General features: G+C 36.3%; 20 protein-coding genes and 1 long non-coding RNA gene across 35 annotated transcripts; 13 read left to right on the top strand and 8 right to left on the bottom strand.

Moving 5' to 3' along the window:
* Positions 1 to 5,356: 5,356 nt before the first annotated feature.
* Positions 5,357 to 14,085, top strand: LOC143451514 (calcium-activated chloride channel regulator 3A-1-like). The gene is made up of 18 exons (XM_076952132.1): positions 5,357 to 5,640; positions 6,941 to 7,078; positions 7,292 to 7,442; positions 7,746 to 7,860; positions 8,002 to 8,182; positions 8,451 to 8,699; positions 8,888 to 9,109; positions 9,301 to 9,414; positions 10,472 to 10,651; positions 10,769 to 11,032; positions 11,486 to 11,653; positions 11,815 to 11,917; positions 12,008 to 12,087; positions 12,189 to 12,279; positions 12,453 to 12,567; positions 12,905 to 13,047; positions 13,175 to 13,358; positions 13,607 to 14,085. Exons 1-18 carry the CDS (start codon positions 5,476 to 5,478, stop codon positions 13,782 to 13,784), a joined length of 2,841 nt encoding a protein of 946 aa, XP_076808247.1. The 5' UTR covers positions 5,357 to 5,475; the 3' UTR covers positions 13,785 to 14,085.
* A 5,235-nt stretch (positions 14,086 to 19,320) lies between these two features.
* LOC143453060 (calcium-activated chloride channel regulator 3A-1-like) lies at positions 19,321 to 28,168 on the top strand. Its single transcript, XM_076954212.1, has 18 exons — positions 19,321 to 19,779; positions 21,116 to 21,253; positions 21,467 to 21,617; positions 21,922 to 22,036; positions 22,173 to 22,350; positions 22,619 to 22,867; positions 23,056 to 23,301; positions 23,469 to 23,582; positions 24,298 to 24,477; positions 24,595 to 24,858; positions 25,311 to 25,478; positions 25,640 to 25,742; positions 25,833 to 25,912; positions 25,999 to 26,089; positions 26,264 to 26,378; positions 26,735 to 26,877; positions 26,991 to 27,174; positions 27,425 to 28,168. Exons 1-18 carry the CDS (start codon positions 19,615 to 19,617, stop codon positions 27,837 to 27,839), a joined length of 3,099 nt encoding a protein of 1,032 aa, XP_076810327.1. The 5' UTR covers positions 19,321 to 19,614; the 3' UTR covers positions 27,840 to 28,168.
* Positions 28,169 to 28,889: 721 nt separating this feature from the next.
* Positions 28,890 to 38,602, top strand: LOC143453061 (calcium-activated chloride channel regulator 1-like). The gene is made up of 20 exons (XM_076954213.1): positions 28,890 to 29,161; positions 31,365 to 31,536; positions 32,151 to 32,288; positions 32,432 to 32,582; positions 33,004 to 33,128; positions 33,216 to 33,229; positions 33,344 to 33,521; positions 33,849 to 34,097; positions 34,307 to 34,531; positions 34,681 to 34,794; positions 35,163 to 35,336; positions 35,488 to 35,751; positions 35,837 to 36,004; positions 36,213 to 36,315; positions 36,507 to 36,586; positions 36,732 to 36,822; positions 36,958 to 37,072; positions 37,161 to 37,303; positions 37,391 to 37,577; positions 37,749 to 38,602. The coding sequence occupies exons 2-20, from the start codon at positions 31,369 to 31,371 to the stop codon at positions 37,939 to 37,941; spliced, it is 2,880 nt and encodes a 959-aa protein (XP_076810328.1). The 5' UTR covers positions 28,890 to 29,161; positions 31,365 to 31,368; the 3' UTR covers positions 37,942 to 38,602.
* Positions 38,603 to 44,663: 6,061 nt separating this feature from the next.
* On the top strand, positions 44,664 to 54,491 carry LOC143451851 (P-selectin-like). Its single transcript, XM_076952602.1, has 19 exons — positions 44,664 to 44,818; positions 45,030 to 45,115; positions 46,554 to 46,649; positions 46,897 to 47,011; positions 47,373 to 47,498; positions 47,586 to 47,672; positions 47,865 to 47,999; positions 48,153 to 48,276; positions 48,429 to 48,544; positions 48,669 to 48,854; positions 49,085 to 49,222; positions 49,386 to 49,509; positions 49,733 to 49,839; positions 50,010 to 50,195; positions 50,290 to 50,478; positions 50,738 to 50,849; positions 51,544 to 51,695; positions 52,024 to 52,187; positions 53,580 to 54,491. The coding sequence occupies exons 1-19, from the start codon at positions 44,764 to 44,766 to the stop codon at positions 53,754 to 53,756; spliced, it is 2,475 nt and encodes an 824-aa protein (XP_076808717.1). The 5' UTR covers positions 44,664 to 44,763; the 3' UTR covers positions 53,757 to 54,491.
* Positions 54,492 to 59,758: 5,267 nt separating this feature from the next.
* LOC143453243 (uncharacterized) lies at positions 59,759 to 66,179 on the top strand. The gene is made up of 5 exons (XM_076954465.1): positions 59,759 to 59,860; positions 60,623 to 61,093; positions 61,345 to 61,512; positions 62,921 to 63,070; positions 63,586 to 66,179. The coding sequence occupies exons 1-5, from the start codon at positions 59,788 to 59,790 to the stop codon at positions 66,063 to 66,065; spliced, it is 3,342 nt and encodes a 1,113-aa protein (XP_076810580.1). The 5' UTR covers positions 59,759 to 59,787; the 3' UTR covers positions 66,066 to 66,179.
* A 5,119-nt stretch (positions 66,180 to 71,298) lies between these two features.
* LOC143452720 (matrilin-1-like) lies at positions 71,299 to 76,242 on the top strand. The gene is made up of 6 exons (XM_076953775.1): positions 71,299 to 71,543; positions 71,649 to 71,837; positions 72,136 to 72,247; positions 72,467 to 72,618; positions 74,063 to 74,226; positions 75,350 to 76,242. The coding sequence occupies exons 1-6, from the start codon at positions 71,489 to 71,491 to the stop codon at positions 75,530 to 75,532; spliced, it is 855 nt and encodes a 284-aa protein (XP_076809890.1). The 5' UTR covers positions 71,299 to 71,488; the 3' UTR covers positions 75,533 to 76,242.
* Positions 76,243 to 77,220: 978 nt separating this feature from the next.
* Positions 77,221 to 81,392, bottom strand: LOC143453248 (ribosomal L1 domain-containing protein 1-like). The gene is made up of 8 exons (XM_076954496.1): positions 81,252 to 81,392; positions 80,866 to 81,002; positions 80,159 to 80,294; positions 79,667 to 79,815; positions 79,456 to 79,541; positions 79,151 to 79,260; positions 77,828 to 77,980; positions 77,221 to 77,359 (listed from the first exon to the last, which is right to left on the bottom strand). Exons 1-8 carry the CDS (start codon positions 81,303 to 81,305, stop codon positions 77,285 to 77,287), a joined length of 900 nt encoding a protein of 299 aa, XP_076810611.1. The 5' UTR covers positions 81,306 to 81,392; the 3' UTR covers positions 77,221 to 77,284.
* A 3,087-nt stretch (positions 81,393 to 84,479) lies between these two features.
* Positions 84,480 to 90,766, bottom strand: LOC143452394 (UBX domain-containing protein 6-like). 2 transcript variants are annotated; one of them, XM_076953351.1, is made up of 12 exons: positions 89,751 to 90,766; positions 88,569 to 88,701; positions 88,196 to 88,352; positions 87,813 to 87,858; positions 87,594 to 87,703; positions 87,236 to 87,333; positions 86,519 to 86,670; positions 86,126 to 86,238; positions 85,470 to 85,567; positions 85,260 to 85,384; positions 85,047 to 85,192; positions 84,480 to 84,851 (listed from the first exon to the last, which is right to left on the bottom strand). In XM_076953351.1, the coding sequence occupies exons 2-12, from the start codon at positions 88,649 to 88,651 to the stop codon at positions 84,735 to 84,737; spliced, it is 1,245 nt and encodes a 414-aa protein (XP_076809466.1). In that variant the 5' UTR covers positions 88,652 to 88,701; positions 89,751 to 90,766; the 3' UTR covers positions 84,480 to 84,734. The 2 variants fall into 2 exon arrangements, with proteins under 2 accessions (XP_076809466.1, XP_076809467.1); XM_076953352.1 differs by having other exon boundaries at positions 88,569 to 88,697; positions 89,826 to 89,913.
* A 144-nt stretch (positions 90,767 to 90,910) lies between these two features.
* On the bottom strand, positions 90,911 to 94,081 carry LOC143452395 (alpha-1,3-mannosyl-glycoprotein 4-beta-N-acetylglucosaminyltransferase B-like). The gene is made up of 4 exons (XM_076953353.1): positions 93,434 to 94,081; positions 92,899 to 93,114; positions 92,241 to 92,509; positions 90,911 to 92,124 (listed from the first exon to the last, which is right to left on the bottom strand). Exons 1-4 carry the CDS (start codon positions 94,037 to 94,039, stop codon positions 92,088 to 92,090), a joined length of 1,128 nt encoding a protein of 375 aa, XP_076809468.1. The 5' UTR covers positions 94,040 to 94,081; the 3' UTR covers positions 90,911 to 92,087.
* A 706-nt stretch (positions 94,082 to 94,787) lies between these two features.
* Positions 94,788 to 98,337, bottom strand: LOC143453165 (alpha-1,3-mannosyl-glycoprotein 4-beta-N-acetylglucosaminyltransferase B-like). 2 transcript variants are annotated; one of them, XM_076954337.1, is made up of 5 exons: positions 98,198 to 98,337; positions 97,314 to 97,828; positions 96,779 to 96,994; positions 96,121 to 96,389; positions 94,788 to 96,004 (listed from the first exon to the last, which is right to left on the bottom strand). In XM_076954337.1, the coding sequence occupies exons 2-5, from the start codon at positions 97,698 to 97,700 to the stop codon at positions 95,968 to 95,970; spliced, it is 909 nt and encodes a 302-aa protein (XP_076810452.1). In that variant the 5' UTR covers positions 97,701 to 97,828; positions 98,198 to 98,337; the 3' UTR covers positions 94,788 to 95,967. The 2 variants fall into 2 exon arrangements, with proteins under 2 accessions (XP_076810452.1, XP_076810450.1); XM_076954335.1 differs by lacking the exon at positions 98,198 to 98,337 and having other exon boundaries at positions 97,314 to 97,990.
* A 3,341-nt stretch (positions 98,338 to 101,678) lies between these two features.
* LOC143453238 (receptor-interacting serine/threonine-protein kinase 1-like) lies at positions 101,679 to 103,112 on the top strand. The gene is made up of 3 exons (XM_076954431.1): positions 101,679 to 101,851; positions 101,956 to 102,128; positions 102,218 to 103,112. Exons 1-3 carry the CDS (start codon positions 101,837 to 101,839, stop codon positions 102,810 to 102,812), a joined length of 783 nt encoding a protein of 260 aa, XP_076810546.1. The 5' UTR covers positions 101,679 to 101,836; the 3' UTR covers positions 102,813 to 103,112.
* Positions 102,858 to 108,338, top strand: LOC143453062 (uncharacterized). The gene is made up of 12 exons (XM_076954214.1): positions 102,858 to 103,071; positions 103,374 to 103,451; positions 104,231 to 104,314; positions 104,455 to 104,594; positions 104,775 to 104,884; positions 105,028 to 105,184; positions 105,275 to 105,511; positions 105,604 to 105,720; positions 105,917 to 106,091; positions 106,307 to 106,436; positions 106,561 to 106,653; positions 107,770 to 108,338. Exons 1-11 carry the CDS (start codon positions 102,858 to 102,860, stop codon positions 106,649 to 106,651), a joined length of 1,533 nt encoding a protein of 510 aa, XP_076810329.1. The 3' UTR covers positions 106,652 to 106,653; positions 107,770 to 108,338.
* An 873-nt stretch (positions 108,339 to 109,211) lies between these two features.
* On the top strand, positions 109,212 to 115,171 carry LOC143452815 (spondin-1-like). Of its 6 annotated transcripts, XM_076953932.1 has the most exons (9): positions 109,283 to 111,032; positions 111,887 to 112,051; positions 112,152 to 112,316; positions 112,489 to 112,653; positions 112,715 to 112,879; positions 113,052 to 113,216; positions 113,278 to 113,442; positions 113,615 to 113,779; positions 114,041 to 115,171. In XM_076953932.1, exons 1-9 carry the CDS (start codon positions 110,871 to 110,873, stop codon positions 114,419 to 114,421), a joined length of 1,698 nt encoding a protein of 565 aa, XP_076810047.1. In that variant the 5' UTR covers positions 109,283 to 110,870; the 3' UTR covers positions 114,422 to 115,171. The 6 variants fall into 6 exon arrangements, with proteins under 6 accessions (XP_076810053.1, XP_076810051.1, XP_076810047.1 ...); XM_076953938.1 differs by lacking the exon at positions 114,041 to 115,171 and having other exon boundaries at positions 109,212 to 111,032; positions 113,267 to 113,442; positions 113,615 to 113,751; XM_076953936.1 differs by lacking the exon at positions 113,615 to 113,779 and having other exon boundaries at positions 109,227 to 111,032; positions 113,267 to 113,442; positions 114,041 to 114,370.
* A 3,148-nt stretch (positions 115,172 to 118,319) lies between these two features.
* Positions 118,320 to 119,833, top strand: LOC143451917 (uncharacterized). Its single transcript, XM_076952696.1, has 3 exons — positions 118,320 to 118,686; positions 118,887 to 119,077; positions 119,368 to 119,833. The coding sequence occupies exons 1-3, from the start codon at positions 118,416 to 118,418 to the stop codon at positions 119,497 to 119,499; spliced, it is 594 nt and encodes a 197-aa protein (XP_076808811.1). The 5' UTR covers positions 118,320 to 118,415; the 3' UTR covers positions 119,500 to 119,833.
* A 1,074-nt stretch (positions 119,834 to 120,907) lies between these two features.
* Positions 120,908 to 127,775, top strand: LOC143453063 (spondin-1-like; the record flags this gene model as incomplete). The annotated part of the gene is made up of 11 exons (XM_076954215.1): positions 120,908 to 121,106; positions 121,576 to 121,652; positions 123,031 to 123,195; positions 123,384 to 123,548; positions 123,620 to 123,793; positions 123,913 to 124,080; positions 125,157 to 125,321; positions 125,389 to 125,562; positions 125,682 to 125,849; positions 126,053 to 126,226; positions 126,503 to 127,775. Coding segments are annotated over 11 exons (1,896 nt in total), but the record flags the coding sequence as incomplete, so codon positions are not given.
* Positions 127,776 to 128,084: 309 nt separating this feature from the next.
* Positions 128,085 to 130,234, top strand: LOC143452466 (uncharacterized). Its single transcript, XM_076953458.1, has 3 exons — positions 128,085 to 128,547; positions 128,831 to 129,024; positions 129,449 to 130,234. Exons 1-3 carry the CDS (start codon positions 128,280 to 128,282, stop codon positions 129,578 to 129,580), a joined length of 594 nt encoding a protein of 197 aa, XP_076809573.1. The 5' UTR covers positions 128,085 to 128,279; the 3' UTR covers positions 129,581 to 130,234.
* A 3,649-nt stretch (positions 130,235 to 133,883) lies between these two features.
* Positions 133,884 to 137,478, bottom strand: LOC143452336 (3-galactosyl-N-acetylglucosaminide 4-alpha-L-fucosyltransferase FUT3-like). The gene is made up of 4 exons (XM_076953265.1): positions 137,197 to 137,478; positions 136,037 to 136,225; positions 135,622 to 135,875; positions 133,884 to 135,200 (listed from the first exon to the last, which is right to left on the bottom strand). Exons 3-4 carry the CDS (start codon positions 135,709 to 135,711, stop codon positions 134,613 to 134,615), a joined length of 678 nt encoding a protein of 225 aa, XP_076809380.1. The 5' UTR covers positions 135,712 to 135,875; positions 136,037 to 136,225; positions 137,197 to 137,478; the 3' UTR covers positions 133,884 to 134,612.
* An 8,478-nt stretch (positions 137,479 to 145,956) lies between these two features.
* Positions 145,957 to 191,853, top strand: LOC143452557 (uncharacterized). 8 transcript variants are annotated; one of them, XM_076953581.1, is made up of 53 exons: positions 145,988 to 146,144; positions 146,835 to 146,892; positions 148,133 to 148,430; positions 148,957 to 149,088; positions 149,672 to 149,856; positions 150,376 to 150,551; positions 150,739 to 150,862; positions 151,098 to 151,222; positions 151,391 to 151,537; positions 151,768 to 152,117; positions 152,299 to 152,439; positions 152,945 to 153,064; positions 153,185 to 153,304; positions 153,550 to 153,600; positions 153,705 to 153,779; positions 154,670 to 154,807; positions 155,084 to 155,172; positions 155,408 to 155,457; positions 155,928 to 156,009; positions 156,968 to 157,099; positions 157,332 to 157,501; positions 157,804 to 157,957; positions 158,268 to 158,372; positions 158,566 to 158,673; positions 158,895 to 159,116; positions 159,571 to 159,714; positions 159,944 to 160,051; positions 160,260 to 160,370; positions 160,542 to 160,646; positions 161,079 to 161,216; positions 161,940 to 162,113; positions 162,311 to 162,472; positions 162,820 to 162,972; positions 163,225 to 163,392; positions 163,914 to 164,081; positions 164,575 to 164,742; positions 165,152 to 165,319; positions 165,548 to 165,715; positions 166,228 to 166,395; positions 166,661 to 166,828; positions 167,091 to 167,258; positions 167,682 to 167,708; positions 168,680 to 168,847; positions 169,094 to 169,252; positions 170,478 to 170,627; positions 186,122 to 186,292; positions 186,491 to 186,658; positions 186,886 to 187,041; positions 187,329 to 187,418; positions 189,452 to 189,582; positions 189,843 to 189,951; positions 190,415 to 190,566; positions 191,031 to 191,853. In XM_076953581.1, the coding sequence occupies exons 3-53, from the start codon at positions 148,280 to 148,282 to the stop codon at positions 191,071 to 191,073; spliced, it is 7,110 nt and encodes a 2,369-aa protein (XP_076809696.1). In that variant the 5' UTR covers positions 145,988 to 146,144; positions 146,835 to 146,892; positions 148,133 to 148,279; the 3' UTR covers positions 191,074 to 191,853. The 8 variants fall into 8 exon arrangements, with proteins under 8 accessions (XP_076809691.1, XP_076809692.1, XP_076809693.1 ...); XM_076953576.1 differs by lacking the exon at positions 146,835 to 146,892 and having other exon boundaries at positions 145,957 to 146,144; XM_076953577.1 differs by lacking the exons at positions 146,835 to 146,892; positions 167,682 to 167,708 and having other exon boundaries at positions 145,957 to 146,144.
* LOC143453122 (uncharacterized) lies at positions 174,632 to 177,347 on the bottom strand. The gene is made up of 2 exons (XM_076954279.1): positions 176,966 to 177,347; positions 174,632 to 176,236 (listed from the first exon to the last, which is right to left on the bottom strand). The coding sequence occupies exons 1-2, from the start codon at positions 177,163 to 177,165 to the stop codon at positions 175,042 to 175,044; spliced, it is 1,395 nt and encodes a 464-aa protein (XP_076810394.1). The 5' UTR covers positions 177,166 to 177,347; the 3' UTR covers positions 174,632 to 175,041.
* A 3,085-nt stretch (positions 191,854 to 194,938) lies between the features above and the next one.
* LOC143452558 (uncharacterized) lies at positions 194,939 to 204,300 on the bottom strand. Its single transcript, XM_076953585.1, has 14 exons — positions 204,093 to 204,300; positions 203,621 to 203,682; positions 203,265 to 203,406; positions 202,639 to 203,025; positions 202,275 to 202,411; positions 201,399 to 201,491; positions 199,079 to 199,189; positions 198,721 to 198,768; positions 198,131 to 198,232; positions 197,903 to 197,914; positions 197,233 to 197,319; positions 197,028 to 197,033; positions 196,813 to 196,882; positions 194,939 to 196,617 (listed from the first exon to the last, which is right to left on the bottom strand). The coding sequence occupies exons 1-14, from the start codon at positions 204,211 to 204,213 to the stop codon at positions 196,106 to 196,108; spliced, it is 1,890 nt and encodes a 629-aa protein (XP_076809700.1). The 5' UTR covers positions 204,214 to 204,300; the 3' UTR covers positions 194,939 to 196,105.
* Positions 204,301 to 205,018: 718 nt separating this feature from the next.
* On the bottom strand, positions 205,019 to 206,378 carry LOC143452559 (uncharacterized). Its single transcript, XR_013115058.1, has 3 exons — positions 206,296 to 206,378; positions 206,001 to 206,122; positions 205,019 to 205,061 (listed from the first exon to the last, which is right to left on the bottom strand). It is a non-coding gene; the product is annotated as an uncharacterized LOC143452559 (long non-coding RNA).
* Between the last annotated feature and the right edge of the window lie 3,771 nt (positions 206,379 to 210,149).

Consider the following 210,149-nt stretch of genomic DNA (forward strand, 5'->3'; position numbering starts at 1 on the left):
TTAAAACAGAAAGGCAGTTTTGGGCGGTAAGCTAAGGATAGCGACCATGTTTTTAGAACTGACCAGAAGAGATAGGTAGAAGTTTCGTATAGGCTTTCAACACAATGGTTGTAACTAAATATGAGTACAAACTTACAATGATTTTTTGCTAATATTTTGATGCTTCTTTCGCAAATTACGATTGCATTCATTTGCCTCACATTTTGCAAGTAGATCAGGCAATGTGGACATATATTGAAAAATTGACTTCGCAGAAAAATGAAAGTGCTAAGTCTATGGTTTAGCTTTTGCTTGCTGACGTCTTTTGATGTCGTCATTGTTTCGTCATTAACGGTTACTATTTCCAACAATGGTTACCATGGACTACTGATTGCCATCAACTTTGAAGTTTCTGAAAGTTTCCAGCTAATTGATGCTATCAAGGTAGTGGGTAACAAAGATGAAATCATAATAAAGTTCATCTCAGCGATTTTTTGCTTTTTTTGTAGTAATTTTCGTTTTTAACAAATAATAAGTAAAATTGCAACTGTTCGTTCGTTCAACTAGCCGTTCCTTAACTGGATATGTAACTAAGATTTTCTTTAACCAGGAAACTTCCCAATCTTATGGCTAGTCGATTAGCCCAACTATGCTCTTCTCGCTTTGTATTAACATCTAATTTCTTAACTCGAGTATATATAAAACAAGAATAAAAGTATTCACATCACCGTCATTAAAAACAACCGTCTGTAGTGGCCTGGGAGCCACTTTCAATACCAATATATCATTCGTGGGAAAGTATTCGCCAGTTATTTATTGAAGTATTGTTTAGTGATGAAACTGCAATTGTCGCTTAATATTTGGAAACTTTCTCTAAATAACTTTATGTGAAAGCGCCGTTTAGTACGTTACCAGGTGATTTCATAACATCCGAGTTTTAACTGTAAATAATCCCCATTGTCCAATGCTTATTTTATCGTTTGCGATTTCTGACATATTTGTGTACATTGTGTTGAATACTTCCGTTCACATCGCTCCGCTTTATAAACTCGAGCTGATGCGCGAGTAACCGCGCAGACAGAGATACAGAATCGTATGAACGTATTACGTTAGTCGTGTTAATTGTAATTCGTTAGACTTGTTTTAAATGGTGAATGCTAAGTTTGTGATTGTGTCATATTCGGAACCTGTACAGTTCCTACAATAAAGGACCGTTTCTGATAAACTGTATCTGTAAAACGTAAGAGCTTTCGGCTAGTAAAACGTTAGGTTAGAGAATTCTAACCGCACGCAACCACGGAGTCAGATCATTAATTCGGCAGGTAAATTAAGTCCGAATATCATAAGTTAAGACTGACAAGCAGTGCAACAACCTCTGCACGTCCTTCTTCATAAAACCAAATCGTAGAAGGACCAGTCCACCCTTGGTCCACCAAACCAAACCGTAATCAATCATAATTAAGATGTGGGATGAAAACTTGTGGGGCAGCGTAGCATACCTCGGGGGGTGTTGTGGGTAAAGGCGTAAACTGTGTGTGTGTGTGTAAGGACAAAACTAATTGTTTGCCAACATATGCCAACAACATGTCGAATACAGCACACCTCGTAATTGCAAAGTAAAAAAACCTACGTCTTGCAATTTTTTAAATACAGTGGTGTAAATATTTCCCTTTCCGGGTAGCAAACATTTTTTTCGTTTAAACTTTTATGATCGCAATTTTTCTGGATAGAGTATGCTAACATAATTTAAAATATTTGTTTTACAGGAAGTTTGGACAAATGCATCCAAACCTTTATACACGGCAACCAAACAAAGAGCTTACTTTGACCAAATCACAATCTTGGTGCCTAAATTTTGGATCGAGAAAATTTACCAAACAGCAGGAAGAGAAACCTACGATGCCGTGAGAATGCATTTTACTTTTTAATTTCAATCAGGTTGAATTATTTTGTCACAATGACGAAAGCGATCTTACAACATCCACAACAAGGAGGCGCCAAACGAGCAGAACAGGATGTGCAACCTCCGGAGCACTTGAAACGTTATCCTTGATTCCAACGACTTTGCGAACGCGAATTCTCCGAATGTTACTTTCCTTGACACGACACCGATGTTTGGCGTCGTCAAGCCTACGTCATCTAAACGATACGTTCTTGTTTCGGACACATCGGAAAGCATTGGCTGGGTAATGACGTCATACATGTACAGAGTTGAATTTTAACACGTCAAGTCTTAAACAACATCACAAAATTTTTTTAAATGTAAAGTATGCTTGAAATGTTTTGTTTTTACAGGCAAGGCTAGACCAGATGCGACAAGCTGTGAGTATTTTCATTGCTCAGTTTTTACCCATCGGAGATCGAGTTGCTCTGATTGAATTCGATTCCTGCGCTCAAAAGCTAACAAATCTTTGCACCATAAAAGATGAAACTAGCAGAGAAGATCTTCTCAACAAATTACCAACAGCTGCAGGTGGGGGTACCTGCATTGGCTGTGGTTTGAAAACATCTTTAAAGGTAAAACAAAATAGTATCCATCAAATTATGTAGTGTAAATCATTCTGTCCTAGCCATTCTTACGTGATAAACGCTTTACAAAATCATAGTCATAGAACACAAACTTTGAGATAAAACTTACTATGCTGGGAGTGCTATCATATTTACAGATCTTAGAGGAAGGCGGCGAAGATCCGACAGGAGGTAACATTGTGGTTTTCACAGATGGAGAAGAAGGTGAACACCGTTTTGTCAATGCAGTTGCTGACCAAGTGTTGCAGGCGGTAAAACATGTCATTTTAACAATAGAATAAAAAGAAAAAGAGTTGGGAAATAAGACTTTAAGCTAAAAACTTTTAAAACAAGATTAATTTTGCATTAATCGTTGAAGTTCGTTAATATTGGTTTGCATTAATGTGTTTTAATAGAAATTGCGTCATTTAAAAGCACACTTTGTTGTTTACATATTTTGTCTATACAACTTGCATGTTAAACACTATTATCAACTCTTGATAAGATAACAAGGTTACGTACAGTTTGGACTGGAGTCGTTATCAATTATCCTTATCGTCAACAAAACAATCATAACCAATTTTAAGCTGACTTGCCAAAGTTTTTTTAAACTAGAATTTAAATGAACAGTTGTTTGAAGTTTGAACGTTGCCCCCATTGTTTACTTTTACTCCTCTCCAGGTGGAGCCGCTCCCCTAGCCGTTGCTGCAGTGACGTCGGTGTCGTTTATAGCTGCACTGATACTTTATTACGTAACAGTTTAATGATGCGGCAGTATAAGATTGCAAACTTCAATGGCTTTGTATTTGCAGGAGTGTAAAAACTTATAATAAAGATGAATTGTTTTATGTTGTTGCAAATTATCCGCAGCAATCAGAAGCAATTGTGTATTGCCATTTTTTGTAAACATTTGCAAGATGCGGCAGAAACGAAGACACACTATTGTTCAGGATTAGTTGTGTTCAAATAATGCAGTATATAAGTGTGACAGTATAACTCTTTTCGCACATTTATGTTGTAAGGTTGCTGTATTTGTTGTTAATCGCCGTGTCTTTTTAGGAGTAATATCCAAAAAAAGCTGCTTAATTGAAATCAAAGAAAACTTTTAGTAGCATAAAACTTGTCAATTTATGATAAAAAATCCAATACAGTTTCATTTTCAAAAGCATGTTGTGGTTTAAAATGTTCTTAACTTCACCTGCATAATATGCACCCGTTCAAAGTTAATGTTTAATTTCTCGGTTAAAAAATAACCTGGAAATTAATATTACACCATTAAGTTAAGAGTGGACTTATCAGATGAGGTAGTATAAAGCAAACGTTGTTTAAACTTTTTTGAACTAGAATGATTTTGAGCACAATTTTTATTTTGTCGTGGAAGTCTTACGAATGAAAATTTATAAAGTCCAACCTTCGAAGAGAAAGGCTCGCTTCAAAATTTATTGAAAAATTTCTCTAAACATTGCAAAGCGGTTGAGCCCTCAACGTCGGTTGCGAGATGTCCGAACCTCAACAACCAAGTTCATAATTTCGAGCGCAGTTTTTATAGTTGGAGACGAGACAAAGACGGTTGCTATAGTTGCGCGTTTTGACTCAACCAAATCGATGGACAACGTTTGACATAAAGACTGATGAGCTTTCGGTTATAGCAGAAGTCTGATACTAGCCGTATCCAGGGGAAAATTTTTACCGGGCCAAATATGTCAAGTACGTCTCGGGTTGAATTTGTTGTTAAATGTAGTTGAGCGCTAAAAATATTTTGTGCCAAAATTCCAGAAAATTTACGGAGGCAAGCGCCTCGTTTGTATTAACGTAGCTGCGGCTTATTTGTAATTTCGCATGCACAATGGCGTGGACAGGAATTAATGGAAATAATATCGACTCACACAGGGCATCTTTATCTCATGTTTAACTTTATCTCATACAGAGCAACCGTATCTTACAGGCACTAATGTAAAATGACATCGATGTGTTGAGAAAGAGAGTAAAACATAAGATTAAAAAAAAAAGTTCTCAATACCACTTAAAACCATGCAGGTGTAGACTATAAAACTAACATGGATTCCTTTGGCCGTTAGGTGGTGGTGTTAAAGTAGTGAAGCGGGTGCATACGAATATCAGCAGGTTAGTTTTAAGTCATAACGGTTACCAGGACAGCTACAACAAACAATTTAAACAACTTTATCACAGAAGCAGCAGCAAAGCGTTTTGCTCTCGATTTTGTTTGTCAAATGAAAAACAGCATTCAAATTATTACATTGAGCCCATACGTCTCAGATCAACGTATGTGGTATGGTAGCAAGCAATGTGTGAGTAGGTTGAATCTAAATCTAAAGAGTCTAAAGATTTGATTGGTGAATGAGTAAAGATATATTTGCGGCAGTAGTTAGGCAGGGCAACGCATTGATTGTCAGTATAAAGTCAAAAGAAATATTCATCTCATGACGAATAAGTGGTCACGATCAAAGGCAAAAAAGAAGCAAGCGAAAGCTATCATTACCAATATATATGTGTATGACCTTGAGATTGCATAGGAATAAGAAGAAATTTGCCTGCATTTTTAACATTTGGTTGTAGCTTGTTTGTATTGTTTGGAGCACATGTTTTATGTTTCAGTATTTAGGTATTTCATAAAGATTCTAACTTGTTTTAAATTATTAAATTTTAAATAATTAAATTTTTATGGACAGATCTGGTAGATTCGTATCTCGGACAAGGTCAGGGCATTTGGGTAAAAATTTGAGAAATCTTTCAATTGAAGCTTGTAAAACAAAATGGAGTAGATATTCTGGTTTGAATAATACAGAAGAACGGAGAGGACCAAAAATTGAAAAACCGTTTTTTGAAATATTATTTTTGACAAATACAGCAACAAAAAGCAATTGGTAGAATTTTAATTTACTACTTGTTAATAAAGTTTTAAGTTTTAGGACAAAGTTTTGTTGTAAGTTGCAACATTAGCTTTTTTGTTAAGTGAAAGTCGAATAAATGATTTTAGTAAATCTTTCGTTTAGTTTGTGCGTTTTGGCTTGCTTTAAAGGCGCCATAGTGTCGTCATCAATAGTGACTATTTCCAACAATGGTTACAGTGGACTGTTGATTGCCATCAATCCTGAAGTTCCTGAAAGTTCTGAGCTAATTGATGCCATCAAGGTACAAATTTGATTTGGGATCTCTTATAAACGCCAAATAAAGGTAAAAGGTTGACATATAGGTGAACTAAGGCCCAAAGTTCTGGGTAAGAGGTAGTCATGGCAACATAACAAAATAAACTTTAACTCTGTTGGCATCGTTTACTCACATGACATGTTTGATTACTCAAAGCTGATTAATTTATCCGCTTTAGTTGAGGGAGATATCACTGTCTGTTTAAGTAGTTTCAGGATAAATTCCTTATGTGGTTTGTATGATCTTGTGTTTGCCTACCCAATCCTAAAAATATTTTTGCAGTATTGTATTATGCAATTTGTCAAATTAAAATGCCAAAACGAAATTAATTAGGCTGAGCAGAAATTGCTGATTTCTGACAAATTGTGTCAGATGCGTCGCAAGCAAATTTTTTATGCGGAAGACAAGGACCACAAATGGGCCAATAAAGCGGCTATCAAATAAACTAGAATGATTTAATTAACAAAGAAACCAACATAGGGTAAGCACTTGTTTTAACATTATCAGATAACAATTTTATGTCTCAGAATTTCTAAGATCGACCGTTTTAACCCTTCTACAATTGTAGTTAAGGGGCAATTAATGCGTGTAGTTGGTCGCAAAACTGCTTGCCTTGCGAAGTTTGTCCACCCATATCAGTTTGGATTAAATTTAGTTCTACTTTTATCACTTAGTGATTGGTATATTTGCAATTACCTTATCACAATATTACTGTTTACATAGTGCATTTCTATAAAAAAGTTCACAATCTTATGTAGAGAGCGGTTGCCTTGTCAATAAATCAATACGCTTTTGGTACAGCATAATGGTATTGTTTTTTTTTATCAGTAAACTGTGTTTTTGATCTCAAGTTGTCCGTCAAATTAAGTGTGTTGTATCAGTTTCTATAGCAAACAAGGATGAAGTAATTTTAATCAGAAAAATAAAAGGCAACATTTCTGTGTGCTTTCCTTGTTTGTCTGTGAAACGCTAAAGTTGAAGTTATTGATATAGCAACAAAGGGTGTTGCAGACAATATTGCAACTGGCCTTTTGTTAAATACTTTTCAATTAAGCTTGATACTCCAATTTGTGGTATTGTTGTTAACTATACCAATTATAACCTATTGTTATGACGTTATTCCAGATATTGAAAAAGTATTTTTCTATTAAAAATACCAAGATTAACAAAGCAAAATTATCGATCGTCGTCAACATTATTTTATTTTTTTGTCATTTTGACATCTATTTTGCTTGAATAATTTAGTTAGATATATCTATTTCCAAATAACCTATTTGTTTTGCAGGAAGTATGGACTGATGCATCCAAAGCATTATACACTGCAACCAAACAAAGAGCTTACTTTGACCAAATCACAATCTTGGTGCCTAAATTTTGGAATGAAGGAACTTACCAACCAGCAGGAAAAGAAACTTACGACGCGGTGCGTGTTTGTAAATTTTATAACATGTTTTACAGCAAAAAAGGAATTTATGCATTGCAAAAAATATTGCTTAAATTGCTGGTCTGTTATTTTTTTTAAATATAACAAATATAGAAATATTTTCTATTTTTATTAACAGTATTTTCTATTTTGTTGCATCAGCTCTTTAAGGGAAAGAATGGCTCTATTTTAAATGTTTTAATTTTCACTCAGGCGGATGTTTTAGTGGCCTATCCCAACCCAGTGTATCAAGACCAGCCATACACTCTACAGTACGGAGGTTGCGGCGAGCCTGGTACCTACATCCACCTCACACCTTCCTATCTTGTCAATGATTCTTTCGTGGACATCTTTGGACCTAAAGGTAATCATGTTTTAAAGAACTGTACAGTATAAGCCACAAAGCAAACGAGTACTGCACGAATTTTTATGCATATACAGTCCCAAACTTCTTTGGGTTTGAATGTTATTGAAAAATCAAAGTTTGTGAGCCCTTTAGTCACGAGAAAATCAAATAAAAACTTAATTCACCCACCTATGTAATGATTCCCAAACAGGTTAGTATAATGTACATCCGATTGAGGTCATAGTTCTACCATAACAACACTACTTCGTAGCCCTATAACATTTTTCTGACATAAACTTGAAAAATGAATTTTGCTTGTAGGCAAAGCAATGGTACACGAATGGGGTCACTACAGGTGGGGTGTGTTTGACGAATCCCCTACATACGGATACGACCCTTTTTACTACAACAGCATGGGACAGATTGAAGCAACGAGGTAGGTAAAACGTAGCCATATAGCCACTGTAATTATTGCATAACAATAACTTTATACTTGAAAATCCTTCTCTTCTTTGCATTTAAAAGCTTGACCATCCTTTGTGACCGTTGTTTATTTAAAGACATCTAATCTTGACAGATGTCCAGTCAACCTTAAGGGCGAGTTTAAAGTGATTGATTATTCAACCACCGGAACGGCACGTGACTGCCAGCGAAATGTGCAAGATGGTCTACCTGAGGACAATTGCGTGTTCTTTCCTTACGAAGAGCAATCGTCATATCTAACTTCATCTTTTATGTCCAACCAATACATAAAACAGGTTCAAGAATAATTTGTGACTATCAAGTGACGAATACGAGACGTTCATGATGCTGGTGCCAGTTGGAGAAGAAAAGTCCCTTTTGAAAAATGACGGATGTTGTCATATCTCCTTCTCCTGGCTTAAAATTCATTGTTTTTGCTTAAAACACTTTTGCAAAATGTCTCTTTCTTTCAATTCGACAAGACCTTAAAAAACTTTTTGGTTTGTGTTTAAGTCACTCTGGTGTGGATTAAATTTTCGTTTGAAACTCATCATAAATTTTCAGGTTGAATTATTTTGTCACAATGATGAAAGCGATCCTTACAACATCCACAACAAGGAGGCGCCAAACGAGCAGAACAGGTTGTGCAACCTCCGGAGCACTTGGGAAGTTATCCTTGATTCTAGCGATTTCGCGAACGTGAATTCTCCGAATCTTGTATTCCTTGACACATCACCGACGTTTAACATCATCAAGCCTACGTCATCTAAACGATACGTTCTCGTTTTAGATACGTCTGGAAGCATGGACGGGGTAATGAAATCATACATTTATGCAGTCACTTTAACATTTTCCAAAGGAAATATCTTTGTTCATTTTTAATAAACCTGCTACCAGCTTTAGCTGAAGAGACAGTTTTGATTCATATCGATTTTATTTTGCTTCATAACAAAGTATCGAAAAAAATAATTTGGTAAACTGTTTAAAGCATTTTGTTTTAGACAAAGCTGGAACAGATGCGACAAGTTGTGAGCATTTTTATCGGTCAATTTGTGCCAACGGGAGACCAAGTTGCTTTGGTGGAATTTGCTTCGAGTGCTTCAAAGCTGTCAAGCCTTCGCACGTTAACAGACCAAAGCGATAGGGACTTTCTTCTTACCAAATTACCAATAGATGCATCTGGCGGCACCTGCATAGGCTGTGGCCTTCAAAGTGCCTTAGAGGTAAAGCCTAACACGCTAATATTTTTTTGAATTAAGACTTAAAAGTGGGATTCATAACCAAAGCTTGAAGCGGAAAACTGAAGCTTAACTTAACATGAAGTTAATCCTCTGATTTGAGCCATTACCACTCCGACAATATGTTCAACAACAGCATATCTAAAAAAATTTTAACGTCATAATTGTTTATTTAGATTTTAGAAGAAAATGGAAAAAACCCAGTAGGAGGCAACATCGTGGTTTTCACAGATGGAGAAGAGAATGAAAAACCGTATGTTAAAGACGTCTCCGATCAAGTTTTGCAAGCAGTAAGGGTTGTAGCTTATACTGTAGTTGTAGGAACCACGAAATTTAGTTCACATAGGCCTACTTACTAACTTGTAGTGACTTTATCAATGTACAACAAAAAACACCACTTTGAAAACAATAGCAAAAACCATTTGGTGGTATAAACGTTATATTTATTGGATGTATGAGTGTCAAACTTATTGAAATTTTCGATTCATGTTTTTTAACAAAATCTGTGTTCGCCATAATTTCAAATAACGTAATATTACGATAAAAACCTATAGCCTTTGTATTAATCAAAATATAATGTTATAGCGTTATATTGATCAATATGTATTGTCATACACGATGTTTTTAACGTACACCTGAACCTCGGTAGCAGTCGAAGCCACTTGAGTTTTGTGTTTAAATTGCTTGTAGAACCGTACAAACATTCTTGCTTTTAGCTTCTGTAAATATGCTGCTGATACGAGCTTTGTTTGGCCAACAATGTTGGTATTTGTTTGACCAACAATCTTGCGTTCAAACTGACGCTCGACATTTCTCTTAAAGATAAAAGTAAAAGCAAAGTTTGTTTTCTGTGCGCGGAATATAAAAATATTTTGAAAGCAATAAAATATTATCATTCGTGAATATTGCCTATCTCACGCGTTATGGTTTTAATTTCAAGCAAACTTTTAATTGTTGTTAAAGCATTAAATTTTTAACTTTATCAGTTCTTTTAGGTAAAAAAAACTTTTCTTTAGAAGTAAATAAAATCAAAAAACTTAAAGTCAAAAACGATTGAAAAAATACAATTCCGTTGAAATGTATTTCTAATACTTAAAAATAGTTCGTAAATATTTTTGCCGAAATCGCGTTTGACAGTAGGTTGGTTGTAAGTCTAAGAGTAGTACAGTTTGCATCATTCGCAATTTGATTTTCGTGAGTAGATCAAACAAACACTCTTAAATTAAACAGCTTTTAATTATTAGTTAAACCAGTTTCTGTTTGACCACCAACCGTCAATGCGTTTATAGGAGGCATTTGAATTAGGAAGTTTTTGATTTAGGATTTCACGAAAAAAGTTATTTGCAGGGAGGGGTCGTTCACGCCATTTTCTTCAGCACAAGCGCAAAAAATGACCTGGCGACTTTAGTTGTCGATTCCGGCGGGATCTGGTTCTTTGGAAGTGAAGTCAACATCAACAGCATTTTGGGAGCGTTCCAAAGTCTTGCGTCACCTAACGACGGTGATGTTTACAGCGAAATATTTCAAGTAAATTTTAGATTACGAGTCTTTTCAAAACTAAAATTATTATCACAAAATACGTCACAGGAATGACAAAGCTACGAATATAACCCTTTAAAATTGCTGCGATCAATTGCAACACAGGTACACAGCTCGACTTTCGATGTAGACAAACACAGCACCTACAATGGATACGTTGATATTGACTCAACAGTCGGCAACAACACTGTGTTCACTTTCACTTGGGATCAATACGATATTCAGATTGAAGTGGTGCTTGAACACCCATCTGGGTGTATTTATTCAACCAACCACCTTGCAAATGCTAACGATTGTACGGGTCAACCTTTGGACAAAGTTGATCTTACGTTTAAAGTCGTTTCCTTTCCCCTGCCTGGCACTGCTGACGTAAGTTGAATTTATTATCATACAACAAAGTATTGAAATTACATCTCACCTTCAGTATAACATTGAAGACTGACGCAGACACTGACGCTATAACATTGACAAACTTAAACAACATCATATATTTTAGTTTACTTTGTACAATTAGTCCTTTACGTAAAGAAAAGTTAACATATTGGAAACTGCCTTTACCGGATATACAGTCTATGTGAAAATATCTAGTTCAAGAGTTGATAAACCTTAGAAATATTTCCCGTTTTAAAGTTGATATTTCTTTCGCATTGCAAAGAATTTCAATGCAAAAAAGCATCAAAGTTTTCAGGCTTGTCCAAAGTTTTGTAGTTAGTTAATTTACTGTCATTCTCTTCACTGATAACGCCTGAGTCTGCATTAAACACCGTGAAGTTATTTTTTAACTTTGCTTTAACTTCAAATTAAACTTGTTTCACACCCTAGCCCGGTAGGTGGCGGTATTACGTGTCTACCGCAGCCGATCGTTCGCAAAAAGTGATCACCAGTGTGACGTCACAAGCATCAGATAGATCGAAGCAACCGATTGTCGTCAGTTCTGGATTGGATAAAACTGATGTTGGCACTGGAGATGCTATCGTTGTGTATGCCCAGGTAAAAAAATATCACGAAAACTAAAAGTTAGTTCAAAATTTATCAAGATAGCTCTATTTGGTACGATATTTTTCAAAATACCACATTGCAGAAAAATAAATATTGAAAGTTGCAGCAATAATCGAATCTCAATGTTTAAATAGAAGATTTTTTTATTGCAGGTTTCGCAAGGTTTCGCTCCTGTCCTTGATGCAAATGTGCTTGCATTGGTACAACAACCAGATGGAACTGTAAAAGAACTAGAACTATATGACGCAGGGGCGGGTAAGAAAGTTCTGTTAACCAAGTTCCTCTGTTAACCATTTTTTGTAATTTTTTTCTTAACCTATTACTTATTTTAATGGTATCACACAGCACCTGATGTTAGGGCAGACGACGGTGTGTACTCGCGTTTTTTCACAAGCTACAGCAAACCTGGAAGCTATGGAGTTCAGGTAAGCAAGTACACAGTAATATTCACGCGTGAACGTTTGCGATGCGCTCTTTAAAGCGATGAACTTGCCTAAATCGCATACAAACGTTTTTGTACGTTCAGGTTACGGTAAGCCAAACAGTCAACAGCTACAAAGCAACACGAGTAGCAGGATCTAGAGCACCTGTCAACTTCGGAACAATAAAAGCGGATGGTAAATCAGCCATGTTTTTCTTTTTGATATATATTACTGAACACATCTTACAGTGGGTATCATGTTAAGTATTTTGGAAACAGACAAGAAAACATCTCAATCAAATTATGAAAACAATTGGAAGGTTTCTTGAAAATCAAACAGTTTTTTAGCTATAGTTGTTATTTAACCAGGCTCAGTCAACATCAATCCAGATGGAATGTATTACGTCGGCACTAACGACGTCACTCCAGTTGAAACAGGAAATTTTTCTCGAGTGGTCACAAATGAAGGTTTTCAATACACAGGGTATATAATAAATGTACAATGAAATACAAAATACAACAGGTATACAGAGTACAATAAATTATTATCTGACAACAAACGTTTACAAAAATGATGGTGCAGCCCTTTATCAACAAAATCAGCATCACTGTAGATAAATCTTAAATACAGAAATAAAATCATCACCAGTTATAATAAGACCAACATCGCGTAAAATTAACAAAGTGAAAATATTTCAAACATTTCTTTTCTCGGAATTGTTTACAGTAATCCAGTTTAGTCTTTCCTCTGTTATGTTATCAGTTTGTTAGTGATATGCAAACCCACCCTTTAAAGCTACATTAAAGTGTTTAAATTACAGAATAGCTGTAAGTGGAACAGTTGATTTTTTCCCTCCCAACCAAATATCAGATTTAAAAGCGGAACAAATGGACGTAAATGATCCTAACAGCGGAGTCACTCTGTCCTTCACAGCCCCTGGAAATGACTATGACCAAGGCACAGGTACCCACAGCACAGCATAGCTTAGCATAGCATACCCAACAATGAACAAAACGACGACATTTATAAGTTTTCTTGTGCTGTATATTTCAGAATATTTAAGCCTTTACCGTTGTTTTTTCTTATGCAGCGTTTCGTTACGAGTTACGTTACGTAATTAACAACGTCACACAACTTGTTGATTCGTTTGAAAGTTGCACATTGGTGAAAAAGAGTGACGTCATTAAAGGGAACCTCACCCAACCGAAAGTAGCTGGATCAAAAGAAACTTTCTTGATTTCCACTGACGTCGCAGTTACGTCAGATCAGATTACGTACGTAAATATCGTTTTTTTACAGCAATATATTTGGGTAGGTTTTTCGAAGTAGTTCAAAGACATAAAAGCAACATATAGACAACCAGCAATAAAAAGCTGGCATTTCTACGATCAAACTTCATCAGCTACATTGCAAAGGGGAAAAGAATAGAAAAATCATCGTTGGAATTTGCAAACCTATATGCTACCTCTTTCTTGAACTATAACCATCATTGTTTAGTAATAATGGTTTCATATACGCGTAGGTTGGGCTTTGCATTATTGGCAATCGATGAAAGTGGACAAAAAGCTGATCCGTCCAACGTTGCCCCCATTGTTTACTTTTACTCCTCCCCAACGGGCGGCGACGCCTCCCGTGTTGTCGCTGCAATGACGTCAGTATTTTTTGCGGTCGCATTGATGCTCTTCCGTTTGATGATATAATTGACCCAAAAAATTTGATAATGCATGTTTAGACACTTAAAATTTCATTATCATTAATTATATCATAATCTAATTTACTTTGGTTTTATTTAACTGTAGATCAATAGAAAGTGTCTGTATATCACAATTTTTCAAAAATATTAAAACGAAGTAGTTTAAAAACGTAATCGTTGTATTCAATCAATTTACTACATAATAACATTGCTTTGAAAAGTAGACTTGTAACTTTTGTAACTTAATTTAAGATTGTAACCATTAGCGGAAATATTCACACTATACTTTGCTTAATAAAATTCACAGAAAATTTTTCAGTTTCAGTGCATTTGGCATCTTAATAGAGAAACGTAACACAGTAAAATTTGCTTTACAAGCACATTTTACTTGTGCAAAATATTTTGATAAGATATAATCACGATCAATTTGAAACATGCTTATGGAAAAACAAAACAAAACAATTTACCAAAAAAAATTTCAGTCGTGAAAGTGCTTCTATAAAGTACAATGTACAGTGTATTTCACTCTAACTATACTTAATGAGTGCCCTTAAAAATCGTTTTTTAAAACGTCCTTAAAATAATAAGTTGTTTTATTTATCTACTTCTGACGGCAAAACAGACAAAAAAGAAGTTGGGCACGATTTTTACAAAATTGGTAAAAGAAGGTATCGGTACCCATGTATACAGTACAGTATACGTCTCACTTTAGTTCTTATGACTGCTCTTTAAAGATCTTAAGGACAATAAAGATCGCAATGATGTTCATCACAGCACTGTAATCAGCGGAAAATATATAATATCTTAGAAAACCGATTAAAATAATGTTGATCGTTATAAGTTAGCCAAATTAAATACGTCATTGCGGCCGTGTTGCGATTGTAAAAAAAACTCCCACGAAATAAATAATATCTGTTATAGCTTTGCTATGTCTTTATATATGAGTGCAAAGTACGCCCAAAGACATTTTAACAACGTATTATGGAATTAATTATAAATAATGACTTAATTGTTAAGGCAACTTAGTCAAATATGCCACTAAAAAGTGCCAACCAATAAAATAACACTGTAAGTTTAAAATGTATTGTTGAAATGCCACCTTTAAAATAAAGCTTATATTTTTCCCAAACAACATTATTATAATTTTGATAAGAGTGATGTATAGAAAACGTTTGAAACGACATAACAATAACATGGTGGGGCTCTAAGTTACAAAAATTGTTTACAAAATACTCTAAAGAAATAACATTGCAACCAAAATGAAATCAAGACTACTACTCTGTTGCGCTATTCAACGGATGTTCTTTTAGTAATTCGAGTTCGACTGAATGCAACGGCAAAAGATGCTGATTACACATTTATTGTTTACTCGCCGTAAATGTTTATAAAAAGAAAAACTGAATATCCTTGATACATGACGTTATAATATTCGTAGCGTAACCATTTTCACATCTTAAAAGAGAAAGGCAGTTTTGGGCGGTAAACTAAGGATAGCGACCATGTTTTTAGAACTGACCAGAAGAGATAGGTAGAAGTTTCGTGTAGGCTTTCAACACAATGGTTGTAACTAAATATGAGTACAAACTTACAATGATTTTTTGCTAATATTTTGATGCTTCTTTCTCAAATTACGATTGCATTCATTTGCCTCACATTTTGCAAGTAGATCAGGCAATGTGGACATATATTGAAAAATTGACTTCGCAGAAAAATGAAAGTGCTAAGTCTATGGTTTAGCTTTTGCTTGCTGACGTCTTTTGATGACGTCATTGTTTCGTCATTAACGGTTACTATTTCCAAAAATGGTTACCATGGACTACTGATTGCCATCAACTTTGAAGTTCCTGAAAGTTCCCAGCTAATTGATGCTATCAAGGTAGTGGGTAACAAAGATGAAATCATAATAAAGTTCATCTCAGCGATTTTTTGCTTTTTTTGTAGTAATTTTCGTTTTTAACAAATAATAAGTAAAATTGCAACTGTTCGTTCGTTCAACTGGCCGTTCCTTAACTGGATATGTAACTAAGATTTCCTTTAACCAGGAAACTTCCCAATCTTACGGCTAGTCGATTAGCCCAACTATGCTCTTCTCGCTTTGTATTAACATCTAATTTCTTAACTCGAGTATATATAAAACAAGAATAAAATTATTTACATCACCGTCATTAAAAACAACCGTCCTTCTTCATAAAACCAAATCGTAGAAGGACCAGTCCACCCTTGGTCCACCAAACCAAACCGTAATCAATCATAATTAAGATGTGGGATGAAAACTTGTGGGGCAGCGTAGCATACCTCGGGGGGTGTTGTGGGTAAAGGCGAAAACTGTGTGTGTGTGTGTGTGTGTAAGGACAAAACTAATTGTTTGCCAACATAAAACAACATGTCGAATACAGCACACCTCGTAATTGCAAAGTAAAAAAACCTACGTCTTGCAATTTTTTAAATACAGTGATGTAAATATTTCCCTTTCCGGGTAGCAAACATTTTTTTCGTTTAAACTTTTATGATCGCAATTATTCTGGATAGAGTATGCTAACATAATTTAAAAGATGTGTTTTACAGGAAGTTTGGACAAATGCATCAAAACCTTTATACACTGTAACTAAACAAAGAGCTTACTTTGACCAAATCACAATCTTGGTGCCTAAATTTTGGATCGAGAAAATTTACCAAACAGCAGGAAGAGAAACCTACGATGCCGTGAGAATGCATTTTACTTTTTAATTTCAATCAGGTTGAAATATTTTGTCACAATGACAAAAGCGATCTTACAACATCCACAACAAGGAGGCGCCAAACGAGCAGAACAGGATGTGCAACCTCCGGAGCACTTGAAACGTTATCCTTGATTCCAACGACTTTGCGAACGCGAATTCTCCGAATGTTACTTTCCTTGACACGACACCGATGTTTGGCCATTCTTACGTGATAAACGCTTTATAAAATTATAGTCATAGAACACAAACTTTGAGATAAAACTTACTATGCTGGAAGTGCTGTCATACTTACAGATCTTAGAGGAAGGCGGCGAAGATCCGACCGGAGGTAACATTGTGGTTTTCACAGATGGAGAAGAAGGTGAACACCCTTTTGTCAATGCAGTTGCTGACCAAGTGTTGCAGGCGGTAAAACATGTCATTTTAACAATAGAATAAAAAGAAAAAAAGTTGGGAAATAAGACTTTAAGCTAAAAACTTTTAAAATAAGATTAATTTTGCATTAATCGTTGAAGTTCGTTAATATTGGTTTGCGTCAATGTGTTTTAATAGAAATTGCGTCATTTAAAAGCACACTTTGTTGTTTACATATTTTGTCTATACAACTTGTATGTTAAACACTATTATCAACTCTTGATAAGATAACAAGGTTACATACAGTTTGGACTGGAGTCGTTATCAATTATCGTTATCGTCAACAAAACAATCATAACCAATTTTAAGCTGACTTGCCAAAGTTTTTTTAAACTAGAATTTAAATGAACAGTTGTTTGAAGTTTGAACGTTGTCCCCATTGTTTACTTTTACTCCTCTCCAGGTGGAGCCGCTCCCATAGCCGTTGCTGCAGTGACGTCGGTGTCGTTTATAGCTGCACTGATCCTTTATTACGTAACAGTTTAATGATGCGGCAGTATAAGATTGCAAACTTCAATGGCTTTGTATTTGCAGGAGTGTAAAAATTTATAATCAAGATGAATTGTTTTATGTTGTTGCAAATTATCCGCAGCAATCAGAAGCAATTGTGTATTGCTATTTTTTGTAAACATTTGCAAGATGCGGCAGAAACGAAGACACACTATTGTTCAGGATTAGTTGTGTTCAAATAATGCAGTATATAAGTGTGACAGTATAACTCTTTTTGCACGTTTATGTTGTAAGGTTGCTGCATTTGTTGTTAATCGCCGTGTCTTTTTAGGAATAATATCTAAAAAAAGCTGCTTAATTGAAATCAAAGAAAACTTTTAGTAGCATAAAACTTGTCAATTTATGATAAAAAATCCAATACAGTTTCATTTTCAAAAGCATGTTGTGGTTTAAAATGTTCTTAACTTCACCTGCATAATATGCACCCGTTCAAAGTTAATGTTTAATTTCTCGGTTAAAAAATAACCTGGAAATTAATATTACACCATTAAGTTAAGAGTGGACTTATCAGATTAGGTAGTATAAAGCAAACGTTGTTTAAACTTTTTTGAACTAGAATGATTTTGAGCACAATTTTTATTTTGTCGTGGAAGTCTTACGAATGAAAATTTATAAAATCCAGCCTTCAAAGAGAAAGGCTCGCTTCAAAATTTATTGAAAAATTTCTCTAAACATTGCAAAACGCTTGAGCCCTCCACGTCGGTTGCGAGATGTCCGAACCTCAACAACCAAGTTCATAATTTCGAGCGCAGTTTATATACCGAGACATAGACGGTTGCTATAGTTGCGCGTTTTGACTCAACCAAATCGATGGACAACGTTTGACATAAAACTGATGAGCGTTCAGCTATAGCAGAAGTCTGATACTAGCCGTATCCAGAGGAAAATTTTACCGAGCCAAATGTGTCAAGTACGTCTCGGGTTAAATATGTTGTAAATGTAGTTAAGCATTAAAAATATTTTGTGCCAAAATTCAAGAAAAATTACGGAGGCAAGCGCCTCGTTTGTATTAACGTAGCTGCGGCTTATTTGTAATTTTGCATGCACATTGGCGTGGACAGGGATCAAAGGAAATAATATCGACTCACACAGAGAATCTTTATTTCATCTTTACTTTTATCTCACACAGAGCAACCTTATCTTACAAGCACTAATGTAAAATGACATTGATGTGTTGACAAAAATAGTAAAGCATAAGATTAAAAAGAAAAGTTCTCAATACCACTTAAAACCATGCAGGTGTAGACTATAAAACTAACATGGATTCCTTTGGCCGTTAGGTGGCAGTGGTAAAGTAGTGAAGCGTGTGCGTACGAATATGAGCAGGTTAGTTTTAAGTCATAACTGTCACCAGGACAACTACAACAAACAAGTTAAACAACTTTATCATAAAAGCAGCAGCAAAGCGTTTTGCTCTCGATTTTGCTTGTCAAATGAAAAACAGCATTCAAATTATTACATTTACCCCATACGTCTCAGATCAGCGTATGTGGTATGGTAGCAAGCAATGCAGCATGTGAGTGGGTTGAATCTAAATCTAAAGAATCTAAATATTTGATTGGTGAATAAGTAAAGATAGATATGCGGCAGTAGTTAGGCAGGGCAATGCATTGATTGTCAGCATAAAGTTAAAAGAAATATTCATCTCATGACCAATAAGTGGTCACGATCAAAGAAAAAAAAGAAGCAAGCGAAAGCTATCATTGCGAATATATGTGTATGACCTTGAGATTGCATAGGAAAAAGAAGAAATTTGCCTGCATTTTTTACATTTGGTTTTAGCTTGTTTGTATTGTTTGAGGCACATGTTTTATGTTTCAGTATTTAGGTATTTCATAAAGAGACTAACTTGTTTTAAATTATTAAATTTTAAATAATTAAATTTTTATGGACAGATCTGGTAGATTCGTATCTCGGACAAGGTCAGGGCATTTGGGTAAAAATTTGAGAAATCTTTCAGTTGAAGCCTATAAAACAAAATGGAGTAGATGTTCTGGTTTGAATAATACAGAAGAACGGAGAGGACCAAAAATTGAAAAACCGTTTTTAGAAATATTATTTTTGACAAATACAATAACAAAAAGCAATTGGTAGAATTCTAATTTACTACTTGTCAATAAAGTTTTAAGTTTTAGGCCAAAGTTTTGTTGTAAGTTGCAACATTCGCTTTTTTGTTAAGTGAAACTCGAATAAATGATTTTAGTAAATCTTTCGTTTATTTTGTGCGTCTTGGCTTGCTTTAAAGACGTCATTGTGTCGTCATCAATAGTGACTATTTCCAACAATGGTTACAGTGGACTGTTGATAGCAATCAATCCTGAAGTTCCTGAAAGTTCCCAGCTAATTGATGCCATCAAGGTACAAATTTGATTTTGGTTCACTTATAAACGCCAAATATAGTTAAAAGGTTGATGTTTGGGTGAACCAAGGTCCAAAGTTCTGGGTAAGAGGCAGTAATGGCAACATAACAAAATAAACTTTATCTCTGTTGGCATCGTTTACTCACATGACATGTTTGATTACTCAAAGCTGATTAATTTATCCGCTTTAGTTGAGGGGGATATCACTGTCTGTTTAAGTAGTTTTAGGATAAAATCCTTATGTAGTTTGCGTAATCTTGTGTTTACCTACCCAATTCTATAAATATTTTTGCAATATTGTACTATCCGTTTTTTTTTGTTTGAATAAATGAATTTGTCAAATTGAAATGGCAAAACGAAATTACTTACGCTGGGCAGAAATTTCTGATTTCTGACAAATTGGGTCAGATATGTCACAAACAAACTTTTTATGCGGAAGACAAGGGCCACAAATGGGCCAATAAAGCGGCTATCAAATAAACTAGGATGATTTAATTAACAAAGAAACCAAAATAGGGTAAGCACTTGTTTTAACATTATCCGATGACAACTTTATGTCTCAGAAATTCTAAGATCGACCATTTTAACCCTTCTACACTGTAGTTATGGGGCAATTAACGCGTGTAGTTGGTTGCAAAACTGCTTGCCTTGCGAAATTTTGTGTACCCATATCGGTCACCCATATCAGATTGGATTAAATTTAGTTCCAGTTTTATCACTTAGTGATTGGTATATTTGCAATTACCTTATCACAATATTACTGTTTACATAATACTTTGCTATAACCAAGTTCACAATCTCATGTAGAGAGTGCTTGCCTTGTCAATGCAGCGTTGCGATTTTGGAACAGCATAGTGGTATTGTTTTTTTTAATCAGTAAACTGTGTTTTTGATCTCAAGTTGTCCATCAAATTAAGTGTGTTGTATCAGTTTCTATAGCAAACAATGGTGAAGTAATTTTATTCTGGGAAATGAAAGGCAACATTTCTGTGTGCTTTCCTTGTTTGTCTGTGAAACGCTAAAGTTGAAATTATTGATATAGCAGCAAAGGGTGTTGCACACAATATTGCATCTGGCTTTTTGTGAAATACTTTTTCAATTTGGCTTGATACTTCAATTTGTGGTATTGTTGTTAACTATACCAATTATATCCTAGTGTTATGACGTTATTCCAGATATTGATAAAGTATTTTTCTATTAAAAATACCAGAATTAACAATGCAAAATTATCGATTGTCGTCAACATTGTTTTATTTTTTGTCAATTTGACATCTATTTTGCTTGAATAATTTAGTTAAATATATCTATTTCAAAATAACCTATTTGGTTTCCAGGAAGTATGGACTGATGCATCCAAAGCATTATACACTGCAACCAAACAAAGAGCTTACTTTGACCAAATCACAATCTTGGTGCCTAAATTTTGGAACGAGGGAACTTACCAACCAGCAGGAAAAGAAACCTACGACGCGGTACATGCTTGTAAATTTTATAACATGTTTTACAGCAAAAAAGAAATTTATGCATAGCACAAAATATTGCTTAAATTGCTGGTCAGTTATTTTTATAAAATATAACAAATATAGAGATATTTTCTATTTTTATTAACAGTCTTTTCTATTTTGTTGCATCAGCTCTTTAAAGGAAAGAATGGCTCTATGTTAAATGCTTTCATTTCTACTCAGGCGGATGTTTTAGTGGCCTACCCCAACCCAGTGTATCAAGACCAGCCATACACTCTACAGTACGGAGGTTGCGGCGAGCCTGGTACCTACATCCATCTCACACCTTCCTATCTTGTCAATGATTCGTTCGTGGACATCTTTGGACCTAAAGGTAATCATGTTGTAACGAACTGTACAGTATAAGCCACAAAGCAAACGAGTACTGCACGCATTCTTATGCATATACAGTCACAAACTTTTTTTGGATTGATTGTTATTGGGAAAACAAAGTTTGTGAGTCCCTTTAGTCACGGGGAAATCAAATGAAAACTTAATTCATCCGCCTATGTAATGATTTCCTAACAGATTAGTATAATGTTCATCCGATTGAGGTCATAGTTCTACCAGAACAACACTACTTCGTAGCCCTATAACATTTTCCTGACATAAACTTGAAAAATGAATTTTGCTTGTAGGAAAAGCAATGGCACACGAATGGGGTCACTACAGGTGGGGTGTGTTTGACGAAACCCCTACATACGGATACGACCCTTTTTACTACAACAGCATGGGACAGATTGAAGCAACGAGGTAGGAAAACGTAGCCGTATAACCACTATAATTATTGCATAACAATAACTTTATACTTGAAAATCCTTCTCTTCTTTGCATTTAAAAGCTTGATCTTCCATTGTGACCGTTGTTTTAAGACATCTAATCTTGGCAGATGTCCGGTCAACCTTAAGGGCGAGTTTAAAGTGATTGATTACTCAACCGGAACGACACATGACTGCCAGCGAAATGTGCAAGATGGTCTGCCTGAGGACAATTGCGTGTTCTTTCCTTACGAAGAGCAATCGTCGTATCTAACTTCATCTTTTATGTCCAACCAATACATAAAACAGGTTCAAGATTAATTTGTAAATATCAAGTGACGAATACGAGACGTTCATGATGCTGGTGCCAGTTGGAGAAGAAAAGTCCCTTTTGAAAAATGACGGATGTTGTCATATCTCCTTCTCATGGCTTAAAATTCATTCTTTTTGCTTAAAAGACTTTCACAAAATATTTCTTTCTTTCAATTCGACAAAACCTTAAAAAACTTTTTGGTTTGTGTTTAAGTTACTCTGGTGTGGATTAAATTTTCGTTTGAAACTCATCATAAATTTTCAGGTTGAATTATTTTGTCACAATGACAAAAACGATCCTTACAACATCCACAACAACGAAGCGCCAAACGAGCAGAACAGGATGTGCAACCTCCGGAGCACCTGGGAAGTCATCCTTGATTCCAGCGATTTCTCGAACGTGAATTCTCCAAATGTTGAAATCCTTGACACATCACCGACGTTTCGAGTTGTCAAGCCCTCGTCATCTAAACGATACGTTCTTGTTTTAGATACGTCTGGAAGCATGGACGGGGTAATGACATCATACATTTATGCAGTCACTTTAACATTTTGCAAAGGAAATATCTTTGTTCATTTTTAATAAACCTGCTGCCAGCATTAGCAGAACAGGCAGTTTTCATTCATATCGATTTGATTTTGCTTCACGACAAAGCATCGAATAAACTAATTCGGTCAACTGATTAAAACATTTTGTTTTAGAAAAAGCTAGAACAGATGCGACAAGTCGTGAGCATTTTTATTGGTCAATTTGTGCCAACGGGAGACCAAGTTGCTTTGGTGGAATTTGCTTCGAGTGCTTCAAAGCTGACAAGCCTTCGCACGTTAACAGACCAAAGCGATAGGGACTTTCTTCTGACCAAATTACCAAAAGATGCATCTGGCAACACCTGTATAGGTTGTGGCCTTCAAAGTGCCTTAGCGGTGAAGCCTAACACGCTTATTTTTGTTTGAATTAAGACTTAAAAGTGGGATTCATAACCAAAGCTTGAAGCTGAAAACTGGAGCTTAACTTACCATGAAGTTAATTCTCTGATTTGAGCCATTACCACTCCGACAATACGTTCAACTACAGCATATCTAAAATATTTTTAACGTCATAATTGTTTGTTTAGATTTTAGAAGAAAATGGGGAAGATCCGGCAGGAGGCAACATTGTGGTTTTCACAGATGGAGAAGAGAATGAAAATCCGTATGTTAAAGACGTCTCCCATGAAGTTTTACGAGCAGTAAGGGTTGTAGCTTATACTGTAGTTGTAGGACTCACAAATTTTAGTTCACATAGGCCTACTTACTAACTTGTAGTGACTTAATCAATGTACAACAAAAAACACCACTTTAAAAACAATAACTAAAAACACTTGGAGGTATAAACTTTATATTTATTGGATGTCTGTGTGAAACGTATTGAAAATTTCGACTGATTTTTCTTAACAAAATTTGTGTTTGACATAATTTAAAATGAAGTAATATTACGATAAAACCTTTAGCCTTTGTATTAATCAAAATATAATGTTATAGCGTTATATTGATCATATGTATTGTCATGCACGATGTTTTTAACGTCCATCTGAACCTCGGTTGCAGTCGTAGCCACTTGAGTTTTGCGTTTAAGTTGCTTGCAGAACCGTACAAATATTGTTGCTTTTAGCTTCTGTAAATATGCTGCTGATACGAGCTTTGTTTGACTTAAAAACAGTTCGTAAATATTTTTGCCGAAATCGCGTTTGACAGTAGGTTGGTAGTAGGTCTAACAATAGTATAGTTTGCATCATTCGCAATTTGATTTTCGTGAGTAGATCAAACAAACACTCTTAAATTAAACAGCTTTTAATTATTAGTTAAACCCGTTTCTGTTTGACCACCAACCACCCATGCGTTTATAGGAGGCATTTGAATTAGGAAGTTTTTGGTTTAAGATTTCAAGAAAAAAGCTATTTGCAGGGAGGGGTCGTTCACGCCATTTTCTTCAGCACAAGCGCAAGCAACGACCTGGCGACGTTAGTTGTCGATTCCGGTGGGATTTGGTTCTACGGAAGTGACGTCAGTATCAACAGCATTTTGGGAGCGTTCCAAACTCTTGCGTCACCTAACGACGGTGATGTTTACAGCGAAACATTTCAAGTAAATTTGAGATTACGAGTCTTTTCAAAACTAAAATTATTATCACAAAATACGTCACAGGAATGACAAAGCTACGAATATAACCCTCTAAAATGGCTGCGATCAATTGCAACACAGGTACACAGCTCGACTTTCGATGTAGACAAATACAGCACCTACAATGGATACGTTGACGTTGACTCAACAGTCGGCAACAACACTGTGTTCACTTTCATTTGGGATCAATACAATATTCAGATTGAAGTGGTGCTTGAACATCCATCTGGGTGTGTTTATTCAACCAACCACCTTGCAAATGCTAACTATTGTACGGGTCAACCGTTGGACAAAGTTGATCTTACGTTTAAAGTTGTCTCCTTTCCCCTGCCTGGCACTGCTGAAGTAAGTTGAATTTATTATCATACAACAAAATATTGAAATTACATCTCACCTTCAATATAACATTGAAGACTGACGCTGACACTGACGCTATAACATTGACAAACCTAAACAACATCATATATTTTAGTGTACTTTGTACAATCAATCCTTTACGTATATAAAAATTAACATATTGGAAACTGCCTTTACGGATATATAGTCTACGTGAAAATATCTAGTTCAAAAGTTGATAAAACTTAGAAACATTTCTTGTTTTAAAGTTGATATTTCTTTCGCATTGCAAAGAATTTCAATGCAAAAAAGCATCAAAGTTTTCGGGCTTGTCCAAAATTTTGTAGTTAGTTTATTTACTGTCACTCTCTTCACTGATAATGCCCTAGTCTGCATTGAACTCCGTAAAATTATTTTTTAACTTTGCTTTAATTTCAAATTAAACTTGTTCCACACCCTAGCCCGGTAGGTGGCGGTATTACGTGTCTAGCGCAGCCGATCGTTTGCAAAAAGTGATCGCCAGTGTGACGTCACAAGCAGCAGATAGATCAAAGCAACCGATTGTTGTCAGTTCTGGATTGGATAAAACTGATGTTGGCACTGGAGATGCTATCGTTGTGTATGCCCAGGTGAAAAAATATCACGAAAATTAAAAGTTAATTCAAATTTTATCAAGGTAACTTTATTTGGTATGATATTTTTCCAAATACGATGTTGCAGAAAAATAAATACTGAAAATTGTAGCAATAATCGAATCTCAATGTTTGAATAGAAGATTTCTTTGGTGCAGGTTTCGCAAGGTTTCGCTCCTGTCCTTGATGCAAATGTGCTTGCATTGGTGCAACAACCAGATGGAATCGTAAAAGAACTAGAACTATATGACGCGGGGGCGGGTAAGAAAGTTCTGTTAACCAAGTTCATCTGTTAACCAATTCTTGTAATTTCTTTCTTAACTTATTACTTATTTTAATGGTATCACACAGCACCTGATGTTAGGGCAGACGACGGTGTGTACTCGCGTTTTTTCACAAGCTACAGCACACCTGGAAGCTATGGAGTTCAGGTAAGCAAGTACATAGCAATATTGACTCGTGAAAGTGTGCGATGCGCTCTTTAAAGCGATGAACTTTGCCTAAATCGTACGTTCAGGTTACGGTAAGTCAAACAGCCAAAAGCTACAAAGCAACACGAGTAGCAGGGTCTAGAGCACCGGTCAACTTCGGAACAATAAAAGCGGATGGTGAAACAGCCATGTTTTTCTTTTTGATATATATTACTGAACACATCTTACAGTGGGTATCATGTTAAGTATTTTGAAAACAAACAAGAAAACATCTCAATCAAATCATAAAAACAATTAAAAGGCTTCTTGAAAATCAAACTGTTTTTATAGTTATAGTTGTTATTTAACCAGGCTCAGTAAGCATCAATCCAGATGGAATGCAATACGTCGGCACTAACGACGTCACTCCAGTTGAAACAGGAAATTTTTCTCGAGTGGTCACAAATGAAGGTTTTCAATACACAGGGTATATAATAAATGTACAATGAAATACAAAATGCAACAGGTGCATAGAATACAATAAGTTACAGTATCTGACAACAAACGTTGATACAAAAATGATGGAGTAGTCCCTTTATCAACAAAATCAGCATCACTGTAGATAAATCTTAGATACAGAAATAAAATTATCACCAGTTATAACAAGACCAACAGCGCGTAAAATTAACAGATTGAGATTAATTGAAATCTTTCTTTTTTCGGAATAGTTCAGCCCATTTTGGTCTTGCCTCTGTTATGTTATTAGTTTCTTACTGACATGCAAACCCACCTCCTAAAGCTACATTGAAGTGTTTTCGTTTAATAACCGTTTCCGTTTAACAGAATAGCCGTAAGTGAAGCAGATGATTTTTTCCCTCCCAGTGCAATATCAGATTTGAAAGCGGAACAAATGGACGTAAATGATCCTAATAGCGGAGTCGCTCTGTCTTTTACAGCCCCTGGAAATGACTATGATCAAGGCACAGGTACCCAGAGCATAGCATAAACAACCATGAACAAATCATGACATTTCTGTAGGTTTTCTTGTACGGTATATTTCCGAATCATTAAACTTTTATCGTTGTTTTATCTCATGCAGCGTTTCGTTTCGAGTTACGCTACGTAATCGACAACGTCACACAGCTAGTGGATGAGTTTGAAAATTGCACGATAGTGGAAGATACTGACGTCATTGAAGGTAACCTTACTCAACCAAAAGTAGCTGGATCAAAAGAAGTGTTCTTGATTTCAACTAACGGTTCATTTACCACCAACCAGATTACGTAAGTATTCAATCCATTCAAGCTATGATTTAAAATAAGTTTTAGAACACAAAACAACTGTTAAGTAAAAAAATTTTAAAACAGTTTTCACTTCCTGCGTATCCGTTGTGTCGTGTTTCGTGTTTGTGTTTAAACGCTTTTGCATAGAGTTCCAGAAACTCTGAAATGTATGCCCTAGTTTGCATATGTGCTTTTTACTTTAACTTATGCCTCTAAGAAGAAATAGTAATTAGTCGTGTTCTGTTCATAGGTTGGGTTTCGCACTTTTGGCAATCGATGAGAGCGGAAACAGGGCTGACCCATCCAATGTTGCCCCTATTACTTATTTCTACTCATCCCCAGTCGTTATCCAAACTACTACAGTCGATGATCTTACTACAGTCGGTGATCTTACTACAGTCGGTGATCTTACTACAGTCGGTGATCTTACTACAGACGCTAACACACCCAGCATCGCGAATGATTTCACCACAGACAGCAACTTCACCACAGACAACTATTCCACCCCAAAGGACGATATCACCACCGAAGGCTACTTCATCACAGAGGACTATACGACAACAGACAGCTACTCCACCGAAGGCGGCAACGCTTCCCGTGTAACCGCTACGATAAACTCAATACTGTTTATGGCCACATTGATACTTTACTTCTTAATGACTTAATTATGTCGCTATAGTTTCACAAAATTGTCTTAGTAGTGTTCATAAAACCAAATTGGAAAATTTTAAATTGATTTTATAAAAATGTTCTAAAGTCTAAACTATAGGTTATAATTAGAGCCCTGCTGAGGGCCTAAACCGCAGAGGCAGCATGAGCGGTTGCTGTAGCCTAAACTGACAATATTTGTTGTAGTGCCGTTGCCTTGCCGTATGCTGTATTCATCGTGTTAAGAGTGATGATACTTCAATGCAATTCTTATTTGTAATGAGTAATCACCCTCAAATGGGTTCGGCAATAAACGATTTAATTTTTGAAAACTTGATTGTGTTTTCTATTCTGCCCTCATCATTGACGGTTTTGATGCCAAAGTTCAAGACCAAACTGCTTTCCAATCAAACATAAATGCATTTTTATATCATATAATTAAGTACATTGAAACAAAGCATACAAGCATTTTGCAGAAAACTACAAGAACACCGAAGAGGACTCGAAATCAAGTATTGTAGTTAAGTATACAATGAAAGTTCATTAACTCAAAGTTATGAGAAAAGATCAGATGACTATGATTTATCTAAAATTTTGAGTTATCTAAAGCTGGAAAAAATTAACTTATTAGTGTCCTGGATTGGCAAAGGTGCTTTGTGTTGCCAAAATATTTGCACAAAGCGAACTCAAGTTAAGAAACTTTTACAGTACATTGTATTGCTTATCTAGGCTGGTTGTATTCGTAAATGCCAAGTAAGTGTATTAAGCATGTCATAAGTAAGTGCTAACTATTGTAAGTACTGCTTATGTTATTGTTATTAGTATAAAAAATACGAGATTAGAAAATACATACCAAGTGTTACGTAATGATACAACCTAAAAGACATCGGTGTAGTTTTTGCATGCTTAACGCAACCAACGAAACTAAATATCATTGTTAAAAATTTGTATTTAGTAAATTTGCCAGACATCAAGTTTCGGTGGCAGAGTACCATTTGACCCACTTGACGACTACGGACACCAAGTGGTCAGCGCTATTATAAGTGTATTGTGCAATACAGTTTTAATTTCATTGAAGTGTCAGCATTGCTAGATTTTCTGCGCTATGGGCTTGGTTTGTTGCAGTGTGGATATGATTGCCTATCAAAGCTATAGAAAAACAATTTGAAGCCTACATGAATTTAGATAAAATGTTTAAATATTAACGTAATAAACTGTTGGGTGAAACGTAGGAAGATTTTTGTTATTCCAGCTATTTCGTAATCAAACTTTGCTCTTATTTTGATGTTCTAATTGGGGTCAATTTCTTGAAGTTGTGTCGTGTAGTTAACAATATAAGGTGATTTGTTCAATATACTATAAGTTAATAGAATGTGCTTTACTACGTTTTTACGGTATTGTTTGCATGTGTCATAAGCTAAGAACATAATGTGCCTACAGATCGTATACCGTAGAAGTCTATATCGATAGCAGTCTAAACTGCTCATGGGCGATTTCAGCTCTCAAGTCAGCTGTAATTTGTCATTTGTTGAATGCTATGTTAGAACTGTGTATTTCCTGCATAATCCTAACCAGCTTGTGGTAGCGGCTCAAAACGGAAATAGTATATAGTTGATTAGCTTAATTTTACTAGATAAATTTTGTTTTGACGACAACTTATCATGATGTAACAAGTACAGCTCAAACGAAAAATAAACAAGGCAATTCAACGGAAAACCGAATAGTTTATCGGATAACTCCTGTAACAGAAACATTTACAGCCACACAAATATACGTTTACATAGATAACACTAATACCTACCATTTTAACAGGACGAAATGACTTGAACAAGTTTGCTTTATTGCAATTCCGTGTTGCAGTGTATTGTGCACTCGCAAGTAGAAAAATTTATAATTCTCTTGGAATGTTTATCAATGTTTATTAAGGGAGGAATTAAAGTCTTTAACTAAATTTCCATCACATAATAACTAAGATCGTTTCGATTGATTATTTACAATATAAACACGAATTTCCCTTACAAAGAAAGGCAACAGTGACATTCTTAGGAGCGAGTTTAATGATTGATATAATTTAACAAAATGGATGTGAAAGAGTCAAACTGAAAAACATCGCAAAGGAAAATAATAATCTCAGGAATCGTTACAAGTTTTGTCAGAGAAGGTAGCAGTCGCATTGGCTTGCATACCTGTCGAAAACTTTTATAGATAAGCAACAGAGCTGGTAAATCGAAGGCAATATTATTCATCTTTGACTCGAAGGTATTCATAGAAAACGTGAAACATAGATCACACAAAAACCAAAATGGTGATTTTGTTAATTCCGTTCCAAATAAACATGGAAATAGTTTTTAAAAGAATAATCATTTGCATTAGTCATATAAAAAGAATTATGCACGGAATTCAAACTCGTTCTACAAAAAAATATATAAATCATAAAGCCATCATGATTCTCGTCATGGCTATTCATAATATGATAAAGGAAATCGGTTAGACTTTGGTAGAAGCAAACGCTACGGCGGCTGTACTAACTATGGCAATGCAGGAAACCATAAAGGCAATTCAAACTTTAAAACTTCAAAAAAGCAAAACAAAAATGTAACAAAAATAAACCCAAAATTTGAATGGCGTATGTTCCAATAACAATTTATAAAACGTAAAATCGGATACTATAACTATAAATCGTATATGTATAAATGGCTTTATTCTCCGTCGTGTAAGAAATAGCAGCATGCAATTTGGAAAAGTAACAGAATTTAAAATCTAAGAAGTTTATCTAAGCTCTGCTTGCTTTTTGGACCGGCAGCAGACGTTTAAAAAATTCCATAACCTATATAACTTACAACTGATCAACAATACACAACACACTTTTCTTTCTCGAAATGTAGGTTACATTAAAATAAGATATGCACACATTGCGATAAGATACGTTATAGGATTGATCAAATAGAATTCGATCGATCACTGTGGAGTCACTTTATTGCGCCAAACATTTCTCATCATTTTCCGTTACTTATCAAATCCAAATATATGCACTGGCAAAACATATTTGCTACGCATGTAATGTATGAGCAGGGACCTATTTTCTTGGGGACGGAGGGGACGTGTTTCCTTTAATTTTATTACTCTTAATAACTAGTCGATTTACTGTTATTACATATACCATAATTGCAATTATGTTCTGTCACTGCGAAATGTTATGCATATCACTTCAAAACTATTACTTACAAATTCTTTTTTTTAGCAAATTATAGGTTCCAACTTTTTACCTGTAGTAAATGTTAGCAAAAAAGCAAACACGTCACGGAACATCTGATTTAAAAATTGTAAAAATTTTCACAGGAAAATAAAATTACACATTTGGACAGTATAAGATAAAAAAAACTTGGTCTATTACTTTGTAACTGTGAAGAAAGATAAGTGTTGGTTTAAGACCAATAGTAATTTTTATACTTACGTTACTAAGTAAATGCATTTAATTGCCAAATATTTTGTGTAAAATCTTGCAAAATTTTCATACATTTGTCTAAACATTGACTTTGCAGGAAGATGAACCTACCTGCAGGCCTATGGTTTATTTTATGTTTGTTGACGTCATTTTACGGCCTAGGACTGTCGTCATCAGCCGTTACTATTTCCAACAATGGTTACAGTGGACTGTTGATTGCCATCAATCCTGAAGTTCCAGAAAGCTCTGGGCTCATTGATGCCATCAAGGTATTGGCTGACAGAATGTTTATGACAATAAAATCAAAGTTGCGTTTTACCTCAGACATCTTTGCCTGTGCAAATTGCGACAATTGAAACTCCAGCTTATTTTACACCGTTGTTTCTGGGTATAACTCAATCAGGCTATATAAAAAAACAAAACAGAAAAGGCATTTTAAAAATGGTAAAATATTGACTTGGTTAAAAATGTATTATATAACCAACAAACCCACAACAGCACGCTACACTGCATAGCACAGTGCACGTTTCGATGTTCCGGTGTATATGGTACACTGCGTCTATGAACTTCTAGCTTATTTCATAGCTGCATAATATAGTTGGTCTCGCACTAGAGTTAAACTTTGCTGTGATTTGAAGGATGACGGGATGGTAAACTATATTTTGTGCTAAAAACATAAACCACGTCCTTTATAGCAGCATACTAAACCTTGAATTTGCAAAAACACGAAAGATTTTACGATTGCCTCGTGAATAAAATTTAATTAAAGTTTTTTCAACTTCATTTTAGTTTTTTTTTTAGAAAAAACATTTCTTTCTTTTGAATATAATTGCGATTTTCTGGTGAAAATATAAAAATCTATTTCAAAATATTTGTTTTGCAGGAAGTTTGGACAAATGCATCCAAAGCTTTATACACTGCAACCAAACAAAGAGCTTACTTCGCCAGTATCACAATCTTAGTGCCAAAATCTTGGAGCATGGGAACTTATCAAAGCGCTGGAAAAGAAACTTATAACGCGGTCGGTGGCCTTTGCAATTTTATGTACAGTTTATATTTTTTGCTATCTATGTGAATTATATGACGCACTTTTGTATGAAAGTATACATAATGTTTGCGTAAAACACACAAAATGTTTTCCAATGTCCTTTTTACGTTGTTTAGGCCGATGTACTTGTGGCCTACCGCAACCCAGTTTATCAAGATCAGCCATATACTCTACAGTACGGAGGTTGCGGCGAGCCCGGTACCTACATCCACCTCACACCTTCCTATCTTGTCAATGATTCGTTTGTGAACATCTTTGGACCTAAAGGTATGCACACGTTGTTGTAACTTTATGAAATGCTATAAAAATAAAATTTATTACACAAGAGTGTGCACCACGTGTCTTTATACCTAGGTTCCGCGTATACTTAAACATACTGTACATTTGCTTTCATGTATTTCTATCTTCGACATTTTTCCTCAGTTATATTACATTTTGTTTTACAATAAATTTGGTTCTACTTAATCGCACGTCAAAACCTTACTAAAACGTTACCACTGGCTAAACGTCATCCAAACTTTTATAAAAGAATTGATGTTTTATTCGTCATTCGTATTCCGTAACACTCGGGATTTTTTGAACAAAAGTATAGCTCTTGGTTGCAAAATAAGATACTTGTGTTTACCAAATTTATGTTTTCATGGAAAATTTACCTTTCTTAAATCTAAAGAAAGTACTTGATTTGAAGGCAAAGCAATGGTACACGAATGGGGTCACTACAGGTGGGGTGTGTTTGACGAAACCCCGACATACGGATATAACTCGTTTTACCAAAACAGCCTGGGACAGATTGAAGCAACGAGGTGGGAAAACGTAGCCATATAACCACAGTAATTATTATGTACCACCACACCACAGTACAGTACAACCACAGTAATATAACCACAGTAATAGGGACAGGTTGAAGCAACGAGGTAGATAAAACACCTAACTTTATGGTTGGATTTGTGGACTAGGATGTTGGATGTGTAAGTTTGTAAATTATTGGTTGTGCCAATAAATGTGCATTTAGTCGTTTATTTCCACAGATGTCCAGTAAACCTTAAGGGCGAGTTTAAGGTGATTGATTACTCAACCGGAACGGCACGTGACTGTCAGCGAAATGTACAAAACAGACTTCCGGAAGACGGCTGTGTTTTTTTGCCGTATGAGAAGCAGTTGTCGAATCTTACCTCGTCAATAATGTCCAACCAATATGTAGAAAAAGTAAAAAGTCTGTTGGTGACAATTGTTTAACTTTAAATACTTACTATCTCTATAAGTTGACATGTGTTCAAACATAAAGGTTCTCTTAAGATGAAAAATCTTCATTAATAATTTATGTAGACTTTTTGAATGCCAGCTAAGGCAGATTAATACAAGTTAATAATTGTAATGCATAATAAAGCTTTGAATTATATTTCAATGTTTGTTAATTTGTTTCTAAAATGTTTGAGTTAAAGCCTTTAACTTCAAATCCGGAATTAATTTCAGAAAGAAATATTTTTCTGCTTTGATGTAGCCAAGTTTCGTCATCGATTCATTTTCATCTAGGTTGAATTATTTTGTCACAATGAAAAAATCGATCCTTACAACATCCACAACAAAGAAGCTCCAAACGAGCAGAACAGGATGTGCAACCTCCGGAGCACCTGGGAAGTTATCCTTGATTCCAGCGACTTTGCGAACGCGAATTCTCCAAATGTTGCAATCCTTGACACATCACCGACGTTTCACGTCGTCAAGCTTACGTCATCTAAACGACACGTTCTTGTTTTGGACACATCGGGAAGCATGGGTTGGGTAATGACGTCATAAATGCACATAGTCTTATTTTGACAAGTCAGGACTTGTCTTAAAGAAGAAATTTTCTTTGTGACGTAAATTGGTTTACTGAAAGAAAGTAATATTTTCCTAAATATTTATTTTCATTGTGTTTAATGGAAGGAAGCTTTTGATGCAGCAGGGTGAAATTTATTATGGTTGTTTCCGTTGTTTATTTGTTGTTTCAGAAAGAAGGGCTTGAACAAATGCTTCAAGCTGTGAGTATTTTCATCGCTCAATTTGTACCCATCGGAGATCGAGTTGCTCTGGTTGAATTCGATTCCGTCGCTCAAAAGCTAACAAACCTTTGCACCATAAAAGATGAAACTAGCAGAGAAGATCTTCTTAACAATCTACCAACAACTGCTGGAGGAAATACCTGCATTGGCTGTGGTTTGGAAAAATCTTTAAAGGTAAAAAAAATTAGTATCCATCAAATTATGTAGTGCAAATCATTCTGTCGTAACCATTCTTACGTGATAGAGGCTTTATAAAATCATAGTCATAAAACACAAACTTTGAGATAAAACTTACTATACTGGGAGTGCTATCATATTTACAGATCTTAGAAGAAGGCGGCGAAGATCCGACAGGAGGCAACATTGTGGTTTTCACAGATGGAGAAGAAAGTGAATACCCTTTTGTCAATGCAGTTGCTGACCAAGTTTTGCAGGCGGTAAAACATGTCATTATAACAATAGAATAAAAAGGAAAAGAGTTAGGAAATAAGACTTTAAGTTAAAAACTTCTAAAATAAGACTAATTTTGCATTAATCGTTGAAGTTCGTTAATATTGGTTTGTGTTAATGTGTTTTAATAGAAATTGCGTCATTTAAAAGCACACTTTGTTGTTTACATACTTTGTCTATACAACTTGCATGTTAGACACTATTATCAACTCTTGATAAAATAACAAGGTTACATACAGTTTGGGCTGGAGTCGTTATCGATTATCGTTATCGTCAACAAAACAATCATAACCAATTTTAAGCTGACTTGCAAAAGTTTTTTTAAACTAGAATTTAAATGTACAGTTGTTTGAAGGGTTCGGTCGTTCACGCCATTTTCTTCAACACAAACTCAAACGACGACCTAAAAAAATTGGTGGTCGATTCGTCAGGAATTTGGTTCTACGGAACTGACGTGAACAGCATCTTGGGAGCATTCGAAACTCTATCGTCATCCAACGATGGTGATGTTTACAGCAAAACATTTCAAGTAGCGTTTTGTAACTAGTTTATTTCTAGAAAGTAAAAGAGGCAATGTCATGCTATAATGCCCTAATACAAAACAAATTTTTTCGATTTACTTAAGATTAAAAGCATTAGGCAATGAGGCACTGATGCAAATTGACACAACATTTATCAAGGTACACAGCTCAACATTTGACGTGGATAAAAACAGCATTTTTAGCGGAATTGTTGATATTGACTCAACGGTTGGTAACAGCACTGTGTTCACTTTCACTTGGGGTCAATACGATGCTCAAGTTCACGTTGTGCTTCAGCATCCATCTGGGTGTAGTTATTCGACCAATCTCGTTGGTATCGTGGACAAATGTCCGGGGCAACCATTACATAAAATTGATTCCACTTTCAAAGTCGTTAATTTTCCTCTGCCCGGTACTGCTGACGTAAGTTTAAATTTTTAGTGGAAACCCTGTTTATGTTATTCAACAAACTAAAATCAATGACATTCAATTTTGTTCTACTAACCAGCCCGGTAGGTGGCGATATTACGTGTCTAGCACTGCGACCAGCTCACAAACAGTGGTAGCGAGTGTGACGTCACAAGCATCAGATCAAACGAAACAACCAATCGTTGTTAGTTCCGGATTGGACAAAACAAGCGCGGGGACCGGTGAAGCCATTGTCGTGTATGCTCAAGTAAGAGATCCTGTACAGCCCAAAGATTGCTATGTACATTATATTAACAGTAGCCTTCCATTTAAGTTTTAAATTTATCTTCAAGTCTATTATGCGATTGAGCACCAATAACCAGCTATGACCGAAATGCTTAATATACCATTTAGCGCAACTCTGTAACACGTTTCAATATTCGAATGTCAATGAATATAAGATATTTATGTTTCAGGTTTCGCAAGGTTTCGCTCCAGTCCTTGATGCAAATGTGCTGGCATTGATACAACAACCAGATGGAACTGTAAAAGAATTAGAACTTTTCGACGCAGGTGGAGGTAAGGAAAAGAAAGCTAACTTAAAGCTATTGTGTTCACTGCTCAAATACACATCTAATAAAGTATTAGGAAAATTATTAATTGTTTGTTAAAGTTATTTCGGCGCAGAAGCGGGTTAAACATTTGAACCTTGCAAACCACTTCTAGCACTTAATTTATCCAAACTTATCTAATCAAGAATTACCTTGCAGCGCCTGACGTTAGGGCCAACGATGGAGTTTACTCACGTTTTTTCACGAGTTACAGTGATTCTGGAAGTTATGGAGTTCGGGTAATATATTCGGCAATATAATTTTATTGAGGTTGCAATAATTTAGCTTGAAAATTGAACAGTGCTGAAAAACTATATCTGTGACTTCCAACGTCATTGTATAACTCAAAATGTATTTTCTAAAACATACGACTTTAAAAACCAGGTTAGAGTAAGTAAAACTGCCAATTCCATCAAAGCAACACATGTTGCTGGGTCAAGATCGCCGGTCAACCTTGGAACAATAAAATCAGATGGTGAGGTGTTTTTATGTTCCTAAACTTGTTTCATCACCCATTCACACAAATGAAACGAACAACTACGTCTACATATACAAACGAAACAAAGTACATGTATTAGACGTAAGTTTCAAATATGTTTTATCTAAACAGGTTCGGTAAGCATTGATCCAGAGGGAATCAATTACGTCAGAAACGATGTTGGTCTTTCAATTGAAACTGGAAACTTTTCTCGAGAGGTCACAAACGAAGGCTTTCAATACATCGGGTATAGAAAATAAAATTGTTAAAACTCTGAAATATTTGTACAAAGAAAGAGGTATCAGAATAACTACCGCGTTACTTAACTTTGACAGGCAAGCAGTAACGAAAACGGACGACTTTTTTCCACCTAACGCAGTAAAAGATTTAAAAGCGGAGCAAAAGAGCTTGACCAATTCTGAAAGTGGAGTGGCCTTGATTTTCACGGCGCCAGGAGACGATTATGACCAAGGCACAGGTAACGACGACTTAATATAAATTTACTGATAGGTTTGAACAACCTTGATTGATTGAGCAAAATTATTTGTTTGCTACTTACTTTAAGCTTTTCGTTACGAGTTACGTTACGTAATCAACAACGTCACACAACTGGCGGATGCGTTTGAAAATTGCACGTTGGTGGAAGATACTGACGTCATTGAAGGTAACCTCACCCAACCAAAAGCAGCTGAAACAAAAGAAACTTTCTTGATTTCAAACAACTTTCCATTTCCCATGAAAGGCCAAGTTACGTAAGTCATCAAGTTGCACACAAACAATGTTTAAGTTTAAAAACTTTTTTCTTTTTCCTCTGCGCATGTTTTCAGTCGTATTCAGCTTTTAAATGATATTGCATAGAGTTTTAGTAACTATGATACCTCACGCTTTAGCTTGTATACCTGAGTTGTTATATGCTCCTATAGGTTAGGTTTTGCACTTTTGGCAATCGATGAGAGCGGAAACAGAGCAGATCCATCCAATGTTGCCCCAGTTGCTTATTTATACTCACCCCCTGTCGTTATCCAGCCCTCCACCAAAGGCGACGCTTCTCGTGTAGTCGCTACAATGACGTCACTGGCGTTCCTGACCGTAGTACTACTTCACTATATATACTAATTTAATTGCTTTGCGACGACTTTACATAGCCGTGTTGACAGAAACAAATTGGAGTATTTTTAGTTGGGTTTGTAGCAAATTACTAAATTTTAGGTTCCTTATACATTGGGCCCAGCATGGGGGCCAGAAATGCCAAAGCCGCAAGGACAATTGCTTGCATGAACAAATACATCGTAAACTGCACTAGATTTAGTTAATAGTATGACTGTATGTAATAGAAGTGTATCGGATGCTGTATCGAAAGTTAAAGTAATCGATCAAATTACTTCTAGTTATCCAAAGTTCTGAGTAACCGGAAGCTGGTTTTGGTTTAAAATATTTAGTAAGTCGCATAGATTGCATGGTGAAAAGATTTCTTGTTGTTTCCAAAATGTCGTATTGATCTAAGTCAAGTTAACGCGCTTTTACATTATATAGTGCTAAACCTACTACGTCATTGCAAAATATTTATAAGTGTTAAGTGGTCGTATAAATATTAAGTTACTGTATATGTACACTTCGTTCATTTACAGTATTCTATAAGCACACTTAAATATATTAATAGAGTTTGATATGCGCACGTGAACTTTCCTGTACAAAGCAACTTTGATAAAAGTTTGTATTCAATCAATTTATATGATGATAGATAAACAGCGAATAATAAAATAAATAAAAAAATCTTTAAAAGCTTTACTATGTGTTGTTTGTTTTATTCCAAACATTTGAGAAGTTTTAGACAAGTGATGTTTTAATGACAACCTTAAACAAATGGAAGAAACCACTTTGTGTAGCTGAGTTTGTATTTTTGCTCTATTTTAAGAAACAAATTAGTAGGTCAGTAGGTGTGTATGCTGCCAAAATATCAACTTATTAGTTATTGCCGGACCATTCCTTCCAAAACTGACAAAAAGAGTTAATAAAAAGGAACTGATATACCATAAAACGAAATAATCTAACGACTATAAAGAAAGACCATTTTGTTGTACCATATAGACCTACACTATCGTATTAACGGTTTTGCAATACAGTACAGTAGGCCTAGCACAAGTAAAATATTACTATCGCCTGAAATTTAGAACGCTTTTGCAAAAGGAAGGAATTGATTTGATAGGAATCGAAGAGAAAAACTAAATTTTGTGGCAGTTCATCACAGAAACACCAGAATTTTTGCTTTCAACAGTAAAATCTTCCAAACATTAATGAAACAGACGGTATGCGGGGATAAAGGTTTTATTTATTTCTGTCAATTTTTTTGCGAGTTCAATTTCACCATCGCATTAGTTCATTTATTTCGGCAAAGACACGTAAATATATATCTGAAGAAATCTTTAATTCCGTGAGCTCGGTTGTACAAATGCACGTAAATCGCAAATGCTACTTGTTTCTTGAATACGCTACGTCGCAAGGCACTGACGAGTGTTGCTTGCGTTCGCAGGTATCGGCAAACAAATTCAATCTTAACAAGGTCAAAATGTGCCATAACTCTCAGCAGACAATGCTAGTTGATAAATGCAGTTAGCAGCGAACGAGCTTTGATGGCGTGATAGGTAGCCGTTATTTTGACTATGATTACTTTACGGAAAAATTTTTGTTGGTGAAGTAATTTTTTGCTGGTTGACTGTAATATTATTACGACAATTGTCAAAACTTGAGTTCATTCATAATTTGCTTTGGCCTGTGGGTAAGCAATTTGTTCCACCCCAACGGTTTAAAATTGATTTTATTTCTCATATCTACACTTACACAGTTGTAAATGTTTTGTAATCAACTAAAGCTGGTCCGCAGGTTGCATCAGCAAAAGATCCGGTGCTCTGGTCAAAAGACATGCAAAAGGTCACAAAAGTCAAACCGATTTCATGAATCTAGCGAGTGTCAGGAGCGTGAGCTCTTTCTAGCTAATTTATTGTAATTTGCGGTTGCAACAACAATAAAATTATGATTGTTAGCATGATGATGCATATGATATGAGCATATGATATGAGCATATGATTATAATATGATATTATGATTGTGAGCATGACATGATTATGAGCGCAAAAACAACATAGGTTGATTAAGCATTTCAGTCTTCAAGTCTTGCAGAATCTCAGACTAAGTTAAATCAGATAGATGAAGTTATCAAGTCTTCTTTTATTGTCACAGCGGCTCGTTACGAATTACGTTACGTAATCAACAACGTTGCTCAGCTGGCACATGCGTTTGAAAATTACACTTTGGTGTATAAGTGAAGTAATTGAAGGCAATCTTACCCAGTCGAAAGCAGCTGGATGAAAAGAAACTTTCCTGATTTCAACTGACGTAGCAGTTACGTTGGACCAGATTACGTATATAAATGTGTTGTTATTACATCATACATCTTATTATAAACAGGAAGTTTTATATTTGAATAAACTTTAAAAAATTTAGGCCAATGTGTTGTTTATGAAAATGAAAAAAAATATTTCTTTTGATTTTATTTATTGTCGTGTCTTATCACTGGATGTTTGACTTGATACTTGATGCTCGACCAATATCGCAAGACGTTTAGGAAGCAGGATTATTTTTGTTGCTTTGCAATCTTGTGTAACCGTCTTACGTACGATCATTGCAACATTAAATTTGATTAAGGTAAACAAAATAAGCAATCGTTGATAAGGAGAGTAAAATGAGTTGAAATTTTTATTAGCTTTGACTATGCTTACGGTTTTATGAGCCACTGCATAGAGTTTCAGATAGCAAAAATATTTTGGCATGTTTTGCACATTAATGAACTCTGTCTGGAACTCATAGCCATCATGGTTTAGCAATAATGGTTTCTTATATGCGCAGGTTTGGTTTTGCAATATGGACACTCGATAAGTGTGGACAATAAGCTGATCCTTCCATTATAACATCCATTGTGTACTTTTTCGTTTCCTCAGGTGGGGGGGTGCCACCATTGTTGTTACTATGACGACGTCAGTGTTATTCAAGGCATCACTAAGCCTTTATTTCATCAAGTTCTACTTTCAACCCTACGGCGTCAAGTTTTTTCGGAAGTGGTTTTAAAAGCGGTTATAGTGGTTATAAATATATTGAAGTTAATTTGCAATGGTGTGCATCAACAGAAGAACAGAAATTCCGTTATAAACGACTTCATGTGAAATAAAACAACATCTGTGACAAACTTTGTTAACCCTTATAGCGAAATCTTTTAAGCACAACACAAAACAGTGCATTGTGAGCAATTAATATGTGAATTTATAATCACCCGCAAAGTGCGGAAAGATAACCGAGACAACATCTCTTTGTTTTAAAAAAAATTTAAATGTCACAGATTGTAAAGACTCACAACAAGTCTAACAGGTTTGGAGAAAATAATTTAGCCTACAAATTGATTATTACGTTTAACAACTGCACTAAAGCTATAAGGTCAAACAAAGCTTGATTTATTAATTAGCATATCTTACACAATGATTTGGTTGAAAGTTATTTAGCATTCCCCTTAAATGTACGGTTTAAAAAATATGTCTGATTGTTGATGCTAATAACAATCGTACTTGCGAGGTTACAACCGAAGTAATGTTTTGGGTTTCAAGGTATCTCAGATGTTTTCAAACCTACATGAGTTTGATCACTCAAGAAAATCAACCCATACTAAATTATCATGCCAGTTGGCGGCGTAGTGCTCAGTATATGTTATTGAATTGTTTTGGGACAAACAACGCCCTAGGCCAGGTACTAATATCTGGAACTTCATTTTAAACTATGTAAATCAGATTTTAGAAAACCATGTGTTCAAAATTTTTTATTGTATTTTTGCGCTCACATAACTTAGTATATTATCGGGTTTGGTGACAATATTTGTGTTTAAGATATAATACTCTTTTGCTTATCACGTGACTTACTTTTAAACATGGCGTCATAAAGTAAACTGCTGTCATTGGTTTTTAAAATATAATTATCGCATTGTTCACTTGTTATGACGACAAAAACATGGAAAAGTTTACAGAAATTACTACAAACTGCAAAAAAAATTATGTGTAGGACTACTTTGTGTGAAAGATTATAATCGAATAAACAAGTCAGCGAAACAGCGACTCCAAAACTTAAATGTCAATTCATCTTCCCCGCACCAGAAACGATTGAGATAAAGAGCCGCAAAACAAACAACGAGGCCTGTACCATAAAAGTAAACTAAAGGAACCACGCGTGAGTTTATGTGGATGGTTGTTGTAATGCCGCCACAAAGAATAGACCCGGGCTATATCTGTGAATGGAACAAAAACACCATTCAAAGTCTTGCACGCGCTCTAAGCTATTGGCTTATCCTTGAAGGCATGTGGTGTAGTCAGATATATTTATAGCATCTTATGCGTCAATGAGGTTTTGACAAATGAAAAGTGTAACAATTAATTCATGAAATGAAACGTAATTCTTGACAAATATATAGCGTAACCTTTATTTAATTTCAGCGTTTCGGCCGCATATACGCATTTCGTCAAAGGTTAAGTTAAACAAGTTTTAAAATCTTCCGGGCTCACTTTCTACAACTTCTACAAATCATGAGAGGAAGCATTTCAAAAAATGATTAATTAACATTACGTGACACAGTCAAGCTAAATTAATTTGTATGACATTTTCACTGCGTTTAGAGTTGTCTCAAAGTTCATGTTGATGGTAACTGTACCAAGCGGTTCGGCAGGTGTTCAAACCGCCAATGTAGCAACTTACAATTACAAGTGCCTTTCCTCCTAAATGTGCTATTAGGATTACAAATATGTCCACAAAAAAGATTAGAAGTGAGAGGAAACACGATTATCTTGAATTGGTACATACTTGCAAAATTTTGTCCCGATCAGCACGCTTGGAGTTATGACAATTGCCGGAGAATACAATGCTAATTACTGTCATCGAGATGCAACGTTGCACTTAGTTGGACCCATAGCAATGTTATTGACGTATGTATGGTTAATTTAGTAGCATTTCGTGATTCGTGCAAATGCCAAACGCTATGAAGGCGTTATATTTATAAACGAAAATAATAACCGGCAAGTGATAAACGTTAAGTGTTTGATAAAACTTTTACGTCAGTGTGAGATAATCCATAACTTAAATTTAGAACAAAAGGGTGCTAAACCCGCCTAACCCATAACCAAAAGGTTACAAACATGCTGTCAAAGAATTTTTTTTATCAAAATCCCGCCAAGATAGTTTCTTGCCTAACATTAAGTAGATTAATTACATTGCATTGCAAAAACTTTGCAAGTAAATTTAATTTGAGTTGCGAGTGTGCTACCAGCCTATTCGTCAAGTAAACGCAATCATGAAAGCTTTATCTTACATAACGCATGCCCAGGGTCTTATGTTCTTCGAAAAGAATTTTAAATCCTTAACATTTCACGAAAGCTGTGGGAAGAAGCCTTCGTGCTTCTTTGAAATTTATAAAACAAGCGATGCAGTCATTCACTGAACGTGTTATCCTTCGAACGTTGGCCTAAATTTAGCAAACTGTTGAACAAGTAACGTATTAACACGATGCCTACGCAAATGTCTTATGCTAAGGTGCCTTTTTCACGATATTGTTAGTTTTAAGTTGTGCAAAACAACGTTCAGGATAATGTTGAATTAACAGAAAAAAACTACAGAGCTGGAAGAAGAGCAAGTGAAGAAGAATCTTTTCTACATATTTTTCTCAACCCCAAAGTCGGAATCCTATCACGAAAAGCTATCAGATCCTTTTCAATATCGACTCAATCTTGTGTCAGTCACTCAGTCAAATCTCTTGACTCGATCTCAATCAATTTTGTGTGATAACTGATAAGTAATATAAAATCGTTTTTTAAAGATTCCGGGGTATTCTGATGGCAATAGTCTTCAAGATTAAAAAATATCATTTTCTGAACAAAGCATTTTCCTTGTAAATACAAATCAGTTTTCACCTTTTATTTTGAAACATCATGGTTTTCATAGCCGATTTAGTTTTGAATTAGTTAAGTTATTGACAAATTCGTAAAATTTTTATTTCCAAGAGTTTTTCAAAAAATATCCTTTTTTTCTTTTCAGGTTACACCATGATACCTTTGAAGTCGTCGTCACAGCCTTATAATTATAACGTCAGAGTGCAAACGTGCTCGTTTATCAGTTGTAACATCCAAAAATATATCATATTCCATTTCATCAAAGTAAATATTAAACGTTTGAGCATATAAATCAGCTGCAGCATGGAGGGGCACCCTGTAGCCTTCTGTATACAAAATATAAAAATGACTTTCCAAGACAGTTTATCTTTGGCTTTTTGCAAAAAACACACTGTCTAATTAGAGTCACAAATCCAATAGTAAAGATTAGTTTTTCACTAAATGTTATTGTAATGTACTTCATTCCGACTACAGTACGAAAAGGTGTTTCTTGTTTTATTTTACCGGCAACGCATAAAAAGGAGTAAAGAGCATGATCCAAAATGTCAAAAAACTGCAACCATGAATACCGGTTATTGCAGCATTTATGATTTTACGTTTACAACCCAGCATGTGCTCCTTTGCTGAAGGTTGTAAACTTTTCTTAGTTTGCTCAAATGGCTTCCAATTAATTCAAACAAAACGATACTATGACGTCAATGAAAAGTTGCATTGACGCAAAAGAAATGTGCTACTGCCAGAAGCTGCAAGATTAGCTTGTAAAAAATCGAAGTGGTAAGTTGCATCTCCATCGTTTTCGGCGACTAAAAATAACCAGACTAATGAAAATTCCCCGTTGTTGGTCACGTGATACACCTGCGGTTCGGAAGTCGTTATAAATCGGATGCGCTCAAGGGAATGCTTCACATTCAACTTTGACGTCTTCATGATATTGTAACGAAGGTAGACGATCATTACAACCTCAATGAAAATCGCGTTGGCAATCGCTTTGACTACTTTGGCGTGGACTTGTGTGGAAGGTACGTAAATGTCGTGTAACAAATTCTTAATACGTCATGTTGCTTTTGTGACTTGGGAAAATTTTTTTGCTTTGTTGTTGTTGTTGTTGTTGTTGTTGTTGTTGTTGGTGCTGTTTTAATTTAATTAGTTGTTTTTATTTTATTTCAATAAGATCGATCTAAAGTAGATTACACTTTTTAGTTGTTTTGATGAGATGAATATTACGTTCAGGGCTCTACTGTTGGACATGTATTAACTCGCCGAACAACGACCATTGCCAGAAGAACGGAAAATATGTCGAATGTTTACAAAATGAGGTAAAACCAGCTTATTTTTATATTTACAACGCGCTTTAGTGGCACTACAGTACATTTAAACCAGTATCAGCGTGTATGTGAGACGCAATTACTTAAAGCTGCAAAAATTAAGATTAAAACGATCGCAGCACGATACGTCGTTTTTAAAACATGACAAGAAGTGATGGACCGGCTTAGCCGGTTAAGTTCTCGACTGCGCTTTCATTAAATATTTCGCTTTACTTCATTAAACTTGGATTGTTAAGCGCAAATTCGCAGTATTTTTCTTCAGAAGTGAACATTGCTGAGATATTGTCACCTCTGAGAATGTTATAGAAGCAACCGATCAGATGTAGATTATAACCAATGTTTATCTTAAGTAATTTAAGTAATATTCTCTCTTAAGTTATGTTTGAAACAACCATTATTATTATAACTTGTGCAGATTAGCAAATTTAATCGTTGCTGTTACGAAAAATTTTTTGCGTTTACAGCAACCTTAAAAAAAACTGTGTTAGGTTGATCAAAACCGCACGAAAAAAAGAACTGGAAAAATAATACGATGGCAACACGCTGCCTATTCTAAGCAATAATGGTGGTTTCAAAGCAACAACAGCTTTCCTTATAAACAGTTTCCTTATAAAATCACCCGGATTTTTAAGTTTGTGTTTCTGATCAATTTAACTAAACAAACACTGACCATTTATGAGGCATCAAACGTCAATTTTTCTTATGTCACAAAACCTTAACGTAGAGCGAGAATTTTTAGGCGAAATTCAGCTTTTGATGGCGTTTATTGAATTCTTCATAAACACGAGACAATAAATAAATTGAAAGATGTGCGTGTAATAGTTCATATTTCCATCAAGCATCAAGTTGTAACTGATCAAAAACGTTCTGTGATTTGGTCGTCGAGAGTTTTATTGCTGTTTGCTAAAACGTTCAAAATTTGTTCGGTAGTGTAACCCGTTTGTCATAAATAGCCGAGGGAGCCAGTTTTGCTCATATTTAAAAATTTACAAAAAATGCGCAACGTCTGCTCATATGTCTCGGCTGTTAGTGTTCATAAGCTACAGTATCTTTATCGCATGCGACTGTATGTATCGCAACGACCTTTTGCTTGGCTCATTTTATTTCACAAATTTATCTGTTAGTTACCGACCAAATGATCTGCTTTTGTGAGCTGGATCCGGACCGCAGGTTGTACCTTTGCTCTAAATCAAACATAAAAACTTTAAATTTGTATTTTGTTGTAAGTTGGCTGTTATTTATTATTGATATAAATTATACCCCAATACGATTACAACGTACTTAAGACAATAGGTTAAGAAATGCACGCAGATAAAGGTGACAGTGACACAAAGTTGTATGCTGTTAAAACGGCCTGCGGACATATATTGTTTAGAGGTTTTAGTTTTAAAAAGAAAAACTTTTATTTTACAAAACTTTTGTTGTATAGAACACTTGCCACAATTCGGTTCGACGTACCGACAAAGGAGCTTTGATTACAAAGCGCTGCAAGCAAGACTTGGCTTGTGACAACAACTGGCTACAGGTTGGTATAGTTTTGATGTGAATTTGTTGTGTCGCCTCATTAGCGGGTGTCTATGGCTTGGAATCAAGTCGTATAAACGTCATACACCGCAGAACGATCTTAAGTCGATTTAAACATAACAAGCAACGTAATGTAGTTTGACGTATTTTCTAGAACGATTTACAGTATAAACAAACAAATAACTATTGCCTTCATTGTGAAGGCGCGATTGAATAAATGGCGTTACTGCTGTGTTATTTATTTCCAGAATGATCGCGATGCCTGGATGCCTACACAGTGCAATGGGCGAGTGCCAAGTTCTGTGTGCAGATGCTGCTGTGTGACCGATGGATGTAACGCACCGCAATTGCCTTGTAGAAAAGGTACATGAATTATCATGATGCAGTATGTATAGTTTATTCAATTAGTTACTAGAGGTCTATACATCATATACGGGTTGCATGCAAATAGATAACCCTATACACCATATAATTCACTTTTGTTTAATACGCGGCATGATATTTTGTTTAAAAGGTTGCTGGCGATAAGTGGATAGCAATAAGTTAACACTGACATAGCACCAAGTAGTTATGACGGAATGTAATAAAATATTGAGAAAAAATATTTTGTCTTTTCGTATTCTGTTTCTAAGGCAAAGTAACCGGAAGATTTTCTGCAACTATTTACTTTAAACCACGTTTACACTTAGCGTACCATCAGCAGTAAACGTAATGTCTCTCTTAGACCCAGTTGTGATACCCCAAGAAGATGCGCTTTGTGACCCCTTACCGACTCCAAGATTCGCGATTCAAGAATGCACAGAGGATGGCATGAAAGTTGGGACAGTTTGCAACTTTGAGTGTGACGACGGTAAGTCTGCGTTCAAATTTTTTCCCTCAGCTTGGTTGATTTAAATGCATTGTTAAACCCTGTGTCTGAAGCAATATATCTATTCAGGTCGCTACCTTTCCGGTATTAAATCGAGCGAATGTGTGAGAGGGTTAGGTACGCCAATTTTCACCAATCCCCCGCCAAGATGCCTGCGTAAGTACAAACATACCAAGGTGTTACAGCAGAAATTTAACCTGTAAATAGCCCTAGAACACTGCTTTATATTTTACCGGAGTTCGTAACGTAATGCTACATAACTAAGCCAACGAGCGCCGCCAAAGTGTTTCAAGACTTTGAGTGGAAAGTGAAAATATTCACTTTATATGACATGTGATTTTATCACAGCAATGGAGTGCCCACTACTGAGGGCGCCACGACACGGTGCTATGAGTTGTTCGAGGGGCTCGCGAGTGGGAAGCAGATGCACATTCAGTTGCACCGGAATCCACGAAAGATTTGGGCCAAGAGTCATCGTATGCCGTAAGTTAGACGAAGCTGTTATTATACAGTGGGATAGCTATAGCTGGTTTTAGAAACCGGAAATTATTTTAATTGTCTCGCCTATGTTAGGCTACGTATCCGGTACATCGCTAGTGTATGTTATTTGTTGCTGATTTTTCATTTTGTCAACAGAAAGAAACGCTAAGTGGTCTAACGAACCCCCAACTTGCGTAAACGTGTTTTGCCCCAGAAGAAACCCTCCGGTGAATGGAAGGGTGTCATGTTCTTTGGACAACCTTGAGAATACGATATGCGAGTAAGTCGGAAAAAATTAATCTCCCCTAAACAAGATTAAATACAGAAGTTCTTGAAAAGTTCATTGTTACTAAATATACGACGCCTATAATGAACAAGCTTGCCTGTGTAACTCTACAAAGCATAAAACCAACAATCTTTGTTTCTTTTCAGCTTCGAATGCGTGAACAACAACTTTAGATTGGTCGGTTCGCCATCTGCCACATGCCTTGATGTTGATGATGACGATCTTGGCGGTAGATGGTCCCACGAAGTACCGGATTGTGAACGTAAGTTGAAATCAAAACAGTAACTTATCAGTGACAAACATGCACTTGACAACAATCAATATAAGCCCGTCATTTATTACAGTACAAAATTAGTACTACATTTTATTCCAATTTCTTTGGTCAGTCAAAGTATGTCCAGCGATCTTGAGCCCAATAAATGGATACGTCAGCTGCAGCGACGAAAGCAACATAAATTCCCAATGTGACTTTCTGTGCAATGAAAACTACAGAAGAGTTGGCAACAGCGATGCAACTTGCGTGGAACAAGATGGCGGTATGCAGTGGGACAAAGAAACACCTACGTGTGAATGTAAGTCTAAGTTGCTGATTCGCTGGATAGAACATAAGCCACTGATATTGTAACTAATGTGAAAAATACTTGGTTCTGACTGATGGAATGCCATCATGTTAAACGCGCACAATGTTAACACTACAGTAGCTCATTTTTACTCGTATCTCATCGCCCGATACATGTGTATACTGCCAAGAACATATAGTATAATTTTATGTTATGACGGAACAGTAACATTTGTTTTGCAGTGATAACATGTCCAGACTTACAAAGTACACCGCAGCATGGGCAGACAAATTGTTCAAACGGTGCATTGTTACTCAGTGTGTGCACATTTGAATGTGCAGCTAGACATGAGTTGCTCGGAGATGAATCGATAACATGCCGTAAGTCTCTAAATCCATGAATCTCGTTAAACCAGTTTTATCTGATTATTCTGACTGTGTTTACTATACACACGGCTTGTGTGCAATAACAATATACATACAGTCAACTCATAGCTCTCCAAGATTTCTCACTGTGGTTATATTTTCTGTTATTCCTTTCTAGAACTGGACGGTTCTTGGACTAACGTGCCACCTGCTTGCGTGCTTGTCACTTGTCCGGACAGAGATCCGCCAGCAAATGGTGAAGTGTCTTGTACGTATGCTAACGACGAAGACAGTTTGTGCAGGTTGGTACTTGTGTTACTGTTATTGTGTTATTGTAGCTTTTATACTTGGGGCAATAGACAAGTAAAAGTTTTTGTCCAATAGAAGACCAGAAAATTAAGCTTCTAACAAGACCTATAGGTATAACGTACCAAATATCATTTATTGCCTTTATCTGGGAGCTTCCATGTTGATAGCGACCTTAAGATCTCTGTAAAACCTGAAGAAACAAAATATGTTTAACAGCTATAACTGCGAAGCAAATTACGACTTAATCGGATCACCGACAGCTGTTTGTGAGGATCTTGAAAGCCCAAGTGGAGTCTGGTCTTCTCCAGTTCCGGTTTGTGAACGTAAGTACTTGCACTAGAAGTGACAATATCGCTTTGAAAAGTAGGCTACATGTGATAGCCTATTTAACATTGAATAACTCACTACCGTAATTCTGAGACCTATTCCCTATTTATATGCGTTACAAAGCACAAATCAAACAGCAAGTACAACATAGTATTTTGCCATGCAGCGAAACGTTGCTCCGACATTACAAACCCGGAAAATGGTTACTCAGTTTGTAGCAATGGTAACGTCCTATTTTCTCAATGTGAATTTGCGTGCGATGACAATCACCAAAGAGTGGGCAGTCTCTATGCCACTTGCGTAGACCAAGACGGAGCACGACAGTGGGATAATAAAACACCTTTGTGTGAACGTGAGTACATTTGACCACAAACGCCAAGTTTTCTTACAGCCCAACCTTGTGTTTGAACAAGGTGCGATTGTGTTTGCAATCTTTGTGTCCGCAGCGATCACTTGCCCAGATGAAGGCACTTTTTACAACGGAATTGCAAACTGTACCAACGGAAACTTCGCCGGTTCCGTTTGCGTTTATACGTGCAATGAGGAGAAGGATTTCGTTCTTGAACCTCCAGAAGTTACCACCAACCAATGTCTGAATGATTCCACTTGGAGCTTGCCAAGACCTTGCTGCTCAGGTAAGAGGTCACAACGGAGCCAAATGTATACATAGGTTATAAGTTGCTGAGTGTTTATTTCTGATTTTTGTTTTGGCAGCCAAAACCTTTTAGATGAAAAAGACTTGTGTCGAAAGTTTGTTGCTTTCATAATAGCAAGTATTGCAGTATATAATAAAGTCAAAATAGTATAAAGAAAATTAGATACACTTCGGTTGGAAGTTATGACTGTTGTATGTTTTATTCAAACTGGGACCTGACTGGGATATTTGTTTTGCAGAGACGTGTCCGCCCCAGATCAATTTTGACGGTGTTATCATCCTAGACTCTTCATCATCGACTGGGGCTGACAATTTCCGAACGATGAAGGAATTTGTTAAATTATTTCTCGAGTATGTGAAACTCTCTGTTGCTTGGGCCACTTCTGAAGCGGCAAGCGAGCAAGACTGATAAATGACGTGTCAAGAGGACATTGGTGCCTTGCGAAATTAGTTTAAGACATTAAGATTGTCGCTTGGGACAAGTCACATGTCTTGGCTTCAGCCTCGATATTGTTTCTTGAGCTGTTACCTTAATGCTTCCTTAAAATCGTACAGGCCGCACAAATAAGAAGTATATGCAAGACAACCGAAATACAAAGGAAAATTTCTCAGTCACCGAAATAACCGCATATGCTCAAAGACGCAGACAGCAAACACGTGGTGTGAAAACAATCGGCGTAACAAGTGAAGGTTATGTACCGGCTTGGTCGTTCCAGTAACGTCAAAGTTTGGGTTAATCCAACAGTTTAGACACTTTTTTGCCGCTGTTGGACCCACTTCATACTTGGGTACCCATGAACATAAATACCTAACTAAAATTCTTTAACCCATTTGCTGGGAAGTCTTTTAGCTTATAGAGCAGGGGGTCATCATTTAAGCAACTCGCATATCCATATCTGCCATATCTGGCATTGATTGTATCTTGTAGATGTCTTGAAATGTTTCAGTTGAAAATTTTGATATGATATTGTGTTCATACATATATATGCAAGCTAGATAATTGACATGCGTGAATGCAACGTCTAACAAAGGGTGTGTTTTACAGTTTATTCGACCTGAGCGCCAATGCCTCAAGGGTTGGCGTTTTCCGCTATAATCGTGAAGTTGATACCCGGACGCAAATCCATCTTCGCGATTACGCAGGCAACGTGAGAGCTTTGAAAAGAGCCATCGACCGCATTCCCTACGACGGTTCAGGTAGGTTTTCATATCTCAAATATTTGTGGTAGGCAATTTATTAGAACAGGGTTCTGATACAGATATAAGAGATAAATATAATATATGCTATTGTGGTTTTCATTGTACCAAAACGAGTTCTTTTATTGATATCGTGGACATGAATTAATCTCAATATTTTATGTAACTGATGAAAATTATTTCTTATCCAAATGCATTTTGTTTTTCTTTTTAACTCAGCTTTGAAGTAAATTAATAGTTTATGTGCATTCACTGGCTCTAAATTGAAACCAAACGCAAAAGACAATTTATTTCGCACTTAAAATGAAAATATGACGACATCATACAGGAACCTTTACCGGGCAAGCTTTGCGTCACGCAAGAAACGAGCTCCAAGAAGAAGATCTCGGGAGCCGTCCAGGAGTCCACGACATCATTCTTCTCATTACAGATGGCAGGTCTCAAGATGACGTGAGTGAGATTTCACAACAACTTCGAGAAGAAGGAACAGCGGTAAGAGCTAAATTACAAGTGCTGGGTTAACCTGAAATCTGTCGCTGTATTTTTTTCGGTTTATTTACAACATTTCAAACACAGATAGAAAAAATCGAGTATTTAGGTTACTTATATATAGGCCTACCCTATGGCCTATACGTATACTTAAACTACCTCGTATATACCAACCTTCAATATAATTGAAGTTCTATATAAACGGTATTTAAAACAGCAGTAGCTGTACCATCAGCTACCAGCAGGTATTTCTGAAGCAAAAATAGAAAAAGATGCATTATTGAAATTACCTAAAAAGAAACAACATGCTGTTTACAGCTGATAAAATTTTTAGGATAACAGCCTCATTAACTTGCTATAAATTCTACCCTATCCACCATAATTATGATGTGCAATCAATGTTTTCTTTGTCACCCACTTTGCTGGTAGGGTCTCGCATTACCTGTATAGCATAGTTTCACATTCTTCATAAAAGGTAAACCTGGAGCTAGTTTTAAAATTAAAATAACTCATAACAAAATAATCACGATAATAAAACTAACCTCAAATTGTTTAATTTCCTTAAAACTAAAAAAAGTATATGTTAGACCAGCCCTTACCAACCCAAATGTTTCAAGTTACATCAGTATCGTACAATACCGATACGAAAGTGACCACATCAGGCCAAAATCAAACCTTTTAAAGAAAAACAAAACAACATTTGATTGGAATTTCAAACGGTGTAACTTGAGAAACATAATCGGCTTAACGAGGAACAACTACAAGATTTAATTCAAGCGAAACAAAACCACAGAGCAAAGCTTATATTTAATAAGTGCCATCCGATGAACAACCCATGAAGCCTTTAAATTCAAAGGCTACAAAGAACCATTGCTTTAAAGAACAACTTGCTTTGTTTTGGGCGTTACGTTGACGATAACTTGCACATAAGCCTACCAACGAATCTCACACCTACCGAATTATTTGGTCCATGATTAATCGTAACCTTAAGGTTTATTGAATTTAATCCAAGCATGAATGGTAGTACAGCTAACGTCTCGGTCATAATACTGCGACTTATGACGTTGCTAGTTAATGTAAACTGGAGTAAGTCGTATAGTTTAGAAAAATGTTATTCTTACAAAATTTAGCTTTCTGTTACGCTGACGCTGTAAGCGCAGAATTATCAATCTATCACAAAAATTTCAACTAAACGATTTTTGCGTTTTGCGTTTAATAATATTTCTAACACTGACGACAAATCTCTCAAATCTATTAAAGTTTCCAAGTTACTTTTAAACATTTTTTGCAATGAAATCTGTCGTAGATGATGAAAGTAGTCCTGCAGACGTATATGCAGACCACTCGGTCTATTTTGTTGTTACCACGGTAACCTAAACTCAATTACAATTTCAGGTGATCGTTATTGGTGTAGTGCCACCTCGCGGACGACTAAGTCTTCCACAGCTCCGGCAAATAGCTACCAGACCAGAAGATGTCTTAGTGGCAGAAAGGGGATTCGAATCTTTGAATCTTAATTTGTTTGAAGGAATTGCGAATCGTTTCTGTGTGGAAGGATGCTTGGAAGGTTAGGGAGTTCAAATCTCAACTTGTGACGAAATCTACAATTTCTGAAACCCCCTATGACGAGATTCGTTTTGTTACTAAATTGATCAAACCATATACGTAATACTCATTGTGTATAAAAATATTGTATTTTAATAAAAATAGTTTTATCACCAACCAACCAAGTACATGCAATGCTCCTTGATATGTGTCAATTTTATTATAATATTATTAAGTTATTCATCCTCTGTTGTTGCAGTAACTGATATGTAGCCTGTCTGTTTCAGTGGTATATTCTTACTTACAGTTCTAGGTTAATGGTGTTATTTATCATATGTTGTCACCACCATTTAATGTGTAGGCCTACTTATTAGCCTACAGCATGATCTTTTGCATTAAGTTTTTATATGTCAATCCACTAAAATGAAAAACAATCCTTTATTTTTGTTTGCGCCATTCCATAAACTCTATTTGCGCCTATTGCCCATGTGTACATTTCTTAATGCTATCATACGAATTTCTATGAATATGTAGTTCTGATGCTATTGATAATAACGTATTACAGCTCGCAAAATATATAAAGTATCATACGATGTTGTCTGTCAATAACGCTTATGAGAAAATAATACGTTGTGTAAGAAATCACAGTCAGTAGAAGCGTGAATTAACAAAATATTCATTTGCGGCATGACAAACTTCAAATGTTAAAATCTTGTATTATTTCACTACCATTTTTATTTTTATTATTACTATTGCGTAATAATGACGTTTTCCCCTTTTACAGCAAGAGACCTTAGTTTAGTCGTTACTGTAGAAGTCAAATTATTACGCTTACGTCTCAATAAGATGACGTGTGTTTCATCTGAGTTACTAGCCTTGCAAACGTCTAAGTTTACCTTTACTCACCAAACTACACAGTCACGTTTTTGGTAAAAGTCTGCATACTACTGGTCTGCAGCGCCAGCTGCTGTTCACTTTTATTTCTACAATATGTGATTGTCAACGGTGTAAAAATGAATACTGAGAGCAATAATTAGCATTTTGAGTTTATCGGATCGTTGTAGATTACAAGACCAGGTTATACCACATCTTAAAATGCGACGTCAAACAATCCCTTTATTTCTTCGTCGAAAATGTTCACCAGATTGTCGTGGGATAGCGTGTACACGTTCTAGAAATTTAATACAGATATGTATTAACCACCATCCACTTCTTGCGAGACGATGACACATTCACAACTTCAAACTTGCAAAAGCGAGGTACAGTTGCTACTACACGCATATCAGGAAGCATTTGAGTCGACTCAGATTTTCTAGGAAAACGTGAACTTGGACGTTGTCTGTAAGGTGTCTTGGAAAAACGTGAAGAAGAGCCCAACAAATTAAATTGCAGTCTATGTATGTAGTTGCACCGCATTTACTATATGATTTCTATGTAGATTCTGATATTACATTTACAGCGTTCGTGACGACTGAAGTTTATGTGTTTGTGTTTTTGATGCCATATATGACACCGGTGTTTGTCAAGGTGTTTTCGTGGACGAAAACGGTCTTTTAAATATCTCTAACATTCCTCAAAATTTATATATCTGCATCTACAGCAGAAAAATTGCATTTAGTATTTAAAAGTCGGGGTTCTTTAAAATATCTTAGCGGTAACCCAAGTCAAACCTTAAAATCTGTATATTATATATGTTATTATCCATATTATATTATATATGTCTTTATCCATATTGCACCACTTCATAAGTTTTCTTTTTTGACAAAGATGGTTCTTGTTCAAGACTTGCGTTTTCGAAGATTAGACGATAATCGATTAGATGATAAACCTGTAATTTCAAACTTGAAATCAATGATCAAAGTTCAATTGCTCATCCTTTGGCGCTTAAACAGTCTATTGTTACTCTCAGCAATACAATTATCAACTATATCGCCAATTAACGATTCTTTGCAGTAATACCCCAAGTAATAACGCTACCACTGCCAATACTTTTGCATGGATGTTGTAGAAGTCTCCGTTGCTTGGTCTTGGAATTATACAGTAGAAAATTGAATTGGAAGTTGTGGTATAACTACAGTTTATGCTTCTTCATTTCTTAATCATGCTCACAGACCAAGTTCCGTTTTGGTTTCGTGCCATCTTTGCTGCCTATTGCCTTAGCTGTTGTGTCGACCATGATTTTGTTGATTCTTACCTCATTGTTTGGAGTCTGCCATCAAGGAGCTGCAAGATGCCAGCTTGTTATGATAACACACTGCTGCATTATACGGTTGGAAGTAAACGACTTCTGCTTTCATTGTTTCGGAGGTGTGAATACATTTCAAACAGAGTTTAAATTATTTATCAATTTAGATTAAATTTACCGTGAAAGACGAGGATCCTGGCTCCTTTAGCCTTCACATCCATTGTCATTCGATCTGTTCCATATCGAAGAAGAAAATCGAAAACTTTTTGGTTTGTTTATAAATGATTCATGTCACTCATCAAGAGATGTGATAGGGTTGGTTTTCCGGTGAATGTTTTTCGTGAAGGTTGTTGTACAATATATTACTTCGTCTACAAAAACAAAGAATGTACTGAAAGTAACATTTTATGCTGTTCAACCTTTCGACTTTCTTGATGATAATTTGCATAAGAATTCGTAAAGATGTTTGATGTTTGATTGGAAAAAACTCAACAGGTTGTAAACCAACTCATCAATCTATTGTCTAGAGATGCCTTCTGGACTGAAGTACTTGACTCGGATGTAATTTTGTGGTACTCGAAAGTACTCAAGTCATAATTTTCTAAAGATTCGTGCTACTGACTACAACTGACTCTACTGATTCTAATGACTATTATCTTGACTCAACTCTCAGTATTGACTCTACTACAATTAACTATTTTTTACTTGCATTTGATAACTTTTAAAATATTTGAATCGATACTTGTTTATAAATTTTTATATTTGATTTGTTACTTTAGGCAAGAAGAATAGGCAAGACGTAGCTAGAATAACTAAAGCTTCATGTTGGAGATAGATATCCAAATTAGGCATTTAATATGTTTGGTGGATAAACATTAAAGCTTATATTTTTGTTAAATGTTTATGAATGTGATAAAAAGAACAAGAGATATATATTTAACGATTGAATAGGGAAAATATTCTACGAAAATCATTTCCTAAATGTATTACGATAGGCTACATTGGCCACGTTTTTCCAATTTTCAATTTCCAATTTCAATTCCAATTCCAATTAAATCTACATTATACCTAAATCACAAAACGCCGATATTGATAACACTCGTCTGATTAGAAAATGACAAGTGCATCTTTGGCACTTAATCTAATACAAAAAATTCATTAAACATTTACAGTACTGTCTAGAAACATGTTCTTTAGTATACAGTATACTATGTTTCTATAAACGTATGCATATAGGGAGAGAAAAAGAGAAATAAAGAGAGAGAATGGTCGATGGTGTTATTCGTCATTCGAGAATATAAATGATAAACATTTGCGTTATGTGAGCTACAGGTTCCTGTTCTGTTTTCGAAATAAATCATACCAGGAATGTCGTCACAGTCAGAAAGTTTCAATGCACAATTTTCAACAGCGCAGTTCCATGTTTCCAGTTGCAGTTTGATCTTCTTAAAACAATAACAGTTATTGGTCAGCATCGTTACTTTGGAATTAATGTAAGTTTTGAGCAGCAGAAAAAGAAAAATTAAGTTGTCGTGTTGAGGAATTTAATAACGTTTGATTGTGAACGCGGTAGTTTTCGGTTCGAGTTGAACTTTTTAAGTGAGAAAGATGCCAAGACAATTTGACCATCTCTTAACAACACACGCTTTCAATTAAAACTTTCGCTACGACTGAAAACATCGACTCGGAAAATTTTACTTGCGGTAAACTTTTTTCCTTTTTTTTGTTCTCATCAAACGATTGTTATAACTTATAAATATTCCTTGTTGAGCTTCGGAATAATTGAAACTTTGCCAATTGCAATACATATTTAATCACATTGGTCCCTTTAACAAGTGCTGTGGCCGGGAAGTTCCCTGGACTTTATAGGCTTGCAAAGGAGTATAAATCATAGTGAAATGATGAAATAGAAGTGTTGTGTGCTCAGTAGACTAAAATTATTTGCTGACCGATTGTAGTAATCATCCACACACAGTCGTCAGACCCGCTTGTTTTAAAAACAGAGCGTGCGGAAATGCCAAGCGTAACGGCGTGTTTGAGCATCGCGTTTAACGTATCGGCTTTCATGCTATAAAACCTCTAATTGCTTCCTTTGGTGTGATCTTAATCTCATTGTATAGTTGCTGTAATTGATTCAGTTATTCCCATTCCCAAAATATGTCCTATATAACTGATTGCTGCTGTGGTTTCTTGTTTGCTCTTGCCATAGCTTGTGTTACGTTCTCGGTTTGCTCATTGCATTGTTTATTGTCTGCCGAAAACCTCATGACGTCGACCCGACATGGTAATAAACTATCGTTTCATGGCGGTGTGATGTGAGCATTCTTCCGTTTCACGGCTAAAGGGGTATGACCGGCTTTGAGTTCCCTGTTCACAGCTCAGTTGTTCGCCGTTTGGTATTTGGGAAAAATGTCTGTTTGTAACCAGCGTTTATTTGTCTTTTAACTCGTTTCAAACATTCTTGCGTATGAATGGGAATGATGGTTGTAAAATAAAAAATTGTATTTTACTGTTTCTGGTAAAATTGAGAAAGCTTTTGGTATAAAATTGAAACACCGTCACGAAACTTACCTGACAAATCATTTGGTTTATGTGGTGCAGAAATATGTTAGGTTTTAACAAGAATAATCGAAGAAAATGCGGCCTAATGTAATCAACTTGCGTTGTTGTAAACTTAATATACTAATTATGCAGCAAATAACTATAATATTGGTATAGTATTAGGTAGCTTGCTAAGAGCGTTACAAGAGAACCCTTCCAGGCCTTTTTGAAAAAACATTTAGGCTTTTTGATTCAAAATACATGATTCTAGTCAGTTTTAAAGTGTTCGGAAAAGGCGGGGAGGTTTAGTCACACAACGTGTTGTTTTGCATTAGTTGTCATACCACGCATTCATCATGGTTGTACTGGCTCAATCACGTATACTTTTGTCGAACTTTTACTTCCTTTGTTTAATATCGAACGTAGACCCATAAAAACGAAGACGGAAACGTTTAAAATTTTGATCTCAGATCAACGTGAGATGACTCCACAAAAGCAAATGTCTTCACTAAAAATACCAACTATATTTCCTGCTGAAAATGTGAGTGGTTCGGCGTTTATCCTGATATACAGCATAAGATGGCCACGATGGAAAACTCAAAGCATTTGTTTCAACTGTTGGATTAAAGGAATTATCAATTTGTTGAAATATTGCAGCAGTGACTGTTGTTGTTGACGAGGTCTTGTTGTTAGGTATAAAGACGAATAAAGGAAATGTAAAACAAAAGAAATACCAAAGTAATTAGGTATAAGGAATAAAATGAGGTTTATAGAAATATTAATTGCAGTTTTACGCAGGCCTTACTCCTTACATTTGTTTTCAAGCCCTTTCGCTGATTAATAGTTGCCGGAAATTACGTGACATGATCTGGTTCATTGTAAATGAATGTTGTCTACAGTTTCATAGAGTAGGCTTCGGATGGTAAAACGTTAATGGTTTTTCTGCTTTAAGGTCACTTTTCAAGTCTTTCCGTTTCTTTGCAATTATTACGTCAAAATGCAAAGAAATGTTTAGTAGATTGCGTTCAAGTTATGCAAACTCCGTCTATCACAATAAGACGATATATCTATGACGATTGTTCTTAACAAAAACAAGGTTTAAAATTGTGACTTTCACGTTCTACGCTTTGCTGATTTTGCAAGTTTTCTTGTTAGCATGAGACTTTCTGAAATGTAGACTATCGTACCGTGTAGAAAATTGTAATTTTGGTAACCTGGTGGTATCACGTTATGGGAACAGCCTTTGAGAGCTGTTTAAAAATCAATGTCAACATGATATTTATGTTCTTCCTGGGTAGATGCAAAAATATCTTCACTCAGATAAGATTAAAAATGAAATTGATCCTTCTGTTGTCGATGATGCTTCTGATTTCGGCGCAAGGAAGACAGCGCAATTCGAAATTGCGTAAGTATTTTGTTTAGTGACTCTCTTACCTTTATACAAGTCATTATTATTTCTTATTTAATTTAATGGAGTGAACGTATTCGGTTGAAACATTACAGAAAACTGATTATGGATTACGATTGGAATGTTGGGCTTGTTTAAAGACATAACTTTTAAATGTAAAAGAATAAATAATTATTAATTATTGGTTAAAAAGTTTTTGTTTTAATGTGGAGCTGCTTCTTTTTTCATGAATTTTTTTATCAACACATTTGAAATACATTTAAAAAAATTACCATCAAGTTAGCTGAGGACAACTTCACTGCTTAGAAGGCGTCTTTCACAAACCTGAAAGTTTAAAGTGAAGGGCAAGTCCAAAAACAGCCTTGAATGAAAGAGTAGTTGTCAGTAAATATAGTGGTGAAAGGATGTTTAATAAAATATAGTATCACATTTTTGGCCTACGTTATGACGGAGGCAAGAGGCGGTCAAGATGATGTCTAAATGTGAAAACAAAATGAATAAACATAAACATAAACAAACAATTTCACAATTCATTTTTACGGCTGAGCTAGAAATTTTATAAATACTACAAAAGTCTACGATTTTTATCTAATTAGCCATCTAGGGATGCTTTACCCCTTCATTTTAAGTTAGGAATGTAGGTTACTGCGTACGCTTATTCTATACTAACTTGCTATAACAAAACATAGCGTTGAGAAAAATAGCCGATGCACATAGAAAACTCTCAGATCTCTTCATAAAGATTTTATCTTTATTAAGGTGAATGCCATTATCAATCACCGCGCTGCCCATCATCAGAGTTTAACTGTAGATGCGAAGATGAACGGTCAGGGGATTCCCCGGAATGCATACCACAATCTTGGGTCTGTGACGGACAAAGAGATTGCACTGACAGTTCAGACGAAATTGATTGTATGTGTGAGCCTAACCAGTATCAATGTTACGATGGAGCCGTTGTGAAGATTTATCAATGCGTAGACGAAGGCAATGTGTGCGACCGCAGGTTTGACTGCGCCAATTTGAGAGATGAATGGGGTGGACAATGCGGGGAAGGATTCCAATGCAACAATGGTCTATATATACCATTAGCATGGAGGTGCAATAAATACAACCTATGCTGGGATTATAGTGACGAGGAAGATTGTGATGTTAGGTCAACAGGCCAATGTGATTGTTACAAGAAAGAAAACGACACTTGTAAGGACGGAGCGAGATGGTACTCTTATAATTGTAAGTTACATCAAATTATTTCAAATGGTTGACAAACAAAAATTATCATCTTTAATTGTTATGATTTTGTAGTAGAAGAGCTTACTTGACGTCACAGTTAACATGCAATGTTTTGTACAGCGTTCATTTACGACTTTAGTTCTGTGGTTAACAATTCCGTATAGTGACTATAGTCAATTTACAAAGGAGCAAGATTTCGTGTCAAAAATTGCTATCAAACTGACTTCTTTTGATAAAAATACTTTATGTAGTGAAGTGCGACGGGTACGCTCACTGCCCGGATGGAAGCGACGAATGGAATTGCCTTCATGGTTGTTCCCGTTTCATTTCTCCAATTATCCAACCAATTCGCTGCGCTTGTTACAAACCTGACGAGTACTCTTGTACAGGAAGTGGGCCTGTATGTTTTACTGCTAGTGGTAGGTGAAGCTAATTAATACTTTTTATAGTTTTAAAAGTTTATAAATGTTTGAATTAGGAATGAAAATTTTCGCGATGAAACTTTTCGAATAAACTTATTTCAATAATAATGTAGTAACTTGTACAGCAAATCTGGCTATATCTAATGACGTATGATTTCAGCAAAATGTTTGAACGTTTAAGATTGGTTTTTAATATTTAACGATTATGTGATGTTTATTATTACTTTTTATGTGTAATCGTAATAGTTTTATGACGTCATACAACAGTATTGTGGACTAAGAAAATCATTCGATATATGAATACCTTTTTATAAATTGCGCTTTTATAAAAATTATCAAACCTGGAAACGATTTATAGAAAAAAATGATCAAGTATTTAAGCGTTAAATGGAACTTTTAAGTAAAAGCAACTCACGGACGCAGACTCAGCATTATTTGTGGCTACCTCAATGCATTTGACTCCAACTTTACTTACCACTGCCCATAAAGGTAACTTAATGACTGACCACCTTATATAACTGAACAAACTTATACTAAAATTTGAATTACAAAAAAATACATGAACAAATTACTGGGGAACAAAATTTTTGTGACATTGATACTAACAACTGTCTTTATACAATGTAAGTGAACTGAATTTAAACCTGGCTTTGTTTTTATTTCTTAAAACTACAGTTTATTTTCAATTTTAAGATTTTATTTTTACCAAATTTTGTATTTAGATTTAACTCCTTTTGATTTATCCAAATTTTTTTTGGCCGTAATCTTTAAAAGCCGCTGAAAAAAGCTGTCTTTTAACAATAGGTCTACATGTTATCATAGAAGAAAAGATTAGATAAAAAATAAATATAAACAACAAAAAAACTGACAAAGTTAGTCGCACTTTCCCCAATTTTCTAATCTGAAAACTTTTGCTGAAGAAAGTCAGCAATAAAATTGCCCGTCCTGCCCGTCCTGCCCGTCCTGCCCGTCCTGCCCGTCCTGCCCGTCCTGCCCGTCCTGCCCGTCCTGCCCGTCCTGCCCGTCCTGCCCGTCCTGCCCGTCCTGCCCGTCCTGCCCGTCCTGCCCGTCCTGCCCGTCCTGCCCGTCCTGCCCGTCCTGCCCGTCCTGCCCGTCCTGCCCGTCCTGCCCGTCCTGCCCGTCCTGCCCGTCCTGCATAGGTGTAATTCAATTTGAAATGTCAATTAGAAAAATGCGCATGATTATATTTTTGGGTCTATATGGCAAAAAGTTGTGTTTGTGTGGCTTCTTTTTCTTATAAATTTCTTCTGTGTAATGTCATTCGATGCTGCAGCAATAATTGGCAATCATATGTTTCTCCAATCTTTCTTGTGAGTGATCTTTCATGATCTTTTATGATCTACGTTATCAAATTATTAGTTGAATCAATGAAATCTTCATGCAGAGAGATGCGACAGATACGCTCACTGCCCGGACGGAAATGACGAATGGAATTGTTCCAGCTGTCTCCCGGAGAAACCATTTCGCTGCGCTTGTAACAAAATTGACGATTACTCTTGTACAGGAAATGGACATTTATGTTATGCTGATCGTGGTATGTGAAGCTGATTAATACTTTCTATAGTTTTAAATGTTTGTAAATGTTTTAATAATGAGTGAATATTGTCGTGATCAAACCTTTCGAGAAAAAAACTTATTTTTATATTAACATAGTAATTTTGCAGCAATTCTGGCTATGTAACGTATGATTCCAACAAAGTGCCGGAAAGATGTGGATGGGTTAACGATAAAATATTTAGCAATAATATAATGTTTATTGTTAATTTGCATGTTTCATCATATACAGTTTTATATCGTGATACAGCGTTATTACGCTGATTGACAATAAACGATCATAGATAAAACCAACCTGCAGTTAAGTTTACCAATTTAAGGGAAACAGAAAATTCTGTTTCAATGCTGTGCTAGGCTGTTTCCCATTTAGTGTAACCATCGAATCAGTAAATATCTTAAGTGTTATAAATCAACTGTGAGCGTTAGGCTATTACTAACTATCGGTAGGCTCATAACTTGACGTCTCTTGGTTTACTTTAAAGTTTTATTTTGCAGAGAGATGTAATGCGATAAAAGATTGCCTAGACGCATCAGATGAAATAAACTGTTTTTGTCCTGAAGACAAATTCACCTGCTCCTGCTTCATTAAGGACTTCCCTACTTGCAGCATGACGACAGGATGTATTCCTATGAAATATGTCAATGATGGGAAGCTTGACTGTGATAGTGGGAGCGACGAACTCTATATCAAATCAATGGATACAGTGTTATGTAGTACATGCAACATCGATATTATTAGGGTAACAAATCAGAGTGTGTGTGTTTCACCTTGGTGCGACAATTCTACTTGTAACAATGTACCATCAACGCAATGTAGTCAATTTGAATGCAACGCAACTGATGTAATTTGCAACTCTTTCTGTTCTGATTATAACACATCTGCTGGCTGCGACAACGTATTCCAATGTTCTGATCAATCAGTTATTTTGAACCAAAACTTCTGCAATAGCAAGAAGGACTGTGAGGACGGAAGTGACGAAATAACTTCTCAGCCTGGATTTAAGTGTTCGGCCACTTTATCAACCATTCAGTGTGTCCTTCCTCAATGGAATATTTACGACTCCATACCACAATGCCATGATAAGTCTGACCTGTGTTTTGGCAGTGATGGCTTCTTTAATTGCTTCAGGTGTCTGGACAATCGCCTGATCATCTCGGCTAAGCAAGTCTGTGACGGTGTCATTGATTGTTTCGACCTCTCAGACGAATGTCTTTGCGAAAACCCATCTTTGACAGAATGTCTAAGTATCTTCTCTAAATCATCGCAATGCAATAACTCTTTATCCAGGAACTTTAAAGCAGATATTCAAGCTTCTGGTGCTTTTTGTTCAGGCCGGGACTGCGAAAATCTACTACAAGTTGACAAGAGTTTAATAACGTGCAAAAACAAATGGGGTAACACTAGTGCTACCACGTGCGATGGAAGACCGGAATGTACTGACTTTGCTGATGAATGCGAATCGTGTCTCAATCCTCCAGCATTTTGTAATGACACTTGCCACGCTTACTTCCAGATGGGAGATCGATACTGTGACGGATACATCGATGAGGCATGGCGGTACTTGCAAGACACAAATTGCTCCAAAGGATTCGATGAAAACAATTGTCCGAAGCGATTTCAATGTAAAGCAGGTCAAAGGATTAGCATCGACATCTTAGAACAATGTGACGGCAGAGTGGACTGCGATGACGGAATTGACGAGAAAAACTGTCCCAATAGACATTATTGTGCAACAAAGCTTGGAGATCTTATATCAATTCCAAAAACATCAGTTCTTAATGGTAAACAAGAATGTGTTGATGGATCAGACGAATATTCCCAGTTATTCTCTTCTGCTTTAAACTTAATTGATGACGTCGGTCTGAAAATATGGCTCTGGCTTGTAACTATACTGACAATTTTCGGAAACGGTTACGTTGCGGCGATGTCCATTAAAACATATCGACACAAGAGATCCCCAGATGTATCTGTTTGCAACCATATTCTCATTATTAACCTTGCTGTCTCTGACTGCTTAATGGGTGTATATTTGATGATAATTTTGGTAAAGGACATTCAGTATTCAGGCAGATACTCCAAAATCGATTATGAGTGGAGATCGAGCTCTGTTTGTTCATTGGCGGGAAGTCTGTGCGTGATTTCCAGTCAAACTTCTTGCTTTCTCATGGCTATTCTTACCGGCAATCGCTTGTTTGCTGTCTACTGTCCATTCAAAGCTCGTCATGCTTCTACAACGCCTTGGATGGTTGCTGCAATCTGTTGTTGGATTATTTCCTTTATCATTGCTCTTGCTTCCAACACCACACGTTACTTTAAATCGAAAATTATTTTTCTTAACGAGTTTTCTTTGTCTGACACAGTCACTCACGATTACGTAACTGACTTTGCTTGTCGTTTGGCTGTTCTTACAAATACGTCACAGAATGTCGATAAACGTTCTTGGCAAAGCGTTAAAAGCTTTTTGAATAATCAGTTTCCCCAATACGCTCCCGGAGGTGAGTTTGGCTACTACGGTACTACAAGTGTATGCATGCCACGATTATACGTCAACCGTAGTGATAGTTTCTGGATTTTTTCTATCGTTATGATCACTTTTAACTTCTTTTCTTTTGTTTTTGTACTCTCTGGATTCGCTTTAAGTGCTTGGAAAATGAGAAACCGTCCGATACAAAGTGATAATGCCCAAAAGCAAAATGTCAAAATGAATCAACGAATCACTCGCATTATTATTTCTGATTTTCTTTGTTGGGTTCCCATCTGCATAATGGCTTACATAAGCGTGAGTGGAGTGAAGCTTCCAGACGGAGTTGAGATATTCACTGCAGGAGTGCTCCTCCCCATCAACAGTGCGTTCAACCCAGTGCTGTACTCGCCTTACATTGAAGCTAAATTTAAAATCCTGTGGAAAAAAATATGTTCAAGCCACGACCAAACTCCCAGCAGGGATGCAATCGAGCTAAACGTTATTTCCTAAATATTTACCCTCGGAATACATCTATTTCTCCTTTACAGAATTTTTTTGGTTGATAATATAACTGTATAAAATGTTTTGCCTCATGTCTTGCGTTCTGAACAAAATATTTTGGTGTAATTTGATTTATTGTGTTTTAACTTTTGATGTTGTTTGAATGACTTTTTCATTTTTATGTTTCGTCGTGCGTTTAAAAAGCCTTAACCAGTTCATTAAAAATGTTGTTGTGGTCAGTTCAATTACCTGATTGGCTATTTTAAAACTTTTCAAAATTATTGACTCCAAGCCGTAAAAGTAAAGCGACCAACAATAGCTAAAATTAATACAGAAATTTTAGTATTAAATTAATATAGAAATTTAATACAGATATGTATTAACCACCACCCACTTCTTGCAAGACGATGACACATTCACAAATTCAAACTTGCAAAGACGAGGTACAGTTGTTACTACATGCATATCAGGAAGCATTTGAATTGAGTCAGATATTCTAGAAAAATGTGAACGTGGACGTTGTCTGTAAGGCGTCCAGGAAAAACGTAAAAATAGAAACAATGTGAAGAGCCCAACGAACTAAATTGCAGTCTATTTACGTAGTTTATGCATTTACTACAGGATGTCTATGTAGATATTGATGTTACATTTATAGCGTTCGGGACGACTGACGTTTTTGTGTTTGTGTTCCTGTATTAAATGAGGCCGTTATACTTAGCTTTATTAAACGTAAAATGATTCATCTGAAATAATAGAGTAAGGATAAGTAAAGCAACACAACCTCACAGCTTAAAAGTTCTTCGTTTGTCACAATGCAATCCGTGAAGTAGTCGTTGTCTACAACGAAGAGAAACACGCTTGCCCGAAGTAGGAACAAAACACAAGAAATAATTAAGATAAAACGAGGCGAGTTAACAAAAGAATTATCATTACATTTCCTTATGCCATATATGACACCGGTGTTTTTCAAGGTGTTTTCGTGGACCAAAACGGTCTTTTAAATTTCGCTAACATTTCTCAAAATTTCTACATCTGCAACTACAGCAGAAAATTTGCATTTAGTATTTAAAAGTCGTCGTTCTTTAAAATATCTTAGCGGTAGCCCAAGTTAAACCTTAAAATCTATATATTATATATGTCATTATCCACAGTATATTATATATGTTATTATCCATATTATATTATATATTCCTTATATTTATCCATATTGCACCACTTCATAAGTCTTCTTTTTTGACAAAGATGTTTCTTGTTCAAGACTTGCGTTTACGAAGATTAGACGATAAACGATTAGATGATAAACCTGTAATTTCAAACATGAAATCAATGATCAAAGTTCAATTGCACATCCTTTGGCGCTTAAACAGTCTATTGTTACTCTCAGCAATACGATTATCAACTATATCGCCAATTAACGATTCTTTGCAGTAATACCCCAAGTAATAACGCTACCACTGCCAATACTTTTGCATGAATGATGTAGAAGACTCCGTTGCTTGGTCTTGGAAGTATACAGTAGAAAATTGAATTGGAAGTTGTGGTATAACTACAGTTTATGCTTCTTCATTTCTTAATCATGCTCACAGACCAAGTTCCGTTTTGGTTTCGTGCCATCTCGGCCGCCTATTGCCTTAGCTGTTGTATCGACCTCGGTTTCGTTGATTTTCTTACCTCATTGTTTGGTGTCTGCCATCAAGGAGCTGCAAGATGCCAGCTTGTTATGATAACACACTGCTGCATTATAACGTTTGGAAGTAAACGACTTCTGCTTTCATTGTTTCGGAGGTGTGAATACATTTCAAACAGAGTCTAAATTATTTATCAATTTAGATTAAATTTACCGTGAAAGACGAGTCTCCTGGTTCCTTTAACCTTCAAAACTATTATCATTCGATCTGTTCCATATTGAAGTATAGAAAATCAAAAACGTTTTGGTTTGTTTATAACGGATTCATGTCATTCATCAAGAGGTGTGATAGGGTTGGTTTTCCGGTGGATGTTTTTTGTGAAGGTTGTTGTACAATATATTACTTAGTCTACAAAAACAAAGAATGTACTGAAAGTAACATTTTATGCTCTTCAACCTTTCGACTTTCTTGATGATAATTTGCATAAGACTTTGTAAAGATGTTTGATGTTTGATTGGAAAAAGCTCAACAGGTTGTAAACCAACTCATCAATCTATTGTCTAGAGATGCCTTCTGGAGTAAAGTAATTGACTCGGATGTAATTTTTGTGGTACTCGAAAGTACTCGAGTCCTAATTCTCTAGAGATTTGTACTACTGACCACAACTGACTCTATTGACTATTATCTTGACTCAACTCTCAGTATTGACTCTACTACAATTAACTATTGTTTACTTGCATTTGATAACTTTTAAAATATTTGAATCGATACTTGTTTATGACATTTTATATTTGATTTGTTACTTTAGACAAGACGTAGCTAGAATAATTAGAGCTTCATTAAGGAGGTAGACATCCAAATTAGGCATTTAATAAGTTTAGTGGATAAAAATTAAAGCTTATATTTTTGTTAAATGTTTATGAATTTGATAAAAATAACAAGAGATAAATATTTAAGGCATGAATAGGGAAAATATTCTACGAAAATCATTTCCTAAATGTATTACGATAGGCTACATCGGCCACGTTCTTTCAATTTCCAATTCCAATTCCAAATAAATCTAAATCATACTTAAATCACAAAACGCCGATATTGATAACACTCGTCTGATTAGAAAATGACAAGTGCATCTTTGGCACTTAATCTAATACAAAAAAATTCATTAAACATTTACAGTACTGTCTGGAAACAAGTTCTTTAGTATACCGTATGGCGTATACTATGTTTCTATAAACGTATGCATATAAGGAGAGAAAAAGAAAAATAAAGAGAGAGAATGGTTGGTGATGGTATTATTTGTCATTCGAGAATATAAATGACAAATGCTTGCGTTATGTGAGCTACAGGTTCCTGTTCGTTCTGTCTTCGAAATAAATCAGGCCAGGAATATCGTCACAGTCAGGAAATCACAATGCAGAATTTTCAACAGCGCAGTTTCATTTGTTTGATCTTCTTAAAACAATAACAGTTATTGGTCAGTATCGTTACTTTGGAATTAATGTAACTTTTGAGCAGCAAAAAAATAAAAATTGAGTTGTCGTGGTGAGGAATTTAATAACATTTGATTGTGAACGCGGCAGTTTTCGATTCGAGTTGAACTTTTTAAATGAGAAAGATGCCAAGACAATTTGAACATCTCTTAACAACACACGCTTTCAATTAAAACTTGCGCTACGAGTGAAAAACATCGACACGGAAAATTTTACTTGTGGTAAACGTTTTTTCGTTATTCGCATCAAACAATTGTTATAACTTATAAATATTCCTTGTTGAGCTTCGGCATAATTGAAACTTTGCCAATTGCAATACATATTTAATCATATTGGTTCCTTTAACAAGCGCTATGGCCGGGAAGTTCCCTGGACTTTATAGGCTTGCAAAGGAGTATAAATCATAGTGAAATGATGAAATAGAAGTGCTGTGTGCTCAGTAGACTAAAATATTTGCTACTCGATTTTAGTAATCATCCACACACAGTCGTCAGACACGCTTGTTTTAAAAACAGAGCTTGCAGTAATGCCAAGCGTAACGGCGTTTAACGTATCGGCTTTCATGCTATAAAACCTCTAATTGCTTCCTTTGGTGTGATCTTAATCTTATTGTGTTGTTGCTGTAATTGATCCGGCTTTTCCCATTCCCTATAAATATGTCCTATAACTGATTGCTGCTGTGGTTTCTTGTTTGCTCTTGCCATAGCTTGTGTTACGTTCCCGGTTTGCTCATTGCATTGTTTGTTGTCTCCCGAAAATTGTATGACCTCATCCTGCCATGGTAACAGAATATCGTTTCATTGCGCTTTGATGTGCAAATTCTTCCGTTTGACTGCTCAAGGAGTATGGCCAGCTTTGAGTTTCCTGTTCACTGCTCAGTTGTCCGCCGTTTGGCATTTGGGAAAAATGTCTGTTTTTGTGTGAACATGTTTGATGAAAATGAAACAGCCTCAGACTAAATGATTGGCCTAGGTGTTAAAATTGTTTTGAACAACTGCTCTATGACGTAGAAGATATAGGCTTCACTTATCGTGTCCAGAGTAATAAATTAAGGGCATATACAATTTACAATGTGTTATGTAATGTTGTGCACGATTTTCGTGATATACTGTGAGTATAAGCGTTCACCTGTGTCAACCCTTCCAGTTTAATATCGACTATTAACGGTCTAGTGTACAAGGTACTGTCTCGTGATGTTATTCTAGTTTTTAGAGGAATTGGTATATATCACGATTTCAGTGAAATCAACAATTAAATTATATGAACAAACGTTGTCGATTTGGATGCAAGTATGAAAATATCAGCATTCTGGCTACGGAAGATTTCACGAGACATTAAACTTACTGAATATAACCAGAACAACTCAAGGCAAAACCGTAATGCAAGTGTCAACTAAGGAAATTCAACATCAACCGAAACAACAATTTGTTACAACAATTCGTTACAGCCCTAATGGGTCAAACATACCCTGATATATAGGTCTACCTGGATATTTTAAATAACCACCATTACAAACAATGCAATGATGCAAATTTGTATGGTGTTGGCCCATTGCTGGTACGATTTAACAATTGTGTCTAACTATTGATAGCACGCATTTCAGTAAAAGTTAGCTCAAACACCTTTTCGAACCGAGGGGTATGCATTTAAACATTTTCCCAACACGCATAGGAAACATTTCAAAAAGTTATTAATTAACGCAACTTTGTCGCATCTAACTTAAATTAACTTGTATGACAATTGGATTGGGTTTAGAGTTGTTTCAAAGTTCCTGTTGATGGTAAACTTACCAAACGCTTTGGCAGGTGTTCAAACCTTCAATGTGGCAACTTATAATACATTCCTTTCTTTAATAAATGTGCTATTAAGGATTAAAACTATGTCTTAGAATGATACTATGGGTGAAAAAACACGACTATCCTAAGATGTTACTTACAGTACTTGCAAAATTTTGTTTTGCTTGCGCTTGGAGTCGTGACAGTCGTCAATGAATACAGTGCCGACTACGGTCAATGAGACGTTATTTTAGTGGCAATTCGTGAGACAATGACGTCAATGAAAACACTGCTTTGAAAATAAATTAAATTTGCTACTGTTTATCAAAAAGATTATAGCTCTGAAAACGGTCAGAATTGCAAGCTGTAGGTCGCTCGTTTCGGCCAGCGGCCAGACTGAAAAAGTTTCCTTACTACTGGTCAGGTTATATTTCCCCGGTTTTAAAGTCGTTACAAAGCGCACGCGCTCAGCAGAAAGCTTCAAATTTAAGTCAATCACCTTTGCTCTGATACGAAGGTGGACCATCAAGACAGCTTAAATGAAACTTGCTTTGACAATCGCTTTGATAATTTCGATGTCGTCGTTTGTGAGAGGTACAAATAGGTTATACATTTTACCGTTAGCGCAAAGTCATTATTCGATCCTACAGTTGATTAACAAGAACAACAGCTAAATACAACAAAATTTTTTGTCTACAGCGATCACTTGCCCGGATGAAGGATTTTTTTACAACGGAATTGCAAACTGTACCAACGGAAATTTCGCCGGTTCCGTTTGCGTTTATACATGCAATGAAGAGAAAGGCTTTGTTCTTGAACCTCCAGAGGTTACCACAAACCAATGTCTGAATGATTCCACTTGGAGCTTGCCAAGACCTTGCTGCGCAGGTAAAAGGTCACAACGAAACCAAACGTTCCTACAGGTTGTAATTTACCTATGGTTTGCCTTTAGATTTGTTTCAACAATTTTTAAGCTAATAGAAAAGATCTTAGATGATAAGAAAGTATATTTAAAACTTTGAGCTTTCAGGGTTTTAAAGTAGGCTGCTGTATTGTAGTATAAATCCTAATAAGAAATAATGTATAAAAGATTGCACACGCCTCTGTTAAAAATTAATCAGACGGTTGATAAAAAGTCGAAAGAGGCAAAATGGGATCTAACGCAAATGTGGTATATTTGTTTCAGCAACTTGCTCACCTTGGGTCAACTTCGATTGCGTCATCGTCATAGACTCTTCCGGATCACTTGGTTACAACCGTTTTGAATTGATTAAGGACTTCGTCAAACTATTTGTCGAGTAAGTAAAATGTTCAACCCATTATAAAACGTTTAGAAATTTTAACCCATTCACCGGGATGCCTCTTGGGCTATAAGCTAATTTGGCCCACACAATTATTATATGTTGCTGTTAGTTTGAAAGATTTTAATTAGAAGCGCTTAATTTATAACATTCCTATGAAAACATAGATCTTTGACATACGTCACTGGAACATCTAACAAAGATTGTGGTTTACAGTTTAATCGACCTGAGGCCCAACGCCTCAAGAGTTGGCGTTTTCTGCTATAGCGATCAAGTTGATACCAGGACGCAAATCCATCTTCGCGATTACGCTGGCAACGTGAACGGATTAAAGGAAGCCATCAACCGCATTCCCTGGATCGCTGGAGGTATGGTTTCATATGTGCAAGTTCCTGAGGTCTTAGGCCTCCACCGTGCCACCAAGCGGTGCTCGTTTGCATATTTTACTGTTAGCATTTAGAAATCTGAAACGAGTCTCTTTTTTCAAAGACATGACTTCACTCGAGTCCCTCCATAAGAAAGTACATAAAAGGCTTAACTTAACAAGAGTCAATATTTTAAATAACTCGACTTAACTCGATTCGTTTCGTTTTGATTGCGCGTTTCAACATTAAGGGTGAAACGAGTGTTTATTCTTTGGAGTTTGGACCGAAAAAATTAAAGTGTAACTTCAAATGAATTTATTCATCTACGAACCCATACAATGCAACCAAATGAAGCTAAATTTGTAATATTCTCAACCGTTTCCGGTTGATAGAGGTGGTATTCTTGCTCTTCATATGGCCTGGTTTCGAATAATAATTGACTTGACTTGACTTGCCTTGACTCAAGTCTTAATTACCAAACGACTCTATTTGATTCGAGTTTTAAAAGCTTGATGACTTGACTTGCTACTCGAGTTCAATGACTTGGTTACGACTCTGCTAATTAGTGATCGTAGCTTTTTCCGTTCGTTGCATGCGCGGAGTTTGGGTCCACATTATGTATTTGCATGAAAATGTTGCTGATAGGAGATGACGTGTTGTAGTTCTGCGAAAATGACACTACAAGTTGTTTTTGTCGGACTGAAATACAGTAACTGTAAGCTCGAGGTTAAGGCTAATGTGCACTACCACGTCTCAAATATTATATATAACAAATATCTCAAATGGTTATAGCCGTACCGAAAAAGTTTAAATTTCAGTTTGAAATGAGCACATGAGTAGAAGAGTATGTTTTTATAGCATATAAAATTTCCTTTACGCTTTTAAATAAGTTTAAGCTATATAGTATACATGTTTTGTTCAAGAAAGTATTAATCTTTAAAGATAAACACCTACAATATTTACCCGTAAGTTGAAATGTAATGTTTCTGCCTGAACCCATGTATTTCATTGGTCTACACCAGTGGTTCTTAACCAGGGTTCGACGAAGCTGTTTCAGGGGTTCGGCGCGAACGTCCTCTAAAACATTAACACACTGCCTACTGAATGGTATATCAGCGAATATTTTTGGAAAATATTGTCCAGCCGAAACTTGATTGTGGCTTACGTGATGGTAAATAAACATCTATTGGTAAATAAACACTATTGGTCTCTGAAAAAACAACAACAGAAGTCTCATTGATACACTATTATCTCATTAATGTATTACTATTAAATGTGGTAGATTTTTGTTTTTGTGAATCAGCGAAAATTTGGGGTTCAACGAAAGCTTGCAGATTAACGTAAGGGTTCGCTTCGGGTTAGTAAAGGTTAAGAACCACTGGTCTACACAAAAACCAAATAGAAAACAGCACTTCGTTTTGCACGAAAAGATGTCTATGTGATACAGAAACCTTTACCGGGACAGCTTTGCGTCACGCAAGAAAAGAGCTCCGAGAAGAAAATCTCGAGAGCCGTCCAGGAGTCCGCAACATCATTCTTCTTATCACGGATGGCACATCAAAAGATCCTGTGAGAAGGATATCACAAAAGCTGCGAAAAGATGGAACAGTGGTAAGAACAAGATAAAAGTTTGGAAGATCTGTTGTTATTCGAATCTATTTCCTGTCGGTTATTCACAACGTTAAACTAAGACCAGTGTTGTAATGGCTCGGGTCGAGGACTTGAGTCGAGTCGACTCGAGTCGACTCGAGTCACGTTTTTCAATTACTTGACTTGACTCGAGTCGATGCATGAAATGACTAGACTTGACTCGAGCCTGGGAAAGTAACTTGACCAAGTCATTAAATCTTAGTTCTAAATTTATTGACCAACTGAATTACAGTCATTTGATTTCGTTGCGAACGATCGGATAAAGGTATAGCAAATGACATGGCTTGAAATGACTTGCATTACATTTTAACTTGACTTGACTTCATCCATTTAGTAATTTGACTCGACTTGACTTAAGTCAACATCCCAAATGACTTGACTCAAATCTTAAAAAGAATGGCTTGGTTAAGCCTACAGCAATACTAAGATCATTACAGAAAATATATTTATCATTTCATATCATTTTCCTATCATTTTCGTATCATTTTCATATCATTTTCATATCATTTAACTTCCACGAATTTTTTTAACATTCGGTTTTTGTTAAATGTTAGCAGTAGGCTACAACTATAGCGCAGTGCACTTATCCTCTTGTTGCGTTGCGGATAAACTCCTGCTTAACCTGTAAAAAATTTGTCAAAAAAAAAATAACAAATCGAACTATAAAGCTGGGCTATATCATCATCCATGTCGGTGACCACTCTCGTTTTGATTTCTGTGGTATTTGTAATGTAGAGCATTTTTTATCAAGCTGATATAAACAGGGTTGAGTCAACAGTTGAGAAAAAGTTCGCTATTTTTGTAAAATATTGCATTTTGTTACGCCGTAATTGCAAAAGTAGGTATTAAAGTATTAAATCCACGAAGAATCTCTATCTGCACGATTCAGATTTTTAATTCTGTTTAGTAATATTTTCGAAGCTTACCCAAACTCCCACAAATGTATCAAATTACCAACAAAATATTAATTTTTGTAAGAAAATTTCTTGTGTAGTGGAATTAGTCCTATGTAAGTATATTTAGAATACTCGATCTACTTGGTCTGTTTTACTTCATTTTAGTTTGAATTTAAATATAATTTTAGGTGGTTGTCATTGCTATTTCTACAATCGAGCATATTTACCTCGATTACGAACAGCTCTTGGAAATAGCTACTAGGCCAGAAGACCTAATTTATATGGATGAATGGGAAGTCGAATCGTTGAACGTTAATCTGTTCGGGAAAGTCTTAGACCGTTTTTGTGTGGAAGAATGCTTGGAAGATTAAATTCATGTCTCCACAGACAATACGAGCCAACTATACAAATCTCTGTATGAAGAGTGAGTCAAATACTTGGTCACGAATCACGATCGCTATCACGAACATTGGCTATCGGGTGTCATATACGACCTTTTATGATTAGACTATTGATGGTTATGAGTTATAACAGCTATATTCATTAGGTTTGTATTTTATGTTAGGTTTGCCGGTACGTACGACATATTAATCACACTTTTGATATATTTGCAGGCTTGTAGCCTATATAAGTTTAATATGGAAGTAGGACTGCAAATGACAAGCATGTAGCGTGTTACGCTAATCTGACCTTACATGAAATCTAGAAGTTTTCAATACCGCACATGGTATAATTATTTTTCTTATTGGCTCGATGATGTGATTGTCATAATATTCGTTATTTGCAGAAATATTGTACTGTCATCAAATACTTCCATTAAGTAGGATGCAAAGCCATATGATACAGTATTTACACGTTCCTATTACAGCATTATTCATCCTCTGTTGCCACAACCACTTTATGTGTGTTTATTGCAACAAGACCTTGTGCGGTTAATCCTTTGTATTCTAAAAATATCTTTTATATTCATTGCATTGCTTTTATTTGTCCCACCTGTTCTTGTGCACGTACGTTAGCAAGCTACTAGCATGCCATGTAACTAACTAAGATGTGATTATAGTGAATCAAGAACCAGTAAATACCACAGTACCACAGTCACTAAATCAGATGTGATTATAGTGGATTAAGAATCCAATAAAGAACTTAAATTCGCAAAACATGTTACATTAGATACGTTACATGAAATAAGGTAAACATACATCATGGAAGTAGGCAATATAGTAAAATGCAGCTGGAAAGCAAATTATGAAATAGACAAAAACTTAAGTTCTTTAGCCTAAATTAAGACATTTTAGGACCTAAATTAAGACTAAATTATTTAGCTTAAATTAAGTTATTTATTTAGCGGTAAAAGCGGAAAGTGCGAGTAATGGCCTGAGATATGATTTCAGCACTTGAAAGGTCTTATCATGCCAAAAATCAGCATCAGCAAATCGCTTCACACTTCTACTGACAGAAGTTAAACCATTGCAATTTAATGTCACTAACAGCTCATGGACTTGGCGCATTTTCATGTTTTATTTCATTTTATTTGCGCTACCATCATATACAGATGCTCTAGGCATCTTGGTGTCACTTACCAGACTATGCCGGTGTGGTTTTGATGAAATTCCTCATGTTAATGCTCTGCGGCGCCATCCAGCGTTTAAATTGTACTTTCACTGGTGTTTAGAAGATATTTGGTAAAATAATAATAACAACAATTCGTTGTATGACGATTTTGATCCTAAAATTAACAACTCGCACACGACCAGAATGCTGGTGACGAGATTCCATTCATTTCTCCAACAGCACCGACATTCATAACAGGTTACGAGTTAAAAGTGAACATGACACCAGATTAGTATTTTTAATTGTTTCTTGAAAATATTAGCTTGGGGACCATTTCGTCTAGGAAATATATAAAGGAAGAAATAATGAAAGTCCCTCTAGAGATGTGGATTTTCAAGCGGGCCATCGTTTAGAACCACAATGTTAGATGGTGGGTGAGTTGCAACAAACCAAACAGCGTTTTTCTACATTGCATATACTGCACCAACAAAGAAATTGAATCAAAGGAATGATTTAGGCTTGTTTATTATGCAAATGTACAATCGACGAGCTGCATCCGAAAAACCGTAAATCTACGATTTGTTTCCGTTTTTAGCGGTCGTCCTCCTTTTCCTCAATCGCTTCTTTGGTTTGATAGAATACAGATCCTGGAATAAAGCAAATATGAAGTAATTACAATTGTAGTGATTGCATTGACAGGTAGTTATTGCTTTAGTTTTGGTTTATTTAAAACAATACCAGACAAAGCCATAACTAGGTTCAAATGTTCAGAAAGCAAAGATGTCCCCGGTTAAGCTGTTTAATGTAGTTTAGAACTGAAAATGTGCCAGAATTCCAGAAAAATTACGAAGGCAATCCATAACTGCAACGTATACCTTGATCTAACTACGGCCTAGTTAGTACATTTTAGACCGATGTATGGTTAACCATGTTAGTACTAATACGCTAAATTAATTCAATCAGTAGCGAAATACTTTCCTTTGAAATAACAAAAATACAATTTCCTAGTTATCAAAAAGCAATAACAGCGATTATTGATAATTGCAAGATATCTAATACTTATAATTAACAAACTAATTAATTAATCATTCTTAAACAACGGGGTTATTTCTCACATCTCTGTGTTTCCTTTTTAAAGTCTTCTGTATGTGTTCCACCTCCTCAGCGTCCTTGATATTGACGTCATCGGACACGTCATCATTAACATGGAGCGGGATGGCTAATGAGTCATCTGACTTGATGTATAGTGACCTGACATTGCTCCAACCCTATTAAGCATATCACAAGGCTAAAACATGCAATGTTTCATGTAATGTACAGTTTCGTTACTCTTCGGAATAGCGACGCACATTCTAGAATCAAATCCTAGGTGCGTATGGGTGGAACACTAAGATTTCTCTGATTTGGTTAGACTCTTGCATAGGGTTAACCTAATTTTTTTACCTTTTATGCTATTCTAGAACAGGATTCGAAATTCTGGATCCGGAACAAACTATTCTAGAATATTCAATTATTCTGTATTGTATATACATTATTAGGGCCATTTTTATTTTGACCTAAAAAAATTTTTTTTTGACTTTATTTTTATCAAATTTTGACTTTATTTTGACCTAACAAAATTGCTTATTTGTAGAGGCCACAGATCTTCCTCCAGTTACCCAAACATAATATTTTGTCGATTTCAGACCCAAACGTAATATTTTGTCGAAAAGTCAAGGTGTTTTATGGATTATAAAAAGTGCGTCGTGTTTTTTAGCGATAGATTTAGGTATAGCGTGTGTTATTTTGTCCTTGTGAAAAGGGCACTTTGCCTCGATTTTCTCCGCATGGTAAATTCTAATAAACAGCAAATTAAACAGGGAAGAAGTAATGTAACCCCCTTCACGCGGCATAAGGATTATTTAAATACGTAACAATGAATAAACAATGGACAATTTGCGATAAAAGTTACTGCTGATCCAAGTGGGCATTGTGACTTATTTCCTGCTTTTATGGGTTAATATGGTTTAATTGTGTCGCAGTTCCTGATTTACAATGCTTCCACGAGGATTTTTACAAAAATAACTCTCAAGAAACACAAAAACATGGTCAAAACCCATAATTTGACAAATTTTGACTTTATTGAAAATTTTGACTTTATTGTAAATTTTGACTTTATTTTGACCTATTAACTTCTTAGAAACAATCCCCTAGGTGCTGAAAACAACTTTATTCTTTGATTTGTGGTCAGACAAGGTCCTTAAAAATTTTTGACTTTATTGACTTTTGCGGGCCCTATACATTATACATCTCTACTTGGAAAACTTGATCAGCGTTTAAGAAGCATCATTAAAAAATATTAAGTTAATGTAACTTAACATCTTGAAAACAGCAAGTTGCATGACATGAATGATGCAAAGTTATCCAAGTAAATGCTACAAAATTGCTTGTCTTATTACCCTTGTGACTGACGATGCTATTGCATTAACACCGGCTTCGATATTGTCTGCTATTTCACTGGCAGAAAAGTTTGCTGATGCCACTTGGACCATACTGCAATTGCCATTTCCTGTAAGAAAGAGGAATGCAATTAAATGTCTACCACAGTAACTTTTATGCCACCACTATGGTGACAATACTAACTTGATATGTGTTTTACTACCACTACCACCATTTTGGTGTAAACGGCTAAAAAATTTGCACTACTGTTTACCACTGTGTATTACAAAAAGGCAATAACAATTTAAGTTAAAAAGCAGCTTACCGGTAACTAACCACCTTGTTGAAGACAATTTATTTAGGAATTCTTTTTTCAAATCTGACGCTTTCAAGTTAATGCTAAAAGGTTGCCTGAAAAAATAGCGAAAACATGAAAAGCATTGTACGTAGAACTTTGACCGAATTTGATACATTAACTTGCTAACCTATCAAAGCTAACGTAGCTTTCGTACCTGAAAAGCACACGTGTAACCTACTTTTTCTTTTTGTAAAAATGATTGCCAGTATGAGACGGCAGCAATCTTATAATTCTTTCGTCTCCAAGGAAGAGATCGTAGGAGTCACTCAATTGCCTCTTGGCTTCGTAAGACTTGTAATCTTTTTTTAATGAACGCAACGGAATGATCTGTGGAAACCGTAATAAAAACCTGTGAGATGAAGTTTTAGGATATACAATTTTATGAAAAGAACATTCAAAAGACTTAGGCATAGATGGCAAAACAAAGGGGCCTTTTATCTGGAAGGGCCTGGCCCCTCCATTTTCGAAAACCAAACATGTCAAAATTAGTGGACTTACAACAAAACTCGAGCACTGTGGCGACAGACTTTGCTTGCCAGCCTACTGGGCCCACATTGAAAAAGGATCTGTCATTGCTTAAGTTATTCTTTAAATCCCTTTAACTGCCATTGGATAAGCAGAAACCCTTTTGTAATCATAGTGCGAACTGTTTTTTAATTAGAAGTCTTACTTTAGGTGAATAACCAACTGCTGCATTAAACATTTCTTCAAAGTGGTCTTGCGTTTTCTCGGCGTCATCTTTATCTGTGTCTTTTGTCATGACACAAACTTCCGATGATTTTGTATACAAGGGATGTGGAAGAGATCTAAAGCAAAAATGTTTGATACCTCGGTAGCAGGAAGCTGCATATATGAATATAACTTCTAATTATTCACATTCATATTATACATCAAATAAAACAGCATTGAATATATAAGTTATAGGTTACACCATTTTTAGGATGTGAAGCCGTTTTAAAAATAGTTTGAGCCAATGACTCTTCACAACTGATTAAATGTTGGCTAGGTAGCAGAGTGGCTTGAGTGCAGGCCTTGCTACAAACGCCATGTAATAAACGCCACGCAACAAATGCCTCGCAACAAATGCCATGCAACAAATGTCCTGTGTTCTACACCCAGCGAGTTACTGTTGCAATGCCCTTCGGTAAAGTATTAATGACATTGGCTCCGACAATAAAGATTTTCATACCAATCCACACCAAATCAAAATATCAGATTTAGACTTAACCCAATATTTTTAACGACTGCAGTCGGTTAATCTGCATTGGGACCAGCACATTGTTTAAGAAGTACATCTTTACTGTGTATCATCTTACAGCATATAAATAAATGTCACCAAAATGAAACTATGCACTTAATAAGATGACTGTGGCTTACATTAGGACTTTTTTCTCTTTTTTTGAAGAAATTCTGTGAGTTGTGATCATGATATTTATGCGCGGAGTTTGTGACAAAAAATCTTCTTTCTTTTTTAGCTCCAAAACTTTTAGAAGAGCATTGACGGCTTTTTCTATCTGCAGAAAAAAAAGCTCGAAGTCTTTATCCAATACAAATTAGCCTAGTTAATAACATCAAGAACATATATCTAGTAAACTGTTTAAATATGTTTTGGCAAAGTTGCGTTCAAGAATATGTTAATTTTGTCAGCAGCGATAAAGTTAGGCCTATTAGCTTTCCATGCTTTCAACTGAAGCTTGACTGAAAATATCACAACATCATTTGCTATCGATACCAAATAGTTCACAGAGCATCAACTTTCTTACCTGAGCCCTTGTGATGGGACATTCACAACCACCTTCATCTATCTTCAATCCCATTTTAGAGTTCAGATGCCTTACACTATGTATATAGGTACAAAAGAAATGTTTCAATTAAGTACTTGCTATGTCAAACGTGAAACACCTGCAAGATATTGAATTCAAGTTTAATCTAAAGTTTTTTAAAGTCTGTAGCAAAAAAACCTTGAGTCTTACTAAGTCTGCTCTAGTTTCAAAGTGATCAATTAACATTAGGAATATTCATAATCATGCCCAGATCAACTCTGATCATTTAAGGGTATAACAGCAATATATACCAGGCTGGAAAGTAAGGCACTTTTCAGTAAGATCTCGGTGGTGCAGGACAGCAAAAATTTGGGCAACCGGGCGCAAGATGTCTAAAATCGAAGTGCACTGGTTGCAAAATTGTGTTCTAGGAGCATTTTCTAGTCTACAATAAACATTAGCCTAAACTCAATGCCTGTGGACGCTCATTTTTGGAGTTAAGAAGGCAGAAATTTGGGTGCACCAAGCACAGTCATGAGAAATCTTGAGAGTACAGTTGCCATGTTTACCACTGTGATAGATAAAAAGGCAAAAGTGACCCTGTAAACAGAAAAGATTACAAAAATATAAACGCAAGAAAATCTGGAATCTGGTAGGGCCTCCAAAACAAGAATTTGCATTGCAGCAACACAAAACATGAAAGATAAAACTGTAGCGTCAGAGTATCATCTCAGCTAACAACACCCAAAGATGAATAACCTATTAGACGACTTGGTGCTACGAATTTGGCGCACAATAAGCAAGAGTGAAACTAGAACCTGGCTGGAAACCTATAACTGTAACTGTACAGTTTTCGACGAGAAATCATGTTTGAAAAGACTGAATGATGCAACGTGATGGCACTGAAGCTTTAACTCGAGTCTCAGGACGCACCAAAAGCCTGAAATTTTTTTTAGCGGTATTTCCCAACTATAGACATATTTTCTTCGTTTCAGCTTTTAAGGCATTTAGTGAGATCGCTCAACTTTTTGGTTTTTATTTTAAATTCGACGTGAAGATAAAAACTTCGGCGTGCATAGGCCTATTGATGAACCTCGTGCATACAGACACCACACTTTCTACCATGGAATTAGACGAAATAAAATCCACAGTCTGTAGGCAGTAGCTAATAAGGCCAGGCTATATGGTGAGGACAGTGGACACCATCTACTGCTCAATATAGCCATGAAGTATTGCGATATTGCCTAGGCTATAGCCTACATATACCGTAGGTTCTGCTTTTCAGTCACACTGTTAGTACCAGTATAATATGTTTTGAAAGCTTTTCTTCTGCAAATTGTACGTTGAGTGTAACAAAAAAAGAATAAATTGGTCCAAACATAACACCGTAACTGCCAGGTCGCTCGCCTTATTGTTTATTTATTACAACTATAACTCCTGAACCCGACGAGCCTAGAAATCATAACTTACACGTGAGAGGTGAGACATGCTAAGCTAAATCATAACACGTTTCTCTTTGTTAATATACGCAAGGTGGCGATAATGACAACAGCAAATTGTTTGACTTCTTGCTTAACGGTATAAAAGTTAGCTTTGATGTTTAGTTATTTTCTATGATCTATTTTCTGGAAATAAGAATTGAAAATTGCATCGATTTACTTGCAGTGTGCGTAGCCCTATTCAATTAACAAACTATATTAACGTTACTGATGTTCAAACAAAGAAGCATAAAATATATTAATTGTAAAGTCTAGCTAGAAAGTGTTTCCTGCGAGTGAATTTTTGTAATTTTAACCACCTTTCCTTATAATGTAAGCCTAATTGAATCATCATTTAACATTTTATAGCTGTGTGGCGGTCAAGGCCACATTAAGTAGCCTAACCGGATTTAGGAAAAAAAAAATTATTCATATTTTAGAACATTTTACCGTACGTTTTCGTTTATGTTGGTAACCTTATGAGGTTCACTTCGACTATTGCTTTTGCTGAAATGAAGATGCTCGTTATACATATTTTTGCTCAATTTACAACGCACGTTTGAAATGGAACTTTTTCTGGCGTTCTGATTTGGAGTGTTTACTGGGAAGAGCAGTCAGTCATCTTGAGAAGTCAGAACTTCCAGTTAAAAAAGGTTCAGTTTACGTTATGCGCCACAGTTTATTTAAAGCCCAAATTATAAAAACAGGGTAATAGTATCCACTACACTGACTTAAGCTACATGAAATTAGCATGGTCATTATCGTGTGATGGTCGAATCGCTGGTTATGAATGTGCTGGTGACCCAACCGTCACAATCGTTGATAGGGTGGCTTGTAAATGTTCTGGCTTGTCTATTGAGTCTCAGTTCTCTGGTTGTAAATGTCAAATAAAGTATAGAATACGGATTCATTCCGATAAACGCCAGGTAAGTTCTGAGTGGTAAACCATTCAAAAGTCAGGCTGTAGCCTACTGCAAAAGCATGTCTATAATTAGCGTATAGGCTACAACTAACAAATAAACCATGTGATTATTTTGTCATATTATGGGACAAAGTTGAAATTTTGTTAAATAGGATAGCTTAGTTGCATTTATATAAAAAGCTACGTTAAAACAGGCCTCTTATAGGCTAGAAATCAACTTGAAAAGGTACGGCACCGTAGATACCGGACTACCAGTGGACGGATGTCATCAACAAGTGTCACGTGATTAACGTCTTAATTCAAACGGTTTAGTGCGCAAAAGATTTTTTGTTTTTCTAGCTTATGTTGGCATTTCTATGGTCTACATAACCTACGCGTGTAACTGAAGCTAAAAACACGTTTGCTTCGTTGATATCCGCACAGTGGCGATGATGGCAATAGCAACACGTTCGAGTCTTTGCTTAACGACATATGAGTTAAGCCATAATTTAACATTACACCGAATACTTGCCGTTTGTGTAATCCTAGTCACTCAAAAAGATATGTTAATGTAGATTAGACTAAATCCTCGACCAAAACAACATGAAATACCTACACTAATTGTAAAAGCTAACTTAAAATTCCTTCCCTTTAGCATATTTTTGTGTTCATTTTACCACTTTTGCTTAGAATATGCACCCCAAAGAGCATCTGTGTGATGTAATTATATCTTGTTTAAAGCGACATGAACCATATGATAGCATCCAAGAAACTGACTTACATGATGCTGGATCATGGTCATGGTCTAACAATAGGTTGCAAATTCATTGTGAAGTAGAACAAACAATGTCTGTAAGTGCGTTACATTTTGATGGCGAGCACCAACACCCATATAATCTTACTATGCGCTTTACTCAAGTTTGAAGGCTATACAATATAGATAGGCCTAATAAATGTCTAGAGAGTTTGTTGTATCTCATAGCAAGTGAGAGCTAGCCAGTATATTATGGCAATGGAATTTGCAAGACATATGATACGTCAATGACAAAAGACGACGGTAGACAAAACGAGATAGAATCTGCTACGTTCTGACGATAATTTGTTCTAAGACAAAACTGCTTTAGAAACTTCTGAATTTAAGGCAAGTTCGATTCCTTGTTCTCGTAATACCTGGACCCGCACTTCTTCGTTCCATATAAGGTTAAGAGTTGCGGTGGGCACCTGTTTAGGAGAATACTGCTTTAAATTTAACATTAACAAGAGTAGTTATAGTGATAAATAAACCTTGGGAATACTGCCGACAGTAGAACACGAACAACCGAGTATTCAGAAGTAAAATTAGAATTAAAGTTAAGCTATACGTGAGATTACTGTTTCATTGATCGACTTCATACAAACGAAGACATGACAAGTTACCAAATTTGCTGTTAAAAACGTCTCTTCTTCATCTTCGACGATTTTGCCAATTGCGGTTTTAAGACCAAACACGGCCCATTCGACATTTATGTGTTCTCGTATGAACGCATTCAAGTCGCCAATCGATTCCCGTGCGCGAAAAGTCCCTGAAACGGTTGTCAAAGTGTAAATACCGTCATCGCAAATGTTACATTTCTGCATAATATTACTCACCTTGTAACGATCTACCGTCGGGAAATTTGACGCGAATAAGCGCGTAATTGTATTTGTAAATGGTGCGACTTGCCTCGCGCGTCGCCTTCGTTCGAAGTTGCTTGTTCAGCTCGATTTCTTCGGACCTAAAGTGAAATGACTTCAATAAATGAACTAAGATGACAAATTTGAGGTGAAATTCTAATTAACAATTTTATTAAAAAGGTTTGCCTTGATTGATGTTCTCGTTTTACTTCCATGGATGAAAGTTTGAAAAAGTCACTGGATAAATCAGATTGAGCACCTTTCTCACTAGAGGGCAGTATAATCTACAAAGCAAAATCGAAGCATATTTTTAAATACAATAAAGTAGCATAGTTTCAGGACAAATGATATTATTATGCAAGTTAGTGTGCCTGAGCTTAGTGCGAAACATGTTAGACAGTTTGTTATATTAAAAAAGATGCCTATTTATGCACTCTTTGTGTTTATTGCAACACTTTGGTATTGAAAAACACAATAATATAAATACAACACTTTAAAACAATATAAAGTTACAAATTAAGGAATAAACCTCTTTAAGAGGTTTATCAAACCTTTTCGAATTTAATTTGTGAGATGGAAAGTTCATTGTACTACTAGTCTACACAACAAACACAAGCAGCATAAAACATAGGGTAAAATATCTCTTGGAATTCATGGATGTTTTCAATTACCACAAACAACAGCGTTCTCAATAAATACTCTATTGCAAAATAACAACTTCCTTTCTGAACCAATATCCATTTGCAAGCACGATCTTAAAATCATCTTGTGTTGGAGTGCCATAGACATCTGGCCTCAAACGTATATTTTGTTGTTAGTGAAAATAATGAAGTTTAAGTTACCTTGGGATCCCGATATATTGGGACCTCGATGACTTGGGCACTGGCAAGAGTTTCTTTGTCTTCTTTTAACTTCGCCACATTGACATCAGATAAAACGAAATATATTTCTGAATCTGAAATCAAATTTTGGACACATTTAAATCTACTTTTTATAAATTTTGGTTAAAAGAGTAAATTTCTTAATATAGTATTTTTTGCTATTTCTTGACATTAAAAAAATGTTCAGTTTATTGCAATCACATGATATCTTTTATAAGACATTTGACTTCATTCGTAGACTTGCAAAGATTTAGCAATTCAAATCTGAGTCACCTATGTCACAGACTATCCTGTACAAGTTTTCACATGCTTGCATGAACAACAAATTGTGATTACTGGCTCTAGAGAACTTGCCTGTATCATTTAGTGTTCTCTTAAACCCAATGGCTTCTAGAAATTCTTCACAACCTTCAACCGGTAAAATTCGTTCCAAAAATATACGATTATTTTGTCGAATTTTCCTATATTTTTCCTCATCAGGGTGGACAATAATATTGTCAACATATCTGAAAATTCCATCATTTAATACAATAAGCAGAAGTGGGCAGACGGTACTTTGAATGTACCGTCGGTAACGATACTGGTACTGGCAAAAATGTATCGGCGTTTCCGGTGTCCGGTACTACTTCAAAAAGTAGTTAGGTACTTTGTTGGTACTCGGTACCAGTACAATTTGTGTAAAAGATGCTGCTGCAAATGCAATGTTTGCCGCTATTATGCCCCCAGTAAAGGTTGCTCTAGATCAAAACATACGCGAAGTTAATCGCTTGCAATTTTACTTCACATTTGTAGATTAATAAAAATCAACAGATGCTAAAATTGGTATTAAGGAATAATTTACATGTACTTATGAAAACATACTTGTTAAACTTTTTGAAATAATTAAGTGAAAAGTATGGAAACCGACTGAATTTTCTTGAAAAAAGTGATTTGGTACAGAGATTCGGTCCTTTTTCGAAAGTACCGACGGTACCGAAAAAGTACTGTGGTACCACCCACCTATGAACGTAAGTATAAGAACCTAACATGTACAACAAAATTTCATGTTACAATATGTTCTACTGTATATACTTGTTTATGGTCTCAATAGCAGTTTTCATTTTGTCTTTGTCCTTGTTTAAAGATGTTATCATTAGTGAAGATGCTTGCACTGCGTTTTCATTGAGTCTCTAAAAAGATGACAAAATCAAACATGAAACAGTAATAGGAATGCGGCGGGTACAATATTCGTACAAAGCTAGTTACATGGCACTGAACAGTTCAATGACTTTTTTACAAACGTTTTTAAGTGAATGGAAAGCTCTTACAATCAGTTCAATGATGTAACAATGTAACCTCAATGATGTAACAATGTAAACTTTACTTACATTTGACAGATTCCTAATTCTACTACATAAATTTTAAAACAAATGTTTTAAATGCATTTCACCAATATTAGACATTCACGAATGTGGTCTTTCAGGGCACTTTTTGCCACAACTTCATTGGTAAAAGGAGAATGAAACATAACGTTATTTTCCAGTGATGGTGTCACCACTCCTGTAATTAAAGAAACAAATCATTACAAAAAAATGCAAATATTTTATCTAAACTGCAACATATGGCAATGTTATGGACGTCAGAATCACCAAGCTGCGGTTATACTCACTCAGTTTTAAAGGTTCATCTGCTTGCTGTGTCTCTACAGGTTCAGGCTGAAAAAGAAATTCAGGCGAAAATAAACATTGCATGTTATAGCCTATACCACACAGGTACATAGCACCTCCTTGAACTGAACTTAAAGCACCCTTAATCTAATAAAAACATGAAATCTATCTTATTAGTTTTATCCATACAGTTCTAAATGTTTGAGTTTGTTACACAATGTTTTATGAATTAAGCTTCAAGCAGTCGAATTTTAAGTGGAGTTGCTGTTTTGGTTGAACTGCGTTCACATTAAGATTTAACATGGTACTTGTAGGTTGTGACTGTTACCACAATAATCCACTTATGACTTATATGAATAGCTGCAATTAAGACTTACAGACCTACCTTTGCTCTAATGACTTTAGGAACAACAGTTTTAGGCTGCTTGTTTTTCTGTTCAAGCCTTGCAATAGCAGCGGCTCCAGCCTGTATCTGTGTAGAGGACAAGGGTTGAGTTCGGACATTTCCACTCGATTGTGAAGTGCCGGCTGTCTGATACGTCCTGAAATTTAAAATGATGAGAAATCAACATTTATTAGAATCTACCACAGCAAAAAATCTCTCGAAACAATATTTTTTTTAACAACATAGAACTTTTTTGCAATGTTTCATTATACGTAACCTGTTATAACCAATATAAAACCTGTTTTGTGACAACAGACTAGATAGAAATAATAAAGAGAACCGTTGAATGTTTAATTTTTACGCAATCACTTACCTTGTATCTTCAGTTAACTTGTGACCCTCGCCAGCTCTTGCAAACTTGATATCAGTTTTAATTTGTTTAAAAAACTTCTTCATAATAACAGAATTCCAAACAAATATTCCAATATCACCATCAGTGCTACTACCTAAGTATAAATAAACAGTCGCGCAATTTTATAACCTATGTTCTTTTTAAAGGAGTAAATCGTTTAGTTAAGTATGACTGAAAGCACTTCAAAGGACTAATTCAACTTGATTGGACATATACAAGATACATATTGACATATGTTGAGTAATATAATCATTATGTCACAATCTTTGTCGTCGCACTGATGAAATGATGTGATTTAAACTTAGCGATGATTCTACAACAGTCAAGCTTCAATTACCGAGCTTGGCTTCGTGCAAGTTCTGATTGATCAGATTGGAAAGTTTGTTAAGTGCACCAGGAAAAAAATTTAATTGTGTATATAACAGCAATTGTTTTATCTTGCTGCGTGGAGAATTTCTCAACCAAAAATAGCAACTTTCAAATGTAGCCGATCCACATGCAATTTTTTTTTGCTTTTTTATTTTTATGTTATACATATATAATATCGTTTTTGTAGTAACTTTGACATAAACCAGTTTTTTTAAACATGGAACACTACAGGTCCGTGAAAATGTTAAAGGGTTTACATGAGATAGTTACAAATATGTAGGTTTACAAACTTTCCAACTGTTTACATACCTTTCCTGACCATTTTGAATTCGCTACATTTTTCGCAACATATTTATATTTTGCGTGACATATTTTTAAGTTAAAAATAAGATGAAATGATCAACTACAATAGTGCAGTAGTCGATAAATGCAACATTTCAGGTATATTACTGAACACAATTGTATGCACTTGCTGACTTTTGTACGCATCTAATCAACTGTGGTTGTTGCTGGATACAGTTTTTATGCATTTTTACATGTTCTATAGCCTAGCAATTTATTAGCAGACAAACTGAGTGAGGGTTTCTAAAGCATGAAAACTAGCGCCCGACAGCCTCTGATTGCGCACTTGAACTGTACTTTTAAATCTTTTGCGCAAAGAAATTCTTGTTGAAAAATGTTAAAAAAGCAGTCCGGCTTATCAGTGTATATAGGTATATAGGCCTAAATAATGTCACCAAAGCAGGGTGCTATACCGGTACCGATCAGCAATACCTGATGTCACCGATTGCAGGTGCTGTCCAAAAACAGTAGGATGTAATCGATGACGTCACAAGAAAATTTTAGCACCTACTTCGTTTAATTCTCTTCTAAAGTGGGAGTTGGGATCCGCAGCATCCGCTGGCCAAATAGATTTGCATACTCCTACAACCAAAAATTTTCTATGGACCTTATGATTACAAAAGGGGTAATTCCCTTATAAAAACTAGAAATCTTCTAACTATCCGTAAAATTTATTATAATAATGTATTTCATTGTAATGTTTATTTTTCGCTATTAACTGTGCGGAGCAAAAGTTACGATACTAAGCGTTGTAGTTATAGCAAATAAAACACACGCCTACAAACAATTAACCAACAGAAAAAAGTGGTAAAATCCCAAGGGCTTAAAAGATGTAAGATAGCAATAATAGGATTGTGGTATAAAATGATAGATTAGTATGAGCAAAAAACCCACAAAATAGTTTCTAAGTTTAACGAAATAAAAACCAAAATAATGCATGCAACGAAATAACTGCACTATCAGAAGATGTAGAGGACATGTTCCTCAACATTAAAAACACGTACATTAACAGCTGAAATAAACATACAAAGTAACACGGTTAGATTTCGGTGACAATGAATACATTACGTGCACAACAAGTATATTTTGTAACATAACTATCATGTTTTGTATCAGCGGGTGTATTAAAATGCATGTATTTAATTTCTGTGTTTGCTTATGCATTCAATTTTCAATATTTACAGTGATATCGTCATCGACGTTTTTCAGTATTTGCTGGTGTATGACTTTTCTTGAACAAGACTTTGATGTTCTCTTTTGGCTTATTCCTGCTTCGTGTAAAAAATTTCTCAATTTTACAGGTAACTTTTAATAGTTATAAGATACATACGTTGCTGCTTTACCTAATAGAGTGTACACTTTCCATTACATTCGTTGCTTTAGTTTCGTATAAAGGCTTGCAGTTCGAAACTTAATATTCTAAAAATCTTATTCAATAAACGTTTACAGAAACGGCCAGCAAGTGGTAAACTGCACTATAAGTTAAAGTGAGCTAGTTGCACTGTAGTTAGGTTCATTGAAATCCTATACATGTTCGAGATTCGAGACCAATGGTGCCTAGCTGCATTGGTAAAGTATATTTCAGTTTTAGATCGTGTACATCGACTCTGGTGTATTTCACTTTTTACATTTAGCTTAGTGTTTACAGTACTAATATTGGAATGAATTACGATAAAAATTAAAACAGCATTTACATGAAAGAAAATGTAATGTTAGTCAAATAGATATTTTTATAGTTAAGTCTCGGCGAGTCGTTAGCGATGCAATAATAAATAAACTCTGACGGCAGAGGTTTCCACAACAGATGTGACACTTATTCACTTTGACCAGAACGTACAACGTAAACTCTTATTTTGTAACTACATCAACGGTAAATAATCAACTGCGTATTGCGCTTGAACAAAAAACTATGCAGTTACAGCTTCAAAAATAACAACTCTTGTTATCATCGCCTTCATCAGGCCTATATAATAACATTTACTGAAGATAATGTACATAGTAGGTCCTCGTGAGAGAAGACACTTCAAAGAAAACTTCGCCTGCATGTTTAGTACAAGATGTTTGCGTCGGAAACTGGATAGATTGCAAGATTAAATATTTCAATAATTGCCGGAGGCGACTGCGGAATAGGAAAACGTAGTAGTTAAAAACAATTATATGGATCGAACCACTTCAAATTTAAACCGCCAATGAACTTCAACTTTACTTTGCATATGACGTTCATATGGCACCATTCTATATGATTAAACTACACTCTTCTTTTGCGTTACGTCACAGTTTTTTTCCTTGACCGCTTAGATGTCGATGGACCTTTAGACAATGGCCTATTTGGCAAAATAGTACATCCAGGTCTCAGTGTGCGGAAATCAAGTAATAAAAAAACAACAATGCAATAATTGTGTCATAATATGAAATACGCAGTCAATAGAAACAAACAGTGGTAAAAAGTGGAATATTAACAGTGAAAATTGTTCTTTCTTTGAATATTACGTTTCTCTCTATAATTCTTTCTCTATTATTATTATTTCTTTGCATATGTCTCAGGAAAAAGCGGGGAAAAGTGTGGAACACAATGCAAGCATCCACAGATTTTCAGGAATTCAATCCCATGGCGCCGAACTAATTTGTAGCAGAATCAGCTGCTTCTCTTCAAGCAAACTCTTACAGCCTTATGAAAACAATTCCATGTGGGAAGAACTGAATAATTCCACGGGAATGTTTACAGCATTTACTGTAGATAGACTACAGGTTTTTCTTCTTATATATTTTTCAGTTTTTAAGTCCAACAGCAATTCTGGACGACTCTCTGAAAAAGACATTTTCATGTAGCAAACAAGTAGCTTGGAGTTTTACAGTAGTTGCGTTACATAAGGTTAAGCGATAAAAACTATCTACGGCAAAATAGTAGTTATCACGGCTTACTTTCCCCTGTGTTCGAACAAGTCCCGGCTGTATTTCCGAATCAATTTGTTGCTTTTCTCCTTGCACTGCTGTTCTGTGCCAGAGTAGCCGCACATTTTCCCACGCACCAAATCCCAAAGGAGCCAGTCAAGCGGTTTAGCGTTCCATAACATCTCAATCAGAAGAGCAAGGTGTCGCGTTGAATCTCGATGAAAGAGGTTTCCGGCTCCCCACACTTTTGATGTGAAATCGCAGTAACTCCATTCGCTAGTGGGCGCAGATTTGGCGAACTGAGAAAAAAGGCATTTTACTGCAAACAGCTGAGTGCGAATTGTTTATAACACAGGTCGCATTAGCTCCTGAGTAATCAGTCTGTTTTATGCTATCTTTATTAAGCAAGGTAATCAGCATTTGGAATTTGTGATGCGCTACGAATTACTGTATACATTTCTGTTCACATACAACCAATCGACACGGCCACTTTAATGCGAGTTGGCTCGAAATTTCAGTCGTTTGAACAAAAACGTGTTGTTGTAACAACAGTAAGTTACTTAATGGAAGGCGCACATGTCGAATTACCCAATAGGCAACTACACAGCTTCGGTACAATACCAACAGTTTGAACAAACTGCAACGACTTTCGCCATTTCAGCTATCGCATTTCATTCAACAAACTCACTTTTAGTATTTCGTCAGCGTAGTTCTTCGCTGGAGTGACGTCATCCTCCATCATGAGAAAGTATTCTGGGTCGTGATGACGTATGGCGTGATTAAGGAGAAATCTCATATCTAGGTTTTGTTTCGAACGCCATTTAACCCTGGTCATTGTGTCCCCGAAGTTTAGGAAAAGCTTCGATTCCCAGCTTGGCTTTAATTCCTTTGGTGTTGATATTAACTACAAAATGAATACGATGTTTGTCACTTGTCAATCAACCTTTGGTAGCCTGAATGTTTACCTGTTACGTCATACTTTAAACATTCATATCGTGGTTCCAGTAAAGTTTGATTTGTGACTACTTAATAATTTTAACGGTAACCGATTTAAACACACCATAGTATGGTGTAGTGACTGGTAGGCCTATATGCTTCATTATTCAAATCATGCTATATGACACGTTATACGATTTCTATTATTCCCAAGTATGGTTTAGTAAGTTTACAAACAAACAAAAGATTCTCTGAACACAACTTAATTGTACAAGACCAATACTCACCTTTAATAAACCGCTTTCAACTTCCCCTTTAAACATAAAATAAACGCTCATAGCTCTTTGGCGAGATACTTCGAGATTTTCATCGGCGATGTAAACAAGGAATACGGTTCGGTTACGGAATTCTGGTGACAATTCATGGAGGAGAAATTCCAGAGTTGTCAAGAGATAATCATGGGTTTTTCTGGTAATGCTCGGTATTCCCAGTAGTAGCTCCGGTTTCTTTCTCGTTATTCCTAAAACCTCTCTAGGCTCAGCGTAGTCTATGACAGCAGAGAGCTCAGAAGCCGTGTCACTTTCTGTGGTATAACTGTTTGAAATATTCTCTCCAAATTTCCACGAAATACTTTCAGCAGTTTTAGTAAAGTTGGCATCGTTCACCATTGCCATTATAGAGGCAAGCTTCGGGTCGATGACATCTTTGTCAACGCTTATTGCCTGCTGGTTTTGACGTTTTGAACTTTCTTCAATGGCTGCTAATGTTGATTTCCTGTAATTTCTGGTACCGGTGGTGCCTTCTGTAGAATATGACAAAAGCAAGTAATTTGCCAGCACAAATGCACCTGCTACAAGTAGAGCCTTACAAACGCATCTCCGCCTATAACTCATTTTAAATCTGCCACTACCATCAAACCTGAAGAACGAAGAAAAATCATTCTATTAAAACCATGTCATAAATGATTAACTGATGGTGATATTTGGCCGGTGCAAACACTACCTGATACGCTACTATATGTAATGTAATTTTACTGAGCGAACTACAGAATAAAAATATTTAACTGCCTAATAGGCCTACCTAAACCTTCAATAATCACGCAATGTTCCTAAATGTTATGCTCATTTTACAAATCTTATAAAGGATAAATCCCATATGAGACATAACAAACCTACCGTGCAACACAATGAGTTACTTAAAGTACCATAGAACTGCGCAATTTACGGCCCTCGCATAATCTTTAGTACAAAGTCGTACATTAAACTTTTTTGAAAATCTTTAGGTAAAAATCATTATTACAGTATCTTCGTCTCTTAGCAACAAACATTTGTATATCATTCTTTTGTGCTGATATGTTGATGATTGGCTACGTCATAACGGCTTCGGTTTTAACGTCACTATTGGTATTAATAGAGTGAGTTACGAAATGTTAAGTGACAGAAAATCTCAAACATCACAGCTGGTATCACGTACAATCGTACATCACAGCGACGAAGTTGTGGTTTTCTTTATCGTTAGGATCCCAGCCTAATCGGATGACAAATTGAGAAAAAAATGATTCCAAAAAGTTATCCTACACATGTTCGAGATTCGAGACCAATGGTGTCTAGCTGCATTGGTAAAATATATTTCAGGTTTAGATCGTGTACATCGACACTGGTGTATTTCACTTTTTACATTTACCTTAGTGTTTACAGTACTAATATTGGAATGAATTACGATAAAAATGAAATCAGCATTTACATAAAAGGAAATGTAATGTTAGTCAAATGGATATTTGTATAGTTCAGTCTCGGCGAGTCGTTAGCGATGCAATAATAAATAAACTCTGACGGCAGAGGTTTCCACAACAGATGTGACACTTATTCACTTTGACCAGGACGTACAACGTAAACTCTTATTTTGTAACTACATCAACGGTAAATAATCAACTGCGTATTGCGCTTGAACAAAAAACTATACAGTTACAGCTTCAAAAATAACAACTCTTGTTATCATCGCCTTCATCAGGCCTACATAATAACATTTACTGAAGATAATGTACATAGTAGGTGCTCGTGAGAGAAGACACTTCAAAGAAAAACTTTGCCTGCGTGGTTAGTACAAGATGATTGCGTCAGAAACTGGATAGATTGCAAGATTAAATATTTCAATAAATAATTGCTGGAGGCGACTGCGGAATAGGAAAGCGTAGCAGTTAAAAACAATTCTATGGATCGCACCACTTCAAATTTAAACCGCCAATGAACTTCAACTTTACTTTGCATATGACCTTCACATGGCACCATTCTATATGGTTAAACTACACTCTTCTTTTGCGTTACGTCACAGTTTTTTTTCCTTGACCGGTTAGATGTCGATGGACCTTTAGACAATAGCCTATTTGGCCAAATAGTACATCCAGGTCTCAGTGTGCGGAAATCAAGCAACAGAAAAACAACAATGCAATAATTGAGTCATAATATGAAACACGCAGTCAAAGGAAACAAACAGTCGTAAAAAGTAAAATATTAACAGTGAAAATTGTTCTTTCTCTGAATATTACGTTTCTCTCTATTATTCTTTCTCTATTATTATTCCTTTGCATATGTCTCAGGAAAAAGCGGGGAAAAGTGTGGAACACAACGCAAGCATCCACAGGTTTTCAGGAACTCAATCCCATGGCGCCGAACTAATTTGTAGCAGAATCACCTACCACTCTTCAACCAAACTCTTACAGCCTTATGAAAACAATTCCATGTGGGAAGAACTGAATAATTCCACGGGAATGTTTACAGCATTTACTGTAGATAGACTACAGGTTTTTCTTCTTATATATTTTTCAGTTTTTAAGTCCAACAGCACTTCTGGACGACTCTCTGAAAAAGACATTTTCATGTAGCAAACAAGTAGCTTGGAGTTTTACAGTAGTTGCGTTACATAAGGTTAAGCGATAAAAACTATCTACGGCAAAATAGTAGTTATCACAGCTTACTTTCCCCTGTGTTCGAACAAGTCCCGGCTGTATTTCCGAATCAATTTGTTGCTTTTCTCCTTGCACTGCTGTTCTGTGCCAGAGTAGCCGCACATTTTCCCACGCACCAAATCCCAAAGGAGCCAGTCAAGCGGTTTAGCGTTCCATAACATCTCAATCAGAAGAGCAAGGTGTCGCGTTGAATCCCGATGAAAGAGGTTTCCAGCTCCCCACACTTTTGATGTGAAATCGCAGTAACTCCATTCGCTAGTGGGCGCAGATTTGGCGAACTGAGAAAAAAGGCATTTTACTGCAAACAGCTGAGTGAAAATTGTTTATAAGACAGGTCGCATTAGCTCCTGAGTAATCAGTCTGTTTTATGCTATCTTTATTAAGCAAGGTAATCAGTATTTGGAATTTGTGATGCGCTACGAATTACTGTATACATTTCTGTTCACATACAACCAATCGACACGGCCACTTTAATGCGAGTTGGCTCGAAATTTCAGTCGTTTGAACAAAAACGTGTTGTTGTAACAACAGTAAGTTACTTAATGGAAGGCGCACATGTCGAATTACCCAATAGGCAACTACACAGCTCCGGTACAATACCAACAGTTTGAACAAACTGCAACGACTTTCGCCATTTCAGCTATCGCATTTCATTCAACAAACTCACTTTTAGTATTTCGTCGGCGTAGTTTTTCACTGGAGTGACGTCATCTTCCATCATGAGAAAGTATTCTGGGTCGTGATGACGTATGGCGTGATTAAGGAGAAATCTCATATCTAGGTTTTGTTTCGAACGCCATTTAACCCTGGTCATTGTGTCCCCGAAGTTTGGGAAAAGCTTCGATTCCCAGCTTGGCTTTAATTCCTTTGGTGTTGATATTAACTACAAAATGAATACGATGTTTGTCACTTGTCAATCAACCTTTGGTAGCCTGAATGTTTACCTGTTACGTCATACTTTAAACATTCATATCGTGGTTCCAGTAAAGTTTGATTTGTGACTACTTAATAATTTTAACGGTAACCGATTTAAACACACCATAGTATGGTGCAGTGACTGGTAGGCCTATATGCTTCATTATTCAAATCATGCTATATGACACGTTATACGATTTCTATTATTCCCAAGTATGGTTTAGTAAGTTTACAAACAAACAAAAGATTCTCTGAACACAACTTAATTGTACAAGACCAATACTCACCTTTAATAAACCGCTTTCAACTTCCCCTTTAAACATAAAATAAACGCTCATAGCTCTTTGGCGAGATACTTCGAGATTTTCATCGGCGATGTAAACAAGGAATACGGTTCGGTTACGGAATTCTGGTGACAAGTCATGGAGGAGAAATTCCAGAGTTGTCAAGAGATAATCATGGGTTTTTCTGGAAATGCTCGGTATTCCCAGTAGTAACTCCGGTTTCTTTCTCGTTATTCCTAAAACCGCTCTAGGCTCAGCATAGTCTATGATAGCAGATAGCTCGGAGGCCGCGTCACTTTCTGGGGGATAACTCTTTGAAATATTCTCTCCGAATTTCCACGAAATACTTTCAGCAGTTTTAGTAAAGTTGGCATCGTTCACCATTGCCATTATAGAGGCAAGCTTCGGGTCGATGGCATCTTTGTCAACGCTTATTGCCTGCTGGTTTTGACGTTTTGAACTTTCTTCAATGGCTGCTAATGTTGATTTCCTGTAATTTCTGGTACCGGTGGTGCCTTCTGTGGAATATGACAAAAGCAAGTAATTTGCCAGCACAAATGCACCGGCTACAAGTAGAGCCTTACAAACGCATCTCCGCCTATAACTCATTTTAAATCTGCCACTACCAGCAAACCTGAAGAACGAAAAAAATTAATTCTATTAAAACCATGTGATAAATGATCAACTGGTGGCGATCTTTGGCCGGTGCAAAGACTACCTGATACGCTACTATATGTAATGTAGTTTTACTAAGCGAGCTACAGAATAAAAATATTTAACTGCCTAATAAACCTTCAATAATTATAATTACACAATGTTCCTGAATGTTATGCTCATTTTACAATTCTTATAAAGGATTAATCCCATATGAGACATAACAAACCTACCGTGCAACACAATGAGTTAAGTAAAGTACGGTACAACTGCGCAATATATGGCCCTCGCAACGGTTCCATGAGTCTCGCATAATCTTTAGTACAAAGTCGTGCATTAAACTTTTTTGAAAATCTTTACGTAAAAATCATTATTACAGGATCTTCGTCTCTTAGCAACAAACATTTATATATCATACTTTTGTGCTGATATTATAATGATTGTCTACGTCATTAAGGCTTCGGTTTTTACGTCACTATCGGTATTATTAGAGCATGTTACGAAATGTTAAGTGACAGAAAATCTCAAAAATCACAGCTCAACACGAGCTAGTACTGCAATTGTGCATACACTTCTCAATATACGCTTCGTCTCCTCAGCTAAAATACCTTAGCGTGTCCACTTACCATTGAAAGTAGCCTAATTGTGACAAGTCTGAAACCTATAATGATCGCTACAAACTTTGAACAGGAAGCACGCATAAGGCGATAGCGTTATCGAAACCAGCTGTATATATATGCACATAGGATAAACTCCTTGCTTGCATATTTCGAATTGAATATAGAGGCAATCCTAAAACAGTGTTAACAACATACGCTGCTTGTGATAATGTGAAGTTTGAAGTAAAAGTCCATTAGCGTCTGGCTTAGCTTGCTAGCGGTTTTAGCGACCTTGTCGTACAATATATATGAACGACAGCAGAGAGACTTTTCGATTCAATGCTGGTACTAAACTAGAACTTTTAAAGCACACAGAGCTTAGGTTTCTTCTGTGACGGTTACGCTTCGTATCATGGGTTGTTTTGTAAACGCTGAAATTCTATATTGGGATCTTGCAATTCATTTGTTGACCAAACTTAAATTCTCCTTAATGCAGTTCAGATAAATTACCTCGCTTGAACTGGTGTGACATATAAATACTGTTGTAACGTTTGCAATCTTTCCTTTTACCCTTTTACTCTTTCACTTGTTACCAAGCACAATGTAATATTCAGTAAGCTATGCCCAAAGGTGAAAGCCTTTGTGTCTGATAATAAATAAAATGGGAACTTTATCATTTAGTAATATGCATAGACAGAATTTAAGCAACTAACAGCATAGTCACGCCGTTTGAGGAATGAGAACTCATACCATTGAAGCAGAAGCAAAACAAGTCATCAACCATCAATCGTCCTCGCTCATATTCTAACAATTACCGCCAGTGTATGCGGTCTTTATGGCGAATATGTTTGTTATGTAATACTTCACACAAGTATTACACAATAAAAACACATATATGTCATACTTCTTTCAGTAAGGCGGTACATTTGCATTTAGCGTCTTTTCGTCCGGTACGCTACTGCTATACAGATTTCATATCACTGGTATGCATTATACACTATGAATGGATATACACTGGATCCATATCGCAACACTGGTCATGCGACAAAACGCAGCCACGTTCCGCTTTCACTTGGCGCTGTCAAACATATCAAAAGTTGCTTACGCGTTTGACCAGTTTAATAATTTATGGCAGTGACAATAGGTTCCCCGTTTCTATTCATTCAACGAATTTGTTGTGTTTCGCTAATCCTGTACAATTTCTGTAGCTGGGCTGAAGGCGCTAGTGGCACTGCTTCATTTCCGCGTAGACGTAGCATGACGCATTCTTTAACAAAATTAACAGGATAACTATAGGATAACAGGGCTATAGGATAACTCTTATAACTCTTAAGTGCATTCAACTTGGAACGTTTGTCTGTTTTCAGAAGAATCAGCTTTTGATTTGCTCCTAGATCACCCTAAGGTCATTTTTGCACCTAAAATTTCCGAGTTGTCTGGCACTTCTCATTAAGTTTGTGTATCAAGTGAGATCTCTACTAATAAGCCATTCTGACGATCGTAAATATCGTAAGTCATCTGTTTGTCACCGTCAAGTTCATACTCGAGAAATGTTATGGTCGATTGCGTTTTGATGCCAAACGCTGGCTGCTGCTTTACACTTTTCAGCCGCATCAGTAATTATCTAAGATATCGCTATAAAAGCAATCCAAATCGCAACTGTTGTATTTACGGCTGCATACAGCAACATCCCGGGTTAAACGGCTAAATATTTACTTTGGAGGTAAATTTACTTTATTCTTTATTTACTTATTTAAATGAAAGAAACGTAATTCTGTGTTGTCTTATCATAATGCGTCCTGTTTTGTGTCAAGATTATTTTTCAGGGGTCGTAATCACAACAATAAAAAACTGGTTATGATATCACTAAGCCTATAACACTAGCTCGAACTAGGATTGATAACAATGATAAGTGTGACGAAGGAAATGACTGTTAATTTCAACAAGGTCAGATGGGATTACTGTGCGCCATAACGCAATAACAGATTATAGAAAAACTGTCATTTCCATCAAATTAGCGCAGCTGTTGTTGTTTCCTTTGCAGTACAGTGTACAAGCAGCCAATTGACAATGTATATGGCAATTATTTGCATAAGTTAACGAAGTTTTCGCACATACGTCTCCGGTTTGGTAAAGTCCTTACGGTGGCGCTGTGGAACAGTATGACCATTGAGCAAGACAGAATAAGAAAGAACACTTAGAAGAATGTATTCACTGAAAATTGTATTAAGTAAGAAGAAAACAAGCTTCAGTGATGAGAAATCATTTAATGGTGGCGAGACTTTCCTCAGTCCAAGGATCTATGAATGGAATATCGTTGTAACGATTCCACTATCATACACTAACAGGAAGCTGTGATATCAGTGCAATAGCAAACATGCTTACTTCATTTGGCAACATAAGTCGAACCTTATTCTGCCCAAATACTGCTTGTATCCATAGCTTACCCGATAGAAATGCCGACAGATGAAGAATACGACAACAAGGAAACAAGGAACAAAATCTACACACCGGTAGATAAATTCAAAATAGGGGCCTAAACGGCAATAATGTCTCGAAAACTCCCGAGAGAAAATGTAACAGTTGACATTCGAAAGAGCTGCAATAACAAAAGGAAAGCAAAAAGCCAATCGAAACGGAAACAATTTTCAAAAAGAAGAAACATCTTTAGAGGTTCACCAATCATCACACTTATCGCTGTATCTTATCTCAAAAATATGACGTGGGATTTTCGTAGGGCATCATCCAAAATTTTCAAAAGTCATAGTTCTGCAAACGCATTAGCGATTCTTGCTTCATTTTAGTGGTCTTGATCAGCATTTCATTCGACATTATCAATTTGACAATATCATGCAAGTATATCATCTGCCCTGGAACCAAAGAACAACAAATAATTCCGTTACGTTTGAAACAATTAGTCATAACGTTTCCTGTACGACTACTTATTTATCAGCATATCGATATATTTCTGAGTATATGCGTGTACAATCTATATGCATTTTCTCTATGTACAACAGGTATAAAGCCAGCGTGTACATACTTTGTTGAAAGTGCTAAATTCGAAGGTGCAATCTCTGCTTTTGTTTAATAGCTTGTATACATATTATAGCCTACATGTAGATGAGTTATCTTTGTCCAACCAAAGAGTTCTTAAAGAAAGTACAACTTATTCAGCTTAAGCTATCTAAGCTTATTGTGAACTGGCATGATTGCAGCAGGAAACAACAGCCTTAAAAAGTGCAACGTTTTCCAAGTTATCAAGGAGCTCAGGCCATGACCAACGCTCAGGTAAGTTATTTGAAACGATAGAGGAAATCGTGTTTTATAGAAAATAGTTTACAAGATAATTAACGGTCTAATAGTAATAGCCAAGCTTAAATACGGATTCATAGATCACGCTATTTCGAGCTGATGACGTCTTTTGTGTCATCGGTGAGCGAGGTAGCCTTGGGAGTGGATCGTACGGCAAAGTTCGTTTGGGACTTCACGAAATACTCGGACAAATTGCTGTAAAATGTTCTGAGATGAAAGGAGGTATCCACGAGAGGGACCTGCTTGAGAAAAAGTGAGCTATGATATTGTGCAAGTTGTGCAAGTTGTTGGTTGAAGGTTTATATTTTTGAGGGTATCTTGACTGAGTTTTATCACGGGTAGGATCAAAAAAGAAATTGGTTACCTCCAACAAGCCAACCACGAAAACATAGTTCGTGTTTACGGATGGACGCAATGGCCTGGTGCAATCGCGATTATCATGGAATATCTCAGCGCTGGCAATCTGAAAACCATCCTTTTGGATGAAGACATCGTCTTGGGCCCATTAATAAGAACAAGATTTGGTGCAGAGATTGCCAACGGACTTGCTTTCATCCACAATCTCTTTGATGACAAACGACTGTTGCATGGGGATATAAAACCAGAAAACATTCTCATGACCGAGGATTTACATTGCAAGATTGGAGACTTTGGCGCGGCGGAGTTGTGCAGCTTCACTGGATCAAGCACACTTAGCAAAAGAAGATCTTCTCTGCAAATGACGCTCTTTTACGCCGCTCCAGAACGTCTACGTGATATTAGCACAAAACTGACTACAAAATATGACACCTACAGCGTTGGAATAACCTACCACATGATTTTGGCCAGAGAGTTACCTCTTACTATCGGGACATCTGTGACTACTTTTATAGAGGCGATTGTGAACGGTCAACGACCGAGCCTCGAAAGCATTCTCGAGTATGAACGAAGCTTATAAGCAGGGAACAATGATGCTGGGATCATTCGCTTCTTCAAGGAGGAAATGATCGGATGCTGGCAACAAGATCCTGCTGATCGACCAACCATGACGGAAGTCAAGGAAAGGTTGTACGACAAGTTAGCCAACCGCAACGTTTATGTCATTGAAGATCAAGTTGGAAAGGCGTTGGGTGAAATGAAGTTGAGAAAGTCATCTTTCAATAAAGACGATTGTCTGCCCGCTTACTACGGTCTGTCACCAAATTTTGATTTTAATGGTAAGCAAATGTAGTCAAAGCATTGACTTACTCAAAGATAAAAAGCACGTTAATTAATTGTATCTTGATATTTCGTTTGAAGCCCGAAAAGGATCAAGATCTGATAACAAACCTATACAATGAATCACTACACATTTGTCGTAGTGGTAAAGAATGTTAGTTATACCATTGTATACATATATTATTTATATGTGTGTATATACGTTTGTGTATATATTTATGCCATTATATATATGTACTTAAAGCAGTATAGCCTACAGTCACAACAAAATCCAGTCATTCAGTTTCTCATTAAAAATCAGCTGATCTGCTGCCACAACAATTAGAACCAACCTGCTGTTCGCTTGATTATCCAGACCCAAGCTCTCCTATCAGAAACGGTAAGGGAGGCAGGGGCGAAAAGTCACACATGCTATAGTTGTAACATGGGAGTTTCTTAAATATCAGTTTTTGCATAAGAAAGTTTTTAAACTTGCAAGTATGTCGTTACTAACATGATTTTTCCTTTTCGCACAGTTTGGGGCCTGTGTGAATATATTTAAGCAATAAAGTTGTTCATAATTTTCTATTGTTCGGCTTAACATTGAATTTTTCAGCTTACTTATTTAATGTAGAATATAAACGTTTCGTTTTGTAAGAATTTGCTATTGTTTGTAAGAATGCTTTGTAATAGGTTCTTCAAAATTGAATTTATAAGTATAAGTTGCCTATAAAGTTCCTCGGAAGTTAAGTTAAGTTAAACAGTGAGTTGAATAAAGTTGAACATTAAAAGGCTGGATTAACAAGCTGCGGAAAATAATTGTAGGTTAAGATACGTTACGAAGATTTTGTCAAAAAATAGTGATTAACACTCTAAAGATATCATTGTGACTTAGTTCTCACAATACGTGACTACTAGGACAGTGACCACTTTTTCCAGCCAAGGTTTTGATACTGGATAGATTGTTTTAAATCCCTGTAAATCATATAAAGTCGGAAACATGACAAAAATGGTTCTTTGGGAAAGATTGCAGTTTACCAAATACCATTAAAACGTTTAGTAGCGTTAGAGTACTAGTTTTAATTTAAAAGTGACCATGAAAATTGTTGCTAATTAATGCTGGAATAGATTTTAAGCGTTTTGAATACTCTTAACGTTTATGCTTTGCTTCTAATGTAGAGATTGCATGTAGACGGGAGGAATTTCAAGGTAAAAAACGAGTGGAACATGAAGACAGCGAACCTTCTGAAATTTTGTCATCAGGTATCTCATATATAGAAAAAGCTTTGTCTGTCTTAATTCTAAGCTATAATAATGAAATAATCAGTTAATGCTAAACTTGGATGTCTGTCAAAATCTATAGGCTATATATAAGGTATGTATAGAATTCTGTATCGTTTCAGCTCAAGCGCAAATACAAGGCTGCCTGGAAACCTTGCACAAAAACGATTTCTTAAAGGGCATGGAAGACGACTCCCTTCTGACTCTTGCTAAATCTGATATAATGCAAATACACAGCTACGTGTCTTCAAAACATACTCAAGTAAATCGTGTGATTACTAGAACGAAATTCTGAGTATAAATAACCTCACAGCTTCCCTCAAGTATAGGAAAGTAAACTTATCTATCTTAAACGCTATGTCGCAGTATAGTAAACAGCTGTATCGCTTTAAAGTTTCAAGGCTTTCCATTAAAGGATTTGAATTAACAAACCGTTTAACAGGAGTTTCGCACAGAAGTTATAAAGGTGGTGTTACACAATGATGCAATCCCTCTTTTTCTTCAGTACTTCAAAGTTTTAGTTAACGACGGAAACAAGTACCCAAAAAACAGGTTATATAAGCTAAAAGGTTTATAACTTACGTTTTGCACACTTGGTATGAATCACTGAGATGTATACACAAAAACATACGCAACGTATTACAGTATGTCTAGAAGTATTAGCTATTGTTGAAGACATGCGCCACATTTTCTAGATTGAGTGAGGATCTCCTTTTGCGTCTGGAGTACCTCATATTAAGTATGACTGACGTCAGTTCTATCTTTTGCGTCAGCTGCGGAAAACAAGGCTTGCTGTCATTACTCGTCACGCACTTACGTAAACTAAATAGCCTATCCCTGGTTCCGGTACAGGTAAACAGCTTGTTAGTACTAAAGCATCACATGCCTAAAAATTGGAAAAGAATCCTTGAAGAGGTGCTTAGTGCTCAAATTGTCTTATAGTGGCAAGAAAAGGCTGAGATAGCCACCGTCAGCATTCTACTCAACTGCGCACGGTTTCAAAACTCTTCCAAGTATGTCAGCAAGAATGACACTTTCTCTGTCATGATGGCTTATCAAAAAGAAATGGCGGAAGAGCCTGTAAGTCTGCGTACCCTTTATCTGTCTGTCTGTTTGTTTGTCTGTCTATCTGTCTATACGTCCGTTTGTCTGTTCCTTCGCCTAGATACCTTTCTTGCGGTTTGTGACAGCAAATTTTCAAGTTAATAAACCCGACAGATGTATAGTAGGTAGAATGCTACCTTGAATAATACATTGTTACTTTTTTCCAGAAAATAAACAGAATTGAATTGTTAACTTTATCCGCCTTCCTGCTTGCTTACGTAGCCGGTGAAGATCATATTGGCGAGGTCAAAGTGCACACGACTCTAATCCATACAATCATCTGGGTAAGCAACAAACATCATGAAACATCACGAAACATCATGAAGCATGAAGATAACATAAATGGAAGTTTAATAATATCATGGAAGTTAACATTAAAGGATTAAATATATAATTTCGACCATTCTGAAAACGTTTGGTACTCAGATCTATAGCAGTTGAGGAGACCATATTGTATAACTTTATTTGCATTAACAACAGCATCTAACTGAAGGATTGAAACAATCCAATCGGCTTATCAAGTTTCACGACGGTTATTGTTTAACTTGGGAATTATGTGATGGTTTGGCCCAGTTGGCTTACAACTCTGACAACGCAGCAGCTATTTTTAAAATTCAGGATTCCGTTGATTGCATTTTGTCAACACTAAAGTCAGGTCATTGTCGTCTTATAAGTTTTACCATAGAGCTAAATTAAAAACCTTTCTACTTTCCCGGGACTTCTGCGTTGTAGAATGTGTAATCAAACAATGTCAGTTATGCCTACGTCAATGTCAGATAAATATTTACTTTATTAAAATCCCGCTATGACATAACAACTAACACTGTTCGCTTTCTTTTATAAATAAAGTCAAAATTCTCTCGTTTGCAGATACGGAAATCGACCGGCGGGCTGGCCTGCACTTAATCTATAGCTTGTCAAAAAACTCCAAGAAAAAAGTCACGAAGCACACAAAGCTGATCAACTATTTAGAAACCATGAGAGTACAAGATCCAATTGTGTAAGTCTGCAAACCTTGTTCAGCCTATTAAGACAGTCAAAACGTGTAAATAAGACAATATTATTAATGATAATATTAAGACAATCAAAACGTGTAAATAATTTTGTAAATATTCAACTCACAGGGATATGAGAAGTCTGGCTGACAAGGTTCTTCAACAAATAAACTCTACTACAAATTCTGGGATCTGGGCCATTATGAAGTTGAGGAAATGATAGCATCGGATTCAAACCAGAAAACGTGAATTAGATGGTGAAAATCGTATTTGAAGCAAAACTTTTCTGCTTTTGTTGCCCGGCCCGGGAGTTTCTGTCCGTCATATCCCTTCCTATCCAGCTTTTTCCAAAATTTTCTGTTTTTATTTCTGGTAATAGGCCTATAGCTAGTCACGGCCTTCTTTGCTTGGAAGTTAATTGTAGAAAATACCTTGAAATAATTCCGTAACAAGCTAAACTTGGATTTATATCATCTGCATTGTGGCATGTCCTCTACAAATTACAAAACTTTATGACATCCTTGCTTTTCAGAAAATAAGCACAAAAAATAACACTTAACAATAGAAAAATATACAGAAACCAACATGGAGAAAAACTTTTTTGCGTTCTACTATGCACCTTACCAGTATTTATAGAGGAATTGTTACTATACATGTACAAGTATATACAGTACATATTACTTATCACAAAATCTATCGTTTAAACAACTTCTGTTTGTAGTATCAGCCAACTTTTACAAACGTTTTAGTTCAATATTAATTCATCGTTTTATGATTTTAGACTATTGGTGACCTATTACGACAAGAACATGACGTTTAACATACAACAACTGCCTTTACGTTTCATGTACTTGAAAATAAAATCCGTTGATGATATTTTGAAGTTTTCTTTCAAACTTTAGCTTAAAAAAGGCTCAAAAACTGTTGTTTGAGCTAAACTAACAAATCTACTTCAGAAATATTGTTTAATATCTCTTGAAGGGTAATGAATGGCTTGGTAAAATATAGCATTTTCATTGAAATCTCTGTAGAGCCTATAATCGCACACTAACTCACGCAAATTCATGGTAGCTATAGCAACGTAAAACTAATTACGTTAGTCTACTTTGTAGTTTTGTCAAACAAACCTGTATTCGTTAAATTGTGGGATTATGTTTGTATTTAGTTTCTACATATTATTGCACAGTACGACGTCGGTATATTTTACTTTATTGCTTTTCTTACAAGCAAGTTAAAGCCTATGGTCTACACCGTAGATTTCTTTTTATGGCACACAGAAAACTACAATAAAGCTGTAAATATAGCAGTAGCGCTTAATAAGAGTAAGCGCTAGGTGTCGCAAAGAGAACAAAATAGCTAAAATGTTTAAACCTGGTTGCTTTTATTTTATTTACATATTATTTAAAGCAAATTAAAGATTTAATTGATTGCATAATTTATTGCGCATTTATTGCAAAATGAAAAAGAAAAATGTTAAAGCAATGAAATAAACCTACGTTTTTGATAGCGAGAATTTAACGTGATGGAATAGTTGAAGCCAGAAATTTCCTTGCTCTTACAATCAGCGTTGAAAGTGAGCCGGAACGCACCGCATCGCCACGCAGTATAAATCTGTTTGCCGAAACGTCATTCCGGTAGAAAATGCTGTAAAAGAGTAATTTCAACATAGTAGTTTTTCAACAACTACATTTTCTGTGTTCACATTTATGAAAGTATTAGTATTGTATTGATTGGACATGCCTGCCAGTCGCTAACTACATACGATACAAGCGAGTACAATATATGTAGCTATTTTGCACTTCGATGGATGCATTAAACTTATTTAATTATATACCATTGAATGATGTAGATTTTGCATTTGTGGTACGTTTTCAAGCAGCGGTTGTTACAACAAAATCGAGGTATTTGCTCCGCAATTTTAAATTCAAGAAATGTTCAGAAACCATATCTGCAGCAAACGAGTGCATTTAAACGTGGAATCACGGTGGTTTTCTTTTGTTTGCTACTTAGAGTTCAGACGAGAACGTTTAAGCACTGTCAGCCCTGCTGACAATGAAAACATTGCGTATGTAACTAAATATGAGTAATAAGTCTAAGCACAAGACATTACGGTCCATTTCCTTTACGTCAGATGACGCCAATCGAAAACTAACTTTCCAAGTCGGGGATCTCCCTCAAGAACAACCGTTTACAACATGAAGCAAGTGCGCTGGTGCCATACGAAAAAACTGCTGCCCACTTTGCTCAATATTAGGTATAGACTTAACTACTTACGCAAGGCAGACGAAAGTCTTTCGTGGTTTGTTGATAAAAATACTTGTTGGGCTATCTGCTGTAGGTGAACCATGCAGTGGAAAGCTATTATAATACAGCACTAGAATCGATTAAAACTATAGCGCAGATGTTGATGTTAAGGCATTGTACTCCTGAAGCCTTACAGTATAGTAAGGCATCACCGCTTTTGCGTTTCTGTTTTGTGTTCATGTCAATAACCGTTTCAAAATTTCACTTTGCTAATATTACTACGCTATGAGTAACGAGTATCGCGTGTAAACCAAAGATGGCGCAGACGAGCGATAAACGCCTGCAAAGTCAATTGCAAGCGGTCAGAATTGCAGGCATCACGTCTGACGTCAACGTACTTATAGCGTTAATAGATTGGAAATTACTAGAAACTACTGTATAAAGACGCTCATAGATTGCATTCAGCATGCTAGCTGTCAACCTATAACTTTGAATATTTATTTCTTAACAAATTGGCACCACATTTTGCATAAGCATAAGCATAAGCATAAGCTTAGATTTTCACAACAATTTTTTATTCTTCATACTACACTTATAATATGCAACCTCATTATATATAATCGTTTGTCAATTTGTTACCGTGTGTCGAAGTATGAATAGTTAGCTATCCGGTTGGCCACACAGTCAATGATAAAGTACAAAGTATCTGAGGGATGGTGGCCAGTAGTCTAGTAAGTGGGCGTAAAGACTTCAATGCGGAAGGAAAATTAATTGCAGTCAGATTTCACATCCGAGTAATTAAGTAAACAATGACCTAGCAGCAGCCTGATTGAACTTATAGATCAATCGTCAACCTAAAAACTTATTTGCGTTTTTAACTTGTTTTTTGCAAGCAGTTTTAACCAGTTTCAACCAGTTTTAACTGTTTCAGATGCTGTCTTCATGATACTTACAGAGTTATACTTCAGCAGCAGTTCAAATAATTTTTTACAGAAAGTAAAGTTGCGAAAACTAAGGTTACCCAAACATAGACATGTTTTCGCGAACCAATGACGTGGACCATGTCTTCAAGTCATGAAAAACAACGATCGACTTCCTCTTACTTAGGCTGGCGTCAAATGAGAATCTACTTTTCAAGTAGGGGATGTCCACAGAAAAACTGCGCTGATAACAGAGCTGAAGCGTGGAATGCCGAAGTTAGGTTGCAATAACGGTCTTTTAAAAGCTCTAAAATTCAATTAGTTGCAGCCTTTGTCGTGCGGATGTGTCAAATAAATTCAGGCGGCATTGGGTACAAAGGCATCTGACAGGCGACAGACATGAGACTGATTTTATTTGTAACGAAATTGAAGAGACGCTAAAACCTCTGGCTGTGCCAGCCATTAAAAGAGCTTGCGTTATTGCGCAACGTGTAACCGTTCTAGCCTGATATGTTGATATGAATATTTGTTGGGAAAGGAGGCGAGCGGTGTTGTTGCAATCCGAAGGCTACATCATTACTGTTGCTGGCATGACAATTTAGCATGTGGCGTTTAGCGCCGGTCAGTCAGATCACTGGTCACATGGCACTCTCTGTGCATCGTTCAAAATTAAACAACATTAGCGTGCTTTATAAGTACTTCTGCTTTAGCGTACAAAGCGAAATGTATGATACATTTTGTTAGTTCTAACACACGTTTTAGTTGAGATCTTATCTTGTGTGCGATATTGGTCTGCCATTTGTGCTGGCAGAAAAGGACACGCACCATTGAAATGAGTCAGGTCATGCGTCGGGTTAATTGACCCAGACAGTCACGATTTACGTGACGGTTTGACTAATTTCTGTACAAAATGGGAAGAAAAACGTTGATGTTGTAAAAACTATGATAAACGTTGTAAAAGCGTTTGTGTCCAAGAACCTTGAGACGAATTTGGCAATAGGCATAGATTGAGGTGTTTTTATCGCACTACCCTGTCTACTTGATCCAAGAAATCTCCTTTTAACAGAACCGCAAGATGGTTCGATTGATGTTAGAATATGTGCCAGCCTCACGCTTGTCAAAGATAAACATTTAATCCAAAATAAAGCCGAGTTGGATGCACTTATTGAGTCATGGTCTGCTTCTTCCCAAGTACTTTTGAATACAGCAGCTTAAATTTAAATAATTAATTATTCTGTTCTAAGCAGGTTAATTGTTAAACTGAAAACAGCTAAAATGGATGATTGTGAACAGTGTGTGCCATGCGGCTGCTGTCTGTTTCTCGTGGTTGTTGTTTTAATGGGGGCATTTTACACAGCCAACAAGACCCCCCCTAGCCGACTTTCAATCGATGATAATGACCACTTCCGTGAAGTACGACAACCAGTTGACTGTCAGGTAAGACATCGTCCTTTTGCCTTCTTTTGATGATAAGTTTCCTTTTGGACGTGAACCATAAAAGAAACAATGAGAAAACATTTTCAATTACTTAGTTTTTAATGCGTTTTAATGTATTTTTTGCATGTTAGCGATATTAAATCATTTATTTTTCGCCATTGTTGAGATCGACTGTGTTCAGCGAAAACATTGGTGTTAACCTTGTCACAGCACAGCAGAACAAAATGCGTGCTTATAAAAAACCTTTAAACGGGAAAAAGCAGCAAAGCCGAACTGGCTTAAACCGTGCAATATGCTAACTATGCTGTGGTGCTAGAAGGATGAACGGTTAGCACGGCCACCGAAATCAAATGTACATTTACGTTCAAAATAGAACAAAACCTTAATGAAAACGGCATAAAAGAGTAAGAGGATGTTACAAGGACATCCACGTGGATGGTTAAAATAAAATCCCAATCAAAAGAAACGCCATCCAAGTGGCCAGGTATAGGATTCCCGCTTTTGTGGCCATGTAAATTTTGGGCAATATATTCGGGCTCCCAAGTCCACAAATACATCTGAATAAATAAGATAAGTTGAAATGATAAATCGTATTCTTCTAAGTCATAGCAAACTGATTTTATGACACGGCAAAAGTGTAGCGATGACTGTACTGCTGTAGTGTATACACGTTATGTGCCTAAATGTAAACTGGTGTATCATCCACATGCAAATTAATATGTGGTATGTATGACTCGATGTGAAAAATATGTCGTGCAGCTTAAATTTTAATTTTGTAACTACCTGTACCACAGGTTTCGTGAATAACAAATGATAAATCACTACTAACACTATAACTATAAATACATTCACAGGTTGATTATTGGGGCAGCTGGACGTCATGCAGTGCGACATGTGGAATTGGTACTCACCAGCGTAACAGAGGAATCATTAGATATGCTTCCTACGGTGGAAGCTCGTGCCCAGCCACATGGGAGAGCAAAAAATGTGAATTGCGGCCTTGTCCACGTAATTGCCAGGTATCCTTTACGCATATACTTCTACCGATTTAGCTTGTGACAAAAACTTGCACTTTCACAAGAGCTGGTTATCGTCATTTTGCTTACCACTTACTTGTAGGTTAACGATTGGACGAGTTGGAGCGATTGTAGCAAGTCATGCGGAACAGGAACACGTCAGAGGTCAAGAGAGGTCATCCAACAAAATGATTACAATGGAAAAGGCTGTCTCGAGTTGGATGAGGAAATTGAATGCAATGATCGTGAATGTCCAGTGCATTGTGAGGTAACAAGTGGGTTTGTCACGTACACAGAGCACAGCTTTGTCCATATGGCAGGGATTCTCCTCTATTTATCATGAACTTTTCCAAAAAATATCAAACGTTTTAAGTTTTTAAAATCTATCAGATCTGCACAAAAAAAAGGCTTTTTACTGCATTAAATGTCGGGTGATTTAGGTAGGACAATGGTCAAATTGGAGCGATTGTAGCACGTCATGTGGACTAGGGTCACGCCATAGAACAAGGCTTGTAATCAAAGAGAATAAATACGACGGAAATGAATGTCCAAGCTTAAAAGAAACAGCAGACTGTAATACAGGCGAATGCCCTGTTAATTGTCTGGTAAATATTTGACATGTTTTGACTATCTTGCATTATTTTCACCATAATAGCGTACTTGTAGGTTGGCGATTGGACGACTTGGAATGAATGCAGCAAGTCATGCGGAACAGGAACACGTCAGAGGTCAAGAGAGGTCATCCAACAAAATGATTACAATGGAAAAGACTGTCCCGAGTTGGATGAGGAAATTGAATGCAATGAGCGTGAATGTCCAGTGCATTGTGAGGTAACAAGTGGGTTTGTCACGTACACAGAGCACAGCTTTGTCCATATGGCAGGGATTCTCCTCTATTTATCATGAACTTTTCCAAAAAATATCAAACGTTTTAAGTTTTTAAAATCTATCAGATCTGCACAAAAAAAAGGCTTTTTACTGCATTAAATGTCGGGTGATTTAGGTAGGACAATGGTCAAATTGGAGCGATTGTAGCACGTCATGTGGACTAGGGTCACGCCATAGAACAAGGCTTGTAATCAAAGAGAATAAATACGACGGAAATGAATGTCCAAGCTTAAAAGAAACAGCAGACTGTAATACAGGCGAATGCCCTGTTAATTGTCTGGTAAATATTTGACATGTTTTGAGTATCTTGCATTATTTTCACCATAATAGCGTACTTGTAGGTTGGCGATTGGACGACTTGGAATGAATGCAGCAAGTCATGCGGAACAGGAACACGTCAGAGGTCAAGAGAGGTCATCCAACAAAATGATTACAATGGAAAAGACTGTCCCGAGTTGGATGAGGAAATTGAATGCATTGAGCGTGAATGTCCAGTGCATTGTGAGGTAACAAGTGGGTTTGTCACGTACACAGAGCACAGCTTTGTCCATATGGCAGGGATTCTCCTCTATTTATCATGAACTTTTCCAAAAAATATCAAACGTTTTAAGTTTTTAAAATCTATCAGATCTGCACAAAAAAAATGCTTTTTACTGCATTAAATGTCGGGTGATTTAGGTAGGACAATGGTCAAATTGGAGCGATTGTAGCACGTCATGTGGACTAGGATCACGCCATAGAACAAGGCGTGTAATCAGAGAAAATGAATACGATGGGAATGAATGTCCAAGCTTAAAAGAAACGGCAAACTGTAATGCAGGCGAATGCCCTGTTAATTGTCTGGTAAACATTTGACATGTTTTGACTATCTTGAGGTAAAAGGCGATTGTGAGGTAAAAGTCGATTGTGAGGTAAAAGGCGATTAGATCTAGTTAACACGCGTTTACAAGGACCACGACTATTATACGGTTAGATAGGCATTACGTCGGAAATAGGTCCAACTACTTTTTTCAGTGAAATGCGGTTTATGCTGTAGTTGGCCGGAAATGGTTTTGGGGCATTTTCTGTGGTAAACTGTTGAAGAACTTATTTTATGTTGCGTAGACGGGACCTTGGAAAGCGTGGGAGGAATGCACGGTCAGTTGTGGAGGGGGGAAAAGGGCAAGATACCGTGACGTCATCAAGAAAGCTGATTACAACGGAAAAGCATGTGTTCCAGTGTATTATGAAGACTGCAACGAAGAGGATTGTCCAAAACCAACTTATAAATGGATATTTATTATTGTTGGATTAGGAATATGCGTTGGTGTTTGCAGATATGACCAATGCATATATGGTCGTTCCTTACGAGAAAAACGAATTACTTTATGGATAACATTGAAAAGGTTTTGGTCAAACCTTTCAAACTATTGCTTAAAATTGTATATTTATTTGTCGACTAAGAACAAAGGAAAAGGATATAGGCTTATCAAAAAACCTGCTTGACTTAGCCATGAAAGTTCCTACCTTTTCTTTACAAACATTGTAATAGCCTGTAGTTTTATCAAGTAGTAACATCAACTACAGTTTTGAACAACTGCAGTTTTCATCCGCAAGATTTTCACATTGTCTATTCAATCTCGTGTCAAGTAACAAGAAATAACAAATATTGACTAAATACTGTTCAAATATTTTTTTTGTAGCAGGACTTAGATATTGTTTAAAAATATTTGTACTCTTTTGCCTTTGTGTTTCTTATATCTACCTATTTCTTGCATGTTATAAATCACTTCCAAAAAGGAAAAAAAGAAAAGTAAAGCGTAAAAAAGAACAAAAAGAGTGTATCTGTTACAGAAATTTATTTACTTTTTATACGTACAGTATTTTCCCTTAGTTTAGTTTTAGCAAAGATAACAGTTCTTGACTAAAATGCAGAAAATGTAGGAGGTGTATTGAGTTTTCTAACAAACTTGAAGAAAAATGCTAAATTTTCGTTTAACTTATTTTATCAACCTTTTTATTATCGGTTTTATTTGAAGTGATTTTGATCTTGATTTCATTAGTTTATGTCGGGCCAGTTAATTGCAAAACACAAAAGAAATATGCTAAGAGGCTTCACCACTTTACTATTGTCTCTTGCATTTTTGAAAAAACTGCACTTTCTTGCAACAAATTTAACGTGAAACCATGATAGAATTGTCGTGGTAAAAAATTTGTTAAAAAACAATTGTTTGATACTGAAACACAATAAAACGTATTTCTACTTTCTGTTGTTTCTTGGCTTAGCTCGTGCGGTGTAAGTATCGTATGCGCTCGCACGTGTGTGTGCATTTGTGCCTGTATGATTTAAAGGGATTTGCGACATACAACCTCGTGCTATAAGAAAGCATTTCAAGCGTAAAACTACGTATTGCTGTCCCATGACTCGAGTCCATTTTTCTTCATTCTCTGGCGCAACAATTTCAACAAACTCTTTCTCTTGGGGAATCCCCCATATTCTTTCCCAGCGCTGCATTTCCAACGACGTACATCAATCGAGTGTTGACATGCAAACCTACGAACAGCATTTGCAGTGAAAGGTCACAGCAGCGCGGGAAAGATTTAAACTGGTGAATAAATGCAGATGTTTCTGTTGTGGCTTTGCCGCGCTTGTTGGGTTGTTAGTGGAGTGTAACCGAGATTTGTGCAGACGAACTAAGGAAGCATTTTGGCAAGGTATCTAAGGCTCAACCACGTTTTGAAGAAGAGCAACAACGTAATTATCTTGCGCATCGTTAATAAACTGCAGAAGACATCGGCAGAAAAGAAGAGAAGAGGAGAAGGAAAAGAAAGAAAGACAGCAATGGAGGCAAAATGTGCTCAAAAATAACAAGTAGAGTCAGAAAATGTCAAGAATTCTGCTCAATTGTGTACGTCATGGTAGCCATATAGGCAGTACCATACTGTTCCTGGCGACCATTCTGGCCGTCTACTTAACCTGTCACAAAAAATAAAAGATCCACAGAAGTATAGTCTACTTCAGAAAGAATGCTAAACAATATTCCTGTACAAAGAACCTGAGCATTTGTGTCAAACATATAATTCCAAAAATGCATAGCTCTATCGTCAAGTAAATTAAAGATAAACCGATGTGTTATGAGAAACGGAAAAACATGATTTTCCAAAGTCTTATTTATTGTCAGATAGGACAGAACTTTACCAAAACTGGGCGATTGGTTGCAAGGCATTATCCAAATTAATTACATCCTGTATTGCCATTGTTTTGGACTTGAGAGTTGTTTGCAAGTTGACAACAGCTATAAAATTTCGGATTGTGACAGCCATCGATGTCGTTGAAATAGTATTTTTTCTTGCATTGCTCCATGCAAAAGAGTTGGTGCTTCTAGAAAAAATGTATAAAAATGACCACAAATGAACAATTGACTAATTGTTCAGTGAAATATAATGATGTCACATGCAAGAAAGTTAAACAATGTTTAGTGTTTTCTATGTAGGCCAAGTGCAAACAAAACTTTCTACTTATTGGTGTTTCGTATGCATAGTTAAAATTGATCAAGTTTAATCAAGTTTTGCTTGCCAGTTGAGGCATTTACTTTTTATTCAAGTCAAGTCGGTCAGGGCGCCCATGGTGACAGATTACAATTTTATCGATCTAAAATTGTTTGCAAAATTGATCATATGTTTGTAACACATTTATTAATACATAAAATGTTTGTATTACAGCTTAGGAATAGGAATTTGTAGATTAATTACAAAATTTGTCTCAACATATGCGTTGGGGGTATGGCGTATGGGGTCTTAAATGTATAAGAGCAGTCCATACTATACAGCCATTCGAAATAAAACATGAACATGAAACTAATTGGCAATGGAGCTTTGAGCACGTGTAATATGTTAACATATCAGTTACTTTTTTGAATGATGTGTTTATGCAGTGTTAATCAAAGTTGAATTACTTTTTAAATGAGAGCAAAAATTATGGTTTTGATGCTTGCTGACGAGTAACCAATGTAACATCAGCGACACTCGCTTTCTCTATACGAGATGCCCTATGGAAGGTTTGTAATATATTGTCAGATATTTTAAGTGGGGATGTCTTAAGAGAAATTTTCAGAAAACGGGCTTTATTAAGGAGAAAGTCATTTACAATTTTGTCAAAAATGTCGTAGATTATTGCTTTCAAAAACTAATATTCCAAGCTGTCGCTGTTTAAAAAGTCATTTTTTGAGAAATGTTTAAACAAAAACTTTTTTTAATAAAAACGTGAGTACATCTTTTTTTCCATTTGAGTGAACCTATGCAACTTTGCAATTGAAATATACGATAATATGAAAATATATTTGAGAACCTGTGGGATAAACCTGCTATTTATACCAACTTTGTGTCCAAGACATGGAAAACGAGCATTTTTGAGACAAAATGTTATGCTAAAATGTTGCTTGTTGCGAAACAAAAGATGGCGGAGACTTTGGGAACAACATGTTGTTCAAAAACAAGTGTTTTGTGTTAACTCGAGGAAAGCAGGGTGAGCTTTCATACAAGCTATTTTTAGGACAATTTGAACTGAATTTGGACCATTGAGTTCGTGATAGCTAAATCAATGGTAGATCATTGTTTGAATAATGAGTCTTTACAGAAAGTAGTAGGGCCTGCAAAGCAGTTGCCAATAAGTCTTCAATAACACCCTAGAATAGAAGGCGGCAAAACTGCTACTTTATTTCAAAATATGTATTCGGCCACAACATGCTAAATTATCTCATTGAAAAGCTATAATTGTTGAACAGAAGTGGTGTTATGTTAAATCGTATTTAATCATGGTGATGGCAGGTTTGAACAATTTTATGTTGTTGAAAAATATCTCTTGAGCATTAATCACAAGTTCGTTAGAAAGATTTAGCCACATATTTGACTAAGTTTTATCCGAGTGTATTAATCACGCACACTGTAGAACGTAAAGGTATGTTGGGTTAATAAAGTTTAATTTTAAACTATATGTACCTGTGAAGATATAGGTTGTTGTATGAAGCTTGAACAGGTGTGCCTTAATTTTATGTTTACGTTATTCTTTCTGAATCTGCTTGTTATTGGGCCTTCGTAGATATCAACGTGGTGTGCTTTGTAGTTGTTTACAGTGATAAACTTAAATTTGCAATTGGCAATGGTGATCATTTGTTTGTAGAAATCTGTAGATTTTTAAAAATTTTGTCTTTTCCTTTGCCGAAGTTGCATACTTTTGAACTACAAGCAGTTTTTCACCCTGAATAATTGTTTTTTATTATGAGCCCTGATACTTTTTCAGTTGTATAACTGTAACTTTATACGATTTAATAAGTTCACAAATTTATGACGAATGATTTAGTTTAAACAAATACATATATTGGAATGCTTACCAGCATTAAGAGAAATCTTTGTTCGTTGACAGCATTAAACATTCACTGCGTATTCATTCTGCAGAAAGTGATTTTTATTCAGGTCTGTCTTTTTAAACACAAATAAAACGATGCAGCTCTGCAGCGCCCTCTTCTTATTGATGTTGTTGACGTGGGAAGGAAGTGAAAGTTCACGCGAGGTCACATTGAGTTGTGGAGCAGATGACGCCATCACACGGGGGCCAATCGGAGCCCCTGGTAAGCGGGGATTTCTCGGGGAGCAAGGCATCCAGGGGTTTAAAGGAGATAAGGGGAACCCCGGTGAAAACGATGGTTGGATGGAAGCTGTCAATAGATTGGAAAGAAAAATATCCACTTTGGAGACTGAACTGCGAAGTAAAGGTACAACCAATTACAAGTAACCATCCTTTTGATCATTTATCAGAACAAGTTGAACAAACTTTACAAATAGGGTAATTGCCCTTTCCATATTCGTGTTAATTTGTTTCAAAGATTTATCGACTAAAAAAGTTAATGAATGAAACATTGCATGGGCTCACATTTCAGAACAGGTCTTCAATCGTTTATTTCTTCAATAATAGATTGCGGCTATACAAGCCTCGGCTGCTGGCGAGATTGTGGCAGCAGAAGCGAAGATTGCGACATTCGCGCGATTCGATCACTCGAGGGCACTTCATCTATACTAGATGGTAACTACCACAGCCGTAGAAATTCCATCGAAAAATGTGCTAGCGTTGCCCGGGAGAGACGATACCCAGGATTCGCCGTTCAGGTACATTTGACGACGTTGTAACAGTAAACAAATTTTAGTTTAAAATCTTCCTAAATTTTCCGAGTTTGTTGCTATTACAAAAAAAATGTTCACAGTACATTAACAGTGTTGGTACATTTATTAATTTTTCTCACATTAATTTTGACAAGAATTTGAATCAGAAGAGCTGTGGTTTAAGAGTGTATAGTATTAGAAAATGTCATGGCAAAATTGAATTTAATTATTAATTGTTTGAATTACTTTGGGTAATTTTGTGCACTAATCTTTTTGTTTTGTCATAATATCCGCAGAATGGGGGTCAGTGTTTTAGTTCGACTAGTATTCTTTCAAAATATCATCGGTATGGAACGCAGAGTAACTGTGGACGCGACGGCGAAGGCGGACCCAGTTCGAATGAAGTTTACAGTTTCAACAGATGCTAATCACATAAGATAACTTTGCAAAACCCTTAAAATCGCACGGAAATTGTTTCGTAAATAAACTTTATAATAGTTTAGCTATTAAAGAACTCTTTGTAATGGAAAAGCAATCCATAATTTCCAAAATTAATTAATCAACAATTAAAGAATGCTTCTTGGATTGTCTTAATTAAGTTCCGCGGTGGTTTTTAGTTGTAATAACTCTTGTGAGGATATTTTCTAAGTAAAACGTTTCAGTCAGTAATATGTGTCTATGCTTTTTAGTTTGTGATTGAAATTGAACTTATGTACATACATTTATTGTGCATTTTGTAATTAATAAACATATTCTCATTTATTCGCGTTGTTGTTTCTCTTAAGTTATTCCCACGTGTAAGATTTGGCGATGATTCATAATAATAGACGTTAATCTGAAGAAATATAATTCATTCGGAAGTTTAAATTAACACCGTTATACCCATGCTTTTTTCCATATGATTAACCTTAACATTTACACACCATCATTTCATATAAAGCAGTCTAAAAGAAGTTCGTTGCTGTATGCGGGTTCCAGTTTGTTTGATTTGAGTTTGGTTGGAATGGAAAGTTTAGTTTTGTTTTGAGTTTATCCGTTTTGAGTTTCCGTGATTGTCATATGATCTTTTTTAACACTTAATGCAACTAACGTGTGCATTTTTAAGCAAAACCAACAATTTAAGACATCGGTAAATGTCGGAATTTACTCTTTAATAACATACTTCTGACAGTTAAAGCGACTTCTGGTGCTGCATGGTACAGAAATTACACATAGGTTCCCGACCTCTGCGTTAACGTATACACATCATCGGCGTATAAATGTAAATGTAATGTAATATAACCATTCGCTTATCAAAAGTTTAAGTCAAGTTGTCAAGCGTTATTTGCTGACTTTGCATGCAAACCTGCCCTATGTATAGTCGTATATATACATATTATGGCATAACCGCAGATGAGCGACAAACCGAAAGAAAAAAGAAACAATTGTTTACTGCAATCTAAGCCAACGAAAAAAATAATACCTTAGTTCATTTTCGCAAACAGTGTTGTCAGCTCTGGTCATGAGACGTAACGCTTCATTTCCCTGCGTAAAATGACATTACTCACTCAAGAATTTACTTTCGAAGTCGGGAGTTTCCCACAGATGACCATCATCGACCATCGCAATACTCTAAGTCTAGTCTTATAGTCTACTCTATATTATGGTATCGGTACTATAGAGTCTGTAGTCTATACCAATGCCATTATAATGACTTATTTTACTAACCACGTGAAAGGCATATACAGGTGACCTATGATTAAGACACTAAATCGCGTTTAAAGATGGCAGACACAATAGCATTAAGTAAAAGTGTTAAGTTATTTAAAAGAAAGTATGGAATTTATTGTATGAATCTTGCAGTGCTTGAAACCCCGCTTTGTTTTAGAAGGCAATAACCCAGGTAGTTACCCAATATTCAAGCAAGGGGAGGCACCGATAACAGTACAAAAGGGACGATACGTTCAGGTGCTTTTAAGCTTACCCTTGTTGCAGAGCTTTCCTTCTTTGAAGCAAGCAGAAGCCTATTCAAAGACAGCGACACGAACGAAGAAAAGTGAGCAATGTATATTTAAAGAACTGAACAAAGTTACAGTTGAGTACGCAGACTTGTGGTAGCAGTGAGCAACAACTGAATAATACGGAGCAAGAGTCTGTAATGTCTGCAATGCATTTTACATCAGCTTTGTTTTTTATATTTGCTAAGCTTATGAAAAGAGCATTGAAAGTACATGGGAAATGACGCTTGAAAGCCCTAAAGACGCTGTGGCTTTTTGACTTTTTGTTAGATAAAAAAGAGATGTAATGATATTAAAAAGCTCAAAGTATAACAAAGAGAAGAAATATAAGTGTTAGTTCATTTTAAAGAGTCGTGCTTGGAGCTGCTTTACGTATTCCTCTCTTGTGTGGTAGAAAAAGAAACATTTTTTCATTTTTGTCTGCAATGTAGATACAAGTGTTGAAATCAGCATAGATTTAAAAAAACTATCCAATAATGTCGGAGCGTTGTTTTAAATTCATCGTAGGTATCTTGATTGTCGGCGCAATTGGAGCGACGGCGTACGGGATTTGGTATTCCTATAGACAACCGATTGACTGTAAGGTGAGAAAAATAATTCTTTATTCACAGAGGTACGACTATAAATGTCTGATGCGTAAGCTTGTGCAGACGTGTATAATGTATATATATATGTGTGTGTGTGTGTAGTGCGTGTATTTTAAAGGTACCAACTGCATATATGACGCAACTCTTTTTAAGGCGTATAAGCGTCTCGAATGGTTGTGAAAGTCCCATGATCTGGAATCTAGATTCTTTGTCTTGTATTTTGTGGCGCAATACACCTCCCCAAAATTGCTCCCAAGGGGAATCACCCGTTGGTTACCTCTGAGTTAAACTGGTAGCGTACAAGACACGTCATTTATAGACACGTCATTTTTTGAGAAATTAAAAACGTATATAGTATAACTATATACGTTGCTGAAATATTGAAATACTTTTACTACAATGTTACCAAAGCGAAAAACCACATTAGTTATTTTAACTTTGTTTTACTCAACTATTAGAACACCCTTGATTGATAGGGGTATGAATCAAAATACATTTAGAACAATATTGTTTTACGCCTCTGAACAATACTAAGCAGGAAGCTAAAACGTATGATAAATTCAACGTAATAGACCCTCACCATGTGTGAAACTGTTTTGCGTATTTTCCTCTTGTATGGTAGAAAATAAAAATTTAATTTCTAATAGTAATGCTGTGCAAATGCATAAATCGTTTTAGTTGAAAACATTATCCAACATCGTCGTTTTAAATTCATAGAGTCTCTGTTGATTGTCTGTGCAATTGGAGGGCGACGTAAGAGTATTTCTACATACAGCCGCTTGATTGCAAACTAAGGACATGAACTTGCAAAGTGAAAGCATAAGCTTACCTGGCTACTTAGGCTACTTAGTTTTCCCATTTCTTCACTTGTCTGGTGTGTGCGTGCGCTTTTGTAAACGTGTGTGCATGCATAGACGCAACTCCCGGAAGTATAAGCGTCTACGTCGCTGAAGAAAATCCCATGACTAGATTTTGTCTAGCGTGCTATGGTGTAATACTCATCTCGGAAAATCTTTTTCTTGCGGGGAAGGAAGAGAGAATCACTGGTTTTCTTTGCTTCGGCTTAAACCTACCTCATACATGACACGTCATGTTTAGTTATTTTGTTTAATCTCCTTTTGCTTCGTTCTTCTGTTGTATCGGTTGATCAACTTGCCTTTACTATCGCTATAATTCTGAGAACTCTTAACTTATGAGAAGAACGAACGCTATTTATTTGTAGTCAAGATCATTGCAAGTTCGGCCTGGCACGTACGGAATATATGATAATTTTAAGTTTTCTAACCCTAAACTTGACAAACTAAGTTGCATTGCTGCAACGAGAATTCACGTTAGAACTTAATAGTCTTTGAACCTATAATGTTACATACTCCAGGTATCGGAATGGACAAACTGGGGAAATTGTGACGGAAATTGTGGTTGGGGAAAGACGGAACGTTCAAGAAAAATCATTCAAACGCCAGAACGCGGCGGTGCAGTTTGTCCTAACTTGCTTGAGTCAAACGGTTGCTTTTTGGGCGATTGCCCAATTAACTGCAGAGTAAGTAGCATCAAACCAGCTTATTGGGTTTGCCGAAATTATAGCCCAGCAAAAATTTGTAAAATTAAACACATTTGTTAACACGGAATTTTCCATAATACAGTATCAATTAATTATAAGTTTAAGCCAACTACGTTTTAAGAAGCTTTGGCAAAGTGAACAAAATGAAATCAAACCATAATCAAAAGGTTTCGTCATGGTCTGCTTGGAGTCATTGTGACAAATCATGCGGAACAGGTGGACGCCGTCAAACAAGAACGATCACCCAAACAGCAAAATTCGGAGGAAGAGCTTGCCCCCGGCTGGCCGAAGTAGAAGGATGCCATGAAAAAGTCTGTCCTGTTCATTGCAAGGTAAAGGCATGCTTTCGTTAAGAAACAAACATTTCTGTTAAGTCAATCAAACTTAAAACATTATCATTTAGGTGTCCGACTGGTCGACCTGGTCCGATTGCAACCAGAGCTGCGGCAACGGAACTCAGAAGAGACGAAGAAATATCAAACATGAAGCCAGGCATGGAGGGACATTATGTCCAGCAGAAGATGACTTGTTAGAAACTAAATTATGCAAAGTGAAAGACTGTCCAATAGACTGCAAGGTAAATAACAAAAATATGCTAATGCAAACTTATGAAACGGAGCAGTTTTGTTGTGCATTACATTTGTGTTTGTTCTGTCGTATTGACTGACAATATGATGTCTATGTTATAACTCGCAGGTGGGCAATTGGTCTCAGTGGAGCGAATGTGATCACTCATGCGGAAAAGGAACACGTCATCGTCAAAGAGAAATTATTCAACCGGCAGAGTTTGGAGGAAACCGATGCCAAGAGGAGTTGGTTGAAACTAAAGATTGTCACAAGACATCTTGTCCCATTGATTGTAAGGTGAGACTTACAGTATGTGTTATCTTTTGTTAATCTGCAATGTCAGAAAAACCTTCAATGTGACATGCTGTGGCTGAAAATATAAAAACTATGTGTTTTTGGTGTTAGACAAATCGCATGTACCGACCGGAAAAAATTTAACAGCTTTATACATACAACAGCTTTATTGCAAACTAAGGATATGAACTGGCAAAGTGAAAGCATAAGCTTACCTGGCTACTTAGGCTACTTAGTTTTCCCATTTCTTCACTTGTCTGGTGTGTGCGTGCGCTTTTGTAAACGTGTGTGCATGCATAGACGCAACTCCCGGAAGTATAAGCGTCTACGTCGCTAAAGAAAATCCCATGACTAGATTTTGTCTAGCGTGCTATGGTGTAATACTCATCTCGGAAAATCTTTTTCTTGCGGGGAAGGAAGAGAGAATCACTGGTTTTCTTTGCCTCGGCTTAAACCTACCGCGTACATGACACGTCATATTTTTAGTTATTTTGTTTAATCTCCTTTTGCTTCGTTCTTCTGTTGTATCGGTTGATCAACTTGCCTTTACTATCATTATAATTCTGAGAACCCTTAACTAATGAGAACGAGAAAAACGAACGCTATTTATTTGTAGTCAAGATCATTGCAAGTTCGGCCTGGCAAGTACGGAATATATGATAATTTTAAGTTTTCTAACCCTATACTTGACTAACTAAGTTGCATAGAGAGAATTTGCCTTAGAACTTAATAGTCTTTGAACGTATAACGTTACATACTCCAAATTGTGGTTGGGGAAAAACGGAACGTTCAAGAAAAATCATTCAAACGTCAGAACGCGGCGGTGCAGTTTGTCCTAACTTGCTTGAGACAAACCGTTGCTTTTTGGGCGATTGCCCAATTAACTGCAGAGTAAGTAGCATCAAACCAGCTTGTTGTGTTTGCCGGAATAATAGCCCAGCAAAAATTAGAAAAATTAAACACATTTGTTAACACGGAATTTTCCATAATACAGTATCAATTAATCATAAGTTTAAGCCAACTACGTTTTAAGAAGCTTTGGTAAAGTGAACAAAATGAAATCAAACCATAATCAAAAGGTTTCGACATGGTCTGCTTGGAGTCATTGTGACAAATCATGCGGAACAGGTGGACGCCGTCGAACAAGAACGATCACCCAAACCGCAAAATTCGGAGGAAGAGCTTGCCCCCGGCTGGCCAAAGTAGAAGGGTGCCTTGAAATAGCCTGTCCTGTTCATTGCAAGGTAAAGGCTTTCGTTAAGAAACAAACATTTCTGTTAAGTCAATCAAACTTAAAACATTATCATTTAGGTGTCCGACTGGTCGACCTGGTCCGATTGCAACCAGAGCTGCGGCAACGGAACTCAGAAGAGACGAAGAAATATCAAACATGAAGCCAGGCATGGAGGGACACTATGTCCAGCAGAAGATGACTTGTTAGAAACTAAATTATGCAACGTGAAAGACTGTCCGATAGACTGCAAGGTAAATAACAAAAATATGCTAATGCAAATTTATGAAACGGAGCAGTTTTGTTGTGCATTACATTTGTGTTTGTTCTGTCGTATTGACTGACAATATGATGTCTATGTTATAACTCGCAGGTTGGCAGTTGGTCTCAGTGGAGCGAATGTGATCACTCATGCGGAAAAGGAACACGTCATCGTCAGAGAGAAATTATTCAACCAGCAGAGTTTGGAGGAAACCGATGCCAAGAGAAGTTTGTTGAAACTAAAGATTGTCACAAGACATCTTGTCCTATTGATTGTAAGGTGAGATTTACAGTATGTTTTATCTTTTGTTAATCTGCAATGTCAGAAAAACCTTGCATGTGACATGCTGACATGCTGACATGCTGACATGCTGACATGCTGACATGCTCTGGCTGAAAATATAAAACTTATTTGTTTTTGGTGTTAGACAAATCACATGTACTGACCGGAAAAAATATAACCAAATTCATTATTGTTTCAAGGTGTCCGATTGGTCAGACTGGAGTCAATGCAGCCAATCATGTGGGTTAGGTGTCCAGAAAAGAGAAAGATTCATTATCGAACAAGCTAGAAATGGTGGAAAATCCTGTTCACTAGATGGCCGTCTGAAGCAAACAAAAAACTGTCAACTTACCGGTTGCCCAGTAGATTGCAAGGTGACTGAAATTTCAGTAAAATTGCAATTTCCAAGATAGCTAGCTAACGGCGAAACATGATAGGTTAATCCCCTAAAGTAAGAGATAACCTTAAATAAACTCAAGCTCTAACTTAAACATATACCACTTTATATTCCCTTGCAAATGATTTACTTATTATGCTTAATGTGATATAACATGTGATGCGTAGCGTTACAATATCAAACAAAGTGTCACACTATCCCTTACCTTGTATGGGCATGATAACGTTTATTAAAATTTTTACATCTATTAAAGTTGTCGGACTGGTCGAAGTGGGGAAAATGCAAAACAACAGCTGGTCAAAGGGAACAGGACAGGAGACGTTACGTCACAATAGAGGCAAAAAACAAAGGGAAATCTTGCAGAGAGATGAGATATGAAGTTAGAAAGTGTGAAGAATTTTGGAATCCGGTCGTGCTTGTCGTTGTAGCTGTGGGCAGCATAATTGTTGGTATTCTAGTTGTCTTTTTGGTATGTTGTTGCGACGCAGGGGAAAAGCAACGAAAGTACAATCCACTTTAAACAAAACCCTAATCAGATATCTTGTAACATAATCATTTTTGTACAAATGCTTTCATACCCACTTTCAGTGCGGTATGTGAAGTAATGTTTAATCTTTCTTGGCAATTCATTTTCAGCACACAAGCTTTCATATTTTCTACGGCCATTTCATATGTAGGCATGCTTTAATAAGTCAAAACTCTGCGCAAACTCGGTTTTGTGATCACAATATCAATGTATATGCAGTATATATTATCGTGATTTACACGTGATATTTTGTTTTGTTACTATGGAAGTTATTGTGTCAATTTTACCTTTAAGCTCTACATAATAATTCGTTTTCTTCATATGCATGCATGCAATTCTTCAAAACCTTTATTTTTTAATAACTATCGTATTGTAAAGATTATTGTAAGTGCATTTCAAAGCACCTTTTTAAAGCCAGTGTACACGTTATAAATATTGAATGTTTTGTAATCACAAAATGCAGGTCAATTGCAAAGCAATTCAATTAGCAATATTGCAAATGTTTTCCCCTTACTAGTACTTACACTATTTAAGAAACTTTTTATATAATAATGACGACAAGCGTTTATAATTCTTTGACGCAAGATGGTGCCAAAGTGAAGGGTACTTTGAACTTTGGTTTAAATAAACGTCCCTGGAAAAAAAAACATGTTATCTGTGACACTACTAGTGACAGTCTATTTTAATTTTCATTGGTTATGGTTAAGTGCGGTATCGTTTACCTATTTGTGCTTTATATGAGTTCTGGTAAGCTGAACTTTTTGTAAATAACTGATATTTATCTTGTTTCGTTGAAACACTCAAACTCCACTACAAACATTGTATTAAAAATTCCATAAGCTTATTGTTTTATCAGATGTTGATAAAGGTGTTCCTAACAGCTCATCTTTTTAATTGTATAATTTACCGTTATTGTTTTTCGTTATTTGGCATTTGTAACTTTTTGATGCCATGATTGTTGCACCTGAATTTTGCTACACGAACATATACATTTACCAATTTCAAACGATCGTTTAGTTTAATTGAACCTGAGCCAGCCAAGTGCTTTTTACCCTGAAGGCAACTCTCAAATTACCTGCCAACAACGTTGACTCATAGGAGTCATAGCTTATTGATAGCGAGCTAAGGCGCCTCTTTTCAATAACAACCACGTTTCAATTATAATAGAAGCAACTGAAAAAAAATTGAGCAGATTGGGCGAAAGATGAACTTGTTTTGCCATAAAAATTACGCTTTTTATAGTTAACGAAAAAGAAAAGTCAGTAGCAGTTGGATGCAAATCATTCTTGGTTTTAATATCTAAGCAAAATTTATGGATATAATTGTTTTAACTGTAAAGAGTAAGCTTGCAGTTGCGTATTTATGTATGATAAAAACAGTCGCGTAATTTTGTCTGTTAAACTAATCCAGATTTAATGCATTTTGGGGTCTCTTGTGAAAAGTCGTCTTCTTAGAGCTAAGTTTTACTGCTAAGCTTTGATCTGTTTGATTCGTGGCTCAAAAAATGATATTATTCAACCTTTTCTTGTTGATGTTGCTGACGTGGAATGGAGGTGAAAGTTCACGCGAGGTTACATTGAGTTGTGGTGCAGATGACGCCATAGAACGGGGACCAATTGGAGCCCCCGGTAAACGGGGATTTCCCGGGGAGCAGGGCATTCATGGGTTCAAAGGTGACAAGGGGGATCCCGGTGAAAACGACGGCTGGTTGGAAGTTGTCAGGAGACTTGAAGAAAGGATCTCAACCTTGGAGGCTCAAGTTCAAAATAAAGGTTTGTGTGTGTGTGTGTGTGTGTGTGTGTGTATGTGTGTGTGTGTGTTTTATGAAGGTAATTACGAAATACCCTAACTACAACTCTTAACTCTCTCTAACGTCAAGTTCAAAATAAAGGTGGGTGTGTGTGTTTGTGTGTGTTTATGTATGTGTGTGTGTGTTTTATGAAGGTAATTACGAATTACCCTAATTACAACTCTTTGTTGCATTTTTGACTTTCACGCCCCACATTTTCGAAAACCATTCGTTTTCGACATCGTGTTTGTATTAACCAATTACAGACTGCAGCGGCTACACGAGCCTTGGATGCTGGCGAGATTGCGGACCGAGAAGCTCAAATTGTAACAATCGCGCAATCCCAACGCTTGAAGGCACTACGCCCATATTAGATGGTAGTTACGGGAGTCGCCGCAATGCCATAGAAAAATGCGCTCGTGTCGCCCGAGAGAGAGGTTTTCCTGGATTCGCAATTCAGGTAAATTTGGAGGCATTTCAATAAATGCTAAAATAAGGGTTTTCAAACTTCTTTATCTCTCGCACCTACTGTATATGGAATACTTTTACGATGTTGTCGCACGTCTTTCTTCCATGAATTACAAACTTTATCTAACAAAAGTTTAACATTTTGAGATCTAAATAATTGTCTTCCCTAAGTTTGGCAGCTTGGTTAGAACCCTGATATTACAATGTTCTGATTCAGAAGTTTAATAGGATTCGCTGCAAACTTAACTCAATGCTTATAAGAGGCTTAAAATATTTAAAACTATTGTGTTAAAAAGGTGTGTAGCTTGATAAAACTTATTGAAAATGTATTTTTACAGCAAACACAACTGGCTTAACTTTTTACCGGTGCACCTATTTAATTGAGTTAACCATTTGCATTATAACATATAATGCAGCATGGCGGATGGTGTGCAAGCTCGGCCAATATTCTCTCGACCTATCATCGGTATGGAACGCAGAGCAACTGTGGAAGCGATGGCGAAGGAGGGGGTGGTTCCAATGAAGTGTACAGCTTCAACAGATGCTAATGTCAACTATAGCATAAGTTAAAACGATTTGAAATGCCCATGAGCGTTAAAAATAAGTAACATTGAGAACATGTTGACATAAATTTGTTTCACGTAATACGAATTTTCGCGTACAATTACATGTAATTGTATCTAATTAGATTTTACTGGTGTATTAATTAAACGTTTTCACATATTTCACCGCTACATATGTTAAAAAAGTTGGATTGCTTATGTTATCAATCATTTACTTCTTACTTATTACTTTGAGGTTCCTTGGGTATGTTCATTGCATTACTTATATAAATATCATCTGATCTCAAAGTAGTAGCAAACCAATACTTTAAGCGATTGAGGCTTATATTGCTTTCACTGATTGCTTTAGTACATCCGAGTGCTTCTATTTTGAGAAACTTCAACAGAAAAATTAATGTTTGTTTGCAAACAAGCTCAGTTATAAAGAATAACAAATTTCTTCATTCTCTAGAATCGTATTTTGTTTGAATTTATAATCGCATTTAGATTCTAGAATCCCATTCTTTTTTGGGAAATTCTTATGGGAATGTTTTACTTGCAAAGTAGTTCAGTTATGAATGCAAACTGTTTTATTTCGTCCTTTTGTGTCAGAAAAGCATATCGTAAATATAATGCTTCGAATTGGTGTATTCAATAAACATAATCCCATCTATGTCCTTAAATAATTAGGCTTTTGTATGAAAGTCAAAGCAGTACAGTAATTCATATATCGAATAATGATACGTCCAATCTATGTTACCAGGCTTTCAGTGACAGACGAACCTGTATTAAATTTGGCTGCACTATAAAATGAAAGAAAAATAAATGATTTAATTAATCGGTTAATAATTTATAAGACTTTTCTGAAAACAGAATTTGACAAAAAGCATTTAAAGAATGGAATAAAACTTAAATTGTTGAAATACTTGCGAAGCGTGATATGTCATGTGTATATACTTTCAGGATGTGGACGCATTGAATAAGCAGAATCCTACAATCTCTATTATTTTCTTATTTTTTTATTTTTTTTATTTTACCACAACAACAACAAATAACAAATAAACAGTAGTATTAAATAAATGGCATAGCGCAATTAAAAAAATGTACATCAAAAGCATGGCAGGCAAAGCCCCCATTTACTATAATGAAATCTTAATTTATTGTTTCCTTTTGCTGAATACCTCTAGGATTTTTCAGTATCCTTCAACAAGTGTCCAAAGAGCTCTATTGATGGTTTTCTGTTGTTACACTTGGCCCGGTAGATAGTAAAACGCGCTACTAACAATAGGCAGTTAACAAGTCCAAAAGATATTGTCGGTTCAGGAATACCGAACAGTAAATTGTTATACTGAAGGCTATGAGGCCACCTCAAGCGCACAACAATCCAGTTACATACATTTCCCCAGAAAATCTCTTATAAGCATTCAAGCGAAGTGCTTTTTAACTTTGCTCCCACCGGGTGGACGAAATTATTACAAAATTTGTCCACTTGGAATAAAAACACTGTCACTTGTTTGTTTGGCCGAAAGTCGTTATGATGTCTTTGTGCTATACCGTCTTTATTGAAGACGAATTGATTCCCGATGCTCTTCCCGCTGCATGGCAGCAGAGGTGTTGCCATTACTTCAAGTTTGGGCGTTCGGTGCAAAGACGTTGTTGCTTCACTGTACGCCACTGACTTTTACACTGATTATTGCATATATGTTATCATGCGCATATTGCGCGGCTTGTAGGACTTTAATGGATCTTGAAAGTTTTAGCTGTGTCATGTCACTTCTGTAAAACTCAATAGTAAAACGCAATAGAAAAGGTTTATGTTATAAGGTATTGTTTGTTTCTATATTATTTATTTATTCTTTAATTTTTAGCATTTCGCAACTGGTCGCTGGTTTCAAAAACAGCAACCGTCACTTACGTACAATAAATTCTGTTTGACAATGTGCAAATTTAATTTTTAGTGCATGTAATAACAGCTTCTTGCTGTTGAAGGAATTGTTGATGACTTCACGAGAGAAGCTGGACTCCGCGAGCAGACCTGCAAAGAGTTATTCGGGTATGAAATTTGGTGCAAAGAGTTGCTAAGCAAAGGATTCATTTCATCTGTAGAATCTTATGTGAACGTGAGATAGTTGACTGTTAAAGACAACCTTTCGCTTATGAAGATAAAATGTGATAATTAATACGTTGCATATCGGATGATGCAAATCTCCCATTTTAATACTGCACGCATCGTATTCGATATGTTGCTAGAATATTGTAAAAATTTGTAAATTAATTTGATCGGGAAAATCTATTTAATTACGTAAAAAATGTCACAAATATTTTTCCAATGGTACTGAATAAAAATTAGTTAAAATAAAATAATTTATAGGTAATTATATAATTTACAATTGCGCGTTATGAGCAATACAAATATTTTGTAGGCTGGTGAAAAGTACAGGCTAAAGAATTTAGGATACGAATGCTTTGATGACTACAAAAACAAATTTAAGTACTGAGAAATAACTTTAGAACAAAATTAACTAGTATCATATAAAAATGAGTTAAATTATTTGTTTAGGTAACTGAAGGATTATTGGATGAACGATTTCATACTGCCGAATAAGCAGGTTTAGAAAAGTTTGATGACAAAGCTGGATCAAATGCAGAAAAAAAGTCACGTTCGAAAAAAGATTTGCAAACATGTATTGAAAAACACTTTGTGAGTATTCGATTTAATAGACCTCTGTTTACATAATCATCACGAGTAATTTAAAGCATCACGATTCACGATTTGAAGTGATTTTGATAAGGAAAAGTAATAGTACTTTGCTATTACATGAATTTGCAAACTTCTTGTTATCAACTGTTAACGTGGCTTCTGTAATCAACAACAACCTGCGCTATGCGTGTTTATTTTTTAAATAACTAATGTATCGATGTTTACTTTAATAAGGTTAAATGTGGGTGTTTGTTTGTTTTAATGTTTATCTGCGTTCGATTACTGTTATATCAGTTCTGAATAAAATAAAAAGTTAATAATCATAATGAGTATAACAATGAATACAAGTGTTTTGCTATGTTACACTTATCGTGTGTGTATATGTTAATATATGTTACTATAATATGATTTTAATTATTATACAGTATATAATATTGTCAACGGTTTTGAAAGAAATTTGTTTTGACATGTGCTTCTCTTGGTTCATCAAAATCGACAAGATGACTTTAAAAATGACAATACCTTACGGTTACTTTCAGAGAGCTGAAATTTAATCATCCTATAACCTAGATCAAATTTTATTTTGTTAAAATCGAGTGTTTGATATACTAGGACAATTTTTTATAATTTGCTGTAAACTTTCAGGTAACATACATGACGTTATTACAAACTGGCTGCAATTATCTTCTGTTAATGAATAGACCCGGGATGATCGTCAGTTCGTTTTTTTTTGCATATTTGCAAACCATTACCAGAGTACCAACGTGTTGTGCACAAATGAAGGTAGTTAAATTTCCATCCGAGAAATACGCAAATAACTTACTGAAAGTATCGACTTAAACTGCGCTAACATATGATGATCCTGGGATAAACTCCTGCTAGATTGACAATTACTCTCTTCGTGGTCTCTTTTTCTGTAACATTTTAGCGACGCTTTGAGGCCAGATTGAAATAGTTTCACTACTACTAGTGGGCAGTAGCCTATCACTTGCCGCACCATGGCTGCGACGAAACAATCCTTAAAAGTTTGTATAGATTCTGTCTAAATTTTGGTCATTGTATGCTGTATATACGTTCTAACGTGAATGTATTATATCGAAGCATGTACTGATATATTAAGAGCCAGTTTTTCATATTATCACAAGCACACGAGCTATAATATACTATATCACATACACGCTATTGAGCTATTGAGCTATTGCAAGACTTACGATTTTACACGTTTCACATAGGCTTAGATACATTACTGTTACATATTGTTTATTTGTTATAAAAAAAGGAATAATCACGGAAAATTATGAAAGAAAAAACTATGATTACGTTTGTAGATGATGTCACATCGTACGTGGTGCTACAAGATAGCAGTCTATAAGTTCCCCGGCTTTTTTGTTCTTGTGGTGTCATGTTTCAGTACTATTCTTTCTTACGTCACACATCACAAGATGCGGTTGTTGTGAAACTCGCAAAAATATTGTGAAATTTCGATACAATTCTTATAGCATGCTTGGCGTTGGTGATCGATTCGAACTCAACGCATTTGTCAGAAGGACTAAGAGCTCATACATATGTTATTTTAAATATAAACCCATACTTAAAATGACATTTCAACAATTCTTTTATTGACATGCAATTCCCTTTTATACAACGATTAGTATTGAGAGAGTTGAAAAATTTCAAACTTCAATTTGGTAAAACAGTTTTCTAATGAGCAGCATAACACTTTTTAATACAATACAAAACTACCACAAGTTTTGTTTATTGTATAATAAGATCCCTTTTTACTGTTTTATAGGCTACACTACAACATTTGCCAGCACAGCTTGCAGCATACAAGCCGAATCAAATGCCACTTACGGGACACAAAAAGATAATAGCTTACAATAGTGTTAAGAATTCATTTCATAAAACCTTTAATTACACTTAAAGTTATAGAATTAGGTTGATACAACATCAAAATATATTCAATGCGCTGCAGAAACAAATTGATAAACATAGACTAATTAGCTAATGTTAATGTGCTTTATACAAAAGAAAATATCCTACAATTTACCCAAACAATAATTCAGTAGAGCAATACTACATATAGACCATACATATATAGACTTACATATACTACATATGTGATATATGTTCCCATGTAATGATATGCTCTGCATTAATAGCAAATAACAATAGCATAGATATGCAACAATTGTTATATAGTAAATTGAACTATAGGTTAAATTTATCAGTATCTACAGATAAATTTACTGCTTGAGACAAGCAAATAATTAATTTACCACAATAAGTTAACAACCTTTTATAAATTTATAAGCTTATAGTTCAGTCTTTTAGGTTTTAATCAGACGTTTGTCGTTCTTCTTCAGAGACCAAGCACTCCTCTCTCTCTGTTCCAAACACATACTCAGCTATGTCATTGATAACTTTGGTTTCAGTGTTCGCTCTCGCTTTTTGACAGAGTTCTTCAAAACCCAAATAATCTATACGGCTTTGTTGCTTCATGTAATTTGGAAGTAGTTCTGGGTCTTTCAGCCAACGAAAATATTCAAGATAGGCGGCCACGTTGTTGTCAAGGTATATCAGATATTTTACCAAGTCGGCTGGTGATGCAAAGTCTTCAACAAATATGTACGAACCTTTAGGAACAAGATCCTCCAGATCCTCTTTGGCTGGGTCCCAGATAACAGGAACTAACAGATTTTTTACGGAATTAAACCAAAACTTCTCGGTGACATAATCCCGGCAATGGTAGGAATTTTCGAAAGCCAAATAAAATTTATAAAGATTAAAGTTTATATAAGTCTGGCGTCGATGGAAACAAGCGCCATATCGATCCACTTCGAGTCCAGCTTGCATGAGGTCTTCCACCAGCTTCATGCGCTTTCTTGCACCGTCGGTTTTGTTGCAGTCGCTTACTGCCCACACCTGGATCATTTGAGCAAGTCCTTGGATTAAACTCCATAGAAATCACAACAAATCATTTTTGACTCACAATAAAGTGTTAAAGACTAAAACTTAAATCAGAAAGATTATTCCCTTTAAATATGAACTACATTATACAGACTGAAACCAATGTTTACGATAAAGGCGCTTATTAACATTCTAAATGTTGAATTTTTTAATTTTATCTATTTTTAAAGAACCCAGCAAACAGTGATGAAAAGGGCTATATATCAGAACAAATACATTCGTTAAAATTTATAAGCAACTTACTGCCAAGCCATTTCCGTAACTGGGTCTTAAAGTACTTTCCAGGTTTTTTCCATGGAAATTTCAAACAGTGTTTCAAATAATTACAGTATATAGCATAACATATATTCTGTGGTATAATTCATAAGCAACTTACCGCCAAGCTATTTCCAACACTGGGTTTTAAATGACGAAAATTATGATATTTCAAAGTATTTTTTAGATTTTGTCCTTTGAGAGATCTCATCCATTCATGCGCATGCTTTGTACCTTCAAAAATTCCGAACTGAACATCAGAATCTCTTCTGTAGGTAAACGTCCAGTTAAAAAAGCTTTTTCCAGATTTTGTCGTGTTCTTTGATGTAGGCTGGGCTATCCCAACTGTACCAGACGTAAATCTGGTCTTTGTCTCTGTCATATAACATAAAACAATTTAACGTTTGTGCAGTTCAAGAAACTATAGATAACCGAAGGTCATTTGTGAACGTACTCAGTACTTTTCTTTATTTTTCTGCTTGTATTAAATTTGATCTTATGTTGGATAACCTAAGACAATTTCTTTACTCTCTAACCTGTAATAAAGTTTCTGCGGTCCAGGAGGGTAATCAAAGGTACTATGATGAAACATAACGACTAATGCATGTTTTAATAGCTTTTTATCGTATGTAACAACACAAGAGCCAAATTTCTGTCCTTCTTCCGGAAGTCCAACATTTGGATTGTCCCACGGATGTCGCCAAAACAACATGTGGTAACGATTTCTGAAGTTAAAATAAGAGGATAATTTAACGCAAATCGGTTCAACCGGCAATTCTATTTTTTGTATTTACATTTTCTTTAAAATTTACAACTGCAACCGAAATTTTTATATATAGCAAATTCATATTGTCAATCATTATTAATATACGGTATACGAGAATATCTAAAAAGTTAAGTATACAAAAATTTGTGATTTTATATATATGTATACTGGTGTATACTGTATATGAACATAATATGATCATAGGTATAATCCCCATGATTATTGTAAGCAAGTCCAGCGACTAAAACAAGCAAGCCATTTGTACGGAAATGCAGTTGCCAGAAGAAGCCGAGAAGCTTCAGTGCGGTTCGTTATGGGTTCTTTAGGCTCGTGCGACTTGTTCGGTCATAAATGAAACACGAAATGGCAGAAATTCTCTGCCAGACTTTATAATTTCGTAACGGACGCCAACTCCCACACCTCAGGAGTATCGTGGCCCAACTTGGCTTGAGTATGGTCAATCTGGACAAATGAGAAATGGCAAACTCTGCCATCTGCGAAACCCGAATTGGGTTGCGTACAGTTAAGCCTGGACAAATGGACAGTGACAAATTAGTTTGCGGCTAGTAAGTTTGGCGCGGAGGAACAAGCCGCAAACTATATTCTCAGTTGCAAGAACACGTCACAATAAGTATTGTTGGACATTTATTTGGGATAAGCTTCATGCACACACCTCATACATTTTGACAAAAGAATTTAATCAGATTCAACAAAACCGTTTGTAAAAGACAATGAAACTCTAGCAATCGTTTTGAAAAGAAGAAGTATCGTTTAGTAATAATACAGTAAGTATTGTTTAGTAATAATACAATAAGTATTGTTTTACGAGAAAGTCTTCAGGAAAATGACTCTTTAAAGCTGACTGACTGACCGAAAATGGGTATTAGGGTTGTAATATGCCTATATAGTCAAAACTAGATCTATGCTTACTTTTTGTTGGTTATGTTTCTGTTGTCATTGGAATAGGGTTGCGCGGTATTTCTAGACTCAGTTGTTTTACCACCAGCTCTTTTCTTTTCAATCCTGTTTAAAAGTTTACTTGCAACCCATATTGCAAGCAAGATACACAAGAAACTAAGAATTAGAGTAAACTTTCTCATGGTTGTAGTAAGTCCAAGGTATGCCGGAAAACGTTGTTAAAGACAGACAAATAAAGAAGATTTAATACAAACTTTAGAAATTTAGATTAATTATATTTAACGTAAAGCTGTAAGGTAATCAAAATTAGTTAGTTGTAACCAAACATTAGAAGTATATGCCGAGTGACAACAGTAACCAATCATTGATTCTTTTCCTAATGTCAGAAGTGCACGGCAGCAACCAAATTGTTCTAAAATTATTTGGAATGTCAACAATGAATTTTGCTGAAGACTATGTATGAGAAAACACAAACTATGCAAAAGTAATGATTATAATCTATATATCTATTTTGTTGCTTTGCTAGCAAATATTTTACGATATAGACCTTACTCAATGCTAAACTGCAGCTTATTACATGAACATAGGCAACGTAAACACTCACGAGTTACAGTATTGTAGTACCCTGCAACTAGCTTTGTTACATTCAGTGGGCAGAATAAATATGCCATTTTTTTAGCCATTGATTAGAATATTTTATTGTAACTTAACACGCCGGTATCATGTTTTAAATACAAAAAAATAACAAACGGTCTTGTGACGTTGAAGAAATCCCTGAGATTGCACCACACGGGTATTTCATGGCATGTCATTCAAGATTTCGTCAAATTGTGAAAGTTATCACTTTTATAATTGCCATTGGATATCAAGTATCAACATTTAATAAGTTAGTTTACAAAACACGTAAACAAAGTATAGAGAAAGATCATTTTCCTTTCAAAGTATGCAAAGTCTACTTCTGTAAGGTATGGTATGGTATGATTCTTCCCTTTTCGACTGAAGAAAATTTTGCCTTTGTGGCAATAGCGCTGAGTTATTTAGTGTAAAGTGCGATCTCAATTTATCTTTGTCATCACCAAGTGGTAAACTTTGTTGTACAGTAATGTTAATTGCGGTTCGAAATTTTTCTGCAATGCAATTATTGCTGGATTAGTAGCGCAAAGGATTTTTATGATAATTTCTATATTTACGACAATCTTAATCTTTAACGAAACACTTCAAATCATCATGGAATGTTTTACAGTAAAACGAATTTAGAAAAAAGCTCACAAATATCAGAATTTAATCATTTGATAAAAATGGTAAATGGTTTAGCACTAGCCGCTTCCCTTCCGTGCTTTTTCCTGCTTATTGTGATGAGTTAATTCTTTGTAAATCAATTTGTCCAACTTGCAAGCTATTTCAAGCTGTGTCTTCTTGTGAACATTGTAAGATCAACTGTTGAATACGTTATATTTAATCGTTTTTATGATTGTCTGTTATTAATTAGGATACCTAAGCAAGAAATAATAATGAGCTTACGATGTTAATTTAGCAATAAATAAACGAGTTTTGCAATTAATATAGTCGTAATATTTTGATGATGCCACGGTTAGGCTTCGTTAACAAACGTAGCCTCAATCGACATAGCGATTAAACTTAGTGATATTTTCTCACGGCCCGAACCTCAATCATTGAGATCATTTGTGTGCATGTTTCGATTGTTGGTTTTCGTACTTACATGTGGTGCAAAACACTGAATTGGAGCAACCGTTGTTTGCCTTGCCCAGAAACGTAACAAAGGTATCGCCGCTGACAATCGAACACGGGTTTTTATCATTGTGAATCGCTGCTACCGCTCCGCTGCCCAGTTGACAAGAAGGAATATTGTAATGAACCAGGTTATGATGAGATTTGAAATGGTTTGCAAAAAAAAAAATAATAACCTGTTATGGCTTAAACAATCCCATCTTCTTTCCTTTCATCAAAGGGTTTAAATCGTGTTTTTAAAAATCTGTTACCAAATTGCTTACTTGCATCTTTCGCAAGGCGACAGCAGCAAGCAGTATCAAAAATTGGTAATTTGCCGATCCCTACCATGTTGCTGCTTCCAAGTCTACATATGTACATAGACAACAGATGAGCGAGGGAGACGCGGGAGTGAGATTTATCAAACTCTAGTCAATGTTTCGTACAGTTGGGGGTTAGACAAGCTATCTGTGTGCCGTAGCAATATTATACTTGTTTATTAATATCATATACTGTACTAGGCCTATAGCATAGAGACATGTTATTAATTATTATTGAGTCCTACGCACTTACGCATATAAACTGTTATTTAGTAGTGTGCTACTTAACAGTACGGCGGTAGTTATACTTTTTGAGTTTTTGGTTGGAAGTTAGTAAAGAACTGCACTGTTATACGTAATTAACCTAGTTGTGATGTCACTTTTGTTTAGTTGTTTAGTTCCATACGAGGTCCGAATTTGGTGGATGTAAGTAGCATGCTGGTTTTGCTTTCTGAGTAATGGATATTAAAGGCGTAGGTTTATACACTATGCTGCTCACCTATATTTAATGGTAAACATTAAAGCACCATTACCATCACCGTTACCACCATCAACATTAAGGGCAGGTCTATCAATGGCATTGTCAGTTTGTCACTAAGATTCACTTGAGGTAACCAAGACATTTTTTTGACTTGAGTCCTTTCGAGTCATTTTAAGTTGTCACTCGAGTCAAGTCGAGTCAATTTAAGTTATGACTTGAATAAAGTCATTGGTTCAAGTCAAGTCATCAAAAACGTGAGTAAAAAAGTCAATGACTCGAGTCAGTACAACACTGTCAATAACGTTTTAACATTGCAGTGACTGTTGAGGCGATCTAGTAACTGTCATAAATAGGTTCTATTAATATTTATGGTATGTCTGTGTTTTACAGTTTTATATATGTATGTGCATATTTACCAATGTAACTCATTCAGAACTTGTGCATGGGCATAAGTAGAAGCATTGCTGCTTGCACAGGCTGCCAGTATTCAACTTGTAAAACACCACGAGACCATCAAAGATTTGTTTGTGATTATATATATATAAAGCATATGCTTAATGCTTCAATGCTATAACAACTTGTTAACTCGTATATCAGTATTATTATAAATGTGAATATGGTTGAGTTGACGTATTTAAATCTTACATTCGGGATTTACTGTGATGTATAATATACTGTACCATGTAAGACTATATAACCTATTCAAAATGGAACTCTAGGCCAAGTAAAAACTCAATTGAAAATGTGAAAGAATTTTTTATGCTGTCAGAAACAAACAAACACAGAGAAATTATTTCAATTTGCAGTTGCCACTTGTTCAAGACTTAAATCTACTTAACACATTATATACTAATATATGTAAATATCTTAAAGTTTAGTGATATCGGTATTATCGGGTTGTATATTTTAGGTCTATCTTGTTGTAATTTAGAGTAGGATCTAAGTATAGGTCTGTTTGTTATAAGCTGTTAACTAACTGTTCCTTTTTTAAGTGATATACCGATAATATATGTATGTATCAGTAATTTCATTTCTCATTCTTCTGAAATTAAAAGGTATAAATAGGATATGTATGCCGTGTTTTGTTTGAAAGCAAATAGTCGATGGACTTTCATTTAAGCTATGTTAGTTATGACATGACGAATTGTTTGTGATGTAGATACATTTTGTCCAATGATTGAACATTTAAATATATATATAGTTAGATATTATCTTTTTTCCTCTCCCATTATTTTCACATTTTGGCAGCAACTCTTATTGTGTATACTTTTTAATAAATGTGCAAGACATTGGTTATTTGAGACATTCAGACAATTAAATGTGATAGAGGAATACTCATTCTGGAAGTTTTTATGTTTTATCTTTGTCTATCAACTGTAAAAATGACTCTTAAAACCATTCATAATCTATTATTATGGTATTGAAACAAACTATGACATCAGTTTTAATAGTCGTGTGATCTACAAATAACGTAACCGCCTTTTCCGGTCCAATGACTGCACAGAGATTCTTCGTTTCACTTCAATTGCCTATTACACATTGTCATATCCGACTTAAAGAAGCTCTTAGTGCAGTGAAGAGGATAATGTGCTCTCTTTGTATGGCAATTGGAAAATGCTCCCTGGAAAATTGACTTATCTGCTTAAGAATAGGGTTAGTGATAGAGAACATGAAGATTAAGAGATAAAATGTTGTTGTTTCGTTACTGCAAATGGAATATATGTGAGAAAGAAACAAGACAGGTGGACATCGTTCTAATAGGAATGACAAAGCAAGCAATAATTGCTTATACAATTGAAGTACTGTTATATTGGTTGTTGTTTTTTGAACTTATTTTTGGTTTGTTAAATTTCGACGTGGGTTGTAGGTCTATTTATTGATTGTGGTTTGAAATCATTGCTGTTGGTGCTTACAAAGGTCGTATTACATTGGTGATGATAAATGTACATTGGCCTCATCTCCATTTATCAGTTGTGCAACATTTACTTAGCAAACTTGATTTCAGCAAATCTTAGTGGATGAATTTGTTAGTTACCAAGCCATCCCACAGGTGGTCTTATTTATGCATTTACATCAAGCGTAGTTGAATGCCTACAAGTACAGAAAATATGTCAAAGATGTCATTCCAAACATGAAAGCCTTAGTATAACACCGCTCGGTAAACAAAGCCAAGGAAGCTTTAAAACTACGTTTTGTACGCCACGGTTAATCATTTACTACACGCTGCGTTTTACGACGTGCAAATAGCGTTGTATTTAATGTATCTTAGAGATAGGTTTGGCCTGTTTGGGTGAGGTTCTGTGCTATCAATTAATCCTAATCTGGACCGTTTTAAGGACCGTTTTAAAATAGATCGGGCTAATCGCGCTTTGTTGAATTTACTAAAAAATTAAATTCGTTTGGTGCTCTTAGGCGTTTTAAACCTGTCTCTAGCAAAACCACATCGATTGCCTCAAAATCTCATATTACATGAGATTTTAGCGCAAGATTCTTAAATTACAATGAAACTACGTCTTGCTAATTGCCTTGGGAATGGAGTCTGATCTAGGGGGAATCTCTAACGGCAAGTTTAATAGATTGCCGCTAAGAGCCATGCATTTGAAGTGATGATTTGTTCTGGCAATCAACCTGGGAATTCAAAACTTCAAAACTAATTTCATGGTTGATTGTTCTGAGATTAAGTTTTCTTAATAGTGCTTGATTAAATGGTGACATCGATGTTTTACGGTGTGTACAAATATGCAATTGTTAACATTGCTTTATAGCTAAGTATAGCGTTGTGGTAGGTTTATGGTTGTGGAATAGTTATCCTGTAGGGAGTGTAGGGCGTAGACGAAATGTATATTTCCGTGAACCAATATCACGGAATTTTCTTTTTGCTGTTTTAAAATATGATGTAATTACTATAAACTTGTGATGTTATTAAAGTCTGCCCTGTAGACAGCTAACATGACTCTGAGCCGGTGACTGCAACGAATTTAGCTTAAAGTTTCTCCATTTGCGCCGAATTCCAATGACGGTACGTGTCAACGATCATCACGTAATCCGTTTTGCTACACGAAGAACGGCACGTTGATAAACTTATTGGCCAAGGTTCTGGTTTCAAGCTACAAATCCCACGTCTTGTTTATAGCTGGTTGAAAATAGTATCGCAAGTGTATCATTAAGTCATAGCAGCACTACCTAAGAACATTGGTATGCTGAAGTGAAATTTCAAGGCAAGAATGCTGTTACAAAAACATAACCGACGGCAATAACTCACGAAGCGTTGGCAAAATCAACGGGTATTTCTCCCTGAGATATTGATTGACCCGTTCGAGTTTTGTAATCCAACCAAAGTCGTTCAGGAAAGTCTATTGACTTAATAGGACGTCGTTATTTACGCATTTGCTTGTTAAGGACAATATAAGCACTTAATAATCTCCGTACTTGGACCGGAAAGCGATTGAAAAGATCCTGAAAAGTGTCACGTTGTTAGCGTGAAGTTACACGTGTGTTTAGTAGGAACAGGGACAGGAGATGTATTTAGATGTATCGTTAGCGACTGGTTAGTTTCCTGGTCGACAAGATAAAACCAGTTTACTTAATGTCATTTTTCATGCTAAACAAGACATAGTTTTTACTGTGATACTTTGCAGCTTAGTCAAGATGAACAGTTATAGCTTTTAGTCGGTGTACCCACACGTTGGGAAACATGACCGAACTGTTGCTAGTAAAGTAGGCTATAGATTTGAAAAGGAAACATAAGAACGTTTTTCAAACGTAAACAAGTGGTTTTAGCCCAACCTTAACTTTTCTGTTATCTTTTTGATCCCATTGGAAACACCTTATTCACGCTTGAACGCTCATGGTTGGCCATGCGTGACCCAGGTTTTAATTTTTCGTGTCAGGCATGAGGCGGGTTGTCGTTACAACTAATACTGTCGATCCCCTTGACGTTTCAAGTGTGGTTTCAGACACTGCACTTGCACTTGATGCCTTTACATGCGCGGATATTGCGCGCTAATGTGCATATATTCGCCAACAATTTGCCGGAACTAGGCGTTTTATGGTAAAATGGCTATATTTCCTGTGTTGTCAGTTTAACAACAAGGAAGTCATGTTGGCTAAGCAGCAGGAGTAGACCGCGAGCCGTTTCTATTTCATGAAGATGTTGTAATCGATAAAAACCTAGGCTGAGTTGATCGTGTTTTGATGACAGATGAACTATTTACTTGTCTTGTTGAAGTTTTTCTCGTCGCTGTCACGTCATCGTCAACCCTGTGATGACGATGACGTCATTTTTGTTGGCCATTTCAGTTCCCCGTTTTGCAAAACGTTACGAGAAATGCCTTTTCGGTTTCACGCGCGCATTTGCCCGTTTAAACATTTTGATAAAATTGTTGTCTTTAGGGAGTTTCACAAGACAAAACAGCATGAGAGGTTTATTGCGGTAAGTGGTAAATGGTATGTGGAAATTGCCGGTCTGAAGCGCGCTACCAATAATTACTGCATTCTCTGTTTTCAATCTGATTTCGCCGGGTCCCGTTAACACAATCTGAATGCTCATGTCAGAAAAGATGTTTATCGTCTTGCGTGTTATAAATAACTCGTATGTTGTTAGGGCGTGGTTTGACTGGGGTTATACCAGCTCACTCAATGCTTTAAGCTTGCATTGCGGAGATTCTACTTTGTTTGATTTTGTCTGTAGGGCAACGTTGCGAGTTGAAAAGATTCCTACAGGTATCGCTACAGGTTTCTTTGTCAACTTGTTTTTTGTTTGCCACTTCGCCTCTTGTTTATGCGACCGCAATTACGTCACCGGTGTAATTGTATCAAGTGGAGATGTGTTTAAATTACGGCTTTCTTCTCTGCGGGCTGCTCGATACAGATCAACCTAGGTATGTGTGGGACTGTCTCAACAAACTAAGATTTGTGTGAATTTATACAACTGGGTAGAAATGTACTTTTTGTTATTTTTTAACCTGCCACTACTTATATAAAAGCGCCCAAAAAATATATAATTAATCAAATGATCATCAAGACTTGGAAAAGTCGGCGTAATGGAATAAAAGCGTGGATGCAAATCAATAGCGCATTTGCTTTTCAAAGCGAAACAAAATGAAATTTTATGGTTATTTGCAAGCTTTCCCTTCAATGGAAAGCGAAATGGCTTAATTAAAGGCAATGCACAAAAACTTGAAATGTTTCATGTAAAGTCTCACACAGAGTTAGTGCAAGTTTCTTGGGCTATCGTCATCAGCTATAAATCCTTTTATCGTCACAGAACGATGTAGACGCAGACAAAGTAAGATGTGATATAATGATGTTGTTTGTAAAATATAAGGTCGTTGTGTGATATTCACTCGGTTGTTAAAACGAGAAACACCTCACGGTTCTATGCAGCGCTTTACAATTCGTGAACTGAAACGAAATTTGCAGCACGCCAAAAGAAATTTAGGCTAGCGCGTGCAAAATATGACTTGTGGGTTTCTGTTATCTTTATCCATAATATAACCATCTACTCGCGAGATTGTCCGATGTTTTTTTACATTATCTTCATCTGCTAAAAAGATTCGCACAACAAATGGCAGAGTATTGTCGCAGTAACTACCGACTTAGCTTTTAAAAACGTGCTTGGATGCAAATTGCAATTGTTAAAATTAGAGTGACAAGTTAATGCAGTTTTACGATGCTTTGAGCCTTTGATGTTCAGATACTTTATTACTTCGTTGTAATCTGCTCCACTTGTCTCGCCCAAGGCGATATACGCGCGATTTTCCTCTTTGCAACATAAGATAGCTTGCCAAAAAGCGGTTCGATCTCAATTATTGGCGGTTACTAAAGGTGTTGTAGCGTTTCATACGCTCCGCTGAGCAGTTCAGTGAAATTTAATTGGAGTGAAAACAGCTACCACAGGTCATAGGTCGACCTCTTTAGAAAAACGTTACGTTTAAACAAATTCTTTTGCAAAACATCGCAGCTTTGTTACTGCACAAAAGACTGTGCTTCGATTGTTTTGAAATTAACTAGACCGCGGTAGATCCGTAAATGATCGGTTTGACTGAGCGCTGTCATTGTCGTCACGCGCTGTTGACTGCAATACTGGCGTTTTAGCAATACAACGCCAAATCAGAGCAGTGCACTTTGCAACAGTTCCGCAAGTTGGTTGTTCAAATTTAACCGGGTACTTGAATTGCAGACATAGCTCTTACGACAGTCTGAATGTGTCTCCAAGATCTTTAGGCATATCTGCTAAAAGTTTAATTTGTTTTTGCATTTATTTTGTACAGACGATTATCGCCCGCGTTATGAGTTTAGAAAAAGTGTAATTAAAACGATGAACTGCTGCTAGAGATAATATGACGGATATTTCAACAATTGAATTGACGCCCGAGTTGATTTTTGAAAGAATTAGCGACTTTGGTAGTTCCCCCAATTCTACCTTATCCGTAAGTGGTTTTCTGTTATGCCTAAGGGTAGAGATGCATAATGATAGATTTTATTTTTTTCCTGTTTTGGAGTTCATAGGTTATCCAAGCTATATTGTTAGTTTTTTGTAGCCTAACAAGCTATATGATTTAGAGATTTATGATTAGTAGTAGGGATTTGCATGTTAAGAATAGTAAAATTTTTAAAATCACATGATTTTGTCATTGGAAATAAGACCCAACATTTTCTAAACTTTATACATGTATTCTTTCCTGGCTTCACTAACCTAATTTGCATGATTGTAAGATGTCATAATATTTGGTGGAGCATAATATGTTGGTTTGAATATGCTGTATAATTGTATATTTTGTTGTATGTTTTGGAAATCCTTTAAAGGATGGCACTGATTTTTATCGTATACCATACATAGCCTATAATAATGTTTTACTGTGCAAAGTGTCCATGCACCTCAGCCATGGTTTTTCACAGTTATGCAAGTTTGTATATGGTTCTAGAGTTGAAAACTTTGCCCATACTATTGTCAGAAAAGGTTTTAAAAGTGCTTAACTAACGTAACAGATGCTACATCAGACCTTAACCTACAAGATGTTTAACCCAATCATAAGATATGGTTCATGTTAATAAACAAATTGATAATATCAACCCATAGGACATTATTAACTGCTTTCGGCTTCCATTATTTTTTGCAGGACTGCTCCTAGAAGTAACCCATATCCTATAGGCCTACTGGGAAGAAAGTTATTAAAGGCATGTAAAGAAAATGTGGCTTGTTTGAAATGCATTTTGGTGGAGTGTTAAAATTCTTTTAGTGGCAATTTTTTGCTGACTAAGCAGCTAACTAAATTTTGGCGTAAACATAAACGCAATAAAGTAGCTTTTAAAGGCTGATGCTGATTCATACTACTAACAATTTCTGCATGATAGCTGTGCCTTACATAGCTTACTAACTACAGTACATATATTTGTCTTGGAGTAGATTTCTTTGGACAAGTTATTGATAAAAACATTTTGGTGGAGTTTTGTAACATAAGTTTTAACTTACAATAAATAACATTGCTAAAATAATTTTCCTCTGGGATTTTCTGGGTCAGTTGGTCATTGTATTTGCTCAGTAAATCTTTTTTGTCTACATTCTTTTCTTGTGTATTTATGGTATATATATGTGTGCATGTGTTTTTGAGTAAGCAAAATCCTAGGTATTGACATACATAAATGTATTGTTTCACCAGAGTGATCAAACTTTGTATGTCTAGTTTGTTTTGTTATTCTAATTAAGCCTACTGATTAATTGAGTTAAAATTCTTCTTAACATGATTTTATACAGGTTTTGTGCATGATGTTTTCATATCAAAAGTTTTAATTGCTTATTAGTGGATGCTCTTTGCATGAATTAAATATGATTTATAGTTAAGACTAAAAACTTCAAGTAAAACTTTGTAAAGTAGCTGAATATATCATTTAATTAGGTCTGTAGCTGTTTAAACTTGAAAAAGTGTAAATGTAATAATGGATGCTATGTACCATGTTCCGTTGTTACTATTTGTATGATGCTGTTTTTTTATATGAATTATATATTGAAATTTGTACACAAGCTTAAATATAAAATTGCTAACTAGTTAATTTATCATACGTACGCACGTATGAAACATTGTCATATATGATCTGTATAGTTTTTTCATGCACAATACTAGCTTCATGTCATGCCTACTTGGCTTGCTTACACAACCACTCATGATAGATGTATATTTATATATATTTAACTAAATGGAAATTTATTACACCAACTTCATAAAGTTAACGTTTTACTTATAGCAAAGTAAATTATGTTTTCTCAATGCTCATGCACTCAGTCTACTCAGTTTAATTTATCCTGCCCATTGCAATTTTGCTGCATTTCATCTTCAAAACGCTAAAGTTTTTCACTTCATGGTGATAAAAGTAAGTCTTGATGCTGACTTCCACTTAAACGATCTATTTCTATCAACAGCACAATTCTAGTGGAAGAACCTCCACTGGTGGCAGGTTTTCCGGGAGTAAAGTACCAACTGGACGTATCAGTGAAACTTTACCGCGCCGACGAACATTTTCACCGACTGAGAAAAAGTCAAGCAAAGTTCCAAGCCCTACAAAGAAGATGGACCCAAGATATGACTCTGGAATTAAACTGGAACGTGGTTATTATTCGCTTGGATCTGGAGTAGCAAAGGCGTCAAAAGCAAAGAAGGCTCAATCAAACAAGAACTCATCTGAATATGGAGTTGCTATCAGTATAAAAGGAATACAAGGTAAGATTCTGGTATTGCAGTTTGATAAAGACAAAAACATTTGCTGTATTTATTCATAGATAGGTATAACTGGTATGCATATAAGTCAAATTTCTAAATTCTGCCTCTAAAATGGTAACAGATTTTATTTACACGAGCATCACATCAATGTATATAATATGTGTATATAATATAATATGATAACTTTTAAATTTGTTTTTGTATAGGATAATGTAATAATACGATGTATATATATAAAATTATTGTTCAAGTCGCACCTTATACTTTTTGGTAGATAGTTAGGACATTAATGCGATATATATATATACACACAAATAAACACAGACTTTATTAAACAGCAGGTTGGTGATTTGAAATCCACCAACCTTCACTGCTTAACACTTGATAACTTGTTTTTTTTATGTAGTTTTTATCTTGATCAGCTACTGGGTATTTTACAAGCTATTTAATTTAGCATTCTAAGAATTCCATATGCCTGTTATAAAGGCATTCTACCGGAATTATATGTACATCTATGCACTTGTAGGACACCCGTTTGTAATATTGGAAGACAAAGAAAACCATCGTCATATGGTTCCAGCGCCTGATCCATCTGAAGGAAGTGATGTGTCATCAAACACAGCCAGTAGCTTGCAGAATGGTCATCATGTGGAACCAGGTTATTTTTTGTTTTGTAGTTGATCTTATTCGTATTCGTAAATTGTAATTTTTGAACTAGTTTTGTTCAGATTTCAGTGTATCTAGTTACATTATGGTCGCGTACGTTGATCTTTTGAAAATCATCTATTTACAACCAAATGAACAAAACCATGCCCCTTTGAAGTGTCTGCTTTACTACACACCACTAATTTCATTTTTATGAATTGAATTCCCAACTGAGTAGTAGGTTCTGCATGGGGTTTCCCCTTGTGAAATAGAGAGATTGGCTTGAATGAGGAAGCTATTGACATTATCAATTTCCTTTATTTCTGCTGGCCAGCAAAATTTTTAGTATCTTGCTTGATACATAGAACTTTACTTCTTTCCTGCAATGACAATTAATAAACCAAAGTTTATTTTAGCTTGCCTGTTGATGTGATTTTTTTCATAAGATATCATCCTATTCCAATACATTGTAATATGAAAGCTTTGGTTTTACTGTTTACTGTACTTGAAATCGTTGTTATGCCTTACACCATTAATTCATTTCATTGAACCATATTCGTGATTTTAACAAGATTGTTCTGTTTGCAATTTCTTAGATGCTGCTCCAATGCATAAAGTACCCTCAAGACGCCCAGGAACAATGCATAACGATTGGAAACCAAAACAAAACCACCCCGATGTGGTTAAACCAGCAAAAGCAAAAACACAGCAGGCCTCATTCAAGCCTAGTGCAGAGAGGCCTAGCACCAGACAGATACCTCCAGAGGAAAGACTGGTGAAGGTAAGCTGTGGTATATATGCTTGACACTAAAGTTCTCTAAGCAAACATTTTCTGTCAGCTGTGAAAATATAACTTTGCTTGAATAAACATTAGCCAAGGGAGAAGTATCCTGTTTAATTGCTGATGTTTCATCTTTGTCATTATTGATTGTCGCTATAATTAGAAATGCAACTAGAATGATTGCTTGTTGTTTGGTTGTAGTGTTTATTCTTGAAATTCCTTCTCACTGTTTTGCTCTTAGCCTGTTAACTGCCACTTCTGCTTTGTTTATTGTGCAAAATTGACTTAACAAATACTAGTACACTACTATCCTTTCTTTCCAGCCTTACAGAGCAGAGATACATAATTACCTTTAAAATAACATTAGCTTAAAATTAACTACGAATTTAATTACGGATATTTTAATCTGAAGTCATTTCTGATACAAATGAAGTGATTGTCTGTTCCTCTACGTTTAGATATATCACAGTCTTCCTGATATGAAGTTGAAATTACCTATATTTTGTTTATTGTACGAAGCCGTCAGATGTGAAAGCTGCTCAGAAACCTGCTCCCTCGTCATTGCACATGAGGTCACCAAGGTCGAGGCTGGCACATGAAAGATCTCAGACTTTGCCGGGAAGACGGGAACAAATGACACGCTCAAGAAGCCTTTCTCCTAATCGTGCGCTTGCCGCAACCAAATCCAGTAACAGGTAGATTTCAACGCTGTTTATCCTTTTAAATTTACGTTTTGATTTCAAGGTGAAACGTTTTTGTAAATCTTTTCTTGCTTTCATTTTTGTGTCTTAGATATTGTTAGTTTGGTTCCTAACAATTAGTGTACCTTAATCTGTTGTTTACATGATGTCGATTGAGTAATACTGACATACTCTGTTTTAGGGCAAGGAGTGTTTCACCTCCAAGAAACAAGAATCGCTTGAGAAAGGTGGATGACAATAATACTAAGCCTGTCTCAAATTTAATTGGATTTTTTGAATCTGGTCCCAAGGATGTGCCTCCCAAGGTATCTCTTTAGCTCTCATCTTTGTTTAATGTTAGATGCATCCTTACAGTTACTGGACAATGCATGCCAACGCTTAGTAATTTTATCATTGACTCAATATTAACTATTGTTTTTGTTATTGACTATTATTATCATCAGAGACTTTATTATTGACTTATAATCGTAATGCAACATGTCCTGTTCTTCTGCCGACTTACTTTTAACACCCTGTTTATTATTAAAACCATTTGAGCAGCCTCAAGCCAGCAATGCTTCTGGTAAAGGTGGTTTCCCTGATCGTGGCAGGGGCCAGCATATCCCTGCAAGGTTACAATCACCCTCCCCTGTCTTATCCCCTGGGGGTAATTGGGCAGCAAGAGGGTACGTTGATTATTCAGAGAAAAATCCCTTGCCCTTTTAAAAAGTTATATGCGTTTATTGTATGCGTTTTTATAAAAGTTTTATAAGTAAAAGTTATAAAAAGTTGTACCAGATTCATTTGGACAGTTTTCACTTGCACAAATCGTAGTTTTATGATTTCATAAACAGCCGGAAGCCTGAGAAACTGTCTAGTTCTTTACAACGGCCTCGGAGTGGTAGCAAGGAAATTGAAGTGACTTTGGATTCACAGAGAACAAACCTCACAGTTACAACAGCAACCGCCACTTCGAAAGCAGGCTCTTCCCCAATGGGAAGGTAGAACGCTTATGATGATAATGTTTTAGGCTTTTATTGGATCTATTATACCTTAACTTTGGCCTTGATTATTATCTTTACGAATCCGTTCTTAGCTTAGTTTTACCTTTCAGAGTGTTTTCATAATTTACTAAACCCTTAATGTTACAATCTATGCGTGACATATTATGTTTGTAAAAAATTGTGAGGTCAAAAGTAATGAGTGTTGACTATTAACCCAAAAAATCCAGGTATTTTGCCTTGACATCTCCTGCTTCCACAACCCCACCATCTCGTATCCTATCGAATTTTTCTCCTCCATCGCAAAACACAGCAAAGCCGGTACCAAGAAAAGCAGCCGATCCTCCTTCCAGATTCTCCCCAGCATCCACATCTTTTGGAAAGGAACCAGCAATGCAACAAAGACGTCACGCTGAGCCAGAACAAAAGAAATTGGTTGACCTGAAACCGGTTTCCAGGCAACCGCAACAGACTTTGACTCCTGGCACTAAACAACCAAGGACTACTAGTGGTGTATCCACTGAACACCTTGTGAAGCCAAGTGCAGGAAGCAATGTGTTTGGACCACCAGCGAATAAAGGTATTTACCTCTTTCCTGGGTTAAGCACGGTTTTGTGGTGACTGATAGCGTCTCAGTATGCAAGTTGTTGTTAGTTTTCTTTTTGAATGTGCACTATTCATAAAATAGTGCAAAATATTTATGCTGTTAGTATAAAGATGGTATTAGGTTTTGTCTCATCGGTGTCATAAAATACATACAGGCCGTAGAAGTGGCCTTACTACACCTAGGAAATTTAAACGACGAACTCTCAGTCAACCTGTGGTATCAAGTAACCAACGAAAGATTCATAACCATAGTCCAACCAAGAAACCGTGCGATTATCTTAATCTTGCCGTGAAAGGTAGAATTCAATGCTTGGAGCGGGATACTCAGTGGTTATTTTGCACTTTGTTGCAAAATAATTGACCTGTTGCTTACTACTAGTAATGCATGGCTTTGCCATTGCTTTGAAGTGCCACTTACTTCCATATTTAAGGGCATGTTCGTTTGTGCAGAGCAGGAAATCATTATTGATACAGCAATCATAGTTTTGAACATAATAGTTTCATTAAAACGTTGGATTAAATATATTTTAATGATGATGTTCAAAGCAATGTTGTCTTATAAGTTCAATAAAAAAAATATTTCAGTTTAAACAAACTTTTTAACTAACTCACTGTGTTTTTGGTAGAATCTGCTACACACATCGCACCCTTTTTGGCGACCTGACAGTTTAATTTTTAAAACTTTGTTGGGTCTAGATTACACTGCATTTAAATTTGAAAATTTAGGACAGGTTATGTCACTCGATTGTGACTACTACCTTATTTTGTTGACCCAAGCGGATTATCCTGTCAAATTTGCAGATCCCTTTCTTGTCAAACATCGCTGGCAAACTGCTGCTAGCAAAGCTTTGGCACAAGAAGAAGAAATTGTTCCTAAAATGAGAAAAAGAGACCTTGATAGTGCGTTTAACCCATTTCAAGGTGACCAGCTTGTCATAATCACGGCAAAAGTTATGAAAATTCTTCAAAAATTAATACTTTCCATCTCTTGAAAGTGCAATTACTGCTTTTCTTCATAACTCGTTCATCATTGTTGTATAGGTGGCAGAAAAAGTCCTTCTGCTTTAATGAAATTAGTCGACCAGTTAGCAAGCCAACAAAGTAATAAGCCAAGCTCTAAAGATGCGTCTGAGTTGTCATCGTTTTTGGATGTTGGCGATGGTATAAGGATGCCGTAGTGTACAAATCACTGATTAAAAGTAGTACTTGATTGAGTAGACGATGTGATAAAAATTGCATAATCATGACGCAATCAAGATTTTATGGGTTTAATTTCGATGATTTTTCTGATTTAAGGTTGTTGATAATTATATGCCTGTGTTAAGATCGCAGCTGGTGACTGCATTGTTACAATTGTTCTACTTATTTGGTAGATCTTCTCTTATTTGGTTTGCAATTATTTTTAGATGTGTTCCTTTCAAAAAGAAATGATAAATCTAACTCCGTTTCCTCCACTGGTAATGTGTTTTTTATTTTTAACTTTCATTTTTGCCATATTGCTTCGCAAATAACTTGCCATCCACCAAACCGTTATAGTGTGAATTTGTCTCATGTTCCGCAGATTCCCGTAGTCCAATAGAGGAAGACCTCATTACACCAAGATCAGCTAAAAAGGATTTTGATTATGACGAAAAAGGTGACTTGCAGAGAGCAGTAGACGTGTAGTTATACCGTAGAGTTTGCTGCTAGTGTTTGTTTTCATTTCTTGAGACACTAATCCAAAAAACTTGCCCAGTTTTATGACTTACCATCATCTGTACAAATTGTGAAGTTTGATTATGTGGAGTTTACTAAGTTTTTTTTAGTCTAACATGTCCGTTATTTTATCCTCTGGCTTGAATAATACAATAAACAATTCTAACGAAATCTGCCGCAAATGGTTTGATTTGCCTAAGCTGTTGCTGTGGTATATCCTTGTTGCCAAACTTTGGCCTTTTTTTCGTGTATCGGTATGTTTAGCCTAGACCTTATTTGTTAGTGTGGCCATGACAGGCCACGTGTCTTACGAATTGTAGCCAGTAAAATCAACGTAGACCGAGGTAATTATGACAACGACTGTGATGCCAAACTTGGATCATTTGCAGTTTAGTTGTCGTTTAGGCTTGCTCATGCTATTAATGGATGGAAGTTTGTAAAGGGTTGTCGGAGGGGTTCCAGTGCTTTCATAACCTAACACATATTGCGCTTGCATAACAGATATTACAAATTTTGAACTGCTGTATCTATGACGCTTATTACTTCGTGCTTTAATATGACACTTACTACTACGGGCTTTGATTTGACGCTTACTACTGGTTGCTGTTTTGTTTTGATACTAACAAAGATCTTGAGCAGTCTTATTTATTATTCTCCTGACAAATATGACAGTAGATTAAATAAATATATTGTCATGATTGACTGTGAAAGATTTTATGCAAAGTCACCATTGTTGAATGGTTGGCTTTTAATGGCCACGCATGTGAACGTTCTATTGTTGGTGATAGTTACCACAAATAACACGCCTTTTATGAGTTTTCTCAATTTCAGACGTCGCGCCCACAGCTGAGTCGCAACCAACACAGGTAAGCAAGGCAAAAATTTATGGACCCAGCCACCAGTTGTTGCGTAAAACAAAACGGAAGAGAAATGCTCAACGGATATCTACGTCAAACCCCGGAAGCAGAGGTGATTAATTATTTCCTAGTTTATCTCAGAATAATATAAACTAATTACACAACAATTTGCACACAATATAAACTTGTTTTAATGACCATCGCTTAAATAATTTCGATTTTTGCGGTATTTCGTTTAGTTCTCTTTGTATTTAGTCATTATATGTATCGGTTTGCACTTCTTACGTGGTACACAGTTAATTGTGTTTACATTCATTCACATATAAACCGCATCTACGAAATCTACGTCATAATAGCGATTGTTACATAATAAATTAATTATTTGCAGTGGTCAGTGGCAGTGAATGGAGTGAGTCTGAATACTCTGATGCCGAATCGCTTGGGATGTCGCTCCACATTTCTGATGATGACGATGACGTATGTGTTTTTCATTCATGTCTTTCTGTTGTATGTATATTTAACGATATTTTTTGTCAATTGAAACGAACCTACCAATAAATTTTCGATAATGATTGCTTTTGAATAATAATTGAAGCACCGAAACATATAAAAAGCTGGTTTAAAAATGATATATTAATAACCGACATCTTGGCTAATGTGAGCAAAATATGCTTCCGCGTTCGGTTAAGATTTATGTTCCTGATCTTTGCAGAAAGAGCGCCATGAATCACGTTCCTTACCTGACCTTTCGTCCCCAGTGAGGTGAGAATAGCATAATACAACCTACAACACATATGCCACCGTCTATGTGTATTGCCATAACACTACGGTGACCAACATGTTTTGAAAATCAGTCTGTTCAATGCCAGACGAATTGACTTGCTACTTAAACACTTGAACGGCCCATTTCTAAACGCTTGATGCTTTTTGTTCACTTATGAGTGGTTGTTCATGCAGACTGAATGTATGGAGAGTCAATAGTGAAAGTGTTTACACAGGGATATGTTCAAAATCATGTAACGCTTCTCATAGCGATGGTCGCGTCGAATTTTCCTTAATTTGTGGACTTACACAAATATAATCTTTTTTTACCGTTGTAATACGTCTTTTGATATAGGCTACATTACACTACTACGTACAGTACCTCAATGTGTGTGTGCTTATCATTTGTCTTAATCTCATATATCACCGTAACGTTTTTTTCGACGTTACCTATCGTATCCTCTACCTAGCTTCACGGGATCCCACAAAAGATCATCCAGTATTGTTTTCGGGAAAATAAGCAGCACCGACATCACCAAGCGCAAGCCAGGGGTGAGTAACTTCCACCATAGACCATTCATTGCCAGATTTATATATACAGATAGATAGATTGATAAATGAACTTAACTTTTCAACTTAACCGCCGTTTAAGCAGTGTCGTACATTTTTGTGGCTTATCTGGTCAGTTTAGTTAATCGCTGCACTCTCAACACAATCTTTGTTTACCATTTCCAACGCTGGTTGTCTTTTCAACTTCATTTGTAACTGTCAAGTTTGCCAAGACAAATGTCTACTATCGCTGATATAATCTGAAACGTAACCCTGGTTACGTTATCTTTGAGGGAGTTAGATCCAGTAATTGACGTCGCAAAGATGTTTTGGGTGTTGGTGCTTGGCAGAGTTATTTGTAACTTCGACAAATTGTTTTCGTTTTCACTGATGCCTTTAAACATTTGCGTATATTTTTGTTTTTTCCTTCATGTTGCTTCAGTAGATAAGATCTTCTATGAACGCTTCGCTTTGAAATGTTTTATCTAAAACCATCACTTTTAATGCGAAAGTTCATTTGCAATTCTTTTTATTGCAAACCTTTTAATCAATAAAAGCTACGTAATCTAGCACTACTCTTGCGTTTTCTCATATTAAGTGAGATATCACGATTTTCTGGTGCTTTCAATTAACGTGCGTATTACGTAATATGAATTAATATTTAATTGAATTACGTGAGAAGTTCGCATCATCGATTATTCATAAATGGATTGTAAATTATTTTTCCACGAAAACGTAATCTTGACGTTCTGGTGCACGTCATTTTGAAAACATTTCCTTAAAAGTAAGTTGACGATATCGACAGCTGCAAAGAAAATCAGTTGATGGAACTGCTAGAAAGTCTACTTCAACAACTATGAATCTTTACAGTACAGACTTATTTTGTCTAACTTGATTCCAGCAGAGTTTTGACACCTGTCAAAAACTTTGATGCGGTAATTACGTCAGCAATTTTTTTCAGGATGCCGACCAGGTTGATGGGCCAGTCTTTGCTGATCAACCTTACGACTTCACAGCGCCATCCGTGGCTGAACTTCAAGACCACATCAGCGAACTTCGTGCCACAGTTAAGGAACTGCAAGCCACAGCAGATGTTAGTCTATGTTGCATGATAGCAGTTACAAATTATTGAATACTCAACATTCATTTTTCGTTCTTTATGCGGTTTAATAACGTGTTATAGTTTTGGTAAAATCTAAGTCCATAATTATCATGTTTAATGTTATACTGGTGACGTAGTTGCACTGTTTTACAATTTACACCGCGATTGTTACTGACTACCTGCTGCATTGTGTTTCGGGTCACAAACATTCCCTTGTTTTCAGGACAACCTCCATAACTTCGAACTTCTCAACGTCCTACAAACAAAACTTCGCGACGTCGAACGAGAGAAGAAGAAACTAGAACGAGAGATTGAAGAAGGAAAGAGGGTCATCGAGGATCTGGAGATGAAGTTGGACGTTGCCCGCAATCAAATCGCCGAACTAAGAATGAAGTTAGTTCAATTTGAAGCTCGCGTTTCCTCAACTTACAGTTTCACGAGCTTTCAAACCCTTAGTGGCAATCATGGTGTAATAGAGTTTGACATAAGTGTTATAATAACATGAAATTTGTAGAAGCAGAATGAAAATGCGTTATGACGTTAAAGAAAATGCTGACGGGTTAAAATCACCGCCTGGAATGAATTTCCGTATCTCCCGTATATTCTGTAACAAATCAATTCACTATTTTGCAAAAGACAAAGCACTCTATGACATAATTTACGTCGGATAGAGCATGATGTCATTCATTTTCTAGCGAACGTCACGATCGACTTCTAAAGCAGCAACAAGCGAAGGAACTCGACGACCTTAAATCTCAACTCGGTGAAATGAGCGACGAGCTAGAGCGCGCGAAATCGTCATCAGATCTGCTCGAATCGAAAAAACTGAATGAATCACAGCTTCTTGACGTAAGGATGATGTGTTTGTTGAATAAAGTGGCCGGAAAACAGTCTTAGTATAATAATTGTAACAATTACAATTACGATTATGACAATGATTATTGCAATTATGACATAAATTGATAATTGTGCTCTTACTTATCTCTACTAATTATTTTTCTTCAAAGTTAAAGATTTTATTATACTTGCAGCTAAACGTAGAGAAGTTGTTTTAAAGCTACACAAATATTCCAGAAGTTTCTGTCATATCTACTTGCTCTGCTATGTCTCTCACTAAACCTTAAAAGCTAATTTCATCATTTTGCTTTGCGTGCGACAGGAATTATATCAACTTCGAAGCGATCAGGAAGATTTGATGACGCAACAAGAGGAGCGGGAAGAAGATTTGATGAAAAGAGAAGACGAAATTGTCGCTCTTAAACAGGTCTGTAAAACTACATCGTTCGTCTGAGACTAAGTTTCAAGCAATTGATCATTAAAACGCTTTAAACATTTTGTATTATATTGTTATGTTGAATGATCTTTCTGGCAGAGAGTGTAGTTTTTCATGCCGTCATATATTTTTCTTGACGTAACAATGAACGTTTATGACAATTTCATAGCGTAATTTGTGATAGGCTCTTCATGAGGAGGCGGCCGGTCATGATGAGGAGGTGCGGATGATGAAGAAGATGCACGAAGATGTCCTCTGCAGGCTCCGAGACGAACTGGACAATCTAAGACAGGTTCATCCTTGTGTTAAAGTTTTATTAATAATCGATTCATTTGTTATTATTTCGGCTAATTTCTATATTGATTTTCAGATAATTTATTTCAACTTATGGAAGAAATTGTCTATCGCATGAATACGTTGCTATTATTACTTATTGATTAGTTATTGACTTCGTTATTACGTAGACTTAAACAATAAACGCAGAATTTCGAACATTTTTATCGACTCCTGCAGGAGAGCGTGAGTGCTGTAGAAGCACGACCACGTCTCGAAGAGCAAGTTGCATCTTTGAAGAGTGAAGTGGAAAGGTTGCAGGATCAACGACGTCAGGAGAGATCCTGGAAGAGATCGAGTTCCAGCTCCGATGAGGGATTCGACTCTTCTGCTGCATCCAGAGCACGAGAAGAAGCGTACAGGAGCAAAGAACTCCTCCTTAAATCTCAAGAAGAATTACGAGTCAGTGATTTTGAAATTCTATCAAATGATTTAAAGTTACTGCTCTGGATCGGTCAACAATGAATAGTTAGCAATTACCAATTAGTTAATAATTTGAAGTTACTAATTCGTTTGTCAGTTTCTGAAATTCATTGTTGACCAATTGACTTGGCTCTTATGAAGGCTTTCAAGTTTATGTTGTATCATACAATAGACGTTTTTTGGTTAATTAACTTATTATTGGACGTTACAAAGTTAACCTTTATTTTACAATTAACTCCTGGGTACAATTAGGTACAATTTGTTAACTAGCACTAACTTCGTTGAATTGAAACTAAATGACGAGTGTTTTGATTAAGGCTCTTGATATATACTATATTCGACATGCCTCCAGTATAGTTTAGCGTTGCGGTTGATACGATTACGTTATCAGTCTACAATCTACATACGTCATTACACGAAAATCTTTCAAAAGGAATCGCAAGCTCTCACTGACCAATTGCGGAACGAGATCAACTCGTTACAGAAGAGACTCTCCCACGCAGATACACAACGACAAGATTTCGATGATTCGGATTATGTGAACAGGTTATCCAGTGACCTTAGCCAAGTCAGACACGTAAGATATGAAGCTCTTACTTTGAATTTTTTATTCTTTTGTGACTTGTTTCGGGTTGTGCTTTCCATGGACAGCTTTTCCGTCCTTTTAAAAGCATTGTAGACGTTTTTGATTTTTATCAAACTTCAAGTTTCTCTTTAAATAGGAATAAACACAAATATATGTAGGGCTCGGTTCGTATTGCGCTTCTTTGCTTTATTAACAACCAACTTTCCCTGGTAATATACAGGAAAAGAAGAGTCTAGAATCAAATTTATCGTCTCTCGAACTGCAGCGAACCACGTTGAAGGGTCAGATTAAAGAAGCGAGAAACGACCGCGAAGAAGCCGAAAGACAGGTGTGACATCGCGTGAATGTAATTATGACGAAACATCGCTGTTGCAATTAAACTTGCTTTTCTCAATTATTCGTTTCCCGACGATCCATGCTGTGTTGTGCATGTGTAGTTACACACAGTGCTACATAAATGTTCATCTTAATGTCCGCCAGGCGAGCTTTATATCAGTTATTATCCATTCCTTAACCTACGAAGACATATTTTACAGATCCGCAGTTTAGAAAATGAATCATCGAGGTCGAAAGGTCGAGTTAAGGAACTGGAAAATGAAATCGAAAGATTAAAGAAAGAGCTCGCCAGAACGAGAAGGCATTTAGAGGTAATACTTTAATAACAATACAATCTGCTCGTCACGGCTCGATTGCTCCCCCAGTGGTTGAGTGTTCTGTAGTTAGGAAGTTTGAAATACCGTTACTGGTATCTTGATAAACGACGAATTTGTGTTCGAGCGCTTCAATGGTCGATTTATGCGATATTTTAAACTTATCAGGCTCAGGTATGTGACCTTGAACTTCAAATGAGTGATTCCGACCGGAGACTTTCTGCAGTCACCGTTGAAAAGTCTGACCTTGAGAAGAGGCTGTCTGAATTTAAGGTATGCAAACGCGCCAATTATTGCATGTACTTATGACATCACAATGCCTTGTGTTTTGCAGATCTATAAAAATATACAGTAATTGGAAACCACTATTGCGAAATAACACTTTTAATCGGTTCATTATTATTTTGTCTGGAGTTCTTTTTTATTATATTGCTACTACTCATTATTTGCATGTGCAATAACCCTAGTATAACATTCCTTAGACCCGCTGACCCGGTTTGAAAACAAGCAGTTTCCTGCTGAATATTCTTATATGGTTCAATGCTGTTGTGTACTTATTTGCAGTGGATATAAGGCATTGTGCTGCTGTGCCTCTCTTCAGTGCTGTGATACTTTGCTAAACCTGATTACTTAATTCTTGTAACAACTGCATGTCTTGTTACTTGTGTTTTACTTTCCTCTCCTTCTTCATCTGAACTCTCTCAGGACGTAAGCTCATCCGACTCATTGCTAACCGCTTTGCATGAACTTGAGAAGCAAAAAAGTGAACTTGAACTCGCACTTTCTGAAGAACAAAAAATCGGACTTTTACGGGATGAGGAAATCGAACAACTTACTGATGAGGTATTAACCTCATCCATTCTAGCTCATAAGCTCAGTAGAAGATTGAACAACTTCAAATCATAGCAGCAAATTAGAGCTAGTAGGCACTTTGACAAACATGTCGTAGTTGTTTGACAAAGTGATCTACATTGCTACGCTTTTTTGCAGAGTTCGCAAAACGCTTTCAATAATAGCCATGGCGTGATAATGTTTGACAACGGACGTTTAAAAATTATTTCTCTACTAACATTGGCTGATTGGGTAATAGAGGTAGCATTAGGAATGGTACGTCGTGTGCCACCGTATATTTCGTTGTTCGTCTTTGTGTTTGAGAATAGCGAATACTCTGCATGCTTCGGTGTTGTTTAACATAGTTTTGTGATACTTGTGGTGCATGCTTCTGCTAGTAGCTCGCCTTGGCTTTGTCTTTTTAGCAACGATAAAGCCTTCTTGCTTTCAGCAGAGAAGCGTTTCTAATTGTTGTGTAATTAACCCGGTGTTTTCGATATCATGCCGCTGGTATTGCTATCACAGAGATTGCAACATTTAGTTGGTCTTACAACTACTTCATTGGGTGCTTAATTGTCCTGTTATTTGACATGGTCGCCTTAGAATAATTTCCTAAAAATTGCACAACCCTTCTGATTTAAGCCTTAGGAACAACGTAATTGTTAAAAACATGTAGTTTATAAAGCAGCCGCTGTACGATATTAATCGAAGAATATGTTAATCGTGCTCTTGTAGCTACGCCGTTTATCGTCCACCGGAGCTGCTAACGCGGCCAGTGAGACGTTGGATCAATTGGAAGAATTTAAAAGGAGCTCGGCGCAAGAAGTGGAAACCCTCCGTGCTGATGTGGAAGCAAAGGCCAAAGCCCTGAGGGAAGCAGATAGGACCAATAACAGGCTACAGGAGGAGGTGTGATTAATTATTAATGCATAATTTCGGTTATTACTGTATAAATGTACATTATTATGTAATATTAAGTAAAAACATAATAATGCTAATATAAATGCTATCAACAAGAAGGTGTTAACAATTTCAAGAAAGCTTTGATTTGTCGTGTCTTAATCACATAATAGTTACGTCATAATGACCTCTATGGCGTTGTGTAGCTCCGAAGAATGGACCTCGAGTTAGAAGAGGAACTGAAAGAGAGAGAAAACACAATGGTAGAGCAATCTCGCGTCGAACGAACCCTGCACGAGCTCGAGATCAAGATTTCCGAACTCAACCGAGAAAAGGAAGACAAGGATAGAGAGATGGAGAGGATACAGGTTGCAGATTTTTATGTCTGAGTCTGAGTGTTGTTCAATTGCACATGTGTCCATGTGTTGCAATTTTTGCAATTTCAATGCAATTTCTTACTGTGTATTTGCATTAAGCCAATAGTGGAACGAGTTATTGTTTCAAACTATGCTCTCTCTCTGGTGTATAGTAAGTTCAGTATGACTTGAATCAGATGCAAGATCGAATGTTACTTTTAAAACGAAAGCATCAACATTATGATCAGATTAACATTGGGCTTAAAAGAGCAAACTTTTTAATAACGTATATACTATACAGTATAGACACATAACAATGCCAGTAATTGGACAATTGTAACCTTCGTCCCTCTCCACAGAGTATGTTATCGATCATTGAAGACGACAAGTTGAACCTGGAAGAAAAATTGGAACTTTCAGAGAAACAACACAGAGATACAGCAAGAGACTTGCACAATATGCGTGAAGATATGAAGGATAAGGACATGGAACTAGAGGAACTTAAATACAGGGTAAATTTCTACATTGTGCTGAGACCGTAAATTATTTCTCATTAAATAAAATTCTTTAAGTTATATCAAAGACAAACCTTTCGGTCATTATTCGCATCGTTTACTCAAACTGCTTTTTTTTCGTTATATGCATCGGTTTAATCTTTACTAAATGATGGAGGTTATGAGAGGTTAGTGACCTCGTTAGGGCTAAAACCAGGTTGAAAGTAACCAATCAGCTACGGACACAACTTGATTCATTTACATTCGCAGGTAAAAAATTCAGAAGCCACCGCGTCGGAAGAAAGGTCAAAGGTCACCGAGCTAGAGCACCAAAAATACGTGGCGCAGATGGAGGTAAGCGGGTTGAAGGACGCCCTCGAAGCGAAACACACCGAAGTTGAGGACGTTGAAGAAAAATGCCGCAAGATGGCGGCCGAGGTACGTGAATGTGGGCATCCTGTTTATGGAACTCACTGTTTAATGTCGTTGTTTAACTGGAAAAGAATAACTATGTTTGAAGCTATTTTACACAGTTTCTCGTTAACCAACCTTACATTTTGTAACATGGTAAATTTAACTTAAATGTACATTCCCATTCAAATTTTTCGTCAACTAAACCCTAAACAGCTCATACCAACTAACTGAAATGGCCCTTTCCGTTATTTTTAAACAACAGTGCTGTATTGCATTTAAGCTACGTGGATAGATTAAGCTGCGTGCCTGTTCCATTATACAATGCGCATCCCGCACCGAGAATACGTTAGTTCACGTAAAACCTACTTTAGATTTTCAATAAAAAGTTATCATTCCTAAGCTTTGCTTGCAAATTTATACCTGAAACACAGATCAATAGAACTTTTCTCTTTCACGACATCAAACAACGTCACCCGACCATCAACATCGGTCCCCTTGTGTTTGTGCAAATCACAAAGTCAGTTTTCGTGTTTTATCAATTGTAGGTGAAGGATGGTGAAGCGAAATCTGAGGAGACACTGCGAAAATTAAGAGACACAGAAAAACAACGACGATTCGCCGCCAAAGAAGCGGAAGATCTGACAATAGCCCTGAGTGAGAAGGTCGCTTCCCTTGACGAGGCTCAGAGAAAACTTCGACGCCTGGAATCCCAGGTACTGTGGCATTCTTTTGCTATTATAGTTACTTTGCTTAACTTTGCAAAGCTTTTATTTCAAACAGCAAAGCGTTGGGAACCACGAGTTGTACGAAGAATAAATATCAGCGCCAAAAAATGGCGATATTTTTTATGAGCCAACTCCTTGTCAACATAAGGTTGCCGATGGCATTGAAATTGAGTTGAGAATAGACCTGTAACGTTTGCCAATAAAAATTATCGCTAGTTTTTCGGCTTCGATATTTATTCGTCGTATAACTGTTACTCATCTTTTGTTACTTTGTTACCTTTTCGCTATCACTTTGCGTAGCCACAGTGGCAGACATGCGCTGTCTGCTCATATATATCATGAGTTACGAGTTATATTTATCCATACAATACAATACATACGACGGTAAGATATTGCATTATACAAGTGTATTCACTGTATCATATCCATATGTTCATATCACATTGTATCATGGCGTGATATATCTTCACGACGAACTTAGATGTCGGAGATGGATGAAGCATCGACACTGGCCACGTCATTCCGGCTCGAGCTGGACAAATCGAAGCGAAATCACGCCCAAGAACTCGCTCAAACTCACCAGGAGCTGGAGGAAGCTAAGCGTGCAGTTGCTTCATCTGAGAAGAACATTAAAGACCTTGAGGAAGAGGTTGGTTGAACTGCGGATTTGATTTCAGGAAAATTGTTAATTTTCTGGTTCTGGTAACTTTGGGGAAACGTTTCACGTCGTGAAAGGGTTTATTGAACTTTCATTGTGATGAAATTTAAAATGTTACAATCGGTTGACATTAAGTTCTCACTTTTAGTGCATAATCTGGCAGTCAATTTCTAAAGTAACTTGGTGGGTGACATAACGTTGATAATTTATAACTGTTGTTTTCTTGGTCATGTCTGCGTTGGAAACCGCCATAAAGTTGTTTGTAATAAATTGCGCAATTATTCAGGCTATTATTAATTTTACACACATCTTGAATTTGCGTGTGTAAATGTACCAAGTTTACAATGTTGTTATGCGAATAAAAAATGCGTCGATAACGCGATATTTGTGGTCGTCCTAGATTCGAACTTGGGAAGAAAGATACGAAACCGCTGCTGGAGAGTCTCTTGAACTTGAGAAGCAGCGACGTAATCTGTCACATCTCGCGTCCGAGGCGCAGAAAGAAGCTGGTGAGAAAGCGAAAGCTCTTTCAAAGGCCGAAGAGAAACTGCAAAGAATTGATGATCTGGTATTAGAACTTTTTTTCTCTGATTAACTTCTTATTAGCTGGCAATAGAACTTATTTTCCGTTTCGAAGTTTCATTTCTTCATAATTTTTTCGAGCGCTCCATTTTTTGTTGCAAGTTTTGTGGTTGTTTAGCGTCGTTCTCTTGTACTCGCATATTATTGCTATTTCTACCCTTTTTTGCACACTTGGTATGACTTGGTGTGTTTGATTCCACTATTTTTCTGGCAGCTTCAAGAGGCGGAGGAGCGTGCGGAAAGTTTATCCGATCAATTACGAAACACTGAGCGGAAGCGTAAAGAGGCGGAATTGGAGTGTCAGGATGCCCAGGCAAGACTTGCGGACAAAGAACGGGAGCTAAAAGACGCGGAAAAGCGGATTCAGCGGTTCCAGGATGAGGTAGATGAAAATGAGAGATTGCCTGAAGCCATATTGGGTTAAATCACAAAATTTCCGCCTTTGTTCGCAATTGAACTTTTTTTCTAGCAACCTTATTTTTAAAATGCTGGTTGGTTTTGATATTTTCATTTCATCGTTGTGTGTAGCACACAAATCATTGTTTCATGTTGGTTTTCTTAAGGTTTTACGTTGGTGACCGCTAAGACATTTTAAAAGACCGCGACTTTTAAACACTAAATGCTAGTTTACCACGGTAGTTGCAAGAATATATAGTTTGAGAGACAATTGGAGAAATTTAAGAGACTGTTTCCGCCCCCAAAAAGCCTTAGAAATATGTGTTGCATGTGTTAAGGCACAAAACGTAGGCTGCTATGGTACAGGAAATTCTGTCATTGGCTATAGAACATTGCACATTGTCGCGTTAACAACCCTGCTCTGTGTGACTATCTTGTATCTTGTGAACCGTGTGGCGTCATCATCACATCATCATCATCACATTCTATCATTTGCAGACGGAGAAGTCTAACGATGTCGATGAAGAGAAACGTCAAGCGCTCATCGATCTTGAAGATTCTAGAAGGGAAGCGGAGGAGGGAAAAGCTCGGGCCAGAAATCAATTGGAGGAGCTTCAAAGACGTTTAAATGATGAAGAAGAAAAAGTTGATCTTCTTCAGGACCGAGTAAAACTCTCGTGAAAATTTTCATAAGATTTTACGGCGTTAATGACAATTCATTAGGTTTTACGTAATAGCGATGTAATCCAGGACACCGATCATGATGACAATGCAATTGTTTTGCGATCACTAAACAGAGTTTAAATAAATGACTTGTCAAAATAATGTTACGTTTATCTTTCATTATCTATCGGTACTTTTGCCACCGTTGAGGTCCGCCAAATATTTGTATTTAATAGTTTTTCTGAATCTGGTTTTATTTCTGTTTTAGTTAAATCAAAGCGACTCCGCATTAAGGAAGGAACTCGAACGCTCCCAGGAGGTAGAGGACGAAAAAGAAAGCCTCCGGGACGCGCTAGATGACGCCAGAGGTGAATTGGAAGACAAGCGCAAGGCTTTTGATCAAGCGCAGGAAGCTATTCGAAAAATTGAACAAAAAGTAACCGAAGCTTTCTTTTTACTCAACCTCTTGTCGGAAAGATACTTTTGCGTACTTTCGCTCATTGTGCGTTAACATGGCATTTAGACGTTGTTCGCATTAGTGCTAGCATAGCTGCTAGTTGCTGTATCGTAAGAAAACCCATGCGTTTGCTATTCACACGTTACGGCGTTTTGTATCAATCAGTAATCTTTTGTTAATTTGCGTTTTTTTTTTTAATTAAAAGAATTGCATAAAACGTTAAACATTTCTATCTTTCTAGATGCGTCAATATGAAACCAGTCACGATCAAAGGACAAGCCTTCTAGAAAAGCTTACTGCTGATAAGGAAAAAGCTTTGGAGAAGGTCAATGACCTCCAGCAGGAGGTCAAGGAAAAACGAAACGAAATGGAAAACGTTGAGCAACTTATGTACGGGTCGCAACAAGACGTAAGTTGTCAACAACTGTTGCGTTTCCTTTATCTGTTTGCTACATATCCCTTCGTGTGACTTCATAACCAATTAATCTTAAATAGCTTCCGTGTTGTGGAAAGTACCAGGTAATTGAAACCTGGAATAATCAGGCATCGAACCTATATTTAAAATCTTTACCGTGGTTCCTTGCTTTCCATACCTTCGATAAGACTTTTTCCATTTGATACAATATTAACCATAAAAACGATACTGAAACTATCGAAGACACAGGCATTACACGCCACTTCGATTCTATATCAACTTAATTGTTAATTGTTTGTATCAATAGAAATTTTTGCTTGCTTTTGTGCTTGCGAAAACCTGCGCTTTATTCGCGCTTTTAAGGTCAGAGCGAATATAAGCGTTTTTATTACTCTTGTAACTGCCCATTTTTCACAGAGCGCTTCGTCGAGTTCAGATGACGAGGTAGGTGACGTCATAATCAGTCGTCCTTGCATTTCTCCGCTTAATTCGCTGACTCATGATTGTTGAACATTACTCAGCAAATTTTTCTTTGTAAATTTTGCTTTGTCATCACGCACGTTTGTTGATTGACATAAGAACCACAAAAAGCGATTGACTTTAAGCACGTTTTAATAAGTGTGTCATACATCAAAGGATTCACTGTACGACGAATGTAAACGACAAAATTGTCTTTTTCCGATTTTGCTTGAACTGTAAGCATTTTCCATGCTTTTTTCTTCTGAGACGTTTGCTCAAAAGCTTTGCAGTCTGCTTCCATTGCATTCTTAGTTTGCCCTATCCGGTGTATATTGCACCTAAGTATCATACGAGGCCTGCTTTCTTTCCTCTTAATAATACATTTGCATGGAAGGTTCTTTGGAACTATTCGTATTTAATAAGTTAAACTCATCAAACTGAAAAATTACGTTTTCCGGATTGGATTGAATTTTAATCATTTTTCTTGCATGTTGTGTGATGTGTTTGATTTGTCGTGAAGATGAATTAATTACACTTTAATATTTTGGTCATTTCTGCAGTTGCTAAGGCAACCGCCGTTATGGACAAGTTCAGTTAAAATCAAATAATTTAACTTCTCCGGTTTACCTGAAATGGTTTTTGTTTTAAGAAATTCTTAGAAAACAACACTTGAAAGGTTTTTATGATAAACAATGACTTTACAAACTAATGCATGTGAAGTGCACATTACTGTGCATGCTTCTATAAGATCTCAGTCCGCTTTTGCTTGTGACTTGCCTCTGTTTCATGCATTCACTTGACTCTATAGTGTTTGAATAAAGAACGTACCAATAGTTCGGAACAATTCAAGGAAAGATTTTCATTTTGTTTCTTGGCGTTGATTAGTCTGCGTATGTGACTCTCTCTTTGTGACCCGATGCTGGTGACTTAATTTGTGACTCAATTTGTTTATGTAGGCTGAAGTTGCGCAGAATCGATGCCAAGAACTCGAAGATGAATTGTTGCAAAACAATCGGGAGATTGACCAACTTCGAAAGATTGTGGAAGAGCTGAGAGCTGATGTTGCGGAGAATTTGCAGGAGAGAAACAAAGCGAAAGACAATTGCGACTCTTTAAAGAAACAAGTAAGATGTTCGACGATGATGATGTTGTTTGACGATGATGATGTTAGAACTGAACTTTACTTAACGAAAGTTGTGATTTGATGCAGTGCACACAAATGCGTATCGATAAAGTATAAATGTGTGCGTTTGCTACAGGTTTCGCTTTGCTAGTTTACGATTTTTTGGTCAAAATTGGCTTGTTTAGATGCAATACAAGAAATTGAAGTTGAAATTGCAAGTATTGAGAAACCCTGTTTGTTGTCTTAGGTCGAACTGCTTCAACAAGAAATGAAAGAGCGTTCCGACTGGTCCAATAAGAAGCGAAAGGAACTTCAGAGTGAAATCGACAGTGTGGAGACGGATTTGAAATCAGCTGAAGATGATCTTTCAAAAGTGCAGGAGGAAAAGAAAGATCTGGAGGAAAAAGTAAGTCAGTCTAAAGTTTACAGAAGAAACACAAGAAGATTTGGCACATCACTTTTTGTCCGTCAATTACATAAACAATTATTGGAAGCCGCATTGAAAAAACACGGCCCAGGTATATTGGTAACAAAGCTCAAAAACAGATCAAAATTACCAAGACGTTCTTATTTGAAAGTGCTATAACAGCCAAGTTCAGTATGATCAAATGGGCCTGTTGCATTTCAGGCACACTAATCAAAGTGGGCTGAAAGTTTTTAAGACGAAATCAGAGTTTAAAATCAGTTGAAAGTCTTGCAGACGTTGAATGTGAAATCGAGGGAAGATAATTTATGTTCTCTCAGTCGTGTAAATAGACAAAGAACCTAAAAAGTGTTTAAAGCATGGAAAACATTTTATGGTGACATTGCTAGAACTTAACAGGAGTTCTATTAATACTTTGGCACGTCGCATTGTTATACGCGAGTATGCAAGTATGAAGTATGCAGAAGTTTTCGACTTCAGAAATTGCTTTGGAGACAATGGAAGAAAACTAGTGAAAACTAGACTAAAACTAGTATTCGATAGATAATGATGACCGAAGCCACCTGCAATGTTCGCAGAAGTTGCACAGTGAAGAGCTCTGACAAAAGCGAGACCGCAAAGTTTTCTTCTATAGTGAAAAGTGTAATAAAGTTCACTTTCAATTCCTCAGAATATTGTGGAAAAGTTCAAGGAATTTTTATCACTCAATGAAAGTCAGAAGAAAATGCCCTTTCTAGTACTGAAAGCAATAAAAAAATTATATATATCGAGTTTGAGCACCAGATCATGAAATTTCAAGCAAGCAGTATGTTGCAAGTAAATGATTGAAAACGAAGCCTGAATAAACAAGAGATACAGCGAGGAAACTAATCCAGTTACGGTTGTCGAGACTTCCTATGCAAGTGTGGAAACATGAGGTTAGGTGAGGATATTCTTTGTTGTGAATTTGAAAATTTCCTTGAAATTGCACGCACTGGAAACCTACATGCCTACTCACGTAATAAAGTTTTCATTTTAAATACCAATCACCATTGGTTCTATACCATAATTACAACCAGACCTCGTAAAAGTCACTACACCAGAAATGATGCTCTTTTGTTCAATTAGACGTAGATTCAATTCCGTTGCTAACGGATTTGATACTTTGTTCTTTGCACAAAGTTCTTTTAATAATTGGATTTTCAAGTTACATTTGACATTCTTTCAGCTTGCAGCGCTTGAAACGCACGGGATGGAGCAACAGAAGGATACGGAACAGTCACTACGCAGAGAGGTACAGCAGTTGCGCGATACTTTGGACGAAAAAACGCAGCAAGTATATTCTGCAGAAGACACCATCTACCGGCAAAAGGAAGTCGTAAGTTGCACCACTAGCTTACACCAATACGCTAAATTATTACGCAAATAAAAGATTTGTTTTTCAACTTAGTAGGTACAGTATATGATGTTTTATGTACGTAGCATAACGTAAATATCTACTATAGTCTTTAAGGTGGTTATTGAGTCATTTGCCTTTGAGACGAGTAACCTTTGATCTTCGATGATTTTCATCTCGTCTAGTCCAAGAAAAGCGCCATATCGGCTATTATCAGTTTAAACGTTCAGATACTCCATAACAAAGGATTTTTACTCTTATACAGCAAAGCACTTCAGACAAGTTACGAATCTGTTTTGGACACGAAATCAACAAAATATTTTAAATATTTGGTCGCCAAAACGTCATTGAGTATGTTTCGTTTTTGATCCGTGGGAACGAAAGCGAACATAATCTTAAAATAATTCGTCGCTTTTTGTGATAAACCGATGCAGTTCTTTTCATTTGTTAAGTCCAGTCTTAAGTGGTGCCGAGTTGTCCATATAAGGAACTTATCCCGTGTTTTGCGAAAATCATGTATTTTTCTGCACATTTGTTTTTGTTTGGAAAATTGCAATTAGTCTTCTTATAGTTGAAGTAGGTCTTTAATCTCTTCATTGCCTGTCGTCGTCTCTTTCACTGCCTTGGGGCAGCTCATGGCATTATTTTTCAGCATATTACTGTTGAAACCGTACGTCGTTTTTTTGGGCTATGACATCATAATGCGCTAATCGATGATTTAGCGAGAACCGCGTTATGCATAGTTAAGAACGAGACAGCGTAAACAAAGCTGGCCTCCGGCCGCTTACGTTTTTCTCTCAAAATAGCTTGCCATGTTTTTAAGTTCTCTAAATAAGTTTTCTAATTTAGTACCTGTCCTATGCAGTAGGTACGTTACGCCAAGTTCGTTGCGGACATTTTTTAAATTTTTTGAATGCAAGGAATATCGCTATTGCCCGCTCTGAAATTTATGTTGTAACCCGTGAGTTAAAAGCGAGCTGAGCCTATTTTTAAGTAATTTTATTTATTTACGTTGCGAAATCTAGTTTGCGGTCTGTTCTGCTGTTTTCCTCTGCATGTATATTTGAAACACAGATAGATGCGTTTTTTTTATAAAACAGTCAATGGCTTTAAACGACCAATGTCATATAATCGGAATTTTTATTTGTAATGAACAGACTAGTTGTTTAACATTAACTTCGAGGACTTTCTGAAGTAGTTCACATCATGTAACCAGCTGTAAAGGATGTTTGTTTAATTTTGTTTGATGCTAACAATGTGAAAGGTTGCTATGGCTATTACAAAGGAACGTTTCGTTAGTCAACGTTTTCCGGTTTGGGGGTAATCCCCGGATATAAGCAGTCTGAAGTGTCAAATGAGACGACTTACCCTCAAGTGAAACTAATCATCAAATACCAGACGTCTTAGCTGTTCTTTGCAATTGACTTTGTTACTATTTTCAATGTTTTGCCATTGTTTTACAACAAAAGGTAACTAGGAATGCTTAACTTGCTGTTGTTAGCGAGACGCGATGTTTCCTGTTGATTCGCGGTTTCCCTGGACCTACCAAAAACAATTTTTAAATCTTTTTTTGGGTTTCTTTTACACTTGCGTACTTATATCTGAATTGTAGCGTTGCTGCACTTCCTATCATTTTCTCTCTGTACAATGTATGACGTAGCTATTTAAACCGATAAAAAGCGTGTCGTTTGGTGTCAGATAATCTTGTCGTTTTTAGAACTAAGCTTTTGATCGTTCTATCATCTGATCTGTTGTGTACATAAGCGTTTGTCGAATTCGTTTGAATTGTGTCGTCGGAAAATTCAACCGCAGCCAATGTAATCTTTTACGTTTGTTTGTGTAACCACGTCAAAGTACACTTCTGATCGCAGCGTGAGGTAGTGCTAATACTTTTCATTCCAAATTTCTAAACACTAACTATTCCTATGCGAATATATGGTAAATATTAAAGGGGATATTATGAGAATTCTTTAAAGATGAGGTTTAATATTTTTGTACTACTCCTACACCTTAAACACATTGAAAGTGGTACAAGGCCACAACATTCACTACTTAATTGCTTTAGTTTTCCAATAAAAATCCTATCAAAATGCCGAACATAATTCATGGTTTGCCTGAAGACTTTCGAAGATGTTTTTTCTGCCACGGTGTTTGGTTCATATCAAAGGCATTGTCATTTGAATGTTCTGTTAAAGTTTTTGTCTCCAAAATGGTTCTTGTTTGTTCATATCAAAGGTGTTTTCTTCTATAACTTCTGTGGATCTTCTTGTCCTTTCGACGTACATTGCATTGCATGTTGCTAGGTCAGTGCATGTTAAAAATAAATTACAGTAATAAAAAATAGGTTCATTTCCCATGTTTCGTTTTTTTTGTGGGCCGTGATACACAAAAGCCCATGTACCCATGCACAGGTGTTTTATGTAGATCTATGTGTGAGGGTGGTTGTGAAAGGATGATGTTCAGCTTGTGCTTTAGCAAACGTGCTGGGAGTTTGTAGATTCGTGTTAAGTATTGTTCAAACAATACCTATTATTCCTATTATCTCGTCCATGGATTCTGTGTATATGCGCCGGCGTGAACTTTCCTGCTATAGTTTAATAAGGCCCTTATTTTAAAAATTATAATATTTGTATAGGTGTTTGCATTTGATTGATGTGACACTGTTGTTCGTGACCGGGGTCCTAGCTAAAATCGATAATGTATTAAAGTGCATTGTTGGAAATAACCCCATGACTCGCATGCACCTGATTCTCTTTTATAATTGTATGGATAGTAATCTGATGATTAACTTGTGAAATTTCCCATCATATAAATTCGCATTTCTTCCGAAGAATTCCTGTAAATTTAGTTCAAAGTACCCCTCCATTTCTGGAGCTTTGCGGAAGAATGCTTTCGTTTATTTGGACAACGTAACCGTGTTCACACAGCGCAAATTTTTTCCAACTACCGATTTATTGAATTCCTCTCGCCGGATACTACTATCACGCCGCAGTTTGCTTGTTTGTGATAAGAAACGTTTACAGGCAAAGCTTCTTGATCTTTGCCCCAATTTCACGGCCTCTGACTGTAGTTGGAAGACTCGGTGTTTGCACCGAGTAACTTATTATTATTATTATCATCACACGAAGAATATCCTTCTTACTTTTTCGCATAATAAGCTAATGCTTTTGAACTTGTGGTTTCTAATTGCAGTGAGAGTATTGAAATTTATAGTTTATTGGCTAAGGACATGTAGTGAAAGTAATCACGATTCTCAGGTCACTTATCACTAGTCTTCCGGCATTCATGCCGTATGCAGGCGTCTATTATTAACTTACAACAACTGCCACCTGTGAATACAAAATCATTCTGCATCTGCAAACATCACGTAGAGATAGATTTTATTTTCCCTAAACCTATTCAGGGCCAATAGTTATCAGCGGAACGTGACGCGGTTAATGTAAAGCTGCTTCGTATCACTATTATGACTCATCTCTTGCTTATTATTGTTTATTAGCAACAATAGACCGGTTAATGATAAATAAATATTGTGTGCGCTTTTCAATACATTAATTTTAGGATTGATCAGGACTTTCATGTCTGTGTAGGCTTTCGCAAATAAGCGGCTTTCGTTGCTGATAGTAATGATGCTTCGCTGCTTGTGTATCTTGCAGACCACATGTGGGCATTGGTTACACCCTGCTCGTGTTATCTTCGATTTCAATGATAAATTAAACTTGCGCAGTCAACGTGTTTGTCATGTAGCCAAGCATTTGCCAGGCCAATATTTGAATGAGAGTATTTATCATATTTAGATGGCAGTTAACCTTTGTCCTTACCTTCCTATGTTTTTGTGTCGTTTTAGAACGGGATGATCCCACGGTTAAGAACCTAAACTATTACGTCATTAGCATGTTTATTGTTTAATGTCATCTAATAAGCATTTTACCTAACTGAGACGAATATGTTGTGCATAATTTTGGTCTTTGCTGGGAAAAAATGTCATATCTTGACAAATGCATTTAATTGTGAAACAGTAAATCAGCAAAAGCGAGTTGATATAAATTATAAGCGATAGACAGAACACAGAAAAACACAAAACTCTTTAAAGCTACACTTCAAGGAACTTCAAAGTCAAAAGTAGCAATAAAATGGCAGTAAAATGGCAATTACAGCGCGATTTTATGTAACATTTCATAAGCATCGATACATTTCAACAGCAATTTAGCTTGCCCCACATACAGATGGGCGCCGAGATGAGTTTACGACACACACAAATAACGACACAATGGTGCAAATAATGGAAATAAATATATAGCTTTGTAAGAGGCGCGAGGAACTTTGGAGCGACTTTCAAACGATTTTAAATTGAAGAACGTGTGCGTTGCATGAATAAATATATGGCATGGCTATGAATTTACTGCGAACAAGCCGACAACCTACTACGTCCGCTGGACGACCGGCTAAGTTTATTGGAAGAGTTCCTCGGAGAGCTTTGCATCTTATCGGTTCCTTCTGGAGATGACATTTCGTTGTCAATGAGGAGCAAGGAGGTCCGGAGTTGATTGCTGTTCCTGCTCGGTGATGCGGCAGCACTGGAGTGTCGGGATGCAACTGGGGAAGCGTCGGTTTTTGTTAAGCGGACAACAGATGTACCATTGCTGGAGTCTGTGTAGACTTTGGTGGTAACTTTTCCCTGCTCTCGACCGCAGCATTGTTCTACCGCGGTATAATCGTCGTCGCTTCCCGATATTTTCTTTTTTAGTTTCATTACGTAAAGAAAGCTGCACACTATAACGCATACGAGGGCAGCCGCCAGCAATACAACGGCAAGATTTAGGCCGGAATTGCTTGCGTGCTGGTTGGAAGGATCTGATCCTTGATCGGGTTCAGCTACGCCTGCTGTGATATCATCGGTCATTTCGCCACACCTTGAGCCCTCAAAGCCTGGCTGACACTGACAGATTGGCTCCATTGTTTCGTCAATGGACTGTTTGCAGATGCCACCGTTAAAGCAGTAACTTGTATCTTTGCATTCGGTGAAGTAAGTGTCCATTTGCGGTCCGATAACAGCGATTCTGGTTTCAGCTCTGGCCATTTGGCCATCGGCGTTTCTCGCTTGGCAATGATACTTTCCATTGTGAGTGTGACTGGCGGACTGGATCATGATATAACTGTTCTCTTTGTCGCTTGTATCGACGTACAAGCCCGCGCTTCTATAAATGTGACTGTCGATGTTGTTGCCGTTTTTGAGCCAGACGACCTCCGTTACTGGAGAACTGGATTCGACCTTGCATTGGATGATTTTCATCCATCCTTCGTAGAAGACTGTGCTGGGAGGAACGGTTATCCTCATCGGGCACGCTCCTCCATCTGAGGAGCAAAGACCATTCCAGACCGCATGTCGATGCTTTCTTCTCCTAGACGACACTGGCGCTTCTATTGCGCTCAGCTGGTTCCTTGCAGACCCAATAGGGACCAGCATGAGGATGTAGGTTTCTCGGAGTTTGAGCTGCTCGTAGCACGACGCGAAGCTCCCTGGATCAACACTAATCTCATCAAACCGCTTCAGACTTCCGTTATTTTTCATCCAAACCTGTTCGATCAGGAATCTGTAGAAAGACAAAAAAGCGTTAATATTTTTCGATTCAGCTCAAATCTAATTCTTTGCGAGTAGTTGAACGAGTTTTGAACGTAAAACGTTCCAAATGATGACTTATCACGTGCACTTTTTTTCTATTTATAACAAGAATAGTATAGAGGCTGTTAAGGTTATTTCGGAACCATCGCATTGTTTACCCACAACAAGTAGGTTAGGTCAATTATGCCACGCTCACATGAGGGAAATAAAATTGAAGTTTTTTTACTATCTGTCTGTGTAACCACACAAGTATATCTTTATATATCAGGCGATTAAACATTAACCGGTTGTACGGACCAGCCCATACCTTGTCACATCCCATTCACACACTTACGGTTGATGCAATACATTATAAGCCACAAGGTTTTCAAAGATTTTCCGTTTTTCTATTTTAAGTGTCCTTGAAATACGTGCTTCAGCTGATGACGTTTTTAAGCAGATGTCAACTACCCATAGCATTTGGGTCACGTCGTATTTCGTCATTCGTATTTGCTATTTCGTAATGCTTACATTGCTAATCTTACACGCAGCATTTTAAGATGAGTTTTATGCGTTCAAGGTACATTATGTCTGGCGACTAAGGAGTTCATCTAGCTTGCGTTATCAAACGCTATCATTCGGACGCTTACCTTATGCCGGTGTTTGAACTTTGCATTCATTTCTATAGAAATATTAATTAAATTTTCCGCCATTGTCTTACCTGTGGCTACCGCTCAATTCTCCCATGTATGTCGATTCCACCACCACTTCATTTGAAGCAAGTTTGTGAAGACGAGCCGCCTGATTTTTCCGGCTCGTTCTGTGAGACGAACACTTTCCTGCGTTCACATTCATTGAAATTTCGAGCAGGATTGCCAGCATCACAGCATAACGGATCACGTTGGAACTTATTCCAGTCATTTTTGCGTTATTTTTTTTTGCTCCTGGTCACACTTGTAACTACTAAGCTCTTTGTAGAAGATTTTTTTTGTTGTAAGCAATGATCTGCCGTTAGGTCGTTAGTCCCGCTGTTTCTGAACATGAACAAGTTTCCGCGCTTTTTATAGCGTGTCTTGTGTCTGCATCGCCTTTTTTCCGTCGTCATGATCGTAAATGTTTGGTCTCTAGAACACTCTGTCATTTTTTCCCAAATATTTCAATACCTTTTATCTACAACGAGAGAGAACGGGTTTTGGTTTCAAACTTCTTTCGGTCATCATATGCGAAAAATTGCACCTTACGTCATGTCCTATACGCCAAGGGTCATGTAATAAGATTTTGTGTGTGTGATGTTATCTGCTCGCCAAAACGTTTTGTCAGTAAGATGAACAAAAGATGACCAGATTTACAGACTTGCGTCTCTTATTATCCCATGACTAATTACTGTTTTGGCATGCAGGTTAAAATAGTAATAAATATTCCTGATTTTGTGTAATAATAATTAATACAAAAAAAAATTGGACTAGGTTTCTAAATAAATTGCTGTGGAGCTTGGAATTTATTATACAAAATTTTGCCATCATTTATCGCAAAAATTGCTTATTCATGTCCTTAAAACGCCAAACCGTTTATATTGTCATTGTTTTAAACGACTACCTTTAGTCCAGATGCTCTTATTATTGCGTCACCATTGACGTCAGCAACAGTAGGCATTTCCGGCGTCGATTACCAAAGGTACAATAAGTCGACACGCGAGTTTGTGTCGCGGTTTGTGTCGCGGTTTGTGTACACCTATAAATACCGCGCATTCACCGATTGTGTGTAACCTTTCAGAGGACGCGACCGAACGTAAACTGGAACGAGCGTGGCATTATTTACAGCAACATGCCGTGTAAAGGATATAAACCAATAAAGGCCCGTATACAGTTTATTCAAAAGCGGACTATTATTACGCACGTGTAGTTATGTTATTGAACAATGCGCGTTACAGAGTGGAATAGCAGACCCGTTTTAACAAGAAAAGGTTCCGAATGGAACGCGACCCTTTGTTTTGCGAACATGTATTACACGCGAGCAAGTTTGCTTGATGATGAGTTATTGTAATCGACAGGTCGCTTTGTTGTTATTTATGGATGACTCTACTATATTTATTGTTGTCATTTCGCATCTGTTCGCTCTTTGTGAAAGTCGTAAATTTGTCTCGCTTTTGTTACGCAGTAGAATCAATTATTGCGATTAGATATCCAACATAATATGGTGATGTGTTTCTGTAACGTCAACGTGTAACAAAATCAGTCTTGATTTTCTGAAGCCCTGTAAGATGTTATAGCTAATTCAGTTCCGTTCAATTGCAAACTGTGCAATGTAAAAATACATTTCTTACGGATCACCTAAACTTCTCCATAGCGCGTACAATTTATATACTTAATTGATTGGGTTATCTCATTTCAAAAATGAAACCTTTTACTGGTATTACTTTTCCTATAATTGCACTGGCCATTTCATGCCGAATAATATAATTGCAGTAGTGTCCATATATCCATAAGGTTTCATGTAGTATTGAGGGGTATGAGCTTATGCTTTGCGATCCTATAAAGGAGAAAATCCCACCCCATTGACTATTGTGAGGTCATTTGCACGTGCATTGTTGTTTATGCTTGGCTTCAGTTAGGTCATGTTTTATCCTATCGCGAAACCATTTCCAAATCGCAGATGTTTCAAATCGTTTGACTCACGCAAAACATGTTTCTTATGGATTAAAAACCAACCGATCAACTTCAATTTGCTTACTTTCATTTTCAGCCTATTTATCCGCTTTTCCTGCCACCCTTTGACTACAAATCACGATTGATAACTTTTTTATCCCTATTGACACTTCACAGTGCAAAGCTGATACATATCTGTAATGTAATCTCGGCCTTAGCTGCATTAAGTGGAGATTTGCTAATCCAGACAACGAAATTTAACACCAAATACTTACCGGTACGACTTTCGCTGATACGGTTTATGTTGTTGGTATCGTGATAAGGGGTTTAAAGTGTTTAAACCCTCTGGCCAACCATAGCCTACGCATTTCTTTAACACAATTGTTCAGATAGCAGTGTATGTCGTTTAGCACCTGGTCTATTTCTGGGTAATTTGGCGTCCATAATGTGAAGCCCCTCCAAAGGTTAATTCCCATGATAAATGAAAAATTTTGAAAAAATGTCTTTCGGAAGAACTTCGCCAATACTTTACGTTTTTTTTGTTTTCCCGCGTTGAACATGTTGTGCTTAGTAGTTATTACACTTACATCACAGTAGTCACTCCATATTTTGTAATTGTTGGATAACAATACCACTGTTATGATAAACAATAGCTGTGTTACTGCACGAAAATAGTAAGTGGTAACTCTTCTCGGTAAATCATGCAAATTGGGAAATTTTATTAAAGTATTGAATCCAAAAGAAAACAAACCTTTATCGGATTTGCAAGATTATGATTGGCTGATATGGCTTGTGACAGTAGTTCACTGGTGATTTGAAATTTATTTTAGGGGTGGAACTCACTGCCCTATTCTCGTATGTTGTTTTGGGATCGTATTTCACAATAAATAGCCAACTCCACCCCTATCGTGCTGCGATATTCTTAATCGCAACCTATGTCACGTTAAGCCCGTTGCTTTTGCAGAACGTGCGCTCTTCCAAATACTCCAGATTAAAAAAAACTTGTTGAAAGCAAGAAAGCCATTTCCCTTCTATGTAAATATCAAAACCTCACGTTTTCTAACGTTATTTCAATGCCAGAGTTTGTATCCAAAAATCCAAAAACGTTCAGTGTAAAATGCGCGTCTGACTAATAAGCCGTAAAACCGTTATATCTTGCTAACTCCTTTAAAATAGTTTAAACAGCTCCTCTTTTCCGGGCATCGAACCGTGCAATGGGCGAGGCAACGTTTTGCTGAATTTAACCTATTCACCTCACGTTCCAGAGCCCTATTTGAATCTTTTTGTTGCGTCATGTCCGCCAACAAACGTTGCGAAATAAGAATTCTTACAAAATTTTGTCCAAAACGTATTGACGTCGCCAAAAGTCCCTGCAGTAACGAAATTTTTTCAATGAGTGTGCACAGGAGGCTTTTGAATTCAGGTATGTCCGACGGAAATACCTAAGTGGGCCAAACATTAAGTCACTAGTTCAATTTCAGGCCTCACATTTACACAAAAAATAACTTACACTACCACCCACAAACTAACCACACAAACGACACGCACAAGAACGGATCGACGTTGTGACGTCGTGACGTCGTGTGTGACGCTAATGCAATTTGTAAATGAATAAAATAATAATTAATCAACGACTCGTTTTGATACGCCTACGCTTTCATATATATATTGCATAGATATACGCTATAATACAACGACACTAACACCAGAGCCTCAGAAAACTTTCAAAATGGCCGCGGGTTGATCATAGCTATTTTCATTCATTTAGGAGTATACGTCATTAGTTAAAGCAATCTGTGGCTAGTGTATACGAATGTTTTACAAATGAACTCTACCGTTAGATGCATATTTTGTTTTTGTCTTTCTACCACCCACTTTTTCGGGTTATTAGTTTTAAAATAAAGGTAACAAGGCAAAAATATTTTTGAACTAACCTCGCATAAATATTTGATGGAATTGTTTCTTTACAATTACTGGATAATTCCGGTTTTCCTTTACGTTGAGGAGAAGTGTCCTTTTTTGTAGATAAAAACGTTAACTTGGTGTGATTGTATGGGCTTGTTGCTATTTTCAACTTTTTTATCTGCTCATAAAAGTGTACCGAGTGACGTCACAGTGAACGAATTATTTTGTAATCCGTGTATTGTTTGCCTGGCATACCAGGATTTTTTTGAACCTTACTATCTGAAAAAATTCAGACCCAGTCACGTCAAGTTTTCCTTCCCGCCATAAAACACGCAGTGACACTTTTGCTTTAAAAAATCGACAAACGACAAAAAACAACTCTTTGGAAAGGTTCAGCTTTTTGAAACTTTCAGTTTTATAACTTTTTCTTTTTTATGCATGGAAACGTCGAGAGACGACGCTCGGTTGATGGTAATTCTTAGAACATTTTAATAGCTTTCGATGCTCGTTTATTAATGCTGGATCATTTTGTTTTGTAGTAAAGTTATATTTCTGACAAGTTGTATATTACACTTACGTCATTTCCGTTAATAGCACGATAAACCAGTTCCCACGCAACTAACAGCCCTTATCATCTTGCGTGACGTCGTGCGTAACGTCATTCTAGGCAACGTCGCGAAACTTGACTCGCTTAGACGCATTAACCACTAGACCGATCACACGAGCTTGTACGAGTGTGATTTTTCGATGTCTGCATTCCGGGAGAAAAACAAGTTTAGAAATTAGTTTATTAAGAGGGATGCGACCTTCGATGTTTTAATTGTTTCTAAATTTAGATTTAACTTTGATTTAAGAACAAGCATCAAAATGGTAACATGAACCGCGCCAAGCTTTTAAATTGCGGTAAAACATTGAAACCTGCATATTATTAAGATTGTAGCGATCAGTGAAGGCTCGTTAACTGAGTGCTTTTGTATCTTTCTCGACATGAAACGAACTCGTTTTGTCGTAACTCTTCTGAGCAAATGTCTGACGGCTCGCATTTGCGTGGGTTTTGATTTTATGTTCAATAGTTGCAGTGATATTAACGCTACGCCCCGTCTCTATTTTGTGATTATTTGCCGCCAATTTAACAACGTCAAATAGCTCGCCCAGCAAACCTTTTATGTGAACTAATTTGCAGTGAGAGACATAACTCGGCGTGTTTTATCAAATTGCTGAAATGGAAATACAGCATTTACATTGAACTGGCCAAGTCATTCTGCTGTGCAATGATTCATTTTTTGTTCGACTGCCGCGCATTGTTTTAGACTTTAAAGTCTTGTCGCATTTCGAGTGTCTGGCTTGCGTTCTACGTCAATTCTATGTCATTTAAAACTGTTTAGCGGAAAATCAAAATATGGTTTATTATATCAAACGATACGTGTGATCTAAGGCTACCCTGTGTAGCATTTCCCTATTTGTTTGTTAAACTAGTAAAAAACGCTGTCTATGACGTATGCTGAAGCCTAATCCACGCTTTGCGCCCGTGCAAAATTTCAATTACCCGATTTCTGTTTTCATCGCTCAATTAACGTTTCAATTAGTTATTGACTTTAGAAGTTGACGTCTTTAGTAATTCGTGGCAACAACCAGTAAATTGTAGCATCCCTGAGATATATGAGAAAGATTATTACATTGTCAATTGTTTGATTAAAATTTCCTTTTAAAGCCTTTCTTAAAAGTGTTTGTTGAGATTAAAAATGAGTCTGAAAACAAATTGAGTTTCTTAAAATGAACAAATACTAAGAACCGCTAAAATGATATTTGTAACTACAACCGTGTTTTTATGATTTAATTATGCAGTACTTTTAATAAAGCAAAACAATATGGAATTTTTTTCTGGTTTTCTATAAGATTCTATGTAGGTATGACTGTATGTATGTATTTACTATATGGTAACCATAGCAAGTTTTTAAAAATATAATCTAATATAATCAAAGGAGATAGTAACATTTTTTAATATTAGCATAACTTTATTTTCACAAACTACGTATTAATTTATTTCATATGGTCCAGGTTTCACTAAGGTCATTTTTCCGTATATGGAAGGTTTATTACTCATTTGGGGAAACTTGTATTTGATAAATTTTTATTATTCGGAAAACTGAGGAAGCATTTTTGTAACCCATGTAAAACCTACGCGTTACCAGAATTAAACAATTTCTCAATTATTACCAATAGACTGGAGAGAATGTGGCATTCCGGAATATGACGATGATATTTTATTAATGGAACGCGTCATGTGTCATAGTTAGCATTTTTCAGACTACAAAATAATGAAGAATGTACCGGTTTATTACTTGTTTTGGTTATGATGTTGTTAGGTAGCTTATTTGTTCATTTTAATCCTTTCATCATCGGTGTTTAGGAACAGTGACGTACATGGTGATGTTGCTATCACGAATATTCCTTGAGCATATTTGCACTTTGTCTCTTGCTCGTATTTCTTTTGCTCATTTATAGCTCTATCACCTGCCTTAATGTTGGAATAATTGCCCTACAGACTGCGCTTTGACATGAATTGCCTTCATTATGTCGTCATAAATGCCGGGTGGAGGACATGATTAAATGGATTGAAACGGGATGTTTTGACCATATAAGTAAACTGATGTTGTTTGCTAAATCAGTGACGTATGATGCACGATCGCTGGGCACCGGTAATGTGCCTTAGCGGATTGCAACTGTAGCAATCTTCGCAAAACCTCACTGTTTTTATTACTTCCGTAAACTAAGTTTCGCCTGCAGAATTGCAAGCCAGTGATATTAGAGTTCTCACTAACAAGTGAATACTAACAAGTGAATGTACTTCAATTTCTTTGCTATAGAGTATCTAAAATTATTTTGGAAAATTTAATAGTTTTAAGTCCTAAAGCTCACATCTCCTTTTTATGTAGCTTTTTATCGGAATTGATATTTTGCATTGCTTGTTGATATTTTTTACAATAATCATAATTTAGTTCTGGTTAGTGTAACGGCTTTTATTTCGGACTTTTCGTTTGGCAAAGTCTTCAATGTTCATTTGTTGTGCAATGTTTTGTAATTGACTGTTGACAGGTTTTCTAGAAAGGCCGACTCACCTACCTCTAGTAAAGTTTGCGTCCCACACGTCTGGAAATATTAACACACAAATAGTTTCTAAATCTTAAACAAACACGATTTGGCTTTGTTGTAGCGGGCATTATCTCACAAAGCGCGGCGTATTTGATAGAAATGCGAGAACAATGTTTAGTTCGATTTTGTTGTAAGTTTTTTCAAAGGGATAAAAATTACCTACTAATCCACCGAAGACGAAGAAATAGGAATCCAGGGGAAATACAGACACCGTTAAACTTATCGCTTGTCCGTCGTTGTTAGACAAGCGAAGTTGAATCTTGAGCATCAAAATTTTTGAAATTATTATTGAATCACTTTACCCCATTATTGTAAATCTATCTGTGTAATTAGGTTTCGACAAAGCGTTTCTGTCTTACCCGTGAAATGTCAACGTATTTATCCCAATAAAACTTGCGTTATATTGACATGCGATCCATGTTATAACTGAGTAAAATTTCTTTTATCCATATTTCGTTTCTTTATTCGACTTATTCTCATATGAAACATTAAGCGTTACTCATTCGCTAATAATAGTTTTTCTTAACTTTGATCGTAAAACCCCGTGTCTTGTCACAATACTAAGTTATTTATTCAGCTAATGACGACACAGGTTTTACTACTAACTGTATTGGAATCTAAATTATTTCCAAACCGTTTTCTGTTATTACGTCATAATACGTTTTGTTAACGGGTTATACTACTTCTTTCGTGTTTCTGTGTAAAGATTAGCTTGTGTTGTTAACGAGAATAGACGAGTGAATTTTTTTCTTCTAGTAAATCAAACATGTACTGTACTAAACTACAGCGTTTTTGACGTGCGATTTCGTTAATCTTAAACATATACTAAGGAGAACCTGGACGTCGTAAAGTTGATAACGCAGCCAATACGTCAGTAAGAAAGTTAAAAACGCGACATAAATTTTACCTTATGTAAAATGTAGATATAAACGCTAATACAAAAACAAGATGCATATTCCTATAAATGAAAGTTTACACTGTAATGCAAAAATTATTGCAGGGATCATTCAAAAAGGAATCACGCTTTTCGAAATACGATCTCCGCCATTTTGTTATTGACTGAAACCTTTATCTATTCGGTCACTGTCAACATTTCCGACCTCTTGCAAAGTTTTACGATCATTTTGTAGCGTTGCCGCAATCATAAAACGGCGCCAGCGTCTTAGAAAAGTTTGCTCTTATTTATGCGCTTTGGTACAGGTAGAGACCCATAAAATCCAGGCGCCTCATTGTTAAAGGTTGTCTCGAATGATACGTTCGTTGTTATAAATGGCGACTGCTATTCTAAGAACTGTTCTTCTGGCAGCAACTTCGTGCGGTGGCTTTGCTGCTGTAATTTACATTTTGCTCATTATTTTATATCTCGATGTGTAACGAATCAAAGTAATTAATCTCTTCGCCTGCCGCTTAAGTTACACAATTAAAAAGGTAAATACTAATCGAATTCAATTCTGGTGCTATCGGTCAATATTTTTCTATCTTGTTTGTTTATTTTGTCGTGGAATGTCGCGAAACGCGTTAGTGTTTGCGCAGACGGAGCTGGCTTCGTCTTCGTGATTTTGAGACGAGTGACTGCTTTGGAGACAACTGCAAAACAAGACACGAGCGTTTGCCGAAAGTAATTTCATGGTACTCCAAGTTAAACTTTATCGTTGCTCGGCAACCTATTTAGTTCTTCTACAAGTCGAAAGCATGATGTCATTCATCTATCTCGTTAAGTGCAGTTTCTCTCGCTTGTCTTTACATTAAATTTTCCTTATGTTCGCCGGTTTCTATAGCAATGTATGTACAATTACGCAATGTACAGTAGATAGGCCTTTGATTTCAAAAGATTGGATTGGCCATAACAATATGTTTACGATCCATACGCTTACGTATGTGTCATTTCCACGCAAAATGTCATAGGTTAGGCGTTGCCAGTCCTCAAACACATCTACGATCATTTCTTTGACATCTCTGCAAAGTTCAGGTGTTGTTATTCCCGCCATAAATAAAGTTTATTCGGCTTCACGAAGACGAGATAAAACTGCAAATAATATTAATTTAAATTGCTAAGCCACCCAACAATTGTGATTGTCTTTGCTCATATGTTTTAAGAACTAACTGTTCTATCATTTCACTACCATTGTGGTGCATTACGTCGATATAAAGCGTTTTTCCACTTTTTATGACAGATAGAGGAGCTCACTGCTATCCAGCAGACGACCGAGAAGGCCTCCCTGGAACAAATGGATGCCTACATGGCTGAGAGCGAAAAACAGTTTGAACAACTCAAGTCTCATTTGCAGGAGAAGAACGATCTTTTAAAGGCCGCACAGCACGAGAAAGAAGGATTGCAACGAGAGGTGCTGCAACTTAACTAAAAATTTGAGCTATGTTTAGAAATGATGTCACAGTTAGGATCTTAGGTTTCTGGTACTGAGCAGACAATTTTGAATCTGGTCTCAGCAGTGGTTTACATATTTTATAACTGAGCAAATCCCTCTCTCTTTTGTGTCTCAGTTCATAGCTTAACCGCTAAAATGCACATTAAATTTAACAAGGTCGACGCCCTTTCGAATGAACTTGACAACGCCTCATCCGAAACTTCCCGGACCCGCAACGCTCACCAGGAGGAGCAGAAGAGATTAGAAGACGTGGAACAATTGCTCAAGGAGCTTAGGTTGAAGTTGAAGGAAGAACAGAAGGAAAACTCCCATCTGCAAGAGCGGGTAATCTAGCAGCGGTTTCGTATACTTTTTATTCAGAAGTCATTAAGCGAATGTTACATGTCATTTTCCTGCATCGTTTAACGAAATTGGCTGAGCAAATTCCGCATTAGACCATTTTTTAAGCTTGTTTGACGTTTTTTCAGAAGAGCACTTCACCCATGATTTGCTGTACTCTTGGTATTGCACAACCACGCTAGTTAATCTTAAACCTATTGACTTTTGTGCAGCTTGACGAGCTAAATCGCAACGAGTCCAGGGGATCCAACTCCGACGACGAAGAGGAAAGATTAACATTGCATGATATGGTGGAGGAGATGTCGCTTAAAGTGCAAGAAGCTGAAGATGATAAGGAAGAATCACTCGCCAAACTCCACATACTTCAGGTATACAACACAGAAAACTGGCTTTTACCGCACCACTGCTATAAATGCTGCGTTGACTTTGTAGCTCAATGTATCTTGTGTGTGGCTGCTGTTGATTTTGTTATCAATCCCAAAACTTATATATTTAACCGAATATTCGACAAAAAAGACAAAAGAACTTTAGATTATTAAGCAATCATACTCCCAACATATGAGCTACTGTGCGTTATTTAAGGTCGGAAAAGGATTGGTAAATAATTTTTTTATCGTTAAAGACATTGTTTTATTTTTTTGTATTTATATCTTAGGATCAAGTTGGCCAGTTAAACAATGAACTGGAAATGGAGAAAAGTCAAGTTGATGTTTTACAAAAGGACACACAACGCCAGAAAGAAGAGGTATAGATTGTTATATCAAACACCGTGCGATCGTTTTGCTTGTACTTTGAAAACGTTTAGAAACGGCAATTGTAGCTTTTTAAACATAGGCTAAATATAATGTAAATAATAAGTACCGTGGCGAGTCCAAATTAGACACTTTATGCGTTTTTGGAATTTAAGGTAAGACTCGCCTTTTTCTCTTCTCTTTGGATCCGCTTTCTTCATATATCACAGTGAGGTTTTTCGGTTCAACGTCCCTCGTTTCAACATCTTAACCACACTGTATAACTTGCCCTTTCGCTTAACTTCAATTAATGTCTGGAGAAAAGGAAGATTTGTACATCCAAAAGGTCTACTTAGTGACGTCAACCGCGTGATGACGTAGTTATGATGTATCATGGCTTAACGTCAATGAACATTGAAAAATCTATGTGGTGTACCTGGTTATATCATTTTATTATTTCTCTTGCTTTTATTAAGAATACATTTAGCTACGTGCTTTTTAGTAGGTTTACACTTAAAAAATTTCTGAATGCGTTTTGCCTGTAACCAACCTAACAAACACGTTTTTCTTTACCGGATTGTCATATTACATATTTTCTCCAGATTAACAAAGCCGCATTATGACGTGTAGATGTTGTGTCTGGCCTTTTTGCTAACATAACGAAATTAGTAGGTTGACTTGACGTGTCGACAAATCTAAGCTCGCGTCAAAGTAACATCCGGTTTTACAAAGATCTGAGAACACCAAAAGTCGGCCACCCGCGCTGCCTTGACGGGCCCGCGCTTTAGATGAGGCGCGGTGGTTTGTGGCTTCCGTGCTCTGCCCTGTATAACCTAGCTCTGCCTTTGCCCATCCGTATACTGACGTTGCAAGTTTGTGTTCCACATCCATTTTGACAAGTTATACAGTTGTTAAAAGATACAACTTACGAGGTGGCAGAGATTAGTCGCAATTTAATCTGTTCGATGCTTCCATAGGCTGGGCCGGAGGGCAACGAAACATGAAAAACCTTTGCTAAACCTGGTTTAAGCTTTTCCGCTGTCAAGCCCCGTTTCTTATTTACCTAAATATTTTATTTTACTCCGGATGTTCTTACACTTTAGTATATAAGGTTAAGGTTATGGTTATGGGAAACGGGCAAACTTGAACGTTCTAGTTTATGCGACGTGTCACGCTTGCCAACTTCTTACGTCCCGAACACTGTTTTGCAAGACTAGGAAACATTTCTGAATTATTTATTTTACATTTCATTGTTATTTTTAATATATAAATACATTTTCGTAGCCTGTGTGCTACTTTTTAATAGCTTTGGTTCACTTTTTGGTCGCTGAAGCATGTTAATTTAAATTTGCAGCGCGTATCTTAAAATCCAGCAGACGCGATGTTGTCTGAGTTTATCATTGACTTTATCGCTATCTCCGTTTGTTTGTCACTTTTCAAGTTCAAACTTATTAGCAGGCGACGATCAGTGATTTATTCGTCTACGTGCCCTGTAGGTCAATTCCCTTCGCCGGAGCATTGATTCATTCTATCGTTCTTATCGAACCTCTGACACGAACGGTCGTTTAAAACGTAATCTGTACAATGAAAACCGCTTCAGATTATAGCTAACGACCACGTGTTTATATTTATAGCACTCAAAAGATAACGCTGTACTTGTGACGTCATTATGTTTCATTGTTTCGTTTTGCTCATTACGATAAACCGGCAGAAAACCGCGATCGGCGCTGTATCTACCGTAAGCAGGCGGGAGAATGTGTTTGATGCGAACCCTGTGTTGTGGATTCGCACCTTAGCGGAGTTGTGATGAAAAACAGTGCATAGTTTCATGTTAGTTTATTTCTACCACAAGCTATCATATTTCCGGCTCTATGGATGCCGCGAGGTGAATTTTAGCAATTCTTAACATATTCAATGGTAGGCATCGATGAAAATAACACGGCAACACCCGGCAAACGTTGTTTGATTTTACGCCTCGCCACATGTATAAAACTCATAAGAAAAGTTTGCATCGCGCCTGACTTTCTCATCATATTATCTTTCATAGGTCGAACGTTTGCGAATGAAGCTCGCCGACAAGGATGGAGGATTAGAACAAAACAGCGAAGAAAACGACCTCGTGACGTCATTAAATGATAAGATTGTCGACCTTGAAGAGAAGCTCCAGCAAGAAGCAAAGTAAGATAGAGAGATGTGCAGATAGAATAGTAAAAAGCTAAATAAAAAGTAAAAATGAAAAAAATTAAAATCTTTGTCTTTTCATTTACTTAGAACTTGAACTTAAATTTCGTTTTGATCAAATATGTGCAAGAAATAACCTTACGAAAATCAGAAGTTGTCGGAGTTATAGAAATCAGAATACCTAATAATCCACATTTATGACTAAATAGTTCAATTAGTAACGGTCAAATAATCGGCTTTTCAAAATAATTTCGAAGTGAATTGAAAGCGATTGACGCTCACCATCAACGAACCGAGATGAAGTTACGGGAAGTGCTAAAACAGGCCGAGATTGAAACCAACAAAGCGAACAGCGAGAAGGAAATGGTGAGTTCGAAACCCTTCAAGCCTCGTTTATTCATGTCATTTATGCTGACTGAATATATACTGTACTATATAAGCTAAATGAATAAATTACACCATACACATAACTTGATGGTTTTTCGCATGTTAAGTCCACAGAAATATCTTCGCGATTAGGTATAAATGACGAAATATTGAAAAGTAAAAAAAGAGTATCCTACTTAGTGGTTAGATCATATAAATGCAAACATTTTCTTTCAATACACATACAAAGAAAGCTGTGTGGGCACTCTAAGTACAATTCTTTAACTTAGCAAAAAGTACGTTTTAGATAGATCGCAATAACGATCAGAAATAACGCCAAGGTACATAAACTAAAAATCGAACTCAACTGCCACAAAGAAAACAACAAATATCACTTTTTCAAACACAATGAAGTCACAAAAATCATCGCTATGACGTAATAAATTAACATCCTCATCGGCAGATGAGCGTGCGGATGAAGTCATTGAAGCAACAGCTTGCGGAGGCAGAGAATCAGCTAGCAATGTCTGAAGAGGACAGAAAGCATCTTCAGGAAGAACTCAGGGAACAGACAGAGATAAATTATGACTTGAAGCAGACGTTATCAGCTCTCGGGCAAGTACCTGGTTTAATAAACATCTAATTTAGATTCTTATATTAATTATTTTAGTTAGTTAGTTGGGTTTTTGGCAGCTGTTTTTAATAGTGTTTTAAGTATATCGTTTCTACTTCTTCTTTTCAAGTCTGTAGTGTTTTATGTTTACATTTTTTGTGAAAATATCCTTTTATATATTTTGTTTAATACGTTTATTTCCTTTAATATCTCGGTAACTGATTACAGCGGTGTTTTAAGTCTTTCTACGTCTAACTCTAGAGCGATTCATATAGTTGTACTCCAGCGTATCTTTGCTAGGATTTGGAATACCCGTTTATTGGAATTAAACTCGCTGCAATTGAGTTTCTATTCGTTTTATTTTGAGGCACTTGGTTACTAATATATTTGTATAAATCTTGTGAAACTAATTTTGTGTTACCTGTTTTGAAAAAAGTCCTAATATTAGATTTATTTTTTTTTTCAGGCCTGGAGCTGCCGCAAGTGGAAGCCTTTTCACGTCAGTGTGACGTCAGAATCAGTTAATTTCACGACGGAAATGTTTCGCTTGCAATTCCAGTTTGTCTAATTTCGTGCAGTTACTATTCGTTAAATCACAGCGATAATCATTCTCTTTAGTGATTAATGTGACGTGAACTTGTAGCCTTGTGGCGATGCCCTACAGTACTTGCTCACGGGTTAAGTGTAATGTTGGAGCAATGACCTTGAAATGCAGTGAAACGCCTCAAACGGAAACACACAAGTTTTCTTCGATATTTTGTGTAATATTTTGTTCATTCGCTTTTGCAGAGGTACTTTATGTTGTGTTATGTCGACCTCTAGCGATCGTCGGTACTGCCAATTTCTTACCACTAAAGGCGCTTAATGTTGTAAGAAGCCATTTCTTATTATCCGCCCATTTTTGTTTTGCCTTTCCTCCAAAAAAATCGTTTGGTTGATGAAGCGTTTTTAAATTGTCTTATCGCTGCTTTCGTCACACCGTTCGCATTCTAAGGTACACTTTATTGTCAGTAAAATGGCTGCGATATGTTTTGCAATTTCCAAACGTGTTATGTGGGCCACGTGTATATCGCAGTATATCGGCAAGCTATGTCGTCTATATGTGTATCTATTATGTCGCAAGTTCTTTTTATACTCCCCTTGATTTTTATTAATTAGCGTTTTTGTTTTATGTAAATAACATAATTGCAAATTTTTAATTTCTATGTTAACCATTTATGACGTCATATCTACCATTGTTTTACTAACCCAATTTTGAATAGAAATAACCACACACAAACCGAAAACAATCTTTCTTTAAACTTTTCTACAATAGCCTTTGCAGGAGAGTTTAAGCCTGTAACTTATTTTGGTCAGCTGTGTAGACAAAGGTCATAGCCCTATTTTAACATAAGCAGCATGTACGAGCCGGCATTCGTGTGAGCGATTCGAATGTCGAAGTTAATGAAATCAGGTTAAAAAGGCGGGAAATATCACAAACAACGTTAACACCATGCATACAGATTTGGTTGATGACAAAGTTCGTGCAAAGAATCGGCTTGTTACGTCGTGAAGCCTTCAATAACTTAGTATTTAATTGTTGCGTCATACTACCAACACATACAGCTTTGGCAAGCAAAATATGTGGAAAATAACGGGGGCTTGCTGGATTAGGAGGCAAATCCACTAATCACAATCGTTTGCAATTTGAAATAAGTGAATCTGCTCAAACATCCATAATATGTTTCACTATGACGTACCAATGCCTTTGAAACGGCGTGCATCCCCACTGCGTAATTTGCTATTAGTGTCGCGTTACTTAGTCAGGTTACCCTGAGTTAATTCAGCCCAGTTTCGTCGCAACGCAATCCTTCAGAAGGGATCCAGTTGCAAAAATCTTTGCTTAGTATACAAGCGTACAGGCTAGACTATCTACACAGCAGAGACTAATAACTTACATGCTGCTTGCTTAGTTTGTGGCGTACAAGTTTGTATTTCGCCTTTACAACTTATATCAGTTGGAAGTTACAATTTGTCTGAGCGTAAGCTATCTTCCAGGACAATGATGGAGTAAGACATAGTCGCATGACCCAAATTACTTGCTACTAGTTGTCGTATGTGTTCTTCCTATGCGGCAGGTTTGGAGTCGTTGGGGCCGACCTCTGTAGATTTGGCGACGACGAAGACAAGTGAAGGCCTCCTATTATTGAATGCCGGACGCTCGAGAAACCCGAGTCCAAATCGCTGAAAGCAAACATCACCGATTACCAAAGTGGGCTTGTGCCACAATATTCTATTTCGGAATGAAACGTTTGATATAATTGAAGTAGGTTGACCAGGTGGACGACATGCGTTATACCGATGAAGCTGGCCAACAAACACTCTTTAACTCTAATTTGCAGTTAAAAGTAGCTGAACGCTTTCTGGCACGTCAAAAAGTTTATGTTAACAGCAATCACTTAAATCAGAAAATGCGAATTCAGAGAACATTCAATATAGTATAATAATCTTTATCCTAGGACCGAGGAAAGTCTTTGCTCGACTTAGACCGGGCGATGATTTCTCATCACTCGAGCCCCAGCGGTAGTCATTTAATTGAAAGGGCGAATTTACAGTTTGTACCTAACTTTTCTTTCCAAAAAAAAGACTGGTTTGAAGTCTTTGTGAAGTGAAGTTTGAACTTTACTGAGGTTTAAAACTTACTCGGCAGGAATGACGCTAATTGTCGGCTTTTCTTCTTTCATCTTTTTGCTTTTTTTCATTTTGTTCGTCCTTGATTTGAAAGACTGGAAACAAATAAAATCAAAATAAGTTAGCAGCAAAAACAGCCATTTCCATTTGATGTTGACTCGTCACCAAAAACATGCTGGTAGTGAGTTTAGCGTTTGGATCAGCTTGTAGGCTTAATAGCGTGACTTAAAGAACTTAAGCCAAAGTAAGTTATCAGTGGCAGGCATGGTTAGCAAAATCAAAACCATTTTGTTACAAAATCATCTCATCCATAAACCATCCAATTCACACAAAATTATCCTTGCAGGCAGTTTGTTAATGGGTGTATATCATCCGAGTGACAGTTCATTCGAGTGACATAATTAACCCTAACCCATTACTGTAGTTTGAACAGTACTTACCAATGTGTCACTCAAATGAACTGTCACTCAGTTGATCAACTACCTTGTTAATATGTTAGTGACAGAAACAAACCCCACTGCGGCCGATGTTAGACTTAGTCACTCCAGCCTTATGCAAATCCTCGTAAGACTTTGTCATCAAGCCGCCTACAGAACTAAAACCACCACTTATGGCGCTACTCAGTCGATTCTGTGACATACGTACCGGGTCATATCTTGGGCGAAGACCGGCGGCGAAATCTGTAAAAAAAAACGATTGTGATTTATATGAATGTAGCCAAAAATACCTAGGCAACTTATTGGAGTTATAAGTAAGCGTTGTGTATTTCGAAGGGGTCCAGAAGGTATATGATACCGTTGTGAGACTTTGGTAATTAGCATTCACAAATCGCAATAGTTCAATTGAATACATACAAGGAGTGAATTTTAAAGCTAGCAATGAACGTGCAATAATAGCAAGCATTTTCGATAAACTCGTACAAACCTTTCACTTGTTTTTGCAATGCCATGGCATCATTTCCAAACAAAATTCCTGCAATGAACATAAAATAAATTTACAGGAACATGCCTAATGCGAGAACTGAATCGTTTCATGCTACAAGTTATTCTTTATTGTCAGACAGTTTTAAATGCTTTTTCTTTCAATAGCAATTCCAACTGACACGTTAGACTTGCTACATTTTTAAGGGGAAAATGTTGCCAGTCGTTTTTAGTACTTTAGCTTATTAGCCTTTTAGGTCGCAGGGGACCTCGTTATTATATCGTACTTAAAATATGCAGGGGTTGTAGAATACAACATTTCAATGTTACCAATGTTAAGCAAAAAGTTAGTGGAAAGAAATTCGCAAAAATAGTCTTTATTATGAAAAGTTAAACGTTCAAATGTTAAGCACGATGGGTTGTGTACTACCAAGTACACTTAATATTACAACAGCAAGCTTGTGCACAGGAATAATTACGACGTAGTGGTTTACCAGTGACAGATTACTTCCGCTTTTTGCCACAATCTCAAACGTATCAAAATGCTTAGATGTGGACTGCTTGCAGTTAGATCTTTATTAAGATTGTTAACCATAGCATCAGTACGTAATTCCATTCGAAATTGTTACAGGTGCTAAGTCATTGCTCTTGCAATTTTTAGTGCCGATAACTTTACGTAAATCGTATCGTTACGCTTTTCTCAGATTTTTGCGTCATGCCAGTTCCGCTCAACCGTGACTTGTTGAAATCAGCCATGCATAACACCTCAATTTATCGCACCAGGTCATGCAAGAGTGAGTGTATTTAAGCGCAAACATAAAGCACACAATAGGAATATGAAACGTTGAAATGAAACAACTCCACTTGCTGGACGACGCCACATGTTGCAAAGTGGTCCTTTTCAGCTACATTGAAGATACCAACGATGAAACATGCAAAAATGATGATGTTTTGAAGATCTTTTTGCAGTGTCTTGTAAATATTTTATCGATTTACTCAAGTTTAAAAAATGCAGCTGTAATAAGTGTGGCGCCGCCATGATCAGAGCTATTAGTGATTGCAAAAAAAAACAGGAATTGAGAAGAAAATGGGCAATAACAGGTTAATCTGCGCCAGAATATTGTAACTGGAAGTTTCAATAACATTGTCTTCAGTTCTTCTCAAACTGGGCTTTACGAAAACTCATGTCACAAATAAACCATGCTTTGAATGAATCAAACGAAACCACATATAAAATCTGAAAAGAATTTTTATCATGACGATCATACCTTACGGCCTTCCATTATGAAAACCTTTGCATTAGAAGTTGAAGGCATGTGTCGCAGGCACTCAAATAACAAAATGCATACAGGATTATGATAAAATAAAAAATAACACAAACTGATTATTGTATGACAATGGATGAAATAAATAAAAACAGTACATCATCAACTTTTTACACATGCATTTTGGAATTGTTAGTGACTTTGGTGCAAAAAATTTCAATTATTACATAATAACAAAACAATTCAAAAGAATACCAACAAATTTATTTGTCTAAGAATGTAAGATTTACTATGACTCACTTCTCTAGAACTTAGTGACAATTGCAAGATATACAAATACATAACCTTATCTATAACACCTCCTAGATGTGTTAAGTCGTTTAGTGTCAGTAGTGCATAACAAAGGCACCAAGTTTAAGTGTTCGATAAGCAAGTAGGCACCCTACCAATAAACTGAGACATTATTTCTTACAAGAGAGAAGTTGCCAGCACGAAAAGCCGTGACTTTGCTGCGTAAAACACACGCTACTGTAAATTTAACCCAGGTTGTGTTGTGAGATTAGTAGTGTTCTGAAATTATTATCGACGTAACCTCGGATGCTGCATGCAAGCGTGTAGATTATCGAGGGCAACAAAAACTAAATTTGAGAAAAGTTATTGCGGCACATAAGGTGAGGTTAGCTTTGTTAGGCTTTCGGGCCTGCCGGCTTCCACATCATAGCCCCGACAGACGGGGCAGGTCTAGACATTGGAAGGGGTGGCGGGCTTGGTGTATCGATATCGTGGTCACTTTTGTGGTCGTGACTGTGTTTCGATTTTCGCATCGACGCCTTACGCCATAGTGCTATGTTTTGAAAAACCGACTCTGTCCGATTGAGTTTGGTGGATCGGGAACTCCCGTTACCGTTGGAACTTCTCTGGTCGTTGGAACTACTACTGTTAGCCCTCTGTCTTACATCGGGGCCGCTTTCCCTGTCGTGACCCGCGTGGGACTTTTTATGAGCTCCTAATTTATCTGAAAACCTTTTGAAGATATCCTCTGAAATGGCGGGATTAATGCGGTTCCCGCAGTGAAAGTGGTACCTCCAATTGGCTAGTTTAGACTCATAACCGTTCTTACTTTGCAGTGGAAGGGAAACGGTCTTCAAGTAGTGGATTGCGAGTCGGCCACTGTAATCTCGGATATTTGCATCGGCGTCTGCCTCAAGACAATCACAATTATAATGCTAATTATGACATATTTGTTTAAGATTGATTGAAAATAAATTAATTAAACAGGTAATATTTCTAATCAATTAACTTAATTCATATCATTTATGTCGTTTCTATGGATCGATACATTTTTGTCTAATAAAGCAGAATTACTTTGCTCAGAAAAAATGACAAAATCTACCATTTTCCAGAAGAAGGGTCAATACGTTTTCATGTCCGTGCATTGCAGCAAAATGCAATGGTGTGTATCCCTGAAAATATGAAAAGTTTGACAAGCAACCAAAGCTATAAAAAGTTTTCACTCTTTTTTATTTCTGCGTTTTTACATAAACATAAAAATAGATTTTCTTCAAAAATAGGAATAAAACGAAAGAAACTGTCCCTCAAAAAGCTCACCCCATTCTGTTGTCGAATTGAAGCAGCGAGACAACATGTATAAAAAAAGATAACTTTCAACTATCATTAAATATATTTCATTACATTATACATCTAAAACGTGCAATGTAAATGCTATAACTAAACACTTGTATCTATACATTGTATGTGCGAAGCAAAAGCGTTCTGACACAAAGTCAAGATTCAAATGAAAAACGCAACTCACCGAACGAGCGTTGATGTCGACTTTTTGGTCAATGAGCATATGAACCATATCAATGTTTCCCTTCTTAGCAGCCCAGTGCAAGGCAGTCTAAAGCCATAAAAAAAGTATAATAAATAAGTCATATTTATAAGCATCTCTTGTGATGTTCAGGGAACTTCTGCAACTACATGTACCGCTATGCTACACAGTGATATCGTCAATTTAAAGGTTTTTCAACCAGGAACTAATTCATAAAGCGGCTTCATATAATTTAACTTGCAATCATTATAAAGAAAATACTTCACTTACATACTAAACCGGTAGTAATTTATGTTGAAGGATTGATGTTATGAGCAAGGTCACATGTAAAATAAAAAAATACAAATTCTAATTAATAGCAAGCAAGTATCGTGATTTGTAATAATATGATAATAATGAACAGCAAAATAAAACACTAGACACTAGAGTATAAAGAAGAGCAATACTTACGCCCTGTTCCGTTGAATTGAAGTATCCAGTTGCCAAAATAAAAAGAAGGATTAGTGCATGATATTACGCAATATTATACTACAGAGCTACATAAAACATGAGCGTTTAACTCGCCTATGTTTCTTTTTATTATTATTACAAGTATGTAGAAATAACACTTATCGAATTTTCCACAAGAAATTCAAGTAAAACTTCAACTTACCAGGACGAAATCCTACAAAAAATCAAACATAAACAACTTTTCATTGTATAAACGTGAAATACTACTGTAGTAGCAAAAAAATGGAAGCAGAACACCTATATTTATATAAACATGACAATTTCATAAACACAATTGCACGCATTGATATTAATACATGCTACAGTAGAATGGTTACAACAAATTTGAGATTTTTAACTTTAATTCTATAAATTACTTAACAGCAATCACCTTTCTATCAGCAAGAGTTTGGTCGACGTTCAGTAGCTTTCGCATCTCCACAAGACTACCTTTACTTGATTGAATAATCCAGGCTTTTTCATTTATGTCCAACTGAGCATAAAATCACATCAATGCAAAAATTCATTAATAACACCAACAGGGCTTCCAATTTGTTTTCATTCTTTGCACTCCTTACACAAAGTAATATGTTAAATGCTAATAAGTAGAATCAAGGGCGGACATACTGCAGCTCTTTTGCTATTTAAATAATTGTTTACTTCTAAAAAAAAATAAACATTTTATTTTTGCACTGTTTACTGTTTTTTTTGTTAATTTGAAGCCTAACTGTGTCTCAGTTAATTAAAATGCAGCTTTCCACTAAAGAAATCTTCACCCACCCTTGAGTGGTAAAGTACTTTGAGATTTCGCACCCTTTAAATTTCTAAAGTTATCATCCCACACCATTCCGGGGTAGGAAACCCCTACGCTAAGGCAATAATTACTAAGTCATTCTAGTCATTCAAAGTGTTATTAAGTTATCCGAACTAAATTAATCAAACTACAACTTGATAGTTGATACAAACAACTAAAAGTTTTACCACAACATTAGGTAAAGGTCGTTCTTCATCATAATCTTGCTCCTCTCCCTACAATCAACAACCACAGGTCAGCAACTAATTTTAATACAATATAAAGCGGCCTGTGTCTATGGCCATAATACTGAGTATTGTTCTTCACAGCACACGCTGCTTGTAGTTGTGATATTAGACATATAATGAAATAACATGATGCAACATTTCTAAGTACCTATACTCATAGACAGTTATGTTTAGTGGGGTCATTCAGATGACTTAACCACTTAGTTTTGGAATCATTTAAAACACCAACAGGGAAAACCATGACACTAACATGACTTAAATAATATTAATTGCAAAGTTGGAAATAGGATAAAGTTACCTTGCTGTCGAGGGATTTTTCGGATAAAGCGAGGGACGCCGAATCTTCATTCAACCTCTGTTTGTTTTGGAAATTCTGGCGAACTCGTTCAACCGAACCAACATAGCTTCCCTGCAAGCAACAACATATCATACACTCCATGAATTTAGCAGGTAATAGTAGTTTACTACCTTTGGTAGTAGAACAACTAAAAGTTCAGATTATAATAAGTTTAGTTGTGGTTGATGTTCTGTTTTATAACATGCTTAGATCAGTCTTCGTCACACGCTTTGTCAAAAACATTTAAAAAAGTGTTAGGGATGTTTTCAAAAAAGTTTTGTTGTAATAATGGTCATCCATGACTCAAGTTTACTTAATAGCACAGCGCAATTGCACATATTTCCGTTACTTACTTTTCTCCAAATGCTTTTTGGACGAGACAAACGTTTTTCTGCACTGAGAACAGTACTGTGACTACTGGCACGTAAACGAACGACAAAATTGCCGTCAGTTTCTGGGGCTTGCATCGTATTCATCCCTTCGATTTTTTGGCAAATTACAGTTGTCAAAATGGCTTATTTACATGCCTCACAACTTCTGTATTAACTTACTATATTGCAGTAATCAAAATTTAACCTGTCACTGAGTTTAGTTCTTAAGAGGGTGTTTGACAGAATAGCATTTTCCTGTATAAATTCTCAATTACTTGCATAGCCTGTATGTTAAATCTTTACAAAGAAAAGTAGTGTCTTAAAAAACATTAAAATCTTTCCTAGAAAACCACTAGTTTTGCTTCATGAAATGACAACTGCCCTTGTGTTGAACACAACTTAAAATAAAACAATGTCTGTAGCATGTTGTAGCGCTATATTGTCAGAATGCTTTTATACTTTTGATAGATTCATAATCTACCACATGGGATGCAGTTGACTGACTCTCAATGACACTTAAATAAACTTGAATGGGGAATAATTCATGAGCAGGAAAAATTCTATCCAGCTTAAATTAAGGCTGGCTTCTAAATCAACACTATATGTGTGCCATACAATAAAAAAATTACAACCTGTTAAAACCAAATACATGGTTATTTTTCCCTCAAAGGTCACACTAGACTCCAACCGGTGTTCAAAATGAAATGCAATACAATGGTCTAAAAATCTAACACAAAAGAAGATTAACTAAAATACTTACAGAAATACAGAACCTTAGATCTTATAACTCCATATCAACTATGTATAACTTTCCAATTAACTTTTGAAAGCTACGAAACACCTTTAAAATACATAACGGAATTGCAAGTTTTGCTGCACTTTTTCAAGTTAAAAACATATAGTTCTTCAAAAAACTATTATGCACTTTGTTGAACATTTTAGAACTGGTTCTACAGTACGCTATCTCTCTTATTGCTGAAACTTTTCTAATTCAAGAATACTGTCGTAATTTTCTAACCTTCAAAACTAGAATGCAAAAAGTCACAGCATTTCACGAGGTAGTAGATGAAAAAAATTAATTTGGGACCAGTCTGAAGAAATAGATGTGCTTAAAGATTCTTTAAGCTATTTCCAAACAGCAAGCCGCACACAAACAAACCCAGAGCCTATGCTTCCCATTCAGGTCTTGTGGCTCGATATCATTATAATTGACACAATAAGGAAGACGTGGGAACCATGAGTTGCGTTTATATATAATTGTAATAATGATTCAGTGAACCTTTTGTTATCATGCTAATATAGTATAGTGCACAAGTTGCATGCATATAGGTAAATATAAATTCAATACTACAGTAGCATGCTGTTAGAGTCAAGTGCATGACTGTTAACTGCATGTCATACAGCCATATATATATCTCACATCTCAATCTAAGGTATGTTATACCAAAGTGCATGCTAAATATATTATAACTTGTGTTATGTATATACAGTATACATAGATATTTATATATATACGTATGTAATAAATTTTATAATGTTATGATCATTGATGTAATATTTATAATGTTATAAGTTAAATAATACAGACTCACAATATACGTAAGCTTGCTAACTTTAAGTTGGTATAGCGTAACTGATTTCACAATGTATTTAGAGACATTTTCTAGGACCAATTACATGAATACATTACCGAGTAGATAACATGAACTTTCAAATTAAACAAAGTGATGGAACTTATCAAAATGCCACCGTTATTAAAATACACAAAATAAAACTCATGCACAGTGCTGCCTTGTAAACTACACTGCAAGACACACAAGATAACATATGAAGTTTCAGGTATTTAATATGAAACTCGAGGAAATGATTAATTAAAAATGGCCATAAATAGGAGTTGTGTGTCAACTTACTTGCATTACGCTTACTGGTCGGGTGCGAGCAATCCTTTGTTCAGCGGGCGCGTTTTGCAAGGAGGCTTTAACACGCTCGAGTGAGGACATTCTCTTCACAAACAGAAACCAGGAGAAATTATATATAAGTCAAATTAAGGTTTAAGAGTGAAGGAAATAATTGATTAAGAATAACTCTAATACTGATTGAATGCAAGCTTAATTACAGTTGAACATTTGAACCAAAACACCAGCGAACTAATTAAATAATAAAACTTGTATTAGAACTGAAGCCTAATACCTCATAATGCAGAGACAATATAATATTCCCAGCACACCACACCATTGTGAAAATTATGCATAACATAATACACCAGCGGCAAATTACAAGCTAATGGTTCTACGATTGTAGTAACCAAGACAACCCATTATGATATAACTGAAGTCAGTGCAGTCCATATAATGTTGAAGGCTCATTATATGGTGCTAGTAAACAAGCAATGCTAGGGCTGGTAAAAATTAATAATTATCTATATATATATATAAACACAAAACAGTAGCTCTCAGGGCCAGCAACCTCATGGGAATAATTATGTGCAGTGTTTTTGGAGGTCCCATTTTTTTGCACCATAAACGATTAATATGATTAATTTATCATCATTATCGTCCAAGTTTTACTGGTCAGACAATGTGTTTTTCCTGTTGTTTTTTCATAACCTGACAAGCAGTTAATGCATTGGGCAAAAGCATATTTGGCCACAAGATATAACAGTTGAGAGCCACTGAGACAAAATTTACCGAATACACTTGATTTCTAGAAGTATAGAAAGCTACTCTAACAATCGACTCGAATATTAAAACCAATCAAAACAATATTTTTCTAAAGAATAGACTCACATGGTCAAGATTAGGTGAAGGAGGAACATTCTCTTTTCTCTCCTTTTTCTTCCTCATAAGCACAGAGGAAGGAGCAGTAAATGTTGAATTGTCAACATGAGGTTGTGATTTTGCTGCAGGTGCCGTCTTTTCTTCTGCTAGTAGTAAAAATGCGTTCAAAATCTCTCACGCATGAAGAGACTCAAATGATAGTTTCAAATCTCTCTAACACAGGTACAGTTAAGAAAAAATCGAAAGCTATATTTTACTAGAGCTGGCAGTCTGTAACAAGCACAATACATCAGCCATAAGTATGGGTATGCACAACGTAAAGATATATCCTTGGTTTGAATTGTAATGAGATATACAAGGCATCAGTTTTCACCTGTGCGAGTAGTTTCACTCTGACCAGCTCTTGACTGTTTTCTGGGAGATGTTTGCTTCTTAGGAGATGCAGCAGCACCCTGAGGTGCTTCCACAGGAGCAGACATGGACGCATGAGTTGTTTCTAGCTTATGTGAAGGATCTTTTCTGTGTTTTGAAGGTGAAAGCTCTTTGGGCTCTGTAGGTTGGGAAGACGTCGCTTTTTGTTTCGGCGAAAGCTGATGTTGCGAACTTTTCTTAGACTTGTGTTCTCCATTATGGGATGCTGGAGAGGAGGATCGGTCATGTTTGGAGGTCCTGGATGAAGAATGAGTCGAATGTTCTGATTCGTCTGCATAAGGCATCTCTTCTGGGCTGGTGAAGCTCATCTCATGAGAACTCTTTGGTTCTAAAATGATCATTAGATGTTTAATCGTTTGTTTAAATATAATTTCACTTGTTAACAAAAAGTTATTAGTTTAACTCTACTGTACACAATCCGATGAAAACTTACTAAGTTAACTAAATGGTTCATTGCTAGCAATAAATAGTTTAATATTAAAAATATAATAAATAATTCGGTATATACAATAACTATTAATAAATAACCTTCGCATGCTTACAAAAGGCACAAAAAATGTTCCCTACCATTTATTGATTTGCTTGGTGAGTTGGTCGAGTCGGCTGGTGGAGTTAATGGTGGGACTCCATCACCAGAAATTTCACTGGCAGAAGATGCTGCGGAGAGCGATGAACGATATTTTTTTTTGAGTTGAACATATTTTTCACCCTATTTAAGACAGAAGGTGAAAGGGAGCTAGCTACTTTTCAAATTTTTCATGCACATTTTAACAATATTCAAAAAGGTTAAAATAGTAGAGCTATGTTATGTGTAAAAATTATACAGTACACATAAACACAAGTGATAGAGTACTGATATGTTCATATTCCTTAAAACAAATTCTGCAGAAATGGTATATATCAAGACAACAACAAAAAATTACGTTTTCCGTTTTGACAACTGCAACTGTATTGACACACTCTTTAAATTTCTGCCGTGCTGAATCTGGAACACATGGATGTGCTATTTTATTAATGATAACTCATAACATAACAGACATGGCACACCAAATCCATGACCCGTACTGGTACCACATGCACATCGTCTATCTGTAATTTTTATCGCAAACTCATCCAAACAGGTACAGCAGTAATGTAATGTTAGATAATTTTTCATGTTTTAATGATTTTGTAATTCATAAACATGTAACAAAATCACAACACTAATCATAAACATAAAACTATGTTAAACAAATCAATTAGATAAATATATTGAGATGTAGATATATATACATGTATATTACTACAAAGTAATGGGAGCTTAATGGCACGCCCAGCCAGGAATTAAGACTTCAAAGAAAGAATAGTAAAGTGAGCTTTATATGTATATATGTAGGAAAAAATACAATAAAACACCTTTTGTTTCAGGATTATTCAACACCTTCTTGAAGTGGGAAACAAGAATGGTGTTCTTCACTTTTCCCCCATGGTCAGTAATAAATTGGCAAACAGCCTCCACTGTAATGTCAAGACTCATCTTCAAAATGTCTTTTCACAAGTCCAACCAACTTTTCCTACATTTATAAAGTTGATGCACAAGCACTGAAAGTGATTCAATTCACAATAAAAAGTTTCTGTGAGGGAGTTTTTATCAAGCATATTGGAAAATTGGAATAATAGGCTTAGTAAATGAGAAACTGACATGACAAGCTACTCATTGCCCCAGGACAACTTTTTCCAATGGACCCCATATTAAGGCAAGTTGCAAAGACCGGGTCTGTATTTCATGGTAGGATTCATCGAGATCTTGGGTGTGCACACTTGGCCAACTCAAATGTGGATTTTGTCTAGCCAAGCGTGTACCTATTCAATCTTTCTCCAGTGCATTTATATGCTATAAGTTGTTGTAACTATAAACTTATTTAACACCTAATGAAACAATTTCAGCTGGATAAATTTTCATCGATTCTTGTCGCAATTTGCTGATTTGACCAATCAGTATACATGGCTAAATGGATCAAGCCAGCCTTGCTCATACATCACGCTTCAGTGATTCTAAACAATTTTCAAAGTTTTACTTTTTCACCGCTATGATCATGTCTTTGATTCATGATTTGTGCAAAACATTGTAGCACCTCGCTTGTTCACACCGCTTTAAAACATAACTCTACAGTTTACGCAGCTTAGAAGTATATAACAATTTAACAAATCTATCTATGAAAGGGTAAATTTATTTTATAAACTACTAAACTGATATATATTTGGTTCTCAAAATAAGACGCCAAGTGGGCAAAAATGTACCAGAAGTTTATCCTGGAAGCGCAGTTGCCACGAAATACAGATCAGCCAGCGACCAAATCTATGTCACAAATTTTGTAGATAGATCTGCACATATATAGCCTATATATGACATATTCATTTGCTAGATTTAAAGTTGCTAAAGTTGGCTGTTTCTGGATGAGAAATCTCTCACAGTAGCCATTATACAAGCAATTAAATTCAACCCCCACCCCACTTCGCAAATTTTCCAATCTGGTTGATATGTATAGCCTAGTCCAGCGTGGTCCAACTTCTTTTCATCGCGGGCCAAAATCAGAAATTTTTTTTATCTTGCGGGCCAATGTTTTTAAATTAGAACTGAAGAAATGTGAAATTAGAACTGAAAAACAATGTGATATTGATATTAGAACTGAAATTAGAATAGTTCAAAATTTAGCTATTAAATGCTGATCAATGTGACATCTGCGGTCGAGGTTCTTCCTCGACAATAGCGACTATCAAAGCTGACTATCAGTTCGCGGGCCAAAAAATCGGTGCTCGCGGGCCAACTTTGGCCCGCGGGCCTGCAGTTGGACCACGCTGGCCTAGTCCATCATTTTTACTAAGTTGCATGCAGGGGGAAGAAATGAGTTCTAAAGAGCACCAGCAATGCACAACCAAGTGATGCATGTGTTTTTTAAACACTAACCTAGGACCTAATCTTTCATCAATACACTTGCTTGTTAAATTGAGAATTGGTACACAAATACTCGATTTTAGTTATTTAGGGTTTAATTGGAATTAGATTTAGACTGGAATGTAGTTTTACGTTGAGTTTAAGTTACTATGTTATAACATTTAAGTTAGGTTAACAAAAAAGTGCAAAAAGAGCATCGAACACACGATTGTTCTGGTGAAATAGTGGCAGCCATTCAGATATAACCGCACTGTATTTCGTGGCAGCTGCAAACCCAAGATATTCCTCACCCATACAGCCAATATTTAAACGTACGAAACATAAATATTATTCTTATATATTATTCTTATATAATATTCTTTTCTAACCTGCTACTGATGACGTCACGAACAGAGAAGTTCTGTTACTGAAACTGCAAGCAGTAGCAGGGCCCCATTGGAAAACAGCAGGCTGCTATCTAACAATAGCGTCCACACTTTTAGTTACCAACCTGCTTAAAAATTTCAAAAAGAATCGATGAAAAGTTATCGAGCCCAGAGGATTTTTTGATAAAGTGTTACCGGTATGTTAGGTTAGGTAAATATATAGCCTAATTACAATTACAAGTACAAGTAGGCCTATTAGCTTGGATTTGAACTGAACAAAGATTGAACAGGTGCACACCTGCACACTTAAGTTACCGGGTCTAAACACCTGAGACCTCAGCGGATCCTGCAATGAAATACGGACAGAGATATGGGCTAGAGTCTAGCCCTACCAAATTCTATCCAAGGTCTAGCCGCTAGACCTTCACTGACACCTTCGACCTTCACCGTCCAGTGCCTGCCGACCTTATCTCGTCTGACTGTTAGCACGGAGGTACTTAAAACACGGATTCCAAACGGAGTTTTTCCGACATACCAATGCTGTAGAAATTGAAAAACAAATTCTTTCTGCCTATCGAAAAGAGGTCATTTCAGCGCTCGTCTTTACGGATTTTTTAAACTTCATTCATCTTTTGCAAAGAAAAGAGCTGTCAAGCTAACTTTTGTTCGTTGCCAACCATAAAAAAGTTAAGGATATTTGAAAAAAACTTTTACATTTTTCTCTTAGGCACTAGTTGTGTTTACTAAATTAACTAAAATATTCTCGATAAAAGAAGAATCTTCTACAATAGAGAAACCGAGACGAAAGTTGCACAGTTTTCGAAAACAGAAGTGACGTCACCACTCGCTAAAATTATCCTCCAACTTAAACCACTTTTGGGCAGCGTTGACACAAGATGGAACTTATAGCCTATAAGTTAGTCTATAGGCCTAATCCTGTTGCATTAAAATCTTGAAAATTTCACTTGACATGAATTGAAAGTAAAAATTAAAAAATCAGCTGAACCGACTTTGTTGAATCCCCCAAACTAAAAAAAGGGAATCCCAATTAAGCTTCTTGTCGTCCTCCATGTTTGTGTATAATTCTACGGTATTGCACTTCCTGCAAAAGATATCTATTACCATGCAATATAAATTGCAACGTTAAAAGCAGTAAATTTTCATTTTCAACAACAAATGTTTAGCTAATTTAATTTGTTCATTATCTAAAAAAAGTAAGTTTTGACCGTAGTAGGGGAATTTCGTCTGGTGCTTCCAAAGTAGGGTTTGTGAAACGGTTTAAGGGTTCCGCTACAGAAAAGTTCTCAAGTTTTTCCCCAATCGATGGCATAGAAAACGTACTCTTTAAGACTGATGCTTTAAATTTATTGATTTGGTATTTAAACTAGACACAATTTTGCTTGATTATGACATAATAATTTCATTTCTACCACAGTTAACAATACTTTAGCTTACAGCTTTGTTAATTTTACAGCTTGCTATTTTTACAGGGCATCAAATTCTTAAAAAGTTGCCTAAATAAAAAAAAACTTCATGCAAAATTTTTTAAAAACTTTTGGGACCACTCTGATCAAGATCAACAGAAAAACATGTTTTTCGTTAACTTTGAGTCCGGTAGAGTCCATTCGAAACATGATTTAAAACATTACTTTGTAGCATCTTGCACGGGAAAAGCAGAAAAAACCTTAAAAGATAAGGTTGCAAAAGTTTTCAAAATTGAAATATCTCTACAGTCCATTATTTTTCCTTTTTCTTTTGTTTCCTAGCCATACTTATTTTTGAGTCCAGACAGATGGCAACCCTGGGTATAGAGCAGTGGTTTCCAAACAAGGGTAGCGAAGAGTCATAGAATGAGTCCCACCAAGGCGATGCCAACATATGTTTGTAATAAAATACATTGCTCCATAGGGAGTGGATCAAATTACTTTGCTTGTTTGTGTTTGTCTCTAGCGTAGGCCCATAGGTACTTGATAAAAGAGTAAATTGCTGACATTGCAAACGAATTTAGCAACTTAGCTACTGCAAAAAATCATCCATACAATCGTTATTTTTCCGTGTTAAAATACGTTGTTTGAAGCTTGGGCCGCGAGATGTTCACTCGGATTTGGGTCGCGCTCAAAAAAGTTCAGGAACCGCTGGTATAGAGTATCTATGCTGAAAGAAAACGCCACCTGCAACTACAAGTCACTGACTCGCAAAGTCATGTCCAGGGGTTGCCATACCGTCCGGAAAATTCCGGACATGTCCGGAATGTAGGGTTAAATTTTGCGTCCGGGAGGAATTTAAAAAAATGCTCAAATGTCCGGAATTTTATGATGGGCGTTTTGGGTAGGGTTGCCATACGTCCGGATTTCCCCGGACATGTCCGGAATTTTAGTGTTCAAACTGCTTCCGGGGGGAAATGCTAAAATATGCTTAAATGTCCGGAAATTTTAAAATTGTTTGTTGCGTTACGGGTAATAATTTCATTGTTACGTCATAAACGACAATACAGCGCTCTATTTGGGATACAATGATACATGGATGAGTGAAGCTAGGCTAGTACTGTAGCTGAAGGCCTTATATCTTAGTCGATATTGCAAAATTTAGAACATGTCTGAAACGATAAAAGCGTATATTCGCTGAAGAAAATTATAAAGCAGTGAAAGCAGTAGAAAAATAGCGCAACAAGAAGTCTGTTGCAGACCAAATTAGAATACCAAGGAAATTGTTGTTTGTTTAATGCTTAATGATTTCGAAGTGGGCCGCGGGTTTTGTTCGCACCGTCAAGGTGGGGCATTGCTAGTGTGACGTCATATTGACAGACAATGTGATTATACCTCATTCTAAAAACCGCTATTGGGCACTAAAGAGTGTTTGGATTTTAGGCCACGAAAATATGGTAACCCTAACTAGCAGATCTTATGATCTAAGCCAGTTTATGGGAATTGAACAGTTATGCAAACACCAATTCATCACACGCCAAAAATATGCCAAGCGCCAACAAATACTCACGACGTGGAATACGGAAATAACAAATCTTTGATGCCAGATCATTTTCAATGTCGGTTAAGTAAGGCTTATAACCGCAAGACTGAAAACATAGGCTACTTGATGCAAACAACAGCCGTTTCTTTTGTTCAGTTCACATTTTTATGTCATAATCGCCATCAACTTCATCATATTAAGTGAAAAATTTTCGATATCCGAAATGTTGGATAAAAATTGCTTGACCGCAAGGTATATTTTTGTCGTTTATCTTACTGTTAACCTTACTTTACCTATCGTCCTTAACTTGCTTAAGGACCAATGTAGACTTAACGATTACCGCTTGCCCACCATAGGCGTAGCCAGGGGGGAGGCAAAAGGGGCCACGCCCTCCCCTCCCAACTTTTGTGTCTATAGGCTTCTACATCAGGTGGCGGTGTCTTAAAACAAACACTTTGTAGTTCCCTTGAACTCATGAAATATTTGGCCCCACCCAAAAAAAAATTTTTATGGCTACGCCACTGTTGTCCATCACTATAAGGGTTTTAACCAGTTGATGTTTTGAAGTTATGCTCTGTCAGAAGTTTATTAATTTATCAAGCCGTTTTAATGAATGACAGCCGTGCACGTATACCATAGAACTCGGTATTGATTGTTCTGTCATTAACCGGAAACTATTTGAAGCCCCGTACATTTTTGTGAGTGCAAATGTGAACATATAGTCAGTTTTCGACAGAAACCTTATTAATGTTTATTCCTTTGTGGTCTGTGACGTCAAAATGTACTGAAGCGACGAAATCACAGCAGCAACTGCACCGGATTTGCAACATTTCAAAATGGTAGGCGATATGCTAATCATGCTGTGATAGGAAGCTACTAACATGATCATGACATGAAAAATCGCACCCAGCGGGCAGGGTCATTGATCATAAAGCAAAATATGAGACGATACGTCACGAAAATATGTCTCGATAAAATATGTCAGAATACGTCACGAAAATACGACACGAGGGTCAGAGTGTGGATTTTCTACAAACAAATGCCAGCTGTATTAATTGCTAGGTTAAATGTTCGGTTTGCTAAGAATTACTTTCACAATACTCTATATGCTGAAAGGCCCCAACAAAACGTGTTGGTGGAAAGATTACAGTTATAGTGCACCGTGTGCAAACGCCAATTCATCAA

Source organism: Clavelina lepadiformis, chromosome 4 (genome assembly GCF_947623445.1).
Source record: "Clavelina lepadiformis chromosome 4, kaClaLepa1.1, whole genome shotgun sequence".
NCBI lineage: Eukaryota > Metazoa > Chordata > Ascidiacea > Aplousobranchia > Clavelinidae > Clavelina > Clavelina lepadiformis.

What these genes read in the sequence shown, in the direction of transcription:
- LOC143451514 (XM_076952132.1), top strand. Translation starts at nt 5,476, where the DNA reads ATGATTTTAGTAAATCTTTCGTTTAGTTTGTGCGTTTTGGCTTGCTTT. An exon ending in CGGAACAATAAAAGCGGATG is followed by an intron (nt 12,280 to 12,452) that starts GTAAATCAGCCA and finishes TTATTTAACCAG; the next exon opens with GCTCAGTCAACATCAATCCA. An exon ending in GAAGGTTTTCAATACACAGG is followed by an intron (nt 12,568 to 12,904) that starts GTATATAATAAA and finishes TTTAAATTACAG; the next exon opens with AATAGCTGTAAGTGGAACAG.
- LOC143453060 (XM_076954212.1), top strand. Translation starts at nt 19,615, where the DNA reads ATGATTTTAGTAAATCTTTCGTTTATTTTGTGCGTCTTGGCTTGCTTT. An exon ending in GAAAAGAAACCTACGACGCG is followed by an intron (nt 21,254 to 21,466) that starts GTACATGCTTGT and finishes ATTTCTACTCAG; the next exon opens with GCGGATGTTTTAGTGGCCTA. An exon ending in AGCCTAACACGCTTATTTTT is followed by an intron (nt 23,302 to 23,468) that starts GTTTGAATTAAG and finishes TTGTTTGTTTAG; the next exon opens with ATTTTAGAAGAAAATGGGGA.
- LOC143453061 (XM_076954213.1), top strand. Translation starts at nt 31,369, where the DNA reads ATGAACCTACCTGCAGGCCTATGGTTTATTTTATGTTTGTTGACGTCA. An exon ending in TGGAACAATAAAATCAGATG is followed by an intron (nt 36,823 to 36,957) that starts GTGAGGTGTTTT and finishes TTATCTAAACAG; the next exon opens with GTTCGGTAAGCATTGATCCA. An exon ending in CCCATGAAAGGCCAAGTTAC is followed by an intron (nt 37,578 to 37,748) that starts GTAAGTCATCAA and finishes ATGCTCCTATAG; the next exon opens with GTTAGGTTTTGCACTTTTGG.
- LOC143451851 (XM_076952602.1), top strand. Translation starts at nt 44,764, where the DNA reads ATGAAAATCGCGTTGGCAATCGCTTTGACTACTTTGGCGTGGACTTGT. An exon ending in GCCAAGAGTCATCGTATGCC is followed by an intron (nt 48,000 to 48,152) that starts GTAAGTTAGACG and finishes TTTTGTCAACAG; the next exon opens with AAAGAAACGCTAAGTGGTCT. An exon ending in GACGAAGACAGTTTGTGCAG is followed by an intron (nt 49,510 to 49,732) that starts GTTGGTACTTGT and finishes TATGTTTAACAG; the next exon opens with CTATAACTGCGAAGCAAATT.
- LOC143453243 (XM_076954465.1), top strand. Translation starts at nt 59,788, where the DNA reads ATGAAATTGATCCTTCTGTTGTCGATGATGCTTCTGATTTCGGCGCAA. An exon ending in ACAGCGCAATTCGAAATTGC is followed by an intron (nt 59,861 to 60,622) that starts GTAAGTATTTTG and finishes ATCTTTATTAAG; the next exon opens with GTGAATGCCATTATCAATCA. An exon ending in TTTATGTTATGCTGATCGTG is followed by an intron (nt 63,071 to 63,585) that starts GTATGTGAAGCT and finishes TTTATTTTGCAG; the next exon opens with AGAGATGTAATGCGATAAAA.
- LOC143452720 (XM_076953775.1), top strand. Translation starts at nt 71,489, where the DNA reads ATGAAACTTGCTTTGACAATCGCTTTGATAATTTCGATGTCGTCGTTT. An exon ending in TTCGTCAAACTATTTGTCGA is followed by an intron (nt 72,248 to 72,466) that starts GTAAGTAAAATG and finishes TGTGGTTTACAG; the next exon opens with TTTAATCGACCTGAGGCCCA. An exon ending in CATTCCCTGGATCGCTGGAG is followed by an intron (nt 72,619 to 74,062) that starts GTATGGTTTCAT and finishes TATGTGATACAG; the next exon opens with AAACCTTTACCGGGACAGCT.
- LOC143453248 (XM_076954496.1), bottom strand. Translation starts at nt 81,305, where the DNA reads ATGGGATTGAAGATAGATGAAGGTGGTTGTGAATGTCCCATCACAAGG. An exon ending in CATTTTTACAAAAAGAAAAA is followed by an intron (nt 79,542 to 79,666) that starts GTAGGTTACACG and finishes CTATTTTTTCAG; the next exon opens with GCAACCTTTTAGCATTAACT. An exon ending in TAAAAAGGAAACACAGAGAT is followed by an intron (nt 77,360 to 77,827) that starts GTGAGAAATAAC and finishes GCTTTATTCCAG; the next exon opens with GATCTGTATTCTATCAAACC.
- LOC143452394 (XM_076953351.1), bottom strand. Translation starts at nt 88,651, where the DNA reads ATGAAGAAGTTTTTTAAACAAATTAAAACTGATATCAAGTTTGCAAGA. An exon ending in TTCGTGAATGTCTAATATTG is followed by an intron (nt 87,334 to 87,593) that starts GTGAAATGCATT and finishes TCATCTTTTTAG; the next exon opens with AGACTCAATGAAAACGCAGT. An exon ending in AAACGAGAACATCAATCAAG is followed by an intron (nt 85,385 to 85,469) that starts GCAAACCTTTTT and finishes ATTTCACTTTAG; the next exon opens with GTCCGAAGAAATCGAGCTGA.
- LOC143452395 (XM_076953353.1), bottom strand. Translation starts at nt 94,039, where the DNA reads ATGAGTTATAGGCGGAGATGCGTTTGTAAGGCTCTACTTGTAGCAGGT. An exon ending in TTGAAAGCGGTTTATTAAAG is followed by an intron (nt 93,115 to 93,433) that starts GTGAGTATTGGT and finishes TTCATTTTGTAG; the next exon opens with TTAATATCAACACCAAAGGA. An exon ending in ACGCTGACGAAATACTAAAA is followed by an intron (nt 92,510 to 92,898) that starts GTGAGTTTGTTG and finishes CTTTTTTCTCAG; the next exon opens with TTCGCCAAATCTGCGCCCAC.
- LOC143453165 (XM_076954335.1), bottom strand. Translation starts at nt 97,919, where the DNA reads ATGAGTTATAGGCGGAGATGCGTTTGTAAGGCTCTACTTGTAGCCGGT. An exon ending in ACGCCGACGAAATACTAAAA is followed by an intron (nt 96,390 to 96,778) that starts GTGAGTTTGTTG and finishes CTTTTTTCTCAG; the next exon opens with TTCGCCAAATCTGCGCCCAC. An exon ending in TTGTTCGAACACAGGGGAAA is followed by an intron (nt 96,005 to 96,120) that starts GTAAGCTGTGAT and finishes TGTCTTTTTCAG; the next exon opens with AGAGTCGTCCAGAAGTGCTG.
- LOC143453238 (XM_076954431.1), top strand. An exon ending in AGGGACCTGCTTGAGAAAAA is followed by an intron (nt 102,129 to 102,217) that starts GTGAGCTATGAT and finishes TATCACGGGTAG; the next exon opens with GATCAAAAAAGAAATTGGTT.
- LOC143453062 (XM_076954214.1), top strand. Translation starts at nt 102,858, where the DNA reads ATGATCGGATGCTGGCAACAAGATCCTGCTGATCGACCAACCATGACG. An exon ending in TGTCTTCAAAACATACTCAA is followed by an intron (nt 104,595 to 104,774) that starts GTAAATCGTGTG and finishes ACCGTTTAACAG; the next exon opens with GAGTTTCGCACAGAAGTTAT. An exon ending in AGAGTACAAGATCCAATTGT is followed by an intron (nt 106,437 to 106,560) that starts GTAAGTCTGCAA and finishes TTCAACTCACAG; the next exon opens with GGATATGAGAAGTCTGGCTG.
- LOC143452815 (XM_076953932.1), top strand. Translation starts at nt 110,871, where the DNA reads ATGGATGATTGTGAACAGTGTGTGCCATGCGGCTGCTGTCTGTTTCTC. An exon ending in GACAACCAGTTGACTGTCAG is followed by an intron (nt 111,033 to 111,886) that starts GTAAGACATCGT and finishes ATACATTCACAG; the next exon opens with GTTGATTATTGGGGCAGCTG. An exon ending in AATGCCCTGTTAATTGTCTG is followed by an intron (nt 112,654 to 112,714) that starts GTAAATATTTGA and finishes GCGTACTTGTAG; the next exon opens with GTTGGCGATTGGACGACTTG.
- LOC143451917 (XM_076952696.1), top strand. Translation starts at nt 118,416, where the DNA reads ATGCAGCTCTGCAGCGCCCTCTTCTTATTGATGTTGTTGACGTGGGAA. An exon ending in GACTGAACTGCGAAGTAAAG is followed by an intron (nt 118,687 to 118,886) that starts GTACAACCAATT and finishes CTTCAATAATAG; the next exon opens with ATTGCGGCTATACAAGCCTC. An exon ending in ACCCAGGATTCGCCGTTCAG is followed by an intron (nt 119,078 to 119,367) that starts GTACATTTGACG and finishes TAATATCCGCAG; the next exon opens with AATGGGGGTCAGTGTTTTAG.
- LOC143452466 (XM_076953458.1), top strand. Translation starts at nt 128,280, where the DNA reads ATGATATTATTCAACCTTTTCTTGTTGATGTTGCTGACGTGGAATGGA. An exon ending in GGCTCAAGTTCAAAATAAAG is followed by an intron (nt 128,548 to 128,830) that starts GTTTGTGTGTGT and finishes AACCAATTACAG; the next exon opens with ACTGCAGCGGCTACACGAGC. An exon ending in TTCCTGGATTCGCAATTCAG is followed by an intron (nt 129,025 to 129,448) that starts GTAAATTTGGAG and finishes CATATAATGCAG; the next exon opens with CATGGCGGATGGTGTGCAAG.
- LOC143452336 (XM_076953265.1), bottom strand. Translation starts at nt 135,711, where the DNA reads ATGAGATCTCTCAAAGGACAAAATCTAAAAAATACTTTGAAATATCAT. An exon ending in GTGTTGGAAATAGCTTGGCG is followed by an intron (nt 135,201 to 135,621) that starts GTAAGTTGCTTA and finishes CAAATGATCCAG; the next exon opens with GTGTGGGCAGTAAGCGACTG.
- LOC143452557 (XM_076953576.1), top strand. Translation starts at nt 146,055, where the DNA reads ATGACGGATATTTCAACAATTGAATTGACGCCCGAGTTGATTTTTGAA. An exon ending in AACTGGACAATCTAAGACAG is followed by an intron (nt 158,674 to 158,894) that starts GTTCATCCTTGT and finishes CGACTCCTGCAG; the next exon opens with GAGAGCGTGAGTGCTGTAGA. An exon ending in TTAAAGACCTTGAGGAAGAG is followed by an intron (nt 164,743 to 165,151) that starts GTTGGTTGAACT and finishes TGGTCGTCCTAG; the next exon opens with ATTCGAACTTGGGAAGAAAG.
- LOC143453122 (XM_076954279.1), bottom strand. Translation starts at nt 177,165, where the DNA reads ATGACTGGAATAAGTTCCAACGTGATCCGTTATGCTGTGATGCTGGCA. An exon ending in GAATTGAGCGGTAGCCACAG is followed by an intron (nt 176,237 to 176,965) that starts GTAAGACAATGG and finishes GTCTTTCTACAG; the next exon opens with ATTCCTGATCGAACAGGTTT.
- LOC143452558 (XM_076953585.1), bottom strand. Translation starts at nt 204,213, where the DNA reads ATGAGTCTTGACATTACAGTGGAGGCTGTTTGCCAATTTATTACTGAC. An exon ending in ACCAAGCAAATCAATAAATG is followed by an intron (nt 203,026 to 203,264) that starts GTAGGGAACATT and finishes TGATCATTTTAG; the next exon opens with AACCAAAGAGTTCTCATGAG. An exon ending in AAAAATCCCTCGACAGCAAG is followed by an intron (nt 198,769 to 199,078) that starts GTAACTTTATCC and finishes TGTTGATTGTAG; the next exon opens with GGAGAGGAGCAAGATTATGA.